The 256,692-nt window shown below is 41.8% G+C and overlaps 1 protein-coding gene across 3 annotated transcripts; it reads right to left on the bottom strand.

Annotated features, from left to right (window-relative positions):
* Positions 1 to 74,705: 74,705 nt before the first annotated feature.
* Positions 74,706 to 176,154, bottom strand: LOC126106588 (arylalkylamine N-acetyltransferase 1-like). Of its 3 annotated transcripts, none has more exons than XM_049912934.1 (5): positions 176,049 to 176,154; positions 112,588 to 112,786; positions 102,967 to 103,133; positions 87,268 to 87,392; positions 74,706 to 74,917 (listed from the first exon to the last, which is right to left on the bottom strand). In XM_049912934.1, the coding sequence occupies exons 2-5, from the start codon at positions 112,766 to 112,768 to the stop codon at positions 74,716 to 74,718; spliced, it is 675 nt and encodes a 224-aa protein (XP_049768891.1). In that variant the 5' UTR covers positions 112,769 to 112,786; positions 176,049 to 176,154; the 3' UTR covers positions 74,706 to 74,715. The 3 variants fall into 3 exon arrangements, with proteins under 3 accessions (XP_049768891.1, XP_049768890.1, XP_049768892.1); XM_049912933.1 differs by lacking the exon at positions 176,049 to 176,154 and adding an exon at positions 165,142 to 165,253; XM_049912935.1 differs by lacking the exon at positions 176,049 to 176,154 and adding an exon at positions 154,881 to 154,929.
* Positions 176,155 to 256,692: the final 80,538 nt, after the last annotated feature.

Genomic DNA, 256,692 nt, shown 5'->3' with positions numbered 1-256,692 from the left:
TTCGAAGTACGGGTTCAGTGACAGATGCACCGAGAAGTGGTCGTCCTAGCGTTTTGTTGGGGATAAACTACTCGGTATTTCCGATAAAATTCCCATAAGTCTGGACGAGTCAGTAAGAAAACTTGCCCAGGATATCGATGTTAGTCTCAGAACGGCCCATATAGCTGTAAGGAAAAAATTAGAGCTTTTCCCATACAAAGTGACAGTCGTGCAAGAACTGAAAAATACTGATCAGGGCAAGAGACTGCATTATTGTCAATGGTTCGTTCAAGAAAATGGAAGGGATATTGTTAATGAAACGTTTTACACTGATGCGGCGTGGTTTCATTTATCCGGGCACATGAACTCGCAAAATTCTCGTATGTGGAGTACTGCAAATCCATTGTGTATTCATGAGGAACCACTTCATTCTGTGAAAACAGGAGTCTGGACTGCAATTTTGCAATTTCTAGACGTCGGATTGTGGGTCCCATATTTTTCAACGAAACAATAAACGCACAACGATACTGCAGTGACAGTCTGTACCCATTCATAGGAGAATTGGTGTTAAGTGAAATACTGAACGGTTATTTTCAACAAGATGGTGGAACCGTGCATACAGCTCGCCATTCAGTGTCACTGCTTGCTGACGTTTTTGGTGATCGCATGATTTCACAGGGACTTTGGCCTCCACGATCGCCTGACCTACCACCACCTGACTTTTTCTTCTGGGGTGCAGCGAAAGCAACTGTCTATAAAAACAATCCAAAATCGATCGTTGAATTGAAAACTGCAATATCCACTTTCACTGCTTCTCCTACGGAAGAAATGTTACAGGTTGTGTTTGGAAACATGATTGAATTTTATACAATTAGATTTAAAACTTGCTTCGCTGTCTGCCAGACATTTTATTTTATGTTATTGGGTGAATGATCAAAAAATTTTGTTGCTCCATATTGAACGCCTTTTCGGCCACTGACAGCTGTAACAATCGGTAATAAACGTTATTTTTTCCTCTAATTTTGTAGGTATGTGCATTGCTGTTCTTCTCAAATTGTGATAGATTATGTATGACGAATTTCATTAGAAAATATATGTATTTTGACGGAGCAGTTAAAATGCGTGGCTCTTTGAAGAGCTACGTGACGTCCGTGGGTGAACACCACATATCATTCTTACTACTCGCTTATTTGCAACCAATACTTCCTTTCTAAATCATGATTTATCACAGAAAATCATTCCGTACGACATTATTGGGTGGAAATATGCAAAATATATCAGAAAGTTGATACGTTTATTTCCAAGATTAGCAATTGTGCGAAGAGCAAAGGTAACCGAACTTAATGGTTTGTGAAGCTCAGTGATATGCTTCTTCCAGTTCAAGTTTTCTTCAATATGTACACACAAAAGTTTGCAGTATTCTGCCCCATTTATTGACACAGGCTCATGTGCTGCATCAGTTGTTGGTATCACTCTATTTGTTGCACAAAACTGAATATAGTGCGTTTATTCACAATTTAGGGAGAGTCCATTTTCAGACAACCACTTAATAATTCTTTGCAAAATATTATCAGCCAGCGAAATTAGAGCATTGTGTAAGCACTCCATGTTAGGAAATGAATTGTTTAAAGTACATTTACGGTTATCAGAGGAGTTTCTGCTGTATCTGGAGCAAAATTAATCAAACGATTAAGAGATGCTTCGTAAATGATATTTCTACAGTGAAATCTTTTTGGTTAAAAACAGGAGGTAGCAAATTAATAAAAGAGCGCAAATTTAATGGGGCTACAAGGCTGGCTTCGTTAGACGTAACAAATTTGTCTGCCCGCATATCTGCGGTGGTTGAAGAAATGATAGACATTAAAGAAATCAACTTAAGTGAACATGGAAAAATATCGGTTTATAGAACTGTTAAAGTTTGTCTTATCATTAAACTAATGTCTTACGTACAAGAAAGTATCAATATGTTAAGCAGAAGCATTGCAGATGACTGCCACCTTTTTCAAAACCAATGAAAGAGCATTTTTATTGAAAAATGCCAAGTACAGCTATACACTACGCATGTACAGAAGGTTTGTTGCCAAAATACTAGTAGCATCTCGAACATCAGAGGAAGAAATAAATGAATTGGTTACGGACCTTAACAAGGTGTATAAGAATATCGTACTTATAGTAGAGCATGAGGAAGAGGGACTATTAAACGACCTTGATTTGATGACAGAACAAGAATAACAAGCTAGAGTAGTAACAAAGGAAACCCACGTTGACGATAGGACTCCATGCCACACCCATAAACATTAAATTATTTTCTTAAAAAGGTAGTAGATAAAACTAATACCATCCCTTAAGCTATAAGAATAAGGAAGAATCAATGAAAACAGCCGAATAGCGGTAGAACGTGGTTATGATACAAGTTTAACAAATACGTTTGTGCTACATTAGGACACAGAAACCAACAAAACGAGAAAAATGGAAAGAATTGTAGTTTCATGACATACTGGGGAAGTAACGACATTACTGTATAAAGACAAGCTGTTGTTTAATGTTGTTTTGTAGGGTGGGCAACCACAGCCAAACTTGGACACATTTTCAAAGAAAACTCCGCACTGGCTGTATGAATGACTTTTATTAAATGTGTGGCCGGTTTCGCAGCACTTATCGGTGCATCCTCAGCCAATCTGTACAAATAATAATACAATAAGAGCTCATATAAACTATTCGACCCCCCATTTCTGAGGTGTAAATTAAACTTTTAAATAGCCAGTTCTTTGAATGAAACAAGAAAGTACTCACATACGCTATTTATAACATAGTAACGTTGAACATTTCCCTGTATGCACTCCCCACCATTCACGTCCAATATACCGCCGTCTGGTGAAAGCGGTAGCTAAAATTTAAAAATATTTTTTAAACATTTTTTAAATGATGGGAGCGGCAATGAACTAGAAAATAAAAATAAAATACGTTGCTGATAAAACTCCCCTAAAAACGAACGACGAAGAGCGGAATATTAGCATGAACAAACAGCGGAATTAGGGCCGTGTAAACGTATCAGAAGATGCCGTGCAAGTTGAGAGGACACGGCCTCACTGACTGGCCGAAACCCGGAAAGCAAAGCGCTCACGCAGTTGCTCGGGAACCGCCAGAGGGAGGATCACGTGTACAAGGTGTGAAGAGTTGGGGGTACTCAGCATTTGATAAACGATTCCTTGAGTCTATTTTTTTAAAAAAAGTATAATACCATACTAGGTGGCCAATAAAAAAAATGGGAAGTTAGTTAAAACAATAAGAATAATAGATATGGTGGTTCTGAATGCTTAAGGCCAGGAGTAGGCATTAATATATATTGGACAGAACCTACCAACAAGTAAGCTACGTATTTAAGTAATCAAAATTTTCTAAAAGACGCTTGTGCCTCAAATCGGTCTGGGCATTAAGTGAGGAGCGAAGCGATTTCTTCAGAACTCCGAAGATTTCAACCTACACTCCTGGAAATGGAAAAAAGAACACATTGACACCGGTGTGTCAGACCCACTATACTTGCTCCGGACACTGCGAGAGGGCTGTACAAGCAATGATCACACGCACGGCACAGCGGACACACCAGGAAGCGCGGTGTTGGCCGTCGAATGGCGCTAGCTGCGCAGCATTTGTGCACCGCCGCCGTCTGTGTCAGCCAGTTTGCCGTGGCATACGGAGCTCCATCGCAGTCTTTAACACTGGTAGCATGCCGCGACAGCGTGGACGTGAACCGTATGTGCAGTTGACGGACTTTGAGCGAGGGCGTATAGTGGGCATGCGGGAGGCCGGGTGGACGTACCACCGAATTGCTCAACACGTGGGGCGTGAGGTCTCCACAGTACATCGATATTGTCGCCAGTGGTCGGCGGAAGGTGCACGTGCCCGTCGACCTGGGACCGGACCGCAGCGACGCACGGATGCACGCCAAGACCGTAGGATCCTACGCAGTGCCGTAGGGGACCGCACCGCCACTTCCCAGCAAATTAGGGACACTGTTGCTCCTGGGGTATCGGCGAGGACCATTCGCAACCGTCTTCATGAAGCTGGGCTACGGTCCCGCACACCGGTAGGCCGTCTTCCGCTCACGCCCCAACATCGTGCAGCCCGCCTCCAGTGGTGTCGCGACAGGCGTGAATGGAGGGACGAATGGAGACGTGTCGTCTTCAGCGATGAGAGTCGCTTCTGCCTTGGTGCCAATGATGGTCGTATGCGTGTTTGGCGCCGTGCAGGTGAGCGCCACAATCAGGACTGCATACGACCGAGGCACACAGGGCCAACACCCGGCATCATGGTGTGGGGAGCGATCTCCTACACTGGCCGTACACCACTGGTGATCGTCGAGGGGACACTGAATAGTGCACGGTACACCCAAACCGACATCGAACCCATCGTTCTACCATTCCTAGACCGGCAAGGGAACTTGCTGTTCCAACAGGACAATGCACGTCCGCATGTATCCCGTGCCACCCAACGTGCTCTAGAATGTGTAAGTCAACTACCCTGGCCAGCAAGATCTCCGGATGTGTCCCCCATTGAGCATGTTTGGGACTGAATGAAGCGTCGTCTCACGCGGTCTGCACGTCCAGCACGAACGCTGGTCCAACTGAGGCGCCAGGTGGAAATGGCATGGCAAGCCGTTCCACAGGACTACATCCAGCATCTCTACGATCGTCTCCATGGGAGAATAGCAGCCTGCATTGCTGCGAAAGGTGGATATACACTGTACTAGTGCCGACATTGTGCATGCTCTGTTGCCTGTGTCTATGTGCCTGTGGTTCTGTCAGTGTGATCATGTGATGTATCTGACCCCAGGAATGTGTCAATAAAGTTTCCCCTTCCTGGGACAATGAATTCACGGTGTTCTTATTTCAATTTCCAGGAGTGTATTTCAAACATTAAGCGTGTTGCCCTTACATTCCAAGTGTAACACCGTCATGTTGTTCTGAATACCGGTGATATGATGACCCGTTTCCCGCAAATGCGCACCTACATCTACATCTACATTTCTACATCTGCATTTATACTCCGCAAGCCACCCAACGGTGTGTGGCGGAGGGCACTTTACGTGCCACTGTCATTACCTCCCTTTCCTGTTCCAGTCGCGTATGGTTCGCGGGAAGAACGACTGTCTGAAAGCCTCTGTACGCGCTCTAATCTCTCTAATTTTACATTCGTGATCTCCTCGGGAGGTATAAGTAGGGGGAAGCAATATATTCGATACCTCATCCAGAAACGCACCCTCTCGAAACCTGGCGAGCAAGCTCTTGAAGTGTCTGCCACTTGAGTTTGCTAAACATCTCCGTAACGCTATCACGGTTACCAAATAACCCTGTGACGAAACGCGCCGCTCTTCTTTGGATCTTCTCTATCTCCTCCGTCAACCCGATCTGGTACGGATCTCACACTGATGAGCAATACTCAAGTATAGGTCGAACGAGTGTTTTGTAAGCCACCTCCTTTATTGATGGACTACATTTTCTAAGGACTCTCCCAATGAATCTCAATCTGGTACCCGCCTTACCAACAATTAATTTTATATGATCATTCCACTTCAAATCGTTCCGCACGCATACTCCCAGACATTTTACAGAAATAACTGCTACCAGAGTTTGTTCGACTATCATATAATCATACAATAAAGGATCCTTCTTTCTATGTATTCGCAGTACATTACATTTGTCTATGTTAAGGGTCAGTTGCCACTCCCTGCACCAAGTGCCTATCCGCTGCAGATCTTCCTGCATTTCCCTACAATTTTCTAATGCTGCAACTTCTCTGTATACTACAGCATCATCCGCGAAAAGCCGCATGGAACTTCCGACACTATCTACAAGGTCATTTATATATATATTGTGAAAAACACGGCCAGTTTTGAGCCTGAGTCGCTGATATGGTCCTTACAGCGGGTCTCAAAACTTCTTCCTTTCTGGCCTACGTACTCGGCATCACAGTCATCACAGGCGATACTATATACCCCCGACGACTTGAAACTATTCCAGCCTCCTTCTGCGTGAACTTCTGCCCATTGTTTTTAGGAACATAAAAGGCCGGATTTATTCCCTTAGATCTTAAGCATTTGCCGATTCTGCTTGAAATGTTACCATAGAAAGGTATCCTGTGGAGTTTACGCCCAATAGCTAATCCGCTATTTGCTGCCTGTAGGTTAGTGAATGATCCGGGTGTGATTGGTATGCGAGCAGTGTTATGTTTCATGTTTATCTTCCATAATACACCCCTGTTAATCTTTCCAACAAAATCCGCGTCTTATCCATTCGAAAAGGCGATAAACTGTGTTACTTTATATTCCCGATCCATGGCTTCTTGAGATAATGGCACCGTATGCATCCTGTGCAGTAAATCCCTGAATGTGGCCTTTTTTAATTGCAAAGGATGATTAGACGATCTATGTATCGCGACGTCAGAAGTGGTGGGCCTTCTGAAAATATCAAAATTAACCGAGTTCCCATTTATTTTGACCAATAGATCTAAGAAGGGAAGGCTGCCATTAATGCTCTGTTACATAGTAAATTGGATTCTCTCGTGTATTTTGTTTAGTTCACCTAGGAAAGCCTTACAATCCTGGAAAGAACCGTTATACAGTAAAATTATGTCATCCACATATCTAGCCCAACAAATTATCCTTTCAGAGGACCTGCTTAAGTCGACCATCATATTATGCTCAAAAAACGTTATAAAAATGTTGGAGTTCCCATTGCCAAGCCCTGTTTTTGGATGTATGTACTATCCCCAAATTTAAAATAGTTATACCCTAATACAAATTTGAGAAGCTGCAATACCTCTTCTATCTCTTCTAATAGAGTGCCACTATTTTTCTTTAAATTTTTACTAATTATTTATTATAGCTGATCGGTTGGGATGCTTCCATACATATTTTTTACATCAAATGAAACCAGGGAGGTACCCTTTTGGATTGTCAAGGCTAAAAGTTTGCTAATCAGTTCCTCTCTATTTGAGGTGCTGAAATTTACCGGATGCTTGAAGTTCCTATTCAAATATTCAGTCAAATTTTTCTCACGTTGAACACCTGGGCCATTCCTGGAGTTAGCGATGGGTCGGACAGGCAAATCTTCCTTATGGAGATTTATTACACCACGAAGTCTAGGAGCCGATTGGTTCATCCGAATAATTGGCGTCCTATTAAAAAGTCTGAGAAAGATACTTGTATTCCTAGTCAGCTTTTCAATACTCGCTACGTATTTAGCAGTTGGTCATACCTACTTTTCTCGATGTGCCGGCCGGTGTGGCCGTGCGGTTCTAGGCGCTTCAGCCTGGAACCGAATGACCGCTACGGTCGCAGGTTCGAATCCTGCCTCGGGCATGGATGTGTGTGATGTCCTTAGGTTAGTTAGGTTTACGTAGTTCTAAGTTATAGGGGACTGATGACCATAGATGTTAAGTCCCATAGTGCTCAGAGACATTTGGACCATTTTTCTCGATGTGTTTGTTGCCAATAAAATACTCGACCTTTTCAACGTACTGTTCCTCCGAAATAACTACGATCGATTTAGACTTATCTACTTGCACTATAATCGCACCATTATCCGGGAGCTTTTCATTGATCCTACGTACTGTAATATTCTCCTCAGACCCCATAAGAAAACTACGACTAGGATGACCTAAGCTGCTAGAGTAATTGTCACTTCATTACGCTGAGCCGTCGTCATCAGTTTTCCATCCAAAGCAGAAACAGTATGGGAGACCAACCGATCCCGTCGCTGCTGAGATATTTTGTGTGGTGTATAAACCCTTATCCAATAACCGTTTCTCTTTCCGATCGAAGACAATGTCGGTTAAGTTGGAAAAAATTTGAAATCACCTTTAGTGACTGGAGGATTTGGACCCCGTTGCTTCAAATTTTGAAGCTTCTGATATTTTTTATCCTGATTTTCAGTGCGACTTTGCTTAAACGAATTCAGGTACTTATTGATGTGATCCGAAACCCATTGGAACTGTTGTCTCTTTAACATGCCAGCTGAACATAGATGGGCGATATATAGCTCCTTATTTACGGAGGCCTTTTTAATACACAAGGAACGACTCTCATTGCGCAGGCAAAATAACATAATATTTCTTAAGTATTTTCCAGTGTCATGAGCATTTTTGCGAAACAAACACCAAACATAATTTGGAATCACCTTTGCTGCTAAACACTGTGTGTTAAATTGGATATTGGCACATATCCTAATTATAGACTTCCTTAAATTAAACAGTCTATAAAAGGCCCGCTTAACTGTGCTAGGCAGTCTGTAACATGTTATTTTGTAGGGCGGGCAACCACAGCCAAACCTCGACATTTTTTTCAAAGAAAACTCTACTCTGGCTGTATGAATGATTTTTATTAAATCTGCGACCGGTTTCTCACCACTTATCGGTGCATCCTCTCACCACTTATTGGTGCATCCTCAGGCAATCTGTACAAAAAATAATTTAATAAGAGCTCATATAAACTATTCGATCCCTCAATTCTGAGGTATAAATTAAACTTTTAAATAGCCAGTTTTTTGAATGAAACAAAGTACTCACATGCTCTATTAATAAAATAGTGTGTGTTCTGTTATGTTTACATGGCCCTAATTCCGCTGTTATTTTGTTGACATGCAGCCTTTACAACGATGGAAAAATCGATGAACGAACAGGTGATTTCAAGAAACTGGAAATTATAACTTTTTACAATCACACAAAAGGAGGCGTTAACATTGTCGACAAACTTTGTGGGCCTTTCAGCGTTGCGAGAAACACAACGCGATGGACCTGGTGGGATTTTTCGATAGTGAACGTACATTCATTTATAATGTGGAAAGGAGACACCAGCAATAATCTCAAGAGAAGAAAATATCTCAGATATTTTCGAACGAACCTGTGCAGGAACATGTAAAAAGGAGAAGTACTAATGTAACTGGAAACCTCCCTACAAATGTTTTAAATGTGTTGCACACAGAAGATGAACACCAACAGCAGCAAGGAAGAGGAGAAGCGGACCTACCTCAGGAGTCTCTGAAGAAAAGATCTGGGCCACGTTTAGATAGTAAGAAAACGCGAATCAACCGTTTCAGATGTGACATATTTGGACAGTTTATTTGTTTACAGCATCAAGAAAGGTTTGCAATCATTGTATTTCAGCTTCTAAGTAATCACCCGTTTCAAATGTGAGATATATAGACGGAATGTTTTGTTTACATCATTCAAGAAATGTTTGCATCGATTGTATTTCAACTTCTAAAAAACCTTAGTATATTGAGAAACCAAAATTTCAGGCATAATCCTGTAAAAATTTGACATTCGTACACCGAAAGTAAGTATCAGTACCTCGAGAAGCTGTGGGAAGAAAATGTGTGTTTTGAAACATAACTTTATTTTTAAATAATTTTTTACCTTGCGTTTGTTTGTATAACCCATGAATAATACCTAATATTACTTCTATAATAAAAATATAGCGGTTAAAAAGACAAAGTTTACTAACAACAGGTGGTACCTGCGAGATAGGCGCGACCGCCCTTGTCCGACTAGAAGGCGCGCCTGTCGTAACGTCAACAAGGGGGTTTCGTTATCTTTCTTGCTGTTGTTTTAAGTATGTCAGCAGGGCATTTAAACTACACTCATGCTCATAAATTAAGGATAATTGCAGAATGTGGTGCCACACAACGAGGCACTACACAAAACTGGCGCTAATAGCATAGGCATATAGGGAACACACACGTCACATCTGTTAAGTCCACGGTATTGGTGATAAGTTGAGAAAACCGTCAAGAAACACGTGTGCTACAAAACGGCACTGTTTCCTGCACCTGTACCCCGACATCAGTGTGGGATATGATCACCATGCACGCATACACAGGCCGCACAACGGGTTGGCATACTCTGGATCAAGTAGTCGAGCAGCTGCTGGGGTATAGCCTCCTATTCTTACAGCAGTGCCTGTCGAAGCTCCTGAAGTGTCGTAGGGGTTTGAAGACGTGCGGCGATACGTCGACAGAGAGCATCCCAGAAGTGCTCGATGGGGTTTAGATCTGGAGAACAGGCAGGCCACTCCATTCGCCTGATATGTTCTGTTTCAAGCTACTCCTCCACGATGGCAGCTCGGTGGAGCCGTGCGTTATCATCCATCAGGAGGAAGGTGGGACCCACTGCACCCCTGAAAAGGCGGACATACTGGTGCAAAATGACGTCCAATACACCTGACCTTTTACAGTTCCTCTGTTAAAGACATGCAGATGTGTATGTGCACTAATCATCACCCCACCACACACTACAAACCACAACCTCCATACAGGTCCCTTTCAAGGACATTAAGGGGTTGGTATCTCGTTCCTGGTTCACGCCAGATGAAAACCCGGCGAGAATCACTGTTCAGACTACACGTGAACTCGTCCGTGAACATAACCTGAGACCACTGTTCCAATGACCATGTACTGTGTTCTTGACACCAGACTTTACGGGCTCTCCTGTGACCAGGGATTAGTGGAATGCACCTTTCAGGTCTCTGGGCGAATAAAACATGTATGTTCAGTCGTCTGTAGACTGTGTGTCTGGAGACAACTGTTCCAGTGGCTGCAGTAAGGTCTCGAGCAAGGCTACCTGCAGTACTACGTGGCCGTCGGCGGGCACTGATGGTGAGATATCGGTCTTCTTGTGGTGTTGTACACTGTGGACGTACTGTAGCGCCTAGACACGTTTCCTGTCTGCTAGAATCGTTACCATAATGTTCAGATCACACTTTGTGGCACACGGAGGGCCCGTGCTACGACCTTCTGTGTTTGACCAGCCTCCAGTCGCCCTAGTATTCTACACCTCATAACGTCATCAATATGTGTTCTTTGAGCCATTTTCAACCCACAGTCACCAATAGCACGTCTGAACACGTCTGCACACTTCCTCGTTGCACTGTACTCAGACACGCAGCAACACACCTCTGCGTATGTGGACTGCTGCCAGCGCCACCGTGCGACGACCGCAGGTCAAATGCACCGCATGGTCATACCCCGAGGTGATTTAAACCCGCAAACTGCCCACCAGAGCGTTGTTTCACCATGTATCCGCATTATCCTTAATTTATGAGCATGAGTGTATGACAAATTGCATTTCCTATTTATTTTCATTCTCATTATACATAAATTTAAACAAAAATTGTATACTAACTCTGCGCTGTTTTGTTTTCTTTCTTGTAGTCGGTTATACCATAACACGAACCCGTGAAGTTACATTTATGGTTTATCGGCTTACGATCAGAATACCACTATGGCATCTGAATCGTCAGAAACTTTGCAATCCTTTTGCAGATTAAAACTATGAAAAATACCGTCGCAGAAGCTACTATCCTCATAGATCTAGCAGTAGGAGAGGTCTTCCAACCGATTTACTCATTTATTTTAACCGACTTTAATTCCCAATCCAGATTTGGACAGAAAGGTGTGGGGGGCGGGGGGAGAATGGAAAGGAGGAGATGCACAGAGAGAAGGGGGAGGAGTATGAGTAGGAGGAGGAGGAGGAGAGAGATAGGGGGAGGAAGAGCTGGACAGAGAGAGGTGGCGAGGAGGAGATGGACGGAGAAAGAGGAGAAGGAAATCAAGACGTACATCCAACTCCCATACATATTTAGTAACTGCAAAGCACTGGTGGGTTAGCTAGTCTCGTATAAACTGACGCAGTTATTCAACAAGTGAGTTAGAATTGCATCGCGGACGGACAACAAAGTGGAGCAGAAGTTGAAGCATAAGACTGACAAATGCGAGAGGTTGTGGGGAAAGCGGTAGTACATGAAATAAAATGTCAAGATTAGGAGATGAGGTATGTGGGCCAGACAGGAAGAAACATCAAAATAAGAATTTAATGGGGTAATAATAAGGGGCATGATTCATCGGCAGTAAACAAAGAGCCGTCAGAATGAACAGCATTCGTTAGGAATCATCACAAGCAGCACATTGCGTTCTCATGAGAAACAACCACCAACCTAATCCCCTTAGCAGTCGTTAAGGATCAATGTGTCCTGTTGGTTGTTCTCAACAGATGCAAACTGTGTAACACAGCTGCAGTATTTGTTTTAGGATTTGCTACGACTTGGCACATCAGCATTTAAAGATTGTACTGTCAACAGCAACTTCGTTAGGGGCTTTGATTTTTACGTAACATGGTAGTACAATGTTTCGTAGGTGAGGACAGTTGACTTAATAAACAGCGCTTTGTGAGAGAGCGTTACGCACCAACATGAGATGCAAAAAGTAGAGTCTTACATGTTTGACAATGCATGTTCGCTGCTTGCTTCTTATATTTGTCTGTACCTGATGAATATTAACTTTAAAGTAAGGTATACCATAGGGCAGTATAAATAGATTTACATTATATCTGTGTTAGTTCGTGCAGTAATGCGAAGCAATGATTTGTGTTTCCTTGTTTTATAGCACTTGATAATGGGCTATTGTAGTCTTGAAATATGCTATATTTGATAAACCGCACATTTTCCACAACTTGTGCGAAACAGTTTGTCATGTTTTGTGCTGTCAACAGAAGTGGTTACGAAATTTCAGATTTTATTTTCACAGACATTATTATGGACTTTAAATTGATGAAACCACATTGATGTTCACCAATTCGAGGAACGGGTTGTCCCACCCCAGTTGGTACCATAACATTTCTGCTGGGTTTGTGGTTAACCGGTAGGACAGAAATGCTCCTGGAGTTATTCACTTTGGTTTTATCACCTGATTTGTACAGTGGGTGAATCAATGCTGTCTTACAATCTCCAGAAACCTTTTCCGTTAACCAAATATTTTGGACGATTTCGGTTAGCTTGTCTAGAAATTTGTAAATCGAATATTTCCAGAGTTCTGCAGTTATCCAATGTTCCTCAAAGCTTTATTGTTTTTGAGGGATTCGATGATTTCTATGACTTCTTCTTTCGTTGCTAGATGCGACTTCAGGTATTGGGGTGATATTTCTTTACAGTTAAATCTTGATTTGGTACATTCGTAATTTAGTGAATTTTCAGAATACTTTGCTAAAATGTCACAGTTTTCTTGTTTATTATGTGTTGTTTTCCCATGCTAGCCTCTGGAACAAAGATTTGGAGGAGAATACTTACTTCAGTTGCTGTTCAAAGTCCTACTGAAATTTCCAGTATTGTTAATTTTGAAGTCGTGGTACTTTTGTTGTAACTGTTTTTATCATAATTTCTATTAATATTCCTGATATTGCACGCTTCTATCTTCATTTATGTTACATACCCATTTAGGCATCTACATCTATGTTCCACAAGCCAACTACGGTGAGTGGCGGAGGGTACTCTTGGTACCAAACTCCTGGTACCACTATCTCATCCACCTTCCCTGGTTCATTCGCTAATGCCGCGCGAGAAAAAAAAATTGTCGATAGTTCTCTGTGTGAGTTCTAATTGCCCTGGTTTACTCGTTGTGGTAATTTCAAGAAACATACGTGGTAAGAAGTAATACACTGGGGTGCAAAAATTAAGGACAAAAGCAACTTTCGCATGATGTTTCGCTGCCAAGTAACACGTAACATAGCTTGATGATATACAGGACATAAAATACCGTCAGGCCTGCGATCATTTTTATGCTAATTTTTAAGAGAGGAATATCTGCTGCCACATCTGAAATTACGCCTTGACCAATCTCACCCACTGCACATACAAAGAAGAGGCCATGAATGAAGGGAAGAGAAACAGGTCCTTCAGCAGTGCTAAAGAGATCTCTTGAAGTATCGACGACAGTAACAAGTCAACTGGAGACAAAGAAGCAGAGGCCACCAAAGCTTAGGAACCAAAAATCGTCTTATTCTGAGGATGTTTTTATTGTGAGAGATGATTTGCCCACACTTAGCAAAGTATACCCACGAATGAAGATGGCAATTGTCTCATTTGCTCAGATAAATGTTTGCAGAATGAGGCAGGAGAAGAGTGGGTGATGTGACGAATGTGCGAAATGTGAGCCCCACTGAAAGCGCACATTACGGTAATGGACGATTTCTGTTTGACTTCTGAAAATGAAATTACTTAGAGCAATGGTATATTTCGTGTTTTTTTCAATCGTGTCACGTTTTATAGCGTTTTCTGTTGTGACTTGGCAAGACAACCAAGCCACTCTGAGGAAGCCGAAAGGCACGCGTTTAAGCTCACGCAGGCTGGCGTGAAGTCTGGAACAGTTCAGGGAATTTATAGTAGTAAAGAACGTAAGTAACTACTGGAATACTTAACTTTAATTCATAATTGGTGAACATCGGTCTGACGGTACATGCATCACAAAATAAATAGCAAATGACAATGGCGCCTTGCTAGGTCGTAGCAAATGACGTAGCTGAAGGCTATGCTAACTATCGTCTCGGCAAATGAGAGCGTAATTTGTCAGTGAACCATCTCTAGCAAAGTCGGCTGTACAACTGGGGCGAGTGCTAGGAAGTCTCTCTAGACCTGCCGTGTGGCGGCGCTCGGTCTGCAATCACTGACAGTGGCGACACGCGGGTCCGACGTATACTAGCGGACCGTGGCCGATTTAAAGGCTACCACCTAGCAAGTTTGGTGTCTGGCGGTGACACCACATTTTCTTTGACAGTAAATTATTAGGTTTTCTATTTTTTGTTTCAACTTTAACAAACTTGAAATGAATGGAGTATTCCATATTTGTACCCCATAATCTGAAGTGCCAAAAATGTCAAACTTTGTGTTAAGCCTAATTTAGAAATGTCCCTAATGTAGTATGTATTCGAAAATATAGGAGTCATTAAAATAAGTCCCAAAGCATGTCCTACAGATATTTTGTTTGCTCAGTGTGAAAAACTGAGAAATGTATGAACTAAATGGTATTCCGTATTTGTACCACTTCCTCTACTGAAACTGGGACTTGCTCAATTTGTATACCTGCAAATAACATTTCCAGAATCTTAAATAGAGGCTTCTCTATTTTGTTTCGAATGAAGTAGTTTTCACTATACGATTAACATTTTACAATCACTGGCCAAAGTCGTAGGTTTTTTGTCTGAATAAGAAGTTGCAATAGTGAAAATAATTAGTTAAAAAGTTTTCTGTTGCTGTCTTCCTCCGCTCCAAACTGGTCACTTCTGCCCCCAAATATGATTTCATAGTGTAATGTCACAGAAAAAGGTCCTTCCCAAGAAGCTGGATGAAAAATATCATCTTCGAACAGTCCTCTTGTGTGAACAACACGTTGACTGCATATAGCACACAAAGAAATGCACAGGTCGTCATTCCAGCCTGAAAGCACACATGCGACTGAACACTACAGCTTGCATAGGCAGCAACACGAGACAGCTCTGCATACCATGTCGTGTGGTCACAAGGTCGGGTGTGGCACATCCTAGCTCATCGCTGCCAAACTCCTAAATGTATCACATATTTCCTGGAGATTGGAAAAAGGTAAGGCCTTCCTTCCAGCGTAAAAACCAGATTTAGATATGTTACAACCTCATCCCCTTCAAAATACTCTTCATTACAACTAACACATTTGTCCCAATGGTGCGCCCACTGTTCAAAACATTTTTCGTCTTTAGAAATTGCTGACAGCTCCTCCCTCATTTCGTCCTTGACTTCTTCAATATCGTCAAATCGGCGTCCTTTCATGCCCCCTTTCATGTGTGGTAATAAGAAAAAGTTGCACGGAGCCAGGTCAAGCGAGTGAGGTGCTTGTAGCAGCGGAACCAAGCCAATTTTGCCCAAAAACTAACAGAGATGGCTGTGTGTGCAAGGGCATTACCATTGTGGAAGAAGCAGTCTCATGTCTGCCACAAATTGGGTCTTTTTCGACAAACACTGCTGCACAGTCTTCTTAAAACTTCCAAATAAAACGTTTGATTGATGGCCTGACCTGGGGGAACAAACTCTGAATGAGCTACACCCTTGGCATCAAAAACGCAGAGCAGCATTATGTTTGATCTAAGTTGACGACATTTTTTTGGATAGTATGACGACGACATCTTCCATTGGCTTGACTGCTGCTTTGCATCGGGGTCATAACCGTAGCGGCATGACTCTACACCAGTAATGACCTCTGACAGAAAATCTGGATCAATTTCGATCTGTTGTTTCAAAGTACTACATGTTCCAACTCGACATTCCTTTTGATTGTCAGTCCGAACCTGAGGAACAAACTTGGCGGCTACACTTTTTGGTATGGCGTGAAGTTAAGCGCCAGCACGCTAGTTGGGAACAACAGGGAAGAGAAGGCTTTGAGAAGAAGTCAGCTAAACGCACGTTGACTGGACCTCACTACAGGACGACAACGCCGCAGCAGTGGCCCGTATGTGAAGGGAACATAACTGCTGCGACCGACTGGTGACCGCCCAATCCAATAGCAGCTTCAAAATTAGCGACTTCGATTAGCAGCGTCAACTCTAGTCACTTCGCTTGTACTCTCTATGTAGCGCAAACATGGGATTGTATCTTCTGAAGAAGATTGGTTATGATGCGGCCCGCCACGAATTCCTTTCTTGTGCTAACCTCTTCATCTCAGAGTAGCACTTGCAACCTACGTCCTCAATTATTTGCTTGACGTATTCCAATCTCTGTCTTCCTCTACAGTTTTTGCCCTCTACAGCTCCCTCTAGTACCATGGAAGTCATTCACTCATGTCTTAGCAGATGTCCTATCATCCTGTCCCTTCTCCTTATCAGTGTTTTCCACATATTCCTTTCCTCTCCGATTGTGCGTAGAACCTCCTCATTCCTTACCTTATCAGTCCACCTAATTTTCAACATTCGTCTATAGTACCACATCTCAAATGCTTCGATTCTCTTCTCTTCCGATTTTCCCACAGTCCATATTTCACTACCATACAATGCTGTACTCCAGACGTACATCCTCAGAAATTTCTTAAATTAAGGCCGGTATTTGATATTAGTAGACTTCTCTTGGCCAGAAATGCCTTTTTTGCCGTAGCGAGTCTGCTTTTGATGTCCTCCTTGCTCCGTCCGTCATTGGTTATTTTACCCACCTAGGTAGCAGAATTCCTTAACTTCATTGACTTCGTGACCATCAATCCTGATGTTAAGTTTCTCGCTGTTCTCATTTCTACTACTTCTCATTACCTTCGTTTTTCTCCGATTTACTCTCAAACCATACTGTGTACTCATTAGACTGTTCATTCCGTTCAGCAGATCATTTAATTCTCCTTCACTTTCACTCAGGATAGCAATGTCATCAGCGAATCGTATCATTGATACCCTTTCACCTTGTATTTTAATTCCACTCCTGAACCTTTCTTTTATTTCCATCATTGCTTCCTCGATGTACAGATTGAAGAGTAGGGGCGAAAGGCTACAGCCTTGTCTTACACCCTTCTTAATACGAGCACTTCGTTCCTGATCGTCCACTCTTATTATTCCCTCTTGGTTGTTGTACATATTGTATATGACCCGTCTCTCCCTATAGCTTACCCCTACTTTTTACAGAATCTCGAACAGCTTGCACTATTTTACATTTTCGAACGCTTTTTCCAGGTCGACAAATCCTATGAAAGTGTCTTAATTTTTCTTTAGCCTTGCTTCCATTATTAGCCGTAACGTCAGAATTGCCTCTCTCGTCCCTTTACAGGGTGATTCAAAAAGAATACCACAACTTTAAAAATGTGTATTTAATGAAAGAAACATAATATAACCTTCTGTTATACATCATTACAAAGAGTATTTAAAAAGGTTTTTTTTCACTCAAAAACAAGTTCAGAGATGTTCAATATGGCCCCCTCCAGACACTCGAGCAATATCAACCCGATACTCCAACTCGTTCCACACTCTCTGTAGCATATCAGGCGTAACAGTTTGGATAGCTGCTGTTATTTCTCGTTTCAAATCATCAATGGTGGCTGGGAGATGTGGCCGAAACACCATATCCTTAAGATACCCCCATAAGAAAAAATCGCAGGGGGTAAGATCAGGGCTTCTTGGAGGCCAGTGATGAAGTGCCCTGTCACGGGCTGCCTGCCGATCCATCGCCTCGGGTAGTTGATTCAAAAGCATGGTAGTTACGGACAGATAAGTGCCAATGTGGTGGCGCTCCATCTTGCTGAAATATGAATTGCTTCTTGTTCGAGCTGAGGGTACAGCCAATTCTCATCACTTGTTCTCGGCCGTCCAGAACTTTTTCCTTTGCACAAACACCCATTCTCTGTAAACTGTTTATACCAATGTTTAATACACCACCTATCAGGAGGTTTAACACCATACTTCGTTCGAAATGCACTCTGAACAACTGTCGTCGATTCACTTCTGCCGTACTCAATAACACAAAAAGCTTTCTATTGAGCGGTCGCCATTTTAGCATCAACTGACGCTGACGCCTAGTCAACAGCGCCTCAAGCGAACAAATGTACAACTAAATGAAACTTTATAGCTCCCTTAATTCGCCGACAGATAGTGCTTAGCTCTGCCTTTTGTCGTTGCAGAGTTTTAAATTCCTAAAGTTGTGGTATTCTTTTTGAATCACCTTGTACTTTTCCTAAAGCCAAACTGATCGTCACCTAGCGCATTCTTAATTTTCTTTTCCATTCTTCTGTATATTATTCTTGTAAGCAGCTTCGATGCATGAGCTGTTAAGCTGATTGTGCGATAATTCTCGCACTTGTCAGCTCTTGCCGTCTTCGGAATTGTGTGGATGATGCTTTTCCGAAAGTCAGATGGTATATCGCCAGACTCATATATTCTACACACCAACGTGAATAGTCGTTTTGTTGCCACTTCCCCCAATGATTTTATAAATTCTGATGGAATGTTATCTATCCCTTCTGCCTTATTTGACTGTAAGTCCTCCAAAGCTCTTTTAAATTACGATTCTAATACTGGATCCCCTATCTCTTCTAAATCGACTCCTGTTTCTTCTCCTATCACATCAGACAAATCTTCACCCTCATAGAGGCTTTCAATGTATTCTTTCCACCTATCTGCTCTCTCCTCAGCATTTAACAGTGGAATTCCCGTTGCACTCTTAACGTTACCACCGTTGCTTTCAATGTCACCAAAGGTTGTTTTGACTTTCCTGTATGCTGAGTCTGTCCTTCCGACAATCATATCTTTTTCGATGTCTTCACATTTTTCCTGCAGCCATTTCGTCTTAGCTTCCCTGCACTTCCTATTTATTTCATTCCTCAGCAACTTGTATTTCTGTATTCCTGATTTTCCTGGAACATGTTTGTACATCCTCTTTTCATCAATCAACTGAAGTATTTCTTCTGTTACCCACGTTTTCTTCGCAGATACCTTCTTTGTACCTATGTTTTCCTTCCCAACTTCTGTGATGACCCTTTTTAGAGATGTCCATTCCTCTTCAACTGTACTGCCTACTGCGCTATTCCTTATTACTGTATCTATAGCGTTAGAGAACTTCAAACGTATCTCGTCATTCCTTAGTACTTCCGTATCCCACTTCTTTCCGATGTCTTGACCTTCAGCCTACTCTTCATCGCTACTATATTGTGATCTGAGTCTATATCTCCTCCTGGGTACGCTTTACAATCCAGTATCTGATTTCGGAATCTCTGTCTGACCATGATGTAATCTAATTGAAATCTTCCCGTATCTCCCGGCCTTTCCCAAGTATACCTCCTCCTCTTGTGATTCTTGACCAGGGTATTCGCTATTACTAGCTGAAACGTGTTACAGAACTTAATTAGTCTTTCTCCTCTTTCATTCCTTGTCCCAAGCCCATATTCTCCTGTAACCTTTTCTTCTACTCCTTCCCCTACAACTGCATTCGAGTCGCCCACGATTATTAGATTTTCGTCCCCCTTTACATACTGCATTACCCTTTCAATATCCTCATACACTTTCTCTATCTGTTCATCTTCGGCTTGCGACGTCGGCATGTATACCTGAACTATCGTTGTCGGTGTTGGTCTGCTGTCGATCCTGATTAGAACAACCCGCTCACTGAACTGTTCACAGTAACACACCCTCTGCCCTATCTTCCTATTCATAACGAATCCTACACCTGTTATACCATTTTCTGCTGCTGTTGATATTACCCGATACTCATCTGACCAGAAATCCTTGTCTTCCTTCCACTTCACTTCACTGACCCCTACTATATCTAGATTGAGCCTTTGCATTTCCCTTTTCAGATTTTCTAGTTTCCTACCACGTTCAATCTTCTGACATTCCACGCCCCGACTCGTAGAGCGTTATCCTTTCGTTGATTATTCAATCTTTTTCTCATGGTAACCTCCCCCTTGGCAGTCCCCTCCCGGAGATCCGAATGGGGGACTATTCCGGAATCTTTTTCCAATGGAGAGATCATCACGATACTTCTTCAGTTACAAGCCACGTGTCCTGTGTATACACGTTACGTGTCTTTAATGCAGTGGTTTCCATTGCCTTCTGCATCCTCATGTCGTTGATCATTGCTGATTGTTCCGCCTTTAGGGGCAATTTCCCACCCCTAGGACAAGAGAGTGCCCTGAACCTTTATCCGCTCCTCCGCCCTCTTTGACAAGGCCGTTGGCAGAATGAGTAATTTTCTTATTGTAATAAAACTCATTAATACAACTTATTTGACTGTTCGTTAGCGGACCGAGTATGCAGGCTTCCTAGACACTACGCTTTTTATCCCCAAAACTTCCGTTAAAATTGGCTGAACCGAGCTCCAAGAAAACCCAATGATTTCTGTAAGTTGATCAATTGTCTGTCGACGTCTGTGAGCACAAGCTCTCGAATTGTTTCAATATTTTCGTCGATTCTGGCAGTTGATGGACGTCCAGAACGAGGTTTGTCATGAATCAACATGTCGCCATTTTTAAATCGAGCAAACCACATGTATACTTGAGTTTTTGCCATCGTGTCATCTTGGTAAGCTGTTTTTAACATTAAAGCAGTTCCAGCAGCATTTTTACCAAGTAGAAAACAAAATTTCACAGCAGCACGTTGATCACTTAAACTTGCCATCATAGAAAACGAAACAAGATCAAAACAGCGCCAGCGAACACAGTCACTGCAGACAAACACAACCAACCAGGTTCGACAACGCAGGCGGCACTGAACTGGTAATGAGTTGCGCTTTAGACGCCTAGCGGCAGAGATGCGTACTGCACAAGCTCCGCCCGTGGCAATATTATCCCGGGTTATTTTGGGTAGCCCCTAGTATACAGCTGTTAAATGTGTAAAACGCAAAGTATTTACAAAGCCTGAAAAAATGCAACATCGTGTTCAAAAATAAACGGTAAAAAATACCAGAAACTGCTTGTCGCGGTTGCTAGTGCGCATCTGTTGGTCTCGTTCTAAAATCGGTCACAAGATTGAAGCAAGACCAGGAATCGTGTTTCCAGCTACACTATCCTCTAGGTGCAACACTCTCCGCTATTGAGGGATATGGACAACAGGGTACTTACCACTAAGGAACAGCTGTATACTTCTCAATACACACCTTCTTTGTTATGAGAACTGCATAAACAGGATGGTCCCTGTGGAGTTATTCCTATACCTCTTCTGAACCAGATCAAGGCGATCTACAAGGCACGACGTGACAATGGAAACTTAAAATATGATTTTCTCTGTTTATGTATAGACAGAATGAATGGAATTTAGAAACAAGTTAATCTTCCATTTCTGAAACGTTGCACGTTGTAATATGGCTTCGATATTTCTATCTTCTCTATCTGGCCACACCTGGATGAAATGTTGTTTATAAGTCTTTGAAACACGGCAACTGATCATTTTCGTCCCGTCATCAAAGATTTTGCTGCCTGAATGCAAACTGGTTTTTCCACTCTGATCGTGCTAACATTTTTAAACTTAGAAGATTGGTTTGATAAGCTGCACGACTAGCCTACGTATCTCATCATATCTGGACTCCATATGTGCGGGACTTTAATGTTTGTAAAACAGTTCTATATGTACTATACGTATACGAAAACATTTCTAGTCAGTTACCCTTCGCCACCATCTCTCATGAAGCTTCAGCAATTTCTTGGCGAGATCCGCTTAGAGTTCGAGTGACCGTTTTCCAGAACTGTCGTACGGCAATCCCCTGGGGCGTTTACACTCTCTGGAACACAGTATGCGGTCCCTCACCTTAGGGGAACGGTGATATGCTACACTATGCGATTAAAAACATCCGGACACCTAACTGAAAATGACTTACAAGTTCGTGACGCCCTCCATCGGTAACGCTGGAATTCAATATCGTGTTGGCCCACTCTTAGCCTTCATGACAGGTTCCACTCTCGCAGGCATACGAACAGTCAGGTGCTGGAAGGTTTCTTGGGGAGTGGCAGCCCATTCTTCACCTATTGCTGCACTGAGGAGAGGTATCGATGACGGTCGGTGAGGCCTGGCACGAAGTCGGCGTTCCAAAACATCTGAAAGGTGTTCTATAGGGTTCCAGTCAGGAGTCTGTGCAGGCCAGTCCATTGTTATTGTCCTGTAGCCATTACGCCACAGGCCGTACATTATGAGCAAGCGCTCGATCGTGTTGAAAGATGCAGTCGCCATCCCCGACTTGCTCTTCAACAGTGGGAAGCAAGAAGATGCTTAAAACATCAATGTAGACCTGTATTGTGATAGTTCCACGCAAAACAACAAGGGGTGCAAGCCCCCTCCATGAAAAACACGACCACACCATAACACCACCGCCTTCCAATTTTACTGTTGGCACTACCCATACCGGCAGATGACGTTCACCAGGCATTCGCCATAACCACACATTTCCGTTGGATCGCCACATTGTGTACCGCGATTTCTCACTCCACACAACGTTTTTCCACTGTTCAATCGTCCAGTGTTTACGCTTCTTACACAAAGCGAGCAGTCGTTTGGCATTTTCCGGAGTGATGTGTGGCTTATGAGTAGCCGCTTGACAATGAAATCCAAGTTTTCTCACCTCCTGCTATAACACCCACCTGCTTCCCGTGATTTGCGAAATTATTAGCTGACAATGACCGTGAATTATGAATTTTGACCCGCGTCGGGATAAGGCACCCGAGTCCGAAGTAAATAATGATTATTCCGCGGGAAACAGGAGACGTTATAATTTGATCGTTATTGAATGAGTACTTTCATTCAATAACGATCGGTAAATGAAATAATGGAAATAATTTGGAAATAAATTTTGCCAGCGGAAATTTTGCCGAAAGAAATGATTGAGTTGTAAAAGCAATTAAAAAATCGGTCGCCAGCTCAGCTGATGAGCGACGGTACTATCAAGTACGTGAAAAATTGTGTCAAAAATAAAGTTTACCTGTTTGTAGCGCAGCAGGTGGAACGGGAACTTTTACGTAAGTGCTGTATCAGGCTCAGTAGTCATATAAAACAATGCCATAACAATGTAACTACACTTAAACATTAATGGCTAACTTTCAATAAATATTTTGATAATTATTTTGTTCATAATTTGTCAGCTAAGTGCAATTCTGACAAAACAGATAATTGTCTATCGAGATTATGAATAATGGACTGTCATTCTGTCTTTAAAATTAGGTACTTTGCACAGTTTAATCTACTGATAATGAAATATATTGCCAACAATTGATTTACTATGTTTTGAATGATAATAATTCATTAATTAGCGGATTGTCAGGTGGAATAAGCTTTATAGTTTCATGAAATATCCCTGAACTAACTTCAGCTGAATATGCATTGAAATAAATCTTAATAATCAAATTTATTACTTCAGTCTATTATTAAGTTACTACGGTTGGCGTAAGCTTATTAAGTGCAACAATTAACTACGATAACCAGTCTGAAATTTGCTCTTCACCGTCTATGCAAATAGTTTGATAATTAACATATTTTCTCTTGATAATAGCGTGACACACTCGGTTCAATAAGGTAAGGATCGGAAGGAACCTACTTGGTGTTATTGTCGGGTGCAATGTAACTGCAACACTTCGATTATGAAGTGCTTGTTATCAACTGTTCAACTTCAGAGAAAAGCACCGTCACTGGGAAGCCTTCTACAATTTTATCGTACGAAAATTACGTAGATCTTACTTCCCTAATTGTCGGTGGATCGACGGAAGTCCACGTCGGCGACACAATGTGGCAGCGGGCTTTCACTGTTGCGACTTGGGCCCACAGTACGCTTCACATTTGAGCCCTACGCTTCACATTTAAGCCCTCGTTTCTTCAGCACTATTCCCATTAGTCCATAATAACTTGCCCAGCCATGGTTCCAAATATGCCGACCATTACTTTCCCGTCGTACTTAGATCCACACACTAGCCGTTAGATGTAACACAGCTAGGACTAGCAGCACTCGACTGTACGTCTTACGCCGAGCACTGCGTCACTGCTACTACTGCCCGCTGGCGCGCTCCCGCGCCCAGCGGCATGACAAAACAATCTCTCCGACTTCAACGTTAACTAAATATGCCCTGACTTGCCAGTGTTAAATATTACAGAATTTAAACATAGTACTTACAATACATATTTACACTAGACAATACATCGTATACAAACAGTTTGATGTGTTAAGTAAGCGAAAAAATTCATAGCAAGGACTGCGTTGTAGCGTCACACTGCTTAACTGTCACAGTACTTGTAGTGGATCCTAATGCAGTTTGTAATTCCTGTGTGATGGTCTGGATAGATATCTACCTATTACACATTACGACCCTCTTCAGCTGTCGGTAATCTCTGTCAGTCAACAGACGAGGTCGGTCGGCCTGTATGCTTTTGTGCTGTGCGTGTCCACTTCACTATTACATCAGAAACAGTAGACCTAGGGATGTTTAGGAGTGTGTAAATCTCGCGTACAGACGTATGGCACAAGTGACACCCAATCACCTGACAACGTTCCAAGTCTGTTAATTCCGTGGAGCGCCCCTTTCTGCTCTCTCACGATGTCTAATGACTACTGAGCTCGCTGAAATGGAGTGCCTGGCAGTAGGTGGCAGCACAATGCACTTAATATGAAAAACGTATCTTTCTGGAGGTGTGCGGATACTTTTGATCACATAGTGTATTATGCATAATCTTTGTTGTCGTGTCATTGCAACATTAAAGAGGGCGATGAAGAATGCGTTATTTTTAAATGAAATAATGAAATAAACTATGTGGGCAAAAGTATCCGGACATCCCTATGTAATGCGGAATTGACCGCATGATGTTATGAGACGCATATTCAACAGTACAAAAGGAGGCAGGGGCTATTCTGTTGTCATTAGAGAAATGGTAACAACAGAATGTGTCTGTCAGCAGAGTTCAGCGACTTGTCATTGGATGTCGCCTGAGTAAGAAGCCCATCAGGGACATATTAATCCGACCACTATGGTCGCAGGTTCGAATCCAGCCTCGGGCATGGATGTGTGTGATGTCCTTAGGTTAGTTAGGTTTAAGTAGTTCTAGTTCTAGGGGACTGATGACGTCAGCTGTTAAGTCCCACAGTGCTCAGAGCCGTTTGAACCATATGACGTTTCAAGCCCCCTAAAGCTGCACGAGTCGAATGTTGGTGATGTGATTATCGAGTGGAAACGCGGAGGGTCAACCACGGCTGCATCAATATCAGACAGCCCTTCTGTACTGACGGTCCTGGGCACTTGCACAGTGAGAAGGGTGGTTTCACAAAATCAAATTAAAGCAGGAGGAGTCACCTGCGAGTCCCAAAGTGCTGAGTTCAAAAGATCCTCATAAGCCACATATTTCTGTACTCAGTACTAAGCGACACTTGACGTGGTGTAGAGAGCAACGCCACTGGGCAGTGGATGACTTTAACTGACCAATTTGGAGTGATGAGAGGCATTATACTTTGTGTTAATCTATTGGAAGGGTTTCAGTTTGACAGATGCCTGGGGAACGTCGTGTGGCATAGTATGCAGTGCCAACAGTGAACTACAGATATGGGGGTGGTTTTCGTGGTTAGGTTCAAATGGTTCAAATGGCTCTGAGCACTATGGGACTTAACATCTGTGGCCATCAGTCCCCTAGAACTTAGAACTACTTAAACCTAACTAACCTAAGGACATCACACACATCCATGCCCGAGGTGGGATTCGAACCTGCGACCGTAGCAGTCCCGCGGTTCCGGACTGAGCGCCTAGAACCGCTAGACCACCGCGGCTGGCCGTGGTTAGGTGGTTGTCCCCAAATTGAGGTTAAGGAAACATTAAATGCGGAAGCTAACGAACACGTTTTACAACACTGTGTACTGCGTACAGTAGAGGAACCTTGTCATACTGCAGCATCTGTGAGGTGATAGTTCATTGACAATAACATTCCTGAAATGGGCTAGTCTGCCCACAGCCCCAGTCTGAGACGAATGGAAAAGTTTGTGATGAGTCATACATCGACTTCCAGGCCCCAGCGTCCAACATCATTACCTTCTCTGGTCTGGGCTGAGGAAGAATGGGCTGCCATTTCTCTACAGACATTCAGACACCACAATGAAAGTGTTCCCAGCACATTGCAAGCCTTCATAAAAGATGCTCACACCCCATATTAATGGCCACTAATGGATGTTTCTGATCAGGTAATTTATAAAGCTAGGGAAAAATCTGTACACACCTAAATGAAAGCTACATTATGTATTACGTGAACACAATTATACAGGGCCTTTTAGCGCAATGATTATGCACTGCAGATCACTAAGATATCTGCTCTCTGAAGAGACGGACCACTTCCAACACAGAAATGGAAGGTAAACATACACAAACCAATGTATATGACCGTTTATCTCACTGCCATGTCAGTCACTCATGACTTCAACTATTAATTTAGAAATGCTAGTGTCATCCACATGTGAGCGATAAAAAAGTATAAGCCTTCCCGATGGTTTTAGGGTGGAGAATTGGTGCCCTGTAGTCATCGAGCATGTGTTCTCTTAGGTTCAAACCACGCAAAGACATCAACGAGAGGTCACTATCACTCACCTAAAACCACTGTAGCACGATTCTCAGCTTTTGAAGGAAATAAAAATGAGGGTTTAACATCCCATCAACATTATACAGGGTGATTCAAAAAGAATACCACAACCTTAGAAATTTAAAACTCTGCAACTACAAAAGGCAGAGCTAAGCACTATCTGTTGGCGAATTAAGGGAGCTATAAAGTTTCATTTAGTTGTACATTTGTTCGCTTGAGGCGCTGTTGACTAGGCGTCAGCGTCAGTTGATGCTAAGATGGCGACCGCTCAACAGAAAGCTTTTTGTGTTATTGAGTACGGCAGAAGTGAATCGACGACAGTTGTTCAGCGTGCATTTCGAACGAAGTATGGTGTTAAACCTCCTGATAGGTGGTGTGTTAAACGTTGGTATAAACAGTTTACAGAGAATGGGTGTTTGTGCAAAGGGAAAAGTTCTGGACGGCCGAGAACGAGTGATGAAAATGTAGTACGCATCCAGCAAGCATTTGTTTGCAGCCCAGGAAAATCGACTCGCAGAGTTAGCAGAGAGCTGCAAATTCCACAATCAACTGTATGGAGAGTCCTACGAAAAAGGTTAGTTATGAAACCTGAACGTCAACTACCCGAGGCGATGGATCGGCCGCCAGGCAGCCCGTGACAGAGCACTTCATCACTGACCTCCAAGAAGCCCTGATCTTACCCCCTGCGATTTTTTCTTATGGGGGTATGTTAAGGTTATGGTGTTTCGGCCACCTCTCCCAGCTACCATTGATGATTTGAAACGAGAAATAACAGCAGCTATTCAAACTGTTACGCCTGATATGCTACAGAGAGTGTGGAACGAGTTGAAGTATCGGGTTGATATTGCTCGAGTGTCTGGAGGGGGCCATATTGAACATCTCTGAACTTGTTTTTGAGTGAAAAAAAAACCTTTTTAAATACTCTTTGTAATGATGTGTAACAGATGGTTATATTATGTTTCTTTCATTAAATACACATTTTTAAAGTTGTGGTATTCTTTTTGAATCACCCTGTATTATTAGAGACGGATCTCATGCTCTGACCGTTTGAGCGATGGGGAAGGAAATTAGCTGTGTCCTTTCAAAGCCTGGAGCCATTCTGGGTAATCACAAAATATCTAAATCTGGACGGCTACACACAAATTCGAACCAATATCCTCTCGAATACGGGACCACTGTTCTAACCAATGCGCCACCTCGCTTGGTGGGCATGTCACACGGGTAGTTATCCTGTTCGAAGATGCCATTACCATTGGGAATGATATCAAGAATATGATACAAGTGGTGCACAATAATGTTCATTTAGTTCACAGCTGTCAGCGTGTTCTCGATCTCTACCACACGTGCCATGGAAAGCTGTACTGTGTCCTCTGCATCACGAGGGGCTATCATTGTCTCTTCGATCACCACCACAGGTGTCATCGAAAACTTTACTATGTCCACTGTACTGCGAGGGGCGTTCAATAGGTAATGCAACACTTTTCTGAAACCAGGTTGGTTATATTCAGGATTCCTATACACCATATTACTCCCCACGCTTTTCGCTACAAACCCCTGTTTCTCAACATGATCTTCATCCAATGCAATGGCCTTTCGCACCTCACTGTGAGGGTCTACCTGCCCACACGGTACCACTGTACTGGTTGACGTCGGAGCCAGCGTCTTACTGCATCAATAGCCTCCCCATCACCCATCTACTGCTTCCCAGGGAGTGCATCCTACATTGGGTAAAACATGCGGAAATTGGAAGGGGAGCAACCCAGCAGGTACACACCTTTGACCAAACCAACTGGTGGACGAGTGTGTCAGCACTACCAACAGAGACGTTCAGTTGAATTGTGAGGTGTTTTGCCATCCATCGGCCACCTCCAGTGAGAGTGTCTGCACGTTCCAACACTGCAGGACTCGCAACCGTATGCAACCGGCCAGCATGTGAAAAATCGGACAGGTTTGCACGAACTTGTTGCAATGATGACAGACGCCTTGCCCAGCGACTTACCGTGCTTACGCTCAAAAAATGGTTCAAATGGCTCTGAGCACTATGGGACTCAACATCGGAGGTCATCAGTCCCCTAGAACTTAAAACTACTTAAACCTAAGTAACCTATGGATATCACACACATCCATGCCCGAGGCAGCTTACGTTCACTGCCAGGTCTCCGTAGACATTCTGCAAGCGTCTATTAAAATCTACAATGCTCTGCTTGGAACGCGCCCTCCGCTACAGGGGCAATTTTGAAGGCTATGTGTAGTGCATCCACCTACGGGAACATCATCGAACTATTGAGGCTAAAGATGGAAACCCCACGATGTCCAACAAAGAACTACGCACTTTTTCAATCGAAATTTGCTGCCCCTCATACGTATAATACCACCCCCGCCAGCCTGCGTCCATGACATAATGCATGTTTCACTTGGATGACAGCATTGACCTGGTGTAACAAGAAACGTGATTCCATTATTCTTCCAATCAGGTGACACGGTTACATTGATTTATGGTCCAAACTCTATGATCCTGTGCCAATCTCTATGATCCTGTGCCAACTGAAGTTTTAACTGATGATGTAGTTGGTTTAACATGGGAATCTACGGAGGACACCCATATTCAACAGTGTGCACTGAATGGTGTGCTCCGAAACACCTGTGTTTGCGTCAGCATTGTAATCTGTCATTGGAGCCACGCGGGATTAGCCGAGTGGTCTTAGGCGCTGCAGTCATGGACTGTGCGGCTGGTCCCAATGGAAGTTCGAGTCCTCCCCCGGGCATGTGTGTGTGTCTGTCCTTAAGATTATTTAGTTTAAGTAGTGTGTTAGCTTATGGACTGTTGACCTTACCAGTTAAGTCCTATAAGATTTCACACACATTTGAACATTCTTTTGCCATTGGACCTGCCACAGACCACCGCCTGTCTTTTCTACAGAGGGTGCAACAAGCCACAAACCTTTGCATTCTGTGATGACGCGTGGAAGGTGTAGTATAACGTGGCGAAAAATGATTTTGTGTGTTGACGTTTGGGACGTGTATCGTTGCTTAACACAAGAAAAGAGAATACCACGTCATATTACAGATATCCTCCCCCAAATAAATAATATGTATCTTGTGGAATCCGGGGTGCTGCTTCTTAATGTTGCTGTAGGTTCGTCTTGATGTTACTTCATCGCCACTCAGGAATCGTGTAATGGTAGAAATAAGCTCCAAGCTCCAGGAATACGTGTTCACAAAGAATTTTTTTTTTCGCATTCTCGATGTTCGGCGGCGAACTACATGTAAAACTGACTGAACACTGTCTCATGACTGGCTTCAAACTGAACTCCAGCTCAGAGTATGATGGAGTACAAATCGCCTCTATTTATATGATTTTAAACAATTACTGACATTGTTACACAAAAAATTTTTAGGTTTAACAACTAAAACTTTTACATACATCTTCAAAAATTACATAGAAATTTACATGAAATAACTTTGAATAATTTCATACAAAGACATGAAAGAATCTGTTTCTACGAAGATTATAAATTACATGTTTTACCATTACAACAATATATTTCGTTAATTTGCATATATCATTTTACTTACTTACTTAATCATGCTATCATTTTCAATTGAACAGAGGGATTAATTTTATTGAATGAAAGACCGAGATTCAATTAATTAAATTTTGTACGATTAAAGTTTTACATTTCTGTGTAGTCGTAATTACAATTCCATTAACTAACATCAATTAAAACATTAGTATGCTTAATTCTGACTGAAACATTTCATGTCATGATTCTGTTATGGATACAATTTGGTCTTTTAGTTTGAAAACATAAAAATAGCTGTCTTTCGATGACTAAAAATATCGGAACTTTAATCATTAATTACTCCATAATTACAATAGTAATTTCATTCCTACCATGTGCCTGATGTTTCTATAATGTACAAATTGTGATGGTACATCAACTTTTAATCCAATATGTTTCCTTCATTCTGCATTTTGGTGAGGCCCTATCGTAAACAATACAAATTATTGATTGGCTTCAAAAGAAAATCTTGAGTATATTCGATTCCACACAACCACAAAAGACAAAATCAAAGCAGCACACTGATATTACACATATGCCCTCTTCGGGAGAGTGGGGATGGGACTAGTAAAAGGATATACTGTCCGGAAGGGTTGTGGTATTACAATGGCCAACGCCATGTCACCTACTTGTGGTTTCTCTGTCCTTCATACTCTTTCCAGAGCACCTCACGTTCAGCACCCGTAGTCTAGGGAAGCGTCTTTGATAATAATCAAAACGTCCTCGATTCCGGGATCGAACCCAGCCACCACTTCAATTTGGAATAAAAATTGTCAACAATGGCGGCTGAAGACATCCAGAATAAGAAGTCAGCCTTAATCAGCCAATGGCCTTGTCAAAGAGGGCGGAGGGGTTGATAAAGGTCGAGGACATTCTCTTGCCTTTGGGGTGGGAAACTGCTTCTAAAGGCGGAAAAATCAGCAGTGATTAGCGACATGAGGATGCAGAAGGCAATAGAAAGACAAAATGTGTATTCAGAGGAAATGAGGCCTGTAATTGAGAGAGTGTCGTGATGATGTTTCCATTGGTAAAAGATTTTTTTATAGTCCCCCATTGGGATCTCCAGGAGGGGACTGCCAATGGGGAGGTGACGATGAGAAAAAGATTGAATAACCAACGAAAGTAAACTTTCTTCGAGTCGGGGTGTAGTATGTCAGAAGTTTGATCATGGTAGGGGAGCTGGAAAATCTGAAAAGGAAAATGTTAAGCTTCACAGTAGATATAGAGAGGGTCAATGATGTGAAATGGCAGGAAGACAAGAATTTCTGGTCAGTAGAGTATAAGGTAATATCAACAGCAGTAGAAAATGGTATAACGGGAGTAGGATTTGATATGAATAGGAAGATACGGCAGAGAGTGAATTACTCTGAACAGTTCAGTGATAGGGTTGTTTTTATCAGAATCGACAGCACACCAACACCGACAACAATAGTTCAGGTGTACATGCCGACGTCGCAAGCCGGAGATGAAGAGATAGAGAAAGTATATGAGGAGAATGGGTCATTCAATATATAAAGGGAGATGAAAATCACCCATGGGAGTGGCTGTAGGGGAAGGAGTTGAAGAAAGGGTAATGGGGGAATATGGTCTTCGTAGTAGAAATGAGAGAGCAGAAAGACTAATTGAGTTGTGCAATAAATAGCAGTTAGTACTAGCGAATAGTCTGTTCAAAAGTCACAAGAGAAGGAGGTACACCTGGAAACGGCTGGGAGATACGGGAAGATTTCAGTTAGATTACATCATGGTCAGGCTGAGATCCCGAAGTCAGATATTGGATTGTAAGGCGTACCCAGGAGCAGATACAGACTCAGATCACAATTTAGTAATGATAACGAGTAGGTTGAAGCTTAAGAGAAGAGTCAGTGCGCAAAGAAGTGGGATGCGGAAGTACTAAGAAATGAAGAGGCTGTAATGAATAGCATAGTAGGCAGTACAGCTGAAGAGGAATGGGCATCTCTAAAGAGAGCAATCACAGACGTTGGAAAGAAAACCACAACTACAAGCAAGACCACTTTGAAGAAACAATTGATAGCAGATGGAATACATCAGCTGTTCGAAAAAAGAAGGAAGTACAAAAATGTTCAGGGAAATTCAAGAATACAGAAGTACAGGTCACTTAGGAGCGAAATAAATAGGAAGTGCAGGGAAGCTAAGGGAAAACGGCTGCATGAAAAATGTGAAGAGATCGAAAATGAAATGATTGTCGGAAGGACGAATTTCGCACACTGGAATGTCAAAACGAGCATCGGTGAAATTGAAAGTAAGGGTGGTAACATACGAGTCTAAAGGGAATTCCACTGTTAAACGCAAAGCAGGAAGCAGGGAGCGAATAGGTGGAATGAGTGTACTGAGGCCTCTGTGAGTGGGAAGACTTGTGATACAAGAAGAAATATGAATCGACAGGGAAGAGATAGGGAATCCAGTATTAGAATTTAGAAGAGCTTTGGAAGACTTAAGATCAAATAAGGGAGAAGGAATCTATATGATTCCATCGGAATTTGAAAAATCACTGAAGGAAGTGGCAACTAAACGACTATTCACGTTGGTGTGTAGAATGTATGAGACGGGTGACATAGCGTCAGACTTTCGGAAGAACATCTTGTGCATTATTCCTAAGATAGCAAGAGCCGACAAGTGCGGGATTTATCGCAGGATCACCTTAACACCTCATGCGTCCAAGCTTCTTACAAGATTAATATACAGAAGAATGGAAAAGAAAATTCAAGATCTGTTCGATGACTCTCAGTTTCTCTTTAGGAAAGGTAAAGACACCAGAGAGGCAGTTCTGATGTTGCAGTTGGTAATGGAACAGAACTGAAGAAAAATCGAGACTCGTTTATAGGACTTGTCGGTCTGGAGAAAAACAATGTAAAATTCTGTAAGATGTTCGAAATTTTGAGAAAAATATCGGTAAGCTAAAGGGAAAGGTAGGTAATATACAACATGTACGAGAACCAACAAGCAAGAAACAATAAGACTGGAAGACCAAGAACGATGTGCTCGGGTCAAAAAGGTTATAAGTCATGGATGTAGTCTTTCTCCCGTACTTTTAAATCTCTATACAAAAGAAGCAATGACGGAAATAAAAGATTCAAGAGTGGGATTAAAATTCAGGGTGAAAGTATGTCAATGACAAGATTCGCTGATTACCTTTCCATCCTCAGTGAAAGTGAAGGACTGCTGACGTGTTGAACGGAATGAACAGTCTAATGATTGCAGAATATGGATTGAGAATAAATCGAAGAATGGCTCTCAGCACTATGGGACTTAACTTCTAAGGTCATCAGTCCCCTAGAACTTAGAACTACTTAAACTTAACTAACCTAAGGACATCACACACATCCATGCCCGAGGCAGGATTCGAACCTGCGACCGTAGAAACCGAAGAAAGACCAACGTAATGAGTAGTAGCAGAAATGAGAACAGCGAGAAATTCAACATCGGGAGTGATAGTCACGAAGTAGATGAAGTTAACGAATTGTGTTACCTAGGCAGCAAAATAACCTATGACGGACAGAGCAAGGAGTACGTAGAAAAAAGAATAGCACAGGCGAAAAAGACATTTGTGGCCAAGGGAACTCTACTAGTATCAAACATAGGCCTTGAGGAAGAAATATTTGAGAAATCACGGTTGGAACACATTATTGCATGGTAGTGAGACGAGGGCTGAGGGAAAACCAGAAGAGAAGACAATCGAAGCATCTGAGATGTGGTGATACAGAAGAATGTTGAAAATTAGGTGAACTGACAAGGTAAGGAGTGAGGAAGTTCTCCACAGATTCGGTGAGAAAAGCAACATACGGGAGACACTGAAAAGAAGAAGGGACTGGATGACAGGACATCTGTTAAGACAACAGGGGATAACTTTATGGTACTAGAGGGATCTATAGGTGAAGACAGAGATTGGAATACGATCAGCAAATAATTGAGGACGTAGGGTGCAATTGCTACTGTGAGACGAAAATGTTTCCACAGGAGAAGGATTCGCGTGAGAAGACTGATGACTTAAAAACCGATCAGCCTCTCCATTTCCGATATCGTCGTTCACAGGCGCCGGGTTCCGACAATCTGCCCTACGCAAAGTACCTTATGTCAGTAGATTTTCCACATTTACAGCTCCATATCATCGCTAGCCCCCCCACGAACCATGGACCTTGCCGTTGGTGGGGAGGCTTGCGTGCCTCAGCGATACAGATAGCCGTACCGTAGGTACAACCACAACGGAGGGGTATCTGTTGAGAGGCCAGACAAACGTGTGGTTCCTGAAGAGGGGCAGCAGCCTTTTCAGTAGTTGCAAGGGCAGCAGTCTGGATGATTGACTGATCTGGCCTTGTAACAATAACCAAAACGGCCTTGCTGTGCTGGTACTGCGAACGGCTGAAAGCAAGGGGAAACTACGGCCGTAATTTTTCCCGAGGGCATGCAGCTTTACTGTATGATTAAATGATGATGGCGACCTCTTGGGTAAAATATTCCGGAGGTAAAATAGTCCCCCATTCGGATCTCCGGGCGGGGACTACTCAAGAGGATGTCATTATCAGGAGAAAGTAAACTGGCGTTCTACGGATCGGAGCGTGGAATGTCAGATCCCTTAATCGGGCAGGTAGGTTAGAAAATTTAAAAAGGGAAATGGATAGGTTAAAGTTAGATATAGTGGGAATTAGTGAAGTTCGGTGGCAGGAGGAACAAGACTTTTGGTCAGGTGAATACAGGGTTATAAATACAAAATCAAATAGAGGTAATGCAGGAGTAGGTTTAATAATGAACAGGAAAATAGGAATGCGGGTAAGCTACTACAAACAGCATAGTGAACGCATTATTGTGGCCAAGATAGATACGAAGCCCACACCTACTACAGTAGTACAAGTTTATATGCCAACTAGCTCTGCAGATGACGAAGAAATTCAAGAAATGTATGATGAAATAAAAGAAATTATTCAGATAGTGAAGGGAGACGAAAATTTAATAGTCATGGGTGACTGGAATTCGAGTGTAGGAAAAGGGAGAGAAAGAAACATAGTAGGTGAATATGGATTGGGGCTAAGAAATGAAAGAGGAAGCCGCCTGGTAGAATTTTGCACAGAGCACAACTTAATCATAGCTAACACTTGGTTTAAGAATCATAATAGAAGGTTGTATACATGATAGAAGGTTTTAAATTGTAAGACATTTCCAGGAGTAGATGTGGACTCTGACCACAATCTATTGGTTATGACCTGTAGATTAAAACTGAAGAAACTGCAAAAAGGTGGGAATTTAAGGAGATGGGACCTGGATAAACTGAAAGAACCAGAGGTTGTCCAGAGTTTCAGGAAGAGCATAACGGAACAACTGACAGGATTGGGGGAAAGAAATACAGTAGAAGAAGAATGGGTAGCTTTGAGGGATGAAGTAGTGAAGGCAGCAGAGGATCAAGTAGGTAAAAAGACGAGGGCTAGTAGAAATCCTTGGGTTCAAATGGTTCAAATGGCTCTGAGCACTATGGGACTCAACTGCTGAGGTTATTAGTCCCCTAGAACTTAGAACTAGTTAAACCTAACTAACCTAAGGACATCACAAACATCCATGCCCGAGGCAGGATTCGAACCTGCGACCGTAGCGGTCTTGCGGTTCCAGACTGCAGCGCCTTTAACCGCACGGCCACTTCGGCCGGCAATCCTTGGGTAACAGAAGAAATATTGAATTTAATTGATGAAAGGAGAAAATATAAAAATGCAGTAAATGAAGCAGGCAAAAAGGAATACAAACGTCTCAAAAATGAGATCGACAGGAAGTGTAAAATGGCTAAGCAGGGATGGCTAGAGGACAAATGTAAGGATGTAGAGGCTTATCTCACTAGGGGTAAGATCGATACTGCCTACAGGAAAATTAAAGAGACCTTTGGAGATAAGAGAACCACTTGTATGAACATCAAGAGCTGAGATGGAAACCCAGTTCTAAGCAAAGAAGGGAAAGCAGAAAGGTGGAAGGAGTATATAGAGGGTCTATAGAAGGGCGATGTACTTGAGGACAATATTATGGAAATGGAAGAAGATGTAGATGAAGATGAAATGGGAGACACGATACTGCGTGAAGAGTTTGACAGAGCACTGAAAGACCTGAGTCGAAACAAGGCCCCCGGAGTAGACAACATTCCATTGGAACTACTGACGGCCTTGGGAGAGCCAGTTCTGACAAAACTACCATCTGGTGAGCAAGATGTATGAGACAGGCGAAATACCCTCAGACTTCAAGAAGAATATAATAATTCCAATCCCAAAGAAAGCAGGTGTTGACAGATGTGAAAATTACCGAACAATCAGTTTAATAAGCCACAGCTGCAAAATACTAACACGAATTCTTTACAGACGAATGGAAAAACTAGTAGAAGCCGACCTGGGGGAAGATCAGTTTGGATTCCGTAGAAATACTGGAACACGTGAGGCAATACTGACCTTACGACTTATCTTAGAAGAAAGATTAAGGAAAGGCAAACCTACGTTTCTAGCATTTGTAGACTTAGAGAAAGCTTTTGACAATGTTGACTGGAATACTCTCTTTCAAATTCTAAAGGTGGCATGGGTAAAATACAGGGAGCAAAAGGCTATTTACAATTTGTACAGAAACCAGATGGCAGTTATAAGAGTCGAGGGGCACGAAAGGGAAGCAGTGGTTGGGAAGGGAGTGAGACAGGGTTGTAGCCTCTCCCCGATGTTATTCAGTCTGTATATTGAGCAAGCAGTGAAGGAAACAAAAGAAAAATTCGGAGTAGGTATTAAAATCCATGGAGAAGAAATAAAAACTTTGAGGTTCGCCGATGACATTGTAATTCTGTCAGAGACAGCAAAGGACTTGGAAGAGCAGTTGAATGGAATGGATGGTGTCTTGAAGGGAGGATATAAGATGAACATCAACAAAAGCAAAACGAGGATAATGGAATGTAGTCGAATGAAGTCGGGTGATGTTGAGGGTATTAGATTAGGAAACGAGACACTTAAAGTAGTAAAGGAGTTTTGCTATTTGGGGAGCAAAATAACAAATGATGGTCGAAGTAGAGAGGATATAAAATGTAGACTGGCAATGGCAAAGAAAGCGTTTCTGAAGAAGAGAAATTTGTTAACATCGAGTATAGATTCAAGTGTCAGGAAGTCATCTCTGAAAGTATTTGTATGGAGTGTAGCATTGTATGGAAGTGAAACATAGACGGTAAATAGTTTGGACAAGAAGAGAATAGAAGCTTTCGAAATGTGGTGCTACAGAAGAATGCTGAAGATTAGATGGGTAGATCACATAACTAATGAGGAAGTATTGAATAGGATTGGGGAGAAGAGAAGTTTGTGGCACAACTTGACCAGAAGAAGGGATCGGTTGGTAGGACATGTCCTGAGGCATCAAGGGATCACCAATTTAGTATTGGAGGGCAGCGTGGAGGGTAAAAATCGTAAGGGGAGACCAAGAGATGAATACACTAAGCAGATTCAGAAGGATGTAGGTTGCAGTAGGTACTGGGAGATGAAGAAGCTTGCACAGGATAGAGTAGCATGGAGAGCTGCATCAAACCAGTCTCAGGACTGAAGACCACAACAACAACAACAACATCATCGCTAGAATGATTTCCAATTCTTCTCTACTGCGCTTATTCACTTTCAGTACCGAGTCACATACCCAAAACGCTACCAGTCGGCATTCATAATGTTTTGGTTCATCAGGATGTGTTAAAACTTGCTATCAGTGTTGTTGTTTCAGGGAAAACATATGCAGGGTGTAACGAAAAGGTGTGAGCAAACTTTCAGGAAACATTCCTCACATCTAGACGAATAAAATATGTTACTTGGACATTGCCAGTGTTGCCAATTGAAAGAAGGCAATTGTAACATTCCTCTACAGGCATCAGACGTGTAGCATCAACTCTTCAGTGTTTATCACTGACTTAATTTCTGGTACAGTGCAATGGAAAGATTCGGAACTGGTAGACGCCCATTTGCTGAACGGATTAGCTGACGGTAATACCTGTGGCGCTCAACACATGTATTGGGAGGGATTTTCAGAACGACAGTGCCCTAACAGGTGGACGTTAGAAATACGAGGGCAAGCTGGAAGGTAATGCCTCTAAATTTATTCTGTTCTCAATGTCGGTTGAGGTATTAGATGTGATGCATATTAATCTGTCTACTTTCCTTCTTGGCTGACCCAATTTGCAACCTTCTATCGCCAGAGGGCTCCGATTTATAGCTGTAACATGGCAGCGTGTAACGTAACTATGTTGGCGCGTGAGAAACAGCGTGCCGCAATCGCGTTTCTAACTGCAAAAGAGTTCCCCTACATTTGGAGTACCCTATCTTTCAGCATAACAATGCCAGACCTAGTGCTGTGTTTCAACACGACTAACTGTTCGAGTATTTTACGTCACGGTTCGGGAAATTTCGGCTTCCGTTCGATCTTTTAATTAGCCCGCGACCTAGTTACTGGTGTTGGTACCACTCTTAGCGTTCTTAATGGACTACACTATGTGATCAAAAGTATCCGTACACCCCCACAAACATACGTTTTCCATATTAAGGTGCATTGTGCTGCCACCTACTGCGACGTACTCCATATCAGCGACCTCAGTAGTCATTAGACATCGTCAGAGACCAGAATGGGGCGCTCCGAGTGACTCACGAACGTGGTCAGGCGGTTAGGCGTCACTTGTGTCATACGTCTGTAATCGACATTTCCATACTCCTAAACATCCCTTGGTCCACTGTTTCCGATGTGATAGTGAAGGGGAAACGTGAAGGGAAACGTACAGCACAAAAGCGTACAGGCCGAGCTCGTCTGTTGACTGACAGAGACCGCCGACGGTTTAAGAGAGTCAAAATGTGTAATAGGGAGACATCTACCCAGACCATCACACAGGAATTCCAAACTGCATCAGTATCCACTGCAAGTAGTATGACAGTCAGGCCGGAGATGAGAAAACTAGGATTTCATGGTCGAGCGGCTGCTCATAAACCACAAGTAACGCCGGTAAATGCCAAACGACGCGTTGCGTGGTGTAAGGAGCGTAAAATTTGGAAGATTGAACAGTGGAGAACGTAGTGTGGAGTGACGAATCACGGTACAGAATGTGGCGATCCGATGGCAGGGTGTGGGTATGGCGAATGGCCGGTGAACGTTATCTGCCAGCATGTGTAGTGCCAATAGTAAAATTCGGAGCCGATGGTGTTATGGTGTGGTCATGTTTATCATGTAGGGGTTTGCTCCCCTTGTTATTTTGCGTGTCTCTATCGCATCACAGGCCTACATTGATGTTTGGAGCACCTTCTTGCTTTCCACTGTCGAAGAGCAATTCGGGGATGGCAATTGCTTCTTTCAACACGATCGAGCACCTGTACATAATGCACGGCCTGTTGCATAGTGGTTACGCGACAGTAACATCCCTGTAATGAACTACCCTTTACAGAATCCTAACCTCAATCCTATATGGATGATAATAGCAAAAATAACTGTGAAATACAGACTAACATCTAGGATGCAGGTCATATGTAAGACTGGTAACTAATGGATAACTGATAGAGTCTAAATATGACCCTGTCCAATTCTCGAACTTTGGTTCGTCCTGTGGTCTAGTTAACATCTGATGCTACTGCCTCCAAGTTGAGTCTTGAAACTTCCTGGCAGATTACAGCTGTGCGCCAGATCGAGACTCGAACTCGGGATCTTTGCCTTTCGTGGGGAAGTGCTCTATCGTCTGAGCTACCCAAGCACGACTCACGACCCTTCCTAACAGCTTCAATTCTTCCAATACCTCGTCTCCTACCTTCCAAACTTCACAGAACCTCTTCTGTAAACCTTGCAGAACTAGCGCGCCTGGAAGAAAGGATATTGCGGAGACATGGCTTAGCCACAGCCTGCGGATGTTTCTAGAATGAGATTTTCACTCTGCAACGGACTGTGCGCTGATATGAAACTTCCTGGCAGATTAAAACTGTCTGCCAGACCGAGACTCGAACTCGGGACCATTGCCTTTCGCGGGCAAGTGCTCTACCATCTGAGCTACCCAAGCACGATATACGACCCGTCCTTACACCTTCAATTCTCAATGCCTCCGCAATATCCCTTCATCCAGGAGTGCTAGTTCTGTAAGGCTCGCAGAAGAGCTTCTGTGGAGTTTGGAGGGTAGGAGACGAGGTACTGGCAGAATTGAAGCTGTGAGGAGGGCGGTGCGGGGGGGGGGGGGGGGTGAGGAGTCGTGCTTGGGTAGCTCAGCGAAAGGCAAAGGTCCTTAGTTCGAGTCTCGGTCTGGCACACAGTTTAAATCTGCCAGGAAGTTTCATATCAGTCCAAGCCCCGCTGCAGAGTGAAAATCTCATTCAAGTTGGGTCTTGTATTCTCGCGACAACTATTACAGGCAGTTCACCACGATGTATTTCGTTTGTTGGACATTTAGTTCTTGATTACTTTTCTCCCTCATTTCATCTTAATGCTGCCATCTTCTTTTCGAACTGATTTTTAAAGCTTTCACGCGATTTTTAATGGTATTTATACAGAATGTTTTTTGCAGCTAATTTGGCAAATCATTAGTCTCTGATATACAAATAAAATGTACTGGGATTAGTCAAGCAACTTCTTCAGAGGACTACATTATCGGTTTTGCCTGTTGCCGCACACATAACAATATTGCATAAGAAATCATGCCAAAAAGCTATTCAAATACGAGGTTGCGCAGTTTAATCTTATTTCCTTCTGAGTTTCGCGATATTGTCAAATTTTAAGCACAGCCGTAGTTTGGTCGGTTGGTTGATTCGAGGGAAGGGACCAAATGGTGAGGTCACCGGTCGCATCGATTTAGGGAACGATGGGGGAGGAAGTCGGCCGTGCAGTTTGAAAGGAATCATCCCAGCATTTGCCTGAAGCGATGTAGGGAAATCACGGGAAACCTAATTCAGTATGGGCGGACGCGCGTTAGAACCGCCGTCCTCCCGAACGCGAGTCCAGTGGTTAGGAAACCACTGTGCCACCTCGCTCGGTCAGCCATAGTTCGTTGTTGTGGCTAGTTCGTAGTTTCTTGCCTATCCCTTGCACTCACGCTGCAACAGTAAAACGTCATGTAATTGTTCGAACAGAATCTATACTGTATCGAACACTGCAGCGCACCAATATCACTTGCCAGCCCTAGCCATGCCACACACCAGCCATCGATGTGACATCTGCAACAATCCAAAGCCGCGTCATTGTCGTCGATCGTCCTCCATACTGTCCCGACTTGGCCCCAGAACTTAAAAGAACACCTTCGAGGACTTCATTTCGATATTGATGAAGCGGTGCAAAGCAAAGGTAAGGTTGTGGCTCCGTCAGGGACGTCAAACATTCTACAGCGACGGTATAAAATCTGGTCTATCATTGGGAGAAATGTGTTCGTCGCCTCGATGCCTTGAAAAATAAGTATGTAGACACGAAGAATAAAGATGCAGTATGTTAATAAGGTGTTTTATTTACAACGCTTTAAGAGTATTTACATAAAAGATTTGGAGGCATTACTTTTCATCATGTCCTCATAACTGATCATCGTCTTAGGGAGCCTGGGACGTTTAAGACTACTACTCACGACTAGAAAAGGCCTAGAAAGACGAAGACACCTCAACTGACCCTTAACATAGACAAATGTAATGTATTGCAAATACATAGAAAGAAGGATCCTTTATTGTATGATTATATGATAGCGGAACAAACACTGGTAGCAGTTACTTCTGTAAAATATTTGGGAGTATGCGTACGGAACGATTTGAAGTGGAATGATCATATAAAATTAATTGTTGGTATGGCGGGTACCAGGTTGAGATTCATGAAGTCCATCAACAAAGGAGGTGGCTTACAAAACACTCGTTCGACCTATACTTGAGTATTGCTCATCAGTGTGGGATCCGTACCAGGTCGGGATGACGGAGGAGATAGAGAAGATCCAAAGAAGAGCGGCGCGTTTCGTCACAGGGTTATTTGGTAACCGTGATAGCGTTACGGAGATGTTTAGCAAACTCAAGTGGCAGACTCTTCAACAGAGGCGCTCTGCATCGCGGTGTAGCTTGCTCGCCAGGTTTCGAGAGGGTGCGTTTCTGGATGAGGTATCGAATACATTGCTTCCCCCTACTTATACCTCCGGAGGAGATCACGAATGTAAAATTAGAGAGATTCGAGCGCGCACGGAGGCTTTCCGACAGTCGTTCTTCCCGCGAACCATACGCGACTGGAACAGAAAAGGGAGGTAATGACAGTGGCACGTAAGGTGCCCTCCGCCACACACCGTTGGGTGGCTTGCGGAGTATAAATGTAGATGTAGAAGGAGAAACTTCTTGGCACAGTTTACGATTACCCTAAAGTCAGCGTAAGACAATTAGCTGCAACAAGTAACGTTGACCACATGACTGGCTGGTCAGTGCTACAAGAGAATCTGTCATATCCGTACCACGTCCAGCGTGTGCAGACGCCATCAGCAGTTGGTTTTACTGCACGGGTACACTTCTGCGAATGGTTCATTCAACAATGTGTCAACCCTCACTTTAGTGCAAATGTGCTGCCCACAGATGAGCTTTCGTTTCAGAAAAGGTGGTTAAGCTGTTAAAGAGCTGCAGAAGCTCAGCTCTAGTATATGAGTAGAAATAAAGCGTTTCCAGATCCCTGCCCATATAACATTTTCTTCCTCTATGTGTCAGAAAAGTTTCCTGAAAGTTTGGCACCCTGCTATTATTCTCGAACTAAAGCAGATTCAGTGGGAATAGCTATCAACTAACAATATGATTCTCTGGAGAAACATTCATTTATCCGTCAGTGTTAAACCATATTAATGCAATGCCAACAGTTACTAAAATCAACAAATGCAGTTAGACGGTAATTATTAACATTTCTCTTCCATACTATTATTGACCCTTTGTTTCCAGATACTTGTAAATATCTTTAGTTGTGTTTGTGTCAACAAATTACTCTGATTGGGTGATTAAGCAGTAAACGATGCAAGATGAGAAAGATTTCTCACCAGACGAAATTCTTTGAATAATAGACTTACTGTGATGCATTACACCTCTAGACACTTGTCGGATCATGGTAATATATTTCATCTCCGATGAGCAAATAATCGCGAAATTGTAAATTTGACATTTATCCTGTTAGAAATAAGAATTTACATGGCTATGTCACGTTTATATCATAGTATTATCCGCTCCTCGTAGCTGAGTGGTTAGTCCGCTGTTAGCAGCGGTGGGGCAAGGTCGTCGTGCCTGTGTCCCCCTGTTAGCGCACCGCGCGCGCGAGTGTTTACTGTTTACCTTCCGCTGCGGCGAGTGACACGCGTCCGTGTCTCGGTAGTGCCATGGCGCACTCGTATCGCAAGTCCACCATTAAGATCACATTTCAAGCGGACTATGCAAGATCTCGAGCACTTGACATTGAACGTTTCATCCGGGAAGAACTTCATATTGCACCTCAAGACATCATTGGGATCCACTTTTCTATAACACAAAGTGTCGTCTACATAAAAATGATCAATGACAAGGCGTGCACTGATGTTGTGTGTCGACACGCTCATGGACTTAAATTCAAGCATTCTGATGGTCACGTAGGAACTGTCACGATCGACCACGCTGGATTAGGCCTTCGCACTCTGAGGGTCTTCGCGCTGCCATTCGAAGTCCCGCCACATGTTGTGATGACAGCTTTCAAACCATACGGCCACGTGCTAAGCCACTTGGCTGAAAAATGGCAAACGTTTGAAACGTATCCCATCTTAAATGGAGTGCGACAAATTAAGATTGAACTGACGAAGCATGTGCCATCCTATTTAGTAATTGGCGGATGCAGAGCCATTGTTATGTACGACGGACCACCGCGTACTTGCGCCGGCTGTGGCCAGGAAGGACATGTCCGATCGGCCTGCATTCAACGCCGACTGACTCAGACACCGGTTGGTGAAGTTCCATCCCCGGCGACGCCTACTTCACTCCCCATCACGTATGCAGCGGCTGCAACCGCAACAGCTGTTCCTGCCCAGGATCGTAACACCTTATTGCAGGCAGTGGTCGATGACAGTGTGGCGGACAGCATATCCCTCTCTACGACGTCATCGGCAGCCTTGCCTCAAGACGGTGATCAATTGTGCCACCAAGACGACCCTAAAGAGAAGATGGAAGTAGAAACTGAAATTGTCCTGACCTCTGCCTTCCTACCAATGGAGACCGCATCAGATGATTGTCGCCCGCACTCTGACACAGAACAACATGTCCGGAAACAACGGTCCCCTCGAAAACGCAAGAAACGGCGCCATACGCCATCCGATGATTGCCTGCTTCGGATGTGTGACCCGGACGAACAATCGGCCTCGGACGACAATCAGGACTCTACCACCACAACTCACCCTTCCCGTCACGATGCTACGGCGGATACAATTTCTGAGCCTCAGTCTGACAACATCACTTCTGCTACTGAACATGCGCGCGAGCGCTCTACTGACAGCACTCATCAACAGTTACCAATTGCTGCATCTGATTCTTGGGCGGATGATGTCGAGGATGAGCCACAGCAACAGGAGGATGCCGAAGGCAGAGATGCTCCCTCGGCTGTACCCAGCACCGACCAACAACAGTGACTACGGCTGTATCGTCAGCCCCTGTGGGGCCGCCCCTGCCGCCCACACCTGGCCTCCTACACAACCCAGTTGCCGACCTGGCTGACCAAACGTACCGTCTAGCGACGATTAACATCAACAACATACGTGCCCGACATAAATTAAAGATGCTACAGGACCTGCTCAACGCAGCAGACATCGACATTGCGCTCCTTCAAGAAGTGTATGTCACAGACTTCAAGGGACCCTATGGCTACACGACTTGGGTCTCACATGCGTCTGCCAATGGCAGTGGTGTGGCGATCCTCCTCCGCGAAGGTATATCCGCAGAAGACGTCGAGTATCTCCCTGACGCAAGAGGCTTACTATCCAAGGAGTCAAACTTATTAACATCTATGCACCGTCAGGATCTGGTCGGCGTCGCGAACGATCCACCTTTTTCGCTCATACAATCACGCCCCTCTTTATGGGCCGTCAGGACGCCTTGATAATGGGAGGGTACTTTAACTGTAGCCAAGCACCTAAGGATCAGTTACCACACCATTCTCCCTGCGCAGAACTTACGACAATTATAAATAATCTTCAATTCGTGGACTCGTGGGAACATGTTTGTGGCGATCGGCCCGGATTTACTCACTACACCAGCCATTCCTCCAGCCGCATCGACCGGATTTACATCTCGCGCTCCATAGCTGTGGGGACAAGAGCTGCCGAAGTTTGGCCCACAGCTTTTTCTGACCACGAGGCCTACATCTGCGCTATTACCCTCGGCCGCCAGAAGGTATGGCACAGCCGTGGTCTTTGGAAGTTGAACGTCGCCCACCTCGCTTCTCAGGAATGCCGCCGCCTTATAGAGAACACGTGGGACTCATGTAGCCGCCGGCGTGGTACCTACCGGTCTACACTGTCGTGGTGGTTACTCTGCGCCAAACCAGCCCTCCGGAAGACCTTGATAGGCTACGGCCGAGATGTTGCAGCATGGAAGAGACATACCATGGACTTTTACTACAGCATCTTAAGGGAATGTACAACACTGCCATACTCATCTGCACGGCAGGTGACGGTGAACCGTGCCAAGGCACAGATCATCAGATTAACACGTTGCCACCTTGATGGTGTGATCGTCAGAGCGCGCACTCAAGACAGAGTGGCCCAGGAGGAACCGTCTATGTACCACGTCATTGCAGAACGACGACGCCGACGCAGGACACTGATCCAAGCTATCACGACGGAAGACGGACGACGCCTTGATACGCAGCGCGACATAGGAAACGCCCTTCATGCTCACTACACTAATCTATACTCGGAACGTCGACATCCCCCAGAGGTGATCGCCGAAGTCTCTCAACTCACTTATGGCTCGATCTCTCCGACAGCGGCGGTGGATTTGACAGCAGATGTAACGGAAGAGGAAATCATTGAAGCAATACAGGCTGGGGCTGCTCATAAGTCCCCGGGAACTGATGGCCTTCCTCTGGAATTTTACCGGACGTATCAACAATTGCTGGCACCAGCATGGACTGATATTTGCCGCGATCTTATGTCTCCCACGACGCAGATACCTGGGGCCTTCCTAGAAGGACTGATTGTGCCTATACACAAACCACGAGGCGGATCCAGGATCAGTGACTATCGGCCCTTGACCTTACTCAACAGTGACTTGAAGATTTTCACCCGGCTTTTGGCGGCACGCCTAAAGCGATCTGTACGATGTGTTGTGTCGCAGGACCAGGCATCGTTAGGTGGTGACCATAATATTCGCACTGCATTCTGCCGATATAGAGATATGATCGCACTAGCCAAAGCTCGCCAACTGCCAGGAGTTTTGGCCTCACTCGACTTTAGCCAGGCCTTTGACAGAGTCGACCACACATTTTTGATGGAGGTACTGCGACACATGGGGTATCCGCACGTCATAGTTAATGTACTGATGCGTCTCCTACGTGGCGCGACGTCCAAGGTGTTATATAATGGCCGTCTTACGCCGCCGGTACAGATCCAGCGATCGGTGCGACAAGGCTGCCCTCTTTCGGCGATATTGTACGCCCTCGTCTTGGAACCACTCCTCTGCAGCCTCCGACAACGCCTGACTGGAATATCCCTTGGTGGACACACTTTTTGCTGCACTGCCTATGCGGATGACCTGGTACTCCTTCTTCGCAATAATGACGAAGTTCGTGCAGCACTGGCGTGGGTGGCGACCTACGGCGCGGCATCGGGGAGCCATCTCAATCTCCACAAATCACACGCCCTGTCTATAGGCAGAGACCTACCCGACGAGAGTGTCGCACCGCTAAGAATCAGTGACACAATCCGCTGTCTTGGCATTGATTTCGCATCTGATATGAAGCGTTCAACAGCCATTAACTACAGGCGTTTATTGAATCAGATGAGAGCAGGAATAAGTGACCACCGTCTGCGACATCTAGACCTCCTGCAACGGACACGACATGCTAACGTCTATTTGGCGTCACGTATCCCCCATTTTGCACAGATACTCCCCGTACCACCTACCCTGGCTCACCGCATGTTGGCGGTTTTGGGATCCTTTGTTAATACGGGCATGTTATTTAAGATTCGTTACGAGTCCCTAACCCTCCCGAGGAGCAGAGGGGGTTTAGGCCTTTGTCATGTTCAGAACAGAGCGAAGGCCCTGTTCGTCAGCTGTCACCTGCAACTGTGGCGACGAAGTCCGACGTGCCTCACAAGTCTCTTATTGGAGGCGTTACGACCAATCTCACTCGCACCCCCTGTGATGATATCGGACATCCCAGCACCTTTCTTCTACATTAGCCAGTTCTTCCTTGAATTAAGCTACATCCGCACCGCACTACTACCCACACGCTTGATGATGACGAGGGCGATATATGCTGCCATGCAAATGAACAGGACGCCGAATGTGATTGAAAGCAAACACCCCACTACAAAGTGGCGCGCTGTGTGGCAGGCAGTGAATGCCACCACCCTTGATACTAACGTGCAATCTGCATGGTACGTAACTGTTAATGGGAAACACTTGTACCAGTCCCGCCTACATCACATCCACCTAGCTGATTCACCCTTGTGTGCCACATGCCAAGTGATTGACACGGATGAACATCGTTTCGAATGCGGGTCGGCAAAGGACGTTTGGTATTTGGTGCGTCAGATATTGGCTTTTCTCACACGCACGACTCCCGACAGGATAACTACCCGATCACTTCTTTTCTCCGATGAGATTTATTTCCCAAGAGCAAAAACGAACTCTGTGACGTGGATCAGCGGCCACGCTGTTCACTACCTCTTCGGTAATGGCGAAAAGACAGTACCCGATTTTTGGTATTACCTCAACGAACGACATTGTGCGATCGTCAGGAACCCTAAATATAGGCAATAATTTTCCTTGGAGCGCATTCCATAATCCGCCTCGCAGCTGGATTATCGATGACATGAGAAGATAACCATAGCACCTCTTCCCAATTCCTTTTTTTATGAGATTTGAACAAACAACGGAAACAACACAGCAACGAGAAGACAGTCATCGAAAAATTCGCAGCGGGCTATAGTATGGAGCATCCTTTGTCGTAACGGGACGACTTCCTATTATTCTGTTTATGTAGCCGCAGAGGAACGGCCTTCCTTTCATCCATTTGTATAAAAATAAAATAACATAAAATAAAAAAGGCAGAAAAACCAACCTTCCAAAATAATTTTTCCCTTTTTTTCATTTTTGTTAAAAAAAACGTGGCTAGGATAGCTGAAAAAAAAAGTGGTCGCGTTGTTGGACAATAAAGCGGAGGAACTGCGTTTTTTTTTTAAAAAAAAAGTGGTCAGCGCGATGGAATACCATACCTAAGGGCCCGGGTTCGATTCCCGGTTGGGTCGGAGATTTTCTCCGCTCAGGCACTGCGTGTTGTGTTGTCCTAATCATCATTTCATCCCCATCGACGCCCAAGTCGCCGAAGTGGCGTCAACTAAAGAGACTTGCACCAGGCGAACAGCCTATCAGACGGGAGGCACTAGCCACACGGCAGTTCCATATCATAGTGTTCAGTGCATTGGCACTCATGTAATGTTCCTTATTATTTTGAATCATCGTCGTGATTCGGAAGCTGTAAATTTGTTTTAGTTAATAGTGAGGGCATCAATAATGCCTAAAGCGGCTAGGAGGAGAACTGGAATGGGAAGTGAGTGAGCTAAGAAGATTTGATTAACCCTCGAGCAAGCGCGCTGCGGTAAAGAGTACAGCACATTTTGTTTTTTGCTAGTGGCAACGCTGCTTTTTGTCCGAGATTACTGGCGAAATAGCTATTGCTCTATTGTTGTCTCGGCTGCCGACTGTTGTAGTTAGTTTCACTCTGTCGCTTTCTGTGTGCCTGCGGGTCCGTGAATCTCTTGACAGAACGCTACTGGTGTACAAAGTACACCATGCGCATGGTCCTGTAAGAAGATACATATTTGGTATATACAGTCATGCTCAAAAGTATCCAAACGACCTGAATTGCATTTCGCCTGATTCGCATAAAACCCACATAACTCAGCTGTCTAGCAGGTCCTCTTATCGCTCCTTGGTACAGTCGTTTGACTATTGAAAATGGTTCCAACAAGTCACCACTAGAAAACACTACTCTGTATCGCAATAACTCTACACGTTAAGTAGTACTACGATACTAAAAATATCAGGGAACACCTTATAACAGGTAACAATGTCCGTAAGGCTTGTAAGCTTACATTTATAACAATAAATGACATACCTGAAATGTTACCACTCTAATTATTACGTCAGATAGGTAATGCACGTAGTAAGTTCGTCGTATTCATGATTTCCTCTTCAAAGTAACATACCGTACTTATTATTTAACATAAAATGACATTAAAAATTTAAGTTATTCACGAACAGCTAGTCGAGAATATGTATGAACTTCAAATGACACGACGAACCGTCTCGCTCTGCATATGGATTCAAACCCAGGTCATGCAGACTAAGCAAAGATTTCGTGACTAACAGAAACTAACAGTCATTCCTGATTAGGCATACAGAGAGTGATATACCTCGATTTTAGACAGTGTTATTTAGCAAATACCAACTTTAAATTAGATAACGCAAACAATTTAACGGACCTGAATTCCTACCCAGAGCTTATTGTCCCTGTTAACTAACCAAGAGAGATGTTAAATATTGCTTTTTAACAAGTAACTTATTTGAAATGCCGTGAGGGAAAGCTTTGTGTTGGAAAGGGATTCGAACCCAGAGCTTAATAAGATAGATATCGAAGCACAATCAACTGTGACATATCGCATTTTCTCGGCAGTAGCTAGTGTTTAAACTGAAATGACGAGACGAAATATTAATTTTTTCCTTCCCAGGACTCCAACCCAGCACCTATCGCTGTTATATTCTAGAGAAAACGAACGTTAAATATGGGTTTGTTGCACCATCAGCGACATGTGAGCGTGTTTGAACTGGAAATAATATGACGAAAAGTTCAGTGCTGACTGGGAATAGAGCCCCACACATATCGTTGTTGACTACACGCAAAGACACGTCAGCTACCGAATTTTTCTCCACCGGCAGCTCGGAATAACATCTTGTGATCTCGCAAGTAGTTCTGTGTCTCACTGGGACTCAAAAACGTCAAATATCGTTAGTGTTGACAACGAATGAACATACATTAAAAATCGAAATTATTATCCACCAGCAGATAGGTGTTCCCATGCTAGATCTTCATAATACATAATTAAATCTTTAGTGCCGGGCCAGGATTCGAACCCATTCACGCGCAACATGTGCAGATGCTGACGAATCTGCAGTTATGAACAAACACCAAATTGTAGCCGAGCTGTGATGTCACGAAGGGAACAAATTCCGCTTGAAGGGCGGTCTGAGTTGCATTTTCAGAACCAATTTTATCGACATACATAAGTTCAGATAAAAGATGGAATAAGTGTCCTGTGAGCCTACATAGCGTTTGTTTCGTCACTAGAAATAAATAACTAGTATAGGAAAGGTTACTGGTGATAGAGTTTCTACGTGTCGCCACTCCAGACTTTATTGTGGCTCAACCTAACGTCTACTTGGTAGAGAAGGAATATCATTTTTAATGTGAATTTCGGACCACAATGCCATTATATCTTCTTCCCTTGGTGTAGCCAGAAGAGAATGGAATCTGTCTCTCCCTATCTAAAATCACCGACCCAAGTTGGAATCGAACCCAGACCATAGATATATGTAACTCTCATCAGCCCAGCAGACCACCAAATCCTCTTCTCAGTGGCTCATTTTTCTATCATAACGCCATTGTGTCACTCTCGCTGAAAATTCTGACACACAGGCTCCCTGTATCAATTTGCAGCATGTCCAGTAAATTCATTTACTTGGTTGACCGAATCACCATGAACTAGCTGCCTCGGCTACCCAGTGCATACATTCAAGTTTATTTTGTAATCACCAAAATAAAATCACTTAACTGCCACCAACACAGAACTGTCAACAGTGTAGGATGCAGAAATTTAAATAGGAAGTGTTCCTTTCACTTGAGCTACTCTATTGCGCTATCTATTTGTTGAAAACATCGTGCAGTGCAAAGTAAAAGGTGTAACTGTTTGTCTCTCAGAATTCTAGACCCGGCCACATGTATTATCTCACAGCGCTGTGGAATGCAGAAGTGCTGGAGGAACTGTTGTTGACTTATGGAGGTATTACAGCTACGTGTCGGCTAGTAGCGTAATGGTAAGTATAGTGCACAGTAGGCAAGATGTCGCGAGTTCGAGTACATTCACTCCTGTATTTTTTAAAACGAAATTCTGCTGTCTGCTAAAGTTATCAACGTAATGGAACTTGTAACACAATTCCCTTCACTTCTCAACCCAAAATAGTTGTATGTGGAAAAAGGGGTAACTTCTGCGACATTTTCTTCATTTCAGTTTTAACAGACAGCCAGACAGTAGATGCATCTCGAAACTTTTATATTATGTATGGGTACAGCGCATCGTGCTAAAATACGTCGGAAAAGTATTTTCTACATTAGCTGTCGTGTGGTAGTGGCATTTTATTCTTCTTCAAACCTTGTTTGAGAGCTTTTACTCAGAACAAGTTTTCTACATGCATGTAATCAATAAACTGCATGTGCATTTTCAGACTGTTATAGATAACATCAGAGAATTCGCATATATCGTTGATGATTAATTTCTCTCTCATGTTTGCTATTGTTTTAACAACACTAAGGGAAACCGTACGAAAATTGTGAGCTGTATTACAAGAAATGTAATAAAACTACTCACAATAACCTTACGACGAAAGTCTGTTTTAATAAAACTGAGTATCTGTACACAAGCGTGTCTCTATCGACACTCTATCGACTACTCACTTAGATTTTGATTGGGTCTGTGTTTAATTGGTATGCTGTGTCATACTCAAGATGTATGCAAATGTGGCATTTCACAAATAAAGTTATGAATTCCTAGAACCCAAAATTTGCTTGTCAGTAGCGGAAATAGCTGTTACCTGTCGTGCAGCATTGTAAGTTTTTCACCATTGCACTATGAACCGAAAGTATTTTCTTACGATTTACTTATACACTCCTGGAAATGGAAAAAAGAACACATTGACACCGGTGTGTCAGACCCACCATACTTGCTCCGGACACTGCGAGAGGGCTGTACAAGCAATGATCACACGCACAGCACAGCGGACACACCAGGAAGCGCGGTGTTGGCCGTCGAATAACGCTAGGGGCGCAGCATTTGTGCACCGCCGCCGTCTGTGTCAGCCAGTTTGCCGTGGCATACGGAGCTCCATCGCAGTCTTTAACACTGGTAGCATGCCGCGACAGCGTGGACGTGAACCGTATGTGCAGTTGACAGACTTCGAGCGAAGGCGTATAGTGGGCATGCGGGAGGCCGGGTGGACGTACCGCCGAATTGCTCAACACGTGGGGCGTGAGGTCTCCACAGTACATCGATGTTGTCGCCAGTGGTCGGCGGAAGGTGCACGTGCCCGTCGACCTGGGACCGGACCGCAGCGACGCACGGATGCACGCCAAGACCGTAGGATCCTACGCAGTGCCGTAGGGGACCGCACCGCCACTTCCCAGCAAATTAGGGACACTGTTGCTCCTGGGGTATCGGCGAGGACCATTCGCAACCGTCTCCATGAAGCTGGGCTACGGTCCCGAACACCGTTAGGCCGTCTTCCGCTCACGCCCCAACATCGTGCAGCCCGCCTCCAGTGGTGTCGCGACAGGCGTGAATGGAGGGACGAATGGAGACGTGTCGTCTTCAGCGATGAGAGTCGCTTCTGCCTTGGTGCCAATGAAGGTCGTATGCGTGTTTGGCGCCGTGCAGGTGAGCGCCACAATCAGGACTGCATACGACCGAGGCACACAGGGCCAACACCCGGCATCATGGTGTGGGGAGCGATCTCCTACACTGGCCGTACACCACTGGTGATCGTCGAGGGGACACTGAATAGTGCACGGTACATCCAAACCGTCATCGAACCCATCGTTTTACCATTCCTAGACCGGCAAGGGAACTTGCTGTTCCAACAGGACAATGCACGTCCGCATGTATCCCGTGCCACCCAACGTGATCTAGAAGGTGTAAGTCAACTACCCTGGCCAGCAAGATCTCCGGATGTGTCCCTCATTGAGCATGTTTGGGACTGGATGAAGCGTCGTCTCACGCGGTCTGCACGTCCAGCACGAACGCTGGTGCAACTGAGGCGCCAGGTGGAAATGGCATGGCAAGCCGTTCCACAGGACTACATCCAGCATCTCTACGATCGTCTCCATGGGAGAATAGCAGCCTGCATTGCTGCGAAAGGTGGATATACACTGTACTAGTGCCGACATTGTGCATGCTCTGTTGCCTGTGTCTATGTGCCTGTGGTTCTGTCAGTGTGATCATGTGATGTATCTGACCCCAGGAATGTGTCAATAAAGTTTCCCCTTCCTGGGACAATGAATTCACGGTGTTCTTATTTCAATTTCCAGGAGTGTACAACAGATTTCGTTTTCTGTCACACTGGTAATAACAGTTTGGTCCAACAATGTTTTAGCGTAAGATTTCTTTGCCGACCATCTGCCTCTGAACACCGCATGCATCTGAGTCTCTGGGATCGGTTTACTGCCTACCGGCGGGGGCTGAGGCACTGTATTGTCTCGCCTTCTGCCGACAACGTCTGCTCCACTCCGCACTCACGACCATGTAAAATGCTTTAATGTTGTTGAGTGGTGACCCATAAAATCTGTCTACGATTTGTTCAAATGGCTCTGAGCACTATGGGACTTAACATATGTGGTCATCAGTCCCCTAGAACTTAGAACTACTTAAACCTAACCTAAGGACATCACACACATCCATGCCCAAGGCAGGATTCGAACCTGCGGCCGTAGCGGTCACGCGGTTCCAGACTGAAGCGCCTACGATTTGTGTTTCACTCTTGATAGCAAAGGAGGCACAAAACCGTTTTTATTTGATGATTATTTTATTACACTAGAATGCAATACATCAATGTGACACAGAATTAATTTCGTTGTTTCTGATCCAGTGCACTGCAATTAAAGCGTCACATTCTGTTCTTTTTCCTTTCACAGGAGGTTCCTCAAATAATTTATTATTGTCATGGATTCATAAGTGTTAGTCAAGGCACAGAGAGTAAATGCAATGTAATGTGTTTGATTTCTTTCTTTGATGCTCTATGGTAGATGGATGCAAAACATTGTGTCAATACATATCAGAACCTGCTCTATAGCTACTCAGGCAAAGTCCTTGTTTTGAGGTCTATACCTTAATTAATGGAGAAGTGAACGCTGTTCCCAAGTCATATTTGAAATATTCAATTGGATTTAAGGCGCCAAAATTGCCCATATTTGAAGATACCCAGAAAAAAAGTAAGTTGCTAGAGCCGCTGTTAGCAAATGTCTGCAGGGAGTTCCTAATTGCTACTGTGGAAATTTGGCATAGAGGCCCTATAGTAACCAAGAGGTTCATTTCCTTCACACTGGCATGTGAGTCTTAAGTGAAGAACAATATTGAAATTCGTATCGCTGATGGTCGATTCGAATTTCTTCAGAGACGCTGGTATTGCGAAGCAGCTCGGCAGTCAGAAAAAAAAAACTTGAATACGCTGGCCCCTACCACGGTTAGAACTGACGACTGATTGAGCCGTTCTGACCCAAGACACTGGTGGTACCACCGGGCTACGGACACACTGCTGCCTGTTCGCCACTCTCATCATGGTATTTATCGCTCAGCCTCATAACGCATCGTGAAAGACAATAAAAGTTCTCTCTTATGTGAAGAATAGCGAGGCAAAAAACTGAATTTTCTCTCTCAGTGTCTCAGTTTACATGAGGATTATATAGCACGAGTCATTCAAATGGAAAGGGAATAAGTGAATTTAGTGAGTCAATTCAGTACCATATGCGGAAGTGATTGCACTGTTACAGTGTTGCCTAATGTTTGTGACTATGTTGCCAATTCTCGGCTGTGCTAGGAAGAGCTCTGTAGCGGTATGCGAGGAGAATCCCGTGCTCGTGTCATAGGAGGATATGGAGAGAAGGCGCGGGGTTTGGTTAATATGCAGCGTTTTCTCCTACCAGTTGTGTCAAACATTCAGGTGTATAATCTTCCATCACGATTACAGTTTCCTGCAAAATATTCACGGATAAAACACTTACCAATATTATTTCAGTACAATAAAAAGCCTTTGGAAATCACTTTGCCCACCTGTCATAAAAGTAAGATAACAAACACTTTGCTCCTCGAAATCTATTGCATGTATGTGCAGTCTTGTGGCGTTTAAATAAATCGTCTTAACGACACTAAGTCGTGGTTTGTGAGTCATTTACCGGCCGTACTCTACCGCATTTCGCTGGCTGGAAGGCAAAAAGCTTACTGACAAATTTCACAGAAGGAAAAGAGGGACGAAATGTCTCCCACTGGAAGGTCATGTTGTTTTATTTAAATGATTACAAAATCAGGTAAAACGAACAGTCAGGTTGTCAGTAGAAGCACATTATTGTTGTCAGTATGATGTTGCACTGCCCAGGGCCTGTAATGATAAAGGGCCCGTTTAGGTCAGGCATATTTTATACAGAAGGGAAGAGAGAGCACCACTAAATTCTAATCCGTATGCATTGCATACACACAGAAATTACTTTTACAGTGTACTCATGGAGCCCAATGAGTGAATTGCGTAATTTCCGGTAAGAAAGAGCGCTGGCAAACAGTGTTCGCTACATTAGGTTACTTAATCTGGTGTCACTCTGAGCTAGAATTTATGGTCAGCGACTAAGTGTAACGTCAATGAGTCGGATGCGAGTTTTGCAACTATGAAATACTTTCCTACATTATAGAAGTGAATATTAAATTTGAACTAATATTGCGAAAATTTTGTACTTGGATAGCTTAGAATGAATATCTTTCTGTTTATTGCAAAGGAAAACAATTGATTTTCTAAAACGTTGTCTGTCATTCACAACTTGAAATAGGTCATGTCGACCAAATCATATGGAAGAACTGACAGCGACGTATATCGGAAGGTAGTAAGATCTCTTGCCTTTTGGTTTGGCAGTACTCGATAGCCATTTCTAGGCGCAAGTAAATGAAGAAAGGCGGCGCGTTTTTGTTATCAAGTAACGTCTTCATCAATTAATTTAGTTTTAATGTAATCTACGAGTAATTGTTGATGTTTGATACTAACATGAAGAGGATTCCGTAGACAGGGAAAGAACCTGTTCTTGGGAAACTACTTCTATAGTGACCAAAAGGCATCGCATGATCTTCAAGTACAGTGTTCCCGGCGGGGTCAGGGATTTTCTCTGCCTCGTGATGACTCGGTGTTGTGTGATGTCCTTAGGTTAGTTAGGTTTAAGTAGCTCTAAGTTCTAGGGGACTGATGACCGTAGATGTTAAGTCCCATAGTGCTCAGAGCCATTTGAACCATTTTTACAGTGTTCCAGCAGCGGTATGAAGAAAACGATAGTATTAATGATGGTAATAATCGAATTATCCGGTAACTTCACACTTCCCAGTGGATTTTCTCGAACTAAAAAATTTGCTGAATTTGTGAAAATTTCAAAATGTTTTCCTATCGAGCCTATGATGCCTAGAAGAGTCTTTATATCCTGCTGACATGAGAATAGCATAATCTCCGCTTCAGTAGCTTGATTCTACTTAACCATTTAATAGACTCGCATTTTTTCCACCGTGACTAATTTTGTAAGCTAAGCATATGATCCGTTACAGCACACTCCTGGGGCTGGGAAATGTGGCCACAATGGTCTGGTGGAACGAACTATCACAGGTGCAATGCGTGGGTTCAGGCATTTACTTTTAAGAAGCACAAACAGATTTACTTTACCCCTGGTAACATCAAGAGAAAGACGTTATAATCCAGAATCCGCATTAAACATCACGTTCCTTCATTACCAACCGGGCAGAGCCGGTTTACGTTGGGAAATTACGTAGGGGAAGTAATTAGACAATTTTATTTTATTTGATGAGCCGATAGACATTTAAAGGAACAGGGCTCTTACTTTACTTGTACTTGATTGAACTAGAGACGTTGAAAAATTTGGTGCTGGACTGTGATTCGAATTCGTATCTCCTCTTTCGAGGATCTGAATCTCTCGGAACAGTATAGTTCAATCATTTCGTTCCTTTTCTCAAGACTGCAGTCTTCTCTAGGTCTCCTCCAAAGGTAAGTATGTGGGTCCGAATCCTGATCTAGTACAAAAATATTCATAATTTCATTTCAAGCCGTATCACGTGCACACCGGCCTGTTAGTGAAAATTAACGTGCATTTCTAATGTCTGCTCCTGTGTTGCCAGCAATCGCAATAGGTGTCGTTATTTCTGGTCAAACACGCACACATCTTACTATTGGTGAGTATGCAACTGATACTTAAGCTATATTCGTGGGTGCACGGTAGGTGTGCAGTTCGATTGTCGCTTAGGCACAAAAGTTTGTATCCTTATTTTAGATTCAAAAACCTAGCAGCTGGTAAGAAAAACCGATACGAAACATTTGATTTTGATTAGATAACAATCCGACTACGTGTTGGGTTCGTATCTCCGTCACAAAACTTCACATCATGCACTGCATCTTTAAATGCATGCACACTTTGTTACTTCACAATAGAGGTATGTCAGACATCTTTCGTGGTTAGTTAACAGGGACGAAAGGGTCTTGATAGAAGTCCCGGTTTATTACAAAAACTGTCATCTTTTATATTCAAGTTTAGATTTGGTTACTGGTATTAGCAAAAATTTCGGTAATTCATGACTCTTCATGGCTAGTCATCAATATGATATGATTAGATAACATTAGATTGAATCTTGTTTCATACATCATGAATACGACGTTTCGTAATGATGTGAAACGTGTCATTTTAATGAAAGATTTCTTTACATACCATGATTCAATTCCTTTTCCTCTCTCTCTCTCATTCTTTTTTATTTTTATCTCTCTCTCTCTCTCTCTGTCTCTCTCTCTCTCTCACACACACACACACACACACACACACACACACACACACACATTCTTTTTTTTTTATTTGTATGTTGTGCTCGACTATCGGCTAGGCACGAAAACGTCTGTGAATGAGTTTCTTGGTTTTGGGTACACTTACGAAAGAAACATAAAAACAACTATGAGAGTTACTGATTTATGACGCTTAGTTTACAGTCAGTTCTGAGTATTATTAGTAACTACGCTCCAGTCCCGAAACCTAGTTAAAGAAATGCGAATCAGACGCATTACGTATTCCAAGCCGTTGCAGCCGCGACTTGGAGACACCAGCTATGGTCACTTCCCAGCCTGCTGTAAGATTACATCGGTTCGTCTTCTTCCTGCTGGTGTTGTAACTGAGATTTGGCAACAAGGCAATGTAAGTTTTGCAACTCTGTGATCGACGAATTACTTCCTGGTGTGCACGGAATTAAGCCTCAAAGTTCACTTGATTTTACCTATCATTTCCACTCAATAATCTGAGTTATTATCGCTTCAGATGTGACAAAAGATTTTAAATTTACGGTTTTCAGCCCAGGAAAGTCGTTGCACGTGGAAATCGCCACTAATCTCGTCCTTCAAATAGCGGTTTCCGAGTTCTAGCCACTATTGGTATCGTAAGGGGAAGCTAAGACACATACTTCTTCCCCAGCTGTGTGGTAACGTGCTGACCTGTGAAACAGCGTCTGTTATGGTTCGCAGTTCCTGTCTCACTGAGTATAGCGTTTTTATCTATTCTGTGTAAGAGCTCCAAACAGTCAGATCAAACATCTATAAGTAAATCGTAAGAAAATACTTTCGGCTCATAGTGCAATGGTGAAAAACTTACAATGCTGCACGACAGGTAACACCTCTTTCCGCTGCTGACAAGCAAGTTTTGGGTTCTAGGAATTCATAACTTTATTTATGAAATGCCACATTTGCATACATCTTGAGTATGACACAGCATACCAATTAAACACAGACCGAATCAAAATCTAAGTGAGTAGTATTTTATCAATTCGTGTCGATAGAGACATGCCTGTGTACAGATACTCAGTTTTATTAAAACAGACTTTCGTCGTAAGGTTATTGTGGGTAGTTTTATTACATTTCTTGTAATACAGCTCACAACTTTCGTAAGGTTTCCTTTAGTGTTGTTAAAACAATAGCAAACATGAGAGAGAAATTAATCATCAACGATATATGCGAATTCTCTGATGTTATCTATAACAGTCTGAAAATGCACATGCAGTTTATTGATTACATGCATGTAGAAAACTTGTTCTGAGTAAAAGCTCTCAAACAAGGTTTGAAGAAGAATAAAATGCCACTACCAGACGACAGCTAATGTAGAAAATACTTTTCCGACGTATTTTAGCACGATGCGCTGTACCCATACATAATACAAAAGTTTCGAGATGCATCTACTGTCTGGTTCTCTGTTAACCTAAAATGAAGAAAATGTCGCAGAAGTTACCCCTTTTTCCACATACAACTATTTTGGGTTGAGAAGTGAAGAGAATTATGTTACAAGTTCCATTACGTTGATAACTTTAGCAGACAGCAGAATTTCGTTTTAAAAAATACAGGAGTGAATGTACTCGACATCTTACCTACTGTGCGCGTTACTTACCATTACGCTACTAGCCGACACGTAGCTGTAACACCTCCATAAGTCAACAACAATTCCTCCAGAACTTCTGCATTCCACAGCGCTGTGAGATAATACATATGGCCGGGTCTATAATTCTGAGAGACAAACAGTTACACCTTTTACTTTGCACTGCACGATGTTTTCAACAAATAGATAGCGCAATAGAGTAGCTCAAGTGAAAGGAACACTTCCTATTTAAATTTCTGCATCCTACACTGTTCGCAGTTCTATGTTGGTGGCAGTTATGTGATTTTATTTTGGTGATTACAAAATAAACTTGAATGTATGCACTGGGTAGCCGAGGCAGCTAGTTCATGGTGATTCGGTCAACCAAGTAAATGAATTTACTGAACATGCTGCAAATTGATACAGGGTGCCTGTGTGTCAGAATTTTCAGTGAGAGTGACACAATGGCGTTATGATAGAAAAATGAGCCACTGAGAAGAGGATTTGGTGGTCTGCTGGGCTGATGAGAGTTACATATATCTATGGTCTGGGTTCGATTCCAACTTGGGTCGGTGATTTTAGATAGGGAGAGACAGGTTCCATTCTCTTCTGGCTACACGAAGGGAAGAAGATATAATGGCATTGTGGTCCGAAATTCACATTAAAAATGATATTCCTTCTCTACCAAGTAGACGTTAGGTTGGCCACAATAAAGTCTGGAGTGGCGACATGTAGAAACTCTATCACCAGTAACCTTTCCTATACTAGTTATTTATTTCTAGTGACGAAACAGACGCTATGTAGGCTCACAGGACACTTATTCCATCTTTTATCTGAGCTTCTGTATGTCGATAAAATTGGTTCTGCACTGGTAATGCAACTCAGACCGCCCTTCAAGCGGCATTTGTTCCCTTCGTGACAATACAGCTCGGCTACAATTTGTTGTTTGTTCAAAACTGCAGATTCTTCAACGTCTTCACATATAGGGTGTGAATGGGTTCTAATCCTGGCCCGGCACTAAAGATTTCATTATGTATTATCAAAATCTAGCAAGAGAACACCTATCTGCTGGTGGATAATAATTTCGATATTAATGTATTTTCATTCGTTGTCAACACTAACGATATTTGTCGTTTTTGTCTCCCAGTGTGACACAGAAGTATTTGCGAGATCACTGTAAGTTAAAGATGTTATTGCGGGCTGCTGGTGGAGAAAAATTCGGTAGCTGACGTACCTTTGTGTGTAGTGGGGCTCTATTGCCAGTCACCACTGAACTCTTCGTCATATTATTTCCAGTTCAAACATGCTCACATGTCGCTGGTGGTGCAACAAACCCATATTTAACGATCGTTTTCTCTAGAATATAACAGCGATAGGTGCTGGGTTGGAGTCCTGGGAAGGAAAAAATTAATGTTTCTTCTCGTCATTTCAGTTTAAACATCTAGCTACTGCCGAGAAAATGCGATATGTCACAGCTGATTGTGCATCGATATCTACCTTATTAAGTTCTGGGTTCGAATCCCTGTCCAACACGAAGCTTTACCTCACGGCATTTCAAATATTGTTGTAACCGCAGGAGCAAGCCAAGTCTAATTGCAATACCTTGAGCATAGTACGTAGGAAGAAGTTGTTGTAGCGCTGGACGCCAGGCGTGGCCGAAGAGTCAGCCGAGGCGGCACTCAAACTGCTGGGCAGCGGTGCTTGATAAGAAAGTAAACAGCCAGCAGATACAAACGAAGGGCTATGTAGGGACTCACGATAAACAATCAATTAAGGGGTATAAACAGATAGCACTCCTGGCTAGAGAGAGAGGTCTGGGAGTGGAGAGAGAAAGAAAGAGGGCCCTTGGTGGGGACAGCGCTACGTCGTGAGGAGCCAATGAAGGGCTCAGGACGCAGTGCGTGACCATATAGGGAGAGGCGCCTCTATCCCTCCTCTCAGCCTTTGAAGAACGATAGCAACAACAATGCTTTGTTGTTGTTGTGGTCTTCAGTCCTGAGACTGGTTTGATGCAGCTCTCCATGCTACCCTATCCTGTGCAAGCTTCTTCATCTCCCAGTATCTACTGCAACCTACATCCTTCTGAATCTGCTAAGTGTATTCATCTCTTGGTCTCCCTCTACGATTTTTACCCTCCACACTGCCCTCCAATGCTAAATTTGTGATCCCTTGATGCCTCAAAACATGTCCTACCAACCGGTCCCTTCTTCTAGTCAAGTTGTGCCACAAACTTCTCTTCTCCCCAATCCTATTCAATACCTCCTCATTAGTTACGTGATCTACCCACCTTATCTTCAGCATTCTTCTGTAGCACCACATTTCGAAAGCTTCTATTCTCTTCTTGTCCAAACTAGTTATCGTCCATGTTTCACTTCCATACATGGCTACACTCCATACAAATACTTTCAGAAACGACTTCCTGACACTTAAATCTATACTCGATGTTAACAAATTCCTCTTCTTGAGAAACGCTTTCCTTGCCATTGTCAGTCTACATTTGATATCCTCTCTACTTCGACCATCATCGGTTATTTTACTCCCTAAATAGCAAAACTCCTTTACTACTTTAAGTGTCTCATTTCCTAATCTAATTCCCTCAGCATCACCCGACTTAATTTGACTACATTCCATTATCCTCGTTTTGCTTTTGTTGATGTTCATCTTATATCCTCCTTTCAAGACACTGTCCATTCCGTTCAACTGCTCTTCCAAGTCCTTTGCTGTCTCTGACAGAATTACAATGTCATCGGCGAACCTCAAAGTTTTTACTTCTTCTCCATGAATTTTAATACCTACTCCGAATTTTTCTTTTGTTTCCTTTACTGCTTGCGCAATATACAGATTGAATAACATCGGGGAGAGGCTACAACCCTGTCTTACTCCTTTCCCAACCACTGCTTCCCTATCATGCCCCTCGACTCTTATAACTGCCATCTGGTTTCTGTACAAACTGTAAATAGCCTTTCGCTCCCTGTATTTTACCCCTGCCACCTTCAGAATTTGAAAGAGAGTATTCCAGTTAACATTGTCAAATGCTTTCTCTAAGTCTACAAATGCTAGAAACGTAGGTTTGCCTTTTCTTAATCTTTCTTCTAAGATAAGTCGTAAGGTCAGTATTGCCTCACGTGTTCCAACATTTCTACGGAATCCAAACTGATCTTCCCCGAGATCGGCTTCTACCAGTTTTTCCATTCGTCTGTAAAGAATTCGCGTTAGTATTTTGCAGCTGTGACTTATTAAACTGATAGTTCGGTAATTTTCACGTCTGTCAACACCTGCTTTCTTTGGGATTGGAATTATTATATTCTTCTTGAAGTCTGAGGGTATTTCGCCTGTTTCATACATCTTGCTCACCAGATGGTAGTTTTGTCATGACTGGCTCTCCCGAGGCCATCAGTAGTTCAAATGGAATGTTGTCTACTCCCGGGGCCTTGTTTTGACTCAGGTCTTTCAGTGCTCTGTCAAACTCTTCACGCAGTATCTTATCTCCAATTTCGTCTTCATCTACATCCTCTTCCATTTCCATAATATTGTCCTCAAGTACATCGCCCTTGTATAAACCCTCTATATACTCCTTCCACCTTTCTGCCTTCCCTTCTTTGCTTAGAACTGGGTTGCCATCTGAGCTCTTGATATTCATACAAGTGGTTCTCTTCTCTCCAAAGGTCTCTTTAATTTTCCTGTAGGCAGTATCTATCTTACCCCTAGTGAGACAAGCCTCTACATCCTTACATTTGTCCTCTAGCCACCCCTGCTTAGCCATTTTGCACTTCCTGTCGATATCATTTTTGAGACGTTTGTATTCCTTTTTGCCTGCTTCATTTACTGCATTTTTATATTTTCTCCTTTCATCAATTAAATTCAATATTTCTTCTGTTACCCAAGGATTTCTACTAGCCCTCGTCTTTTTACCTACTTGATCGTCTGCTGCCTTCACTACTTCATCCCTCAGAGCTACCCATTCTTCTTCTACTGTATTTCTTTCCCCCATTCCTGTCAATTGTTCCCTTATGCTCTCCCTGAAACTCTCTACAACCTCTGGTTCTTTCAGTTTATCCAGGTCCCATCTCCTTAAATTCCCACCTTTTTGCAGTTTCTTCAGTTTCAATCTGCAGTTCATAACCAATAGATTGTGGTCAGAATCCACATCTGCCCCAGGAAATGCCTTACAATTTAAAACCTGGTTCCTAAATCTCTGTCTTACCATTATATAATCTATCTGATACCTTTTAGTATCTCCAGGATTCTTCCAGGTATACAACCTTCTTTTATGATTCTTGAACCAAGTGTTGGCTGTGATTAAGTTATGCTCTGTGCAAAATTCTACAAGGCGGCTTCCTCTTTCATTCCTTCCCCCCAATCCATATTCACCTACTATGTTTCCTTCTCTCCCTTTTCCTACTGACGAATTCCAGTCACCCATGACTATTACATTTTCGTCTCCCTTCACTACCTGAATAATTTCTTTTATCTCGTCATACATTTCATCTATTTCTTCATCATCTGCAGAGGTAGTTGGCATATAAACTTGTACTACTGTAGTAGGCATGGGCTTTGTGTCTATCTTGGCCACAATAATGCGTTCACTATGCTGTTTGTTGTAGCTAACCCGCACTCCTATTTTTTTTATTCATTATTAGACTTACTCCTGCATTACCCCTATTTGATTTTGTATTTATAACCCTGTAATCACCTGACCAAAAGTCTTGTTCCTCCTGCCACCGAACTTCACTAATTCCCACTATATCTAACTTTAACCTATCCATTTCCCTTTTTAAATTTTCTAACCTACCTGCCCGATTAAGGGATCTGACATTCCACGCTCCGATCCGTAGAACGCCAGTTTTCTTTCTCCTGATAACGACGTTCTCCTGAGTAGTCCCCGCCCGGAGATCCGAATGGGGGACTATTTTACCTCCGGAATATTTTACCCAAGAGGACGCCATCATCATTTAATCATACAGTAGAGCTGCATGTCCTCGGGAAAAATTACGGCTGTAGTTTCCCCTTGCTTTCAGCCGTTCGCAGTACCAGCACAGCAAGGCCGTTTTGGTTAATGTTACAAGGCCAGATCAGTCAATCATCCAGACTGTTGCCCCTGCAACTACTGAAAAGGCTGCTGCCCCTCTTCAGGAACCACATGTTTGTCTGGCCTCTCAACAGATACCCCTCCGTTGTGGTTGCACCTACGGTACGGCCATCTGTATCGCTGAGGCACGCAAGCCTCCCCACCAACGGCAAGGTCCATGGTTAACGATACCAAATAAGAACAAGTTGCCTTCGACGTTACGTCATGCCAAGCGCTGGCGGGGTCGAAGGGGAAACGCTAACAAAACCCGAGAGCATGCCGCTCTGAGGGTCTTGTCGGATCTTGTCTGGTCGGGTCGAGTAGTTAGAGAGTGATAGCAGCAGCCGACTTGGGCTGAGGAACGGGCTGTAGGCAGGCAGCCTGAGATCGTCGCTGGAGTGCGTTAGGGCGTAGCCGCGGGGCTCTAACGTAGGCTGCTAGGAAATATTGCAGAGCTTCTGGTAGGCAGTCGGAACGGTGGAGTAAGTCACCGTCTCTGTATTAGACTTGGCGTTCCTGTGAATGCAATCACCGCGCAGTTAGGGTGAGCTGTATTTATTCAGAATAAACTGCAATTTGTTAAAGTTATCAAGACTTTAATTCTACCCGCTTCCTAGCCTTGTACCTTCACACCAGGGATTTCTACATCTTAGCCAGATCAAAAAGTCTCCCTCTCACTAAAGTCAACCGGCTAAATCCCATCCAAAAACCGTGTCGCTCAATCCCTCGCAATACCCACGCTTGGGACGCGACAATATGTTACTTGTTAAGAAGCAATATTTAACATCTCTCGTAGTTAGTTAACAGGGACAATAGGTGCTGGGTAGGAATTCGCGTCTGTTAAAAATGTTTGCGTTATGTATTTTAAAGTTGATATTTGCTACTGTGTAAAATCGAGATAATCACTCTCTGTATGCCTAATCAGGAATGACTGTTAGTTTCTGTTAGTCACGAAATCTTTGCTTAGTCTGCATGACCTGGGTTTGAATCCATATGCAGAACGAGACGGTTCGTCGTGTCATTTGAAGTTCATACATATTCTTAACTAGCTGCTCGTGAATAACTTAAATTTTTAATGTCATTTTATGTTAAATAATAAGTACGGTATGTTAGTTTGAAGAGGAAATCATGAGTACGACGAACTTACTACGTGCATTACCTATCTGACGTAATAATGAGAGTGGTAATATTTCAGGTATGTCATTTATTGTAATAAATGTGAGCTTACAAGCCTTACGGACATTGTTACCTGTTTGTAGTATCATAGTATTATTTTACATGTAGAGTTATTGCGATACAGAGTAGTGTTTTCTAGTGGGGACTTGTTGGAACCATTTTCAATAGTCAAACGACTGTACCAAGGAGTGATTAGAGGACCTGCTAGACAACTGCATTATGTGGGTTGCATGTGAATCAGGCGAAATGCAATTCAGGTCGTTCGGATACTTTTGATCACGGCTGTACGTGCAAACGTGAATATATATTTATACAAGATCACCAGTTTTAAAAATAATAATTAGTTTGTTACTTATCCAGGGAAATTACGCCAGAAGAAAAAGCCAAATCTGCACAGTTGTCAGATGGGTCCGATCATGAACTGTGCAGTGGTGACAGTGGGGAATCGGACGAGGAGGTGGAAATAATTCAAGGTGGTAAGCACAGCAGCGATTCTGAGGAAGGCATACTCTCTGTTACTGAAGGTGACAATAGTGATTAGTGTGAAAATGGAACTGTGGAGCATTTTTTATTGGCGGGGGGAAAGTTATGAAGTGGAGAACAAATGGTTACTTCAACCAGAGTAAAGTTTTTAATATTTATACCAATGATCAGCTCAATACAGACCACGTCAGGCATTTCATATTATACTGATGATAGAGCAGCGGCTGCCCAAGGAAAGATATATGAAGAGGTAGAAGAATAGTTGACTTCATCTTTGGATACACTTTATCTTTAGCATGCCAACGATCTAAGGCCAAATCCCAACAAGGCTCAAATGTGCACATTTAACTTATGAATAGAGAAGCACAGAGCAAATCTGACACGTGGCAAGGCAAAAGACTTCAACAATGCTCAACACCTTTATAATATATTTCTGCTACTGTTGACCATATACTGTCCTTCAAGAAACATTGCCATAACACCAGGACAAAGGTCACTGCAACGAACAATGTTTTTAGGAAGCTCACAGATACCACCTGGAGAGCTAGTCCTCATGTCCTGAGACTGCAGAATATGCCTCATCCATGTGGAGTGCATCTTCACACACCAAGCAGGTTGACACTGCAGCCAATGAAACCAATGAGGCCAAATCCAGTCGACACACATAACCCAACATTGTTGGAACAGTTCCCCCCCCTCCCCCTACTGTCAGAAGAGCATTGTTTCTGTGGCGACAAGGGTAAAACAAATCAATGATGCCGATGACCCACTGCATGATCATCAAGCCCAAGCCCATCGAACAAAATCCAGCAAGAGCTTCATCATTATGACTCGACGGCTGAGGGAGCCTCATTGTCAGATGGAAGAGTAAGCTGCCATCACATACCCCTGCAAAGGAAGAGCTAACCCAGCAAACTATCTGCCCTACTCACTTTGGACATCAATTACCATTCTTAGGATGAGGATTCCTCTCAGTAAGATCAACATGCAAACACAGGACATCCTTCCAGCTAGAGACATGCAGTGCTAGTGCGGAACAACAAAACATCCGGGCTACTACTTAATTATATGGCCTCCACTGGAACAACTTTGCACAACACAGGGCTTTATGAAAGCAAATAACAAGGCTATCACAGTTGCTATGTTTTGTAAATGCTGACATGATACGAAAATGAATGAACGACTCCAACTACAATACTTTTATGCTATTTTCACCCACGTATATTCGTACTTAAATACTGACTAACAGGAGACATGAAAATCGATCACAGATTCAGGTTCATGGCCAAAGCTCCCAAGAAAGCAATGTTTGAAAGGGGTTTATAGCTGCAAGCTGATGTTGAGCATCATAGGTAGAGCTCACCTGATGTATTGTACATTGCCAAACCAAGGAAAGTAAATAGCAGATTTATTTTCGAAGAATATTTGCTGATGAGGAAAAGCTCTTACACTACTCTTTGGGGCTATGTGAGTAGTGGAGCAAAGCCATTCCTGGGATAATTTATGGGATAATTATGCACATGAGCTGTCACTTTCATCTTCACCCCCAACACACTGTCTTTGGGATGACCTGGACCTTTACTTTGGTGGAGGTAAGGGTGACCTTGGATGTGACAGATCATTTACATAATTATCCCATAAAATGCACAGGAATGGCTTTGCTGCACAGCTTACACATACACAACTTCTAATAATTTTCAACTGCATTTTGAGTTAAGTGAACTAAGAGGTGCTTAGTTTGTCATAAAACTTACCTCTAAGGGCTAGTATCAGTAGTGAGATATTTCTTGAATAGTTTATTTTTTATCAACAATTCCACCAAACCAGTTGATTCAAAAAATTATTTTACATCTACTGCAAAATTATCTAACCTCATATACATCTATCTCCACATTTACCACAAAATGGGCAATGAAATCTTACCTTTAGTGATGTTTCAACTGGAAAAAGAAACGAATTGCATATTATGACACAAAAAGCTTTTAGTAGTTGCATACACAGTACTAATGTTAGTGAACCTATTAATATGAGACCTACTGTTACAATGTACACACAAACCGTGAACTTGCCTAATATCATTCAAAAAGTAGCAGTACTGAAGAAGTGAGATGACTTTAGTTATATTGGTTGACTCTCATTCAGTCACAATCCCAGTGTTGATATATCTGCATTCATGATTTTTTTTAGAATGGCTGTTTCTATTAGGGTCTATGAAATGTCACAATGCAGATCTGACTATCTGTTTTATACCTGTCAGTCGCTTTCAGCTCAGCATCGATCAGTACACCTTGCACAAAATCGCACACATGCATTGCATAAAACAAAAAACCTTCAAAGTTGAACATTCACTCATTAAAGAGAGAAGTCACCATTTGTATTTGCTATCGATTCTGTTGATGATCAAAAGTGGATGTTATATTTTCTTGTTAGACTGAAACAACGCTATACATGGAAATCTTATATGAGTATAGACTGCAGCTCTCTTCGCCACCACAGTACATTTGATAACACCAGAAGCGTCTTAACTAGTAAAATGAATCAATGGATCCAATTAAATTGTTTCTTAGAATGTGACAATGTGCTGACTGATTCTCACAGGTACATGTACCCATATCGAAAGTACCAGCGAAGTGTAAAAACGTCAGAGTGCAGCTGTTCACCTAGCTAGACATTCAGCTTTTGTAAGCAGCTCCTTCAAATCATTGTGTTCGATAGCACTCACAGGCATAGATCAAGAACTGAATCGTTATGTTGACTTACCACTGTTATGGTTGAAGATTTAGGTGAATAGGAAGAGTCTTAACAGAAACATCGGCAAGAGCTCGAATTTGACTTTATAATTAAAATATACTGTGAAGCAAGGAGTTACATTTACTTAAAGAACCAGACAGTTTATTCTAAAAAGATGGTAGGACGTAACTGCATGGTTTAGTCACAATGTGGCCACTGTCTATATTCGACATTAATATGTCATAACATCACAGACTGCAGGTGGCAGCACTAATGCGGGAGGGGGAGGGGGTGTCTAGAGTGTGTTAGGGGGAAAACAATGCCGTCATGGTATTGTGGAAACAGAGCGGTCTATCTGACATCCAAAAGTGCATGATCACTGGCTTTCAGACCAAGGGCGGAAGCATTTCCGAAACGGCTAAGTATGTAAACTGTCTTGTGCTGCCATGGCTAAAGTATACCATGCATGGAAAAATGGCAATATCTGGGACCAACGCCCAGGCAACCGTGGTGCATCATGACTCATAGACGACAGGGGTGAACAGCAACTACGGAGATGTGTACAGGTGAACAGACATGCAACTGTTGAGCAACTGACTGCCAAGATGAACCAAGGGGGCAACCAACAGCGTTAACGACCTTTGAGTATACATTACTGTTTATGACTTTCCATCAGGCACCTGGTTCGTGCATCCATGCTAACTGCTGTTTATTGGCGACAAAGGCTGGAATTTGCATGCCAATACCTCATCTGGATGTCTACTGAGTGGCAACAAGTGGCCTTTTCAAGTGAGTCACATTTTATGTTCCATCGGAAAGCAAACATCCTGCAACCATAGTTGGAAATATCCAGGCAAGGAGTGAGAGCATTATGGTCTGGGGAATGTTTTCGTGGCATCCTCTGGGTGATCTCAACATTCTGGAAGGCACGCTGGATGAGCACAAGTATGCCTCTATCCTTGGGAACCATGTCCACCCCTACATGCAGCTTGTTTTTCCTCAGCACAATGGCACTTTAGCAGCAGAACAACGAGTCACACAGCTTCCAAAGTGCATATGTGGTTCGAAGAGCACCAGTATGAGTTTACTGTACTCTCCTGGTCAGCAAACTCCCTGGATTTAAATGTAATGCAGGATCTGCGGGACCACCTCAGTTGGGCTGTTGGCACCATGGATCCTCAGCCGATAAACCTATCGCAGCTGGCATCAGTGCTGGATTTTTCATGGCTTCACATCTCTGCTGGTACCTTTTAGAACCTCGTTGATTCTCTTCTTGCACATCTCACAACGGTCGGATTCTCTCAGGTGGTCACATTTATGTTACTGATCAGTGTAGTATTTACCACCAAATTCCATAGGTCCATAACGATCTTCGAAAGGTTACAAAGTGAACATTTTCAGACATTTAAAAATCATTTTATTATAGGAATACATCCATGTACATTGACTTATTTGACACCACTGGAGACTGTTTCTCACCATGGACTCTAGAAAAGTAAGTTGATGCAGGGATGTATTCTTAAGCTTTTGTACCAAATGTACCATTTTACATACAAGAAAACAATATAAAAAAGAATTTACTCTAAAATAAGTGTTTCACCTAAGTAATAATTCACGCAATAACAATCAAACATTTGTCAAATACATATATTTATTCATTTGTTTATCGCATAGATAGATACCAGGTCCCGTGCAGAAGTTACATAGCCTAGTTCGACAGGCATGCACAGATGCCACATCAATATTTTAAGTGGTGAAGTATGAGCAACTTACAGAAAAAATATTTTTCATTTGTTGAAGTTTTTGATATGATTGATAAACCGCTATTTTACTCAACGATCTGCTTAGATGATTCCTAAGAAATTCGAAGAGACTAGTATCTGAAAGGTAGTCATCAATAGTGCAAAGGTGAAACTAGAGTAGTATTAAATTAGTGTATATGGTAATTATAATTATTTTTTTCTACTTGAGAATGATATACGAGTGATCATAGGACAATGAAACGTGCTAGAAACACTTGTAAGGTCATGCAGAAAACAAAACGAATAAACTGTTGAAAGAAACGTTTCGGTTTCCACACGAGAGGGTAACATTTGTTAGCTGCGTACCACGTTTCGTTCCAGGTTGCAAACGTTGCTCAATGTGACCATTATCTACATCCAAAACAGCCCAAAACAGCACTAGAGATTGCTCTACTGTTGCCCGAAACAGCTCAGGTGAGATGGTAGTCACCTCTCTCTCTCTCTCTCTCTCTCTCTCTCTCTCTCTCTGTGCTCATCTTCAGTCTCTAAGGTGAGTTATTAAACCCTGTCCTTGAGATGTAAACCCGCAGCCAGAAGTCACTCAGGCTCAGATCTCGTCATCTCGGTGGTCACACCGTTTAGAACAATCGGCCAACAATTCGATTTCATCCAAATGTATTGCGGAGTAACCGAGTGACCTCATGAGCAATGTGAGGTAAGGCTCGGTCGTGCATCATAACAGCCAAGTCCAAAGCACCTCCCTCCTGTAGAGCATTTTGGTATGGCAGATTACAGAGACGTATGGTGTTCATCCTGCATACTCTTGGTTCTTGCGGTCCAAGTTCCACAAAAAAGAAAAAAAAGGACCAAGTGTCGTAAACTTCAACCTTGCAAGAAACGTTAGAGCAAAGGCTGCTAGAATAACTGCGTCACGTGGCAAAAGTTGGTGAGCCAGTTTGTTCCGATATCATTTGACAACTGTTTGCAGCACTTTTCGAATGGTAGGCCATAAAATGTCCAGGTGTCCTGATACAGCTCGTGCACCGCGTGAAGGCTGCGCATTGCGTCCACCATTCTCAACTACGGCAACAGTAAATTCAACATCTGTGGAGCTAATGGCGGTCAGCATCACCCAGAAGCAATTCCGAAATCGGCAGGTAAACCGAATCGTTTTTGAACACTGGCGCAGTAAGACGACTTCTTCGTATTCCCTGAATGCGTCTACACTCGCGAAGAGCATCAGCACTATTACTATTATTTTGATCGAACATCTAATAACCGCGATATCGACGGAATGTTAAATCTTGACAAAAACGACTTTATACGAGTAAGGCCCTGCTCACCTTGTACAGACGCTTTTGACTGTCTGCTTGTAATGCTACACTACTGGCCATTAAAATTGCTACACCACGAAGATAACGTGCTACAGACGCGAAATTTAACCGACAGTAAGAATATGCTGTGATATGCAAATGACTAGCTTTTCAAAGCATTCACACAAGGTTGGCGCCGGTGGCGACACCTACAACGTGCTGACATGAGGAAAGTTTCCAACCGATTTCTCATACACAAACACCAGTTGACCGGCGTTGCCTGGTGAAACGTTTTTGTGATGCATCGTGTAAGGAGGAGAAATGCGTACCATCACGTTTTCGACTTTGATAAAGGTCGGATTGTAGCCAATCGCGATTGCGGTTTATCGTGTCACAACATTGCTGCTCGCGTTGGTCGAGATCCAATGACTGTTAACAGAATATGGAATCGGTGGGCTCAGGAGGGTAATACGGAACGCCGTGCTGGATCCCAACGGCCTCGTCTCACGAGCAGTCGAGATGACAGGCATCTTATCCGCATGGCTGTAACGGATAGTGCAGCCACGTCTCGATCCCTGAGTCAACAGATGGGGACGTTTGCAAGACAACAACCATCTGCACGAACAGTTCGACGACGTTTGCAGCGACATGGACTATCAGCTCGGAGACCAGGGCTGCGGTTACCCTTGACGCTGCATCACAGACAGGAGCGCCTGCGATGGTGTACTCGACGACGAACCTGGGTGGACGAATGGCAAAACATCTTTTTTTTCAGATGAATCCGGTTCTGTTTACAGCATCATGATGGTCGCATCCGTGTTTGGCGACATCGCGGTGAACGCACATTGGAAGCGTGTATTTGTCATATCATCTGGCGTGATGGTATGGGGTGCCATTGGCTACACATTTCGGTCACCTCTTGTTCGCATTGACGGCACTTTGAACAGTGGACGTTACATTTCAGATGTGTTACGACCCGTGGTTCTGCCCTTCATTCGATCCCTGCGAAACCCTACATTTCAGCAGGATAATGCTTGACGGGCCTTTCTGGATACAGAAAATGTAATCACATGTCAGTTCTAGCATAATTTATTTGTCCAGTGAATACCCGTTTATCATCTGCATTTCTTCTTGGTATAGCAATTTTAATGGCCAGTAGTGTAGTTTTTCGCAACTACAGTACCAGCGCCCAGTGGCGAGTCATCGACGCTAACACTGCTAACAACGCGAATCCTGCACCACACGATCTGAACATGTTTCTCATGAAGTCTGGTACCCATATGGTATGTAGTTTTTCACCTCCACTGGCTCAAGCAGCGGCAGTTTAATTCTAATCACCCAGTACATCCAAGTATGGTGTGCCCTGATAATACTGTTGTTCCCAGACATATTACCAGATTGAACAAAAAGCTACATATAACATACTGGGCTGAACTATGCGTAAAAGAAATATTGCACATGTATTTTACCAAACATCATGAGAAATAAACATCAACTAGTTTAACAGAACGCATTAGACGTGTAGCTAGTTCTACTTTCCTACACACTCACGAAATCACTGGGTTTAAAGTAAAAAGTTATGAAGAATCCTGCAAGGCACAATACCAAAACAGAGTTTCTGATGAAACCTTTGAGTTTTCTGAGTATACTGGATCTGGATTTCCAGATGCTTATTAGCGATCTGTTAGAATGTGAGTAGCACAAGAAAACACCATGCATTGCCAAATACAGTTTTTATATAATCTGAGCTATAAGTATAAAATTATAATGTACTTATTTGTAACTTTTCACTTCTGCGCAAACAACGACAAGAATACTGTGATAAAACATTGTTTCTGTTTTCCAGATATCTATTTTCTGTGAGAATATCAGACTAACAGTATAACTGGAAGTGAAAATCAAAACGTGTAGCAGTGTACGTGAATGTAAACAACGAGTCTATTGGTTAAAGATTTATATTTAACTATGGATAAACATAACTGTCTTTATTTACTGATGTATAGTCAACTTATTCCATAATACTTCAAATTCTACATACATTTACCAGAACAAGGTTTGTTAATGCATCTGTATGTATATGTATGTATGTGGGTACACAAGGACTGGAAAGAGCCATCAAATAACTAAGCATTGACATCAAGACAGATAGAATTTTATTAGAGGTACAGTTAATTTAACTTTTGAACGTATGTCGCAAGTTCATCACCAGATTCTTTTGTGGGTGGGAAAACTACTTTTCCATCACGCTGATAAGTATCATATTTGATGGAAAATATCTTCTTGAAGCCAAAATACTCACAAGCTTTCATGGAATATATACTAGTGCAGTCAGCCCTCATCAGAGATATCCCTTTTTCTTTTCCCATTTTTCTGTAAAAAATAATAATGTAATGAACGTGTGTGAAACAAGTTTCAGAAGCATATACATTTTTTGTTGTTGTAGCCTATAAGAAATGAATGAAGAAAGTTTAATGGCTGAGTGAATTGGATGTCTGTTCACTAATAAAAGGATGCGATCTTTCAATTTGACCTCAGCCATTGCCAAGATTTTTATCAGTTGGTCTTCTGATGAAATTATTTGATCAGGTATTTCAATATGTAATTCTTTCTCAGTCAACTTTTTGAGTGTAGCCTCTCAGAAGAATTAACCGCGTGCCAGATTAGCACTGAAACCCAGATATTTTGAGCGTCTCATATCGTGAATCCTGTTTAGTATATAGTTTCTCAGGTAGCGCATATGTTACAGTAAACTAGAAATAGTAATGCGTTTGAAATGTTGAGAAACGTAGACTTTTTCTTAGTCTTGATAATGTGCACTGTTACAGAACACTACCACTTTGAAAATAATGCATGTGAAACCGAAGTTTACTATAACATTGTCTGTAAGACTGTCCCATTATGTATCATATCAAACAAGAAGTAATGCGTCTGAGTCACGTTATTCAAACTAAGTTACACTGTCTGCTACAAAAAAGCGCTGGCAACGTCTGGTGTACTTCGCAGAAGCCCAGTGGGGTTAACAGTACCGCGTTCACTGGAGGCTGGTAGTGTTCATATACAGCGCCTGCGCCTTGTTTAAATTTACGATAAAAGTTGTTTTTTGAAGACACTGTTATATTTTTGACGTTGCTAGACTTACTTTTTTTGCCTTACAAATCAAATACTACTCTCTAAGAAAGTATCCCGGTGCCTTGCACAAAAAGGCAACGGGTGTAAAATCACCATTTAAAACTGTTTTTGAAAATATCTGAAGAATTACAAATCAGGTTAATAAAAGGCATGAATAAAAATAGTTCGTCTCAAAGAGTCTCAGGAGGCAGGAGAGGAACTAGCTCTGGAATCTTAAATAAGAACCCCCATATCTTATTGCGGATTAGGATCCTCCGGTAAAAAACAAGCAAATTTTCTTTATTAAAAATATTTTTCGCCACGTGATACATGGCGCTGTAATCCACAAAAATCAAGATCGGTTAGAAACAGTTGAAAATGATATCATCTCAAGAAACACGTTATATTAGGATCTCAGGATGTTAGAAAGGTGGTTACTCTAAATCTTTTGTGAGAAAACGGGCTGTCATAGCAAACATCTTGGCTTCATCAACACTGAGGATTCTATACAAACTTACAAGATATGTAGACAGGCAGAATACGGCGCTGCGGTCGGCAACGCCAGTGTAAGTATCTGGCGCAGTTGTTAGATCGGTTACTGCTGCTACAATGGCAGCTTATCAATATTTAAGTTAGTTTGAACGCAGTGTTATAGTCGGCGCGCAAACGACGGGACACAATATCTGCGAGATAGCGATGAAGTTGGGATTTTCTCATAGGACCATTTCACGAATGTACCGCGAATATCAGGAATCCGATAAAACATAAAATCTCCGACATCGCTGCGGCCGGAATAATATCCTCCAAGAATGGGACCAACGGCGACTCAAGAGAATCATTTAACGTGACGGAAGTGCAACCCTTCCTCAAATTGCTGCAGATTTCAATGCTGAGCCATCAACAGGTGTCAGCGTGCGAACCATTCAATGAAACATAATCGATATGGGTTTTCGGAGCCGAAGGCCCACTCGTATATCCTTGATGGCTTCACGGCACAAAGATTTACTCCCCGCCTGGCTCCGTCAACACTGACATTGGACTGTTGATGATTGGAAACATGTTCCCTGGTCGGACGAGTCTCGTTGGAAATTTTTTCCAGTGGATGGACGTGTACGGGTAGGGAGACAACCTCATGAATCCATGGACCCTTCATGTCAGTAGTGGACTATTCAGGCTGGGGGTACTGTAATGGTATAGGGCGTGTGCAGTAGGAGTGATATGGGACCCCTGATACGTCTGTATACGACTCTGACTGGTGACACGTACGTAAGCATCCTGTCCTATCGCCTGCATCCATTCATGTCCATTGCGCATTCCGACGGAGTTGCGCAATTCCAGCAGGACAGTGCGACACCCCGCACGTCCAGAATTGCTACAGAGTGGCTCCAGGAACACTCTTCTGAGTTTAAACACTTCCGCTGGCCACCAAACTCTCGAGACATGAAAATTATTGAGCATATCAGGGATGCCTCCCAACGTTCTGTTCAGAAGAGATCTCCACCACCTCGTATTCTTACGGGTTTATGGACAGCCCTGCAGGATTCATGGTGTCAATTCCCCCCAGCACTACTTCAGACATTAGTCGAGTCCGTGCCACGTCGTGTTGCAGCACTTCTGAGTTCTCGCGGGGTCCCTACACGATATTACTCAGGTGTGCGAGTTTCTTTGCCTCTTTAGTGTATTACATAGCCAGACAGTTCATCTATTCCGGGAATCGAGGATACTGACGATTTTTGTCTATTATCGACATTGATACGGGAAAGATAACGGTCCCAGACATCCCAAGACTCTTGAGAATGTTTTAAATCCAAATTTGAAGTCTGATAACAAGTGGAATAAGAATTTCTTTTGCATTTGATGTAATTAAAAATACCAATTTCAGATTTTTCCGGTTGCTTGTGCACTTCAACTCTGCTTCTTGTCAAATTTCATGACTAGCTCAACGGGAAGTACCCTGTGGGTTTTGATGAGTGGGTTTTTGAGTACCAGAATATGTGACATAAATTACTATATCTTTTTACACACTGACTTAGAAAATTAAATTTTTATCCCATTATGGCACCATAGACCTTACCATACAATACAAATTTGTACTCTATAGTCTACTCGTTCCTGAGATACACAGAACAGATAGACAGACAGACAAAGCGATCGTCTAAGGGTTCAGCTTTCACGGATTGAGCCACAGAACCCTAAAAATACACTCCTGGAAATTGAAATAAGAACACCGTGAATTCATTGTCCCAGGAAGGGGAAACTTTATTGACACATTCCTGGGGTCAGATACATCACATGATCACACTGACAGAACCACAGGCACATAGACACAGGCAACAGAGCATGCACAATGTCGGCACTAGTACAGTGTATATCCACCTTTCGCAGCAATGCAGGCTGCTATTCTCCCATGGAGACGATCGTAGAGATGCTGGATGTAGTCCTGTGGAACGGCTTGCCATGCCATTTCCACCTGGCGCCTCAGTTGCACCAGCGTTCGTGCTGGACGTGCAGACCGCGTGAGACGACGCTTCATCCAGTCCCAAACATGCTCAATGGCGGACACATCCGGAGATCTTGCTGGCCAGGGTAGTTGACTTACACCTTCTAGAGCACGTTGGGTGGCACGGGATACATGCGGACGTGCATTGTCCTGTTGGAACAGCAAGTTCCCTTGCCGGTCTAGGAATGGTAGAACGATGGGTTCGATGACGGTTTGGATGTACCGTGCACTATTCAGTGTCCCCTCGACGATCACCAGTGGTGTACGGCCAGTGTAGGAGATCGCTCCCCACACCATGATGCCGGGTGTTGGCCCTGTGTGCCTCGGTCGTATGCAGTCCTGATTGTGGCGCTCACCTGCACGGCGCCAAACACGCATACGACCATCATTGGCACCAAGGCAGAAGCGACTCTCATCGCTGAAGACGACACGTCTCCATTCGTCCCTCCATTCACGCCTGTCGCGACACCACTGGAGGCGGGCTGCACGATGTTGGGGCGTGAGCGGAAGACGGCCTAACGGTGTGCGGGACCGTAGCCCAGCTTCATGGAGACGGTTGCGAATGGTCCTCGCCGATACCCCAGGAGCAACAGTGTCCCTAATTTGCTGGGAAGTGGCGGTGCGATCCCCTACGGCACTGCGTAGGATCCTACGGTCTTGGCGTGCATCCGTGCGTCGCTGCGGTCCGGTCCCAGGTCGACGGGCACGTGCACCTTCCGCCGACCACTGGCGACAACATCGATGTACTGTGGAGACCTCACGCCCCACATGTTGAGCAATTCGGCGGTACGTCCACCCGGCCTCCCGCATGCCCACTATACGCCCTCGCTTAAAGTCCGTCAACGGCACATACGGTTCACGTCTACGCTGTCGCGGCATGCTACCAGTGTTAAAGACTGCGATGGAGCTCCGTATGCCACGGCAAACTGGCTGACACTGACGGCGGCGGTGCACAAATGCTGCGCAGCTAGCGCCATTCGACGGCCAACACCGCGGTTCCTGGTGCGTCCGCTGTGCCGTGCGTGTGATCATTGCTTGTACAGCCCTCTCGCAGTGTCCGGAGCAAGTATGGTGGGTCTGACACACCGGTGTCAATGTGTTCTTTTTTACATTTCCAGGAGTGTACATTAAGTCTTGGCAAATCGCACGAGGTCCACGAATTTCGAAAAAAGTGCTCTGCGCATACTGTATGAACACTAATTCTATACACATCACCGCCGGCCGCGGTGGTCTAGCGGTTCTGGCGCTGCAGTCCGGAACCGCGGGACTGCTACGGTCGCAGGTTCGAATCCTGCCTCGGGCATGGATGTGTGTGATGTCCTTAGGTTAGTTAGGTTTAAGTAGTTCTAAGTTCTAAGGGACTTATGACCTAAGATGTTGAGTCCCATAGTGCTCAGAGCCTATACACATCACCAATCGTTATATCAGGAAGTAGGATGGATGGCTCCCAACTGCTTGAACGTTTGTAGATAGATACAAATAGCAGCCTATGATGATTTTGTTTCACAGATATTTTTCTCTGATGAACGAACTTCTACGAATCGTCTATCAACTAAATCGGCATTATATCGATTATTAATCCCCACTGGTTAAGGCAAATTGAGCGTCATCTGCGAAAGAAATTATACCAGTAATGTCGACAAAGTAAAGCAGTTTTCTGCTATAAGGAACCTGATTTTAGTTAAAGATTTCAGAAGAATAACCTTTCTAACCTCCTGAGACCCTAATCTGATTTGTATTTCTTGGGATCCTTTTTTCAACGGTTTTTAACCAATTTTTATTTGTGTCAGTTAGAGGACGGAACGAAACTGACGGCAAATACACAAGTTACGTATTTTTTCCCAGAGAATCCGAGTATGTAGTAAAGAAAGGGGATTTCTTTTTAAGATTTCCAAACTGATCCCTCACCCCTTAGAGTTTCGACGGAGGGTCGAGTTCTAGATGAACAACTTTTTTCCGATGCTTTCTCAAATTTTATTTGTAGTTTTGGAGTTATTTCCAAAAACAGTTTTAAGCGCCTCACCCCGTATACAGGGTGATCCAGCTGCCCCTACTGCCGTCATCTTATGCAACCCCCAATGTTGTCATAAACAAGAAGCGAGATTTTCATATTCTCTCGCTCGCTGCAGAATTTCCTTGCAGGAAATTTAATGTAGTTAAATTTTGTTCTCTGATATGTTTTCGCTAGAAGCTGTAGTTTTCGAGTTATTCAAGAAAAACGTACAAAAATGACCTTCAGACCCCCCATACCCACACTCACGCCCCATCCCTCAAGAGTTCTAGTATGTTGTTCATGGCACTCCCTGCTACCACTGTACAAATATTTCTGATAGCACAAATTATTTCCCACATTCGACCTGTTTTGTCTTCATTGACTGGCCTTATTACGCCACGCGCTTATTTGAGCACATACAAATTGTAAAGTTGGAGTATGTGTAAATTTTACCTAACGATTTTGTGAATTTTACTAACATAAAAAACAATTACATCGTTGTAATTGTCGGCCTTCAGACTACGAAACTACTGTGCTTGTAAGATTTGAGTCTAGATCGAATTGCCAACGTAATTAGTTGTATCGTAACGTTTACATAAGTCATATTTCGTTCGTTACTCTTACCGACACGTTTAAATTAATAGTGTTAACGAAGTAGCCAACTACGCCGGAGGCGTAATAGCCAACCAAATCTATAGAGATAAAAAATGATCGAATATTGGGAATAGTTGGTGGAGTCGCAAATTTTTGTACAGTGGTAAGAGGAAGTGCCTCAAACAACACCCTAGAAATTCTGACTGATGAGGGATAAGCGAGAGGTGGAGGTGCGTTTGGACGTCACTTTTGTACGTTTTTCTTGAGTAACTAAAACTGTTGCCATCGGCGAAAACATATCCTAGAAAAAGCTCTATTCACTTTTTTTTGTCTAGGACTAACAGTTTGCGCGTAGTGAGCAAGTGAGTATGAAAATCTCGAGAGTGGTTTACTACGGCAAGGTATAACATTGCGGGTTGCATAAAACGACAGCGGTAGAGGCAGCTGAACCGCCCCGTATAGGGTCGGCAAAATACGAACGTCCAGTGAAATATTTAAAAGACTGACGCGGAATTCACCCGGCCTATGAACAGCAGAACTGTTCCATCACGTAATATGCTGGAAACCGTGATTTCGATGCACCAATCGTTTCTGTCACATATCTGCGCACGCGCTTCTCTTACTTGCTCTGCCCTGAGTACGCCATGACGTTTGAGTGAGGAGAGCAGGAATGTACAGATGTAACAACAAAAAACGTCACTCACGATGAAACAGCACGTGTTCTCTGTCGAGTGTTATGCAAAGCGTAATTCGAGGAAGGCGTGTGCTGAACTATTTGCACGAGGAGTTACGACTTTTAGTGTTTTGCAAAACCTCCAGCAAAGTCTGCAATGCAAAACTTAGCTGCAAAATGCCGCGAAACCGGCTTTGAAGCCTGCCGAATTGGCCGAGCGGTTCTACGCGTTTCAGTCCGGAACCGCGCGACCGCTACGGTCGCAGGTTCGAATCCTGCCTCGGGCATGGATGTGTGTGATGTCCTTAGGTTAGTTAGGTTTAAGTAGTTATAAGTTCTAGGGGACTGATGGCCTCAAAAGTTAAGTCCCATAGTGCTCAGAGCCATTTGAATCATTTAAACCGACTTTGAAGCGAAAAAACAGTAATTGTCTGGAAAGTGTTCGAACACCAGAAAGGGTTGATCGATGGAGTGGCTGGGGTCAGTTTCATCTTGTCCACCCCACACACATCATTATACCTCTTCCTACTCTTTATAACAGCTTCGAAGCCTACATACAGTGGTCAAAATAAATGTTGCATCTTGCTTTATTGTTAATACTAGAGGTAATAGGAAACAAAACCTTATTCTGCCCTGTCAGGTAGAGGCATAAGAAAACAAAAATAAATGTAATGACATTTCCGTCTGATAAGTACAAACAGACAGTAAAGATAAAATTTTACAAAATATTCCACTGCAAGCATTATAGTTTCTTCTCGCATTTATTTTGTGTAACACATTGTTCATGAAACAAATTCAAAATAGTACAATGAAGGCTTTCACAACCAGATGTTTCAGGTGCTGAAAATTCTTCTAGGTTGTATGGCGGTGGTCCGTGCAACTCTTCTATCCCGGACGTTTCGTCCAAGGCTACGTTGGACATCTTTGGAAGTGCTCCTGGTTGTGCTGAGTCTTTCCGACTGACGAGTCAGACGTCAAAGAGCAGCCTAAATACCGTGGAAACTGGGCGTGGTCTGGATTTCACGCGATAGCAGAGATAAACCTAGTCAAAGATAAAATATAACATCAAAGGTAAAAACTTCTCATCGATTCTGTAGCGACACTGTCCATATATGACACTCAGCGATATATGGACAGTGGCGCTACAGAATCGATTAGAAGTTTTTATCTTTGACATACTATGATCGATAGTTATATTTTATCTTTGACTAGGTTTATCTCTGCTATCACGTGAAAGCCAGACTATGCCCAGTTTCCAAGGTATTTGGGCTGCTCTTTGACGTCTGACTTGTTAGTCGGCGAGACTCAGCACAAACAAGAGCATCTCTGAAGATGTCCAATGTAGCCTTGGACGAAACGTCAGGGATAGAAGAGTTCCATGGACCACCACCATACAACCTGAAAGAATTTTCAGAAGCAGAAATTCAAAATAGAACAATGGAAAAGCCAGGATTGAAAAATGGCAATATTAATGAAAAGGACAGACTGTTATTCACAATATAGCATAAATATTGAGTCACAAAAAGACATAACAAAAGCTCCACTAAGCACTAAGCTTTCAGGAAAAGGTCTTTTGTTGCTCGCCATATAGCAGAGATATTGAGTCATGGAAAGGCATAACAAAAAGACCACTAAACACTAAGCTTTCTGGAAAGTACTTCTTTTGAAACAGAAGACAGCATATACACACATATTCACGCACAAAGGATTTATTAGAGAAGGGGCGGGGGGCTGTCGTAGCAGCCAGAGAGGTGGCCCATATTTGAGTAAAAAAAAGGATTTGACATGAGGCTGGGATCATGGAGAATGGGAGTAGGTAGCCGCCCCCACCCGTCTTCCCACCAAGACAATCAGCAAGTTCTTCACTCAGGATACCCATATGGCCAGAATCCTAAAGGAAACCAACTGAACAAGCAGCATTGCCAAGATTGGTGAGAAGAGGTCGTGTTGGCAAAGCCCAGGAGGCGGTGGAAAAAAGCACCGAGCAATTCGCTAATGGCCACTCATTGTACATAACAAAATTTGGGTGAGTAAGGACTGCTTAATAAAGCAGAGGGGCCCCAATAGATTGCTATCAATTCCACAGTAAACATATTATATGTGGCAAACGAGAGATGGTGTTCCATGACAATAGAAAATGTGATCAGCGGATTTAGAGTCATCAGTGTAAAAAAACAAGAGGAAAAGTAGGGAAGATGGAAATCATGGTGGGGAGAAGTGAAGTGGTGCCCAACCAGTAAACCCATCCGATGGAGAGCAGCAGGTGGGTGCTGTCCCTAATCCACAAAAATAGGAGCAAGGGAAGAGTGAATACTTACGGTATAGAAATCAGCAGCTGGGACAGCTGAACCAAAAAGAGAGAGATCCCAGCATTAACCAGAAGACTACCAACAGGCTAGTGTGAAAGGCACCGGTGGCTAAATTGATATCACGATGTGAACTGGGTCCAAGAGGAGCAGTGTGGAAGGGGCAACGGATCAACAAACTTGACAACCATAGTCCAGACGAAACAGATGTCCGATAAAGGTGAAGAAGAGTTGAACGATCTCTACCCCAAGAGTTGTGGGCAAGGCAGTGAAAACAGCCAACCTACAGATGGCAGATATGGATCAACCAAGTAAGCTGGCTGTGAAAAGGAAGACCCAAGAAGTGGAACTGGGGGACCATGGTCAGGTATTGGGATTTGCAGTAGAGCTCCAGATCATTAGTACAGCGACAAATTCATTACCCTTGACTTAAGGGGAGAGAACATATTGAAGTGCACCAGATGGCACCCTGAACCTGTCATTCCACAGAGGCTCAGAGTGGGAGCTAGTCCAGATACAGAAATCATCCACTTACAGAGCAGAGTCTCGTGAAGACCACAAGTTCATTAATAGAATGAGAAGAAGGACACATATAGAGCCCTCTGGAATGCCGTTCTGCTGTGTCTGTGGAGAGATGAGAACAGTGCCGTTTTTTGTCACATTGATCATTCAGAGCATTAAGTAATGGGAGAGGTGCCCCAAAGACCTTACTCATGGAGTGTAAGTAGGATTTGTTGGCATGGAGCTGTGTTGTAGCCCTTATGAAAATCGAAGAAACGTGCAGCAAGATGGTGTAAACAGTACCTGGGAGGTATATAGAGGGGAGTCAGCGCATTTGAAAGCCCAGCAAGGAAACCTGGCTATCAGGAGGCTGTAAGGGAATGAGAGAATGAGTGGGAAATGGTCGCTGTCACAGAGGTCATCGTTTGGCGACCATTGTAAGGAAGCAAAAAGTGGAGGGGAGGTAAAGTGAACGAAAGATAATGACAGAGAAAGTGCCATATGTGGCACTAAAATGAGTAAGGGAAGCATCATTAAGAAGGTATGGGTCATGGTCTGCAAAAAATTGTCAATGAAGAGCCCCAAACTAGACGAAAAAGCACTGCACGTGCATTAAAATCCTTAAGCAGAAGGAAGGGAGGGGAGAAGTAGCTGAAAGAGGGCATTTAGTACACCAGCTGTAGGTGGCCTGTCATGAGGCAGGTAGAGACTGCAAACTGTGACCGCTGTGTCCAAGTGAACCCAGGTGGCAACTGCTTTCAATGTGGTACCAAAGGGGATCCGTGTACTAACGACATTTGTATGTACCAATATGTGAATGCCACTAGAAGCCCTCAAAGGGCCGACCTGGTTCCGACAAAGCATGGAATCCAGGAAGGGTTGGTGAGTGAGCATCAGTAAAATGAGATACCTGGAAAGTGACACAAGCTGCTTCGTAAAACGAAATAAGGGATTGAAACTCTGGGAGCTGATGGTAGTACTCGTTACAGTTCCACTGAATAAGGATGATATGGGATCCGAAAGTAAGCTGAACCAGCTGGAGCCAATCACACTATCGGGTCACAATCCATCACCAACTAGGACAGGGTGACATCCATAAATGAGAGGTCAGACTCAGGTTTTTCTTCTCCTTCTCCTCCTTCATAGGTTAAGGAGGGCAGGGCACTGAGGAAGAGCAGGCTTCTGCACTTCTGGAACTGAAAGAGAGCAGGTGACCTTGGGATGCATAGATAGTGTGTCCCGTGGTCGAGTTGTGGCAGCAGGCCTACAGCCTGGGAGACATGAGGGAAGGGTCCTGGTAGGAAGCCCCATTACCAGCAGGCATCGAAGAAAGACACTTCTCCTGATGGGGAAGGGAAACAGTACCTGCAGGGCAGGGCGTGGGGTGGGACTTGAGTGAGGTGGAGGGAGGAGGGGGAAAGGATATAACAGAGGCATAGATGTCATCGACACATGGTGAAATTGGTCATATTTCTGACGAGCCTGAGCATAGGATAAATAATCAAGGAACTTATACACCTGTATCTTCTTCTTATAAACCAGGCAGTCTGGCGAACGTGGTGATGGTTCTGACAATTAACACATACTGGCGGTGGAACATGGGGGCTCCTCCCATGGAATGAGTTTCCACATTCACCACGTAGAGGGCCATCGTACATTGGGAAGACATAGGCCCAAAATGCAAGCACTGACAACACATCAAGGGTACCGGGACGTACGGATTCATATCACACCAATAACACATAACCTTGACCGTCTCTGGGAAGGTATATCCCTCAAATGTCAGAATAATAACGCCAGCAACAGAGTGATGATCCTTACGACCTTTCTGAACACATTAAACAAAAAGAATGGCCCACCTTTTCAGACTGGTTCAGAGTTCCTCAGCAATTTGAAGGATGAGGCCCCTATGAAAAATGACTCTCTGAAACACATTCAAGGACTGGTGAGGAGTAATGAACACAGGTACGTCGCCAAGACAGTTACAAGCACGAAGGCCTGCAGACTGGCTGGCAGAAGAGGTTTTAATCAACAGCGAACCCAACTGCATCTTATTGAGAGACTCCAATTCGCCAAATTTGTCTACGATATTTTCCACAAAAAGTAACGGCTTGGTGATGGCGAACGTGTTCCCGTCAGTGATAGTGCGGACTAGATAGTGGGGAAAGTGTTTCACCCCAAGCTGACGAGCTTCGCCTTCCTCCCATGGTGTAGCCAGGGAAGAGAAGACTGCAGGGTCATATAAACAGTTTAAATATTCCATTAACAACTGAAGAGATAGCCATAGAAGAACGTCCAGTTTTGTGGAGCTTAATACATTTCACAGGCAAAGAGGCAAAGCATCCACCCTGATACCATCCAGTCAGTTTGGGGGCTCTTGTCGTGGGTGCCACCCAGCCATGACAAGAGTCTGTCAGAGCGGCCACTGCTGGGCGTTCCGATGCTCCAGAATGACGAGCAATCTCTCCTAGGCATACACAGGGACGTGGGGAGGCAATGCTTCAGGCATCAGAAGTGTGATTCCTGTGTTTCCAGGGGGCTCGGTGACGTAGTGAGGTGGAGCAGGTCTATAGTGAGGGAGGAAGGAGGGAAGGAAAGGGAGAGAGGTGTCCACATCATAGGTGCTAGGGATGCTTCACCAAATGGCTCACAAAGCTATGAGGACAAAATGTAGACATGGAGGTCAAACCGCAAAAGTAAATCAAAGATGCCAAAAAGGAAGGTTGAAAAAAAAAGGCAAGGGGAACAAAATCTGAAGGAAGACAGGAAACTATGTGGATAGCCAGGTCATCATAAGTAAGTACACCGCGACAGGGGGAGGAAGGGGGAAAGGGGAACGAGCGAGAACAGGGAGGGAAGGGCAAGGGGAACGAAATGCAGCACAGGAAGGAAGAGTGGGCCCTGACAGCTTGGCGATCCATGTGTGCTTTGATTGAATTCACAGAAAAACCGTGAGCTCCTTGGGGGGGTGGGGGGGGGGGGGCGGAGAGGGGATCTTTATGAGGAACAGTATTCAGGAAGAGCTGTCTTGTGCATGCTACTGACCTGCTGTGTTCAATGAGATCCGTGATGATCCCACAGTGCCTTACTGCTGTATCAACGGATCCCCCGAGGACTTCCACCTGGTGATGGTCGATGTCAGGGTACATGTTACGAAGCTTCTCTGACACCTGCAATGCGCCAAATTTATTAATGACGCATTCACAAATGATACTTTACCTGCATGAATAAACACACTAACCTTACATTATGTGCTATTACAGATACTGATACAAGGTGTTTACACTTGCTTTAACCCATCTCTGCTGGGACCAGGATTGCAAGAAGGGCATACCCCTCAGATCATTTTTGCGTTTGTGTGCGTGCGTGCATGTGTGTGTGTGTGTATGTGTGTGTGTGTGTGTGTGTGTGTGTGTGTGTGTGTGTGTGTGCATGCGTGGGAGGGTGGTAAGCTTTCGGCGTCTGACGCCCAAGATTCCTGTATGCCATCTCCTCCAGTAATGTGTACACACTGCAGCATCTTAATTCGATAGTAGGAAGCAGGCTGTCCCACAGATTAGTGATTTAATTGATTGAGGCATAGACTAACCACATACTAATTAATTATCTTCTAATTTAAAGTTTATTTGTTTGTTTTATCAAACGAGAATACTATTGTTTGTATGGAAGAAATGACTTTCTGACTGCAGCTGGTGGCGAAAACATCACTTTCTTTATTACGATGAAATGCTTCTGCCATCTCTCTTAAGCAAAGGCTGTTAACAGTGAATGAAGATTTGCGTAAATTAACTGTCAAAGTAACATGTCCTTCGTATATAAACATGCCTTATAGCCCTGGTTCATCCATAATAAAAGACAGACGGATATTACTAACAACCGAAATGATTGCAAAAGGAAGGCAGGTCCTGCATACTCGTTTAACAAGAATCAACACACATGGGAAAATGCTAAACATAACGAACGTGTTTGTTCAGAATTAACGAAATGCACACGGAGTATTAAACAGCCTCAGTAACATATAACACGGACATTTCACGCGAAAGGTATAGGGAAACATAGTGTCAACGAAGTGTTACTTCCGGAGATCGGTACTGAATCGCCTTTAAACGATATGGCACAGATAAATGTTTTACCCGTGGTACAAGGGAGCTGATATTCGGACATGCACAGGAAATTTGACAAGTTAACGAGCAGGACGTGGTAACCCGATTCACTGTAATATACATCCACTCAGGAATCACGAAATGATTGAAGTAACTAAAATAAGATTCATCAGTACGCATATAAATAAACGTCTAAAGTTATCGTGACGTTGCTGAAATTCACAAGATGCCAGTCTGCTAATTTCAAACACCGAGTCGTCAATATAGCATTCTTCGCAGCACCAGAGTGGAAACGCAGTCTGTACTGCACCAGATTGTACTTCACCGTTATGTGACGCTGAATGTTTTCTGAACCCTGCGTATTTCGAATTCTGTCGTCCCAGACAAAAGAGCACCAAAACCGGCGCCAGCCAGCGAGAGATCGTGGCTATTTGTTGAAACGAGATTTGTCAGAAATCCCATCCACTCTTCTAATTAGTGCCAGAGAAGACCGTGTCAAAATTATTTGCGAAACAGTTTAACTTGACCTTGAAAAAGGGCGTGCCCTCGCAACAGGCGAGACGAGGCGGGCGTGTGCGGTACCTCACCCTCAATCAGAGGACTATTTTCTCCAGTGCATTCCAGCTAAATATCAGCGTGCCGACCCCCTGCCTTGCATTACAGAACCAGCGATGGACCTTCTCCGACGCAATGTCGCCTGTCTAAATTAGGTGAAGGAAGAGCCCATAGACCAGGCAGAATAACAGGTGGCCGTGTAGGGCTGTTGATAAAATATCGATATACCGATATTTTTCTCCAAGAGTAACGATATACTGTATATCGGCGATATTCTCTCCCTCATGTATCGATATCGAAATGGCAACATCGAGTGCCGGTATTATTATATATTTTCACAATTATCAATAAATATTTGAAATTGTAATAGTACTTGATTTTGCCTTCATTGCGTGAAGGAGTCTTACCTCTTTTTGAACTTCCATCACGTCCAATCATTCTCTTTCACTGTTTGATGAAAGTATATGTTTCAAGATTTTAAACATGGCTGAAACAGCAACTGTTGAAACTCTTAACGGTAAATGATGACAGCCAAAACAGTTGCAGGATAAAGATTTATCAAAATTCTTAATCAAGGTTTCGGCACATATAAATATACCTTCATCAGAAGTAAAATATCCTGAACAGGAAGACACTTTCATTAGCAAAAACTTGACATCGGAAATGAGAAAGAAAAATCACTATAGCTTAAGTAACCGTAAAATTACCAGAGTATTAGAGGCACAAAAACTTTTAGTCACTTACTAAAATTACATCTTGCAATGGAGATTAATCAAACAATTGTGCCAAAGGCGTCGTCAGCAGTTAAGACATCATTTATACAACATGATTATGGATACAGGGACAATTTGAACACAGTTTAACATCAGTACTTCGCCTATGAACTATCGTGACGAGAGTGTGAAAGCCCTAGAGCAGATGGTTTCGCCGAGAGAGGGCACTACTGGTATGTGCCAGACCCTCGCGCACATTAAAATCCATGGATACATACACATGCGCATCAAAACTATTAAAAGTTGTGCTAATTCATACCTTCTGTCTTATTTTCTATTTTACATAGATGTTTTTAACTGGTTCTGATATGTTTTATTTATTAAAAAAAATCTTCAAATGTGTGTGAAATATTATGGGACTTAACTGCTAAGGTCATCAGTCCCTAAGCGTACACACTACTTAACCTAAATTATCCTAAGGACAAACACACATACCCATACCCGAGGGAGGACTCGAACCTCCGCCAGGATCAGCCACACAGTCCTGGCCGCACAGCCCTCGCCTCCACCCTGCAGCGCTCCCAACACCTTCTCCACTCCCATCTTGACCGGTTCACCACTTGGTGCAACCAGTGGTTGCTTAAGGTCAATCCTTCCAAAACCCAGGCGATCATTGTAAGCAAAACCACCCCTTACTTCCGCCTCCTACATCTATGGCCGTCCTAAGGCCCTCACCCCCACCCTTAAGTACCTTGGCGTCACCCTTGACCGTCGCCTCTCCTGGACGCCCCTCCTCTGGACAATCCAAGCCAAGGGTCGTTCCCGTCTCCGCCTCCTCAAGCTCCTTTCTGGCTGTACGTGGGGTATGGACCCCTCCACCATCCTCCATACCTATAAATCCCTCATTCACCCAATCCTTTGCTACGCCCAGCCTGCCTGCATCTCCACTCCCCCTACCTTTTACAAATCCCTTCAGATCCTAGAACGCCATGCTCTTCGCCTCGCCTATAGCATCCGTCTCCCCTTCCCCACGCGGATCCTGTACGATCTTATTCCGTTCCCCCACCTCCTCCTTTTCCTCGAACTGATACGGATCCTCTACACCTCCCGTAAACTCGATCCTCCTCACCCACTGGTCTCTCCCATCCTCTCCCGCCCCTGTCCACTGCCGCGCCTGTACTTCCACGTCCCACCTGCTCTCCATCTCTCCAGTCTCCTTACCTTCTCCCAAGATGGCTTCCACCAGCTCCCTCTCCCTGATGATGCCCTCCTCCCCTCCATCTAACCCTCCTACGAACTTTGATCCTCCCTCCCTCTTCCTGTGTTTGTTCCTATGGCACTCTCTCTCCCTTCTCTCCCCCTTCCCTCCCTCCTCCCTTTCTCACCACTCCTCCCCTGGGCTTCCCCTACCGTCATACCTCCATTCCTCCTACCATCTCCTCTGCCATCGTCATCTTTGCTCTCCCCTCTCCCTCCCCCACTCCTTCTTCCCCTCTTGCCAGGTCCCCGGACTCGCACATGTTACGTGGACATTCGCGCGCCGGAGATCATTGCCATCAGTTTCTCGTGTCTGTGCCATCGTGTTTGTGTTCAGTGTTCTTCGCCGTCATGCTCCTACGTTCATCTGTGCCATCGAAGTCGTCAGTGTTTGTGCGCCGTGCCGACAGTTTTTAGTGTGTTTTTCGTCGAGTGTGAATGGCTTCGTGTTTTTTGTTTTCTGTGTCTACTGTTTTTTGCCCGCCACTTTGTTCAGTCTTCTTTATATTTTTTCATTATCAAACCTGTGGCTGAAGAGCAGCGTAGGATGCTGCTGCCAGCCCACCTTATGTAAAGGTGTTAAATAACAATAAAGGGAAAAAAATATTTCTCATTTCCGATGCCAAGTTTTTGCTAATGAAAGTGTCTTCCTGTTCAGGATATTTTACTTCTGATGAAGGTATATTTATATATACCGAAATCTTGGTCAAGAATAAATCTTTATCCTGCAACTGTTTTGTCTGTCATCATTTACCGTGAAGAAACTATATGTGGTACAAAAGACGAAGTCCGATTGCACTAGGTTGGGTGAGGGGGTGGGGGGCGCTGTGAATGGAATAACAAGATTTCCAATGGGAAGACACAGCACGCCCGTGGCGTTAAAAGACAATTTTTAACACAACTAGTGTGCTATTTCTTCACATCGACATTCATCAAAAACAGTTGCTGAAAATGATGGACAAAGATCCAAATGCCGAGATTGGTCTTTGCGGTGAGCGGAGACGTGTGAGTGGAAATGCTGACGTAATCGGCGCTCGGCGCTGACCAACAGAAACTGCAATGTTTACCTCACCACGGAATTTTGACACTACAGTTGCTAGGTCGCTGGTGTTGGTAGAAATGAAGAAAACAGGGAAGTTGACATGAAGAGTCCCAGACGTATCTTGTACGTGACGATACCGAGCGACGGACCCATCGGGCACCTTTTATTGCGTCACTTACAAATACATGAAGTATCATTTTTAGCAAAGTGGTTATCGGCAAGCGTGAACGTGCATAGTTTTCCTTTCAATTCTTGCTCTAAGGGGATACGCCGTTAGTTAATGTACAGAATATCTGATAATAAATCAATACTTAAATCTACAGCTCTAAAACCGGCAGTATATTTACAATCTGAAGACGATATTTTTAAGGGCCTGTAAATCCAAATTTTTCCGTCGATATATCGATTCTTTTTCTCAATAGGTAGCCTGACGATAATGATATTTCTTTAACTATTGGTATACTAGGTGTATTTTTAAAAATATCAGCAGTGCTACTGTGTACATTACGTGAAGGAAGAGTCCATTGTCTGTGAGTTGCTATAATAATTATTATAAAAGGTGGCAATTTTATTTACGCACTGTCTTTTAAATAGATATGATGGTATCTGATGATACTCAAGTACTAATGCAAAGAAACGTAATGATGCTAAAATGCTTTAAATTCTTGCTATGATTTAATCTTTAAAATTTAATAATTCTCTTCCTGTTAATATTTAATTAATTAACTTACATCGTTCAGATTTCGTAACGCTGACGGCGTTAAAATTTAAAGTTGTTCAGTTCCTGTTTTGTTTTCTTTCAATTTTTGCGAGCCAGCGATGGTGCAATGCTGTTCGCTTTCAAGTTTACATATTTATAAAAATCAGGTCCAGAACACACTTTTGTGATCACGGTTGCGATTTAGACGGTATTCGCGTAATTGTACTGATTAAGAGTTATCGTTTCCCAAAGATGCAGGTTCAATTAAAGCTGTGTGTACTTTTGCGCGTATAATGAAAATATTCCTAACACGTCACGTAACAAAAAGTAACATGCGAATCACAACCGTGGTCAAACGAAGAAAATATGTGATGACATAAATGTTCTTCGCTGTTATTCAGGACAGGTTTAGATTAAACACCGCAATTTTCAGTCTTTATAAATCACACGAGAGATATTTGTTTTGAATAACTTGTATTTACCTTTTCTTATACAATATAGTGATTGTCCGCAACGATTATCTCTCTCTCTCCTTTTTATAGCCTTTATACATTCACATTACATACATCGATTAAGAAACTTTTCTTTCTCTACCGACCAGTACAAGAACAAAATTCGCCCAGAGAAAATGTCTTACATAGAATCAGTTCTCACTTAACAATCATATATAGTTTCGTAGTACAAACAATGCTAGTTTATTCTGTGCACTAGAAAGTCTTTGATTCACTGATCACAAAAATAAAAATAATAAAATTATAATTACATTTTTAATATCGTCAATTCTTCTTTATATCATGAAAATAAGGTTTGACATCGTCGTAATATTATTTTTCATCGTTGTAGCACTATATGTGGGGGAATAACAGTTGGCCTTACTCAGGATGCTCACGACTCAGATTACAGTCTTCTCAGGCGAAACAAATATTAATAAAATCTGATTTTCCGATTCCCTACCATGTTAAGAGGTACATCTATGAGGGCGTAGTTCGTTTAAAGGATTACATGTTATTATTTGGTGGAATGTCCCACTCTGCTGAAGCAAGTTGCTACTCACGACCGCTCGAGGACTCCTAAGTGTATCGCGTAATATGGTGATGTGTAACTTAACTGTATCGGCGCGTGAAAAACAGACCCTCAGAAAACTGAAAACGCGAATTCGTAGAGTTTTTCCACACATGGAGTACCCTCTCGTTCAGCACGACAATGGCAAACCACACACCTCCGATTCGCTGTCGGCGATCATCCTCCGTACAGTCTCGACTTGGCCCACCCGATTATCATCCGTTTCCGAAACGCCTTCGAGGACTTCACTTTGATAGTGATGAAGCGCTGCAGCAGGCAGAGGTGAGATTTTGGCTCCGTCAACGAACATTCTACAGTGATGGTGTCAACCAACTGGTCTCTCATTGAGAGAGATGTGTACGTCGCCTGGGTGACTACGTTGAATAATGAGCATGTAGACATGAAACATAAGGATCTAGAATATCGATATAGTCTATTTTATTCCAAAAGCTTTAAGAGTTTCCACCTGATAAACTCGGATGCGTTACCTTTTAGCACGCCCTCAGTAATTATAAGTAAATGGTGGTAAAAAATTGGGCAAGTAGAAATAAGATTCGGCAATGAGTGTTTCGTTCAAACTCAGTTACGCATATATATTATATATATAAGTTCATCCATTCCGGGAATCCAGAATCTCAGCGATTTTTGCCTGTTTTGGATACATACAGGGTGAAAAGTATTTAAACCGACAAACTCTGGGAGGTTGTAGGGGACATCAAGACAAATATTTTTCCCTAATGACATTTTTTCCTGCAAGGAGTATTTAGAGCGGTAGAGGAATATTTCTCTGGCGCCAAATTAACTAAACCAACCAACACTTTTTCATTTTTTTATGACCAAGAGACAACAGATTAACACAGCCCAATTTCAATTACAGTAGATTTTCAAAAATTCTTCCATTGCCACGTAAACAAAGGTTACACCGTCGGATCATGTTCTGTCTGACACGGGCAAAAACCCCAGGAGTATACTGAATTGTTCCTGCTGCTGCTACTATCCGGGCAACCAGATCCTCTTATGATGCAACAGGGGTTGCGTAAACAAGGTTGCGCATCTCTCCCCACACAAAAAAGTGCAGAGGGGACATATCTGGGGATCGAACAGGCCATGGTACAGGACCACCTCTGCCAATCAACGTTGTAAGAGAAATGGACTAACAATTGCTCTCGACGGACTGTTCTTACATTCATCTGATTCGTCCCCATGTTACGTGCAATTGCACGAATGCTGTTTGAAGCATCCCGCTCCACATGCTGCAAGACAGCTTCCTCAAATTGCAGCGTTGTTACCGTGCGACGGCGTCCCTGTCCAGGTAATCTGCTAGATGACCCGGACTCACGCAGACGTTGGTACACAGCAGCAAAGGTCGTATGATGCGGGATACGGCGATCAGGATATTGTTGTTGATAAACCCGCTGTGCAGCTCGTCCGTTGTGGTGCGCTACGTAGTACTCACCAACCACATCAGTGTACTCACTCCAGGTGTATCGCTCCGTTAGTAAACAGAGACAATGCACAACTACACTGGCAGATAGCAGTTGCCTACAACTGAAGAGCGTAATACGGTCTCTAACAACTGAAGATCGTAATACGGCCTCCACCGGTTTAAATAATCCTCATCGGAAAAAAATATTAGGGAAAAATATTTGTTTTAATGTCCCCTACAAGCTCCCAGAGTTTGTCGGTTTAAATACTTTTCACCCTGTATGTAGACATGAAACATAAGGATCTAGAATATCGATTAAGTCTATTTTATTCCTATAAGAGTTTTCACATGATAAACTCGGATGCATTACTTTTTAGCACGCCCTCTGTAATTATAAGTAAATGGTGGTAAAAAATTGGGCAATTAGAAGTAAGACTCGGCAATGAGTGTTCCGTTCAAACTCAGTTAAACATATATATATATATATATATATATATATATATATATATATATATATATAAGTTCATCCATTCCGGGAATCCAGAATCTCAGCGATTTTTGCCTGTTTTGGATATATACATTGGCAAGATATCGTTCCAAGAAATTCCATGACCGCATCAAAATCTCTACAGCAGTTCCTCAGACTAGCCTGTACGTACAAAAGATCCGAGCAGGGAACTTTACGTTAAACAGAGTAAACGTTAATAAAACCGACAAACCGCAGAAACGGATTTCTGACTGGAAATGGGGGAAGAAAGGGCCTATAAACATGTGTCCGGAAATGGACGGAATGCGTGCAACGATAACAAATCGTCGCGGTTGGTTGGTTAGAAGAGGGAGAGGGGGGGGGGGGGGGAGGTACCAAACTGCAACGTCATCGGTCTTGTTCCCGGTAAAATAATTACGCAACGGAAAGAAGAAAAGAAAGGAGACGCACAGCACAATAACAGCAGAAAGGAAGAACCAGAAGAAAGACAGAAGGCCAACCAACACAACTATGGACAAAACAGGAAAAGAAAACCACAGAGAGACGCAACAAAGAGGCAGAAGGTGCAAAAACAACAGAGCACATGGCCATGGCTGGCCGACCACGAGAATAAAGAGTAAAAGCCAGCCACTCTGCGACACGTTTTAAACATCCACCCTAAAACCATTAGAGTGCCGAACACAAAGGGACAAAGGACATGCGCTAGAACTGATATAGAATGATAACCCCCCCCCCACTATAAAACGTAAAACTAAATTAGCCGATGAGGCGTTGCTAGCTAAAACTAATGGCAACGTGTCCGGTAACCGAAAAGTCGGTTTCAGGGCAGACAAAGACGGACAGCTCACCAAGGTATGGGCCGCTGTCCCCGGGCGCTGCATCGACACTGAGTCGCGGCGCAGGAGGCGGCCGTGGGTCACCCAAGTGTGGCCAATGCGAAGCCGGCAGAGAACCACAGAGTCCCTGTGAAAGGCCCGCATGGAGGACTGCCACACACTCTTAGTCTCCTTAATGGCACACAGTTCTTGTGCAAGCTGAGGTTATGCCACTACGTCTCCCAAAGCCGCAAAACCTTGCGGCGTAGTATTGAATGCAGGTCAGTTACAGAGAAACCGATCTCCATAGGCGGTTTCCGCGTAGCCTGTTTGGCCAGCCTGTCGACAAGTTCGTTACCTGGAATTTTCGACGTGACCTAGGGTCCAGACAAACGCCACTGAACGACTGGACCGTTCCAGGGCATAGATGGACTCCTGGATGGTCGCTACATAAGGATGACGAGGGTAGCACTGGTTTATAGCTTGTAGGCTGCTCAACGAGTCAGTACGCCGAAGAAACTACTCCACAGGGCATGAACGGATGTGCTCAAGAGCACGAGGTATAGCCACCAGCTCGGCCGTGAAAACACTGCAGCCATCGGGAAAGGAATGCTGTTCAATGTGTCCTCCATGGACATACGTGAAGCCGACGTGAGCATCAGCCATCAAGCCGTTGGTGTAAACCACTTCGTGGCCTCGGTAAATGTCAAGAATCTACATCTACATCTACATCTACATACATACTCCGCAATCCACCATACGGTGCGTGGCGGGGGTACCTCGTACCACAACTAGCATCTTCTCTCCCTGTTCCACTCCCAAACAGAACGAGGGAAAAATGATTGCCTATATGCCTCTGTACGAGCCCTAATCTCTCTTATCTTTGTGGTCTCTCCGCGAAATGTGACTTGGCGGCAGTAAAATTGTACTGCAGTCAGCCTCAAATGCTGGTTCTCTAAATTTCCTCAGTAGCGATTCACGAAAAGAACGCCTCCTTTCCTCTAGAGACTCCCGCCCGAGTTCCTGAAGCATTTCTGTAACACTCGCGTGATGATCAAACCCACCAGTAACAAATCTAGGAGCCCGCCTCTGAATTGCTTCTATGTCCTCCCTCAACCCGACCTGATAGGGATCCCAAACGCTCGAGCAGTACTCAGGAATAGGTCGTATTACTGTTTCATAAGCGGTCTCCTTTACAGATGAACCACATCTTCCCAAAATTGTACCAATGAACCGAAGACGACTATCCGCCTTCCCCACAACTGCCATTACATGCTTGTCCCACTTCATATCGCTCTGCAATGTTACGCCCAAATATTTAATCGACATACTAATGGAGTATTCAAATATTACAGGATTCTTTTTCCTATCTATCTGCATTAATTTACACATCTATATTTAGAGTTACCTGCCATTCTTTACACCAATCACAAATTCTGTCCATGTCATCTTGTACCCTCCTACAGTCACTCAACGATGACACCTTCCCGTACACCACAGCATCATCAGCAAACAGCCGCACATGCTATCCACCCTATCCAAAAGATCATTTACGTAGTTATATTGTAACAAATAAGCCCTCGGTCACAAATATTAAGTCAAAATTGACCTGGTTTCAGAATTCTGAAGACGACGCTCATAGTAGCGTCGAAACCAGGTCAATTTTGACTTAATATTTGTGACCGAGGGCTTATTTGTTACAATATAATTCTGACACGGTCACTGAACCTTAGCAGCTATGTTCAAAGTTTTTTTTTCACTTACGTAGATAGAAAACAACAGCGGACCTACCACACTTCCCTGGCGCACTCCAGATGATGCCCTCACCTCCGATGAACACTCACCATCAAGGACAACTTACTGGGTTCTATTTCTTAAGAAGTCTTCGAGCCACTCACATACTTGGGAACCAATCCCATCGAGAGGAAGTGGCAGCGGAGAGCCACGGGGTTAACTGGGTCCTTAAGAGCCATATGAAAGGTCCAGGCGAAACCACGGCCTAGGTGTACACCATGGAGGTGTACGTGAATGGACCTCATAGGTGGTAAAGGCAAGGACTCCAGTTCGGAAAGAAGGGATGGGACACGAAGTGCTATTGGAAGCCCTGACCTGGGGCGCCAATGTGGGAGATGAACCGCCATGGGTGGGAAAAGGAGACTGTGATTCGGATGCGTAGGAGAACGGAAAAAGGGAGAGCTGCATCGCATCCACAACAGGTGTTCCAAGTGGCCCCATAAGATACAATGCGCGCGTTCACACATCACATCATGGACTGCCTCGCTCTTTTGCACGTTCTGTCCTCTCTCTGAATAGCGTCACAGGCGTCGTGAACATGCAGTTGAAGGAACTGACTCAGCACACACAACGCTTTTCAGATGCTCCCACAGGGAAAAATACAGAGGGTTTATGTCCTGTGACCCAGTAGGCCATGCTACAGGGCCTCCGCGTCCTAACCGATACTCGGGAAAGATGATGAGGTTTCGGCGAACTGTAATGCGGAAGTGGGGTGGTGCTCCATCGAGCATTGCCAAAGGCACATTCTCGAGAGCCCAAGCAGAGTATTTTGCAGTAATTCCAGGTACGTTCCTCCTTCGAGGCGTTCAAACGGCTCTGAGCACTATGGGACTTAACATCTGAGGTTATAAGCCCCTAGAACTTAGAAATACTTAAACCTAACTAACCTAAGGACATCACACACATCCATGCCCGAGGCAGGATTCGAAACTGTGAGCGTAGAAGCAGCGTGGTTCCGGACTGAAGCACCTAGAACCACTCAGTCACAATGGCCGGCATCGCAGTCAAGGCGTTGTGGAATAATAACTGGTCCAATTTGTTTGTGGTTGGCAAGAAACACTGCCCACACATTGATGTTGAACCGGGGCTGAGGAAATACCTCAATCACTCCCCGAGGACTGTCTATAGCCCACAGATGACGAGTATGCAGATTGATAATGCCAGTTTTGGTAAAGGTCGCTTGATCGGTAAAGAGTACTGATGACAGGAATCTCATAATTGTGATCGTCTGGCGCAAAAACCGTCGACAAAATTCTTCCCACAGCGGGAAATCTGCTGCTGATAATTTTTGCACTCGTTGCAGGTGACAGGGATAGTACCGATTGTCATGCAGGATACACACGATCGTACTTTAGCCTACACCATGTTGGCGGGACACTTGCCTGGAGCTTGTTCTAGGGTTCGTCTCAATATCCTGTAGAATCCGATCCTCCAAATCTGGTGTACGCACAGTCCGTCGACTCCATGCACGATCGTCTGTCTGAAAGGCCCACGATCACACAAACCTCCAAAAAGGGCTCGAAACGTTGTGCGATGTGTCTGATGTCAGTGAGGGTTCTTGTTTTTGTATTCCCGTGCTGCCGGCCGCTGTGGCCAAGCGGTTCTAGGCGCTTCAGTCCGGAACCACGCTGCTGCTACGGTCGCAGGTTCGAATCCTAACTCGGGCATGGATGTGAGTGATGTCCTTAGTTAGGTTTAAGTAGTTCTAAGTCTATGGGACTCATGACCTCAGATGATAAGTCCCATAGTGCTTAGAGCCATATTTCCGTGCTGCCTCGCGATCGTTTCCATCCTCCTAGCCGTACACAAACGCCGTCTCGGTTCGTTCCCGAGATGAATACCGGACCATTCTGCTGCTTACAGTACGCTGCGTCAGTAACTCACAAGGAAAACACGGCACGTGATCAGGGAAACTTGAATTCGTCAGCGCCATTACCGTGGCAACGATTTCCGGACAGATGTTTATAGGACATTTTTTCCTCCATTTCAGGTCAGGAGTCCGTCTGTGTTCGTTGTCGGTTTTATTAATGGTTGGCTGGTTGATTGACTTGCGGGAGAGGACCAAACGGCGAGGTCATCGTTCCCATCGGATTAAGGAAGAATGGGAAAGGAATTCGGCTGTGCCCTTTCAAAGAAACCATCCAAGCACTTGCCTGGAGCGATTTAGGAAAATCACGGAAAACCTAAATCAGGATGTCGCACATGGGTGTTTATTAATGTTCACCTTGCTTATGTAGATATAGAAGATTTGATAAAATATTTTATATTTAGTTATTAATACATGGCAACAGCATACATTTTGTGTTTACATTCAGTAATAGTCGTCTGTTATGCTTTTGACGTATAATGAATGCAATGTACACATATCAAAAGAAGTTCTACATCACCTGGGTTCCGAGAGTTCCGGAACCTGTATAGAAACTTGGAATAGAGATCAACATCAACATCACTTCCGCCATTTTTATTGCTCATGAAAACCACACATTGTATGTTGTACCACCATACAGCGAAACCTTCAGAGCTGGTGGTCCAGATTTCTGTACACACCGGTACCTCTATTACCCAGTAGCAAGTCCTCTTGCATTGCTGCATGCCTGTATTCATCGTGGCATACTATCCACGAGTTCCAGATTGTCCCACTCCTCAACGGCGATTCGGCGTAGATCCCGCAGAGTGGTTGGTGAGCCACGTCGTCCATCAACAGCCCTTTTCAGTCTATCCCAGACATGTCATATAGGGTTCATGTCTGGCCACTCTAGTCGAGCGATGTCTTTATCCTGAAGGAAGTCGTTCACAAGATGTCCACGATGGGGGCGCGAACTGTCGTTCATGAATGCCGATATGGTTACACTATTGGTCGGAAGATGGCATTCACGTATCGTCCAGCCGTTACAGCGCCTTCCTTGACCACCAGAGGCGTACGTCGTCCCCACATAATGCCAACCTCAAAACAGCAGGTGATATCTACTTTCCTGCACTCGCCGGACTGTGTGTCTAAGGCGTTCAGCCTGACTGGGTTGCCCCTAAACATGTCTCCAAAGATTGTCTGGTTGAAGGCGTATGCGCCGCTCATCAATCCTGAGCGGTCCATTCAGCGTGTTGTTGAACCCATCTGTACCGCGCTGCATGGTGTCGTGGTTGCAAATCCGGACCTCGCCATGGACATAGGGTGTGAAGTTGCACATCATGCAGCCGATTGCGCACAGTTTGAGTCTTAATACGACGTTCTGTGGCTGCACGAAACGCAGTTTAAACATGGTTGCGTTGCTGTCAGGGTTCGTCCGAGCCATAATCCGTCGGTAATGGTCATCCACTGCAGTAGAAGCCCCTTGGGTAGTAGCGAGGCATGTCATCGACAGTTCCCGTCTCTCTGTATCTTGTAGAGAGCCCTTCCTAGCACAAAGTATCAATGCGGACGCGATCGAACCGCGGTATTGACCGTCTAGGCATGGTTCAACTACAGAAAACACGAGCCGTGTACTTCCTTCCTGGTGGAATGACTGGAACTGATCGGCTCTCGGACCCCCTCCGTCTAATAGGCGCTGCTCATGCATGGCTGTTTACATCTTTGGGCGGGTTGAGTGACATCTCTGAACAGTCAAATGGAAATTGTCTGTGATACAATATCCACAGTGAACGGGTATATTCTGGAGTTCTGGGAACCGGATTGACGCCAAACTTTTTTTGATGTGTGTATGTTGCAATGTCAAGAAGTTTTTTAATGTGATATAATTGCAATTTAACACTTTTCAAAATATTGTACTGTGAAACCTTGCTTTTTGCCAAATTTCATTATTCTCCGTCTAAGGGAGGTACCCTACAGGTTCTGATGAGTGGGTTTTCGACATCAAAATACGTGACAAATGACCGAATCATTTGAATGAATTGATTTAGCAGCTTAAATTTTTACGCCGCAAAGAACCAAAGGGTTAGGTGTGTGACAAATTTGAACTTGATGCGCCAACCTGATCCAAAGGAAAAAAGGGTGTTAAACTGCTGGACAAATATAGTTAGACAAAGTGATCCTATAAAGGTTCCGGTTTACAGACCGAGGCACAGAAACCTAAAAAAGGAGCTAGCTATTCGATTGATTAATCTGAAATAACTGGCGGAAATTAGTACTTGACGACTTTTATTCGCAGTTGGGGGGATATGTCCCTCAAATTAGCCGCTTGGTCTGGGGCGCCTTGTCACGGTTCTCACAGGTCCCCACGTCGGAGGTTAGTGTCCTCCCACGGGCATGGGTGTGTGTGTTGTCCTTAGCGTAAGTCAGTTTAAGTAGTGTGTAAGCGTAGATACCGACGACCTTAACAGTTTGGTACCACAGGAATCTGTCACCGCCGCCACCACCACTGTCCCTCACAGTACAAACAGTGAGAGGTGCGCCAGCATCTTTCTTTGATCCCTTTATTAATTTCTCTCTGTGTTGGCCGTTGCCGGAAACAATTTTAAAATTAGCTGCCTGGGAAAAGCAGTAAGAATTATAGACCCATATCAATGTAAATCATGTAAGAATACAATGGCTCGCTTCATTCCGGGAGGCTAAAAGCATAAAGAGGTTGAGAATTGCAATATAACATGAAAAGTCAGGAAAGGCGGAAAGATAAGGGAGATCTGACCTATTTCTCTAGATATTAGATTCCTCTACCATCTGCAAAATTTTGACCGTACTGATTCCGGACCTACTGCAACCAGTGTTGGTTGGTCAACATCTTCAGCTGTAACATCACTGTGTATATATCAGGACTACTGATCACACGACAACACGTACAAGAATGCAGGGCAGTTACCTGGAGATCGATGAAGGTGAGGAAGCGACGAATCTCGCGGAATGCCGGGTCCCGCAACTTCTCTGCCCTCCTGATGTTCTCCTCTTCGTGTCCCGCTCGGTGCAGACCATTCGTGATGACTCCCAGAAGCCTTCCTGTCTCCACGTCCACCGCCTGCAGTGACAGGCCTGCCGGCACAGAGAGAGAGAGACACACACACTAATCTGTTGTACTGAAACTGTGTGGCATAGGAGTGGGAATCTTGCGGTGTACATACACCGAAGCGCCAAAGACACTGGTATAGTTATGCGTATTCGAATACAGAGGCATGTACACAGGCAGAATATGGAGCTGCGTTCAGCAATGCCTGCATAAGATAAGAGTCTGGCGCAGTTGTTAGATCGGTAACTGCTGGTAAAATGGCAGATTATCAAGATTTAAGCACTTGCCCGCGAAAGGCAAAGGTCCCGAGTTCGAGTCTCGGTCCGGCACACAGTTTTAATCTGCCAGCAAGTTTTATATCAGCGCACACTCCGCTGCAGAGTGAAAATCTCATTCTAGATTTAATTGAGTTTGAAAGTGGTGTTACAGTCGGCGAACGGGTGATGCACACAGCATCTCCGAGGTAGCGGTAAAGTTGGCATTTGCCCGTACGACCATTTCACGAGTGCACCCTGAATATCAGGAATCCGATAAAACAACAAGTCTCCGGCTTCGCTGCAGCCAGTAAAAGATCCTGCAAGAACGGGACCAACGACAATTGAAGAGAATCGTTCAACGTGACAGAAGTACAACCCTTGCTGCAGATTCCAGTGCTCGACCATCAGCAAGTGTCAGTGTGCGAACCATTCAACGAAACATCATCGAAATGGGCTTTCGGAGCCTAAGGCCCACTCGTGTACCCTTGATGACTGCACGACACAAAGCTTTAATCCTCGCCTGGGCCCATCAACGCCAACATCGGACTGTTGGTGATCGGAAACATGTTGCCTGGTCGGACGAGTCTATCGAGCGAATGGACGTGTACGGGAATGGACATAACCTCTTTAATCCATGGACCCTGCGTGTCAGCAGGGGAATGTTCAAGCTGGTGGATGCTCTGTAATGGTGTGGGGCGCGTGCCGTTGGAGTAATATGGGACACCTGGTATGTCTAGATACGACTCGGACTCGACGTGTATGTAAGCGTCCTGGATCATCACCTACGCCCATTCATGCCCATTGTGCATTCCGACGGACTTGGGCAATTCCAGCAGCACAATGCGACACTCCACACGTCCAGAATTGCTACAGAGTGGCTCCAGGAATACTCTTCTGAGTTTAAACACTTCCATTGGCTACCTAACTCCCATTATTGAGCGTATCTGGGATGCCTTGTAACGTGCTGTTCAGAAGAGATCTCCACCCCTTCGTACTCTTACGGATTTATGGACAGCCCTGCAGGATTAATGGTATCAGTGAGCCGTGCTCACTCCCAACTCTGCGTTTTCGTCGACTTCGCTGTCTATCTGTGTTTGGTTTCCCGCCCTTGTTGCGGTTACGTCGTGGTTCTTCTTCCTTCTACATGTGGCAGCAGCGATGTGTATCGATACTTGCACCCTGTATCATCTTTGATTTTTTGCGTATAGTTTCTGGCTAGGGGGTCTGCGGTGAGTCGGTCGGTTGCTGCGGACCAGGGAAGTTATTTCCGCGCAGTGCAGTCGGCTGGATCCGCTGGCGGTCCCTGCGCAGTGTCGGAGCGTGTGTGGAGCTGTCCGATCGCTACGAACTTCGTGGTTCACCGACCCAGGACGTCAAAGTTGAGTAGTGGTTTCAACTACCCAAGCCACGTCCATTCACGTTGTGTGGTTCGTTTCGGTGGTTCGCTGTTGGGGAGGTTCTCCTGTGAGCAACACAGAGTGTTTCTATTGATGAAATTTAGCCGCCATGTGGTGCAATTAACTATATTGATTGACTACAATTCAAGTGCACCAGCGGGATTTTCTGCCTTGTGGCCGCCATTAGTGTTATGGTTACCTGCCCTGGCCACTGACGTAAATTAAGGCAGTGTTCCTTTTGGGCGAAGTTAACTATATTACCGTATTTCAAATTCAAGTGTACCAGTGGAATTTTCTGCCTTGTGGCCGTTAGTGTTCCGGTTACCTGCCCTGGCCACTAACGTAATTTCAGGCAGCGTGCTTTCCTCACCTGTTGTCACTGTCCAACATGGTGTGTAGTTTTGACAGCTTAACACATATTTCATTGTGGATAATCACGTTCGTAACATTTTGTGTTTGAGTTCTCATGTACCGGTTGGTGGCAAGCAAGTCGTTTTGTCGGTCGGTCCGTGACTGTCCCTTGGTTGGGCTTACTACCTGTCTCACCTCAGTGAACAAGGGCAGACCGACCTCCCTGGGGGCTTCTGAGTGCCATTGTCTTTATTGTCCTTCTCACTGGTGTTTAATTGTCTGTTTATAATCTATCATAGCCACTGATTTAAAAATCCTTGATTTTACTGGATTTTATGTATTTTTGAATTTTGGAAAATTAATTGCGGGCCTTCAGCCCTGGAACATTATTCTTAAAATTACCTTTCAAGCTTAAACATTGCGGCCTTCTGGCTTTGGAAGGTTATGCTAATTTATTTTAAAATCATCAAAATTTTTCTGTGGGCCATCGGCCATTTATATTGCTTTTTGTTTGTTTTTCTATCCACTTTTGCCTTGAGGCTTTCACCAAGCCGTAATAAAAGTATATTTTAATTATTTTGTTTGCTATTTTAACTTCATTTTATCTCGCTGATTTTTAAAATTTCTTGTTTGGAAGCCTTTATGCGTGAAAGAATTGTTTTTTTGAAACTCATTCTAAAGGTTCGGCTATGTGCCGTTTTGTTTTAAATGTGTTATTAAATTACAATAAATTACAATTTTGAGTGAACCTGACCGACACCTTGGCCCTTTCCACAATCCTGATCACCTGTTCTTCCCAGCAGCGGGTTTAGCGGGTGTCTCAATCACTTCCCTCCAGCACTACTTTAGACATCAGTCAAGACCATGCCACGTCGTGTTGCGACACTTTTGCGAGCTCGAGGGAGCCCTACACGATGTTAGGCAGGTGTACCAGTTTCCTTCGCTCTTCAGTGTATATGAAGCAAGATTCACAATGAAATCAGTCTTGATCACTAACTACACTGCGTAACACGGAGGGTCAATGTTGTTGATACCCTGTAATTGTCTCCCATTGCTACTCGAATTGTGTCCTCCAAAGAAAACGCATTCTTTGGTCAACCTTCCCCACCACATTTTCTACGTGTTCTTTCCAATTTAACTTATTCGCAGTTCTAATTCCTAGATATGTAGTTGAATTTGCGGCCTATAGATTTGACTGATAATCGTGTAACCGAAGTTTAACAGATTCCTTTCGGCACTCATGTGGATGACCTAACACTTTTCATTGTTTATGATCAGTTGGCAATTTTTGCACCATACAGGTATCTTTCCTTAATCATTTTGGAATTTGTTTTGATCTTCTGATGGCTTTACTAAACGACAGTATCACCTGACGGCTGCTCACATTGTCTCCCAAAATCGTTGTTATATAGATAAGGAACTGCAGGGTCTATAACGCTAATTTGGGGAACGCCAGAAACAAGCCGCTTGCGTGGTACAGTGTCAAAGGCCTTCTGGAAATATGGAAATACGGAATCAATTTGAAATCCCTTGTAAATAGCAATCAACACTTCATGTGAACAAAGAGCTAGTTGGGTTTCACAAGAACGATGTTTTCTAGTTCCATGTTGACTGTGTGTCAATAGACCGTTCCATCCGAGGTAGTTGATAATGTTCGAACACAATATCTGTTCCAAAATCTGCTGCATAATGGCGTTAATGAGATGGGCCTGTAATTTAGTGGATTACTCCTGCTACCTTTCCTGAATATTGGTGTGACCTGTGCAACTTTCCAGTCTTTGGGTACAGATCTTTCGTCGAGCGAACGGTTGTATAAGACTGTTATACATGGCACTATTGCATCAGCATACTCTGGAAGGAACCTAACTGAATCAGTAATTGTAAAAACAACATTAGTCCAAAAAAGTAAATTTTTCAGGAGAAGCAAAAAACTGTATACAGGCTAAATAATGGACAGAAGGATAAATCCACTAATTTTAATATTGACTGTGTATGTTAGGTAAGCTATAACAATAAAACAAAGTACTTTAAATGTAATAACTTTGCATGAACGATTTTTTTTAATTGTACGGACTTATGTTGTTATTGCAGGAAGAACATTTTGGACTGACATTTTAACATCAACATTTGTTTATGTTATCAAAAATTACTTTATTGTATAAATTTAATATACAATATTACTTGTACATTGTCTAATATCGTTTTACAGAGAAATTGAAAAATATTGTTAATGTATGCATACACTGTATGGAAAGACTAAAGATATGACGATTTAAATCGTGACATTAGGAATTAAATTTCTTTTTTCACTTAACAGGACAATGAAGGATTAACACTACACTATACAGCTTATTTTATACCAAAAATGTATTATGAATCATCTTCAGGAGTGTCCACAGAAGGCCACTCAGTCAATTCCAGATAAAAGGCTTTGTGCTCATCGGGAATATATTGCATTAATTGTCCCACATCTTTCAATTTTTTGACATCGATTGCAACTTTGTTATTATATGCAATTTCTGCAGGCAACTTTGGTTCTGTCTGTAATGAATGTCGCAATGAAAAGCGGTGTTTTACGAGACCATCAATATGATAGTAACAGTCAACTTTACCTGGAAGCATTTCACTGTGATGGAAGCTCATAAATGAGGACACTGTGAATTTCACTTTACTGCTTTTGTCCACATTCGTCCCATAACTGTCGTCAGACAAACAGGATCGCTTATAAAATTTGGGCCACCATTTTTTGTAACCCAAAATCTCTTCCGAGGTAACAAGCTTTACATTAATATTTTGTTTTTTGGATGATGTCACCATACATTGAACATACTCATACAAAGAATATATTCTGTCTTTTCTTCTTATCACCCTCTTTATGGAAGCAAATGTACGATCACATGGTAAAAATGAATGGCCACGCACAGGAAAATACTGGAATACATCTTTGAATCTGCCAGAACTTACAACCACTGTGTTGTTCTTATTTTGTGCAGGGCACCCATCCGAGAACAGGTGTAATTCAGTAGCACTATCAGGTATATCTGTGTTGATGTAATCAACCAAAAACGAGCATACTTCGTTAGGTCCTTTGTGGGCAGTACCTTCGTGATACATATATACCTTGGATTTGTTGCTCTTTAGGTCTGTAATACAGAATGCATTAACGTTAATTTGCCGTAAATAAAAAGCTTCCTGTACTGGGAGCTTAGGCAACTGCAGATTTTGCATATAATCGAAACACAATGCTACCACATGCTCATTTTCTGCACACTTCTCCTTAACAGCATCCATCTTTAAATAGAATTTTTTGCTTCTTCTTTTATGTACCATGAGTTCCGCTACAGCAACACGCTTTGCAGTATCGTTCAATGATGGACTCTTAATCTTCACTGAAAGTGACTCACAAGAGCAGCAAGTATCGACTTGCGGCCGCCCAAAGCGTAAGTTAAAACGCTCATTGAAAACCCTTAAATAAATTCCATATGACACTCTGATATGAGGATATAACTTCATGAACAGTTCGTACATACTTTTTACAGATAATTCAGGATTTAAGTAATACATTTCTTTGCTTGAATAATGTGAGATTTTCGTAGGGAATGTTTTAATATGCTCCTCAATTATCGATAGGACTTCCTGTGGTGTTGCATTGGTTGAAGCAGTACGTCCTCTACTGTCACATGGGCGAACATTATTTTTCACACAGTTACAAATTCGTCGCACACGTTCATTTGTAATGCCAAAAAGACTACAAAATGCCTTTTTGCACACTTCGACCCGCCCAGCATCTCCAGTTACTACGTGATATCGATAATTTAGTGTTCTTGGCTTAGGCTGGCCATCACTTTTCCGGGGTCTTCTGCGTACCACGTCTTCTTTTTCGATCAGCCCTGCAAGGTAACCATCTTGTGTGTTCTTACTCTCAAAATCGTGAAATTTAGTGAATATATCTATCTGTTCATGTTCAGAGATCCTCTTGAAACACAGTTCCTTACATCTGAAACATATTAATACACGAATACCAATGTCAGGAATTGTAAAAGAGTTACAAAAAAATTATTTACGTAAAATCAGTTATTTTTTATTGATAGAGTAAATTATCCATATGATATTTACGTACCATAAAACTTATAACAGATGGGAACCTCTAAGAAGTAAAAATACACAGACAGGAGATTAATTCACATAGCCTTTGAACTCACCCACAGTCAGGTCCTATTTTTACAGCATTAATTTCTCTTCCACTGTGATTCACGTAACCAATTCCCTTCGTTCTGGCAGCTTTTATGACATTTCTTTTATATAGTTCCGGTTGCGCACCTCTCTTCTTCGACATTGTGCATAGATAATCCAAAGAAACGTGTTCTATAAACAAAACTAAACGGCAATGTATACGCAGCTGCTACAACAATGCACACAGGTAATTAGATCACAGGCGTCAGATATGCTGCCATCTGGCATGCATTATATTCACTACATGGAAAAAGATCCGAGTATGATCGTTTGGTGCTGCCATCTGCCATTTCTTGCAATAATAACGTAAGTCCTGGACTGATGTTGTTACTGCAAAGAACACGAAAAACTGTATGCCTATAAAAGCATTAAATTGTGTAGGACAAGTGTGATTTTTACATAGATGCTGCATCTAAGTATCCTGAAGGCTTCTCTGCATGTATCTAATTTTTGCCAAAAAGTGGACATGTGTTGTTTTTACAGTTACCGATTCAACTAGTATACAGGCTGGACCGAAGGACTTGCTTTCATTAAGTGATTTAAGTTGCTTCACTACTCCGAGGATATCTACTTCTACGTTACTCATCTTAGCAGCTGTTCTTGATTCAATTTGTGGAATACCTACATCGTCTTCTTTGGTCAAGAAAGTTGGAAGGCTGTGTTTAGAGACTGCTGACACCCCCTGGATGACTCAACTCTTCTCTAAGGAACTGTAGGGCTGCAACCCTATTGAAGGCGGCCACAATTTTTGCTCTGGTACACGGAATGGAAACCATTAGGAACTGTTCAAAACCATTCGACGAAATTTTCAAGTGGTCCAAAGCAGCCTTCTTGTTCTGGGTCCCACCTGTGGCGTGATCGGGGGGGGGGGGGGGGGGGGGGGGGGGGACAACCCAGGCCTGCCGGTGTGGCCGAGCGGTTCTAGGCGCTACGGTCGCAGGTTAGAATCCTGCCTCAGGCATGGATGGATGTGCTGTCCTTAGGTTAGTTAGGTTTAAGTAGTTGTAAGTTCTAGGGGACTGATGACCTCAGATCTTAAGTCCCATAGTGCTCAGAACCATTTGAGCCATTTTTTTTGGGACAACCCGATATTCACACGTGTGTGTATATAATCGTCAGAGGCTCCCTCTGAGACGCTGAGACGCCCCCCCCCCCCCCATGGCCCCCAGTTCAGCTACACCTACTATGCCACCCACGCACATTTGTTCAGCACCTCAAATACGTACGAGTCCCTATAGAGAGACTTTGATTCCAGTCACTCAGCTGCATAGCGCTCCACTGCTGCTGTAAGTATCCTCTCGTTGTCGCCATAAACCCAAACCAATGGATCTGTGTGACTTGAGCAACGAACTGTACCATCAGATCAGTGAGTTTGAAAGAGGGCGAGTTGTTGTCATGAGAGAATGTGATGCATCCATCAGGGAAACTGCTGCTCGTCTGGGGCGAAGTGTTTCGACAGTGCAGGGAATGTGTGCAGAATGGTTCACGGAAGGCCGTAGAACACGAAAAGATGGGTCAGGTCGCACCATCCACACCACCCAAACCCTCCCACCCTCCTCCCTCCCCGAGAAGATCGATACCTCATCCAAATGGCACTGAAGGACAGATCTGCGTCCTTCTGAGCTCTGGCCCAACAGTGGAACAGGTCGTACACACTATCAGGGGTGACAGTCCGTTGCCGTTTATTAAGGCTCGGGTTACCTGTGCGTTGTCCACTACTCCACCTATCTTTGACGAATATGCAGAAACGTGCTAGATGGCACTGAGAGCCACAGGCTTATTTTGCCGGTAGGTGGTGTTGCGCCGCAATAACAGTGTCGCTGGCGGACATGGTTCAAATACTAAACATTTCTGCAGAACATACTAATGTACAGTCGTGGACAAAACAAGCGAGACCCCTCGCCTTTTCGTTATGCTGATCTGCACACTTTAAAGTCTGCTACACAGCATAACAGGCAAGGCGACGAAGTGCTACCAACATACTATGCACAGGCGTGAAACTGACAAGCTATCAGAACTTTGTCAGACTGTTTTCAATCATATGTAAGACTATACGAGGGTTGGAACTTAAATAGTGGCAACTATTTATTCACAACCGATACAAAAGAGTTACATATTTGCACCTGTTACTGTCCTTCAAAGTAGTCACCAGCATTGAGTAGAACCCGTTGCCGTTACTCGCTAATAACAGTATTTTCTTATTCCGATAAACATCCCGAATGATTGCCACATAAGCGGTGACATAAAGGTAGAAAATTCATATTTTAGAGTCCAGAAAGCTGTATGCAACAGAAACTGCAGATGATTTTGACATTTTCATTGCGAAATTGCCGGCTTATTCATGCCTGAGGTAATAACAGAGGGCTGTTTGCCTGGGTTCTCTGCTAGCGTAATGAATGGTGTTTCCTACTGCAAGGGAGGTCTGGTTTGTTTTCGGTTCTAATCCTCGACGGAGGCAGATAGACTATCAGTAAAGCAATTTTAAGAAATTCTCGCGCCCCCAAAACGTTTTATTGCTACATTTATTCTGTACTGGCACCCTGTGGATGTCAATATGAAACTCTTGTAGAATTTCATACTTGTTACTGCCTTCCTTTTTCCGCTTCTGTCAATCATTGAATTGATCTACGTGTGGCACTGAATGATTTTTAACTGAATTTCGTTATGAATCTTCCCGCATTACTAAATTTGCACACTTTCACGGTAGGTCAGCAACGGTAATCCACTATGACTCGTCTGAAAGTTGACACAAACCGTTTCGCGGCCGAATGCGCATAATATTTGGTTAATTCGTAACGATCTGGGGTACTTTGTCTTACTAGAACAGTTGTGTTATCTCGATAAGGTGGAATTCACTTTTATTAGTACAGTTCATACTAATTAGCGTTTCTTCTTTCATTTGCATCTTATATTTACGTGTTGTGTTTAACACACTAATCACCATTAATATAGTCTTACACATGATTGAAAACGATCTGACAAAGTTCTGATACTTTGTCAGTTTCACGCCTGTGCATAGTATGTTGGTAGCACTTCGTCGCCTTGCCTGTTATGCTGTGTAGCAGACTTTAAAGCTGTGCGGATCAGCATAACGAAAAGGCGAGGGGTCTAGCTCGTCTTGTCCAAGACTGTACGTGTCCTGTGAACATAACTTCCAATCTACGATCGTGCAATTTGTTCTGTTTTTTTTTTTTCTGTGCATGTGTGTATTTGTACAGTGAGAGGAGAAGTGGTAGCAGTACCGTGGGGGAGGGCGTCCAGCAGGAGCTCCTCCTGCTCCGGGCAGGACTGCCGCCCGCCGGCCATGAGGCCCACGGCTGCGTTGAGGTGCTCGTCCCTCAGGAAGAACCGACGCAGAAAGTCCACCAGCTGGGGCCCGTCCCTCTCTGTCAGCGGCCGGATGGCGTAGCGCAGCGACGACATGGCTGGCCTGGTTACGTTCTGTACAGAGGTCGTTTCGTTACTTACACTATACACCCTCTATTCGACACACACACACACACAGAGAGAGAGAGAGGGAGAGAGAGAGAGAGAGAGAGAGAGAAAAGAGAGAGATAAGGAGAGAGGAGACGGAGAGAGAGGGCAGGGAGAGAGAGAGAGCAGACAGAGAGAATGAGAGAGACAGAGACAAAGAGAGAGAGAGAGGGACAGACAGAGCAGACAGAGAGAGAGAGGCAGAGAGGGAGACAGGGAGAAAAGAGGGAGGCAGAGTGGGAGAGAGACACAGAGACAGACAGAGAGAGAGAGGGAGACACAGAGACAGAGACAGAGAGAGAGAGAGAGAGGCACAGACAGAGCAGACAGAGACAGAGGCAGAGAGGGAGACAGGGAGAAAAGACGGAGACAGAGTGGGAGAGAGACACAGAGAGAGAGAGAGAGGGAGAGAGAAGCACAGACAGAGCAGACAAAGAGAGAGAGGCAGAGAGGGAGACAGGGAGAAAAGACGGAGACAGAGTGGGAGAGGGACACAGAGACGTGAGAGAGAGAGAGAGAGAGAGAGAGAGAGAGAGAGAGAGAGGCTGGTGGAGACAGAGAGAGACAGACAGAGCAGACAGAGAGAGACTGTAGGAGGATACAAGATGACTTGGGCAGGATTTGTGATTGGTGTAAAGAATGGCAACTAACTCTAAATATAGATAAATGCAAATTAATGCAGATGAATAGCAAAACGAATCCCATAATGTGAATACTCCATTAGTAGTGTAGCGCTTGACCCAGTCACGTCGATTAAATATTTGGGCGTATCATTGCAGAGCGATATGAAATGTGACAAGCATGTAATGGCAGTTGTGGGGAAGGCGGATAGTCGTCTTCGGTTCATTGGTACAATTTTGGGAAGATGTGGTTCATCTGTAAAGGAGACCGCTTATGAAACAGTAATACGACTTATTCCTGAGTACTGCTCGAGCGTTTGGGATCCCTATCAGGTCGGGTTGAGGGAGGACATAGAAGCAATTCAGAGGCGGGCTGCTAGATTTGTTACTGGTGGGTTTGATCATCACGCGAGTGTTACAGAAATGCTTCAGGAACTCGGGCGGGAGTCTCTAGAGGAACGGAGGCGTTCTTTTCGTGAATCGCTACTGAGGAAATTTAGAGAACCAGCATTTGAGGCTGACTGCAGTACAATTTTACTGCCGCCAAGTCACATTTCGCGGAGAGACCACAAAGATAAGAGAGATTAGGGCTCGTACAGAGGCATATAGGCAATCATTTTTCCCTCGTTCTGTTTGGGAGTGGAACAGGGAGAGAAGATGCTAGTTGTGGTACGAGGTACCCCCGCCACGCACCGTATGGTGGATTGCGGAGTATGTATGTAGATGTAGAAAGAGAGAGAGAGAGCGAGGGAGAGAGAGAGAGAGACAGACAGACAGACAGACAGACAGACAAGGAGAGAGAGCGACGCAGGGGGAGACAGAGCAGACAGAGAGAGAGAGAGAGAGAGAGAGAGTGAGTGAGAGAGAGAGACAGACAGACAGATAGAGAGAGAGAGACAGAGAGACAGAGAGACATACAGAGAAAGAGAGAGAGAAAGAGAGAACAGAGATAGAGACAAAGAGAGAGAGTAGCAAAATTTCGGAAATACATTTATCTAGGTAACACACGTAAATGATTAAGGTTGGCAGATCAGAGATTACTGTAATTGCGAGATAAGCCATTGCAAATGTGACATGCTGGTACACAAATAGCCGGTGTAGCGCCCAGAATGTTGAACACAAACATGCAAACGTGCATGCATTGTGTTGTACAGGTGCTGAATGTCAGCGTGGGGGATACAGTTCCATGCTTGTTGCGCTCGGTCGGTACAGGAAGTGTTAATGCTGCTTGTGAATGATGCTGCCGTTGTCATTCAATGATGTGCCATATGTGCTCGACTGGAGACAGATCTGGTGATTGAGCAGGCCAAGGCAACATCTCGACACACTGTAGGGCATGCTGGGTAAGTGGGCAAGCATTATACTGTTGGAAAACACCTCCTGGAATGCTGTTCATGAATGACAGCAAAAACGGTAGAATCACCAGACTGACATACAAATTTGCAGGCAGGGTGCGTGCAATAACCGGGAGAGGTTCCTGCTCTCATACGTAATTGCACCCCACACCATAACTCCACGTGTAGGTCCAGTGCACCCAGCATGCAGACACATTGGTTGCAGTCACTCAGCAGGTCTCCTCCTAATCGACACACGGTCATCACTGACACCGAGGCAGAAGCAGCTTTCATCAGGAAACACAACTGACCTCCAGCCTGCCCTCCAACGAGGTCTCGATTAACACCACTGAAATCGAAAATGGCGCTGGTTTTGGGTGAGTCGAATGCACGGAACAGGAAGTCTGGCTCGAAACTGTCGTTGACGTAACCGCTTTGTAACAGTTCGTTGTGTCACTGTGGTGCCAACTGCTGCTAAAATTCCTGCTGCATATGCAGCACGATGTGCCAGACCCATACGTCGAATATGATCATTTTCCGTCTCAGCAGTGTCACGTGGCCATCCAGAGCCTGGTCTTTTGCAACCGTACATTCCTGTGACCACCGCCGCCAGCAATAATGTACGGTGGCTACATTCTTGCCAAGTTTCTCTGCAGTATCACAGGAGAAAAATTCAGCTTCTCGTAGCCTTATTACACGATCTCGTACAAACTCAGTGAGGTGTTTATAATGGCGTCTTTGTTGCTGTAAAGCCATTCTTGACTAACATCAACCGAACACTTCCAGTCTCAAAGGTAGCTAACGATCACGACCTTTACAGCGTTTATTTGAAGGAAACTTGATTTGCATCCTCCCACTGGTGCTGTTAGCGCCTCTCTTATGCGGTTGGATCCTCTAACGACCCTACCACAACAAAGGTCAAAAATTAATTATGATTGTAGTTTTGCTCACGTTGCTAAATATTGCATTTTCGGGCAACAACAAAGTTATATTATGTGGCAGGTGTCATTAGAGCACAGTTAATAAAGTCATTTCATGAAATAATGGATAAACTAGGCACTCATCTTTTCGTGTTTCCCACGCTGGTCTCGTTGTGAACTCGTGGCTCAATCGTCAAAAATCTAGGTGGTGATGATTCCGAGCTCGGATGCTAGGGGCCTAGGTGTTATCCTGCGATATTCAAAAGTTTTATAGATGTGTTTCATAAGCCATTGTTGAAGATTAAACTTTTGCAAGTTAGAACAATGGTGATGTAAAAAAGTAATCAGCACTCCATATTTAAGTTACACTTCTTTTTTATTACTTTTGTTGCACCATCACTTCACAATATAAAACATACTTTAAAATATCTTCCTCACTCTTAAAGTTCACATTTCATAAACTGACTACAATTTGCGTCTTTTCAACATGACGACCAAGATTTGACTTTCTAATAACCGCTTACGCGCCCAAAAATCAGAGTTACAAGTACGTCAAAGATCATAGTGACAAAAGAAAGAATACACATAAGAATAATATCACTGCAATATAAACATATCGATGAATCAAAGTACCTCTACATTAATGAAATCAAATCTGAATGTTGTCACAGAAATATGTTAACTATTTCACAGAAACATAGTAGAATATTGCTGCTATTGAGAGGTTGAGGTGCTGTGCCGTAATGGTTACGTAATTCAAGTACCATTACAGTCCGCAACTCGTGGTCTCGCGGTAGCGTTCTCGCTTCCAGAGCATGGGGTCTTGGGTTTGATTCCTGGCGGAATCAGGGATTTTCACCTGCCCCGACTGTTGTGACGTCTTTATCATCAGCATTCATCCTCATTACGGTCGGAGGCAACGGCACAGACCACCTCCATTAGGACCTTGCCTAGTATGGCGGTGTGTGTCTCCTGCATCGCTCCCCTACACTCTGTCAAGAAGCGTGGGACTTATAACGATATGTTTACATAATGTGTATACATAAACATACGGTTATAAATGTCCCCGTTCGTCGTCTGATCAGTCGGAAGTTGCACTGCATAGGAGAGTAAATGCCTATTCAAAATATAATTATTTTGGATAGCTCAACATGAATTTCCTAAGGGACCGTAGTTTATCATGCATTTACCAGTAGAATATGGCGCGGAGAAAGTATTTCGCCGCATGCAACTTCCGTCCGAACTCGACGAAAGAATTCGTGACTGTGAACTCTCTATTTGGCAGAAACATAAAGAAAATTAAATAACTTCATGAAGGAGTGAGACATAGATTCTATATTAAATAAATAGTCCATACACCAGTTCCATTTAAGTCTGAATTTATGGCAATTAATAGACGAACCTACACTGCAATGAAGGATTTAACATGGATGCCGTTTTGACTGGCACTTCTCTTAATGAAAACAATTCCTTCGACGTTTTCACATACACGTCGCACAATAAATCTACTGCTAGACACTTTTAGTATTACACATTCACTTTTCACTAAAACAATATTATTTTTAACGATAATAATACGGCGGCAAGACATGCGCGTCCGACACAAGAGACAAGAGAAGAATGAGTAAGTGTTCATCGAGAGTATCTCGTACCTCCAAAAAAAAAAAATGTGTAAAAGTGTTCTTCTTCTGTCCGTTTTTTCGCGCCGCGGTTTTCAAAGTCAATAACTCACTCATCTCTGACGGCGCTTCGACAATAAACAAGTTACGTCACAGGTCGTTCACCTTTTACATTCTCGCAACATTATTTGCTAACTGTAGCTGTTGCCGAGCGACTGCTCGATTAGTGGATGATTTAAAATGATAAGACAATCACATAATGTTACATTGCCTTCCATGGGAATCTTGGAAATCAAGGAGATTACCAAGATTCACATGTCGCCGTTAACATTATGGGATTGAGTACTTTACAGATTTACATTGATCAAACACAGTATTCCTGTCATTTGATTATTAGGATTACACAAATATGGTGATCTGTCATTCATAGACAAAGACAGTTCTTAAGGTAAAGATACACAAAAAAATTTAAAAACTAAGACAGTAAATCTACGAAGTTTACAATGGACATTATACATTATACTCATTACAGTCTTCTTTTTTTTTTTTACAGAGTTCATACCGACCATCTTTGTGGCCTCAAGTTATTGTCCAGAGCTCATAGGCTCTTTGCTCCTGAAAGAAAAACACATAGGATTCATCTTTTTATACGCACATAATTCTCACACATGGAATTTCTCACACGTGTCCATTTTTATACACATATACTTCTCACGCATGGAATTTCTCACACGTGTCCATTTTCCATTGCTCACTAGTTGTCATGATTTTTACGCTTTCCTTGTTTGTGTATTGACAGGTAAGTTAAAATCTAATTCTTCTCCAGGTGAAGCTTATGCTTTGAGAAGTTGGATCGCTACTTTGCGGTCTCCGAGTAGAAAACTTTTCATCAGCTCTGGCGGGCGAGTCTCACTCGCACGTTACGTACACACGTTACATGTAACAAAAGAAATATAAATACCCATTAGTCTAAAAACTAAGCTTAAATCTATTTTAGGACTTGGGATTCATAGGAATTTGACTTTGTCAATGTGAATTTGGCTGTTCACATTTCATCCACGGGATATAACATTAGCATAGTATGTGATATGTTGTGAACTCATATAAAAGTCTTTTATTTTGGGAGCGACTTTCATGGAAAGTCCGTTTCGTCGAACTGCAGCGGGAGTGCTGTGCTAGTACATCATTTTAAATTTAACGCGTTTGTTACGTCGATGTACGTTGACACAGGCTGATTGTTAGAGCTGAATCGCAACTCGAGGCGCTCACTAGCCTCCACGCGGTACTTCAGCTTTTCCGCGCACGGTTCAGTGAACACGTTGCGTCGATGGTGTTGTGTTATTTTGTGGTTTGCTGAGCTGGTGAGGAGGGACGAGAATTATCAGGGACAGAGGCTCCATTGAAACCATCCCTGTCTCCACATTTTCCAGCCGATTTTGAAGATTTTAAGGTAGGCTAGTGCTCGCACTTTGCAAAGCAGCTAACACACTTGGTTTCCGATGCACTGCACGTAATCACATCACCGCCTTCGGTTACACAACCGGACTATCATTGTCCGTCGGCCTATCTGCACGTTTAACACTTTTTTCTTCATCGTGTCTGTGGCAGACTTCCACACCATTTTAAGCCTTCACTTACACACTACTACGTACACAATCTTTTTTTACAGTTTATAATCAAATAGTTTGTCTCACTTTGAAGCTTGTTAATTCAGAGCTTTGATTATCATGTCCATTTCAATTTCTGTTACTTTGTTGGTAACTACCTTAACATTTCGCTTTACATTGTTCCTCATCTTTCTCTAAGACTAATTATGCTTTTAGTTCACAGTCACAATACATTAGTTTCTCCGATTTGTTAGCAATTATTATTAGTTTAATTCATTTCAATCGTTCTTTCTATTTATTAGATTCATTAAAGTATCACTGTCATTTCAACAAAAATTCTCTTTTTACTAGATGTGAGGATCAATCAGTCACATTTGATTGCCCTCTCACATGAGAACAGAACACCATTCAAGAAAATTTCAAATTCCTTATCGCGATCTCGGTTTGCGTCTCGGATTGACTTTAAAAGGAAAGATAAAGACATTTCAAAACTAGCTTTTCCCGATTTCGTTCACGCGTTTCCTTTTGAAAATCGTATGCCAAACCAGCCTTCCACGTCAACCGCATTTCTCAATCTGTGACGTCAAGTCTACGGGACGGGTTTAGGCGGGTTAGGATATTTACACAAATTCAGAAGAAAGACATAGATATAATAGTACATAGAAGAAGAAATCTAGCAAACAACTCCTTGTTCCTTATGACTCAGAAATTAACTTTCCTTTGCGCCGTACGTCTGCGTACACGCTCCAATTACAAACTAGCTACTTTGTTTTGCCGGCGGTTTCACTGTCATTTTATTCTCGCCTTGACGCCTGTTTGCGCTACACTGCATTGGCCTCTATATATGACCTTAAGTCATAATTGCTTTGTCCTTGCCACTTACACTCTTATACTTGGTATTTATTTCACTTATGGCTTTGAATGTATCTGTCCTGCGTATTGCAATTACAATTAATGCTACTTTGTTTATCTAGCTGAAGGATAGCGCTTTCGTGGTCTTGTTGGTACTTACAAGTAACTCACATGCTTCGTAAACATTACGTTATTTTAATGCAGAGATGAACCTGTTCCAGATTTCTATGTACATTGGAACTTAATCTAGACATAGCTGACTTAGAAACTAGTTACATGTTTTCCTTTTTAGTGGGATCAGGAACCAATAATTGTCAAGCGACCCTTGTCCTTGACGAAAATAAATTTCGTTTCTGGATCATTGCTCCTTGAACTTAAAAAAAAATTCTTACATACTGTAATGTTGCTTTAATTTTGTATGCTGAAGTGTAATATTGTTACTTTAATTTGGGTGTGCTGAAATCGGAGCTAATAGACAATGAAAGTGGGTTAAAAGCCGTGATCTGTCTGGGGACGTTAACCGTGGATTACTGGGCAACTGTTTCATCAGATATTTAGTCTAGGTTTACCCAGCAGACTAACATTAATGATAATCTTTTAATAGTCATACAAAACCGGTAATATATATATAAAAAGGAGAATTTAAATAAAAAGAAAGAAATCAGTTTATATTTGGAAATTTATTTTAAGATTGTTCATTGAAATTTCAGCATATTATACGTGAGTTATAACTGAGCTGGTGCCTTATTTACGATTGAAAAGAATGTGAGATTGTAATCTTACGGAACACATAAAATATGGAGCCAAGATTTGGAAAACTGCGTACAACACTCCATTCATAAAATAACACACGAAGAACATTGAAACATAAGCAAGAAGAAATTAACCACAACCAACAGATTCAGTTTTTACCCAAAGAAATTACGTTCATACCACAATCCTGTCCGTCATGTAATTACCACACACTGGTATACTAAATTCATATTAACTCTTTGTGAAGTCTTCGCAAAAAGAATAGCTGAGGGCCACTTTGATGATTACACCACATGCTTCACGTGGTCAACTTGGTTTACACAAAGCGTATAACTCCACAATAATTTTGATAATTAAAATACATTAGATCGAAAAGCAATTGACAAAAGAAAAACCTTGAACTGGTTACTAACGTCTTACTATTAACCTGATGGGTCAAACAGTTATATAAGCACGTGGTAGTGGTCTCGCAAAGTACACCCCACGTGGGTTGAACATAAAGAAAAGCATAAAGAAAAGTTGCTATATTAAAAAAAATATTCTCAAGACGAGACGTTATAATCTCACGCACATTCGGATTTAAGATTGATGAACTTAGTTAGAGTTACTGATCAACACGTGGTTCCACTTTACTCACAAAGTAGTAACAAAGCAACTACCGCAAAATAATCTGAATTTAACACGAGAATTACACTCCGCTGCACTTTAAGATAGCATTAGATATTTTAGAGCTAAACCTGAAATCAAGGTGATTAAATTTTCAGTTAGGCTGAACTTAAGAAATCCATTGTCCTACGGACTTAACAGACACGCGCTTAGCCGGAGATCTTACCACTTCAGACGCTCGCCACGGCCACACTGCAACTGCCCTACTGCCGAGCGTGCTTCCTGAGGGAGGCTCACAAAGACCAACGGAAGTGGCCAGAGGGGCAGCTTCCTATACCAACATGACAACGGACGGACAGGACCATACTAAGGATAGAAACCTCTTTGCTTTTAGGAAGCGTAGCTACCTGTTCCGACGTTGGTCCTACTGTTCTCTAGCAGACAGCCTTGTCTGCTACCCTCAAGCATGCAACTAGAAATACATATGCTCATTCATCCTCTCACACAAAAGGGAAGGGGGATGACAGTATCTTATCATATACAGTATATAAAAGAAAGCGGATGTAGGTTCCGTATGAGACTGTGTGACCTGAATTACATATAAGAATTACATATAAACTGTGCTTTAAAGTGTAGTAGTGTGACAGATCGTTCTTGTTTATGTGTAAAAGTAACACGTTCCACTGCTCAGTCTCCTCCCAGATAGTCAGAAACGCCACAGTGCATTTAGAAGAGGAATTTATTCCATAAATGGCAACAGATTTAAGAAATTAAACATGAAAGGAATCCAACAGAGACCTTTCAATACTATGTTTTATTTTCACTTCTTTAGCATTTCATATCGCAGAAGCCGGCTTGTTAGGCACATCCTTCGCTTTCTATTTCATTTCTCTTAAATATTATCTCCTTAAAACTAAATCTTAAAACTAGAGTTCTTGGAGTTGATCACTTTCTTTGTTAAACAAGATTTTTTTTATCAGCTTGTCTGTACTTAAATTATGGCTCAAGATAATATATTTTAAATTGTCTGCTGTATAGCAAGATAGACTCACTGTCGTGTAATATATATTCTAAGCATTTTTTTTTTAACGAAGTCAAATCAGTTGTCACTTAGTCACTAGCGGCTAACCTTCTCTTGTCAGTATAAAGCTTTCCTTTTGACTTATTCTGTAGCATGATATTTTTTAAGATCAGAGTGATGGTATAATCCTTTTATTTTTCCATTTGCGGGATCAGAAATCAGATAACAACCTGTATGCGGTATACGAAGGATCTCGTAAGGTCCCTCAAAAAGACTTTGCCATTTTCGATTTTTGTGTAAGAGCAACGATGGTTTAAAGTGTGTTTTTAGCAAGACCTTTTCGCCTACTTTATAAGTTAACACCTTATTAATATGTTTGTCATACGCCTTCTTGCGTAAATTGGCTTGGGTGGTCAACGTTGTTAGAGCTTGTCTTATTCTGGCGTCTAAACTAGCACTTGCGTTGTTACACTTAGGAATTGAATTGACCCATTCATTTTTCTCTTGGTCAGAAGACATCAACTCACTCGGAGTGAAACCAGTAGACAGGTGTGGTAGATTATTCACAATTTCCTCGAAAGGTGACACAAAGTCAACCCAGCGAGTCTGCTGATTTGGTATATAAGTACGAATAAAACGATTAAACTCCTTGAACACCCGCTCAGTCGGGTTCGACTGCGGTCTGAACTTGGAGATAAGGATTTGCCTAATTTGATGACTAGCAAGGAAAAGTTTCCATCTTTTGCAGACAAAGTTAGACCCATTGTCTGAGAGAATTGATTCAGGTTTTCCGAATCTAGGAAAGTAGTCACGTTCTAAACGATTGATGATTAGTTGAGTATTTGCAGATCTCATAGCGTACAATCTCAAATGTTTGGTAAAGAGATCAATGACAGCTACAAGGTATCTTAGTCCTCCACGACCTCGTGGGAGGGGTCCTGCCAAATCTATGCCTAGGGTTTGTCTAGGTTTCTCTGTGATAATAGGATTCAAAGGCAGTATATTCGAAAGATTAAAAGGTTTTGCCTTTTGACAAATGATACAGTGTTTCAAGAGCTTGTGAATTCTGCTATGAAGGTTAGGGATGTAGCAGTACTTTGCTATTTTACGCTTACACTTTTCTGGACCAAAGTGTCCCCACGAAATATGTGTATACCAGAGTAAGTGTTCTACATATTCCTGCGGAATGCATACTAGCCAATTTTCTGATGACAGTGATGTTCGATGGAAAAGAACTTGATTATGCAATTTGTAATATTTGCACATGCGATGGGTAGGATTAATTTCGAGGATCTGTTTCACAATCGTCAACAACGGGCTACTATATGGTGAATTAGAATACTCTATGACTTTCCAGTTCAACATTTTCTTAATTTCATTACGAACTGCTTCCCTTCTTGCATACGGTATGGGATATGTCGTGCGACAGAAAGTTTGGTGCGGCACCACTTCCATAGTATATTCATAGTCTTTTATAATACCGGGTCGTTTTGAAAACACGTTGATATAGTGTGACAACAAACTGAATAATTCCTGTCGCTGAGGTTCGGATAACTCTGTTGATTCTGTAGTCTTATTGGTTATTTCCTGCTGAGAGGGTAAGTCACTGACTGTTATTGTATCATTAAATGTATCACAGTTACCATAAAACAAATTGAAATGATTACGACAAGGTGTTCTGCCTATCCTTTGTAATCTAATGCTATTACAAGTGCCAAAGTTTTTTACTCTTTCTTTCACTAACTCCAGTGCAACTTCTGTTTGCTGTACTAACAGTGTGCAAATGCCTATATAAAGATCTATTCGGGCTCTATATCGTCGTAGAAAATCCATTCCCAAGAGACATGGCACTGCCAAATTCTTGACAACGAGGAAAATACATTTTATGGGTATTGATTGAATCTCCAGTGGTACCCAAGCTTGTATACTGACCTTTTGTGTCTGGGAGCCGATGGCTCCTGTTATTGAACATCCTTGGACGGGTAATGTTAGAATTTTAATTAATGTACTAATTTGCTTATAGAAACATAAGGACATAGCATTAATATTGGCACCTGTATCTAGGATTACAGTCGTCAAAATTCCGGCTATAGGAAGTTTTGTCATAGCTTGCACTTGGTCATCTATCGGTTCATCACCATCAGTTGTCTCTTTCTCTTGTAATAATTCTTGTCTCATGTCAATCCCGTCATTGTATCTCAGTACAAGTACGTCATGGTTAGTCTCTCCGTCGAAGTGGTGGCCCCCATTCTGTCTCACAGCATCACTTAGGGAGCTTTCAGATGCTGGACTTAGTTTTCCTGTTTGTGTGGTTTTGATTGGCCTTCATCATTAGAAAGTTCGACCAATCTGACATTATGAGAACACTGAGGAACAAAATTACTGTTATGCACAAACCTCGTGTCAAAATGTTGCTGCGTTTGTTCTGGTGTCCAATACGTGTTACTGTCTTCCGCGTTTGCGAAAAATACAGGGGGATTGTAATGCCTTCGCGGGGTCTGATGATTTTTATTACTATTATGATTTCCGGAATTGTTACTGTGAAATCCACCTTCACACTGTGGTTTGCCGTTAAACTGTGTGTTTCTGTACATTCCCTGCGCTTGATTTTTACTAGGCGCGGAGTTGTATTGGTATGAGTGGGCGTTATCAACTGTTTGTTGCTGCCCGTAATTTGAGTGTTGGCTGCGCGAGTACGGTGCATTCCATTGCGATCCGCTCTGCTGTTGCCAACCTTTTTGACTGAAACCGTTTCCAAACTTCTGCTTGTACGATTGATTGCCGTACTGGTTACCAGTCGTGTTATACACGGGATTGAATCGGTTGTGTTGATTATGTCTATTCCTTTTGTGCGGATACCCACTGCCTTTATTTCCGTTTTGCCAATCGTTACTACTTTTTGAACCGTTCCCTGGCTTTTCATAGCCGTTACTGTCGTAATGTTGTGGCCAAGAATTGTGCGGAGTATTCCGCGGTTTGTTAGCTCTCATGTCCTCATAGATCAGGTCTAGGGAATCTAATATCGACAGAAAGGTATCTGGATCATCATCTGGTATGGCTATCAGCTTTTCACGAATCGAAATGGGTAATTTAGACTTGAGAATCATAATTACATCTTTACTATTGATAGGGTTATCCCAATACCTAATTTTGCCAAGATATTTTTCGAAGTACATTCTCAGGCTACTATTCCTGGGGTCAAATTGTACTGCATTATAGACTTCTTTACGAAGGCGCTTCTGAACACCTTCGCTCCAAAATTTGCTGAGGAAACAGTGCTCAAACTCCTCATATGTTCGACACTTATCAACCATTTCTGTTCCCCATATTGCCGATTCGCCACCTATATATCCGGTAACAAATTGGATTCGCTGTCTATCAGTCCACGAATTTGGAAAAATCCCGGAGAATCCACGAAGAAAGACAATTGGGTGGATATTTCGTTTTTCTGGGTTAAAGGTTTGAAAAACTCGATGCTTTATCATGCTTTCTTCCTTCATCATTTTTACTACTGAGTCAGATTCTTGATTTCGGTGACTAACTGGAATATGTGGTGGTGAAGTGTGTTCATTAGATACAACAGGTATTCGGAATTGCCGAAATAATTCATCTTCTTCCTCTGAGGCTAAAGAGTTAGGATAATTCGGTCTCTGTATTCGGGAACTACTACTCACTTGTGCCTTCAGGTTATTTAGCTGTTCCGTTACCTCTTGCTTCCAATTTGGTAATTCTTGCTGAAGGGTACGCCTAATGCTACCGAGTTCAGACATTACGGTATCTCCGGAGCTTCCAGGAGCTGACAAGATACCAAGAGTGGTTGCTTTCACAGTCTCTACTAGGTCTTTGTTAATTTTATCTTCGACAAATTTGTCCTTTCCAGCAATCCAGTTCTCATACTTTTCTCTAAATTCTCTCTCATGACTATCTAGCCTCTCCTTTACTTTCGTTTCCGTTTCCAGAGTCAAATTTGACATTCCCTCAGTTAGTTTTTCTACCTGCGTAGTTACTCTGTCTAATCTGTGATTAACCGTGGTTACGGTGGAGTCAAGATTCTTGGTTGCGTTTCGGATGTCAGCTGTCTCGCTTTGCATGGTAGCTAAAGTGTCATTCAGTTCGAAAATTATTCCACTTCGCATTTGAGAAACAGCATCCTTAACTTGCTTTGCTACTTCTTTGGCTACGTTTTCTCTAACAGTTTTTGTTTCTTCGCTTACTGTAGAAAGTTTATCTTCAATTACTGTAGAAAGTTTATCTTCAAGTGAGGCTAACATTTGTCTATTTTCGTCTTTCAAATCATCTTCAAGTGAGGCTAACATTTGTCTATTTTCGTCTTTCAAATCATTTTTAATGGAATTCACCATTTGGCGATTTCCGTCCTGCATCATTTGACTTATTTGACTCAGTAGCTGTTTGAATACATCGTCTGTCACTACCCCTGAATTGCTTTCACCTGCCTCCCTTGTAACCGGTATATGGCTACGACTACTAGTGGCAGAAACTATGTTGGCATTGTCTAGTTCAGTACCGGTAACATTATGGTGTGAGGCACCAAAGTCCGTAAGATTTCCCACTTCACTTTCTACAATTGTTTCAATTGGTGTCTCAGCCCTACTAATTACCGTGCGGGACCGTAAGCGACGCGACACTTCACTCGTTTCATTCCGTTCATTTGAATCTAGTGATGACATTTTATCGTCTGCCATAGCTCACTTATTTACAAACAGTAAGTCAATGAAGTTCGTTTGAGCTACGGCCGTCAGCTGTCGACAGAGATGTAATTTATCGGTTGCGAGTCGGTTGTCACTGCTACGTCACAAGATCGGAATGTCGGGAAGATGCACGTCACGAGAACAAGAGACTATTCTGGACCGTAAAGAAAGTATGGCTGCACACTGTTCAAAATAAATGAAAACTAAGGCTGGTCAGCTCCGTGAACAGGCAGCGGACATTTAAAAACAAATGATATGCAATACACAACAATGGAATTTAAACAATACTTGAAGAAATTACTAATCTACTAAATGCAATCTACTGAATTCAAAGCAAATTTTACTGCAACTAATAAAGATCGTCACAAATTGATTAATGTCGGCTGAAATTAAGGAAGCTTGGCTACGGCTAACAAAATTTTAACTTACGTTACTGATGACTTGGGCGTTGCAACTAGATTTTCGCACAAATTCTGTTCCAAAAAAAATCTCTCTTCCATAATTTTCTCTGAATATCTCGTTTCTTTCGCTCAATGGAAATTTTATTGGTTGGCGTTTGATGCCATGTAACAAATAAAAAGCACAAGATTAGCTACAATTATTTATGAATATTCCCACAATGCGTATCTTATATAAATTTTTATTCCTTTGAGTATATTTTTTAAATTCAAGTCCCTGTTCGGGCGCCAATTATAACGATATGTTTACATAATGTGTATACATAAACATACAGTTATAAATGTCCCCGTTCGTCGTCTGATCAGTCAGAAGTTGCATTGCATAGGAGAGTAAATGCCTATTCAAAATATAATTATTTTGGGTAGCTCAACATGAATTTTCTAAGGGACCGTAGTTTATCATGCATTTACCAGTAGAATATGGCGCGGAGAAAGTATTTCGCCGCATGCAACTTCCGTCCGAACTCGACGAAAGAATTCGTGACTGTGAACTCTCTATTTGGCAGAAACATAAAGAAAATTAAATAACTTCATGAAGGAGTGAGACATAGATTCTATATTAAATAAATAGTCCATACACCAGTTCCATTTAAGTCTGAATTTATGGCAATTAATAGACGAACCTACACTGCAATGAAGGATTTAACATGGATGCCGTTTTGACTGGCACTTCTCTTAATGAAAACAATTCCTTCGACGTTTTCACATACACGTCGCACAATAATTCTACTGCTAGGCACTTTTAGTATTACACATTCACTTTTCACTAAAACAATATTATTTTTAACGATAATAATACGGCGGCAAGACATGCGCGTCCGACACAAGACAAGAGAAGAATGAGTAAGTGTTCATCGAGAGTATCTCGTACCTCCAAAAAAAAATGTGTAAAAGTGTTCTTCTTCTGTCCGTTTTTTCGCGCCGCGGTTTTCAAAGTCAATAACTCACTCATCTCTGACGGCGCTTCGACAATAAACAAGTTACGTCACAGGTCGTTCACCTTTTACATTCTCGCAACATTATTTGCTAACTGTAGCTGTTGCCGAGCGACTGCTCGATTAGTGAATGATTTAAAATGATAAGACAATCACATAATGTTACAGACTTCATTTCCATTTCCATAATGCCACTGGCGCTAAATTTGAACTGACATAACCTTTCAGATGTGGTAACATGCTTACCAACTTTCGATATGTCGCACAACTCCTTCTTGACGTTGCGACTTTTTTCCTCCAGTGTCGATGTGGAAGGGCTCCACTTAATATTTACGAAAGTATGAGCGTAGGCTTCAGTTTGGAAGCCTTCCAGTGTTCACCATGTCCCCTACAGCACGTTTTGACTATCCAGCCGCAACCCCAAACACTAGTGCTCTCCACACACTTGCCCTGCCACGCGCTTATCTAGCGACCACGTTATTCTGTGCACACCCTACCACTCTACCTTGTAAGAACAGCGAGTTTTTCTGTTGGGAGGTGGCTGTGTGGTGGGTGGCCACATATGATGAACTCGTCAGTTCCTCAGCCACATTTACTTGTTGGTTTGGAGCGTTTCCATGGAGGAGGCTACATCTAATTCCACCACTTGCTGTGAGACCATTGCGAACTCTCATCTGCTGTATTACATCTTAGAGCAGGACGAAATCAGTGAACTTATTTTGGTATGATTGAATGTTGACAGTGTTCGTAGACGTTCGACTGTCTCAGAATTCAACTGTTCCTTTTATCTAAAATTTCCAAAGGGACTGGTAGCGGCATCTTGTGTGTGCCACAGGTGTTCCTAGTAAATACGCGCTGTCTCGGTGGTACCTTACATTAGGCTGGTTTGCTGCCTAATCCTCTGAACTGGTAATGTTTTGTAAATACATTTGCGTTCTTAAATGATTAAAGGAAAAGGGGTCAGGAAAGGTGCTTCAATTTATGGGTGTATTTTAAGGCGCTATTGTATATATGTTAACGTCGTCGTTTTCCTCTCTTAGAGCTTGTAATGGTACTTGAATTACGTAACCATTACGGCACCTCATCTGAACCTCTCGATACCAGTAATATTCTACAGTGTTTCTGTAAATTAGTTAACGTATTTACGAGACAACATTCAGATTTGATTTCATTTGTGATACATCGATATGTTTATATTGCAATGATATTATTCTTATGTGTATTCTTTCTTTTGTCACTATGATCTTTGACGTACTTGTAATTCTGATTTTTGGGCGCGTAAGCGATTAGTTGTTAAGTTGTTGTTAGAGAGTCGGACCTTGAGAAAGTCAAGATGTGGACGTCATGTTGGAAAGACGAATATTGTCGTCAGCTTATAAAATGTGAACTTTAACAGTGACTGTGAGGAAGATGTTTTCAACAAAAGTGTAATCTCCAAGAATGGTTTGTGAAACGCATCTACAAAACTTTTGAATATAGCAGGATAAAACCTAGGCCTCTTTGCATCCGAGCTTGGAATCATAACCACTTAGATTTTCAACGATTGAGCCATGACTTTACGACGAGACCAGCGTGGGATACACAAAAAGATGAGTGCCTAGTTTTTTCATTATTACATGAAATGACTATTAACTGTGCTCTAATGACACCTGCCACATAATGTGACTGTTGTTGCCGGATAATTCAGTATTTAGCAGCGTGAGCAACACCACAGTCGTTATTAAAATTTTGACCTTTGTTGCAGTAGGGTTGTTAGAAGCTCCAAAACCTAATTGGATTATACTGTATTCTACCTGCTCAGAATGAGTGGGGACTGCCTCAGGCTTCCAATGGCGAATGTAAATACCAGCTTCTGAACTAATATTCAGGCTGAACCCTTTGTGTTCTTCACTGCTAAATCCCGGATTGTAAATTAAACTATTTTGCTTTAGTCGTATTTTTAAAACAATTTCTGCTAAGTGGTCTAATCTGATTTTGGGCGCATTTAAATAATACCTTCATACCGTTTCTTACTGGCTCCTTTCTCATTTTTTGGCTTTGGGGGTGTTCCAGTGCAGTAATTTTATTACTTTAATAAAAGTATTCAGGTTAGCAATGTGTGCTTAGTGTAAATGTATGGTACTGAAATATTTTTTTAAATTTTTCTGCTGACTCTGGTCTCAGTAGTTTACCACTTCCGGATCCCGTTTCAGATTGAAGTGTTCATTTTTACCATGCACTCTTTAACAGTGGAGTTGCAGAGATATAACGTGAAAAGGTTCGATGAACCTTCTGACAAGTACTCAAGTGTGAACTGCAGAGTAGGCACATAGCTGTAGGCGTGGAATGTATATTTAAATGGAAAAAATTCGAGATTTATTTACAATGTTGGAGCATTTACGAATATTCTAGAATGAACGTTTGTTTTCGAATTTTCTAAAATATTCTCGATTTTTCTAGACTACCCCAGAGTGTTCTAGAGTACCCCAGAGAGAACTCTATTTCTTTTAATGATCTTGTATGTTTCTGAATGTTCGAAAATGTTTTATAAAAGTCAAAAGACTTTTAACGTCCTCGAATATTTATTAATCCTTCGAAATGTTCTGGGTGTTCCATAAAGTGATGAATGACTTAGTGACAGAGAACTTTCTTGAAATTAGATTTTTGTGGAATACTTGAGTGGATTTAACAAACGTTTGAGCATTCGAGAGTATTTCTCAGCTTGAAGCACCATTTTTTAGATTTTTTGGAGGTTCATTTTTCTGGTGTTTTCGAATGTTGAAGTGAATTGGAATGTTCTCAGAAAACAAATGAAAATAAAGACGAAGCGAAGTGGGCATTTTCAGCTATTAGTGTACAAAACAAAAGATAACATTGAACACACAAACAAGATTCATATTTTGTAACTAGAGTCCCCCCCCCCCCCATGAACCACGGACCTTGGCGTTGGTGGGGAGGCTTGCGTGCCTCAGCGATACAGATGGTCGTACCGTAGGTGCAACCACAACGGAGGGGTATCTGTTGAGAGGCCAGACAAACGTATGGTTCCTGAGGAGGGGCAGCAGCCTTTTCAGTAGTTACAGGGGCAACAGTCTGGATGATTGACTGATCTGGCCTTGTAACACTAACCAAAATAGCCTTGCTGTTCTGGTACTGCGAACGGCTGAAAGCAAGGGGAAACTACAGCCGTAATTTTTCCCGAGGACATGCAGCTATACTGTATGATTAAATGATGATGGCGTCCTCTTGGGTAAAATATTCCGGAGGTAAAATAGTCCCCCATTCGGATCTCCGGGCGGGGACTACTCAGGAGGACGTTGTTATCAGGAGAAAGAAAACTGGCGTTCTACGGATCGGACCGTGGAATGTCAGATCCCTTAATCGGGCAGGTAGGCTAGAAAATTTAAAAAGGGAAATGGATATGTTAAAGTTAAATATAGTGGGAATTAGTGAAGTTCTGTGGCAGGAGGAACAAGACTTTTGGTCAGGTGACTACAGGGTTATAAATACAAAATCAAATAGGGGTAATGCAGGAGTAGGTTTAATAATGAATAAAAAAATAGCACTACGGGTAAGCTACTACAAACAGCATAGTGAACGCATTATTGTGGCCAAGATAGACACGAAGCCCACGCCTACTACAGTAGTACAAGTTTATATGCCAACTAGCTCTGCAGATAACGAAGAAATTGATGAAATGTATGATGAGATAAAAGAAATTATTCAGGTAGTGAAGGGAGACGAAAATTTAATAGTCATGGGTGATTGGAATTCGACAGTATGAAAAGGGAGAGAAGGAAACATACTAGGTGAATATGGATTGGGGCTAAGAAATGAAAGAGGAAGCCGCCTGGTAGAATTTTGCACAGAGCACAACTTAACCCATAGCTAACACTTGGTTTAAGAATCATGAAAGAAGGTTGTATACATGGAAGAACCCTGGAAATACTAAAAGGTATCAGATAGATTATATAATGGTAAGACAGAGATTTAGGAACCAGGTTTTAAATTGTAAGACATTTCCAGGGGCAGATGTGGACTCCGAGCACAATCTATTGGTTATGAACTGTAGATTAAAACTGAAAAAACTGCAAAAAGGTGGGAACTTAAGGAGATGGGACCGGGATAAACTGACTAAACCAGAGGTTGTACAGAGTTTCAGGGACAGCATAAGGGAACAGTTGACAGGAATGGGGGAAAGAAATACAGTAGAAGAAGAATGGGTAGCTTTGAGGGATGAAGTAGTGAAGGCAGCAGACGAACAAGTAGGTAAAAAGACGAGGGCTAGTAGAAATCCCTGGGTAACAGAAGATATATTTAATTGATGAAAGGAGAAAATATAAAAATGCAGTAAATGAAGCAGGCGAAATGGAATGCAAACGTCTCAAAAATGAGATTGACAGGAAGTGCAAAATGGCTAAGCAGGGATGGCTAGAGGACAAATGTAAGGATGTAGAGGCTTATCTCACTAGGGGTAAGATAGATACTGCGTATAGGAAAATTAAAGAGACCTTTGGAGAAAAGAGAACGACTTGTATGAATAGCAAGAGCTCAGATAGAAACCCAGTTCTAAGCAAAGAAGGGAAAGGAGAAAGGTGGAAGGAGTATATAGAGGGTCTATACAAGGGCGAGGTAGTTGAGGACAATATTATGGAAATGGAACAGGATGTAGATGAAGATGACATGGGAGATACGATACTACGTGAAGAGTTTGACAGAGCACTGAAAGACCTGAGTCGAAACAAGGCCCCCGGAGTAGACAACATTCCATTAGAACTACTGACAGCCTTGGGAGAGCCAGTCCTGACAAAACTCTACCATCTGGTGAGAAAGATGTATGAGACAGGCGAAATACCCTCAGACTTCAAGAAGAATATAATAATTCCAGTCCCAAAGAAAGCAGGTGTTGACAGATGTGAAAATTACCGAACTATCAGTTTAATATGCCACAGCTGCAAAATACTAACGCGAATTCTTTACAGACGAATGGAAAAACTGATAGAAGATCAGTTTGGATTCCGTAGAAATGTTGGAACACGTGAGGCAATACTGAGCCTACGACTTATCTTAAAAGAAAGATTAAGGAAAGGCAAACCTACGTTTCTAGCATTTGTAAACTTAGAGAAAGCTTTTGACAATGTTGATTGGAATACTCTCTTTCAAATTCTGAAGGTGGCAGGGGTAAAATACAGGGAGCGAAAGGCTATTTACAATTTGTACAGAAAGCAGATGGCAGTTATAAGAGTCGAGGGGTATGAAAGGGAAGCAGTGGTTGGGAAGGGAGTGAGACAGGGTTGTAGCCTATCCCCGATGTTATTCAATCTGTGTATTGAGCAAGCAATAATGGAAACAAAAGAAAAGTATGGAGTAGGAATTTAAATCCATGGAGAAGAAATAAAAACTTTGAGGTTGAACGGAATGGACAGTGTCATGAAAGGAGCGTATAAGATGAACATCAACAAAAGCAAAACTAGGATAATGGAATGTAGTCTAATTAAGTCGGGTGATGCTGAGGGAATTAGATTAGGAAATGAGACACTTAAAGTAGTAAAGGAGTTTTACTATTTGGGGAGCAAAATAATTGATGAAGGTCGAAGTAGAGAGGATATAAAATGTAGACTGTCAATGGCAAGGAAAGCGTTTCTGAAGAAGAAAAATTTGTTAACATCGAGTGTAGATTTGTCAGGAAGTCGTTTCTGAAAGTATTTGTATGGAGTGTTGCCATGTATGGAAGTGAAACGTGGACGATAAATAGTTTAGACAAGAAGAGAATAGAAGCTTTCGAAATGTGGTGCTACAGAAGAATGCTGAAGATTAGATGGGTAGATCACATAACTAATGAGGAGGTATTGAATAGAATTGTGGAGAAGAGGAGCTTGTGACATAACTTGACTAGAAGAAGGGGTCGGTTGGTAGGACATGTTCTGAGACATCGAGGGATCACCAATTCAGTATTGGAGGGCAGCGTGGAGGGTAAAAATCGTAGAGGGAGACCAAGAGATGAATACACTAAGCAGATTCAGAAGGATGTAGGCTGCAGTAGGTACTGGGAGATGAAGAAGCTTGCCCAGGATAGTGTAGTATGGAGAGCTGCATCAAACCATTCTCAGGACTGAAGACCACAACAACAACAACAACTAGAGTTCACAGTTTTGTACACCTTTTAAAAAAGATATCAGGGTCGCCATTGACTTACATCTATTTACTCATAAAATTAACTGCCGCAGTCCCAGCCAAGTGGTCGAGTGGAATCGGCAAAAACAAAGCGCACATACAGAACTGCAGCTACATAATGCCAAGTATATGACAGTTATAAAGTAACGGATTTGCAGACGACCCATTGGTGCTATCTCAGGACAACGAAACCGTGCACAAACAAATACAGATTCTTAAAGGAACAGCAGAAGAGTAGAGCTCATCTGGAAAAGCTAAATACGTGCTGGGCTGCTACCAGGCACCCAAAATTCTGGACACTATAGTCTATTCACCGAGAGCTGGGACGACCACCGCCCGTTGCAGTGAAAGCAGGAGTGTCTAAAATATTTCGTGTACGCTGTGCAGTTGACCGCCTGGCTGACGTCACAGTGAAACATGAGCTGCTCGTGATAACCCCTTTGTTGTGAACTTTGGCTACAATGTAATGAAAGATAGCGTAAAACACCAACAAGCGGCAAAGCAGATACAAACACAGGCCATTTTAACAACAATACTAGTTTGCAATGATGTTAAAGGTACGATGAAACTAATTTCATTCTGTCGAACTCAAACTATTTTCATTCAGGTTTAAATTCCAGATTTGACTCAACTTTTTTCCACCACATAGAGGATACATTTGTTCCTCTTTTCTGCAGTCACTGTTTTTACTACTTATTCTAATTACTTTAACTTCCGACATTCTGTATGTACTGTTTTTTTCTGTTTTTTTTTTTTTGTTTTTCTCTCTCTCCCTCTCTCTCTCTCTCTCTCTCTCTCTCTCTCTCTCTTGGACTGTGGCCCAGAGCAACTCATTGACGTTTAATTCGCAGTAGTACGAAGGAATTGGAAGAACAGTTTTCCTTACATTTTTAGCCCTTTCATCAGATGCATACTCGTTGTGTGGCACTGTTTTCTTCAACGATTTCTAGTAGTTCTTTCTTCGACATACTGTCTTCAAAATCGATATTTTAAGATTTTAGTCATTCTGATACATCTTGCTGTTTGGAATCCGCATTAAGAGCTTTTTCTTTACGACGAGAATGGTACGGAGCGTTATCAAGAAAAATAACTGCGTTTTTCTGAAACCTAGGAAGGACACCTTTAAGCACTTCTCGAACGCATCTGCGTACATTTCCTCATGATTTTCTTGGGTTAGAAAATCTACAGCCTTCGATGAAACCTGCTTTTCTGTCACCTTTAACGGTTGGGCCATTGTTTCCGGTGGATAATGCGGACAGAAACGCTTGTTTAGAGGATTTTATGGCATTATGTACCCAGACGTTACTTCAGATATATCCTGCATTCAACTATGTCTGTTTCAAATAGAAAATGGGTCTCCCTTCCTCTCTCAACAATTTAATGGTTCGTTAGATAACGCCACCTGCACAAAATGACACGATCCCTGTCGGTTAGCAAGCTATCGCGTCTACGCCGAATATATTTAAAATATATTTCTTTTAATTATTTATGAATGTTGTTAACCGAAAGTTGCCCAAATTTGAATCTTCTTTCACGGCAGCAATCACCTGGTCAATTGTTGGAAATTCGTTATATATAAAAAAAATGCCTCATGTGCCTTCGTATCGCATTTCTAACGAAGTCATCAGCACTTTCTTGGGAGACCTCAAAAAGTGTCTAGTCTTGCACTCATATAACACAATACAATGAAGAACGGCGAACACCTGTAGAAGCAGCTGTTTTCAAAAGAATGTCAATCACTGACTGCTCTTGATAGAAGAGCTCCGTTTAATACACATTAATAACCACGTGTTAATGATTTCTTCTTTGATCGCTTCTTGGGTAGACTCAAAACGGATATATCGACCTCGCTCGCTATATCCATGAAGGATGACATAACGCGTTTAGTCGTACGTGATACTATTGGATAAAAAAGAATTCCCATTGGTTGGTGGCAGATACAGTGAGTGCTGAATGTGTTTACGAACACTGACGCTTACGCAAATAATTAAAAAGTCTTTCAAACGTGGCGAACTTTACAGATTTTAAGACCACACGCACTAACGACTTATACTCGCAACGGAGGGAGCGCTCCCCGTATTGTTCACCCCACTACGGCAGTGCTGTGCTCACGCACCTTGATGTGTTTACAGTCTGTCTGTCGTTTCGGTGAAAGTTTCTCAGTTCAAAAGTTTAACCGAAACCAGTCAGTAAAATGGCCTGGAAAAGACAGGTTACGAAATGGAAACTGTTTTCAGGCTTACAAAATACGAGTACATCAGCAAAAAATGGATAAAAATACACGAGACATGAATGTCACCAAAACAAAGCGCTTTCGTGTAGGTTTACTCTATCGTCTTCCCGGATCGTGTCCTCAAGGTCAGACTGCCTCCCGAATTTACCGTCTTTGACGCAGAATTATATGCAATCTTGGGGGCACTGGAGTAGATGAGACATTCTCCCAGTGTTAGATTTCTCGTCTGTTCAGATTCTTTGAGCGCCCTTTTTCTCTCCAGAGCTTGTGCCCAGCAGATAAAGTAAGCCAGACTATCCAGGACACCCTCCTCCAACTACAGCGACTGAGGAAGGAGATGTCTTTCTGCTGGGTGGCAGGGCACGCGGGAATTCTGGGGAATGAAAGGGCTGATCGCCAGCCGGAGTGGCCGAGCGGTTCTAGGCGCTACAGTCTGGAGCCGCGCTACAGATACGGTCGCAGGTTCCAATCCTGCCTCGGGCATGGATGTCCTTAGTTTAGTTAGGTTTGAGTAGTTGTAAGTTCTAGGGGACTGATGACATCAGAAGTTAAGTCCCATAGTGCTCAGAGCCATTTGAACCATTTTTTAAAGGGCTGATCGAGCAGCCATGGAGGCGTGTCGTGACCGCCAGGTCTTTCAGTGTGACGTCCCACTGCATGCCGTCACCTCGCTTTTGCGGTATAAAGTCCTGTGTCGCTGAGAACATCGTGTCGTCAAGGCCACAACTCGGCCGTGGCGTAATCCCTTCCAGCCACGTCGACAGAACGAGGCCCTCCTCACTGGTCTTCGCATCGGCCACAGCCCTATGACGCATGGATTTTTACTCCGGCGAGAGGACCCTCCGATGTATGGTGTCGTGGCGTGCAGATCACGGTGCACCACATTTTATTGGACTGCATTTTATTTGCTGACTAGCGGACTGCAACGGATTTGCCGGCGGATCTGCAGTCTATTTTACGCAATGATCAAACGAATGTGGTTCGCGCTTTAAAGTTTCGTGAATTGTCCCACGTTTTTAACAAGATTTTGGGGAGATGTTTTTAATGTGTCATCACGGTGGCTGGCTCACCCAAGTTTTTTGTGAGCGGTCAGCCAGTCACATTTCCCTGTGCTGTTCTTTTAGCTCTTTTGTGTTTTGTTTTCCCTCTGTTTCAATTTCTTGATTAGCTATCTTAGCCTCCTCATTGGTTTCAGTGCACGTGGGAGTGCCTGTGCGATAGAGTAATTGTGTGGTCATTTCGTGTGCATGCGTGTACGACAGTTTTCGTTCTTATAGGCGGCCGCGGTGGCCGTGCGGTTCTGGCGCTGCAGTCCGGAACCGCGGGACTGCTGCGGTCGCAGGTTCGAATCCTGCCTCGGGCATGGGTGTGTGTGTGATGTCCTTAGGTTAGTTAGGTTTAAGTAGTTCTAAGTTCTAGGGGACTTATGACCTAAGTGTTGAGTCCCATAGTGCTCAGAGCCATTTGAATTTTTTCGTTCTTATCCACATTCGTTAATTTTAGTCATTGTTAGGGTGCTGATAACCTCGCCGTTGGGCGCCCATAAGATCCCCAAACCACACACACACACACACACACACACACACACACACACACACACACACTGCGCGAAGCTGCTCGACACGACGTCGTTTTGCGCCATTACCGTGGCCATTACGCGGCGTCTGAACGAGGAGCGATTTAATTTGGAATTATCCGCTTTTGTCGATTTCGTTTTAGTGTTTGAGTAATTTTCTGAGTAATTATTGTTGTGACTTGGCAAGACAACCAAGTCACTATGCGAGGATGCCGAAATGCACGCGCTTAGCTCACGCAGGCTTGCGTGAGGTCTGGAACAGTGTAAAGTAGTTAATATAGCAAATAAAGTACGTAGTTGATGTAATACTTAACTTTATTCAATAATTGGTGAACATCGCTCTTGTTGATACATAAGTGCACTGGTAATGGCGCCTTGCTAGGTCGTAGCAAATGACATAGCTGAAGGCTATGCTAACTATCGTATCGGTAAATGAGAGCGTATTTGTCAGTGTAGCATCGCTAGCAAAGACGGCTGTACAACTGGGGCGAGTGCTAGGAAGTGTCTCTAGACCTGCCGTGTGGCGGCGCTCGGTCTGCAATCACTGACACGCGGGTCCGTCGTATACTAGCGGACCGCGGCCGATTTAAAGGCTACCACCTAGCAAGTGTGGTGTCTGGCGGTGACACCACATTTATTACACTAAGAATTGTATCAACATGTCGTCAGGACAAGAGGAAAAATCTTATAGCTGACCCTATTAGCCAGATGAAGTGTTAAGCAAATCGCAAGCTTCGACGTTGAGAATCCAGATTGTTGACAGCACAGGAGCAGACCAAAACAGAAGTACTGTAAAATCTGTCATGCAGAGCAGTGGTTTACCATGGGGCGGCTGTCCTGGAGTAAAGTTTTCAGGAGCGCAAAAAAAGTAAGACCAAAAAAAAAGTATGTATGTAGAAAAACCCAGTATATTATCTTCGAGGGCGAATGTCCATCAGAGACAAGGGTATCGTCATGAGTTCCCCAAGGAAGTGTGATAGGGCCACTATTATTTTCTATGAACATAAAAAGCCGACCATTGTGACCGAGCGGTTCTAGGCGCTTCAGTCCGGAACCGGATGTTAAGTCCCATAGTGCTTAGAGCCATTTGAACCACTTTATAAATATAAAATCCATAAGATTCTGTTTTAGTAGGACTATGTAACTACGTTCTTTTCAAAACTTATAGGCTAAGCGATATGTAATGTTTTTAAATGTTTAATGTATGTATACTATTTATACACGTAGATTTTTGCAAGAAAATCACCTGTATGTATAATGCGAAATTCGTAATGGAGGAAGAAATGTGTTTTGTCTCAGTGTTTTTTATATTAAATGTGACAGGTTAATAAAGGCGCTACGATGCCTCCTATTTTGATTCGATGTGTCCATTAGCCGTGGACACGCACTTGAACATGAAACGCTTGTCGTATGTTCAAATATGTAACGGGTATACGCGACACTAATATTTGTATTTTTGTAATACTTGTACATTTGTTGTTGTAGGTCACTGTATCAATGTTAGGTTTAGACGCATCCACATCTAAAACACGACACGCCCATTTGTTGTGGACGTTTGCTTTTACGTGAGGCGCGACGCTATCTGTCGCCATCGAGAGTTTCCTGGTGCTGTAAGTTGTGTTGATTTTCTGTTTGGTTTTGACCTCGATTGTGGCATTCATTCTGCTATCATTTATAAGGTACGTGTTGCCACTTAGATGTTTACTATTAAGATCAGGCCCTGTCAGTACAGTTATAATTGTACTCATATAATATCTGTCATATTTGAACTTTTTGTTGTAATAACCGTTCACTGAAATATATATACTGCTTTTCGTAGCCTCAGTAGGCCAGGTTTGAAAACTAGTTGCCTAAAATATTTTTTTTATTTTACACGTCTAGTTCCGTAAGACCAAATTGAGAAGCAAATGTCCAAGGTTCAAATGCCTCTGAGCACTATTGGACTTAAAATCTATGGTCATCAGTCCCCTAGAACTTAGAACTACTTAAACCTAACGAACCTAAGGACATCCCACAACACCTAGTCCTCACGAGGCAGACAAAATCTTTGACCCGGCGGGAATCGAACCCGGGAACCCGGCTGCGGGAAGCGAGAACGCTACCGCACGACCACGAGCTGCGGACTGCACAAGCGTCATGGACGTGTGATCCAAATGCAGATTGGAATTTTGTCTAGTATTGACTGAGTGAAAGCTGCTAATTCTAGGGAATAAGCTGATATTGTTGACAAGAAACGGCACCAAAGAATATATATATTGAGAGGCCCACGTCAATATTGCAGCTGTTGACAGATTTGTTAATGAACGCTTTCAGGCAGTAGCTACTGAGGTTGATCTTAAGCCTTGCGCACCCGAGAGGTGTCTTAGTTGACCCAAGCAAGTTTTTTGTTTATAATTTATTATTTTTGGCATTCCTTGTAGTAAAAATCAACGGCATTGTAGACATATAGATAATGAACCACGATCTATGTTATACACTTCACATATCTGAGACGTACGATAAACAATAACTTCTCGGCTGGAATGAAATTTTCACTCTACAGCGGAGTGTGCGCTGATATGAAACTTCCTGGCAGATTAAAACTGTGTGCCGGACCAAGACTCGATCTCGGGACCTTTGCCTTTCGCGGGCAAGTGCTCTACCAGCTGAGCTACCCAAGCACGACTCACGCCTCGTCCTCACTGCTTTACTTCTGTCAGTATCTCGTCTCCTACCTTCCAAACTTTACAAAAGCTCTCCAGCGCACACTCCGCTGTAGAGTGAACATTTCATTCTAGGCTGTGGCTAAGACATTTCTCCGCAATATCTTTTCTTTCAGGAGTGCTAGTTCTGCAAGGTATGCAGGAGAGCTTCTGCGAAGTTTGGATGGTAGGAGACGAGGTACTGGCTGCATTGAAGCTGTGAGGAGGAGGAGTGAGTCGTGCTTGGGTACCTCAGCTGGTAGAGCACTTGCCCGCGAAAGGCAAAGGTCCCGAGTTCGAGTCTCGGTCTGGCACACAGTTTTAATCTGCCAGGAAGTTTCAACTTCTCGGCTGTTTAAAGTAAAGTACAGGAACTTTATTTCAGTTTCTATAGTAATGTGTCACAGCACCAACAACTTTAATCTTGGCACAATTCAGTGCACCTTTAACCCATACAGACATAGACTCTGATTCGTTTATTTTACGACGATTCCTTGTCCTAAAAACCAACGGCATTGTAGACATATAGTAAGATGAACCACGATCTGTGTTATACACTTCACATATGTGAAACGTACGATAAGCAATAACTTCTCGGCTGTTAAAAGTCTCCAGCCCTAATATAGTCTCCACTTCACCTCCACGGAGCCACAGTAGCCCAAATATTACCATGCGCACTAGCATCAGCATTAGTAAGTGTAAAACTCAGTACGCATCCACAGAACACTGAAGGACCATGAAGAATAATTTGCGCACCTACTCCGCTCTTCGTAATAATAGATATACCGGGTGATCAAAAAGTCAGTCTAAATTTGAAAACTTAATAAACAACGGAATAATGTAGATAGAGAGGTAAAAATTGACACACACGCTTGGAATAACATGGGGTTTTACTAACAAAAAAAAGGGGTTGCTAGACGCGTGAAAGCTCTCTTACGCGCGTCGTTTGGTGACGATCGTGTGCTCAGCCGCCACTTTCGTCATGCTTGGCCTCCCAGGTCCCCAGACCTTAGTCCATGCGATTATTGGCTTTGGGGTTACCTGAAGTATTGTGATCGACCAAAATTTCTAGGGATGCTGAAAGACAACATCCGACGCCAATGCCTCACCGTAACTCCGGACATGCTTTACAGTGCTTTTCACAACATTATTCCTCGACTGCAGCTATTGTTGAGGAATGATGGTGGACATATTGAGCATTTCCTGTAAAATACATCATCTTTGCTTTGTCTTACTTTGTTATGCTGATTATTGCTATTCTGATCAGATGAAGCGCCATCTGTCGGACACTTTTTGAACTTTTGTATTTTTTTGGTTCTAATAAAACCCCATGTCATTTCAAGCATGTCTGTCAATTTGTACCTCTCTATCAATATTTCGTGATTTATTCAGTTTTCAAATTCATACTGACTTTTTGATAACCCAGTATTATCAGTCTTTTGTATTCCTCCACTGCAATGTCTGTCAAGTGAGGAAAGAAGATTGAAACTTAGAGTAGGCCGGAAAAATAAATTATGGGAAGAAATAATCTCCCTTAACGTGAATACCCAGACAGTGCTCCTCTCAACACTGATTTCTTGCCACTTCCACTGAAGCGATAAAAGTCATGGGGTATCTCCTAATATCACGTCGGAGCTGCTCCTCCCCAGGATAGTGCACCAGCTCTACGTGGCATGCACTCAAGTCGTAGGACGTCCCCTCTAAAAATATTGAGCCACGGTGCTTAATAGCTGTGGAAAATTGTCATGAAGTAGCCCAAAATAACCATTTCCAGTCAATGATCGGTTCAACTGGACCAGAGGACCCAGTGTATTCCATGTAAACACTGCCACACCATCATGGAACCAGCACCAGCTAGTACAGTGCCTTATTGACAATTTACTACCAAACGATTCAAAAGGCTCTGAGCACTATGGGACTTAACTTCTGAGGTCATCAGTCCCCTAGAACTTAGAACTACTTGTAAGTAGGCTGTTTATGTTTTCTTATTGGCAAAGTTACGTAGTTCTCTATATGAAAATCACTGGCTGTGCTGTGTGCAGCCTGTGGCTAGTTTGCATTGTTGTCTGCCATTGTAGTGTTAGGCAGCGGCAGCTGGATGTGAACCGCGCGTAGCGTTGCACAGTTGGAGGTGAGCCGCCAGCAGTGGTGGATGTGGGGAGAGAGATGACGGAAGTTTTGAAATTGAACTGCTATATATATTATGATTATTAAGGTAAATACAGTGTTTGTTCTCTATTAAAATCTTTCATTTGCTAACTATCCCTATCAGTAGTTAGTGACTTCCGTAGTTTGAATCTTTTATTTAGCTGGCAGTAGTGGCGCTCGCTGTATTGCAGTAGTTCGAGTAATAAAGATTTTTGTGAGGTAAGTTATTTGTGAAAGGTATAGTTTAATGTTATTCAGGGCCATTCTTTTGCAAGGATCTTTGATAGTCAGATTGCGTTGCGCTAAAAATATTGTGTGTCAGTTTAAGCACAGTCGTGTATAAATTGTTCTAAGGGGACGTTTCATATGGCGACCCTGCCAGGATTCGAACCTGGAATCTTCTGATTTTTTCTTGTAGTTTGTGTATTTAGTGTAGCTTTTGTTTATTGCTAGCGCGTAATTATAGAGAGAATTTCCTTTGTAGTTGTGGTTTTTCATTGTTGCACAGTAAAACAGTTGCGGCATGCATGTAGATTTGCACCAAGTATTTTGCAGCTGCACTTGCAATTAACTAGATATTATTTTCAGTTCTATGTTAATGTGTTCTCTTATTTTTGCTCTTCAAATTGTGTTTTTCTGTGTTGTCGTGTGAAATATTGTGACAATAATGGCGTGTGAAAAACGTAACACTAGGCTTTAAAGTAAACTGAGAAATAATAGTGACGACGAGCGTAGCTTATCAGCACCACTGGGTAGTGAATTAACAGACATTCGAAGTAGTAATTTGGTAATTGTGCATAGGGAGATGGAGCGGGCGGCAAATAATGGTGTAGACAGTCAAACAGGTAGTGGACAGGGAAGAATTATCGATCGATCGGTCAGCAACAGCTTGCCTCAGGAATCCGAAATGACAGGACACAATTTTGCAAGTACTGTAGACTTAGGTTTTGCGTCCTCACCCTTTTCTCAAATAAGTCAAGACACATTTTCTGCTTGTCAAAATGTGAATGTTGCCGGTGCAAATTCACTGCCGAAAAGCACTGAGGAACATGTTTCAGACACCAGTGCATTGTTATTACAGTTAATGCAACAAATGGGACAAAAGCTTCAAAAGTTAGACACAGTGGAACAAAATCTTAAAAAGTTAGACACAATGGAACAAAATCTTCAAAAGTTAGACACCACACTTGAACAAACACGTGAAGATTTAACTACTGAGTTACATAAAATCGAATCGAAATGTCAAAAGGTCTGTAATGACGTAAAAACACAAATTTGTGAGCATTTTCAACCTATTTTTTCGCGGCATGAAAATGCATTACAGAATCACGAAGCAGCCATAAAAGAACTGCAAACCATTGTTCATGAAAATCATGAGACCCTGCAAGCTAAAATGGACTCAGTTGCATCTACCGATTCGGTTTCGCAACTTGCAAAATCTCAGGAAAACTTAAAGGACACAGTAGAAAGACACACTGAGGAAATGTGTTCACTATCGGAGAAAGTAGCCGAACTTTCGGATCAGGTCACTAACTTATCTACAAAGGTAGATGATGATCTGAATGACACAAGACCTGTAGCCATCACTGACACAGAAGAGTGTGAACAAATTACGAAATTCAAACAAAACCAGAATCAAATTAATACGCAACACCAAAGAGAAATCCGGGAAGTACAAGATCAGCTGACACAGGTAATACATGAATTACGTATTTCAGAGGCCACTCGCGCTCCAATACGGGAAGAGGGACATAGAAATACGGAACAGCCACAAAATAATAACACAGGGCATTTCGGAAGTTATGAAAGAAATTGGCAATGTGCACCGAATTTTGAGATGGAACCGCCGACACGACGTAACGATGACCGACATGCGACTCGCCGACATGATGATTTTGACTATAAGCTGTTCATTACTACACGTAAATTCAAAACGTTTAAGAATTCTGCCAACGACATTCATCCACAAGCGTGGCTCCATCAATTCTCTCATTGTTTTCCTCCCAACTGGTCATTGGAGCACAGGTTAGAATTTATGTGTGGCTACTTGGAGAATGAACCAGCTGTAAGAATGCGATCGGTCATTCACGATTGCCACAGTGAAGGAGAATTTTACCATGCCTTCCTCTCAGCATATTGGTCTCAAGCCACACAAGACCGAGTAAAACATGGCATCATAATGATGAAACATTTCGAACAATCTGAATTTTCCAGTCTTGTGAAATATTTTGAAGACATGTTGCACAAGAATCAGTACCTGTCAAACCCATACAGCCCCTCAGAACTCATCCGCATTTGCTTAATCAAACTGCCTGAACATTTACGACATATTATTTTACCAGGACGTTTCATATGTTTTTACTCACAAAACAGGAACAATCAAGGGATTTCAATACCAATTTCGTGTTCGTGAGCATACTAAATTTTGTGTTAGACCATACGTACTGAATTCGGTAGGTCAAAGGTGAGGTTTTTGGGACATATTATTTCTTCTGAAGGCATTCAACAGGATCCTGAAAAGTTAGAAGCAATCAGAGCCATTCCAGTTCCATCCACAAAAAGACAAGTCCGCAGTTTTCTAGGTCTCGTAAATTTTTACCGTCGTTTTCTGAATATGCAAATTCTAGTTACACCAAAACTTTGTTCTCTCACTGGAAAAAATACTATTTGGAACTGGGACGAACAAGCACAGTTGGAATTCAATTCTTTGAAAGAAGCGTTACTTCACGCGCCAATACTAGCTCATCCAGCTCTGTCACAAGATTTCTGCCTTAGCACAGATTCTTCTAAAGTCGGTCTTGGTGCCCATTTATTTCAAGAAGCCACAGAAAATGACACTACTGTTCAGAAAACCATTGCTTTTGCTAGCCGAGTGCTAAAAAATCTGAAAAAAATTATTCCGTTACTGAATTAGAAGCTTTAGCTATCGTTTGGGCATTTAACAAATTCCGTTTCTTTCTTTCTGGTAAGCACGTAAAAGTATACAGTGATCATCGTGCATTACAATTTCTTATGTCTTCAAAATTAAATCATGATAGGTTAAAACGTTGGGCATTGTTTCTGCAAGAATTCCGCTTCACAATAGTCTACATTCCCGGCAAGGAAAACATTGTTGCGGACGCGCAGTCACGCGCACCGGCTGGGCTTGAGAAAAGTAACAGAGAAGGCAACCTTGAGAAAAATTTCAGTATTCTTTACATTCAGAAAGTCGCCTTTGAAAACTTCATCACCACATCTTTAAAGTACATTGCTCATGAACAAGATAAAGATCCAATTTGGAAAGACATCAAAAGTAAATGGCATGAAAAGACACACACTCAGATTCGGCATTATTACCTGGTTAGAAATAACATACTCTTCAAACGCTGCACCATTGATGACAAGCTATGGGTACTTTGCATTCCAGACGATTTTGTTAATAAGTTCATTTGGTATATTCATTTCAGCTACGCACATTTTGGTCCACGAAAATGTTATCATATTCTACGAACGACTTGTTATTTTAACAATATGGAAAAGAGAATTCGAAGAGTCTTGTCTATTTGTAAACTTTGTCAAAAGGCGAAACCATCTACTACCTCACATCATGCTCCGTTGTTTCCTATTATTCCTTCTAAATTAAAAGAATTTGCTGCTGTTGATCTCTTGGGACCCCTTGTCAGAACATCGAATGGATTTTCGTACGTTCTAGTCGCTGTTGAACTTACTTCAAAATTTGTTTCTTTTACTCCGTTACGTAAAGCCACTGGACGGTCTGTATCCAACGCCTTTGTTAAAAATTTCTTACGTGAAGTTGGACACGTCAGTAAAGTCATTTCAGATAATGGACCGCAATTCAGATCTGCTGTTTGGCACGCATGCTTCGGAATCATAAAATCAAACCTGTTTTTATTTCATTGTACTCACCACATTGTAACCCGTCTGAACGGATTATGAAAGAAATCAATAAGCTTTGCAGACTTTATTGTCACAGAAAGCATCAGAATTGGGACAGATATTTACACTTATTTCAAAATGTGCTGAATGAAATGCCTCATGATTCCACTGCTTTACCACCTAGTCTTGTACTGAAGAATGAAGAACCACCGAACAGAATCAGAGAGCTTGTACCCTTCCCGAATACACGTAAACTTCGACACAAAAACATAATTGATTTGGCTCTTAAAAATATAAAATCTGCAGCAGACAAAAGGAGAAAACTACACGCTAAAGCAAATGCAAAGAAATTATATATTGGTCAGAAAGTTCTCATTAAAGCTCATTCATTGTCACATAAGAAGAAACACTTGAGTCACAAACTCTTTCTAGTTTACAATGGACCTTACAGAATCCGACGTATACCACATGATAATTGCGTTGAAGTTGAAACTCTGCGTACTAGGAAGAGTAAAGGTTTACACCACATTTCACATGTAAAACCGTTTATTGAAAGATAATCTGCTTTTTAACTTTGTCTTTGCCATAAAACGTTTCACTTCACGTTACTATTATGCTTTAGAAACTGTTACCATGCAACAATGTTTAAAGTTAAATATCCAGTGAAGAACCAAGAGAACTTATTCAAACAGAAATTACGAATGCATTGTTATTGCGAACAGACGACACAGTGTTATTGTGTGTGTACATTCTTGCTTGTTAGTTGCACGATTATATAACGACTATAAGGCTCACATACTTAGGATATTTACCAGTACTGCTAATGAGATTTTAATGCAACATTTTGGTTTACTTGAAAATACATTCTGGATTCAAAGTACTTTCTGTGAGATACCAGATGAGACAGTGGTTAGTTTATGTGACAGCTACACGATTTTATCACGACGCTACTAATGAGTGACAATTTACAATGTTGCTTTTGCGGTGTTTCTGTTTTATATCTGCACAGTTTTTCTGAATTATTCTGGAAAGTAAAACATGTTTTAGTAATAACTTTTGTGGTATAGCTACAAGGAGACAGCCTTTTCCGTAGCACAACAATACGTTACAGCACAGTACTTTCATCATCACAACAATAAGCGTAATAACTAAGATATCTCTACGCCAAACATTTCACTTTTGTTTATCATGAGGTAAGTACATTGGCTTCTGCAGAACTTAGCTTTCGGAAGAAAATAACTAGGATACTTCCACAGAGATTATCTTACAACAAGATGCACCTTTAGCGCTACAGGACACGCATTTCAGTGATTAATTTTGTACTTAAAACATTTATTTTTTAAGATTTTTGAATTACAAAGAAAGTTTTCCGTGATACATTTCATTCCATTGCTGTAATCTGTAACACCTGAGGGTATAATTACATTAATCCTCAGGGGGGTACATGCTTACTTTGTGTATCATGTGTTTGGCAAGCACAAGGAGCCCTAGCTAATATGGTATTTGCTTATACAACTTTACACATCGGTACCATATTTCTCTAACACACAAATTACACAGCTATCTGATCATTTAACTGAGAGACACAAACATTTATTTTACTACGTCAGTGACACATGTTTACGTAATTACACCGTTGGGTAACTTCACACTTACGAAATTGTATTTTGTCTGTACTGTGTGAACTCTTCATATTTTTTCGGAACCATTGGGATACTATGAGAGCTTTGAATGATGTATTTGGTATGAGATCATGTTTTTTAAAGTACGTTTGAGGCAGATGACACTATTGAAATGAGCAGAGAATATTTTTTATGGTATGAAATTATTGCAGAAAGCTACGACCTTTTTTGAGATTTGGCTGTGGTGTTATGATGTTATTTTTACGACGACGATGTGTATTGTGCTGTTGAGGTATGTTTATGTCAATAAGATGATGCTACCATATATGAGGAATGTGATTACGTGTTCATATGTATATGAATAATGAATAGAAGTTAGGGACTCTTGACTTGTGAAAAAGGATGTTGGAAACCAAGAATCGTACTTTAAGAGTTATGAAATGTGTGTAAATGCGTGAATGTATCACAATGCCGGCGAAAATTTTTTTGGACACTGTTATATTCATAGGATTTTGTTTCTACACATTTGCAACGCAAATTCTTGCCCTGTGAAATATGAGACTGTCACTGTAGCGGAAACTGCTGTCGTAAATATTTCCGTAAGAAAGTTAAGTGACCATCTGCACGTGCGTCGTCTGCACACAGCTATGTCAGACACCTGGAGAACAAGCCATTAGGGTGTGCCTTTCCGGAAGCACAGGTAGAAAAAAAAAGGGAGGCCATTATCCTCGCTATTGACATTTCCTTGTTGAAAGCATACTGTGGAGCTCGTAATTTATGATATTTACTGAAATGCCTAATAAAATGACGAGAAATATTTTTACATCTGCACACCTGATTACGACAAGCGTTTTTCTACGAGAGTTGAGAGAATTTCTACTAACTTATGAAATGTCACATGACTACTGAATGATATTTTTATGCTTTGGTTTGCGTAATTGCTTATTTCACTTGATATCTGGTTTCCAGCTGTGTTGCAGCATTGCTTTTATAAAATAAAATGCATTTGCTAATGTGAACACTTTCTGTCAACAGATCTATTAAATAATTATTTTATGATCCACATTCTTTAAAAAAGGAGCACTTGGAAAGGAAAGAACAATAAGAAGGACTAGTAACAGTAACAGTAACACATAATTTTCTTTTCAAGTACATGGTAATATTTTTTTTACAATAAGTTGTTGTGGTGCACCACTTTAATTACATAGACATTAAGATGTGAATATACATTTCCCTTATCTGCATTGTTGTTTTTACTGTAATATTTTTCTGCTTGAGCTATGTCATGTTTAGGTATAAGTTGCTGCTGTTTGCCAGGCATAGTGTTATTGAATTTGACTTTGTATTATTCTGTTAAGCCAGTTTTACTAATGATTTATTTTTATTATTTGCTGCACAGTGCCTTATATTAGTTGTAATATTGCAATTGCTTTGCCAATTTGAATTTTTTTGTCATTGATGTTTGTGTTAATTATTTTATGCTGCAGCATTGCCTCGTCCCTAATTTTAGCATATGAGCTCAGTAGTTTTAAGTTAGCTTAAGAAGGAGTAGACTATATAAGAAACTAACTATGATGAATTGGAAGAAATGCATTAAGAAGCTATAAGAAAATAGTTTGGCCAAAAAAAGTAGTGCACAGTGGAGAAAAACTATTTTTGAAAGAGGATGTGAACAGAATACAGAAAGCATGCTTGGATAGGATTTTCTTGGTGGAAAGAAATGTTGAAATAAGACGAAAGATCTATCGAATGAAGTTGTGGGGTGGACTGCAGTACCAAATGTTACACTGAAAACAAACCCTGTCCTTTCCTTTTGTGTTATCCCACTATATGTTTGTGTACCCTTGTGTATTTGTTTTCTTCCTGTCTCTGTGTAGTTTCATAGAATTTTTTCTTCTTTTAATATTAAGCTACATTCACTATGATGAGGAATACTGTTATCCTCAAATATAATTGGCATTAATAATATGTTATTGCTTAGACATTATTTATTCTGTTTTGTTTTAATGCTCATGTGTGAAGTTGATGTTTCAATAATTATTCTGATCTTTTATGTATGTACTCATGTCATAATTCCTGTAACACTGATGTATATGTTTATTTCTGTTCTGTTGTAAAGCCTGTACTACAAATGTTATCTGTATTGTTATGTTTTTAATGATGTATTTTGTACCTTTGTAATTGTATTCTCATGTTATAAAATTGTAATTGACACCAGTTAATCAAATTAAGTAACTTGTAAGTTCCATTTCACTGCACACGTTTCTGTTGGTCATAGTATATGGACAATATGTGAGAAGTAGGGACTGTTAGTGTTTGCACATGTGTTAATAATTCAGCAAGGGACTGGATAACAGCATTGCTGTTTCTAAGGACAATTCCAAAAAACTTTGTGAGTGCACAAGTGGTGGTTATGGACTTGCTATATTAACTGCAAGACTCTTCACTGGTGATTGTGCACCCGCACAGTCACAACAGATGGCAGCTGGTCATCTCTACCAGGACTACAGTGGGCTGTCCACACTTTCTATAAGGACTGCAGTGGGTCTGCACCTCCGGTGGCCCACCAATAACATAATCTCTACCAGGACTGTAGTGGGTCTGCTCTATGATGACCTACCTACCAATATTCATCAACTTCGACTGTCTCTGCTGTGGGTTTGCTCTGTTGTGGCCCATTACCTTCCAGCATGTCAAGATTCAGCACTGTCTTTCTGTTGGAAGGACAACACTACTTCTTCAAGACTGCACGGACATCAGCTACTTCCGTGTGCATTGTCTTTTACTGCTCAGACTTTGATAAAAGAAACGGCAGTTTTACTGTGATGAATGATCAGGACTGTCTTTATGGACTGTGAGAAAATTTTAGCTTTTGACCAACATTGTATCAATAAGTGTGTGCATTTGATATCTTTGTTATTGTAATTATGAAAAATTTTTTCAAATCATTATTGGCCACTGCCCAAAAATATTTTGTAAAATTTTTTGTGGGGAGCATGGGGGCTATGTAAGTAGGCTGTTTATGTTTTCTTATTGGCAAAGTTACGTAGTTCTCTATATGAAAATCACTGGCTGTGCTGTGTGCAGCCTGTGGCTAGTTTGCATTGTTGTCTGCCATTGTAGTGTTAGGCAGCGGCAGCTGGATGTGAACCGCGCGTAGCGTTGCACAGTTGGAGGTGAGCCGCCAGCAGTGGTGGATGTGGGGAGAGAGATGACGGAAGTTTTGAAATTGAACTGCTATATATATTATGATTATTAAGGTAAATACAGTGTTTGTTCTCTATTAAAATCTTTCATTTGCTAACTATCCCTATCAGTAGTTAGTGACTTCTGTAGTTTGAATCTTTTATTTAGCTGGCAGTAGTGGCGCTCGCTGTATTGCAGTAGTTCGAGTAATAAAGATTTTTGTGAGGTAAGTTATTTGTGAAAGGTATAGTTTAATGTTACTCAGGGCCATTCTTTTTCAGGGATCTTTGATAGTCAGATTGCTTGCGCTAAAAATATTGTGTGTCAGTTTATGCACAGTCGTGTATAAATTGTTCTAAGGGCACGTTTCATACTGAAAGCTAACTAACCTACGGACATCACACACATCCATGCCCGAGGCAGGATTCGAACCTGAGACCGCAGCAGCAGCACGGTACCGGACTGAAGCGCCTAGAACCGCTCCGCCACAGCGGCCGGCTCAGTCGTATAGGGTCCAACTCGTATAGTCACTGCAGGCGATTTCGTGCTCTTAGCAAAGGCGTCAGCTATGTGCTGCCACTGCCCACTTCGTCGCACTGTTCTAACGGATACGTTCGGCGTACGCCCCACACTGATTTCCGGGGCTGTTTCGCGGAGCGCTGCTTGTCTCTTAGCACTGACAGCTCTACGCAAACACCGCGGCTCTCAGTCTTTGAGTGAAGACCGTCGGTGACTGAGTTGCCCGTGGTGACAGGTAACACCTGAGATTTGTTGTTCTCGCCACACTCTTGACTCTGTGGATCTACGAGTATTGAATCCTCTGACGTCTTTTGGAGTGGAATGTTCCATGTGTGTAGCTCCAGCTACGATTCCGTGTTCAGAGTCTATTAATTCCCGCCGCGTGGGCGTAATCACTTCGGAAACTTTTTCAAATGAATCACCTGAGTACAAATCACAGCTCCGCGAATGCACCGTCCTTTTATACCTTGTGTACGAGATATTACCACCGTCTGCGTATGTGTATATTGCTATCGCACTACTTCTCACCTCATCGTATTCTGCAAGTCCTGTTCTGTTTCTCGTTCCCGACATGACTTTTACGTAGGTAATGTCAGCGATTGTAGCCTGGATTATCTTGTTGTATTTAGTGGTACTACATCGACTATGAAGTTGTAGAACTTATCCATAATGAATTAAGAATGAAATCTGGCCCCCATCCCGCGTCCGGCCATCCCGATTTACGTTTATCGTGATTTCCCTAAATCGCTCCAGGCAAATGCTGGGATGGTTCCTTTGAAAGGACACGGCCAACTTCCATCCCCGTCTTTTCCTAATTCGATGAGACCGATGATATCGCTGGCTGGTCTTCTCCCCCAAACAATCGAACCCTCTGGTCCCCAGTGCAGAAAAAGATGAAAAATAGAACAGGGACAGCTCCCTAAACTATTATGTAAACTGCTGGTAGCACCGGGTCTGTAAGCACATCAGAATTTGCGTGTTCATGTAATCCAGAATTCCCTCTCTGCAGTAAAAGCAGAGAAACTTTGCCTGAATACGCTCCAACGTCTCCGCAGAAAATCACTCACGAAGTAGACTGATTTGAAATTTTTCACTAATATTAGTTAATGGCCAGAAAATGCAAGCTACATTTCGAATATGAGCTTGTTAAAGACAGGGAGAACTGAACTAGAGTATAGAGGTGCATTTTTTCATCTTCGGCAGATCATTTTCTAAGGGCTGGTTTTATGCGAAGTTAGAAAGCTGCGAGAAAGTTTTAAGGACATGGTTGTTGTATTCTCCTGTGCATTGTGCTTTATATTGATTTCCTTGCATGCTCTTTAAAAATGTAAATAAGTGACAAGTTGTACTCGTCAGTCTCTCAGCACAACGTAGTTGGAACGAAATGAACATTCCAACATAGACGTTGAAGAGACCTGTGTGTGTGTGTCTAGTTTATGTGCAATTTCAAAATAAGTATCTCCGTGATGCACAACGCCTCCATTTACAAAGGTGCACTTTTGTATAGTACTGAAGGCTACTGGGATGTTTCTGAACCTTGGGATGTAGAATATGCAACTCCTGCCAACCTCAGAAAATGAAACGAAACAGCGGGCGCGTAAAATGTTTAAATGCTTGACCGGACGTGTAGTGTGAAAATAAAGAACTTGCTATCCGATTTGCGTGACAAATTGATGAAGCTACGCAGCTGCACCTACACAACGTGAGGCATTTTCGCCACTCATTGTCACATTAGGGTCACGAAGATTGCACGGAAGTCGCGCAAAGAGCGGAAAGGAACAGAGCCCAATGCCAAGTGATTGGCAGCTGGTGGTCTACAAACGGTCTGTTGCAACAGATACCAACAACAGAACGCTGAAACTTCCTGGCAGATGAAAACTGTGTGCCGGACCGAGACTCGAACTCAGGACCTTTGCCTTTCACGGGCAAGTGCTCTACGAACTGAGCTACCCAAGCACGACTCACACCCCGTTCTCACAGCTTCAATTCAGCCAGTACCTCGTCTCCTACCTTCCAAACTTCGCAGAAGCTCTCCTGCATACCTTGCAGAACTAGCACTCCTGGAAGAAAGGATATTGCGGAGAAATGGCCTCACCACAGCATAGATGTTTCCGGAATGAAATTTTCACTCTGCAGCGGAAAGTTGTTTTGATCCGTTTGCGTCATGCACTTTTATATTTGTGTTGTGTTTTTTCATAATACTCAAAAGAATATCTGTAGCTAATAGCGAAAGCTAGCAACAAAGTGTTCGAGCTATTAAGATCCCGCAAAGCGAACTCAGTACTGCACATGACGGAATTCGTACGAAACAGTTCGGTACCGCATTGCACCGCTGTTTCCCTCGCGGTCTTATTGGGTGTGCGAATAAAGGCTAACCGAGTGAAATCGGTCCTTTCGCAGTCTGTGAAACACTTTGTTATTCCGATCCAAGCACACACACTGTTTCGGATAAGTGTACAGATTTCTACGTGTATGGATAGCTGCACAGTTAAACTGCAAGCGTGGAGGCCCCTTTAATCACCTATAAGACTCCTAAATTTGCTTGCACAGAATTAGCCCACGGACGGTGAAGCATGCTCGAGCAAAAGGCTTGGCGCTTGTCAAGCTCGTAGGTACTTGAGATGGGTACTCACCGATGTCGTACGAAGCGGCGAACGAGAGAGGCAACACGGACTTGCTGTTGTCGCCTCGCCTCGGCTGTGTGCCGCGCGCGCGGCTGCGCTGTCGGACAGGGGCGCGGTAATGACCCTCTTAGAGTTCAGCGACCTCTTCCACGTGACTGCCCTATTCGACCTTCGACGTCGCTTTTAAGGGCTCTACACATACACACACACACACACACACATACCAACGGACTGACCGGACCGACAAGCTTGATGTGTGTAGGCGTTTTGACCGACCGACCATCGAACTTTCCTTATCGGAATGTCGGATGGGTAGAACCACCCGACAGCCCAAATCCTACCCTCCCCTCTACCCATCAGTCCACCCAATACAGAGTTCCGTGTGTAGCGATGCCATGCAAAGCGCTCGACAAAAGTTCCTCCTTTGTCACTGCGTACGGGATTAAATGCTGTTCTAATGTAGATGACAGTGTGCGAGGCGGACGAAACTTTAAGGACAGAGTTTCTGAAGAAATTTAAAGACTGCAAACGTTTGTGGGTCACGTCGTGCGAGGAGTATAGCAATAAAGATGAGAGAAATGAACCACTTTTTCATTTTTTAAAAAAATCACTCCATAATGGTTTCGTCTGGCATATAGATTGAATGAAAGTGCGTCGACCTTCCGTATCTATGTTTTTAAGCTTTATTTCTGATTCTTATCGGAAATAAAGTCTAAAAACCGAAATATCGACATTTAATGGACATTAAGAGCTGACAAGTGCGAGAATTATCGCACAATCAGCTCAACAGCTCATACGTCCAAGTTGCTGACAAGAATAATGTACAGAAGAATGGAAAAGAAAATTGAGGATGTGTTAGATGACCATCAGTTTGGCTTTAGAAAAGGTACAGGCGGCAGAGAGCCAATTCTGATTTCGCAGTTGATAACGTCAGCAAGACTAAAGAAAATTCAAGACACAATCACAGGATTCGTCGACCTGGGAAAAGCGTTCGGCAATGTCAAATGGTGCAACATGTTCGAAATTCTAAGGAAAACAGGGGTAAGCTGTAGGGAGAGACGTGTAACATACAACATGTACAAGAGCCAAAAGGCAATAAGAGTGAAAGACCGAGAACAAATGGCTCGGAGTAAAAAGGGCGTGAGACAGGCACGTAGTATTTCACCCCTGCTGTTCAGTCTATACATCGAAGAAGCAATGACGGAAATAAAGAAAAGGACTCAAGTGTGGGATTAAAAGTCGAGGTGAAAGGATATCACTGATAAGATTCGCTGATGACATCGCTGAATTCAGTGGAAATGAAGAATTACAGAATCTGCTGAATGGAACGAACAATCTAATGAGTACAGAAAATGGGTGAGAGTAAATCGAAGAAAGACGAAAGTAATGAAAAGTAGCAGAAAGTGCCTCGTTGTTTTCATTTCTGCTACTTTTCATTACTTTCGTCTTTCTTCGATTTACTCTCAACACATGCTCTGTACTCATTAGACTGTTCGTTCCATTCAGCAGATCAGAATAGATGGTCACGAAGTTGACGAAGTTAAGGAATCCTGTTACTTAGCAAGGAGGAAATCAAAGGTAGACTAGCACTGGCAAAATTGGCGTTCCTGTCCAGGAGAAGTCTACTAATATCAAATATAGGCCGTAATTTGAGAAAAGAAATTTCTGAGAATGTGCGTTTGGAGCGCAGCATTACACGGTAATGAAACATGGACTGTGGAGAAACCGGAACATAAGAAAATCGGAGCATTTGAGATGTGGAGCTACAGATGAATGTTGAAAATTAACTGGAGTGGTAAAGTAAGGAATGAGGAGATTGTGCACGGGATTGAAGAGGAAAGGCATATATGGAAAACACTGACACAAGAAGGGACAGGATAATAGGATATCTGTTGAGACATGAGGGAATAACTTCCATAGCGCTAGAGGGAGCTCTGGAGGCAAAAAACTGTAGAGGAAGACAGTGATTGGAATATATCCAGCAAATAATTGAGGACGTAGATTGCAAGTGCCACTCTGAGATGGAGAGGTTGGCACAGTAGAGGAATTCGTGGGAGGCCGTTTTAAAACAGTCAGAAGACTGATGACTCAAAAAAATCAATAAACGGACTTGCTTCATTTATAGAATTGTTAAAAAAAGTCCGGTCTATATGCAAGCCGTCTGTTATGAAGAGCAAGGTGCGTTTTTATTTTTTTTTTACGGTTCTAACTGTTGCTAAATGCAACTTGTATCTGTTGTTGCATTTATTAGATGTTGTGCACGACTACCATGTGTAGTCTTTCTTCTTCGAATTTGAAATGAGTTTCTTAAACTTACAGGTCGTCGTTTATGCTGCGTGTATAAATATATTAATAATGTTTTATTTATTTTGCTTCACCATGGTGTATTTCCTCAATCAACTATAAGTCACATTGCAGGTTTCAGGAATCATTTTAGATAATAATTCTAGTAATACAACAGACTGAATCTGAGGTCCTGTTAACTTCTGGCACTAACTAGGAATCGTAATGTACCTAACAGCCTCTCCTTGCAGCTTACATCCTCTCTCATAACTGTATTATTCATCATTAAGAATTGTTTGGTGGTGGGCAGCGGCGCCGCAATGCATGTTACATTCGTTCTGAGATAACTACGAAAACTGTTCTCTGCCAGCTGCGTAACTAGCAGACCGTGGGTAAATTTCTGCCCTTGCATTGGTCACTTCTTTGCCCACAGCCGCCGGCCGCTGTGGGCGAGCGGTTCCAGACGCTTCAGTGCGGAACCGCGCTTCTGCTACGGTCGCAGGTTTGAATCCTGCCTCGGGCATGGATGTGCGTGATGTCCTTAGGTTAGTTAGGTTTAAGTAGTTCTAAGTTCTAGGGGACTGATGACCTTAGAAGTTAAGTCCCATAGTGCTCAGAGCCATTTGAACCATTTTTTTTTGACCGATGGATTCTCGAAGTTCATCCAATGTGCGTGGCTTTTGTCGATAAACAACGCCCTTCAGTGTTCCCCACAGGTAAAAAGTCCACAGGAGTTAGGTCTGGGGAACGTGGTGGATACTCCACAGCACCTCTATGGCCTATCTATCTTCCTGCTAGCTTTTCGTCGAGATACGTCCTAACACGATTTTGGTAGTTGTCTGGGGCACCATCTTGTTGAAAGTAAACTCTTCCGTCTCCATACAGGTCCGGAATGGCAGGTAAAATGGATGTCTGACGGTTCTGAAGGTACACATCTCCGGTAACTGTGTCGTCAAAGAAGACTTGTTACTATTACAGGTCGTCCAGATCGTTGTTTGTGTTCATCCTTAACACAGCCTTCGGCTTCAAATTTGTCTCGAATGCGACGAATCGTTAAACGTGACGTTGTCTCTGTTTGATACTCATTTCACCATTGCCATTGAGCCTCATTAATGTTTCCGTACTTAAAATACCATTCCAAAACTAATTTCCTTTCATCGAATGTAAGCCTTGCGCCAGCCATGTTTACTCGAGTAACTAGGTGCAACTAAGAACAAAACACTGACTATCTGGCGACTGTCGTCTGACAAAAGAAGACAACGCAATAGAACGCTTGTGTAGCGATTGCCGGAACTACAAACTATTGCAGTACGACAGATGAAACAACTAGGTCAATTAGTTTGCCAGTTATGGACTTTTAAACAGTGGATACCTTTTTATCCCTCGGATACGATGACCGATGCGCAGTGAGCAGTTTTCGCCCAAAGAGCTGGCCGAGTTCACTGGTTTTTCAGAAGGGCACGCCGACACTATCTGCCACCTTTCGGCCGGTCGGCGATGACAGAATCGACGCGCACGCCATGCTGTGATCTATCTCAAACGATTTTACAGAAACTATTCGGAAAAAAATTTCATTTCTGCTTTACTTGTAGCTTTATATGTCATGTTCATTATGATGTGTCCATCATTTCCTTAATGGTCATAGTTATTGGGATATTTACGTGGAAGTTAGGCACTGCGCGGAATTCGGAAAAGTTTACAATGAAAAATAGGGGTCGCTATGATTTTGCGTCTGGTACATATTACATAGTATGTTGCTCGGTATCAAATTTAGCTAACATCTTGAATTTTTCTTTGGACTTGATTGGAGGTCTTTAACTGTCACCAATCTCGAGAAAATTGATCCAACGTAACGTACTCACTTGCAATCCCACCGCGACAGCCAGAGTGAAACGTCGACAACATTCTTCATATTTAATAAACGGTTTGAGATATAGAAATGAGGTTTTGGCAAATGATAGCACACAAAGTGGAGAGAATTTGGACACATGGTTAGCATGCAAAACTTCATTATCTTCCGTGTTATTCCGCTAACTATAGACTTTTCCTATGAAAGAATGTATTTTTTGAGGGTCATCGAAAGCTGGTGAAACGAGAAATTGGAACAACATTAGTGAAGTCATTAGATGTTTATTTTGTACTGGGGATGTGCTTTTTCACAAGATGCTGACCTTACCTTTTCCTCAGTGCTTCACTTAATAAACTTAATAAACCACTGTTTCAGAATTCTGTTTCATAGTACTTGCAGTGGATACCAATGTAATTGTCGGCGGTCTCCGTCGATCAACAGACGACGTCGGCCTGTACGCTTTTGTGCTGTACGTGTCTCTTCACGTTTCCACTTCACTATCACATCGGAGGCCGTAGACCTAGGGATGTATATAAGCGTGGAAATCTTGCGTACAGATGTATGACACAAGTGACATCCAATCACCTGACCGTGAGTTCCGCGGAGCGCCCCATTCCACTCTCTCACGATGTCTAATGACTAACGAGGTCGCTGATACGGAGTACGTGGGAGTAGGTGGCAGCACAATGGACCTAATACGAAAAACGTATGTTTTTGGCGGTCTCCGGATACTTTTGATCACATAGTGTACATCCCTCCAGGAAAAGTTGGTCGGTCGATTGGCAGAAGCACCTACACATGTTCAGCTAACCACAGAGGGCCGCTGGATTAAATGAAGTTCTGACTGAGCAGAACAAAAAGTTCGAACCGAAAGCTAAACAAAGGCCACTGAACGTGTTCAACGACTGTATAAAACAGCGTAAAATTCCTAGCATCTGAAAGCCAAGATCATAGTTATTCTTAAACTGGATGTATAGCAACCCACAGCACCTGTTATGCCAACTGACACAAAGCTACGTCACACTGGCTGTGGAATCTATCCTCACACCGCAGCAGGCTGAAAAAAGCTGTACCACACAAGTACTCAATCTGACTCACCACATCAAGGATGGCTTCTAAGGGGGCTATGTAATGGGGTGCCGTTTTCATCGACCTTACGTCAGCATACAACACCGTCAATCTCCGGCTCCTGCTGCAGAAGGTGTATGCTACAACTAAAGACATTAATCTTATCGTCAGAGGCTCCTAGTAGAGTTTCAGGGAAAACTAAACAGATGGAGGAACCAGAGGAATGAGCTGTCGTAGAGAAGTGTGTTGATGAAAATAATCTTTGACATAATACACCAATGATCAACCCCTCCCTGCAGGTACAAATAGCCACATATATGCAGCTGATAGGGAAATTACAGTATAATGGAAAACATTTGAGATGGTGGGACAATGTCTGAGTAAAGCCTTAGTAGAGCTTGTACTGTATTAACGAAATATCTAGCTGAAGCGAAGTTCGGCGAAGACACAAGTATGTTCTTTCCACCTTTGGAACAAGCGGGTCGACAGAAAATTACAGATTGAATAGATAGGGGTATTATTAGATCATTGTACGAGCCCCAAATACCTTGCCCTCACATACAAACAGCACTGCCTTAACACCAAACTAAAGCCTAGTAGAAGAAATAATATCATTTGTAAGCTGACAAGCTCTAGATGGAGAGCCATTTCGAGGTTCTCAAGACGTCAACTTTCGACAACTGTTGGTGAGTGTGCGTGGCCAGTTTGTTGTAAAACAGTACATGCAAACCAAGATGACGTCGTCCTCAAACAGACAAGCAGAATCATCAACTGGTGTATGAAGCCACACTCCTGGACAAGATCTACGCTCTAGCTGGCACCTCCGCTACAGATATCTGTACAGAGGCAGCAGCATTTAAAGAACGATTTAAAGCAACAGAATCCTTAACTGTCTCCAGCCAGCTCACTAGCGATTAAATTCGAGGTGAAGTTCCCTGATATCGTTCGAAGATTACGAAGAACCTAAAACAGAGTGGACCGTTGAAGGAAGACTTCAAATCAACACTGGGTAGAGCCGAAATAGGAACCAGCAACAGGATGCGACGGATACTGGGGAACCTGGAAATCACTCAACAGACTACGTATGGGCACTGCAAGATTGAGAGGTACTCTGCAGACTCTAACCTCTGCGAATAAGGAGTACTACAACCCTCGCTTCATAAGTACACTTGTCCTCTGTGGCCTGCGAAATGCACTATAGAAGACCTTATGGGAGCAAAGCCAAATGCAATTAAAGTCGCTCGTTTCCAGGAAAGAAATGCTTCGCTTTTACTTAAAATCACGATATGTATGTCCTATTTTTATATTTGATGTACTGTAATCTTCACATATTTTTACATCTACAATTCGACCTTGTGTTCCTTTGTTATGTGTGAACGTTCTACATGCTATAATATGTAACTTGGTGATGCTTGTGACATGAATAAATAAGGAACTTGGAGACTTCAGAATTTCAATTACAGTGTCGACCATGTTCCAAGAGTACCTAAAACAGCCTTTGCTTCCCTACTTTTTACACGGACATTAGCTATATAAAATACCTTCAGTGTGACAATTAATCTGACTATAAGTATCTGTAAATGAGATTAAATACAAAGAATGGTTATCAATAACACTCAGAATTGCATCACTAAATTTATATGAAAGTTTTGTAAACTGAAACAGTTCCCCATTTCGTCTGACGAAATTCTTTTAGGCCCTACTTTATGTCTTACCTTGCAATGCATAACTCAGCTCCGTTCGGTCTGCACACTGTAGAAATACGAAGCACTTGACTGCACAACAAATTACTGTGCAGCCAATTGCCTTATCAGTTGCCTCAGCCCGCCCGGTTAGCCGAGCGGTCTAACGCACGGCTTTCTGGAGTGGGAAGAAGCGCCTGGTCCCCGGCACGAATCCGCCCGGCGGGCTTATGTCAAGGTCCAGTGAGCCGGCAAGTCTGTGTATGGTTTTTAGGCGGTTTTCCATCTGCCTCAGCGAATGCGGGCTGGTTCCCCTTATTCCGCCTCAGCTACACTATGTCAGCGATTGCAACACAAACAAGTTCTCCACGTACGCGTATACCACCATTACTCTACCACGCAAACATAGCGGTTACACTCGTCTGCTGTGAGACGTTCCCTGGGGGGGAGGGGGGGGGGGGGTCCACCGGGGGCCCCGAACCGTACAATAATCCTGCGTTCGGTGTGGGGCGGCGGAGTGGGGTAGTCGTGGGGTTGTGGACCACTGCAGCTGCAGTGGGGATGGAGCCTCTCCGTCGTTTCTTGGTCCCCAGTTAGCATACAATATAATATAATACAATCATTTGCTTCAGCTGCCTTGCCGGCGAGAATTTTGTTACTTTTCCAAAATGCATCTAGCTGAGCACGCAATAGCCTATGTCGTGACGGAGGAGAAAAATTTTACTTTACATAACGGAGTGAGGATACACTTCACTGGAATATTTGTAGATGAATATAAGGGTATTCTGAAGTTATATTGAAGTCATTTTGATAACATAGAAGCGACTCTCATGAACTGTGGTTTTGTCTTACCTTTGTCATACACTATAAAAATAACTGATACAAATAATATTACATAAAATTTACTCTTTGCTTTTCTAATGAAATACTTTAAACTAAAGGTGGAGGGTGAAGAGTATTATTTAGGATTCTGAAGCCAAGATCGATAAGTTACTCTGGATACCAAACTGTATCTAACATCTTGCGACGTCATTACTTCTATTGCATCTTGCCATCCTGCTGAAAAATACAAAAACGCCTTTTCCCGTTCCGTGATAAACAGACTACTTAAACTGTCATTACAGGCTGAGGACGTTGACGAGAAACTTGGCTGATTACGAAGTAGAGCATGGAGCATATAGCTGATAAAATTTAGTTTTCACGAAGTCTTCAAATGGCTCTGAGCACTATGGGACTTAACATCTGAGGTCATCAGTCCCCTAGAACGTAGAACTACTCAAATCTAACTAACCTAAGGACGACACACACGTCCATGCCCGAGGCAGGATTCGAACCTGCGACCGTAGCGGTCGCGCGGTTCCAGACTGAAGCGCCTAGAACCGCTCGGTCACGAAGTCTAAAATGAATCAATGACACAAAACAAGATACAGGTACTACTTAATAAAAAGTTGTTTCTTTTCTTTTCAATGGTCATATCGCATACAACGTAACATTTTAAAAAAATATATACAGTACAAATCGCATATCGAACCCAACCTTCACTTTTATGCCTTTTAAAACACGACATTATATACTCTAAAAATGTGTACCAAAATACTGGCATGTATAAAATTCAATGTTCTGACTCTAAGGCGAACTACATCGGGTAATACGGAGTATGAGGAACACAGGAAATTAAAGGAAAAAAGGCATAAGAAGTAAATCCACATACGCAGCTCACCTTATACAAGACAGACAGCATCGAAAATATATTTTGTAATGCCGCGCGTAGTGTCCGCGCGGTTTGAGGCGTCCTGCCACGGATTGCGCATCCCCTCCCGCCGAGGTTGAATCCTCCCTCGGGCATGGGCGCGTGTGTGTGTTGTCCTTAGCGTAAATTAGTATAGGTTAGTTTAAGCAGTGTGTAACTCTTGGGACCGATGACCTCAGCAGTTTGGTCCCTTAGGAATTCACACATACACACACATTTTTGAACTTTGTAATACTTCATATAATGACGAAGAGCTAGTTGTTGGACATTTATGACGACATTGAAAATTACACTCAACTGAAAAAAAAAAAAGGAAAAGAAGTTTAGTGAGTAATTCACATAAAGGAGCAGCACCAGTTTCTTGGGTATTTGCCGCCCAGTTAATGACTTCCTTTAAATACATTCCGCAAATTCAAAACTGTGGTTACCTGTTTGTAAACAATTTTGTAAGCAATCGACGATGCGTCCTAGGCACGACAGAGCTCTCAACGGGTCTCAGTGGTTCAAATTTTACTCGTTAGATGTCGTAAGTTTACAGGACATGGGCGCCTCGATCAGTGCAACTATTTTACACTTTTATTATTTCCAAAAAATTACTTTCAGACTTTATTTGAAAAACGTGCCATTGCAGTTGTGAAACCCGCCGTAATATAACTCTTTTAAGCTAAAGCATTTTTACGGTTTTAATGTATCGGATTGCACAGTTCTCGAAATTACGACACGCCAATTTTACTGATGACACCATGGAGCCCGAAAGTATTTAAAGCTACTTGACTGTTACTTTTTCTCGTTTACTGGCGGATAATGGATTATTTATCGATTTTCATTTTCTTATTTGTAGTTCACTGTTGGCGGTTGAGTTTACACATTGTCATTTTTTAAATTTGGAGACAGTAAGTGGAGCTGTACACGCTAGAAAATGGAGTTCCAAGTGGAGAAATCGGAACAGTTCCGGCATATTGTTCTGTTTGAGTTCAGTAGAGGGGTGAGAGCAGCGGAGGCAGCCAGAAACATTTGCGTCGTGTAGGGGGATACTGCCACTGGACAGAGCACGGCAAGAAAATGGTTTTGTCGTTTTGAGAAGGATCGTTTTGATGAAAATGACTCTACACGTTAGGAAAGACCTTCGGCCTTTGATGAAGAGAGTTTAAACGCATTAATGCACAATGATCCACATCCGTGTAGTGGGGAAAGTTAAAAAATCTGGTGAATGGGTACTGCATGCTCTAAGCCAAAATCAGAAAAATCAGTGAATGGCCATATGTGCGTCTCCGCTAGCTCGCCATCAATTGTCTCGTGAAGCACACCGACCATTCCTATTCTGTATCGTTACCGGTGACGAAAAATGGCATCTATATGCTAACATAAGAAAAAGACAGGAATAGTTGAGGCCAGACAAAGCAGAAACATCCCCTACAACGAGCTGTGCGCATCCACTAAACATAATGTGGTCTGGTGGAACAGCGGCAGTGTGCTGTACTACGAATTGCTTCCCAGAGATGCAACAATCACCGATGACATTTATTGCCAACAACTGAGACGTCTTGCAGAAGCATTCCAACAATGCGAATGATGCTACTTCTAGACTGACAATAAACATTTTGTAGGAGTTTGGTTGGGAATTCAATTCGCACTCACCTTATTCATATGATCTTGGACCCTCAGATTTTCAACTTTCCTGCTTTCTACCGAATAGCCTTAAAGGAACTTCCATTCCGGATGAAAACGTGCTCCAAACATGGCTTTCCCAATTGTTTGCTTCAAAACCACGGGACTTCAGCTGTCGCACGTTAACACAGCGTTGGTAGTCTGTTGTAAATAGTTGTGTTTATTAAACTTATGGAAAAACACTGCGAACGTATTTACTAACTGAATACAAAGGCCGAAACCGGTCGCATGTGGACCTGATAAAGTTCTAATTAAGTAACTGGAGCGGCTTTTCATTGACTGAACAGTAGTTGCGGAATGTCCGCCCCCGGTAGCTGTGTGGTCAGCGCGGCAGAATGTCAATCCTAAGGGCCCGGGTTCGATTCCCGCTCAGGGACTGGGTGTTGTGTTGTCCTAATCATCATCATTTCATTCCCATCGACGCGCGAGTCGCCGAAGTGGCGTCAAATCGAAAGACTTGCACCAGGCGAGCTGTCTACCCGACGGGAGGCCCTAGTCACACAACATTTAATTATTTAGTTGCGGAATTAACATCATCCAAACATGTAGAAATTAATAAAATGATTTATATTCAGGCACTCAATGGAGAGTGTGATAGGATGAAGCACCAGCCGGATATTTATCAAGCTTGGCGGAGATGTTCATAACATAAAGGGCACTCAGTTTTTAAAATTTTATTCCATTCCTAACTGATACCCATCATCGGTATGAGTTGCGCCCCGCACTGGCTCAAATACACTCATGTGTTCATTGTGAGCCGGCCGTGGGGCCGAGCGGTTCTAGGCGCTTCAGTCCGGAACCGCGTGACTGCTACGGTCGCATGTTCGAATTCTGCTTCGGGCATGGATATGTCTGATGTCCTTATGTTAGTTAGGTTTAAGTAGTTCTAGGGGACTGATGACCTCAGATGTTAGGTCCCATAGTGCTCAGAGCCATTTGAACCATTTTTGTTCATTGCGGTAATGAAGCAAACAACACTCCAAATGTCATCTTGAGCAATTTGTCATATCTGAAGCACATGCAGTCATTTCGTGGCATCTGCTGATTGGAACTTCGTGTGAAAGTATACAGCTTCATATCCCATACTAGTTCTACGGGTAGCAAGTGAGTGGGTTGGTCATACCTGTTCCACCGTAACTATCCGACTGTTAAACGTAATCACCATACTAAGATGAGAAGCACGCTTTTACTTTGGAGCCGATTAAAATAGAACTGGAAGCCAATAATTATCACAAAGAGTCCAGGTTTCATTGAATAGATAATAGAAAGTAATTAATTTTAAACACATAACTCTCAGTGTTGAATGAGTAGGTCCAGGATTCATCGTCATAAATAAACTGATACCTTTTGGCACAGAATCTCAATCAGTAGCACCACTTACATTCACGTTTACCTACTATTTTTTTTTTTTAATCCATCACAGAAATAATTAGAAGAACCATTGACTCATGATTGTTGAGTATACAGACATAAAACTGGAGACTGGAAGTGAAATGACTGAACTCCAGAGGTGGCACGCCACTCTCTCAATGTAATGACACTGTTCATCTGATTAATATCCATATTTTAGATCATGATCTCCGTGCTCCCCAGTGCTACATTTGGTACGTGTGGTTTACGATATTTTTTACATGGGGAAATTGTGGGGAAAATGTTCATATAACTGCATGTGTAGTCTATAGAGAACTTGTACCCTAGGAGCCGTTGTGGAGGCAATGGATAACAGGAAGAAATATGGATTGTGGGCCATGAATGTTGTGTCCAGCGACCTGGCGGTGCGAGTGATTTAGGGAAGCACCACTCTGTGAATTGTACCTGCAGAAGGACTTCGCCCTTTGGCGCTTCCACTCTTCTCACATAGGGTTGGACCAGGAGGTCGCGGGATTGCAAAACATTTTACGTGATCCAGGCGACAGACCGTCGCGGAGGCGGCCAGTTGGCGGAAGGTGAGTGGAGAGAGCCATTTAAGTGAGACTGCTGTATTCTGAGCTTTTGTGCAAATGGTGGAACAGTCATAAAACCACAAGCACTCTCATGTTAGAACTGGGACGATAAGAACAGGGCGGTTCGTGCACATGCTAAGTGCCAGGAAGTCACCAGGTTTTTTTAGTGAACAGAAAAATATATTTCGTGTGCACGACTGTCTGGGAAGCTTAATAGCCTTCTTTCAGAAACCGGAAATGGTTGGCCTGGAAAGATTACAGCACTCTTTCTTCAGGCCACAAGTGGCCCATCGGGACCATCGGACTGCCGTGTCATCCTCAGCGGAGGTTGCGGATGGGAGGTATGTGTGGTAAGCACACCGCTCTTCCGGTCGTTTTCTGTGACCGGAGCCGCTACTATTCGGTCGAGTAGCTCCTCAATTGCCATCACGAGGCTGAGTGCACCCCGAAAAACGGCAACAGCGCATGGCGATCCGGATGGTCACCCATCGAAGTGCCGGCCACACCCGACAGCGCTTAACTTCAGTGATCTGACGGGAACCGGTGTTACCACTGTGGCAAGGCCGTTTCCCTGGAAAGATTACATCTCTCCATAAATGAAGGATTGCGGACCCGTCTAGGTCGACAATTTTTGCCGAAATGTGGCCATGCTTACCGTGAAAGTGACACCTATCTAGTCTAAAAATCTTATTTTTTCATACAAGAGAGATTTTGAGTCACTGATTGGCTCCTCTCCTTATATGCAAAGCAGAGGCTTTCTCCCCCGGCATGGGAACGTCATTGCTGTGTCTGGATTGGCTACCAGGCCAGCAGAATAATCGGGAGGAGAGAGTCAATGCGTAGAGGGTACTTCGATTGGTTTGTACAATGGGGAGACGGTTTTTTTTCTGCTAATTCGTCTCCCGTGCCGAGGCCCTGGTGGAAAATAATTGTGATTATCTGCTTTCTTCGTCTTCTGGTCCTCTCCTAGTGGAGAACTTCAGGGCCTTCCCTAGTGGGTGATACTTGTGGTCTGAAACTTTGATGGACTTAGAGCCAGTGGCAGTTCGCGACTGTACAGGCAGTGGATCTGCGTCAGGAGGGTGAAGTGATCGCCCCGATAGCTGAATGGTCATCGTGACGGACTGCAGTCCTAAGGGACGCGGGCTCGATTCCCGGCTGGGTCGGGGATTTTCTCCGCTCTGGGACTGGGTGCGGTGTTGTCTTCATCATCATTTCATCCCCATGCGGCCCGCAGGTCGCCCAATGTGGCGTCGAATGTAATAAGACCTGCACCGAGGCGGACGGACTTGCCCCGTAAGGGGCCTCTCGGCCAATGACGCCAAACGCTCATTTCCATTCCCGTGAGAGTGAACTATTTCGTCCTGCGTCGGCCATGTGAAGCCTGACAATTTCAGCACACGCCTTCGTGCCTGTGAGTCAAACTGGTTGGCCAGACCAGCGAACCACTGAAATCCACCGGGATTTGAAGACTCTGATAGGGAAGTTTCCCGCGTTCTAATAATCAGAACGCCAGACGGCGTGATTTGCAAGTGTTTGTGGACGCGTCAGAACATCACAGCTGCCACAGCGCGCCGCTCCTCGCCATGGTGGGCCGTTTTCTGCTGCCGCCTGATTTTTTTTTCCTTTATTGTTATTTTTATACCTGTACGTCAGGTAGGCTGGCAGCGGCATGCTACGCCGCTCTTCAGCCTTAGAGTTGACAATGATATAACACAGAAAGAAGATCCAGAATAAACATAGTGACGGGCAAAAAACAGTGGACACAGAAATATAAAAACACGGAGCCGTTCACACTCGACGATAACGACACTGAAACATGTTGACAAGGCGCACATAACACTGATGAATTCGACGGCACAGGTGAACGTATGAACGTGACGGCAGACACTAAAAAACACAAAACGACAGCACACACACGCGAAATTGATGGCGATGATCTCCGGCGCACGAATGTTCACATAGCGTATATGAGTCCAGGGACCTGCCAAGAGGGGAAGAAGGGGGAGTGGGAGGGAGAGGGGTGAGCATGCATGCCAATGGCGGAGGAGACGGTAGTAGGATAGGAGGAAGGGCTGGAGGGGAAGCCCAGGGGAGGACTGGGGAGAAAGGGAGGAGGGAGGGAAAGGGGAGAGAAGGGAGAGAGGGTGCCCAAAGGAAACAAACACAGGAAGAGGGAGGGAGGATCAAAGTTGGTAGGAGGGGTAGATGGAGGGGAGGAGGGCATCATCAGGGAGGGGGAGCAGGCGGAAGCCACCTTGGGAGAGAGTGTGGAGAGTGGAGAGATGGAGAGCAGGTGGGACATGGAGGTACAGGCGCAACAGCGGACAGGGGTGGGAGAGGATGGGAGAGACCAGCGGGTGAGGAGGATCGAGTTTGCAGGAGGTGTAGAGGATCCGTATCCGTTCGAGGAAAAGGAGGAGGTGAGGGAAGGGAATGAGGTCGTACAGGATCTGCGTGGGGGAGACGGATGCGATAGGCGAGGCGAAGAGCATGGCGTTCTAGGATCTGAAGGGATTTGTAAAAGGTAGGGGGAGCGGAGATCCAGGGAGTGTGGGCGTAGCAAAGGATAGGGTGAATGAGGGATTTATAGGTATGGAGGATGGTTGCCATCCTGTGAGAATATGCATCCTAAGTACCTGAAACCGTCCACCTGTTCTAAATTTGTTCCTCCTATTTGGCACTCAATCCGTTTATATTTCTTTCCCACTGACATTACTTTCGTTTTGGAGATGCTAATCTTCATACCATATTCCATACATTTCTGATATAGCTCTGAAATATTACTTTGCAAACTTTCAATTGAATCTGCCATCACAACTAAGTCATCCGCATATGCGAGACTGCTTATTTTGTGTTCACATATCTTAATCTCACCCAGCCAGTCTATTGTTTTCAACATATGATCCATAAATAATACAAATAATGGTGGAGACAGATTGCAGCCTTGTCTTACCCCTGAAACTACTCTGAACCATGAACTCAATTTACCGTCAACTCTAACTGCTGCCTGACTATCCATGTAAAGACCTTTGCTTGCAAAAGTTTGCCTCCTATTCCATAATCTCGTAGAACAGACAATAACTTCCTCCTAGGAACCTGGTCATATGCTTTTTCTAGATCTATAAAGCATAGATACAATTTCCTGTTCAGCTCATAACACTTCTCCATTATTTGCCGTAAGCCAAAGATATGGTCCTGACAACCTCTAAGAGGCCTAAACCCACACTGATTTTCATCCAATTGGTCCTCAAATAATACTCGCACCTTCCCTTCAACAATACCTGAGAAGATTTTACCCACAACGCTGATTAAAGAGATACCTCTGTAGTTGTTACAATCTTTTCTGTTTCCATGTTTAAAGATTGGTGTGATTACTGCTTTTGTCCAGTCTGATGGAACCTGTCCCGACTCCCAGGCCATTTCAATTATCCTGTGTAGCCATTTAAGACCAGACATTCCACTGTATTTGATGAGTTCCGACTTAATTTCATCCACCCCAGCCGCTTTATTGCACTGCAATCTATTGACCATTTTCTCCACTTCCTCAGATGTGATCCTCTTTCCATCATCATTCCTATCCCATTCTACCTTGAAATCTGAAACATTACTGATCGTAGCTTCTCGCGCCCTGTTAAGGACAATCTCGGCCTCAGGGTCCCTGGAGTTTATAATATACCCTGTGAGTGTGGAAGCAATTATATAGGTCAGACTATTCGTACCGTTTCCGACCGCTGTGCAGAACACCAACGCCATATTAAAAATAGAGAGCTGGAGAAATCGGCAATTGCGGAGCACAGCCTCACGAACAAACAAAAAATATTGTTCGATGAAACTAAAATTCTGTCGCATGCCTCCACGTACTGAGATTCTGTTATTAAGGAGGCTGTTGAAATAAGAATGAGCCAAAAGAACTTTAACCGCGATAGCGGATACCATCTGAGCTGTGCGTGGAAACGAGCGCTTGATGCAGAGAAGCAACAGAGACGTTCCTTCCAAGGTTTACGTTCAAACGGAAGCGGTGGCGCCACCGGCGCACACAGTGACACCGTCTGAGACAGCAGCACGTAATCGCCGACCAATCATAAGCCGACCAATCAGAAGTCGTCTTCGGGCTATATAGAGGCTACCATAGCAACAGTGGAGACAGTCAGCTCCTGACGATGACGATGGAGGTAATCGTCGAAAGCTCGAGATTTTATCTAGAACTGACGCGGCAAGAATACCGAGAATATTTTATACATTACTGATCGTATTTTCACCTACATTGAGCAACTCTTCAAAATATTCCCTCCATCTGCCCAAGGCATCCACAGGATTCACCAGCAGTTTTCCTGACCTGTCCAAAATACTTGTAATTTCCTTCTTACCTCCCTTTCGAAGACTGCTAATTACACTCCAGAATGGTTTTCCAGCAGCTTGACCCATAGTCTCCAACCTGTTTCCAAAGTCTTCCCAAGATTTCTTCTTGGATGCTGCAATTATCTGTTTGGCTTTGTTTCTTTCTTCAACATAACTTTCTCTGTCTACCTGAGTTCTAGTATGTAGCCATTTTTGATACGCCTTCTTTTTCCTTTTACAGGCTGCCTTGACTGTGTCATTCCACCAAGCTGTTTGCTTCATCCTACTTTTACACACTACTGTTCCAAGACATTCTTTAGCCACTTCTAGTACTGTGTCCCTGTACCTTGTCCATTCCTTTTCCAGTGACTGTAATTGACTACATTCAACTAATTGGTACCTTTCTGAGATCGCTGCTATGTACTTGTGCCTGATTTCCTTATCCTGAAGTTTCTCCACTCTTATCCTCCTACATATGGACCTGACCTCCTGCACCTTCAGCCTCACAATCCCAATTTCACTGCAGATTGAATAATGATCAGTGTCATCAAAGAATCCCCTCAATTGTGTGGGTTCCTGTAGTCATGTCCTAGTTCATGAACAACGGGCAACGTATGAGTGGCCAAGTGAGTGGTCCCGACAGTCGGGATACCAGTTACTTTGGAATAAGGCTGGGCATCTCGGACATATTCTGAGTCGTGGTTACCTTTGTGCTCATACGGCAAAGACTACCAAATCCACCGGTTAGTCCCTCAACCGTTAGGGGTAATACCCAATGGGACTCGGGGCAAGTAAGGCTAGCAACCTGCTTCCCTGGTACTTTAAATATGATGCTGGCAACAATCAGAGCAAAATGCCTCTGAACATGAGTGTGTGCTCCAAAATCCTACTGCATATCGACATCGGTGTGACTAGTGTAACTTCCCAGTCCTTATGTACGCACCTTTCCTAGAGCGAGAAGTGCAGAGATGCAAGTATTGCATCAGCATACTCTGAAAGGAATCTAATTGTAATACAGTTTGGACCTGAAGATTTGCCTTTATTAAGTAATTTAGGCTGCTTTGCTACAGCGAGGATAACTGCTTTTAAGTTACTCACCTTTGGAGTAATTCTCGATTCTAATTCTGAAATATTTATTTCGTCTTCTTTGGTGAAGAAATTTCGGGAAACCGTATTTCGTAAATTCGCGTTAATGGCACTGTCATCAGTAACATTACCATTGCTGCTGAGCTGTGAAAGAATTTGTCTTGCTGCTGGTGTATTTCACTTATGAACATTTGGATTTTCTGTCAGATTTCAAGATATACTGTAGTTTCGTAGTGGAAACTATTAAGAGCATCTGGCATTGAATTTCGCGCTAGATTAGATTAGATTAATTATTCATTCCATAGACCCACAAAAGAGGAGATCCTCCTGTATGTGGAACATGTGAGATAAACACATTACAAAAATGAAATTAGAAAAACTTGAGTTTCATTAATTTTAATGATCCTCAGTCAAACAGTAAAATTACGTACATGAATTAAAATTAAACTCCTAATATTTACAGTTTTAATACTTACATCTGCTTTCATTAAATCCATCATTCACATAGAAGCTAGTTACTTGGCTATTACAAGCAAGAATTGTCAAAAAATAAAGTAAATTATTCATTTCAATGATTCTCAGTTAAGAACTGTCATATTATGTACAAGATTTAAAATTAAACTTCCGCTATTTACATACTTAAGACTTACATCTGCCTTCCATACATCCATCATTCACACAGTAGGTAGTTACTTGGCTGTAATAACCAAGAATTATCAAAAATTAAAGTATAATAAATTTTCATTAAAATGGTCTGCTACACTTGTTGAGAAATTCATCGATGGAACAGAAAGAGTTGGTCATTAAAAATTATTTTAAATTATGTTTAAATTGTGCCTTGTCTGAAACTAAACTCTTAATGGTTGCTAGTAACTTATTGAAAATATGCGTTGCTGAATACTGGACTCCTTTCTCGGCAAGAGTAAGTGATTTTAAATATTTATGTATATTGTTCTTATTCCTAGTATTGATACTGTGCACTAAGCAGTTAGTTGGAAAAAGAGATATATTATTGACAACAAACTTCATTAAGGAAGAAATATACTGAGAAGCTGTGGTTAGTATGCCCAATTCTTTGAATAGGTTTCGACATGATGTTCTTGGATTTACACTACACATTACTCTTATTATACGCTTCTGTACTCTAAAAATTTTTTCTCGGTTTGTGGAGTTACCCCAAAATATGATACCCTACGACATAATGGGGTGAAAATAAGCAAAATATGCCAGGTCTTTTTGTATTTATATCTCCTATGTCTGACACCATTCGCATTGCAAACACAGACTAAATTTCGAGCTTCTGTAAAACTTCGCCAATCCGGATTTTTTTTTTTTTCGTTACTGGTGCAACAGTGTTATGACCCGTTTTGTGTACCATGTGGTTGAGTGGGGGGTGGAGGTTCAGTTCCGTCTGTTATTAATTGATTTGGTATAAATCTCTCCAATACTGCCATTACTATTTCTTCGAATTCAACCTACATTTAGTCTACGCTGAAATCGTTAGTTTGGAAGGAACAGAGGCTCTCTCTTATGAAAGCGTCAAGCGAATATTTATGTGCCTTTTTAAACAGATATACTTTGCCGTTATTTCTGGTGGGTTTCGATGTTGCGGTATTTATCCTCACTACGGCGATCTTGTCTTCACTGTAACCGTTATAATTCTCCCTATTTCAGGGGTACTGTTTGCTGCTAAGAGGTAGGGTATGTTTTCGCAACTACTTACATTTCGAGTGGGCTCCAGAACTAATTGTTCAACATGAATTTCTGAGAAATTATTCAGTACGGTTTTGAACGACGTTGTATGTCTATCACCTGATTATGTGTTTTCGCCCAAGATATCGAGGGTAATTGAAGTCTACATCAACTATAATAGCATGAGTGGGAAACACACATCATAAAAAGTTTTACATCACCTCAGATCCGACACTTCCGGAACCTGTACCCAAAATTGGGATAGAGATCAACATAAACATCATTTCCGCCGGTACCTTGCATTGATGCATGCCTGTATTCGTCGTGGCATATTATCCACAAGTTCATCAAGGCGCTGTTGGTCCAGATTGTCCCAATCCTCAACGGCGATTCGGCGTAGATCCCTCAGAATGGTTAGTGGGTCACGTCGTCCATAAACGGCCCTTTTAAATCTATCTCAGCCATGTTCGATAGGGCTCATGTCTGGAGAACATGCTGGCCACTCTACTCGAGAGATTCGTCATGCTGAAGGAAGTCATTCACAAGATGTGCATGGCAGGGCCGCAAATTGTCGTCCATGAAGACCTTCAAACACGTCCATGACGACTGTCTGGTTGAAGGCATATGCGACACTCATCGGCAAAGAGTACGTGGTGCTAATCCTGAGCGGTCCATTCGGCATGTTGTTGGGCCCATCTGTACCACGCTGCTTGGTGTCGTAATTGCAAAGACAGATCTCGCCATGGGCGTCGGGAGTGAAGTTGCGAATCATGCAGCCTACTGCGCACAGTTTGATTTGTAACACCTCGGCATGGTTGAACTGCAGAAAACACGAGCCGCGTATCTCTGTCCTGGTGGAATGACTGGTACTGACCAATTGTCGGACCCCCTCCGTCTAAAAGGTGATGCTCAAGCATGGTTGTTTACATCTTTGGGCGGGTTTAGTGACATCTCTGAACAGTCAAAGGGACTGTGTCTGTGATAATTATCCACAGTCAACGTCTATCTTCAGGAGTTCTGGGAGCTGGGGTGATGCAAAACTTTTTTTGATGTGTGTATTTGAAATGAGGCTCAAGTTTACTTTGAACTATTCAGCAACTGTATCATCCGAGTCGTGGGGTAGGTAAAAGAAGCCAATTATTAATTTACTCCCATTGTCAAATATAACTCGTATGAACTATATATTTCAATTTCGCTACATGACAGACTACTTCAGACAGCAACGAACACGCTGCCACCAAGTGCATTTAATCTATCCTTACTGAACACCGTTACGTCCTACGCAAAGATTTCGGCTGAGCTTATCTATGGCTTTAGCCGACTTCCAGTATTTTGTATTTTCCGTAAGCGCTTGGAGCTCTGGCCCTTTCCCATTACAGCTACGAAATTTATTACTGAAATACCTGTGGTTCCCTGCCTTGGTTGATCTGCACCCTTTGGGACTGAAACACTTTCCACCCCCCCTCCCTCCCCCGACACGCTCCAATGTAAAAAACCGCCCAGTTCTCTCCGCACAACCTCAGCTACGCATGTAGCTACTTCCTATATCTAGTTGGCACCTGACTATAAAGCGGGACCTGATACTTCTTGTACTTAAAAACAAACGATAATCTTCAGTAAATGTCTGTAGTCACAAGAAAATTTGAACTATGTGCAGTTGCTGTAGTTTTAGGAAACCATCAAGATGAAAATCTTTGTGTCTTATTTTGTTATTACTATAATTTATCACGCTAGTACGTTCTCTTTTGGACAAACCACATTATAACTATATAAACGATAGATATTATTGATATCGTATACAGCAATGCAGGTTACCGTCCGCTTGGCGCGCCACTGCCACAGTGTGTAAGAGAAATGAGCTGAGCAGTTCAGCTGTCGCAACAGTGTGTGCTAGACTTTGTTTCAGCCGCTTAGACACTCGTTAGTTGACAAATGACTGTCGCAACCACAGATAAACCAACGTGCGCCTTACACAGATTACGAATATTTATGGAGTAGGCGTGCAGATATGCAGAGTAGACTGTTTATCGGCTACGTATATTCACTCCAAATGCCACCTGACTATATAGCGGCGTAAGGTTTGCCCGCAAGCAGACTTTCAACGTCTTTACGTCGCTATAGATCAGGTCCAAAAGTACTGTGGATTTCACACACTCATTTTATGAGTATCTTAGAAATTTGCATTCGATATCTGGAGTGAACATGGCTTAAACATTAGAAGAGATGAATGCAAGGGAATTTCGCTTGTTTACGACAAATGTCACAGCTTAGATCTCGCTAACATTTTTGGCGTAGGAGAATAAGGCAGAACCACCATTGTTTCTTAGGTTTTGACTCCATTTTGTCCTTTTCTGAGTCCTGTTTTTTATAAATTACTAACAGAGAAACCCGGCGATGTTCATAGCCGTGCGTCCATGCCCGTACCACGCAGTTTCTGGCCTTTTGCTTCGTACAGTATTTATGATCTACTTGAACTGTCTGTCGTGCAATGATATAACTTTGTAGTTACATTCAGCGACATATGTGGATACTGTTTGAGAAATTTATTCCGAATAGAGTTAGTAAAAAAATAAATAAATTTAATCTCCATGCAAGATGCTGCAGTTTTTCACTCATCTCATTGTTTATGACGTCATATCTCCTGAATTACGTGTCGCGCAATGATTAGTTTTGCAATTGCATTCAGTGCTATGTGTGCATACTGTCTGCAAAATGTGTCGCGAATACAGTTCGTAGTAAAGAAGTAATAAATTATGAACTGCGAAAAAGCAGTAATCGATGCATTATTTTCCTTTAGTCAAATTGTATGAGTTGTCAGTGAGATAAAGTTTCGGAAAGGTTTGAAATTTTGGATAAAGTTTGTTGCAGGTCGCTAGGTGCTCTCATTCTGGGTGAATAAAGTCTGGGAGTGCACGCATTGATAGCTAAGCTTCTTTTCTTCCCCCAACTGCCCCCGCCCCTCCACCCACCCACACCCACACACACACACACACACACATTACTCTGATAGGTAACATCAGTTGTCTGAAAGTAAGAATATGTGTACCAAGTTCGGTTGAAATCGTTCCAGTGGCTTAGGAGGACACACATACACGCACACGAGCACACGTATATACACATATATACACACACACATATATATATATATATAAAGTTGATGCCACAGAGGCTTTGAGAAATGGCTTCCAGTACGGAAAAGCGGTAGAGTCTCGAAAAAAACATGGAATCACATGCAGAAAATTAGCGATAACATATATTCAGCGACGAACTAACGGGTGTCGGGGAAGTAAGGACGAATTTGAATTTTGCGCCATTATGTCATGTGACGGTTGGCAGCCGTGGTTTTTCCATGTTTGTTACATGCGATCCTTCCCATTTGTAGACTGATTGCTTTTGTGTGGTGAGCATTGTTATTTGATGTTTATTTTCGTCATGGAGTAGATGACAACTGAGCAATGTATCCAACTGATAAAAAGTTACTACAAAAACAATGGAAGTCCCACGGAAACAGTGAAGTGCGAGTGATACTCGGCCCTAATGCTGCTCCAACCAAATCGTTAGTTCGGAAGTTGATCCCGGAGTTTGGGAGCACGGTTCCTATTTCAGACGTCAAGAAAAAAGGACGATCGCGTTCTGTTCGAACACAACAAAACCTTGCTGCCGTGCGTGACAATGTGACCCCAAGCCCCAGAAAATCGAATCGCCGACGAGCTCAACATCTGAATTCATCACCAAATTCACTGTATCAAATTCTTTCAAAAGATCTGAAAATGCATGCGTACAAGAGTCAACTTACACACGAGTTGAAGCCTGCAGCTCATGGAAAGAGACATCGATTTCCTCAATGGGTCTTGGCTCCACAAGCGTAGAACGAAAACTTCACTTCGCTCCTAAACAACACGCGGTCATAACTGGCACAAGTGGCAGATGCAGCTTTCATCAGAAAACACAGCAGACTTCCACCCTGCCCTCCAATGACCACTCGCTTGGAATAAATGTAAAACCAGGCGAATTTCACTGTTTCAGAGACATAAGCTTAAATGGTTCAAATGGCTTTGAGCACTATGGGACTAGACTTAGAACTACTTAAACCTAACTAACCTAATGACAGCACACACATCCATGCCCACGGCAGGATTCGAACCTGCGACCGTAGCAACAGCGCGATTCCGGACTGAAGCGCCTAGAACCGCTCTTCCACAGCGGCCAGCACATAAGCTACAACTTATTTATGAAGAAATACTCTAGTGCATGTGTATAACTGCAGCTGCTCCACTGAAAGCAAGAGAATGTGAACACATTTCACGCATGAGAGGCATAAATTTCTGTTCTCAATATTTATTATGAATAGCAGTTTCTTCAACGCATAACAATTTTATATGGAGTCGAATGCTTTGCACATTCTTATACTTCGCTCAACTTTATAATACACAAATATTTTTGAAAATGTAATTACTTTTGTTTCATCGGGTAACGTGTTGCAGATTATTGTCATTTGTCCCTCAGATGTAGCAGCAATTGTGGAATTGGTTTCTTCTGTGCTCCGAAACAGTTCTATTCCTTTTGACGTTTTATTATCTCGCCTGTGTGGTTTTCCTTTCGGTTACTGTTGTGGTGGCTTATTTCTTACACTTAATGTAAGTATTGCACATCATAAATGTTTCGTACAATCTAAAATTCACAGAGTGCAGTGAAGAAAACTTCACATTGTTGTGTAGACATACGACGTCTTTCTGCAAAAAAGTCAGGTCTTCTGCTCTTTTAGCCATTTTATTGTTCTTAAAAGAAAGACACATACTTCATTAAATGTCTGTAAGTTACAAAACAATCCAAAATAAATTGTTCTGCAATGATTCTACCGTATCATAGCACCCATAGAATTTAGGAAACTAAAAAACCAATGTAGTGTCAACTTTTAATTTGTTGACGATTTTTAAGGCACTAAATACACTCCTGGAAATGGAAAAAAGAACACATTGACACCGGTGTGTCAGACCCACCATACTTGCTCCGGACACTGCGAGAGGGCTGTACAAGCAATGATCACACGCACGGCACAGCGGACGCACCAGGAACCGCGGTGTTGGCCGTCGAATGGCGCTAGCTGCGCAGCATTTGTGCACCGCCGCCGTCAGTGTCAGCCAGTTTGCCGTGGCATACGGAGCTCCATCGCAGTCTTTAACACTGGTAGCATGCCGCGACAGCGTGGACGTGAACCGTATGTGCAGTTGACGGACTTTGAGCGAGGGCGTATAGTGGGCAAGCGGGAGGCCGGGTGGACGTACCGCCGAATTGCTCAACACGTGGGGCGTGAGGTCTCCACAGTACATCGATGTTGTCGCCAGTGGTCGGCGGAAGGTGCACGTGCCCGTCGACATGGGACCGGACCGCAGCGACGCACGGATGCACGCCAAGACCGTAGGATCCTACGCAGTGCCGTAGGGGACCGCACCGCCACTTCCCAGCAAATTAGGGACACTGTTGCTCCTGGGGTATCGGCGAGGACCATTCGCAACCGTCTCCATGAAGCTGGGCTACGGTCCCGCACACCGTTAGGCCGTCTTCCGCTCACGCCCCAACATCGTGCAGCCCGCCTCCAGTGGTGTCGCGACAGGCGTGAATGGAGGGACGAATGGAGACGTGTCGTCTTCAGCGATGAGAGTCGCTTCTGCCTTGGTGCCAATGATGGTCGTATGCGTGTTTGGCGCCGTGCAGGTGAGCGCCACAATCAGGACTGCATACGACCGAGGCACACAGGGCCAACACCCGGCATCATGGTGTGGGGAGCGATCTCCTACACTGGCCGTACACCACTGGTGATCGTCGAGGGGACACTGAATAGTGCACGGTACATCCAAACCGTCATCGAACCCATCGTTCTACCATTCCTAGACCGGCAAGGGAACTTGCTGTTCCAACAGGACAATGCACGTCCGCATGTATCCCGTGCCACCCAACGTGCTCTAGAAGGTGTAAGTCAACTACCCTGGCCAGCAAGATCTCCGGATCTGTCCCCCATTGAGCATGTTTGGGACTGGATGAAGCGTCGTCTAACGCGGTCTGCACGTCCAGCACGAACGCTGGTCCAACTGAGGCGCCAGGTGGAAATGGCATGGCAAGCCATTCCACAGGACTACATCCAGCATCTCTACGATCGTCTCCATGGGAGAATAGCAGCCTGCATTGCTGCGAAAGGTGGATATACACTGTACTAGTGCCGACATTGTGCATGCTCTGTTGCCTGTGTCTATGTGCCTGTGGTTCTGTCAGTGTGATCATGTGATGTATCTGACCCCAGGAATGTGTCAATAAAGTTTCCCCTTCCTGGGACAATGAATTCACGGTGTTTTTATTTCAATTTCCAGGAGTGTATGTTCCTTGTTGTGAAAAACTATGTTACAAATAAATATAAATGACACTACATGCACTCATCGATATCATATTCTGAAGTGTAGCTTCCGTCCGCTTGGAGCGCTGTTGTCAAAGTGTTTAACAAAACCGAGTAGGAGTATAATGACTCTATGTGTTAGACTGTGGTAGAAGTGTGACACAGATTTAAATTTAACCACGACGCATTTCAGGTGTCGCAGACATGTGGTACGAGACCAGAGAAGCAATTTGTCCTCTTTCATAAACATAGTACATGAAATTACTTTCGGTTGAAACCTAGCGGGTAAAAATTAGCGGAGTTGCTTGGACTTCTATATAGAGGGGTCCAGAAAAATATGGACACTCTTTGATAGTCAGTATTAATGGGACAAAATGACTTACGGTTACAATTCTTGCAAAGGGGAGGGAGTTTTAGGTTATTTTGTGTGTTCAAAGTGACCCCATACTAGCAGCCTAACAACGTCCATGACGCTGAACTGTTGACCCAAATGCGGCTATCAGTGTTGTAGGTGTGATTGCTGCATTGGACGCATCAATGCTTTCTAGTATCACGTCCAGTGTATCTAGCTTCTGTTGATAAACTTCATTTTCCAAGGTCTCCAATAGGTAGAAACCAAAATATGTAAGGTGGAGACCGTGCAGGGTATTCAACAACTCCTCTCGACCTATTCATTCTTCCAGGTAGGCTCTGACATCTCTATGTTAGTGAAGCAGCGCGCCATCTTGTTCTGCCTCTCTGACGGCAGGTGAAATAGATGTTTGCAACATATGAAGATACCCTCATCAGTTACTGTACCTTCAAAGATGGATGGGCCAATCAAACTGCGTGATGACAGACCACACCAGTAGGTAGATTAAGACGTTTGTTATGTGAACGTGAGGGTTTTCAGAAATTTTCGTTCTTAATTTTTCCCCAGCTCTGAGGATTCGACAATGTTTACATTTTGGGTGGGTAACTCATTCACATAGATTTTTACCATAATCCTTACAAATCATTTGCTATTGCTTATATAAAGTATAACAAACAGTAATTAATATGTGTAAATATGTTTAGAACGTCCTTTTCATATAACTGAAAAACTGAAATGTAATAACGTAATGTTACACAGCTATAGAAATGAAGGTTCGGAACCTGTATGGTAGTTCGTAAATATTAAATGTAATGAGTTAAGAACTCGGTACCAATGTCTTCAAATATGGGTATTATGCAATAACAGCCTTTGCATATTTATTAGTTATTGCCTGTTTATAGGCACTTGCAAAAGTAATGTTTATTTTTTAACCATAAGTACGTAGTTTAAGAAATGCGGCATTTTTGTTGTACAGAGGAGGAAAAAGTATTGTTTCATGTTACAGTGAAACAAATTTGTTGGCTGTTAAGTTGTCCTCAGAACTTTATTCCTTGAAGGTTATGTTTCCTATGCAGGTTCCCTCACAATGACAAATCCAACACAAATATTTGAATTCTCACTTGTCCTGCCATACTTATATAAGAAATGGATTCAAGTATTATTCAATTTGTATATGTATGGTTATAACGACGACGTTTAAATACAAAAATGGCTCTGAGCACTATGGGACTTAACAACTGAGGTCATCAGTCCCCTAGAACTTAGAACTACTTAAACCTAACTAACCTAATGACATTACACACATCCATGCCCGAGGCAGGATTTGAACCTGCGACTGTACCAGTGGCGCAGTTCCGAACTGAAGCGCCTAGAACCGCTCGGCTGGCATTTAAATACATCACAATAAATATACCTCTCCACTCTGCAAACCGCAAAAATACATCAGGTATCGAAAAATTGTGAGACAAACTGCTTCTGTATAGTTTTCGACTAGGGGAAGAAAAGTAATAGTATACCACTGGTTTCATCTTTCTAACATCTTTTATTAACATATACCGGCAATTCATAACTGAGCGCCATGTCCTGGTCTCAGTTTTCTCTGTGGCAATATGACCCACCTTCTTCTTTGTTTGGTCAGTGCAGTTCATAGATTTGATTAGATTTACTTTCATTCCAATTGATCCATAGGGAGGAGGTCCTCCAGGATGTATAACATGCCAGAAAAATAATAATACGTGAGAAATATTTACAACTAAAACAAATAAGCTAATGTAACTTCCACAAGTCCCAAGTGGAATGATCACTTACTTTAATGAACACTAAATGGAAGGATCATTTTAAACACTCATTTACTAAGATCGGATTAATGCACTGAGTTAAAACTTGAAAAAAATGATTTTTTTATTCATAAGGCAATAAACATACAATAGAACTACTACAATACTTATTTACAATGAACACTGAAATGGTGCAGAAGTTAGAGTTGTTTTCTTTCGAGTCATGAAAGTTGTTTGATCAAGAATGCCACCTTGAGTCGTTTATTGATGTACTACTCATTTTGGTCGTAGTCGTAAGTCCTTTGATGAAAAGTGTTTCGTCGTATGTGCAAAACACAAATTTCTCAGAAGAAAGCAAATTAATTATGGTAACATATTTCATTGACTGAAACATTCGGTAGCGGAAGATTTTTCTGGTAATCCAAACAGACCCCTTTCTTAATCACAGATTCGCTATATATTACAGCATGGGTTACGTGAGCTTTTTTTCTTTTTATAAAAGGTGTAACTTTTGAATATTAACCTCCTCTGGTAGATACAACCGTTTGCTGCCATGAGTGTAATAATGTGGTTTGCTCTCAGTGGTATTCCATCTCCCTTACTCCACTTATTTTATTCGGCTTGTGGTTTCATTGATTTAGATATGATTATATATGTGTAGCAGCAAGTAAGTTGGTAGATGGTAACGAGTAACTTTGCTGTACGATATTAAAGTTTGGATTTGCAATGTTCAGACTGATATAAAACTGAAACTGAGAGCTGATGGCAGTACACAAAATTATTTGTAACAAGTTACTATGGTTTTGATTCAATGTTATTACGCTATCTTTACTTAGTAATTCTTTCGTCATAAAAGCAAGTAACTTTGAGTAATGTTGAATAAATATTTCACTTCGGCTGAATGAGTCATACTAGCACACATATGTTAAGTTCAGACATGGAGTGGGAGAGGGAATAAACTCTTTTATCATAAATGTGGCACACTGTGGATCAAATTATTGCTTTTCCACATCTGCTCTGGTTAATCACGTAGGGAACATTTACTTGCTACTGTAACGTAATCATGAAAGAAAGAAAACTGTATCTGAACTCACTACCTTGCATAGTATTCAGAAAAGTCAGTAATGAAATTCAAATGATCGTTACAGCACTGAATGTTGGTTACGTATTGCAGTGAATTTTTGAATACTGTTAATTAGAACAGGCGCGCGGCTAGCCTGCGATCTCTTAATCTCAGGGAAGAAATGTAATATATTGCTTTACTTTCCCAGAGCAGACCTTGCCACAAAATGTGAAAATGATAAAGTCGTAACACAGTTATTCGTTACATTTTTGTGCCCGCATACAACATGTCGCACAGTACCTTCCAAATCAAACTGAGAAATGCACTGAATAATATAATATATTCTGCCGGCGCTGCTGGAAGCTGTGAGAAAATGTTAAATATTATTATGTTACCTCGCGTTACCGGCGAGGCGACTGCGATGCCTGAAATAAATATTTTTTAAATGTGCCGCGTCTGCGGCCGTTGCCCTCGCAGATTGGTACAGCGGCTTCCGCTAAATTAAATGCTGAAAATGTCTTAATTTTTTACGGGACGAATAGCTGGCAACTTTACAAATTATTTTAAAAACATACTTTCCCAAACTCTATATATTCAAACAAAAATGCATTAATTTTACACACCTTTTTACAACAACTCGCCTAATGGCGGATCTCAAGCTTCATGAACAAAAGACTCACGGCCAGTATATACATTTGCTCAACACGCAACTGTTACTCGTAACGAAACCCAAAGAGAACAGAGAGAATATTACAATGCTTTTTACTATTTATACATGTACTGAATTGTCCTTTTTATCTGAGGCACAGATCATAATCACTAATTCATTTAACAAGAATACGATTTTCAAAGACAATAATATGTCATGGATTCAAAATTAAAAAATGCATAAAACGTCAAATAATTATGAATGTTATACATACACACATAATACATTCGTGAAATGTTTACATAGTCTTGCTTTATTGCTTCACTTGGTCATGTTTATTCGTGTTTAAATTATTTCTCTTTCGACGTGTGCGTGGCATTATATCGATACATGTTAACTGGTCTTACACACACGGAAAAAATTCTATCGCACGCTTTTTATGATGACTGGCCAGGAGACGCTACAGTGGCTATGTATGAGGAGCAACTTTTCAAAACGCATGATGTCACAGAAAGTAAAATTTTCAGAAGAAGAGAATTGTTTAGTTGTTGTGGTCTTCAGTCCAGAGACTGGTTTGACGGGCTCGCCATGCTACTCTATCCTGTGCAAGCTTCTTCATCTCCGAGTAACTACTGCAACCCACATCCTTCTGAATCTGCTTAGAGTATTCATCTCTTAGTCTCTCTCCAAGGTTTTTACCCTGCACACTTCCCTCCAATACTAAACTGGTGATGCCTCAGAGCATGTCCCACCAACCGACCTCTTATTTTAGTCATCTTCTCCCCAGTTCTATTCAGTAACAACTAATTAGTTATGTCGTGATCTACCTACCTAATCTTCAGCATTCTTCTGTAGATTCTATTCTCTTCTTGTCTAAACTATTTATTGTCCATGTTCGTCTTCCATACATGACTATACGCCATACAAATACTTTCAGAAAATATTTCCTGACACTTAAATCTATACTCGATGTTAGAAATTTCTGTTCTTCAGAAAAGCTTTCCTTGCCATAGCCAGTATAAGTTTTATATCCTCTCTACTTTGACCATCATAAGTTATTTTGCCCCCCAAATAGCAAAACTCATTTTCTACTTTAACTGTCTTAATTTCTAATCTAATTCCTTTTGGCATCACCTGACTTAATTCGACTGCATTCCATTATCCTCGTTCTGGTTTTGTTGATGCTCATCTTATATCCTCGTTTCAAGACACTGTATATTCCATTCAACTGCTCTTCCAAGTCCTTTGCTGTCTCTGACAGAATTGCAATGTCATTGGCAAACCTCAAAGTTTTTGTTTCTTCTCCATGGATTTTAATTCCTACTACAAACTTTTCTTTTTGGTTTCCTTTACTGCTTGCTCAATATACAGATTGAATAAGATCGATTATAGGCTACATCCCTGTCTCACTCTCTTCCCAACCACTCCTTCCATGCCCCTAGACTCTTATAACTACCATCTGTTTTTGTACAAATTGTAAATAGCCTTTCGCTCCCTGTATTTTACCCTTGACACCAGAATTTTAAAGAGAGTATGCAGTAAATGAAGCAGGCAAAAAGGAATACAAACGTCTCAATAATGAGATCGACAGCAAGTGCAAAATGGCTAAGCAGGGATGGCTAGAGGACAAATGTAAGGATGTAGAGGCTTATCTCACTAGGGGTAAGATACATACTGCCTACAGGAAAATTAAAGAGATCTTTGGAGAAAGGAGAACCACTTGCATGAATATCAAGTGCTTTGATGGAAACCCAGTTCTAAGCAAAGAGGGGAAAGCAGAAAGGTGGAAGGAGTGTATAGAGGGTCTATACAAGGGCGATGTACTTGAGGACAGTATTATGGAAATGGAAGAGGATGTAGATGAAGATGAAATGGGAGATATGATACTGCGTGAAGAGTTTGACAGAGCACTGAAGGACCTAAGTCGAAACAAGGCCCCAGGAGTAGACAACATTCCATTAGAACTACTGACAGCCTTGTGAGAGCCAGTCCTGACAAAACTCTACCATCTGATGAGCAAGATGTATGAGACCGGCGAAATACCCTCAGACTTCAAGAAGAATATAATAATTCCGATCCCAAAGAAAGCAGGTGTTGACAGATGTGAAAATTACCGAACTGTCAGTTTAATAAGTCACGGCTGCAAAATACTAACACGAATTCTTTACAGACGAATGGAAAAACTGGTAGAAGCCGACCTTGGGAAAGATCAGTTTGAATTCTGTAGAAATATGGGGACACGTGAGGCAATACTGACCCTACAACTTATTTTAGAAGCTAGATTAAGAAAAGGCAAACCTAAGTTTCTAGCATTTGTAGACTTAGAGAAAGCTTTTGACAATGTTGACTAGAATACTCTCTTTCAAATTCTTAAGATGGCAGGGGTAAAATACAGGGAGCGAAAGGCTATTTACAATTTGTACAGAAAGCAGATTGCAGTTATTAGAGTTGAGGGGTATGAAAGGGAAGCAGTGGTTGGGAAGGGAGTGAGACAGGGTTGTAGCCTATCCCCGATGTTATTTAATCTGTATATTGAGCAGGCAATAAAGGAAACAAAAGAAAAGTTCGGAGTAGGTATTAAAATCCGTGGAGAAGAAATAAAAACTTTGAGGTTCGCCTATGACATTATAATTCTGTCAGAGACAGCAAAGGACTTGGAAGAGCAGTTGAATGGAATGGACAGTGTCTTGAAAGGAGGATATAAGATGAACATCAACAAAAACTAAACGAGGATAATGGATGTAGTCGAATTAAGTCGGGTGATGCTGCGGGAATTAGATTAGGAAATGAGACACTTAAAGAAGTAAAGGAGTTTTGCTATTTGGCGAGCAAAATAACTGATGATGGTCGAAGTAGAGAGGATATAATGTGTAGACTGACAATAGCAAGGAAAGCATTTCTGAAGAAGAGAAATTTGTTAACATTTAGTATAGATTTAAATGTCAGGAAGTCGTTTCTGAAAGTATTTGTATGGAGTGTAGCCATGTATGGAACTGAAACGTGGACGATAAATAGTTTAGACAAAAAGAGAATAGACGCTTTTGAAATGTGGTGCTGCAGAAGGATACTGAAGATTATATGGGTAGATCACATAACTAATGAGGAGGTATTGAATAGTATTGGGGAGAAGAGGAGCTTGTGGCACAACTTGACTAGAAGAAGGGATTGGTTCTTAGGACATGTTCTGAGACATCGAGGAATCACCAATTTAGTATTGGAGGGCAGCGTGGAGGGTAAAAATCTTAGAGCGAGACCAAGAGATGAATACACTAAGCAGATTCAGAAGGATGTAGGCTGCAGTAGGTACTGGGAGATTAAGAAGCTTGCACAGGATAGAGTAGCATTTAATTTACCTGTAGGCAGTATCTATCTTATCCCTAGTGAAATATGCCTCTACATTCTTACATTTATCTTTTAGTCATCCCTGCTTAGCCATTTTCAATCTCATTTTTGAGACGCTTGTATTCCTTTTCGTCTGCTTGATTTACTGCATTTTTATATTTTCTCCAATCATAATTAAGTTCAATATCTTTCCTGTTACCCAAGGATTTTTACTAGCCCTCGTCTTTTTACCTACTTGATCCTCTGCTGCCTTCAATATTTCATCTCTCAAAGCTACCCATTCTTCTTCTATTGTATTTCTTTTCCCTGTATTTGTCAATCGTTCCCTAATTCTCTCTCTGAAACTCTCTACAACCACTGGTTCTTTCAGTTTCTCCAGGCCCCATCTCCTTAAATTCATACCTTTTTGCAGTTTATTCAGTTTTAATCTGCAGTTCATAACCAATACATTGCGGTAAGAGTTCACATTTGCCCCTGGGAATGTCTTATAATTTAAAACCTGTTTCCTAAATCTCTGTCTTACCATTATATAATCTATCTGAAATCTTCCAGTGTCTCCAGGCGTCTTCCACGTATACAATCTCCTTTATAAACCAAGTGTTAGCTATGGTTAAATCATGGTCTGCACAAAATTCTACTAAGTGGCTTCCACTTTTATTCCTTACCACAAGTCCATATTCACGTCCTACTTTTCCTTCTCTTTCTTTCCCTACTGTGGTATTCCAGTCTCCCATGGCTATTAAATGTTCATCTCTCTTAACTATCTGAATAATGTCTTTTATCACATCAGACATTCCTTCTATCGCTTCATCATCTGCTCAGCTATCTGACATATAATCTTGTACTAATGTTTCAGGTGTGGGCTTCGTGCCTATCTTGGCTACAATAATGCATTCACTATGCTGTTTGCAGCAGCTTATCCGCGTACTTATTTTTTTTTATTCATTATTAAACCTATACCTGCATTAACCCTATTTGAATTTGCATTTATAGCCGTGTATTCACCTGAGCAGAAGTCTTGTTGCTCCTGCCACCGAACTTCACTAATTATCACTATATCTAACTTTAACCTATCCATTTCCTGCCCGATTAAGGGATCTGACATTCTACACTCCTATCCGCAGAACACCAGCTTTTTTTCTGCTGACAACGACGCAAAAACATATATCGCAGAAGTATTTCATTAACTTCCTCAGATTTTACACGAAATTCTCAGATTGATGCAAATGTGTTCATTGCAACATAAATTTTAAGTTATACCTTCGAGAGACAAGGATTTACGTGATGCACTAAATGCGTTTTGTAGTGTCGTATTGGACAATACGCATTTTGGTGTAAGCTAATATAGACATTTTGATTAGTTTTCTGTAATGTTACAAGACCAGTAAATAAATTTAATTTTTTGAAAATTATGTATTGAACATTAAGCAAAGTACTTTAACATCAGAAATAGAAACAAACAAATAAATGTGCTTCGTTTCCAATGATAATGTTCACATTATTTTTCCAAGAACAGGCGTCTGTTATAAACAATTACAAATAGTATCGTGGACAATCAGTTCGTTACATGGAAGACTGATAGCCTCGTGAAAAACTCAGGTATTTCATTTTCTCTCAATTTTTTCTGAATCTGAGGCTTAGCAGGTTTTCTATAACTTATTTATTTTCTTGTTTAATCCTATCCACAGGTTTGCTACCTTGACCTAATTGGAGAGAATACTTTGAAGGATCATCGGAAAAGTTGTTGTTGATCGTTACACCAGCTACCTTTTCGTCTACTCTGTATTTTTTTAAATGAATCCTTTTCAGAACACTGATTCATTTACAGGCTTCGAAATTTAGTTAGTTCCTTGTAAGCAAGTATTTCCCAATGCTTCCCCAAAATCCTTGTTTCACCCACTTCTGCATAAACTTCCTGGTATGTGTTTAGATTCAATATTTCCGACATTTTACGAATTTTCGTTTCTAGTCGGCCAAAAATTCGGTCAGCAGGTAAAAAGTCCTGTCCTCAAATTGGAAAGCACAGAAGCACCGTTGATCAGTGCCATGCCTGGAGTCCCCTTCCAAATAGAACAGGTAAAACTCGTAAAAAAAATGCATCCACTTTCTGTCATACTCTCCATGATAACACAATAAAGATTTTCTAGCACTCAGACTGAAAAACTAAAAATAGCCAACACTTTTGTAATACTGAAAACGAATGTCAGCTGATCATGGGCAGCCAGTTCAAACGTTTCGCTGCAGTCCACCTGTTGTGACTTGGCAAGACAGCCAAGTCACTATGCGAGGATGCCGAAATGCACGCGCTTAGCTCACGCAGGCTTGCGTGAGGTCTGGAACAGTGTAAAGTAGTTAATATAGCAAATAAAGTACGTAGTTGATGTAATACTTAACTTTATTCAATAACTGGAGAACATCGGTCTTCATGATACATAAGTGCAATCTCAGTATACTGGTAACGGCGCCTTGCTAGGTCGTAGCAAATGACGTAGCTGAAGGCTATTCTAACTATCGTCTCGGCAAATGAGAGCGTATGTAGACAGTGTAGCTTCGCTAGCAAAGTCGGCTGTACAGCTGGGGCGAGTGCTAGGAAGTCTCTCTAGACCTGCCGTGTGGCGGCGCTCGGTCTGCAATCACTGACAGTGGCGACACGCGGGTCCGACGTATACTAGCGGACCGCGGCCGATTTAAAGGCTACCACCTAGCAAGTGTGGTGTCTGGCGGTGACACCACACCACCAGTCTAATATTTTATCCAATGATGCGTAATAAAATAAAATAATGGCAGTTCGATTCATTCATATTAGAGGACAAAATGCTTTATGTTGTATTTGCTACTTTCTAAAGTTCTTTTTGAATGTTTTAAAGCCGTTTTGATGGGGAGAGCGGCTCAGAAAATAAGTGATTTCGTGCCAAACGGAATTTTTCCTCTAGTGAGCATTGTGCGTGTTGAAATGTTGTTCCTCTTATGATAATGCTTTTTACATACGGTTTCTCCTTTATGTTTATTTGGTCTACTGTCAAGTTTTCTTCTGGTGTCTCCGTGTGCTTTCCCTGTAGTAGTCTGTGCCTTTTTAATGGTAATAAGACGTATGCTTGTGATGCCATGCAATGCCAAGAATGCTGGTTGACTTACATGAACATCCTGTACTTGTCCTGTATTAATACGCACCTTGTAGACACAGGGAAAATTCATAATATGCAATTTCACCTGGACTTTTAGTTGGTCTTCTTTGCATCACAGGTTTTACATTGATGGGACCAATCAGGTGAGTTTTTCGTATCATAGGAAGCAGTTTGGCTGAATTCCTTCATTAATGTACTCCTTTCTATAAATGGAACATTCTGAAAACGTCTCAAATGTAACATGACTCATGGCCTGTAATAATTTTAAAGAATCAGAAATACACACCATCATTTTTGCTTTCCTTACACAGTACTTGTTTTCTGACAGGGCTGCAACTTTCATCTTCCTTCTCCGACATTCCTGATGCCTACATTTCACTTAAGAAATAACTTAATGCACAATCTCGGTAATAGTAACAAGTAAGTGTTTCTGCTCAACTTACGCAGAAAAACTCCTCTTCCAACCAACTGTACACCTACATCTACATCTACATTTTTGCTCCGCAAGCCACCCAACGGTGTGTGGCGGAGGGCACTTTACGTGCCACTGTCATTACCTCCCTTCCCTGTTCCAGTCGCGTATGGTTCGCGGGAAGAACGACTGTCTAAAAGCCTCCGTGCGCGCTCGAATCTCTCTAATTTTACATTCGTGATCTCCTCGGGAGGTATAAGTAGGAGGAAGCAATATTTTCGATACCTCATCCAGAAACGCACCCTCTCGAAACCTGGCGAGCAAGCTACACCGCGATGCAGAGCGCCTCTCTTGCAGAGTCTGCCACTTGAGTTTGTTAAACATCTCCGTAACGCTATCACGGTTACCAAATAACCCTGTGACGAAACGCTCCGCTCTTCTTTGGATCTTCTCTATCTCCTCCGTCAACCCGATCTGGTACGGATCCCATACTGATGAGCAATACTCAAGTATAGGTCGAACGAGTGTTTTGTAATCCACCTCCTTTGTTGATGGACTACATTTTCTAAGGAATCTCCCAATGAATCTCAACCTGGTACCCGCCTTACCAACATTTAATTTTATATGATCATTCCCCTTCAAATCGTTCCGCACGCATACTCCCAGATATTTTCCAGATGTAACTGCTACCAGTGTTTGTTCCGCTATCATATAATCATACAATAAAGGATCCTTCTTTCTATGTATTCGCAATACATTACATTTGTCTATGTTAAGGGTCAGTTGCCACTCCCTGCACCAAGTGCCTATCCGCTGCAGATCTTCCTGCATTTCGCTGCAATTTTCTAATGCTGCAACTTCTCTGTATACTACAGCATCATCCGCGAAAAGCCGCATGGAACTTCCGACACTATCTACTAGGTCATTTATATATATTGTGAGAAGCAATAGTCCTATAACACTCCCCTGTAGCACGCCAGAGGTTACTTTAACGTCTGTAGACGTCTCTCCATGCTGTGTTCTGTTTCCTAAAAACTCTTCAATCCAGCCACACAGCTGGTCTGATATTCTGTAGGCTCTTACTTTGTTTATCAGGCGACAGTGCGGAACTGTATCGAACGCCCTCCGGAAGTCAAGAAAAATAGCATCTACCTGGGAGCCTGTATCTAATATTTTCTGTGTCTCATGAACAAATAAAGCAAGTTGGGTCTCACACGATCGCTGTTTCCGGAATCCATGTTGATTCCTACATAGTAGATTCTGGGTTTCAAAAAACGACATGATACTCGAGCAAAAAACATGTTCTAAAATTCTACAACAGATCGACGTCAGAGATATTTGCGCATCTGATCGACGACCCTTCTTGAAGACTACCTGTGCTCGTTTCCAATCATTTGGAACCTTCCGTTCCTCTAGAGACTTGCTGTACACGGCTGTTAGAAGAGGGGCAAGTTCTTTCGCGTACTCTGTGTAGAATCGAATTGGTATCCCGTCAGGTCCAGTGGACTTTCCCCTGTTGAGTGATTGCAGTTGCTTTTCTATTCCTTGGATAGTTATTTCGATGTCAGCCATTTTTTCGTTTGTGCGAGGATTTAGAGAAGGAACTGCAGTGCGGTCTTCCTCTGTGAAACAGCTTTTGAAAAAGGTGTTTAGCATTTCAGATTTACGCTTGTCATCCTCTGTTTCAATGCCATCATCATCCCGGAGTGTCTGGACATGCTGTTTCGAGCCACTTACTGATTTAACGTAAGACCAGAACTTCCTAGGATTTTCTGTCAAGTCGGTACATAGTATTTTACTTTCGAATTCACTGAACACTTCACGCATAGCCCTCCTTACGCTAACTTTGACATCGTTTAGCTTCTGTTTGTCTGAGAGGTTTTGGCTGCGTCTAAACTTGCAGTGAAGCTCTCTTTGGTTTCGCAGTAGTTTCCTAACTTTGTTGTTGTACCACGGTGGGTTTTTCCCGTCCCTCACAATTTTACTCGGCACGTACCTGTCTAAAACGCATTTTACGATTGCCTTGAACTTTTTCCATAAACACTCAACATTGTCAGTGTCGGAACACAAATTTTCGTTTTGATCTGTTAGGTAGTCCGAAATCTGCCTTCTATTACTCTTGCTAAACAGATAAACCTTCCTCCCTTTTTTTATATTCCTATTAAATTCCATATACAGGGATGCTGCAACGGCCTTATGATCACTGATTCCCTGTTCTGCATATACAGAGTCGAAAAGTTCGGGTCTGTTTGTTATCAGTAGGTCCAAGATGTTATCTCCACGAGTCGGTTCTCTGTTTAATTGCTCGAGGTAATTTTCGGATAGTGCACTCAGTATAATGTCACTTGATGCTCTGACCCTACCACCCGTCCTAAACATCTGAGTGTCCCAGTCTATATCTGGTAAATTGAAATCTCCACCTAAGTCTATAACATGCTGATAAAATTTATGTGAAATGTATTCCAAATTTTCTCTCAGTTGTTCTGCCACTAATGCTGCTGAGTCGGGAGGTCGGTAAAAGGAGCCAATTATTAACCTAGCTCGGTTGTTGAGTGTAACCTCCACCCATAATAATTCACAGGAACTATCCACTTCTACTTCGCTACAGGATGAACTACTACTAACAGCGACGAACACTCCACCACCGGTTGCATGCAATCTATCCTTTCTAAACACCGTCCGTACCTTTGTAAAAATTTCGGCAGAATTTATCTCTGGCTTCAGCCAGCTTTCTGTACCTATAACGATTTCAGCTTCGGTGCTTTCTATCAGCACTTGAAGTTCCGGTACTTTACCACCAACGCAGCTTCGACAGTTTACAATTACAATACCGATTGCTGCTTGGCCCCCGCATGTCCTGACTTTGCCCCGCACCCTTTGAGGCTGTTGCCTTGTCTGTACTTGCCCGAGGCCATCTAACCTAAAAAACCGCCCAGCCCCCGCCACACAACCTCTGCTACCCGTGTAGCTGCTTGTTGCGTGTAGTGGACTCCTGACCTATCCAGCGGAACCCGAAACCCCACCACCCTATGGCGCAAGTCGAGGAATCTGCAGCCCACACGGTCGCAGAACTGTCTCAGCCTTTGATTCAGACACTCCACTGGGCTCTGTACCAAAGGTCCGCAGTCGGTCCTGTCTATGATGCTGCAGATGGTGAGCTCTGCTTTCATTCCGCTAGCGAGACTGGCAGTCTTCACCAAATCAGATAGCCACCGGAAGCCAGAGAGGATTTCCTTCGATCCATAGCGACACACAGCATTGGTGCCGACATGAGCGACCACCTGCAGATGGGTGCACCCTGTTCCCTTCATGGCATCCGGAAGGACCCTTTCCACATCTGGAATGACTCCCCCCGGTATTCACACGGAGTGCACATTGGTTTTCTTCCCCTCTCTTGCTGCCATATCTCTAAGGGGCCCCATTACGCTCCTGACGTTGGAGCTCCCAACTACCAGTAAGCCCACCTTCTGCGACCGCCCGGATCTTGCAGACTGAGCGGCAACCTCTGGAACAGGACAACCAGCCATGTCAGGCCGAAGATCAGTATCAGCCTGAGACAGAGCCTGAAACTGGTTCGTCAGACAAACGGCTTCCGTTCAGCCCTCCGGAATGTCTTTCGCCCCCTGCCACACCTTGAGACGACCTCCCACTCTACCACAGGTGAGGGATCAGCCTCAATGCGGGCAGTATCCCGGGCAACCACAGTCGTAGTTCGATCGGGGTAATGCATGGGCCGAGCTAGCTGTCCCCGACAAACCCCCATTCGGACCCCCACAGTGATGCCCATTGGCAACAGCCTCAAGCTGTGTGACCGAAGCCAACACTGCCTGAAGCTGGGAACGAAGGGATGCCAACTCAGCCTGCATCCGAACACCGCAACCGCTTTTGAAACTTGCATGGGTTATCAGATTACGTCTCGTTATCAAACTATTCTGCTAATATGGATGGAGTGACTTATTGTGCAGTGAACGAGGTGTAGAAATATTAGATTGAGTATTATAGAAATAAGTATCACATATGAAAGACTACCCAAGTGAGACCATTATTTTCAAATTACTCGCAGTCGCCGATTTTAATTACATTTGATAGAAACACCTGATATATACGGACGAAAAAAAAGAAAAGAAAACCGTAACACCAAGGAGTTGTGCGGCATTCACGAAAGCTGGTAGGTGTGTTTCTGTATCTGAAAGATGATGTGTTCCGGTATTCAAATTTCACACCAGTCAGGTAAGAGTGGCACTAACAGCGTCACTAAGAGGATGCAAATCAGTTTTGCTTTAAATACACGCTGTGACGGTAGTGAGTGTTGGTTACCTTTAAGATTGGACACCACTATCAATAACATTTTGAGCTTGGACGTGGTCGTGTAATAGAGCTACGAGAAGTTGGATCTTGCTTCCGTGATACTGTCGAAAGACTTGACAGGATGCGGCCAGTTTACATGATTGCTGGCAGAGGTGGTCACGAGAATGCACACTCACTAGAGGACGGGACTCCAGACGCTCACGTAGCGTTACTGAGAGGGATGACCATCGTGTTGGGCGTGTGGCTCTGGCACAAAGTGCTGCACCTGCAGCAGCAATCTGGGCAGCAGTTGGCACCACAGTGACACAACAAACTGTTACAAATCCCTACTTTAAGAACAGATATGAGCCAGATGCCACGTAGTGCGCGTTCCACTGACCCCAAACCACCGCCATTTTTGGCTTCAGTGGTGTCAAGCGAGAGCTCATTGGATGGCAAAGTGGAGGTCTGTTGTGTTTTCTGGCGACAGCTGGATCTGCCTAGGTGCCAGTGGTGCCAGTGTGTTGGTTAGGAGACCGGTTGAGAGCCTGTAATTGTGGTCTGAGGTGCGATATTGTGTGACAGCAGGAGCACTCTTATGTTATGTCACGCAACCTGACTGCAAATTTGTATGTCAGTCTGGTGATTCGACCTGTCATGCCGCCATTCCAGAACAGCCTTCCAAGAAATGTTTTCCAACAGGATAACGCTTTTCCACACACTGCTGTTGTAACCCAGCATGCTCTACACTGTGTCGATGTGTTGTCTCAGCCTGCACAATGACCAGATCTGTCTTCAATCGAGCAAGTATGGGAGATCATCGGACATCACCATCGTCATCCGCAACCGGCGTTAACCGTAGCTGTATTGACTGACCGAGTGCAATAGGCATGAAACTCCCTCCTACAAACTGACAGCCAGCACTTGTACAACTCAATGTTTGCACTTTTTTTTGTTTTTTATTTATTTATTTTGATCCAACATCAACTGATTACAAGAAAAGGTTTTTTTTTGTTCCAGTCTTCTGGATAAGTCAGAGCCTTACTTACTAGGGTTACATATTACGGCTGGCACTTTTATCTACACAACTTTTTCTAAATTTAGTTCAGAGAAAAGAGTTACATATATGCACTATACATAAAAAAATTGTTATTGCCATACTTAGATTACGGAATCTACAGTTTGTAACACAGTATTCATATCTGATATTCAAATATATACAGTTTGTGACACAGTCTAAGATCTTAGATTACATATACTTTTAGATAGATGGTCTTCCATCATACGAGTGTACTGAATCTAGAAACTCATCTATTGAATATACAGGATTGTTTAGGAGCCATAATTTTAATTTCATTTTTAGTTTTGTAATGGGCAATTTGGAGATATTAGGATGGAAGCAATTCAGTAGTTTTATGCCTGCATACTAAGGGCTTTTCTCATGAAGTGTTGTTCTATGAGAGATGATGTGGGGTCTCTCTCTACCTCTAGTGTTGTGATCGTGTATTTCTTTATTAAGTGTTTTGGTACTGTTTACTGACATAATGATTATCTTCAGCACATACAGGCTATGACAGTTAGTATTTTAAATTCTTTAAACAAATTTCTGCAGGACTCCGTGGCACATTTCTTTCCCATAATTCTAAGTACCTTCTTTTGTAAGATAAGTACACTTTTCATGTTACCTTTACTGCTGGATCTCCATACCTCTAGCTCATAACTTAGATGGGATTCAAATAGTGCAAAATATATTTGCCTCAGAGTGGTGATGTAATAAAAAGGTGTCAGTTTTCTTAGGACATGTATGGTAGTACATAGCTTTTTGCAAATATCATTCACATGATCAGACCAGTTTAACTCTGCATCAAGTGTCAGGCCAAGAAATTTGGTCGAGTATTGTTTTTTAATGTATTTGTCACCCATTAAGATTTGGTTTTCATGAGTTTTTTGCCTCCCAAAATCAAATCCAAGCTATTCACAGCTCGAAGTGGAATCCAATACTTCAGCAGGCTTAATTCTGCAGTATTTTAATGAAAACAAACCAAGTTCCAGATTCTTATGTATATTACTTTCTCAAAGATTTGGGATATTATTGGAAGAACAGAAATGGGTCGAATGTTTTCTACTAAATTCCTGTTTTCTTTTTTAAAAATAGGCACAACTCGGGCAATTTTACTCTTCTGGAAATAGACCATCTTCCATATGAGAATTGATAACTGTTGATAAAGGTGATGCAATTTTATGTATACATTTCTTAAGAGTGTCCAGACTAAGACCATCATATCCTGCTGCATGGGAATTCTTTAAGCTTCTCACTATTTTAATTATTTCTTCTTTACTTGTTGACATCAAAAATATACTTCCTGACACTGGTGTTCCTATGAATTTGTATTTATGATTTTTAAGCTGATTGTTTATGCTGGAGCCAACAGAAGTAAAGTAATTGTTAAATAGATGTGCTATCTTATTCTGATCAGTTTCTATTGTGCCTTTTATCAGCAAGTGATTTTCAGTTGTATGTTTCCCAGATTTACCTATTTCTCTATTTACTAGTGACCATTGTGTTTTGGAGATATTATTTGAGTTCTGAACGACACTTTCAAAATATTTCTGCTTTTCCGAAATTAGGAGGTCTACATAGTATTTCTGATACTATTTGAACTCTTCTTTTAATTTTTTATTGCTCAAGTCATTTAACATAGCATACTCATACATACCATCTTAGTTTTTCTCTATCCTCAGTGACTGAACTTGATATCCAGTTTCAGGTTACAGCATGTGACTGAATTCTCTTTTTTATTAATGGGCAGGCTTGGTTAAGAATGTAGAATAGTTCACTTGAGAATTTGCCATAACTATGAAGTGTCATTAGAACACTGTTCCAATCCACATTCCTTAGCATATTATTCAAATGAGTTATATTTTGGTCTGTATTCATCCTAATACATCTATAGCAACTGTGTGTAGGAACCTTTTTTATGTGCACACTTAATTCTACTGCATGGTGGTCCGACAAAGCACTTATAACAACAGAAGATGTAAGATCGTAAAGACGAATACCAGTGATTATCTTATCTATTGCAGACTGGCATGATTCAGTCTCCCTGGTTGCAGTGTTTATCAGGTATCTTACATTATATTCAAGCAGAGTATTCTTGAATAGTCTAGTGTCTAACTTATCTGCTAATACATTTATGTTGAAATCTCCTATAATTACTAACTTGTTCAGGTGTGATATAAAAACATTCTCTATCATGTCACAAAACTTTGTTAAGAAAACTTCGAGATTTCCACCTGGCAGTCTATATAAACATATAACATAAATTTCATCATTTGGTATCTTTATACGTGCTGCACATAATTCAATTGTTCCTTCTAATGAATATTTACTTACATTTAGAGAATTAAAATCAAATGTGCTTTTTACATACATTGATAAACCCCCACTTCTGATAGTAGATCTGCAAAACTTATTAGCTAGTACCATGTTTAGAGGTTTAAAAAGTTCTAATTTGGCATCAGATAGCCAGTGTTCACTAATACCAAGCACATCAGGCATAGTTTCATTTACAAACACGTCTAATTGTTCATATTTCTTGCTCAAGCCCTGTACATTTTGGTGGATTATTTTAATGTTGTAAGTACCTTGTTGTAGATTTCTCTGCTTTACCGACTTAAATAAGGTCATATCTCTGTTTCTCTTGTGGGCTTCCTCCTCTTTCTGGTTTCCACTAAAAAATCATTTAGATGGAATGGAGGCACTGGCTTCCGTCTGCTGTCTGAAGATTTTTTTAGTTGACTGTATTGGTTCTGCTAATGTTGGAGTTGATTCTGCTGCTATTGTGGATGGTTCTGCTGTTCCTAATGATGGTTCTGTTGCTTTTGCTGTTGATTTTCCTGCTGGTATTAGGGCTGGCTCTGCAGTTGATGGAGGTGTTACTGCATTTGTTGTTGTTAGAGTAACTGTTCTTTATGTTTTTACTACTTCTGGCGGAGTTGGTCCAGCTACCATTGATTCTGTTGCCGTTGCTGGTAGCAAAGGTGGCTCTGCTGTTGATGTAGCTGCTGTTGCTGCTTTTGTTGTTGTTGTTGCTGTGACTGTTTCTGATGCTTTTAACAATTTTTGTGGAAATACTTCTGCTGGTGCTTGTTTTAAAACTGTTGGAGCTAATGGTAATGACATGCTGTCACTATGTTTGTTGTCTCTCTAACATTTCACTGATTTACCCACACAAAAGTTTCTTGCCCCTTTTGTTCAGATGCATCCCATGTTTCGTGAAGCAGTCTCTCTTAAGAAAATCTGTACAAGGAAAGTTTGTATTTGGATACATTTTGCATATTTCCTGAAATTGTGAGTTGGCTTCCCTAAGTTCAGTGTTTACACACGAAGTGGGGATAAGGTCATGTCTACAAGGAGTGTTAGTGACAATCATGTTTTGCTTCTTAGTACCGTGCAGAAATTTCCTTAAGTTGTGCACAGCATTCAGTAACTCATTCCTGTACACATCATTGGCACCTCCAATTAATAAAATATAACGATTTGTGCTTTTTTTGTTATCTTTTATGACTTCCTTTATAATTTCTTGCATTGCAGCGCCTGGTATTGCGCAACTGTAGGCTTTTAAGTCATGCTTACATCAACAGTCTGACGGTTACACTGGTTATTAATGTACCAGCATTTCACATTCCCAGATAGCACAGTAAGCCAGTTTCATACTTGTTTCCAGATGTAAAGTTCAAGTATATAAGCTTGATCAAAGCTGGAATATTCAGACCTGTTAGTTGGATTCAAGCTTGAAACAAACATCAAAGTTGGCAGAGTTCAAGCTATATTTCAAGCTTGACTTATCAAGTTTGGCTCCAGCTGTATCTACACACGTGGAATACAGCCTGGTATTGGTTGCTTGTTTCATGATATATAATTATTAATCTGAATTTATTGAACCGAATTAATTAAATCAATATCAGAATGGAAATGGTGTGAAAAAATTATCAAACCATGCATGTTTAAAATTTTTTATTTTCAAAGTGTTTAAAATTGTTTTATTTTAAAATTTAATTATTCTGAAGCCCCTCCGGCCCCAGCACACAGACCAGAGCAGGATCAAATATCGCTGACTTCTGCCGGTATAATGATCCTGTTAACAGGTAAAAGAAAATGTTAGCCACACCTACACATAAAAAATGTTAAAAGTTGAAACTGATCTCGTGCTCAGCTACTACAGAGCTAGTTTAAAATGACCTCTTTTTGCTGAACAACTTGTAATATGTATTCTTGGCTGGTAATCCATTTCACTTTCATCCAGGCTCTATTTTTCTACGTAAAAGAATACGATATTTGTTTACGTTACGTAATAATATTTAACATTTGTAATATTCATGTACCACTAGAGAAAAATGCACCAACGTACCTGTAATACACTATATTTCCTCTTCAGACCCGGTGTAGCAGTGAGGCAGGAGACGCCACACACTTACCGAACTATTTTCCAGTATAAAACAAACTTCACAACAGTCAACAATCATTAACGCGCATCAGAAAGGTAAAATGGCCGTAAACGTAGCACAGTCAGTGCAAGGCTTATAAACGCTTGTGGCACTTCCCGTGGACGTCTATGGAAGCTATGCTGCGCGCGCATCTGCTGTACAGCCTTCCAGAGAAATTACAGTTTATTTCAAGCTTGGGAAAATTATTTTAATTCAAGCTAAATTTTTAAAGGTTGATGTAAACTGTGTAACAGGTTGATTTTTGAATCTTGAATTCTCAACTGAACCTAAACTCAATATCCACCTTGAAATAAGCTGTGTAACAGGTTGATTTTTCAATCTTGAATTTTCAACTGAACCTAAACTCAATATCCACCTTGAAATAAGCTTGAGTGCTAGCTGGGAATTAACCTGTGATATTGCAACGTTCATAACTCAAATATTTTGCCTAGACAAATGCATTCCCGAAATTTCATTACTCTACATCAATTTTTTTTGGTGTTGCGATTTTTGTCCGCCAGTGTAGGTAATAATTGTAAGCCTGCGAATATTTAGAGGGCGTGCTGAAAACTAATGTCTCAGAATTTTTTATGTGTAAACTGTTGTAGATTTTAAATAAAACACGCTTCATTAACATTCTGCATCTTCATTCTTCGTATCTACATATTTATTTCTCAGTATAGTCACTCTAGCGACGAATACATTTGTCGCAAAGAGAAACCAGTTTGTTGATACCATCACTGTAGAATGTGTGTGTTCGTTGATGGAACCACTGCCACGCGTCTGCTTGCAACGCTTCATCGGTTTCAAAATGAAGCCCTCGAAGGTGTTCTTTAAGTTTTGGAAAGAGATTTGGAAGAGAAATCGGATAGGGCTAAGTCAGGACTGTATGGAGGATGGACCAAATTTCAGAAATGTAGGTGTAGGTGTAGGTGTAGGTGAAGTGAATGTGCTGGATTGTTGCAGAAGTCGCAGCGCTCGCATGTGGTCTGGTATTGCCACGGTGGAGGAGGGGGTGTTCCATGTGTGAACGAACCCTTTGAATTGCCAATGGCCTTGCCGCAGTGGTAACAGCGGTTCACGTCAGATCACCAACTTTAAGCACTGTCGGGTTGGCCTAGCACTTGGATGAGTGACCGTCATGTCTGCCGAGCGCTGTTGTCAAGTGGCGTGCACTCAGCCCTTGTGAAGAGAAGCAGTGGCTCCGGTCACGGAAACTGACACCGGCCGGGAGAGTGGTGTGCTGACCACATGCCCCTCCGTACCCGCATCCAATGACACCTGTAGGCTCAGGATGACACGGCGGCCTGTCGGTACTGTTGGGCCTTCCAAGGCCTGTTCAGATGGAGTTCAGTTTAGTTCCAAATACGCTTTCTGTAAATCTGCTAAGAGTAAATCACGATTTTAGGAGTGGTAAAAAAGTTTCGTAGAAGAGTTTGAAGAAGTTGAACTTTGTAAAAGACCTGAAGGCTCAACACATCATCATTTCAGAGACACATAAAGAGATTGGATATGCTACACCCCCACAAAACACATTGTTTAGTAAGTAACCATTTAACGGTAATGCAGTAAAAAGCCACGTTCTTTCTTCGATTAAAGCCCGCACATCAGCTCCTCTATGCTCATACACCGCTTGCAGAATCTCAACTGTTTTAATCACTTGGAGCCCCACGTTCTTTATTCGACATTTTTTCTTAACAGGTAGTCATCCAGCCATTCAAGTTCTCCTTTTCGCACATTCCCTGACCAAAACATCTCGCAACACCCTATTTTTCTTTCCCTCCTTCCAGTTTCCTTCCACTGCTTGTTCCTCTTATTTTAAACATATAGTAATCATTCTCCACATAGCTCCCAAACAACAGAACATATACATTTACACCATGTCCATAGCTGACAGTAGCTCAGCATGTTCAGTCAGACGGTTAGCTGTCTTCTGTAATAAAAAAGAACTGAGTAAATGGATCATTGGTGAACTTGTATAGGTGTCATGGGACGTCCGCCCCAGACAAGTGTAATGAAAAATAACGAAAAAATAAGATAATTTAAAAAAGTTGACTAGTGCATGCCCCTGCTGTGTTTGACTTGGAGGTTCAATAGTTCGAATCCTGGTGGTGGAAAGTTTTCCCTTCCAGTATTTGGCTGTCAAAGGGGAGAACTTGTTTGATGATGTGATAGGAGTACGGTAGGTGGTGTTAGAGAAAAGATACGAGATATAGCATTAGAGTCAGAATTTCAAAGAGCTTTGGAGGACTTTATATCAAATGGGGCAGAAGGGATAGAAAACATTCTATCGGATTGTCAAAATCACTGGAGGAAGTGGCAACAAAACGACTATTAACGTTGGTCTGTAGAATATATGAGACTGGCGACATACCATCAGACTTTTGAAAAAACATAATCCATACAGAGAGTTATAGCACACTCAGTTTAACAGGTCGTGCATCCAAATTTCTGACAAGAATAATATAGAGAAGAACGGAAAAGAAAATTGAGAATCTGCTAGATGACGATCAATTTGTCTTTGGGATAGATAAAGCCACCAGAGAGGCAGTTCTGTCATTCCAGTTGCTTATGGAAGTGAGACACGTTCATGGGATTTGTCAACCTGGAAAAAGTGTTTGACAGCGTAAAATGGAACAAGGTGTTTAAAATTCTGAGGAAAGTAGAGGTAAGCTACAGGTAAAGATGGGTAATATATAAAATGTACAAAAACCGAGAGGGAACAGCAGGAGTTGGAGACCAAGAACGAAATACTTGAATTACAAAAGGGTGTACGTCAGGGATGTAGTCTTTCACCCCTACATTGAAGAAGCAATGACAGAAATAAAAGAAAGATTTAAGAGTGGGATTAAAATTTAGGATGAAAGAATATCAATGATAAGATTTGCTGATGACATTGTTATTCTCAGCGAAAGTGAATAAGGATTACAGGATCTGTCAAATGGAATGAACAGTCTAAGGGGTACAGAAGATGGATTGAGAGCAAATCGATGAAAGACGAAAGTAATGAGAAGTAACAGATATGACAACAGTGACAGAATTTGTGATCAGTTGGTGAATGACGAAACCAAGGAATTCTGCTACCTAGGCAGCAAAATAGCCCTTGATGGACAAAGTAAGAAGGACATAAGAGGCAGACTAACATGGGCAGGAAGGGCATTCAGGGCCAAGAGAAGTCTACTAGTATCAAATATAGGTCTTAATTTGAAGAAGAAATTTCTGAGAATTTAAGTTTTGACCACAGCATTGTGTAGTAGTGAGACGAATGTTGAAAATTAAGTGGACTGATAAGGTAAGGAATGGAAGTTGAGTTGTTTGGGTGAAGAGACCAAACTGCGGGTCATTGGTCTCATCGAATTGGGGAAGGATGAGGAAGGAAGGAAGTCCCCTCTCAAAGGAACAATCCCGACATTTACCAGGAGCGATTTTAGGGAAATCATGGAAAACCTAAATCAGGATGGCCAGACACGGGATTGAACCGTCGTCCTCCTGAATGCGAGTCCAGTATGCTACCCACTGTGCCACCTCGCTTGGTAGTAAGGAATGAGGAAGTTCAGAACAGAAAAGGAGAGGAAAGACATATTTGAGAAACACTGACAAGGAGAAGGGAGAGGATGACAGGACATCTATTAAGACATCATGGAATAACTTTCATGGTACTAGGAGGAGCTGATGAGGGTAAAAACTATCGAGGAAGACAGAGGTTGGGAGGCATGCAGCAAATAATTGAGGATGTAGGTGTCAAGTGCTATTCTGAGATGAAAAGGTTGGCATAGGAGAGAAATTCGTGAACGTCTGCTTCAAAACAGTCAGAAGACTCACGAAGAGAGAAATAAAAAAAAATTGAAAGGCAGTTACAACCACTTAAAGTGAACAAGGCAGCAGACCTTGACAGAACTCCAGTTACATTATATAGTGAATATTCCAAGAAATTAACTCATTTCCTAGCGCATATTTATTGAGAATTGAATTCGCAGTAAGTAGTGCTGTGTGTCTGGAAAACAGCATAGGTCGCTCCCATTCACAGAAAGTGTAAGGGATAGCACACACCAAATTGGGGCCTACAGATGAATATTGTGGACTTCCATCAGTTACACTGTTGTACTGTATGAAATACACTAGTCTGTACAAAGGGAGGAGACTGAGAGGATACTATAATATTTAAGATATTAGTTCCCTTCATTATAAAATAGATAAGAAGAATTACTTGACTTTTTACAGTTCATTTCCACAAGGATGTATTCACAACTGTCTCTGAACATTGACGTGTCACTTGATACAGACAAAAAACAAGTCTCTCACTCAAGATTACATTTCACAATAACTTTCGCTTAGTGTTCAGCCTAACATATCGATCACTCATCTGGCCTAGTAGAAAACGATGCTTAGTCTTACTTGATGATCATGGACTAAGCAGAGCCATCCTGGGATTGACCTTAAGTGGAGTACCCGATGTGGTAACATAGCAGAACATTTCTGGGTGTGGCTGCGCCAGTGTTGCTCACTCGTTGATGCAACTTGCGGCAACTACATTTTCATGTGCTTACATTGTGGGGTACCAACCTTGCTTTGGCACCTCGCTCATCAGGGGACATCACATTCCTCTCCCCCAAACCTCAGAACCGTCATCATGTAGTGAGGTGGCATTTGATGATGACAGGGGAGTAGCCCTAAATGAGAACACATATGAGGAGACATGGAGTGTAACTATAGCCAGTGGCAGTTATCTGCCCACACCCTGGTATCCACCTTCCAAGTGGCCAGGAACACATGCTGATAAAACTGGTCAAAGGGTGCAAACCTGCCTCCAGAGATACAGATGTTGTAGTCAGTCAAACAGCAATTGGACCTTTGTAGAGGAAGCAAGATGACCATCTGGGTGTGTTATCGTCCAGACACATAAGTTCGGGATGCAGGATGGGCACTGACATTGGTGACAGTGAAATTGTGGTGGCGGTGGCAGCAGTGTCAGTGGGGTGTCATCCTCTATGGGCACCCCTGCAGTTGGTGCTAGCCGCAACTAGAGGTGGAAGCAACTGCTGGTGTGAACCTCAGTGGCGTTCTGGGTCTGTAGGTAAAAAGGCTGTTGTAGAATCACTGACATACTAGAAAGCATTCTGAAGCTGGATCTGGTGACGCTGATGCAACCCAGTGGAACCTCGTATGATGCAACAACAGTGTCCAGTGGCTGTTGTAATGATACCATGCCCCCAACTCTGTTTCTTGCCAAACACTTTAAAGGAGACTACATCTTGTAGCTGCAACTTTGTCTGATCAGGTGGAATGAAATGTTTAGTCACAGGGGTGCAATGAGTTACGGTGTCTACAGCCATGTAATAATTCTGCTTGTGACTTCATGTCAGGTGCCTAGGAATGATAGGAGGGCAGAAGAATCTTGAAGGCTTGCTTCCACCAGTGGGAGGAATAGAGTTTCTCCATGCAAATTTTAAATGTTTGAACGAACCATTCAGCTTCACTGTTTGACCGAGGGTGAGAAGATGTAGCAGCCACATGGTGGATGAAGTTTGTGTCACAAAACTGTTGAAAATCTGCTGACATGAATTGTGGTCCATTGTCCAAGACAATGACCTTAGGAGGACCTTAAAGACAAAAAGTAGAAGACAAAGCCGATGAATGTACTCACAGTAATGGTGGATTTCATGAACAACAAAAGGAAATTACTGTAAGCAACTACTACCAATCAAAATAGACCAGCAAAATCAATGTCAATACATTGCCGTAGCCTGGATGGACATGGCCACTTCAAAAAGCATTGTGGCAGAGATGATTGATGTTCTACATAAACAGTCTTATTGTTTATATATGTTTCCCATAACATTGTTTGAGTTTATCAAGTGGAACTGTGTTTATCTTTGTTAGTTTCGTTTTCTTGCAGCTGTGTCTGACAGAAGAAAATTTATTATGTGCAGTGTTGACACTAAAGCAATTTGCGACATTTATTTTGACCACTGTGCTTCGAATAGTGGAATGACTGACTGAATGAATGAATGCAGACATTTTTGGATTCAACTGGGCCCTAGTTTGAAGACAACCATCTCTAACAGGAACACATTACCTTGTTTCTTTTGTGTTAGAATTCAGCAATGAAATTTTCCAGTGGAGTGCAGGAACATGTCTGCAGAACCGCTGAATGTACGTGATCAATTTTCATGTGAATATTCACTGAATACGCACACAATTCAAGGCCAAAAAAGTCATGTGCTAATACTACAAAGCAAGCAGTCTAATGAGGGATCCAAACTTAATTACACATAGCGATTCAAAAGGTCACACAAAAATTGAAGGAGCTAATATATGAAAAAAGGAAATAAAAGAAAAATTTGGAATAGAAATTACAGTCCAGGGAGAAGAAATAAAAACACTGAGGTTTTCTGATGATATTGTATGAGGGTTGTCCAGAAAGTAATTCGCTGAATTTTTTTTTTCTCAGCTGAAAACAATGCTATGAATAAACAATGCTATGGATGTATTGTATGAAGTCACCTGAGTGAGCACACAAAGTTTCTATCACTACAGAGAGATAGCATAGCTGCAGGGAAGTCTCAAAATGGTGCCTACAGGTGATTTTGTTACAAGCAATAGGCCATTGAATTTCTCACTGCAGAGAAATAAACTTTGAGCAATATTCACAAACACAATAGAAGTACAGTTAGTCACTGGGCATGGAGGGAAATGTCATCAGAAGGCAGTTCGTCAGAGCTCCATGATTTGCAGTGCTCAAGGAGACCATCCACGGCTGTCACACCTGACATGTTGCATCGAGCTGATGTTGTCGGGTGAGGACAGACACATTAGGACTTGGCAGTTGGCACTGCATCTGTCAATTAGCAAAGGGAGTGTGGATGCAATTATCTGTACTCTTGGATATTCAAAAATATTTGCAAGATGGGTCCCACAGTGTCTCTTGGTGGGTCACAGATCATGCATAAAAACATCTGTCTTGATTTGTTGCAACATTTTGAGGCTGAGGGAGAGAACTTCTTGTCCTGGATTGTGACAGATGATGAAACCTAGGTTCACCATTTTGAGCCAGAAACAGAATGACAGTCGATGGAATGATGCCATTCCCACTCGCCACAGAAGAAAATATTTAATAAATATGTGCACAAATCTGTATATTATTAACAAATAATGTAAAAAAGACAACAAACATCTTTACCGAGCTTATCTATAGCAGACATGAAAAAAAATATAATACTGAGAGATTATCTATTGCAGACAAGAAAAAATACTTAAACAGCTAAGACACAAGGCACACAATGCACAACTGAAACAATGAAGTGATATCTCATACATTTGGTTTCAAGTGGTCTCCAAACAGTTGATGCATTCAATGCTAGATCAGAGCACTACACAGATGTGGGACTTCCACATCCATGTGAACTCAGGGAAATAAATTCATATGTGGGACACACATCCCATGCTTGCTATGAAAGGGTTCTGAATTTATTTATGTGACAGTGGGATACATATTATTTGCTTTACACTTATGTCATGGAAGCCTGTTGGAGGTAAAATGAAATGTGAAGATCAAAATTTTTCACAGTGTCTATCTATGTGAGATTTTCTGCATCTTAAATACTGTCTGCATAAGTATCGAACATTACCAGAATTTACAATTTTAAATTCATTATCAGTACTGTTTAGTTTCTTCTCACATAATACATCTCATTCTATTGCAGATTCCTTTTCGAACATCCACATAAATTAAAATGATTTGGTTTGTGGGATTCATGAACGAGCTCATTATTAAACAGTTGAACAGTCTATCTCATAACAGGGTAATTAACTTCAGTTTTAAAGCTGCAACATTAAGCAAAAAGTATTTTCATTAGTGAGACTGTAGGAGATACATACAAGAATAAATGTTTGTTTAGTTAACACATGAAACTACCATAACAATGTCAAGATGCAAAATCAGTTAAATTAATTCATAGGATCATAACCAAAATAAATAAAAGTTATTCTTCTCCTTGTCTACTATGAAGAAGCAATGGAGAAAAGAAAGATGACTGTACTTACATTATGTTAGTAACTACAACAGATCAATCATAGTATAATATATGTAGTACATATGAATGATTAATTGAAGTGCTTGTATTCACGATGATTCACAATTGCAGTGTAGAGTGGCCAGTGGTGTCAGCCAATGAATTTAGCCATTTTATTAAGTGTCTTTCAGAAGCACCAACCCACTACTGGTCATAACACACATTCTGTGTCAGAAATTAGTCAAGAGATGAAACAGAAATATTTGATTTGACAAAGTTTCCTACAAATATTGCAGTGTTGAATATCTCTTCATATTTCACACTCTGCAGTGGCATTTTCTTCTTGTGGTACACAACAATATCCCATACCACCACAACCAGGAACATTATTCTCTTCAGTTAAATGACCACCAAATTTGACAGTTCTTTCTCTCAGGGCACGTTCATCACCTGAAAGTCAATACAAGAGTACCAATACAATATTTGTGCAGTACACGTTAACCTGAAATACTTCATGCACAGTAATAAAAAGCATAGAACTTATATAATAACTTGCTATTTTATGTAGTGAAGCAAAGGACAAGATAGCAGGATGGCTCTAGCCACTTCTGTTTCTAGTCATCTCTACTAAAATCTGTGTGGATTTCAAAAGCAACTACTTGTACTATGAAATCAAACTTACTGTCTCTTTTTCCAAACTGCAATCTAGCAAAAGTATGTGGAAGTAGGACACAAAGACATACTAGAACCACTACCAAATGGTGTATGGCACGGTTATATGTGAATCATTCTATTGCTTAGAGCAAATTTACAGAGCTTCCACAGCATTACAACATCACTGCTAGTCTCTGGTCCTCTCTTCCCCCCCCCCCCCCACCAACCCTCTCCCAACCCCCTCTAAGGATCCTTTCCCTGGGATGTCAGAGGTTTCAAAATCTCAAGAATCTCAAGGTTCCCACAAGTATAATGGTTGTCATCTGCATGCTCTGTAAAGTCCTTTAATACAATGCTGCATAATTGATTAACCCAGTAAATTGCAAGCTCATGAAAAATTTGATCAGAAGTGCCACTGGATCATAGATTTGAAGCTAAATAGAATTCAGAATGGAATGGCAGTCTGAAATTCTATGATAATTAAATCAAGACCCTAAGCTGCTGCCAGGCGTTGATATACATCAACAGGGATAGTTGAAAATGTGTGCCCCGACCGGGACTCAAACGTGGGATCTCCTGCTTACATGACAGATGCTCTATCCATCTGAGCCACCGAGGAGACAGAGGATAGTGTGACTGCAGGGACTTTTCTCTTGCATGCTCCCCTTGAGACCAATATTCCCAACTTAATGTACACACACTACATTTGTAGTGCCCCTACCCATTACACTCATTGCTCATGGCAGACAATCTTACCGAGTCCTGTAAGAGTTTGGGCAATACGTGTGCATCCGCACAGAAGAAGAAGGTCAATGGCCAGTTAGCTTTAACTATATATGAAGATGGTATCTGTTCTTTCAGACATGTCCGAAAGAACAGATAGCATCTTCATATATAGTCTGAAATCCCTTATCAGAAACATAAAGCAGTAATTTCATTTCTATAAAACTTATTGAGAGTTATTTGCAGAAAATTTGTGACTCCCAAGTGATCCTTAATGGAACGCAAATGTGTATTTGGATAATACCGCCTGTATTGCTTAAATATATCAACAATCTGCTGGCAATTGAAGTAATTCAAAGATATTTTTACACCCCAGTGGATGTATTAGAGGGAAGATCACATTAAAACTACTCAATAGGATGTTGTTGAGGAGTTATGGTACTGGAGGGGGGAGGGGGGGAGGAAGAAAAGAAGGAAAAAAAACTAGCTCAAATCACATCACAGCAGCCCATATGCATTTACTACTCAGACTCTGAGGATGGTTAAAGTATAAGGTTGGATAAATCTAAAGAAGTGTTGTCTAATTTATGACAGTTTTAACTGAGCAGCTTGAATGTTTCATTGTTATCCAAGAAACTACAGTTTTGCGCAAACTACAAGAGATATACATCAGTGAAAAAAGTAGCAACATCAAAAAATAATTAATGTGGAGTAATGAAATTTTGGGAACTCATTTCTCTAGGTAATGTATTTAAGAGATTACCATTACTAGATCACAGGTTAATGTAACCGTGAGATAAGCCTTTAAAAATGTGAAATACTGGAACATAAAAAACCAGTGTAACCACCAGAATGTTGAATGTAATGCATGTATTGTATTGTACAGGTGATGGATGTCAGTTTGTGGAATGGAATGTCTGTTGCACTTGGTCAGTCAATACAGGGGTGGTTAATGCCATTTGAGGATGATGCTGGAGTTATCGTCCAATGAGTACCATGTCATACATCGTTTTGCATGGTAGCTTGAGTAAAAAGCCACTCATTTAATTTTCTTTGTTTACTGCAAATAATAAAAACAAATACATGAAGTATCATTTAATTATATTTGATAGAACATCCCCACCAACAAAGGATTGCCAATAATGACGGAGTGGAAGTTAAAATGATGCCAACAGAAGAGCATTTCAAAACTGAAGAGGCTAAAAAGTGTCAAAAATAAACCAGGAAATGTGGAGTAACTTTTCAAAACGTGATTAGTCCACAAATAAAAATTTTACAGTAGAAGCAAAAACCTAATATTAGTCAAAGCTTTAACAAAGAAGAATGGAATAAGTGAGACATATCTCACTCTTTATTTAAAGGCAGTGTTGCCAGTGGAATTTTTGAAATCTTTGGACTTTTCTCGTTTTGCAGCAGCCAAATGGACATAATATGTTTTAAAACAAATTTACATAATTGGAAAACAAGAATCCAATCTTTGTCCTTCATTTATACCAATAAGACACAACACAAATGAAACTGGAACAAGTATCCACTTGTCGTTGAAAGAAAATAATCAAAATTAGTCATTTGATTGAATGTTATCTAAAACTTTTGTAAGCAGTTAAATTGAAATTATTAATAATTCTTTTCACATCTTAGTTAATTTATTATTTTAAAATAATTGTAAAATTAATTTTTATGAGATACTGAAAAGAAAAATCATATTTTGGAGATCACTATCAAAAACATAATTTCAGTTTTCCCATGCTATAATTAAAAAATAATGTTCAGAATTTGCTGGGTATTATTCCTTCAAACTTTCTTCAAACATTTGATATCCTGGTTCCTCCTCCAAGCAATCACACTCTACATCTTCAGTTTTACCTTCCATATTGGCTACCACACAATCTCTGTGCAGTATGTCAACATAAAACATTAAAGACTCATCTTCATTCCAGTTATTACCAAATCATTGTTTCAGAAGGCAGAATAAATCATTCGCTTTTCTGATTTTATTGGCTGTACCAAACTGACAACATTTGGGTGATGGATGTTGTTACACCTCTTTTTAGCAAGTTCGTATAACTTTTCGATGGATCATCCATATGAGGGCTCCATCCTAAAAACATGGGTTCTTTTCCCCTTCTGTTTCTCTTTGAGTGTAATCCATTTCATGTCTCTTATCCTCATTGACTTCCTCAAATTTTGGCAGAGGTCCTCGAAGTTCAGAACATCCCAGTCTATTCCTAGTTTCCGAACATTCCCAATTTTCTGATAAATCCTGTGATATTATTCAGAAGTTAGTATTTCAGATTGTTTCTGAAGGCTTTTTTCCACAGTACCAAAAAGTTGATCTACAGGTAAGTAGGATTGACCATGCACTGAAAAAGTAATGTGTATTTCCTTTACTGAGTCTGGAGATTTTGTTAACAGCCACCAGTAGAGAGAATGAACCATATGAGTATTCCTGTTTTGTCCAGTGCAGGCATCACAAAATAATGTTACTGATGAAGTGTTTTCTTCATATCTATGCTTACTCAGAGCATCTATTAAAGTTGAAGCTACTTCATTTGAACATCTACCAGCATGGTCTTCAGTCCAGCAGGAAAAGCGTAGAGACTTATTGTCAGTATCTGCAATCCAGAGAGCATAATATGAGAGTTGGTGAGCGTAATAAGCCACACCAATAACGAGTTTCGGCAGAGGCTGGACTTGCTGCAGATCAAAGCATAAAGACAAGCTGTTGGGCAGTTTCTCTTTCATAATTCGGTAAAACTGTGTAGCTTTCATTTTATAAGCAGCAAGCTCTGCTTGCACCATTTGTCTTTTGATCAACTCTTTAGTTAGTTTTATTTTATTGTTCATTCTACAGCAGTAACTACAAACATCTACAGCAGGATCACCAAACCCCAAATTAAATTTTTTTGAGGATATGTTGCTGAAGAACCACCTTTTTACTTTTAATGAATCAGGGACACTTTCATTATACATTTTAAAAATGTCTTGTGATATTTCAGTTACTTTTTTGTCTGCTATAGTGACACTCCCTAGCCTCCAAATTTGTGATGAATTGAATCACACTATTTTTCTTTTCAAAGTTTTGTTTTGTTCTGCGATACCCTCCCCATTTTTCAGCAATGACATTAGCAGCAACTACTGAGGAAGCAACGCTATTAAGCTGAGTTGATCCTATACCGAACAGAGCTCTAAAAGACTTAGTATACACAGGAACTTGCATGCTGTCTACTCTCACCTGAAACTTTATAGTTTGAGTCTTCAGTTTTTCATTGTCTTTCCAAGGATGTCATCATTTTGGATTGGAGACAACCATAAAAGAAGCCAGAATCCTGTCCTTCTGTAGTTTGTTTAAGTGTCTGTAGACTTTCATCCTATTTCTCATTAGATGGTATACAGGGATGGTACAGCATTCGAATCTTCCCTCTTTGTGTCCACAGGAGGCTCAGATTCCATCATTTCAGGGCTCTTATCATGGTATCTGAAAGAGTTAAATAGTACGCATTTAAGCAGATTCCTATCCAGAAATTAAAGTGAAACATGTAGTTAGTATGTGTAGTAAAATCAATTTAGTACACAGTCTCTCAAAAAATTATCTTTTAAAACATCTTACCTCTCCATCTGCTCAATTTTCCTTTTCACAATGTCCTTCTGCTGCTTCCTAGATCCAGAGGACTGGTGCCCTACATGTACAACTCCTTCCACGTCAGTCATATTTTTCACAAACAGCAAGCTCCCACATAAACAAGATACTGGCCAACCAAACTGTTTCATGTGACAATGCACTGGCTGCAACAATAAGTCGTATGGGTATACATTGTACTGAAGTTTTAAAACACATTCTGTCTTGGCACCACAGCTTTTATTTGTCTTACTGAAAAACTTTAGTTAGCAATTGGGAGTAAATGGACTTATCGCGATTTGAACCATTTTCCTGATGGGCTTATTGCACTTTCAACCAAAAGTCAAATTTTTTACCAGATTTAAATAGTTAAAAATATCGTATTGAATGAAAACAACACCATAGCTTTATGTAGCACAGCTTGTAGTGTAGAAATTCGCTTCAAACTAATTTTTGACCATAAGTGGACTTATCACGTTTTGAAATGACACTCCTCAAATGTCAAACATGAATGAAATTTAATAAAAACATCAATAGTAGGTTGTTCTATTGATGTATCTGTCCAAGCAAAATACAAAAGAAGGGATGGAGAACTAACTGGAGGGGAAAAGAATCTTTTTAAGGACCAAAAAAGGCAAAGAAAAAAGAATAGTAAAACAGTGTCAAATAAATTATAGCACCACAGGATGGAGTAACTAGAGCCAGATTTCAGCAGGAATACAGAGGAAAGAAACTCCATGTAAAAACGGCTGTAGGGAGAGAAAAATTGGGATAAGTCAATCAGAAACTTTAGACAGAGAACATCAAAAAATATTTTCTAGCTCACAAAAAAATATGAAATCAGGAAAAGAAGAGATAAAACCATAATATGAGCAGAAGAGTGAAACATCATCAGAGACATAAAAGGAATAAGAGAAGAGAGGGAGGTTTCAAACTTCAGTTTGAAACTGTGTGTTGGACAGGGGCTTGGACTGTTGCCTTTCACGGCCAAATATGAGTATGCCAAATATGAATCATGACCCACTTCACAGCTTTACTTCTGCCTGTGCCTCAACTCCCAACTTCTGGAGATGATGATTTATTTTGAAAAATTGTTGAAGAAGGGAAAGAGGGACATAATGAACCCTGAGTTACCAATCTGCTTGAGAAAGAGAACCACCAATTTAACTGCACAGGAACAGAAAAGACTTTTAAACAAATGAAAGAAGGGATATCTCCTTGATACAATCAGTTAACTGCAGGTATGATAAAGCAGCAGGGATAAATGGAATACAACAGTTGTACCTAATTCTGGGAGATATATGGGGGGTGAGTGGGTAACAAGTGTCTGGTAAATGGAAGTTATTTTACTGATATTTAAAAAGGGAAATAGAGAAAGGTGCACTGATCATAGAGGGATCACCTCACTTTGAAGAACAATGGCATAAGTTTAGTAGTAACAGTGGATAAACTGAAATTTTCTTGAACTCAGGCAAACGTTCACAAAAAAATGAAAGAAAGGGAAAACAACCTTATAATAATGTTCCTAAATTTGGAGAGAGAATCTGACAGTGTGATGAGATATGAAATGTTGGAGTGCTTGGAAAAACTGAAAGTCCCTAACTCTGTAATTACCTACATTCAGATGTTGTAAAGACAAAGAGGTTTAGAACAAAGCGAGATGTCCAATAATGCAACTATCTTCCTTCCTTACCCTACATCATGCTCCAGGATACAATAATGAAGGACTTCAAGATAGTTCAAAAAAAGATATAAATAGAAAAGGAAATAGAAAAGTGTGCACGGTAAATGTTGGTGAAACCAACATGGAGGTACAGGAGTTCAAAGAGTTTGATTTACCTATGAAAAGAAAAAAGACAGTGGCACTGCAAACATTCACTCCATATTATCTATTTTTGTAGAGGAAGAAGATGGAGAATGTGAATACCTGTGTCTTTGTAATGTTTTAGTAAGTGATGGGAGTGCCAAGGCAAAGGTTTGGAGTAGAGTAATCATAGGAAACAATTTCTTTAATTTTGTATGAATACATGTCTGTCATAAGTATGTTTCTGTAAAAGCTAAACAGACCAAGTTCAAAACTTTCAGTTTGTCCATAATATTCTATAGTTTGTACTTAGATCTGCTCTGCTGACAACAAGGAGAGATGATGAGAAAGAGGAATATAAGGACAATCTGGAAAGGTTGAGTGTAGTGAAACTGAAATGGCTTGGCAAATTCACCATCAGTACCTGGAATGGAAATACGTGAGGACAAAGACTGGTTGGACATCCAAAAAATACGTGGTGGGAGCAAATCAAAGAAGATCTTAAAAGGAATTAAGACACATGGGATGCTCTGGTATGGAAGGAAGTGTATAAGTACAGAAACAGATGGAAGCAAGTCATTCAAAAATGTCCTACCTAGATTACTGAAACAACTTCCTGTTGACGGGACATTTTTTCAATGACTGCAGAATCTGCATCATTCGATAAAAACCACATGACCTATTATAAATTGTTGCTTAAAACCCCTTGCCTCTTTACATCCTAGTATAGAAAATTTGAAATTCCTATCAACCCCCCCCCCCTCCCACCCCTCCACACACACACACACACACACACACATATACAACTATCAGAATTTACAATTTATCCTTGATTTAATTTTATGTGGTCCCTTTCATGCCATGAGCATCTCTTCACTCCCTAGGTCATGAACTCCAAAATTATACATATACAATTTGTTTGCAATAGTATGCCAAGTTTTCTGAGATGTCAGGGCATGCTGAAGTCATTTATAAAACAAAGCTGAAATATGTTTCTCGAGAAGTTTCATTCTTTGCTTTTCTGAGGTTCTTCATTACTTCCTCTTTCTTCTGGAAATTTATTTTGAGTGTTTTCTATTGTCTTTTATTTCCAAACTGGTTATTGTGGTGTCACCGCCAGACACCACACTTGCTATGTTAAATTGGCCGCGGTCCGTTAGTATACGTCGGACCCGCGTGTCGCCACTATCAGTGATTGCAGACTGAGCGCTGCCACACGGCAGGTCTAGAGAGACTTCCTAGCACTCGCCCCAGTGGTACAACCGACTTTACTAGCGATGGTTCACTGACAAAATACGCTCTCATTTGCTGAGACCATAGTTAGCATAGCCTTCAGCTAAGTCATTTGCTACGACCTAGCAAGGTGTGATTACCAGTTACTATTGATGCTGTAAAACATGTACCATCAAGAGTGATGTTTACCATTTATGAATTAAAGTTAAGTATTCCAGCAGTTACGTATGTTTTTGTTTGCTAGTCTAATTTCCTTGACCTGTTCCAGACCTCACGCCAGCCTGCGTGAGCTAAAACGCGTGCCTTTCGGCTTCCTCTCATATCGGTGTTGGCTCTCCTACCAACCCACAACACTTATAATTTTTAAATTTATCATCTATTTTGCAGGAGTCATTTTTTTGGAATATCAAAAGACAGACTGAAATCTTCCATAGTATATTTTAATGGTGCTACTACTTAATGGGCTGTAATTTTCTTTCTCAGCAAAAACTCTAAACACAGATTGTGTCAATATGCCATCCTCAGGAGGCCAAAATGTTTGGGAGGGATTTTTTTGGTGTGAAAGTGATGTCAGTGGTCAAAATTCGTGTACTATTGGTCATTGGTAAGTTTAATGTGGATGGAGCCATCAGAGAGGAAGAGGTCAGCATCCAGGAAGGTGGATTGCTGGGATGAGGAGGATCATGTGCAGTGGATGGGAGAGAAGGTGTTGATGTTGTGAAGGAATAAGAATAGGACATCTTGGCTCCCAGTCCTGGTTATGAAGGTATCATAAGTGAACCTGAACCATACCAGGGGTATGGGTTTTGAGAGACCAGGAAGGTTTCCTCTAGAGAGCCCATAAACAGGTTGGCATAGGAGGGTTCACTGTGGTGCCCATGGCTGTGCTGCAGATTTGTCTGTATTTCTTCCCTTCAAAAGAGAAGCAGTTTTATGGTAGGATAAAGTTACTAAAGTGTTTGCAGAATGAGGTAGTGGAGCCTGATGTATGCTGGGAAAGGTAGTGTTCAATAATGGCAAGACCATGGGCATGAGGGATGTCAGTGTATAGGGAAGTGGCATCAATAGTGGTGAGTTGGGACCCATGAGGTAAAATCGAGGGGTGACTGAGTAAGTGAAGGAAGTGGTTGGTATCTTTGACATGGGAGGCTCTATTGGGGCAATTGGTTGGAGGTGTTTGTCAATGAGGGCCAAATTCTTTCATTGGGGGCACAATAACCAGCTGCAGTAGGGCATCCAATATTATTGGCTTTGTAGATTTTGGGGAACATGTAGAAAGCTGGTGTGTGGCGTGTCACACATGCGAGGAGGGAAATTGATTCAGTGGAGAACTTCTTGGGAGGGCCTAATGTTTTAAGCAGGGATTTTGAAGGTTATGTTAGGCTTCTGGGATGGGATCACAGGTGGAGGGCTCAGATAATTGGCAGAGGCCTTCTGTCAATTAGTCAGAGCAATTCATAATAACAGTGGTGAAACTTTTGTCTGTAAATAGGATGATCAGGTCAGGATTCGTTTTGTGGCTGTGTATGGCTGTCCTTCCTTCTGCTGAAAAGTTGGTGTTCTTAGGAAGGGATCTGGGAAGGGATGGTGAGGCCAAGCTGCAGGTAATGAATTCCTGGAAGGTCACCAGGGGGTGGTTAGGTGGGAAGGCGAGGGAGGGTCATGGTTGGATGGTGGTGTGTGTATGATTAATTTACAAATTTAATTTGTGTGGAACTTATGACATGACACATTTTGCAAAAGTATTTAATTCATTTTCATGAGTATATAAAACCTTTTGTTTCTGTTACATTTCTAAAAATTTTCATTAATAAAAATTAAAATTTTATTTAAATTTGTATCTGTCACATAAAGTGGAAACATTGCTGTTAGTTTGACTAACAGAATGTTCCAGATGTTTCAAGAAGAAATTATGTTTTATGTACCAGTATATGATAAAATTCACACAAAAGATTTCACTTTATCACTTGTATTCAGTCAGTTCAGTTAGCCACTTCAGGTAAGCATCTCCTTTAAGCTCTTAGGACAATGAGATACTGTGCAATTAGTATTTGTTTGAACATTATGATATAGTGTACATGAAAATGTTTCTGAGTTATCTGTAAATATAATTTATGAAGAGTGAATTGAAGATGAAAAGAGTTCATATAAAGAATATGGCATTAATCTTCAATTTTTACAAACAAAACAACAAGGACTAATTGTAGTTTTATTCAGGTTTTGAAATGGAAGCCAAGCTTGGATGCTGAAGCCATATTCAAGTTAAGTTGAAGTAATATCATGTCTTTCCTTAGAACAATACAATTTAAATTGCAAAATTCATGTGTGACGCTAGCCTACAATAAGAGTTAAATAATACGTCTAAGGGGGACTGTACACTGAGATGACATAAGAGTGATGTCCTTGGTGCCAACCAGCATGGACTTGGAAAACAAACCCATTTTTCTCAGATGAGAAGCTTTCAATCAAATCAGTTAAGTAGATGCTGCCTTTCTTGATTTCCAAAAAAGCATTTGACTCACTATCACACCTATGCTTATTGTCAAAAGTGCAGTCATATGGTGTATAAAGTGAAATTTTTGACTGGACAGAGCAGTTCTTGGTATGGAGCACACAGCATGTTATCTTGGAAGGTGAATCATCATCTGATGTAGAAGTAACCTCAGGTGTGCTCAAGTGTGTTAAGACTATTTCTGTTAATTCTGTATATTAATGACCTTGCAGGCAATATTACTAGTAAAATCAGACTTTTTGCAGATGATGCTGTTATCTATAATGAAGTACTATATGAGAGAAGCTGTATAAGTACTCAGTCAGATCGTGATAAGATTTCAAAGTAGTGCACAATTGGTAACTTGCATTAAATGTTCATAAATGTAAAATTTTGCACTTCACAGAACGAAAAAGAGTGGTATCAATGACTATTATATCAATGAGTCACTGTTGCAGCCAATTCATACAAATACATGGCTGTAGCACTTTGTAGGGATATGAACTGGAATGATCATATAGGTTCAGTCATGAGTAAAGCAGGTGCTAGACTGTGCTTTATAGGTAGATTGCTGGGAAAGTGCAATCAATCTACAAAGGAGACTGCTTATAAATCACTCGTGTGACCAGTTCTAGAATGTTGTTTAAGTGTGTGGAACCCACACCAGACAGGTCTAAAAGGGAATATGTTACATTTACAGAGAAGAGCAGCATGAATGGTCACAGATTGTTTAATCCTTGGGAAAGTATCACAGAGACACTGAAGGAACTGAACTGGAAGATTCTTGATGACAGATGTAAACTATCCCAAGAAGATCTATTAACAAAGTTACAAGAACTGGCTTTAAATGATTACTGTAGGAATATACTACAACTCCTACATATCACTCAATAGGAGTCATGAAGATAAGATTACAATAATTATTGCATGCACAGAGACATTCAAACAATCATTCCTCCCACACTCCATATGTGAAAGGAACAGGGAGAAACCCTAATAACTGGTACAACAGGATGTATCCTCTGCCATTCATCTCATGGTTGTTTTCAGAGTATAGATGCAGATGTAGATGTAGATGGGATACCTTTTAATATCATCCCTGATCTCCTTTTGCCAGCATAGTATAGCAGCTTGACATGGCACGGACTCAAGCCATTGGAGATCTCCTGCAGAGTATTGAGCTGTGCTGTCTCTGTGAAAATGTTGCCAGTGTGTTGTGCACGACCCAACCCTCAATTATGTCCCACAAGTGTTCAGTGGGATCCACATAAGGTGATCTGGGTGGTCAAATCATTCACTCAAATTGCTATGAATGTTCTCCAAATCAGTTGTGAACAGCAATGGCCCAGTGACATGACATCATTGTTTGAGAACATTAACTGCTGGAATGCCTGAAAATGGTCTCCAAGTAGATGAATTTAAACATTTCCAGTCAATCATCAGTTCAGTTGGATGCCTGCACCATTGTGGAGCCACCACCAACTTGTACAGTGTCTTCATGGGGTATTCGCCACACTCAAACCCTACCGTCAGCACTTACCAACTGAAACTGTGCCTAATCTTACCAGGTGATGATTTTCCAAAAATCTACAATCCAACTGATATGGTCACAAGCCCAGGACAAGCACTGCAGGTGACACTGTGCTGTTAGTGAAGGCACTCCTGTATGCCACCTGCTGCCATAGCCCATTAATGCCGAATTTCACTGCACTGTCCTAATGGAAGCATTTATTGTACATCCCACATTGATTTCTGCAGTTATTTCATACAGTGTCACTACTCTGTTAACGCTGAGAACTCCATGCAAACGCTGCTGCTCTCCGTCATTAAGAAAAGGCAGACCGCTACTTCGTTGCTGTGGTGAGAGATAATGACTAAAATTTGGTATTATCAGCACACTCTTGACACAGTGGATCTCAGAATACAGAATTCCCTAATGATTTCTGGAATGGGATGTCCCATGCATATATATCCAACTACCAATCTGCACAATCACATCAGAAACCTTTTCACGCGAATCACCTGAGTACAAATAACAGCTCTGCCAATGCATTTCCATTTCGTACCTTCATATCGACCACTGTCTGTACATGCACAATGACTTTTGTCACCTTAGTGTATGTGTGAGTGCTCCATCTGGGATATGAAGACTTTTTGACTGATGAATTAATGCTAGTTTCATTCTTCAGAAATATATTATTTTGTGAAAATAATTTTTCATGAGAGCTATAGAAGGAAATACAATGCTGGACATGAATTTGAGTATTGCAGAAATATTACTAGTAAATGAGACTTAAAATATAGACAGACGACTGTCAGGCTGGGCTTCAAAAGAGGAGACAAGATAAGTTAAAAAAAATCAGAAAATTACTGTTTTTTGAAAGCATCAGATATAGTGAAAGTAAAAAAAACTTGTGAATGAAGCAGTGGTGGGAGGGGAGGGGGGGAGTCATGTAACAGATATGAGTCAGGATACAGACCATTCTGGAAATAAAAGGAAACCAAACCAAGACAATTTATTGTGAGCAATTTTAAGTCAACAAGGGTAACTGAAACTAGAAATGAAATTCAATAGTAAACAAAATTGCAGTCAACAAAGTAAATTCATCAACAGCCAAGTTACAGAAGTAAAAATATTTTTATGTAGCAGTAAAGTCTGTCATGTGGCTCAAGAGTGTTCAGTTGAGGCAACTAGTAATATTCTTGCTGGCACAGTCTCACCAATCATAATAATGTATATGTATATTGAGAGAGAGTTTGTAGGACAAGTGATGATTGTAGTTTTATGTTAACAAAGATTCACAATAATTAGTATTCACCTGTGATAGATTTTTGTGAGAATTTTGGCCTTAGTAATGAACTGATGAAGTGACAAGTTGTACTGTGCAGGCTTTTATGATGTTAGTATTGCTAATAACATGTTATGGTGCAGATTTACATAAAACACAACCAATAGAAAGTGTGAGTCTCATTCACAACATGTGATGAAGGTACTGAACAGAGAATGAGCAAAACTGGGGTTTGTCACTGAAACAATGACAATATTTGAAACGGATGGGGACCAGAAAATGGCTGATGAAGATCTTTAGTAAAAATGTCCTCAGACCATCACAAACTCTGCTTAGGTGTGTGTCTTAAACAAATACCTGAGTGTAAAACTTTGTACGGATATGAAATGGAAGGATTACATATGTTCAGTTGTGGGTGAAGCAGGTGCTATATTTCGATTTATTGGTTGAATAGTGGTGAAACGCAATCAGTCTACAAAGGAGATACCTTACAAATCACTTGTATGGTATTTATAGGACTGTGGCGGTTCGATACATCGATCTGTGTGATCTCTCTTTATGATAGTCTTTGAACTCACTTGATGTCTACTTTTGATCTGTGTTGCTATTTCTTGTGATCATGAAGTAAATAAAGTATATCATTATGGTAAAGTAGTATGAAATGTTATTTTGTCACAATATCATTACTCAGCACAGGGTTATGTGGAAGCTATGGAGAAGTATTTTGTGAGATTTAGGATATAATGATAAAGTTTATGAAATTATATTGGAGATAATGGTGATAAAGTTTTTGTGATGTATTCTGCAACATTTCTAATGATTACGATGATGTAGAGGTGTTGATGCATTCAGGACTTACAGGTGTTCTTGGTTATGCTTTCTTTTAATCTTACTTGTGGCAGTATACTGTATAATCTTTTGAAAAAAAGAAACAAAACATAAACACGCACAATATTTTTGTAAAAAGCTAATTTTTATAGACTATTACAGAGGAGTGAATATATAGCTCTGAAAAGACTGAAATTATATTTAAATAAATCCTAAACTATCATTAAAAGAATAAAACATAAAATATTGCTGTCATGCAGTAATAGCACTTTGATTAATAAGTGAAATAGCTAATTTAAGCGTACTTTGAATAAGGTTCAGGGTTCATTAAATAAAAATATTTAAGTTTTTGAAAGTAACTAATGCAGTACTATAGTAATACGGTAATACTGTACCAAACTAGTACTAGTATTTCAAAACTGAAAATTTAACATTATGTATCTATTTAATCCTCTATTTTATGAAGATTTTCAATATAGCTCTAAATGTCATTATTAGGGCTAGAGTATCTTTATAGATGTGCAAAATATCGACTGTCTGACTGAATATGAAGTCATTGATGACTGGTCGGATATCCAGTTCATCCAAAAACTCTAGAAGTTCTTCAAGGTTTTTCAATATTCTCAAGATAGCTTGCATAGTCCATCGAGTCAGGCAAAGGGGTCATAGACCAGCTTGGTCATTGGCACTCTCACAGCGTATGCTTCTGAAAAGTCCCATCCTTTTGTTGGATTCCCTTATGGTGTTTATTAAGTCCTTGGCTAAAGCCATAATATCCCTCATAGATGTAAGATGGCAGAGACTGTCTACAACTGCCAAGTCTAAACTGTGAGCAGTGCAGTGCACTTAACATGCTTTTGATTGTATATCCAAAACTTACTTTTTTAGTCCTTTGAACTTACCTCTCACATTCGAGGCACCATCATAGCACTGTCCTCTTTAAATTATCCATTGACAAATCAGGATGAGCAAACATGACTTTTAAAATACTAAACAGAGTTTTTGATTCTGTGTTGGCAGTCTCACATAAGCCAATTAAGTCTTCATTGATGATTAAGGAATTGTCAACAGTTCGAATAGAAAATGACACTTGTTCATGAATCAAAGAATCACTTGTTTCATCAACCATAATAGAAAAATATTCAGTCTTCTTGTCTGTAGCCAATACCTTCGTCATCACAGACTTCCCTAGTAGATCAATGATCTCATTTTGAGTATCATGGGACATTCACTTATACCCCAAACACCCTAACCAATCTTTAAACTCAGGTATGTCATTCTTTCAGAGTTCCAACAACTGAAAAAATTTGAGTTTACATCTTCATGCCCTCTAATTTCTAGTCCTTGTCAGCATAGAAATTGCATCGTAGTAAAAACTGTCTCAAGAGCTAAATGGCCTTTCTTTGCATCACTACCTAACTGTTCATTCAATTGGAAAGCCACACTTGGGTTAGTAATAGAATTTAGTTTCAGAACACCTTTATGTGTAAACGTATTTTCATGAAGTCAGAGTTTTCCAAAGCCTTTTTCCACTTATAAAACCCTATGGAAGTAAGTGCATCTTCTTTTTTTGAAGAAAATTGTAATAGATTTTTAGCATCTGCCTCTTTGCAGATTTTTCAAAAAACTTTTTCGATAGATGCTTCATATTCTCGCCCTGTATATTCGATTAACCAGGGCTTCTGAAACGATTTTCCCTTACCAGATTCTCCAGGTTTCAGCTGTGAATGGTTCTTGCCTGAAGACGATGAAGCAATTGATGACACAGTAATTGTTGGAAGTTTACTTGCAGTATCAACTTCCAAGCACACCTTTTTGGTAACAAATTTATCCATTGCAAACTTAATTCACAATACACTAAGAGACTAACGTAAACAAAGAAAATATAGTCATATAAAATAGTCCACTAGACACTAAAGTTGGAACACTAAACATGTCTGCAGCATGCACTGAATGAAACTATCCACACTGAATGACTGCGACAGCAGGGTAGGCTTTATATAGGCGCGTCGTCGTAATGTCTCAAAGTGTCAAGGTAACCTGAGGCAAAGGGGTTCCAGGCACTTCTGCTCCAGTCCTTTCGATGTGCCATAGCCACAGTGCTTGCATGCCAGCGCCAGTCTTTACCCGAGGGTCCACACACCAGGACAAATTCTAAGTGTGCCCGCAGCACCGTAACACTATCATGATTCACACCACTCATTTTCAGTTAACTGCCTTATTACTATAATAATAATTATTTGTTTTAACTAAATGTATTTTAAAAGGTAACTATTGTCAAACAAGGAAATTAAAAAATTCCAACATAATTTTGTGATTTTACAAACCATAATATGACTAATAATTTTCTTAAATTATTGGGAGGGGGGGGGGTTGGCTCCGCCCACCTAAATGAATTTTTGAGGGGGCTTAGGCCCCCCAGGCCCCATGGTGTCGGTGGCTGTGGGTGACTGTATACTATCTGTGAAGTAAAATTTTGATCTATGGTTAAGTTGGTGATTTTTATGAGATGCTTGCAAAGGGTCTGGCTTATCTGTGGTAAGTGAATTTTTGTTAGTTACTTTATTGTTAGAACACAGTATTGGAATGAGAAAACTTTCTAGGATAATTTATGTGAGGTACTGAATACTGTATAATATTTTAGGTGACCATAAAATCATAACACCTGAGGATAAACCCAGGAAGTCATTTAATGTATTAACATAACTGAACATAAAGAAAAGTGGGTGATCATTAAGTTCTAACCAACTGGGGGATTGTTGATTTTGGAAAGATATTACCTTAAGAATATTTCATGGTAACAATATAATTGAAATAAACAGAGTGAGTCTGACTGTTACATATTACATTTCTAGTAACAGTATGAGATACTTTAAATTTAACTTTATCTTAATGAGAAAGTGGGAATATTTTGCACTTTTTTCCAGTATTACTTTGTACAGTATGTTCATTTTATGTGGGCTAGTGGATGAAATCAGTTTCTTTGAATTTTAGATTATTTGTGAATTTCTGCGTTAAACTGAAGGAAATTAAGTACTTTGTATTTACTCAAACTTTTTTTTACATTTTTGAAAATAATTGTTGGAAAGGAGCTCATTTTTTGTAAACACAGTAACACAGTTACTACTCGCACACTGACGATGTAACAGAGACATTTCTTTGCGATTGCATACTACAGTCTCCCAGCTGACGTATGTCCAACAGACTAATACTGCTGTAAGAACTCTAGTAGCTTCTACAAAGGAACACCATTTAATCATAAAGGAACACATTTGTGCCAGTGACATTACAAAAATAAAAAAAATGGAAACTGCATGGCTTGCACTCAGCATCCACATAAAATTAAGCATTTTATTTACCACACTGCAAAAATCTTCAGTCCAGTACTTCACTTAGGAAGCATTTTTATAATAAGCATCTGAATACTATGAGTGATGCCAGAAAAATGGTACTGCTATTACCTCCTGATGTGAGTTGCATGTAGAGAAATAAGCAAAGATCAACTGGTTTATTCATAACTAGTCAATTGTACATGGTCATGGCTTTCTGCAGGAAACATACAGCATCTAAAGATTTGCTAAAATAATTTGACACATCAGAAATGCATAAGTTAAATGTTGTTCACATAAGGACAAAAGAGGGATAATAATAAAAATAGAAATATCAGACATAATAACCACAGAAAAATTAAAATTGTAATCTGCAGCAATGATTCACAAATAACTTCAGTTTTTGTACTGAGAAGTGGGTGGCAGATGATACGGCCTTTATGGTACACCACCTTGTTTCCATCCCAGAAATGGAGATCAGTTAAATATATGGATCATCCCTAAATCACTTAAGCTACCCTAATTCTCAGATGGTTCTTTTGAGCAGGACACATTAAGTTTCATTTTCCATTTTGTCCCTACCCAAGCTTCTGCTCAGTTTCTAATGACTTTGTTGTCAACAAGATATTATTCCCTAATCTTCTTCCATTTTATCAACCATAGCAAATAGATCAGCAGCATTATGTTTGTCAATGTTACTGTTATTGTTACAGTGCAACAAGTTGCCAGTGGCAATTCATCTTTGGACACATATACTTCGAGATAAAAGGCATTCCTTATGCAAAGATAGGACACAGAACTATCTTCGATACTCAGTCTACAAAAAGAGTAGTAGAAGTGATCCACTAAACTACTGTCCAATATCCTTAATATCGATTAGTTGTAGAATCTTAGAACATATTCTGAGCTCAAATATAATGATCTGTCTTGGACAGAATGACCTTCTCAGTGCCAACCAGCATGAATTTCAAAAATGTTGATCATGTGAAATCTAACTCGCAATTTTCTCACATGACATACTTAAATCTTTGGATCAAGATAACCAGGTAGGTGCAGTGTTTATTAATTTATGAAAAGCATTTGACGTAATATCACACCTACACTTATTGTTAAAAGTATGATCATATGGGATAGGAAATGAAATTTGTGACTGCATTGAGGATGTTTTGGTAGGGAGGAAAAAGCATAATACCTCAGATGGAGAGTCATTGTCAGATGTAGAAGTAACTTCAGGAGTGCCCCAGGGAAGTACATTGGGATCCTTGCTATTAATTTTCTATATTAATGATCCTGCAGATAATATTAATAGTAAAATCAGGCTTTTTGCAGATGATGCTGTTGTCTGTAATGAGTTACTATCTGAGAGATTCTGTATAAATATTCAGTCAGATCTTGATAAAATTTCAAAGTAGTGCAGGACAGACAACTTGCTTTAAATGTTCAGAAATGTAAAATTGGCCAACTCATACAAATACCTGGGTGTAACACTGTAGGAATATGAAATGGAATGATTACATACTGCTGGTTCAGTTGTGGCTGAAGCAGGTGGTATATTTTGATTTATTGGTAGAATTGTGGGGAAGTGCAATCAGTCTACAAAGGAGATTGCTTACAAATAACTTGTGTGACTGCTTCTGTGTGTGGGACCCACACCAGGTAGAACTAATAGGGGTTTATGAAAGTATACAGAGAAAGGCAGCATGAATAGTCACAGGCTTGTTTGATCTGTGGGAGAGTGTCACAGAGATACTGAAGGAATTGAACTGGAACATTCTTGACCCTTAAACTATCCTGAGGAACACTATTAATGAAGTTTCAAGAACCAGCTTTAAATGATTACTCTAGGAATATATTACAACCCCGTACATATTGCTCACATAGGAATTGTGAGGATAAGATTAGAAGAATTACTGCATGCACAGAGGCATTCAGACAATAATTCTTCCCAAGCTCCTTACATGAGTGGAATGGGAAGAAACCTTAATAACTCGTACAATGAGGTGTACTGTTTGCCATGCACCTGACTGTGTTTGCTGAGCTTATATGTGCATGTTGATATTTATTATGTTATTAAAACCTATCGCACCTCAAGGGCAGCCTTGATATTTACAAAGACAATGCTGCCGAACATTTTCTTTGGCTTAATACAACAGAAGAAAGATTAGGGTATAATATCTAATTGTTAGGTGCCAGAGAACAAGCTTGGACAGTGATAGAAGGGGAAGGAAATCTAATGCTTTCTCTTCAAAAGAAAACTTTGCGTATGTGCCTTAAGTGATTTGGGAAAACTAAGGAAAACCCACGTGTGGATGGCTGGATGAGGATTTGAATCACTACTTTTTCACATATGAGTCCAGTGTGTTACCATCGCACCAACTGGTCACTTCTGTGGCTCCAAGATGAATAAATTTGAATTCTTTGATAGAGCACACAGTGATAAATAAAAACTGGCAGAATAGGAATTCCATGCTTGTTGGCTAAAATTATTTTGATATGATATGATGCTATGTTTGAAAGACTAGATTGTCTCTTTTTTTATGATCCCTTGAGAGGACATAAGTAGTATTTGAAAGTGGACTCATTGTGAGTCTCCATCTGGCCAGCTGATCAGCTCACACAATATCCACGTATGTGGGGCATTTGGATGAGAGAGAGTGGCCCTGTGTTGGCCTGCATGACAACAGAATGGCAGGCATGCTCTTTCTTGAGGCTCCAAGTGAAAACATATTCTGCCAAAGGCATATTGTAAGCCCTTCACATCTGTGCTGCCATTGGAGAACATATAATGAACTCCTGTTACACTGTGTGTCATTTTGCACTACAGATCAAAGACTAACAGCAACTGCAATAGGGACCTGCCGTTCCACACCTAGGCTGCCATTAGCACTGTATGTAAATGGCTGTGTTTGGAGTGGTGCCATGACTGGAAGCATGGTGAATGGTGTTCCGTTGTGTTCATCAATGAATCAAAGATTGTTACTACCCTGGGTGATTGTTCATGGTGTGTCTATTGTGACAACCTGGAGAGAGGTCACATTCTTCCAATGTTTTGGAAAGGCACAGTGGTGTTACTCCTGACAGTGTGGTGTTGAGTTTAGATCATGACTGTATGAAAGATGCCACTGAAGAAGATGCCTTGCAAAGAATAAAGAGATGGATGTATGGCACAAAAAATATGTTTCATTCAATTGTAATTAAATGATCCAAAATCAAAACTTATCAACTTACCATAATATGAAATAATATCACATACTCTCCGAAGTTTACAGCAGTGAAGTTTCATTTCAATCCCCACTCTCCTTCTGCATGCTTCACTTTATTGTCAGGCACTGTATACTGAAAAGCACAAAAATGCTACAAATAGACTTCTAATAAAATCTTTTGCCTTGAACATTTAACTCCACAGAACTCTGTTGTTGTTGTTGTTGTGGTCTTCAGTCCTGAGACTGGTTTGATGCAGCTCTCCATGCTACTCTATTCTGTGCAAGCTTCTTCATCTCCCAGTACCTACTGCAGCCTCCATCATTCTGAATCTGCTTAGTGTATTCATATCCTGGTCTCCCTCTATGATTTTTACCCTCCACGCTGCCCTCCAATACTAAATTGGTGATCCCTCGATATCTCAGAACATTTCCTACCATCCGATCCCTTCTTCTAGTCAAGCTGTGCCACAAGTTCCTCTTCTCCCCAATTCTATTCAATACCTCCTCATTAGTTATGTGATCTACCCATCTAATCTTCAGCATTCTTCTGCAGCACCACATTTCGAAAGCTTCTATTCTCTTCTTGTCTAAACTATTTGTCGTCCACGTTTAACTTCCATACATGGCTATACTCCATACAAATACTTTCAGAAACAACTTCCTGACATTTAAATCTATACTCGATCTTAGCAAATTTTTCTTCTTCAGAAACGCTTTCCTTGCCATTGCCAGTCTACATTTTATATCCTCTCTACTTCGACCATCATCAGTTATTTTGGTCCCCAAATAGCAAAACAACTTTACTATTTTAAGTGTCTCATTTCCTAATCTAATTCCCTCAGTATCACTCGACATAATTCGACTACATTCCATTATCCTCGTTTTGCTTTTGTTGATGTTCATCTTATACCTTCCTTTCAAGACACTTTCCATTCCATTCAGCTGCTCTTCCAAGTCCTTTGATGTCTCTGGCAGAATTACAATGTCATCAGCGAACCTCAAAGTTTTTATTTCTTCTCCATGGATTTTAATACCTACTCCGAACTTTTCTTTTGTTTCCTTTATTGCTTGCTCAATATACAGATTGAATAACATCGGGGAGAGGCTACAACCCTGTCTTACTCCTTTCCCAACCACTGCTTCCCTTTCAAACCCCTCGACTCTTATAACTGCCATCTGGTTTCTGTACAAACTGTAAATAGCCTTTCGCTCCCTGTATTTTACCCCTGCCACCTTCAGAATTTGAAAGAGAGTATTCCAGTTAACATTGTCAAAAGCTTTCTCTAAGTCTACAAATGCTAGAAACGTAGGTTTAAGCCGTAAGGTCAGTATTGCCTCACGTGTTCCAACATTTCTACGGAATCCAAACTGATCTTCCCCGAGGTCGGCTTCTACCAGTTTTTCCATTCGTCTATAAAGAATTCTTGTTAGTATTTTGCAGCTGTGACTTATTAAACTGATTGTTCGGTAATTTTCACATATGTCAACACCTGCTTTCTTGGGATTGGAATTATTATATTCTTCTTGAAGTCTGAGGGTACTTCGTCTGTCTCATACATCTTGCTCACCAGATGGTAGAGTTTTGTCAGGACTGGCTCTCCCAAGGCTGTCAGTAGTTCTAATGGAATGTTGTCTACTCCAGGGCCCTTGCTTCGACTCAGGTCTTTCAGTGCTCTGTCAAACTCCCATTTCTTCTTCATCTACATCTTCTTCCATTTCCATAATATTGTCCTCAATAACATCGCCCTTGTATAGACCCTCTATATACTCCTTCCATCTTTCTGCTTTCCCTTCTTTGCTATTCACAAATAGTTTATTTTGGATGCAAATCCAGGAAATGGCTAATACAATCAAGTAATTAGCCAAGACCATGAGTAATTGTAACTCGTAAAATTATGAGAAAAGGATTTGGAAATGATAAGGGAAATATTATTTAAAGGATTAAATTATTTTTTAAGATTATTCTGGAAGGTATTATTGGGTAAAGGAAGGGTTTTGGCTACCTGAACAGTCACCATAGCTAATTAAGAAAAAATTGAACAATAATATTTTGTTATCAATATATAGATATAAAAAATAAAAATATTCTCTTGCCCCTCTTCAAATGATTTCTTATACTTGTTCTACACTGTAGTGACATTTTGATATTTTCCTCCATTATTACTCGTGTCCTTGCAGGTCCTCACAATCATCCAAATGTTTATTACACAGTACTTTCATGGACTAATAAATAAATGTTCAAACAACTCTTCAAAACTGCCCTGAATATGTTTTCACACACACTGTTTACATAATTCATTCATAAGGTTAATAATACTTGGCATGCATATATTTTTTTAGACAAGTCATCATATGTGTCTGGTTTTTTGCAGATCGCAACACAGGCAGAATGTTGTGGATTGGCAAGACAGCCAACCCACTATGACAGGAAGCCGAAAGGCACGCGTTTAAGCTCACGCAGGCTGGCGTGAGGTCTGGAACTGGACAAGGAAGTTAGACTTTAGCAAAAAAGGTCGTAGCTGTTGGAATACTTAACTTTAATCCATAATTGGTGAATATAGCTCTTGACGGTACATGTTTTACAGCATCAATAGTAACTGGTAATGGCGCCTTGCTAGGTCGTAGCAAATGACGTAGCTGAAGGCTGTGCTAACTATCGTCCCGGCAAATGAGAGCGTATGTAGACAGTGAACCATCGCTAGCAAAGTCGGCTGTACAACTGGGGCGAGTGCTAGGAAGTCTCTCTAGACCTGCCGTGTGGCGGCGTTCGGTCTGCGATCACTGATAGTGGCAACACGCGGGTCCGACGTATACTAACGGATTGCGGCTGATTTAAAGGCTACCACCTAGCAAGTGTGGTGTCTGGCGGTGACACCACACAGAAAGTCATTAATTAATTACTGCATGATGGATTGCTCACTAATAACCATCTCTGGCCTCGCTGTCTTTTATCATTGTCACAGATATTATTTCTATCTAGCAGCTAAGATACGACATGGCAAACAAATGGTAATGAGATGGGGAGCTATTAATATCAATGGGGGCTACTCTGGGAAGAAGGTAGAGCTGGCAGAGGCTGCAAGTAAGATGGGGCTGGACGTTTTAGCGGTTAGTGACATTCGGGTAAGGGGTGAGAAAGAAGAGGAAGTGGGACAATACAAGGTCTACCTGTCAGGAGTCAAAGCAGGAATAGCACAATGGGGTGTAGGGCTTTACATCAGGAAAGAAATGGAACCCAGCATAGTTGCAATAAGGTATGTAAACGAACGACTGATGTGGATAGATTTGACAGTGTCTAGCAAGAAAATTAGGATTGTGTCAGTATATTCGCATTGTGAAGGGACAGATCAAGATAAGATGGATAGTTTTTATGAGGCATTCAGTGATGTAGTTGTTAGAGTAAAAGACAAGGACAGTGTTCTGCTCATGGGTGATTTTAACGCCAGGATTGGAAATCGAACAGAAGGGTATGAAAAGGTTATGGGTAAATTTGGAGATTATATGGAGGCCAACAGGAACGGGAAACAACTCTTGGATTTCTGCTCCAGTATGGGCTTAGTAATCACAAACTCCTTTTTTAAACATAAGAACTCTCACCGGTATACTTGGGAAGGCAGGGGAACCAGATCTGTCATTGACTAAATAATAACAGATCAGGAATTCAGGAAGGCTGTGAGGGACACACGTGTATTCAGGGGATTCTTTGATGACACTGATCATTATTTAATCTGCAGTGAAATTTGGATTGTGAGGCCGAAAGTGTAGGAGGTCAGGTCCATATGTAGGAGGATAAGAGTGGAGAAACTTCAGGATAAGGAAATCAAGCACAAGTAGATAACAGCGATCTCAGAAAGGTACCAGTTAGCTGAATGTAGTCAATTACAGTCATTGGAAAAGGAATGGACAAGGTACAGGGACACAGTACTAGAAATGGCTAAAGAATGTCTTGGAACAGTAGTGTGGTATTGTTGAAAGGAAAGAGCGAGTATTAGTTGGGGACCAATTAGATGAAAATCAGTGTGGGTTTAGGCCTTTTAGAGGTTGTCAGGACCAGATCTTTAGCTTACGGCAAATAATGGAGAAGTGTTATGAGTGGAACAGGGAATTGTATCTATGCTTTATAGATCTAGAAAAGGCATATGACCGGGTTCCTAGGAGGAAGTTATTGTCTGTTCTACAAGATTATGGAATAGGAGGCAAACTTTTGCAAGCAATTAAAGGTCTTTACATGGATAGTCAGGCAGCAGTTAGAGTTGACGGTAAATTGAGTTCATGGTTCAGAGTACTTTCAGGTGTAAGACAAATCTGCAACCTGTCTCCACTGTTGTTCATATTATTTATGGATCATATGTTGAAAACAATAGACTGGCTGGGTGAGATTAAGATATGTGAACACAAAATAAGCAGTCTTGCACATGCGGATGACTTAGTTGTGATGGCAGATTCGATTGAAAGTTTGCAAAGTAATATTTCAGAGCTAGATCAGAAATGTAAGGACTATGGTATGAAGATTAGCATCTCCAAAACGAAAGTAATGTCAGTGGGAAAGAAATATAAACGGATTGAGTGCCAAATAGGAGAAACAAAGTTAGAACAGGTGGACGGTTTCAAGTACTTAGGATGCATATTCTCACAGGATGGCAACATAGTGAAAGAACTGGAAGCGAGGTATAGCAAAGCTAATGCAGTGAGCACTCAGCTACGATCTACTCTCTTCTGCAAGAAGGAAGTCAGTACCAAGACTAAGTTATCTGTGCACCGTTCAATCTTTCGACCAATTTTGTTGTATGGGAGTGAAAGCTAGGTGGATTCAGGTTACCTTATCAACAAGGTTGAGGTTACGGATATGAAAGTAGCTAGGATGATTGCAGGTACTAGTAGATGGGAACAATGGCAGGAGGGTGTGCACAATGAGGAAATCAAAGAAAAACTGGGAATGAACTCTATAGATGTAGCAGTCAGGGGGAACAGGCTTAGATGGTGGGGTCATGTTACATGCATGGGAGAAGCAAGGTTACCCAAGAGACTCATGGATTCAGCAGTAGAGGGTAGGAGGAGTCAGGGCAGACCGAGGAGAAGGTACCTGGATTCAGTTAAGAATGATTTTGAAGTAATAGGTTTAACATCAGAAGAGGCACCAATGTTAGCACTGAATAAGGGATCATGGAGGAACTGTATAAGGGGGGCTATGCTCCAGACTGAACGCTGAAAGGCATAATCAGTCTTAAATGATGATGATGATGATGAGCAGCCTGACAGAATGTCTTTTAATCAGCTTCTAAATTAACAATGTAGACATTACAATATTATAATTACCCAGCAATATGTCATTAAGTGGTAACAGACACCAAAATTAATGCAATATTAAGATTAATCAACTGATCAACATGATTAGAATATTATAGAGGGAAACTTTCCACGTGGGAAAAATATATCTAAAAACAAAGATGCTGTAACTTACCAAACGAAAGCATTGGTATGTTGATAGAGACAATAAACACACAAACACAAATACAAATTTCAAGCTTTCGCAACCCAAGGTTGCTTCATCAGGAAAGAGGGAAGGACAGGGAAGGACAAAAGGATGTGGGTTTTAAGGGAGGGGTAAGGAGTCATTCCAATCCCGGAGGAGCGGAAAGACTTACCTTAGGGGGAAAAAAGGGACAGGTATACACTCGCGCACACACACATATCCATCTGCACATATACAGACACAGGCAGACATATGTAAACGCAAAGAGGTTGGGCAGAGATGTCAGTCGAGGCGGAAGTACAGAGGCAAAGATGTTGTTGAATGACAGGTGAGGTATGAGCACCGGCAACTAGAAATTAGTGGAGGTTGAGGCCTGGTAGGTAATGGGAAGAGAGAATATATTGAAGAACAAGTTCCCATCTCCAGAGTTCTGATAGGATTGTGTCAGTGGAAAGTATCCAGATAACCCGGACAGTGTAACACTGTGCCAAGATGTGCTGGCTGTGCACCAAGGCATGTTTAGCCACATGGTGATCCTCATTACCAACAAACACCACCCTCTCGACCTGGTACAGAAGCAAATAGCTAGAGCCACTTCCTCATCCTCTCAAACCCAGAACCTCCCACAGGAGAAACCCAAAAGTGCCCCACTTGTGACAGAATACTTTCCGGGACTGGATCAGATTCTGAATGTGGCTCTCCAGCAGGGATACAATTTCCTCAAATCCTGCCCTGAAATGAGATCCATCCTTCATTAAATCCTCCCCACTCCACCAAGAGTGTCTTTTCGTCATCCACCTAACCTTCGTAACCTCTTGGTTCATCCCTCTGAAATCCCCAAACCACCTTCCCTACCCTCTGGCTCCTACCCTTGTAACCGCCCCGGTGTAAGACCTGTCCCATGCACCCTCCCACCACCACCTACTCCAGTCCTGTAACCCGGAAGGCGTACATGATCAAAGGCAGAGCCACGTGTGAAAACACCCACGTGTTTTACCAACTGACATGCCTACACTGTGAAACCTTCTATGTGGGAATGACCAGCAACAAACTGTCCATTCGCATGAACAGACACAGTAAGACAGTATTATATTGGAACAAATAAGCCCTCGGTCACAAAAATTAAGTCAAAATTGACCTGGTTTCAATGCTACTATGAGCGTCGTCTTCAGAATTAGACTAACTGTTCTAAAACATATTAGGCTTATAGTACAGTAATAAAATTAAAGTTTGTACGGTCTGAAAAGGATGCAATACTTACAAGTCACGTATTAAAAAAAAAGATCTGAGCCGGAAAGGCAACGTCATGAACACTTGTCAGAAGGCGAGCCGCTAAGGGCTGCTCGTATTGTGAACAAGGGTTGCAACGAGACTGAGGTGCCCACTTTAGAAAGTGTGGGCAAGTAAACATGGTGTTGCTACAAGCACCATCTAGTAGCCACAGAAACAACTAGGCTACTGTACATTCAAAATTAGACACATGAAATTGTTATGCAGCTGATTCAGGCATAACGTAAGCATTAATAATGACAGGATGAAGTTACATATTTATCTGCTTTAAATAGAGATACTTTTGTAATGTAAAAACTGTTAGTTATGACATACAAGAAAACAGCAAAGATGTGACAGGAAAACAACATTTCGGTAAGTTGCATGAGGAAATCTGAATCAAAGATCAAGCAATGGCTTTATACAGTCAAAAAAGTTTTTATTTCGCAGCTGCAGCTGTTCGTTGAGAATGAGGCCATTATGATGAGTGAGATGTTTTAAAATCTCCAAATCCTCTAAGACATCTAACCTACGCCCCTTCTTTTCGGTATGCAGAATATTGTTATCACCTATGGCTTTAGGTACGTGTCCAGTAATTAAGAGATGATCGGCAATGGATGAATTTAGGGGACTGCTGCCATTATTTCTCAAAAGATGTTCTTTATATCTAATGGTCAAAGCATGTCCTATTTGCTCTATATAATACGAGGAGCAGGTATCGCAGATGATCTTATAAATGCCAGAACTTTCTGTAGGGGAGCGAATGTATTTCAAATTATGAATGAACTTTCTCTTTAGATTATTATTAGTAGAGATGGCAACATTGCAGTTGTATTTGTTGCGAAGCATGTGCTGAATCTGATTGGGAATGGGTCCTATGAAAGGAAAAGAAAAACGTTTTGTTGGGTTAATTTCAGTGCATGAGGTGTTGAGCGTGGTAGTTTTTGCAGTTTTCTTTTTTAGGATATCGTCCACTATGTTAGGCATATATTCGTTATTGACTGCTATGGTTTTAAGTAAATTAATCTCCTCGCTAAAATTTTCTGGTGAAAGTGGTATGGAGGTGGCTCGGTAGACAGCAGAGTGAGTAGCGTCGAAACCAGGTCAATTTTGACTTAATTTTTGTGACTGAGGGCTTATTTGTTACAATGTAATTCTGACGTGGCCACTGAACCTTAGCAGCTATGTTCAAAGCTTTACAGTCAGACAGTGTTTTCTGGTAATGAGGATCACTGCCTACATCTACATCTACATTTATACTCCGCAAACCACCCAACGGTGTGTGGCGGAGGGCACTTTATGTGCCACTGTCGTTACCTCCCTTTTCTGTTCCTGTTGCGTATGGTTCGCGGGAAGAATGACTGTCTGAAAGCCTCCGTGCGCACTCGAATCTCTCTAATTTTACATTCGTGATCTCCTCGGGAGGTATAAGTAGGGGGAAGCAATATATTCGATACCTCATCCAGAAACGCATCCTCTCGAAACCTGGCGAGCAAGCTACACTGTGATGCAGAGCGCCTCTCTTGCAGAGTCTGCCACTTGAGTTTGCTAAACATCTCCGTAACGCTATCACGGTTACCAAATAACCCTGTGACGAAATGCGCTGCTCTTCTTTGGATCTTCTCTATCTCCTCCGTCAACCCGATCTGGTATGGATCCCACACTGATGAGCAATACTCAAGTATAGGTCGAACGAGTGTTTTGTTGATGGACTACATTTTCTAAGGACTCTCCCAATGAATCTGAACCTGGTACCCACCTTACCAACAATTAATTTTATGTGATCATTCCACTTAAAATCGTTCCACATGCATACTCCCAGATATTTTACAGAAGTAACTGCTACCAGTGTTTGTTCCGCTATCATATAATAATACAATAAAGGAGCCTTCTTTCTATATATTCGCAATACATTACATTTATCTATGTTAAGGGTCAGTTGCCATTCCCTACACAAAGTGCCTATTCGCTGCAGATCTTCCTGCATTTCGCTACAATTTTCTAATACCGCATCTTCTCTGTATACTACAGCATCATCCGCGAAAAGCCGCATGGAACGTCTGACACTATCTAATAGGTCATTTATATTGTGAAAAGCAATGGTCCCATAACACTTCCCTGTTGCACGCCAGAAGTTACCTTAACGTCTGTAGATGTCTCTCCATTGATAACAACATGCCATGTTCTGTTTGCTAAAAACTCTTCAATCGAGCCACACAGCTGGTCTGATATTCCGTAGGCTCTTACTGTGTGGCTAAACATGCCAGCACATCTTGGTGCAGTGTTACACTGTCCGGGTTATCTGGATACTTCCCACTGACACCAACCTATCAGAACTCCGGATTTGGGAACTTGCCCTTCAATCTATTCTTTCTTCCCATTACCCAACAGGCCTCAACCTCTGCTAATTTCTAGTTGCCGCTGCTCGTACCTCACCTGTCATTCAACAACAGCTTTGCCTCTGTACTTCAGCCTCGACTGACATCTCTGCCCAACCTCTTTGCATTTACATATGTCTGCCTATGTCTGTATATGTGTAGATGGATATGTGTGTGTGTGTGTGTGTTTGTGTGTGTGTGTGTGTGCGTGTGTGCGCGCGCGCGAGTGTATACCTGTCCCTTTTTTCCCCCTAAGGTAAGTCTTTCTGCTCCTGGGATTGGAATGACTCCTTACACCTCCCTTAAAACCCACATCCTTTCGTCTTTCTCATCCCTATTTTATGATGAAGCAACCTTGGGTTGCGAATGCTTGAAATTTGTGTGTGTGTTTGTGTGTTTATTGTCTTTATCAACATACCAACACTTTTTTTGGTAATTTACAGCATCTTTGTTTTTAGATATAGATCAACATGATTAGTAGGAATAAATCTACTGCTTTTAAAAATGTATAATTATGGTGTCCGTGGTATTCCCTATGAGTGGTTCAAGTCATATTTAACTGATAGGAAACAATGAGTACAAGTTTCGCGGGATGGAAATGTGTACCATTCTGAATATAAAAGAGTATTGGGACCATTGTTATTGTTGATTTTTATTAATGACCTACCACAACAGTTTTCTACAGCTGATACAATATTATTTTCTGAATATACCAGCTTCACTGTAAAAGGGAAGAATGATTATGAGATGCAGCAAAAAATCAACAAAACAATAGAAATGGAAGAAATATGGTTTGAAGATAACTGTCTAGTTGACGATGATAAGAAAACTGTATGGATGAACTTCGACCAAATAAGGAACAAAAATAGAACCAATGTAAAATTCACATAATCAAATAGCCAAATACAGTAAAATAATTACATAAAATTTTTCAGATTAACAGTTGATGGGCATCTAAGATGGGGAAAACATATAGAATTGCTTAACAAAAATGTGAGCAAGTACTGTTACATATTAAGAGTACTTAAAGATTGCTGCAATACCGAAACACTGTCAAGTGCTTATTAGGCATACATGCATAGTCTGCTGAAGTAGGGCATAGTTTTCTGGGGAAATACCTCTTTTGCACAGCGGTCTTTCAAGCTCAAAAAGAAAGATGTGAGATTAATGGTGTTGTTGCTTACAGAGCACCATGTAGAAGCATCCTTAAGGAAAAACAATCATGACCTTACCATCTATATTTATATTTGAAAGCATCTGCTTCATTGAAAACCATCAAGTTTCAGCTTTGAATAGTGAGATCCACAATTATCAAACAAGGAATGGGGATTACTATCATAGGGGTGTGCACAGAAAATCAATATATCAGGACAGTGCTGTTTACAAACCAAAAATTCTGTACAGTGCATTGCCAGATAGCTTAAAAAAACACCAAACATTAATATATTCAAAAAATAACTAAAAAATCTACTAATAATCAATAGCTTCTACAGCATTAATGGATACCTGGAATTATGCTCAGATCTGTAGGTCTGCTTCATTCTAAAGAAAAATTCATAATTATGAAGCATTCCTAGATAAAACCAAACTTCTTTCATCCATGTATGTATCTAATTATGCACCAAGCTTTTGTGCCGTATGTTACTATACCTAGTTAACTAAATGCCTGGTATTTAAGTTTTAGTAAAATCAACCAAGGCATTTCACCAGCTTTTATTCTATCTGTATGTATGTATATAATTTTATAATCTAATTAAGCAGAATAATGTTTTTGTTATAAAAGATGTGTTCATACCAATGGTAAGATTTTGTATATGATGTACATATGTAATATTTTATAGTGTTCTGTACTTTGACAAGTCCGATATCATGAATGTGATAATATGGGCACTAAATAAATAAATAAACAGTATTTAAACTTTCAAACTACTGCCCAGCAACGTCCTTCTTTGAACCACAAACATGAAATCCAAGCCAGCCTTGCAGAGTATGAGCAGAAAGCATTGCTTCAAATGAGGCTTGTTACTTGTGGGTATGTCCATTATTCTGATTAAGGACGCTGCTGTGTTACTCGCTTTCCTTTTTTCCATTACTGTATCCTTTTATTTTGCCTTATAACTATCAAATCCTGTACTGAAGAAGGGGAGAACCATAGTCATTTGTTTTGATGATCAGTTGCAGCTCACATGGAAGCTTTAATGTAACACTTATTAGCACCTTTTTTACACCTTTATACATAAGGAACAACAGTTGTGAACAATACTTGCCAATATGGATGCAAATCGAAATATGTCAAAGCAGGAAAAATCAAACAATGGAATATACAGGATGTAATGTAACAAAACCAGAGAAGGAAAGTTGATACTCACCATATAGCGAAGATGCTGAGTCGCGATAGGCACAACAAAAATATTGGGACACCCTGCAATAAACTGTTAATATTGGAGAACTTAATTTATACAACTATATTTCCTGCATTTATGATATGATTTTGGTTGTATGGGAGAGTGCTGACAGTCAGTCTACTGAATGAAGGCACATTTTGAGTAAGTTTCACCTGCACATAAGATTTGAATATGTCAGACTCTGTTGTTCTGAAGATCTCTGAAGCATTGTGCCTATTTTAAATATACATCTACATAAATACTCTGCAAGCCATCATATGGTACGTGGCAGAGGGTACCTGTCAGGTGACTCAGTGGTTAATATTTGTGTTAGATTGGCCATGCAGAGCATCAAAGAAGTACCACCCTTCTACCAGTGGCCACTGGTTTCACATCACATTCAATCACATTAGGAAATTCTTATACTAGGATTTATGTTATGGAGATTGAGTATGTACAATAAATAATTAGTATCCAAAAACGAATGAAGATTATAAACATGGCACCAGAAAGTAAAAACAGAAGGTTTTGCTCTCTAAAAATGAATCATTGTCTGATAAATGATTAATTTTCTGTATGATATGGCTCCAAATTTGATCTTTTTTGGAACACTTTGAAAGCCATCTGTTAGGAAATGTCATTTATATTGTTTATCACTATGCAAGCTGCAACCCACTGCTGATGTACAAGGATTACCTGTCTCCTGTTATCACCTGAAAGTTATAGTATAACATTTATGAACTGATGATTGCTCAATTGTTAATTTTCAATAAGAATCATTCTGTGTCTCTAATATTTGCTGTAATGAGCAATACTTGGAATACTGAAAGCATTAGATTAAAAGCCAGAACCATGAAATTGATGGTGTGGTAACTTAAATTCTCTGAACTGTTCAATCAATCAATCAATCTTCCATTGATCTTACATAAGAGATTGCAGTACATCAGAATGGAGTCATAAGAAGCTCCAACACTGCAGTTGAGCCTCTTGCACAGGGACTATTCATGATTCTCGTCTCTCTAACAAGATACAAGCTCCAATAACTAACTGGCATAGCATTAAGTGGAGCCTGCTGATGGGTTTACAATCTTTCTAGTTTTCAGATGACTGGGAATATCTGCAATTAATTCTTTAATATATTGTATTATTACACCATTCTCTTCTTAAAATAACTACCAGTCAAGTTGGGGAGGTAGTACAAAAGGAAGTCACACATTTGGTTGCGTAGTGAGAAGACATCTGTGTGCTATACATTGTGGTGGAGCCCTTCTGTCCTGTTAGATGAATCAATGGTTAAGGCTTGAGTTAGCATGGCCATGTGGAGTACAGACAAAGTGTCATCCTTCTTCTGCTGATTGCTAGACCTAGTTGTATGGTTCCCTTTGTTAAGATCAGATGCCTTTGTCTTGTGTTTTACTGTGATGACCAGTTCTAAGAGGCAGTATGCAGGATTTCATAGCGAGAGCAATACCTGCAGCAGTGCTTTAGTGTGGTATTGTATAACATGATTTGCAATTATGCTTTCTCTGTGACCAAAGGTTATATACCCTTAGGTTTCAAAAATCGTGGGATAGTTATATACATATACAGGGTGGTTCATTGATCATGATCGGGCCAAATATCTCATGAAATAAGTGTCAAATGAAAAAACTACAAAGAATGAAACTTGTCTAGCTTGAAGGGGGAAACCAGATGGTGCTATGGTTGGCCTGCTAGATGGCGCTGCCATAGGTCAAATGGATATCAACTGCATTTTTTAAAACAGGAACCCCCATTTTTTATTACATATTCGCGTAGTACGTAAAGAAATATGAATGTTTTAGTTGGATCACTTTTCGCTTTGTGATAGATGGTGCTGTAATACTCACAAACATATGGCTCACAATTTTAGATGAACACTTAGAAACAGGAGGGTTTTTTAAATTAAAATACAGAACATAGGTACATTTCAACATTTTATTTCGTTTGCTCCAATGTTATACATGTACCTTTGTGAACTTATCATTTCTGAGAATGCATGTTGTTACTGCTTGATTATCTGTAAATACCACATTAATGCAATAAATGCTCCATCAACCTCAATGCATTTGGCAATACGTGTAACGAGATTGCTCTCAACAGTGAGTAGTAATGTTCGGACATGCATTGACAATGCGCTGATGCATGTTGTCAGGCATTGTCGGTGGATCACGATAGCAAATATCTTTCAACTTTCCCCACAGAAAGAAATCCAGGGACATCAGATCCAGTGAACGTGCAGGCCGTGGTATAGTTCTTCGATGACCAATCTACCCGTCATGAAATATGCTATTCAATACCGCTTCAACTGCACGCGAGCTATGTGCCAGACATCCATCATGTTGGAAGTACATTGCCATTCTGTCATGCAGTGAAACATCTTGTAGTAACATCGGTATAACATTACGTAGGAAATCAGCATACATTGCACCATTTAGATTACCATCGATAAAATGGGGTCACTTTTCCTTCCTCCCATAATGCCGCACCATACATTAACCCGCCAAGGTCACTGATGTTCCGCTTGTTGAAGCCATCCTAGATTTTCCGTTGCCCAATAGTGCATATTATGCCGATTTACATTCCCACTGTTGGTGAATGATGCTCGTCACTAAATAGAATGTTTGCAAAAAATCTGTCATCGTCCCATAATTTCTCTTGTGCTCAGTGGCAGAACTTTACACAACATTCAAAGTCATCGTCATGCAATTCCTGGTGCATAGAAATATGGTACGGGTGCAATCAATGTTGATGTAGCATTCTCAACACCGACGTTTTCGAGATTCCCAATTCTTGTGCAATTTGTCTGCTACTGATGTGCGGATTAGCTGCAACAGCAGTTAAAACACCTACTTGGGCATCATCATTTGTTGCAGTTCGTGGTTCACGTTTCACTTGTGGCTGGACACTTCCTGTTTCCTTAAATAATATAACTATCTGGTGAATGGTCCGGACACTGGGATGATGTCATCCAGGATACCGAGCAGCATACATAACACAAGCCCGTTGGGCGTTTTGATCGCAATAGCCAAATATCAACACGATATCAACCTTTTCCGCAATTGGTAAACGGTCCATTTTAACACGGGTAATGCGTCACGAAGCAAATACTGTCCGCACTGGGGAATGTTATGTGATACCATGTACTTATACGTTTGTGACTATTATAGTGCTGTCTATCACAAAGCAAACAAAGTGGTCCAACTAAAACATTGATATTTCTTTACATACTACATGAATATGTAATAAAAAATGGGGGTTCCTATTTCAAAAAAATGCAGTTGATAGCCGTTTGACCTATGTCCGCACCGTCTAGCGGGCCAACCATAACGCCATCTGGTTTCCCCTTCAAACTAGATGAGTTTCGTTCTTTATAGTTTTTTCGTTTGATGCTTACTTCGTGAGATATTTGGCCTGGTCACTATCAATGGACCACCCTGTATACAGATGGTAGTAATATCACACACACAAGGTATAAAAGGACATGTATTAGAGGAGCTATCATTTGTATTGAAGTGATTATGGCTGCACCATGGGAATTAACAGACTTTGAATGCAGCATGGTAGCTGGAGCTAGGCACATGGAACGTTCCATTTCAGAAATGATTAGAGAATTCAATATTGCAAGAACCACAGTGTCAAGAGCATGCCAAGAATGTTAAATTTCAGGCTTTACTGCTCACCATGGACAATGCAGTGACACAGAGGCATCACGTAATGATCGAGAGCAGTGATGTCTGATTAGATTTGTCAGTGCCAACAGAGAAGCAACACTCCGTGAAATAAATGCGGAAATCAGTGGGCTATGTTTGAGAAACACACCTTTTAGGACAGTATGCCAAAATAACGCATTAATGGTCTATGGCAGTAGAAGACCAATGCGATTGCCTTTGCTAACAGCATGACATCACTTGCAGCATCTTTCCTCAGCTCTTGACCATGTCGTTTGGACCCTAGATGACTGGAAAACTGTAGTCTGATCAGATGAGTTCTGATTTTAATTGGTAAGAGTTGATGGTAGTGTTTCAGTGTAGTGTAGACCCCATGAAGCCATGGACTCAAATTGTCCATAAGGCACTGTGCAAGCTGGTTGTGGCTCCATAATGATGTGGGCTGTGTTTTGATTAGATTAGATTAGATTTACTTTCATTTAGATGGAATGAACAAAATCCTATGGTCCAAATGAACTGATCACTGACTGATCATGTCTAGCTTCTTGGAGACTGTTCATGGACTTCATGTTCCCAAACAACAATGGAAGTTTTGTGGATGACAAGGCACCACATCACCAGGTCACAGTTTTTCGCAATTCATTTGAAGAACATTCTGGATAATTTGATTGAATGGTTTAGCCATGCAGATCACCCTGCATGAATGCCACTGAATGTTTATGGGATGTGACTGAGAGGTCATCTAGTGCACAAAAACCTGCACAGGCAACACTTTTGCAATTAGGGATGGATATAGAGGCAGCATGGCTCAATATTCTTGAGGGGGGCTTCCAATGACTTGTTGAGTCCATGTCACATCAAAATGCTGCACTATGCCAGGCAAAAGGAGATCCAACACAATGGGAGGTATCCCATGACCTTTGTTACCTCAGTGTTTTGTTCCAGTTGAGGCTCTGTTCCATGCACTAGGATGAATATCTGTATTTCATTAAATTATCTGTGGATGTAAATAAGTGCTGACATTACTTCTCCTCCTGTATAATTAGACTTTTAGGATTAGAAATTATATGGTTTGTACCCCATGAAAGACGTACACAATTTCAATACTAACTTTTCATACTTGTTTATTGAATAGTAACCAAAAGTTATTTCAAATTCTCTTCAAATATTTTTCATTCCACAGCCACTTATAACTTATTACATTTTCATGATAAATTCCATGTACTCACTTTTCCACTCATTGTCTACCTTTACAGTTGAATCAAGCATAATTTCTAGAAAGCATACTGCCTTCAGCAGAATCATTATTCCTATAAACTTTTATTGACAGACAACATACGTATTTCTTTACATTTACGTACAATAAGTACAAGGCAGGTTTGAGCTGCTGAGAAATTCAAGATGGTCCTGAATACATTGAGAGCAGCTACTGTGAGTCATGCTTTTTATGAATGGGTCTTGGGCTATACGAAATGGAGTCCACAGCTTCACAGCACATGTGAAAGAGGATAAATTACACTTTCAGGTTGTGTTAGGTTCAGATATTTACACATATTGTTTTTACTTTGCTTGAAAAAATGTTGAAGATCCCCTTATACTATGAATGTTCTGCCTATTTTGAATATTTCATCTACAGAAATCAGATTGCATTGTTGTTCATTCATGGGTGAAAACTTTGCATAAAAGGGGAACATTTTAAAGATATTGATGTCCTATAATTACTACATGCAGTAAATGAAGCAGGCAAAAAGGAATACAAACATCTCAAAAATGAAATAGACAGGAAGTGCAAAATGGCTAAGCAGGAATGGCTAGAGGACCAATGTAAGGATGTAGATGCATATCTCACTACGAGTAAGATAGATACTAACTACAGGAAAATTAAAGAGACTTTTGGAGAAAAGAGAACCACTTGTATGAATATCAGGAGCTCAGATGGAAATTCAGTTCTAAGCAAAGAAGAGAAAGCAGAAAGGTGGAAGGAGAATATAGAGGGTCTATAAAAGTGTGGTGTACTTGAGGACAATATTATGGAAATGGAAGAGGATCTAGATGAAGATGAAATGGGAGATATGATACTGCATGAAGGGTTTGACAGAGCACTGAAAGACCTAAGTCGAAACAAGGCCCCGGGAGCAGACATCGTACCATTAGAACTACTGACAGCCTTGGGAGAGCCAGTCCTGACAAATCTCCACCATCTGGTGAGCAAAATGTATGAGACAGGCGAAATACCCTCAGACTTCAAGAAGAATATAATAATTCCAATCCCAAAGAAAGCAGGTGTTGACAGATGTGAAAATTACCGAATGACCAGTTTAATAAGCCACAGCTGCAAAATACTAACAAGAATTCTTTACAGACAAATGGAAAAACTGGTAGAAGCCGATCTTGGGGAAGATCAGTTTGGATTCCGTAGAAAAGTTGGAACATGTGGTGCAATGCTGACCCTATAACTTATCTTAGAAAATAGATTAAGGAAAGGCAAACCTACATTTCTAGCATTTGTAGACTTAGAGAAAGCTTTTGACAACATTGACTGGAATACTCTCTTTCAAATTCTGAAGGTGGCAGGGGTAAACTAAAGGGAGCGAAAGGCTATTTACAATTAGTACAGAAACCAGATGGCAGTTATAAGAGTTGAGGGGCATGAAAGGGAAGCAGCAGTTGGGAAGGGAGTGAGACAGGGTTGTAGCCTCTGCCCAATGTTATTCAATCTGTATACTCAGCAAGCAGTAAAGGAAACAAAAGAAATATTCGAATTAGGAAAACTTTGAGGTTCGCCAATGACATTGTAATTCTGTTAGAGACAGCAAAGCACCTGGAAAAGCAGTTGAACAGAATGGACAGTGTCTTGAAAGAGGGTATGAGATGAACATCTACAAAAGCAAAATGAGGCTCATGGAATGTAGTCAAATTAAATCGGGTGATGCTGAGGGTATTAGATTAGGAAATGAGACGCTTAAAATAGTAAAGGAGTTTTGCTATTTGTGGAGCAAAATAACTGATGATGGTCGAAGTAGAGAGGATATAAAATGTAGACTGGCAATGGCAAGGAAAGCGTTTCTGAAGAAGAGAAATTTAAGTGTCAGGAAGTTGTTTCTGAAAGTATTTGTATGGAGTGTAGCCATGTATGGAAGTGAAACGTGGACGATAAATAGTTTGGACAAGAAGAGAATAGAAGCTTTTGAAATGTGGTGCTACAGAAGAATGCTGAAGATTAGATGGGTAGATCACATAACTGATGAGGAGGTATTGAATAGGATTAAACTGATAGTTCAGTAATTTTCCTTAAATGTTAGTGCCTTTATGTTCTATATGCCTTGATACTGTGTGTATTATTATTATTAGCGAATTCTGCTCATAAATGTAAGACCGTATGCAAATAACTCAATCAGTTTTGCTTTGAGTTTTTGTTGTTCTTCCAGTAGGCATGTTTATGCTCATCTGATCATTTTGGTCTGTACTGTTTTTCTTTTATTTGCTCTACTTTGTCTACTTTGTGTCTAAAGGTGTCTCTTTCTAGAATGTCAGCTGATCTTATATTTGCATTATTTAGGTCCTTTCCAATTTCATCTAGCCAAGGTGTGGAATTCTTAAGTGAGGTTACATAATCCATTATTCTCTTCCTCAATTGATTTTCTGGTAGTCAGCTGAGATGACCAAAGAATTTCATTTGCCTTTTTCGAGCATCGGCTCCGGTGTTTGAAAACATTTCTGTTGTCTTAATTGAATGTAGCTTATAACCGTCGTGGGTATGTCTTCCTCCTAAAATTTTCCTGATGATCTTTCTCTCTTCTTTTTTGATGTCTTTATGTTGTCGTTTTCTGTTAAAGGTTAGCGTTTCACTTGTGTAAATGATTGCTGGCCTTATGACAGTTCTTAGAGTTGAGTTTTTGTCCCTCTTGACACTGATTTTTTTGTCGTAGAGGTTTTGAGTTAACTCTAATCCTTTTTTAACTTTTTGGAGGTGATACTAATGTGAGATTTTTTCAATGTGTCAGTTCGATGAATCCTCCAAGGTGTCTAAAGTATAGGACCCTGTTAATTTTACCAAATTTTGTTTTCAAGCTTGTAATTTGTTTTTGAACAAAAGAATTCAGTTTTCTCAAATGAGATCTGTGAACCTACTTTCTCCGCATGTTCTTTGAGTATTTCCAGCTGTTTGACTGCAGTTAGTACTGCCCAGTCATCAGCAAATGCAAGATATTGTATGTAGAGGTTGATTTTGGAAATGCCCAGTCAGACTGGGTTCCACAGCCAACATTTCTTGAGTTCTTTCTCCCATTCTTCCATAACATTGTCTAGAACTACATTGAACACAATAGGAGACAGTCCCTCTGATCTCACACCTGTTTGAATGTTGAAAGGTTCTGAGATCTCCCCCACAAATTTTACTTTGGATTGTGTGCTAATTAGTGTTTGTTTTGTGATTTCACATGTTTTGGTATCTAATCCCCTCTCTTCTAAAATTTGTAATACTTAGGGCCTGTTTATTGAAGAGTATGTTATTTAGAAATCTTCAAATATGCATACTACAGGTTTTTGTCTGAGAGCTCTCATTTTGAGTATGATTTTGGGGTTGAAAATTTTCTCTGGGCACAATCTGTTCGGTCTGAATCGTGCTTGGTATTCTGATACTCTGGGTTCTAATTGTTGTTGTATACAGTAATATTTATTATTATTGTTTTCAATGGTTTCGAATTTACATTCTCAATCAGTTGTTGTCTTTGATTTAATACTCACATTGACCTCCCAGATGTCGACAGCTTGTAGCCTAATTTATGGTGTTATCTCTAACCTGAATTTAGGTATTATACTAATTCTACATCTGTAAATATTTCACTGCCTTTGTCATTATGCCAGCTTTGTTTGTTGTTGACTGCATCACGTGTTTGATTAAGTTTCTTTGCAATTATCAGCCATGAGCTGGCCCATATTGATTTGTTTTGATCTTATTATTAGCTGTGTGTTAAGTTGGCAACAGACACACTTTTGGGTGGCTGTTCGTAATCTCAGTCACTTTTATAGTTTTCTAATCATAGTGATGTCTTGTGTTGTACTCTGTGACTGGACAAGGCAATCTGTAGTCCTACAGAATAACCCGCCCCCTGTTGGAAACTTCTTAATTGTGTTTGTGTGAACCTAGGCGGAGCTTCAGGTCCTTTATTCAGAGTGGCAGGGTACTTTGGAGACATAGTGATTGGATGCATGTCTCAGCCTGACAAACTGGGCAGTGAGCAGAACATGTTGTGTATTTTGGAAGCATTTATGCAGAAAACAAGTTGCTTGATAGATAAATCAATATATTCAGAACTTAAATGTAAAAATTCAGGAGCCAGAGGCTTGCAAGTGAACAGTTGTGTACAATCAAACTTTGACTAGTTACTCCGATATGAGGAGCAACGTGCATCGATAGGCAGGCATCATATTTGTATTGGGCATAAAATGTTGAGAATTGAAATTGTTGTTGGTTTAAGCTGAGATGAATCCATATGGACATCTACATACCTACTTTGCAAGCCACTATATAGTGCATGGTAGAGGATACCTAGTACCACTACTAGTTGCTACATTTCCTCTTCCATTTGCAGATGGAAACAGGATAAAAGGATCTGTATACGCCTCTATATGAGCGCTAATGTCTCTTACCTAGTCTATGTGGTCCTTACACAAAATGTAATTTGGTGGCAGTGGAATCGTTCTGAAGTCATCTGCAAATGCCAGTTCTCTAATTTTTCCCGATAGTGTTTTGCAGAAAGAACATCGTATTTTCTCCAGGGAATTCCATTTGAGTTCATGGATGACCTCTTTAATACCGGTACCTATTCTGTTGATTGGACCTACCAGTAGCTAACCTAGCAGCAAGCCACTGAATTGCTTTGATGTCTTCTTTTAATCTGGCTGGTAGGGATCCCAAAAACTCAAGCAGTACTCATGATTGGGTCACACCATTGTACTATAAATGGTCTACTTTATAGATGAGCTAACCTTTATTGAAATCCTCCCAATAAATCGAAGTCTACCATTTGCTTCACTACTACCAACCTTACATACATGATCCATTTCATAATTCTTTGTAATTTTATACCTAGTTATGAAATCTCTGTCTCAGACTGATACTGATCTCCGGCCGTATGTGGCTGCTTGCCCTGTTCCATAGGTTCCCGCTCAGTCTGCAAGATCCGAGTGGTCGCAGGGGGTAGGCTTACTGATAGTTGGGAGCTCCAACGTCAGGCGCGTAATGGGGACTCTTAGGGATATGGCAGCAAGAGAGGGGAAGAAAACCAATGTGCACTCCATGTGCATACCGGGGGCAGTCATTCCAGATGTGGAAATGGTCCTTCTGGATGCCATGAAGGGAACAGGGTGCACCCATCTGCAGGTGGTCGCTCATGTTGACACCAATGATGTGTGTCGCTATGGATCGGAGGAAATCCTCTCTGGCTTCCGGCGACTATCTGATTTGGTGAAGACTGCCAGTCTCGCTAGCGGGATGAAAGCAGAGCTCATCATCTGCAGCATCGTAGACTGGACTGACTGCGGACCTTTGGTACAGAGCCGAGTGGAGGGTCTGAATCAGAGGCTGAGACGGTTCTGCAACTGTGTGGGCTGCAGATTCCTCGACTTGCGCAATAGGGTGGTGGGGTTTCAGGTTCCGCTGGATAGGTCAGGAGAACACTACACGCAGCAAGCGGCTACACGGGTAGCAGGGGTTGTGTGGCGTGGACTAGGCGGTGTTTTAGGTTAGATGGCCTCGGGCAAGTACAGAAAGGGCAGCAGCCTCAACGGGTGCGGGGCAAAGTCAGGACATGCGGGGACCAAGCAGCAATCGGTATTGTAATTGTAAACTGTCGAAGCTGATAGAAAGCACCGAAACTGAAATCGTTATAGGTACAGAAAGCTGGCTGAAGCCAGAGATAAATTCTGCCGAAATTTTTACAAAGGCACAGACAGTGTTTAGAAATGATAGATTGCATGGTGATGGCGTGTTTGTCGCTCTTAGTAGTAGTTTATCCTGTTGTGAAGTAGAAGTGGATAGTTCCTGTGAATTATTATGGGTGGAGGTTACACTCAACAACCGAGCTAGGTTAATAGCTGGCTCCTTTTACCGACCTCCCGACTCTGCAGCATTAGTGGCAGAACAACTGAGAGAAAATTTGGAATACATTTCACATATATTTTCTCAGAATGTTATAGTCTTAGGTGGAGAGTTCAATTTACCAGATATAGACTGGGACACTCAGATGTTTAGGACGGGTGGTAGGGACAGAGCATCGAGTGACATTATACTGAGTGCACTATCCGAAAATTACCTCGAGCAATTAAACAGAGAACCGACTCGTGGAGATAACATCTTGGACCTACTGATAACAAACAGACCCGAACTTTTCGACTCTGTATATGCAGAACAGGGAATCACTGATCATAAGGCCGTTGCAGCATCCCTGAATATGGAAGTTAATAGGAATATAAAAAGAGGGAGGAAAGTTTATCTGTTTAGCAAGAGTAATAGAAGGCAGATTTCAGACTACCTAACAGATCAAAACGAAAATTTCTGTTCCGACACTGACAATGTTGAGTGTTTATGGAAAAAGTTCAAGGCAATCGTAAAATGCGTTTTAGACAGGTACGTGCCGAGTAAAACTGTGAGGGACGGGAAAAACCCACCGTGGTTCAACAACAAAGTTAGGAAACTACTGCGAAAGCAAAGAGAGCTTCACTCCAAGTTTAAACGCAGCCAAAACCTCTCAGACAAACAGAAGCTAAAAGATGTCGAAGTTAGCATAAGCGTTCAGTGAATTCGAAAGTAAAATTCGATGTACCGACATGACAGAAAATCCTAGGAAGTTCTGGTCTTACGTTAAATCAGTAAGTGGCTCGAAACAGCATATCCAGACACTCTGGGATGATGATGGCATTGAAACATGACACGCGTAAATCTGAAATACTAAACACCTATCCCAAAGCTGTTTCACAGAGGAAGACCGCACTGCAGTTCCTTCTCTAAATCCTCGCACAAACGAAAAAATGGCTGACATCGAAATAAGTATCCAAGGAATAGAAAAGCAACTGGAATCACCCAACAGAGGAAAGTTCACTGGACCTGAAGGGATACCAATTCGATTCTACACAGAGTACGCGAAAGAACTTGCCCCCCTTCTAACAGCCGTGTACCGCAAGTCTCTAGAGGAACGGAAGGTTCCAAATGAATGGAAAAGAGCACAGGTAGTCCCAGTCTTCAAGAAGGGTCGTCGATCAGATGCGCAAAACTATAGAACTATATCTCTGACGTCGATCTGTTGTAGAATTTTAGAATATGTTTTTTGCTTGCGTATCATGTCGTTTTTGGAAACCCAGAATCTACTCTGTAGGAATCAACATGGATTCCGGAAACAGCGATCGTGTGATACCCAACTCGCTTTATTTGTTCATGAGACCCAGAAAATATTAGATACAGGCTCCCAGGTAGATGCTATTTTCCTTGACTTCCGGAGGGCGTTCGATACAGTTTCGCACTGTCGCCTGATAAACAAAGTAAGAGCCTACAGAATATCAGACCAGCTGTGTGGCTCGATTGAAGAGTTTTTAGCAAACAGAACATGGCATGTTGTTATCAATGGAGAGACATCTACAGACGTTAAGGTAACTTCTGGCGTGCAACAGGGAAGTGTTATGGGACCATTGCTTTTCACAATATAAATGACCTATTAGATAGTGTCAGACGTTCCATGCGGCTTTTCGCGGATGATGCTGTAGTATACAGAGAAGATGCGGTATTAGAAAATTGTAGCGAAATGCAGGAAGATCTGCAGCGGATAGGCACTTGGTGCAGGGAGTGGCAACTGACCCTTAACATAGACAAATGTAATGTATTGCGAATACATAGAAAGAAGGATCCTTTATTGTATGATTATATGATAGCGGAACAAACACTGGTAGCAGTTACGAGCGTCCTTAGAAAATGTAGTCCATCAACAAAGGAGGTGGCTTACAAAACACTCGTTCGATCCGTACCAGATCGGGTTGACGGAGGAGATAGAGAAGATCCAAAGAAGAGTGGCTCGTTTCGTCCCAGGGTTATTTGGTAACCGTGATAGCGTTGCGGAGATGTTTAGCAAACTCAAGTGGCAGACTCTGCAAGAGAGGCGCTCTGCATCGCGGTGTAGCTTGCTCGCCAGGTTTCGAGATGGTGCGTTTCTGGATGAGGTATCGAATATATTGCTTCCCCCTACTTATACCTCCCGAGGATATCACGAATGTAAAATTAGAGATTCGAGAGCGCACGGAGGCTTTCAGACAGTCGTTCTTCCCGCGAACCATACGCGACTGGAACAGAAAATAGAGGTAATGACTATGGCACGTAAAGTGCTCTCCGCCACACACCGTTGGGTGGCTTGCGGAGAATAAATATAGATGTAGATGTAGAAATCGATGTGACTGTGTCAAGCAGCACTCCACCAATACTGTTTTTAAACACTGAAAGTTTTTTCTCTACTACTCTGCATTAACGTATGTGTTTTTTATTTAAAATTGGTAATTTTTAGTACAGAAAGTTGTGGATTGCTGTGTTATAAAGGTTAAATTACGTGCTTATATTGGTAGCACTCTCAAAAACAGTATTGTACCTTTTTATAGTACAAACACGCGTTGTATGTCGGAGTGATAACGTTTTTCCGAGGAAAAGTGACGAATAGATTGATAAATCTCTCAAAAAGTAAAGTATGACGCCAAAACGAAGTGTTTTTAAGAAACGTGGGTTTCATGGTAGGCTAATAGATTTTAGAATAAAGGGAAACATTGTGTTCAACATGTCGCGTGTGAAGTTACAGACAATGAAATACAGGCAAACTCATCAGTATCTAGGGAATTATCCATTAGTGCTTTGAAGATTAAAACATTATGATACACAGTTTTCTCAAAACAAAAGTGATGTAAATGGTAGGTCAGGTTATACTCTGATAGATTTACACATCCTAACAAGGGTGTTATGCGAATGTGTGTGTGTGTGTTGTAAAATATGTGGAGGGCCAGTTAGTTTACATGAAGACAGTGAGGTGTTTAAAGATAATTATTTTGAAGTAAATTTTAGATGATTTTATGGATTTAGAGCTATTGGCAAAGGACACAATGCAGCAGAAACAATGTGTCCCACACCCACCTTTTAAAGAAGTATGCAGGAATTATTGGAGCTTCTGTGGAATCTGTTGCATGTGAGTGAATGAAGGCCAGCGAATGGCATCGCAGCCTTACAGCACAGAATTACTGATGTCAGAACATCCATCCTTCATGAAATACTGACCAATATAGTGATAGAATTGGACTATCACTTGGATATCCTTTGGTCAATGAAAGGAAACATTTCTGAATTTATTAATTGTGTGTATGTACACAAAAACTTGAATATCTTATCTTCTCTTCAAGATAAAAGATATGTGTCATATTTTCTGTATTATGCATGTTCATAATCAGGGAAAAAATCCTGGGATAACGGTATGTTATGTTTGATGGTTCTTCCATTGCAAAAAAGTTTAGTTCAGCAAGAACTAAGTCTCAGCCTTAGTGAAAGGAGTTATTGCTCCCCAGAGTGTAAAGGAAAGCCTTGATACATCAAAAAGTCTTCTTTCTAAGGGATATCCACTGATGCCAGCAATCATAAGGCCACTAAAATATTTCCGTTTGTTGTTCAGTTTATCGATATTAATCAGGGAATTCAGACTAAACTTTTGAAGGTGAGTTACCTACCTAATGAAACATCTGAGCAAATTTAAAGATTTTGTATGAATACTATCGAAATGTTTGATCTTGAGAAAAATAAATGTGTGTCATTTTGTGGAGACAACACCAACACATACTTTGGTGGTTTAAAAAGACAAGGCAAATGCAACGTATTTACCAAATTAAAGGCAACATTGCATGAAAACATTGAAGGCATAGGGTGCCCTGCACATGTTTTACACAATAGCGTGCAGACATCTGCTGACAGTTTAAGCTGTGATGTTGAAACTATCGTCATGAAGGTATACTCACACTTTTACATATATACTGTTAGAACAGAGAGGCTTAAGGAGTTATGTGATTATGTGGGAACTGAATATATGAATGTAATGTGTCACCGAAAACTCGCTGGTTATCACTGTTTGCAGCAGTTGAAAGAGTAATCCGCCTGTTTGAACCGTTAAAAGATTTTGTCCTAAATGAAGACAAATCCCCCAAAATATTGGTTCAGTCTTTCAGTAACCCTTTAAGTGAAGCCTACTTATGGTTCATTCACAGTCAGCTTAGCACTTTGCAGCATGGGATAAAGGAAATTGAGGGAAGCACGAAAAGTGTAATAGAGGTAAATGATGTTTTGAAGAATACTCTGGAAACTGTTAGTAAGAGGAGAGAACAGCAGTTCATTTCTTTTAATGTTAAATCTGTCCTTAAAAGAACATAAGTATCAGAAGCAGCGGAAAAGGGTTTTAGAGAAGAAGTTAACAAGTTTTATGACACTTGTGTAGAATATATCAGCAATTGGAGCGCCTCATATTTACCCTCATCGCCGGTGTTTGATTGGATCTCACTGAAGAGAGTGCCAAAATGGGAAAGTGTTGAAGAGACAGTTTCTTATTTGAAGAGTTAAGAGACTGAAATCGATGATTCCATTCTCTTTGATCAGTTCGGTATACTGACAAGTTTTGTTGAAGAAACTCTT

The sequence above is a fragment of the Schistocerca cancellata genome, chromosome 10 (assembly GCF_023864275.1).
Source record: "Schistocerca cancellata isolate TAMUIC-IGC-003103 chromosome 10, iqSchCanc2.1, whole genome shotgun sequence".
NCBI lineage: Eukaryota > Metazoa > Arthropoda > Insecta > Orthoptera > Acrididae > Schistocerca > Schistocerca cancellata.
This window is presented reverse-complemented; position numbering and strand designations above follow the sequence as displayed.

Coding starts and splice junctions, on each gene's coding strand:
- LOC126106588 (XM_049912933.1), bottom strand. Junction 103,134..112,587: donor GCTGGACGCCCTCCCCCACG/GTACTGCTACCA, acceptor CTGTGCCGGCAG/GCCTGTCACTGCAGGCGGTG. Junction 87,393..102,966: donor TCACCTTCATCGATCTCCAG/GTAACTGCCCTG, acceptor GGCGCATTGCAG/GTGTCAGAGAAGCTTCGTAA.